The 288,358-nt window shown below is 49.7% G+C and overlaps 1 long non-coding RNA gene across 1 annotated transcript; it reads right to left on the reverse strand.

Annotated features, from left to right (window-relative positions):
• Positions 1–1,330: 1,330 nt before the first annotated feature.
• Positions 1,331–181,809, reverse strand: LOC140427041 (uncharacterized). The gene is made up of 3 exons (XR_011948369.1): positions 181,674–181,809; positions 4,974–5,433; positions 1,331–1,635 (listed from the first exon to the last, which is right to left on the reverse strand). It is a non-coding gene; the product is annotated as an uncharacterized lncRNA (long non-coding RNA).
• Between the last annotated feature and the right edge of the window lie 106,549 nt (positions 181,810–288,358).

The raw sequence follows: 288,358 nt of genomic DNA on the forward strand, positions 1-288,358 counted from the left end.
GACTCAAAACGTTAGCTCCCTTCTCTCTCCACAAGTCAGATTGTACAGCATTTTCTGGGTTTGCTACAGACATCCCGGCCTGCCACCGACAGACGATGAATAAAGCTTTAATTAGGCCCAATTAAATTGCTGGGCAGTCTCTGGGCCGCAGACCGAGAGTAACCTGACTAATCAGAGCAGTAGAGCAGAATATCTGGTGTTGGAGCGAACTGGTCCCAACTCAGACCAAGATCATGCTATGTGATTTAAATGGCTGCTCTGGGATCTTTAGCTGTGTAATGTAGAAATAGACATCTCTGCATGAGGTCTCGGATTCTTAAATCATGAATTTAAACCAGGCCACATCCACTTACTTTCACAAAGCACTTCTAGCGGCCAGAGAACACTGAACAGCCAAGATTTAACTCTACCCTCAGAAAACCTACCATTACAGGTTGCCTGATAAAAATAATGGACCGTAACTCTCGGCTAGCAGCGGGAAAGCACAGGCCACCCGTTTTAATAGAGAAAACTGTGCACTTACCTGCACTTGGATGATGTGTCCAACCTTCTTTTCCCTGTGACAGCTCGAGCCTCCAATGCCCCGGTCTGCGCAGGTTCCAGCGCGCCGCAGGAGGAGTGCAGCCCTGCCCCCATTTGACTGTGGGAGGAAACCGAAGCACCCAGAGGAAACAGCGGTGGCACGGCGGCACAATGGTTAGCACTTCTGACTCCAGCACCAGACACAGGGTTCAATTCCGGCCTTGGGTGATGTTTGAGCTTTGTACATTCTCCCCATATCTGGGTGGGTTTCCTCCAGGTGCTCTCGTTTCCTCCCACAGTCCAAAGATGTGCAGGTTAGGTGGATTGACCATGCTAAGTTTTGCCTTAGTCTTCAGGGATGTACAGGTTAGGTTCCGGGGATAGGTCGGGGTAGTAGACCTAGGTATGATACTCTTTGACGGGCCGAATGGCCTTCATCTGCACTGTAATGAATCGATGGTTCTATTTCATGGTTCTAAGAAACCTATGCAAAGACAGGGAGAATGTACAAACACCACACAGTCTCCCAAGGTCAAAATTGAACATGGGTCCCTGGTGTTGTGAGGCAACAGTGCTAACTAGCATGCCACCATGTTACCCGTGTTAAATATGTTTCTGCCTTATTTACTTCAATTATCTTATTCATTTATTATTATCTTAGAATTAAATGTGCTTTGGTGTTTCCATAAGACATTTGTGAAAGCTTGTAAAGTTTAATGTAAAACATTTATTGACAAAAATAATTTTATAAATTCAAAACTTTGAAACTAGTTAACATTTAACTTAATGTGCAACTTTATCAGCTGAACAATTACATGAATCTACCTTGACTTTTACAAATTTCTTGTAATAAAGTATATTTTCTCATTTAAACACAACGATCAATAAAATATATTTTTCCACAAAAACACAATGGTCCTGTCTATTTGTAAAGGGGAGGGAAGGAAGAGGGGCGGGACGGAAGAGGGGAGGGTTTTGACATGTCAATTGTTAATGTTACAAATGCAAAGTCTGAAAGCAACAGAAGCGCAGTATCCTGGCACATATCTCCTCTGGCATCATTTTGGGATGTCCTTTGTCAGTACACTCTTCGTAATTGATTCGCTGCAATACCTGTCAGAGAGGTAGCTCACATTAGCTTACAGAAGGTTTGTATATGTCAAATAAGGCATTAAACTTTGTTAAAGCATTTGAAGTAATCACTGAGGCTTGTAAGGAGATTGTTAAACAACACAGCTTAAAATACATCGCAAAATCCAAATGTACTTTAGCTCTGCATCAGCTGGGACGACAGGCGTGCTAACGGTTGTGTCCTTGAAGGAGTCAATAGCACCAGTATCGAGGTCATAATCATTCAAAACCAAATCCGCTGGGCTGGCCCATATGCTTAGGATGTCAGAGCCCTGACTACCAAAGCAAATCTTCACCCAGCTCAAGAAACGATCCGAACAAGGGGTGACAACGAACACTCTTCAAAGACACTTTTTAGGCTTACCTCAAGAAATGGAACATACATGTCAATGCCTGGGAGACCTCTGCTCAGAAGAAACCTACTTGGAGGAACCTCCAGATTGAAGGGTCACAATTCTTCGAGAATGCCCAGAGACAAGAGGAGGCCCCGAAAAAGGAGCCTGAGAAAGGAATATCCGTGACTTAGCATCCATCCAAGAACCAATCCCACCTTTTGGAAACTCCTGTCAAATGAGTGATTGACGATGTGGCTCTAGGATCGGGCTCATCAGCCCACAGAATCTGTAACCAGTAACACGGAGTATCTTCGGTGGACAATCGTATTCGGTTACGAAGATCACCGCATTCTATCCATTACAGTTAATTTAACAGAATTAACTTCATCAACACAAGGCGAGGTTAAAAATAACTTATCATTTCACCTTCTGTGACTCCAAACTCACTTTATATGATAAAGTATCCTTTTTAATGGAATTAACAGCCGCATGACAAACCAAAGTTTAATAAGAATAAAAATATATTTTCCTTTCATTTTATTTGCATTTTAAACATATTTATAAATGCTAAACACGAATAATATAAAACATTAACTTACCAAAGAAATGTCCCCGATGTCTCCTGCCTCTGCGAGACTGAAAATTTAAAGGGAGCAGGTACGTTTCAAAGGTAAATTCTGCAGGCAATTGGGGGGCAGACCGGGAAATGGGAGGATAACCTTGGGTGGAGAGGAGGGGTTTGGACCGGTCATAGGGGGGTGGTGGCAGGGCAGACCCGAGGTAGGGATGGGGCAGACCAGTCAGAAAGGGGACGGACTTGAGGGAGAGGGTCAGGATGGGGCAGACTGGAGTGGGGTATGGGGGTCTGTCATGAGGGGACGGGGTGCGGTTGGACTGCAGGGGAGTGAGTTCAGATTGGAGGGGGGCAGGTTGGACCAGGGGGAGGAGGCATGTTGATCATAGGGGAGCGGGGGGGGGGGGGCTGTTTGGAATGGGGAATGGGGTTTTGATTGGGTGGGGGGGGGGGTTGAATCGGTGGGAGTGGGGTGTGGTGGCTTCCCTGGGGGAGTCTTGTGTTTGTGAGGGTTTTTCTGTGCGAGGCTGGGTCCAGGTGGTTCAATAGTTACTCTGGAGTTAGAAGTGTTTTTTTTCCTCTACTTCTTTCAGAGTAACTATCAGGGTAAAACTATCAGAACCATCTGCAGTTTACGATTTGAATCGCTTTTGTCGGATGGTTCTCAACCCAGCACAATTGTCCTGAGGAATTTAGCACTTCTGGGCAATTGTCTGGTAAACCCTTACATGGGAACTTCCTAGAGAGATTCCCCAGTGCATCATTGGGGTACCCCCTAAATGCGACGCTGGAGAACCAGGAAGTTATGAGCAATTATGTTACATGTATTATATTTGGAGCCAGGGAAAGGGTATAGTAAAGATGTATTAGAATAACATATATGGGGCATTTATGGAGAAAAGCTCAAAGGTCAGGACTTCTTCACTGGTTCAGAGAAGAATAACGTGAAATCTACGGTATTAGGTTCGCAAAGCTATGAAGTGTAGTGAAAGAGGGTTTCCACATAATAGTGAGTGCATAAAAAGGCAGCATAGCCTGAGGATCATCATGGGCAGAATGAAGAAGAAATATGGAAGAACGTTGTTCAGATTGTGAAGAACATGGAATGTTTTGCATTTGAAACAGAATATTAAATGATTGAAGTAGAAATTTAATAGGTTTTTGAAAAGTAATGATTAGCAAGGATAAAGAGAAAGAGCAGGGCAATGAAAAGACAATACACAGCTTTAGTTGGAGAGCTGGCATTGGCACAGACTCACTCCTCTGGGCTGAAAATATGTGATTCTGTGATAAAGCAAATAGCTCCTTCTCCATTGACAGCAAACCTCTCGGGGCAAAGCAGGGAATTTTCCTTCACTGACACACATCAAGTCATGCATTAAATGTGTCCTCTTTTAATTGTTTTAAGATTTGTAATTGAACCACGGACTTTTTGAACCACTTTTCTTTGTGCTTTATTACTCCAGTACATATTAATGCTGACCCTTCATCCCTACATTTTAGAACAATTTTCTTCACACTAATAAACCAGACAGCTTTGATAAAACATGGGCGGGATTCTCCCCTACTCGGTGGGGCGGGGGATTCCGGCGTATTGGAGTGGCGGAAACCACTCTGGCGTCGGGCCGCCCCAAAGGTGCGAAAGTCTCCGCACCTTTAGGGGCCAAGCCCTCACCTTGAGGGGCTAGGCCCGAGCCGGAGTGGTTTCCGCTCCGCCGGCTGGCGGGAAAGGCATTTGGCGCCATGCCAGCCGGCGCCTAAAGGTCTTCGCCGGGCGACGAATGCGCGGGAGCGTCAGCGGCTGCTGACATCATCCCCGCGCATGCGCAGTGGAGAGGGTCTCTTCCGCCTCCGCCATAGTGAAGACCATGGCAAAGGCGGAAGAAAAAGAGTGCCCCCATGGCACAGGCCCGCCCACGGATCGGTGGGCCACGATCGCGGGCCAGCCCACTGTGGGGCACCCCCTGGGGCCAGATCGCCCCGCGCCCACCCCAGGACCCCAGAGCCTGCCCGCGCCGCCTTGTCCCGTCATTCAAAAGGTGGTTCAATCCACGCCGGTGGGAGAGGGTTGACAGCGGAGGGACTTCGGCCCATTGCGGGTCGGAGAATCGCCGGGTGTGGGCCCGCCGACCGGCGCGGTGCGATTCCCGCCCCCGCCGAATCTCTGGTGGCGGAGAATTCGGGACATGGCGGTGGCGGGATTCTCACCAGCCCCCGGCGATTCTCCGACCCGGTGGGGGGTCCAAGAATGCATTTGTTGCAAACAGAAAATAATATTTTCCTCCTGCTTACTGGTATTTTCTGACTAGGTTAGTTGATGTTTTTATTGAAAATTTACAACTATATTCAGTTTTGGTGATATCAATCCAGCATTCTCTAACTACTTGGTACAGTATTTAGTGCAAACTTACATTCAAACTATTTTCCTTGTTCTGACGTAAAGACAGTGGAGTGAGGGGTGGCTCATTAGTATTTCCTTTTGCAATCACCAAACAGCTTGTTGCAGTTTTTCATTTTTATTTAAATTTCTACTTGTGGCCAACCTGCTTCCAAGTTCCAATTACTCCCAGCAGTACAGCACTGGGCTTCCAAAGGGAGATTGAAGTTCTGAGTTCCAATACTTGGCTGTATTTCAGTCTTGCCAGCTCAAGGTGGTTTGCGACCAATTTTCAGTCAGGCTGCTGCATGAAGTACTTTACAACGATGAAACAGTTAATCTCAGGGTGGATGAAACTCTGACAGAGTTTGCAGTTCTCTGCCAAGATGTGTTGTGTGTTGAGAGAACTTGCGAATTGTATTAATAGTGGCCATAGCTAAGTCCAGGACTGAGACTGTCCCCTCTGTAGGCATCAGTGTAGCAAAGTTGTGAACCTAGAGTGGAAAGATATATTATTAGTCAGCCATGTTTTACTTTTCTCCTTTTTGTTTGTGGAGTCTGGCTCCATTTAACAGTACAACAAAAATTCAATAAGAACTAAGAACACTAGTTGGTATGTTCACAGTCAAGAGCTCAAGCATCAAAAAGTTCTAATATCACACAGAATGCATTCATTATCTATTTGACCACTGATTTAAAGCCTCTAGTTATAGCTTCTTGAGCGTTTGCTCGGGGGTAGACTTGGTTAAGAATTGATATTGGTTAATATTTGCAAGAAGGTCAATTTATCTACCCATTGAATATGAATAATTGAGTTAACAGTGGATTAGCACATTGTCCTTTCCTGTCTCACTATACCTCCGTTTTCACTGTTAGTTACAAGGACAGACTTCGATGTTGTGGCCATTTCGGAGACATGGATAGAGCAGGGACAGGAATGGATGTTGCAGGTTCCGGGGTTTAGGTGTTTTAGTAAGCTCAGAGAAGGAGGCAAAAGAGGGGGAGGTGTGGCGCTGCTAGTCAAGAGCAGTATTACGGTGGCGGAGAGGATGCTAGATGGGGACACTTCTTCCGAGGTAGTATGGGCTGAGGTTAGAAACAGGAAAGGAGAGGTCACCCTGTTGGGAGTTTTCTATAGGCCTCCAAATAGTTCTAGGGATGTAGAGGAAAGGATGGCGAAGATGATTCTGGATAAGAGCGAAAGTAACAGGGTAGTTATTATGGGAGACTTTAACTTTCCAAATATTGACTGGAAAAGATATAGTTCGAGTACATTAGATGGGTCGTTTTTTGTACAATGTGTGCAGGAGGGTTTCCTGACACAATATGTTGACAGGCCAACAAGAGGCGAGGCCACATTGGATTTGGTTTTGGGTAATGAACCAGGCCAGGTGTTGGATTTGGAGGTAGGAGAGCACTTTGGGGACAGTGACCACAATTCGGTGACGTTTACGTAAGTGATGGAAAGGGATAAGTATACACCGCAGGGCAAGAGTTATAGCTGGGGGAAGGGCAATTATGATGCCATTAGACATGACTTGGGGGGGGATAGGTTGGAGAAGTAGGCTGCAAGTGTTGGGCACACTGGATAAGTGGAGCTTGTTCAAGGAACAGCTACTGCGTGTTCTTGATAAAAAAGTACCGGTCAGGCAGGGAGGAAGGCGTCGAGCGAGGGAACCGTGGTTTACCAAAGAAGTGGAATCTTTTGTTAAGAGGAAGAAGGAGGCCTATGTGAAGATGAGGTGTGAAGTTTCAGTTGGGGCGATTGATAGTTACAAGGTAGCGAGGAAGGATCTAAAGAGAGAGCTAAGACGTGCAAGGAGGGGACATGAGAAGTATTTGGCAGGTAGGATCAAGGAAAACCCAAAAGCTTTCTATAGGTATGTCAGGAATAAAAGAATGACTAGGGTAAGAGTAGGGCCAGTCAAGGACAGGGATGGGAAGTTGTGTGTGGAGTCTGAAGAGATAGGCGAGATACTAAATGAATATTTTTTGTCAGTATTCACTCAGGAAAAAGAGAATGTTGTGGAGGAGAATGCTGAGACCCAGGCTATTAGAATAGATGGCATTGAGGTACGTAGGGAAGAGGTGTTGGCAATTCTGGACAGGCTGAAAATAGATAAGTCCCCGGGGCCTGATGGGATTTATCCTAGGATTCTCTGGGAAGCCAGGGAAGAGATTGCTGGGCCTTTGGCTTTGATTTTTATGACATCATTGGCTACAGGAATAGTGCCAGAGGAGTATACTTGGAGTATTGTGTTCAAGTCTGGTCGCCACACTACCAGAAGGATGTGGAGGCTTTAGAGAGGGTGCAGAAGAGATTTACCAGAATGTTGCCTGGTATGGAGGGCATTAGCTATGAGGAGCGGTTGAATAAACTCGGTTTGTTCTCACTGGAACGAAGGAGGTTGAGGGGAGACCTGATAGAGGTCTACAAAATTATGAGGGGCATAGACAGAGTGGATAGTCAGAGGCTTTTCCCCAGGGTAGAGGGGTCACTTGCTAGGGGGCATAGGTTTAAGGTGAGAGGGTCAAGGTTTTGAGTAGATGTACGAGGCAAGTTTTTTACGCAGAGGGTAGTGGGTCCCTGGAACTCGCTACCGGAGGAGGTGGTGGAAGCAGGGACGATAGTGACATTTAAGGGGCATCTTGACAAATACATGAATAGGATGGGAATAGAGGGATACGGACCCAGGAAGTGTAGAAGATTGTAGTTTAGTCGGGCAGCATGGTTGGCACAGGCTTGGAGGGCCGAAGGGCCTGTTCCTGTGCTGTACATTTCTTTGTTCTTTTGTTGTTTTGACTGGAGGATAGCAAATGTGGTCCCTTTGTTCAAAAAGGGGAATAGAGACAACGCCGGCAACTATAGACCGGTGAGCCTCACGTCTGCTGTGGGTAAAGTCTTGGAGGGGATTATAAGAGACAAGATTTATAATCATCTAGATAGGAATAATATGATCAGGGATAGTCAGCATGGCTTTGTGAAGGGTAGGTCATATCTCACAAACCTTATCGAGTTCTTTGAGAAGGTGACTGAACAGGTAGACGAGGGTAGAGCAGTTGATGTGGTGTATACGGATTTCAGTAAAGCGTTTGATAAGGTTCCCCACGGTAGGCTATTGCAGAAAATACGGAGGCTGGGGATTGAGGGTGATTTAGAGATGTGGATCAGAAATTGGCTAGCTGAAAGAAGACAGAGGGTGGTGGTTGATGGGAAATGTTCAGAATGGAGTTCAGTTACAAGTGGCGTACCACAAGGATCTGTTCTGGGGCCGTTGCTGTTTGTCATTTTTATCAATGACCTAGAGGAGGGCGCAGGAGGGTGGGTGAGTAAATTTGCAGACGACACTAAAGTCGGTGGTGTTGTCGACAGTGCGGAGGGATGTAGCAGGTTACAGAGGGACATAGATAAGCTGCAGAGCTGGGCTGAGAGGTGGCAAATGGAGTTTAATGTAGAGAAGTGTGAGGTGATTCACTTTGGAAGGAATAACAGGAATGCGGAATATTTGGCTAATGGTAAAGTTCTTGGAAGTGTGGATGAGCAGAGGGATCTAGGTGTCCATGTACATAGATCCCTGAAAGTTGCCACCCAGGTTGATAGGGCTGTGAAGAAGGCCTATGGAGTGTTGGCCTTTATTGGTAGAGGGATTGAGTTCCGGAGTCACGAGGTCATGTTGCAGCTGTACAAAACTCTGGTACGGCCGCATTTGGAGTATTGCGTACAGTTCTGGTCACCGCATTATAGGAAGGACGTGGAAGCTTTGGAGCGGGTGCAGAGGAGATTTACCAGGATGTTGCCTGGTATGGAGGGAAAATCTTATGAGGAAAGGCTGATGGACTTGAGGTTGTTTTCGTTAGAGAGAAGAAGGTTAAGAGGAGACTTAATAGAGGCATACAAAATGATCAGGGGGTTAGATAGGGTGGACAGTGAGAGCCTTCTCCCGCGAATGGAAATGGCTAGCACGAGGGGACATAGCTTTAAACTGAGGGGTAATAGATATAGGACAGAGGTCAGAGATAGGTTCTTTACGCAAAGAGTGGTGAGGCCGTGGAATGCCCTACCTGCAACAGTAGTGAACTCGCCAACATTGAGGGCATTTAAAAGTTTATTGGATAAGCATATGGTTGATAACGGCATAGTGTAGGTTAGATGGCTTTTGTTTTGGTGCAACATCGTGGGCCGAAGGGCCTGTACTGCGCTGTATCGTTCTATGTTCTATGTTCTATAAGACCATAAGACGTAGGAGCAGATGTAGGCCATTCGGCCCATTCTGTCTGCTCCACCAATGAGATCATGACTGATCTGATGTGATAATCCACAACTCCACATTCCCACCTTATCCCCATAACCCTTGATTCCCTTACTGATTGGAAATCTGTCTATCTCAGCCTTGAACATATTTAACAACCCAGCCTCTAGAGCCCTCTGCGGTAAAGAATTCCTCAGATTCACTATCTTCTGAGACAAGAAATTCCTCCTCAACTCTGGGCGGAATTCTCCGACCCCACGCAGGGTTGGAGAATTGCCAGGGGCTGGCGTGAAACCCGTCCCCGCCGTGTCCCGAAGTCTCCGCCACCAGAGATTCGGCGGGGGCGGGAATCGCACCACGCCAGTCGACGTGCCCACCCCCGGCGATTCTCCGGCACACGATGGGACGAATTCCCGCTGCTGGAATGCCTGTCCCGCCAGTGTGGATTAAGCCACCTTTTGAACGGCGGGACAAGGGGGCGCGGGCAGGCTCTGGGGTCCTGGGGGGGGGGCGCGGGGCGATCTGGCCCTGGGGGGTGCCCCCACGGTGGCCAGGCCCGTGATCAGGGCCCACCGATCCGCGGGCGGGCCTGTGCTGTGTTGGCATTCTTTTTCTTCCACCTTCGCCATGGTCTTCACTATGGCAGAGGCGGAAGAGACCCCCTCCCCTGCGCATGGCGTGGGGATGACGTCAGCAGCCACTGACGCTCCCGCGCATGCGCTGACCCGCGTCACCCGGCGAAGACATTTCGGCCCCGGCTGGCATGGCACCAAAGGTCTTTCCCGCCAGCCGGTGGAGTGCAAACCACTCCGGCGCGGGCCTAGCCCCTCAAGGTGAGGGCTTGCACCTTTGGGGCGGCCCGACGCCGGAGTGGTTCCCGCCACTCCATTACGCCGGAACCCCCCGCCCCTCCGGGTAGGGGAGAATCCCGCCCACTGTCTTAAATGGGCAACACCTTATTCTGAAGTTATACCCTCTTGTCCGAGACTCACCCACAAGTTGAAACAGCCTGTCAGCATCTACCCTGAGAATCCTATATGTCTCAAAAATGTTGTCTCTCATTCTTCTGAACCCAATGAGTACAGGCCCAACCTACTCAACCTTTCCCATAAGAACCTTTTCCATACCTGAGATCAACCCCGTGAACCTTCTCTGGGCTGCCTTGAGTGCCAGTATAACTTTCCTTGGCTAAGGGGAACAAAGCTGTTCACAGCATTCCATGTGCGGCCTAACTAGTGCCTTGTATAGTTTTAGCAAGACTTCCTATTTTTATAGTCCATTCCCTTTGAAGTAAAGGCCAAAATTTAATTTGCCTTCCCTATTATCTGATGAACTTAAATGATAGTTTTGTGATTTATGCGCAGGGATCCCCACATCTCTCCCGCGCTGCAGCTTTCTGCAGTCTGTCTCTATTTAAATATTACACTCTCTATGAGTCTATAATCTCGTTTATTCTTCCTGCCAAAATGCATAATTTCATGTTTTCCTACCTTATATTCCATCTGCCAAGTTTTTGCCCACTCACCTAATCTGTCTATAGCCTTCTGTAAACTCTTTTATGTCTTCTCACCAATTTTATTGTCTTCCACAAACTTGGCAATAGGGCACTGTACAATAGTAAATCATATCCGAGCCTGGGGCAGATGAAATGGAATACAATGCTATTTTTCATTGACATGTGCCCACGGAATGCCTTTGTTTTGGGTACAAATCAGAAGGAAAAGGGTCTGAGATTAACTGGGTAGTATTTTAACTTTCAGACTCACTCACAATGGGGGAGGCTGGCAGCATATTGAGAATCCAGACGTTTCAACAACGCATTTGTCAGTCACCTTTTAACTCGGCATTGTGTTTGCACCTGATTTCTGCGCGTCCCGACCAATTAGAGTGGGGAGGTGCGATGATGACCCGCAGCAGTCTCATTTGATTTTGATTTACGCAGTTCCTTTGAGGGTCAGAATTGAAGGATGATAAAAGTGGTTTGACAGATCCAGAATGGGCACCTGCTCCAATGAAGGCACCACATGGAAATGCAGCAGAATGCTTTCTGAGTGGGTCTCTGGAAATATTGATTTGGGTTCTAAGGTCCTGCAGGGATATTTTGTACCTCTTGAACAGATGAATAATAAAGATTATACTATTATTACTATATGAAAGGCAACCAACAGGCACAGTTGGAAGTGGCCGGGGATGTCAGCAGCAGGAATGTGGGTGCCTCATCTTGAGATACATTGCTGTTAAAGTGAGCTGATCGGCATAGGAAAGGTGAGGAGCATGACATATTCTCGTACAAACCCCTTCGCTCTACCTTTCCGAACCTTCTCTTACATATCACTCTTCAAATTAACAAGCCGTGCATTTATCTTTATTCAAGCACTTTTTAAACATCTCCATCTGACAAACCACTATCATACTCATCTCATTGATATGTCAAACCCATCTCTCATAGTGACCCTGTGCAAAGGTTTTCCTTGCACCCTCTCAAAATGATCCACAGCTCACACCCATAGGCCTCACCTTCGTCTCCTTGAAGGAAAAGATAGCCCGGGAAATCAATTTGGATCATGAAGGGGAATGTGAAGAAAAGGAACATCAAGGTTTAGCACTCTGCTCCAAGTGCTCATGGCCCCTTGCTTCCCCTTCCGTCAGCGCCCTAGATGATCCCTCCCACCCCGGTGACCAAATCTGCCCCTACACAGGTGCAAGTGCCTTTGACAGGGCTATCACAGGTTCCAAAACCCTGAGGACATCAATTAAAAGCATTTGAGCAGTTAGACCAGGGGAATGAATTGCCTAACCTTAGCTCTGCTGAAGCCAAAAGAGCAGCAAAAAAAGTAAGAAAAGTATTTATAGTTGAGCAAGGGTGTTACATTGTCACATTTCTGTTCAATGTTTACAAAGCATAAATATTTCAAAGCTCCATTGTCCTGTTCCCCCAATTTTGTCTGTGGCATGGCCAGTAGCTTTATGAATAATGATTAAGAACAAACAGAAGCAATATAGAACATAGAAAATACAGCACAGAACAGGCCCTTCAAATGGATGTCTTTTCCAAAGTTTTCCAGATTCTGGAAAGGTTCATCAGACTGGAAAGTGGCAAATATAACCCCTTTATTCAAGAGAAGGGGGCAAAAGACAGTAAAGTATAGGCCAGTTAGCCTGACATCTGTCGTGGGGAAGATGCTAGAATCGATCATTAATTGGTGAATGTTGGGCACATAGAAATAACTAAGAGCCAGCATGATTTTTTCTGAAAGGGAAATAACATTTAACCAATTTATTAGAGTTCTTTGAAGGAGTAACATGTACTGTCAATAAAGGGGAACCCGTAGATGTGCTGTACTTGGATTTCCAGAATTAGTTTGATAAGTTGCCACATCAAGTAGAAAGTACAAGCTTATGGTATAGGTAGGGGGTAACATACTTACATGAATAGAAGTTTGGCCAACTGGTATGAAAGAGAGTATGCATTAATGAGTCTTATTCTGTTTGTCAGGTTGTAATGAATGGAGTCCATAGGGTCCTGTGCTGGGACCTCAACATTTTACAATTTACATCAAGACTTAGATGAGGAGAACGAAGGCATGGGAGCTAAATTTGCAGATGACAAAAAAGATAGGTAGGAATGCATGTTGTGAAGAGGACATAAGCAGTTTGCAGATGGAAATAGGTTGAGCAACTGGGCAAAAATCTGGCAGATGGAGTATAAAGTGGGAAAACATGAAGTTGTTCACTTTGGCAACAAGTATGCTGTTGGTGAAAGAAAGGTGTTGGAAGCGGACAATGTGGGCAGCACAGTGGTTTGCACTGCTGCCTCACCGCACCAGGGACCCGGGTTCAATTCTGACCTCGGGTGACTGTCTGTGTGGAGTTTGCACTTTCTTCTCGTGTTTCCTTCGGGTGCTCCGGTTTCCTCCCACAGTGCAAAGATATGCAGATGGATTGGCCGTACTAAATTGCCCCTCAGTGTCCAAAGGTTAGGTGGGTTACTTGATGGGCTGAATGGCCTCCTTTTGCACTGTAGGGATTCTATGATTCTAACAGAGTGGTTAGATTTTAACTCTCTGACCTCACTTGATTATCACGAGTCAGCTGCTCGCCTGGGTTGGGCTGATTGCGGCAACTGTTTATTGAGGGGCGGGGAACAAACATCACGCCATCTGGAGGCCGCCTGCCATGTGGTAGCAAAGTGAGTTTGGGAAGGAAGTTATCTTATCTGGGTGGGAGCTCAGGGTGGTAGAGGCCAGGCTGTCTTGTAGCACATGGAGTATTCCTGTTCTTCCTGGCCACACTTCAGAAAGTTTTAAAATTGATTATAGGCCTAGTTGGCTTTCAATAGCCTTGCCTCAAGGGGTGGTCACAACTGGTGCCCAAATTCAGAATTAAGCCTTAGGGTTACATGTATTTCATGGGGCCGTGATTTGTATTTATTAATGCAGCTCCCACTGAAGTTTAGCAGGAAAATCTGATGGAAATAGTACCTCCTCGTTTTAACTGCTCCCTTATTCTTTTTCTAAAAAATTACCCCTTAATTAACAGGAGGAAGCGGTGGCGTAGTGGTCTTGTCACTGGACCAATAATCCAGTGAACGAATGAGCGAATAAAGGAAAAAAAAGACTTTTACAAATTAGGACTTCAAGTCACAAGCTGGGTAAATCGTACAGTATTAATTCTGCAATGATGGTTTGGAATGCACATGCCATTTTTTTGAGAATTCTAATTTCCTCATGACGATGGCAATATTTTCTGAAATAATCTGCTTCGTTGTAAATCTGAGGAAATACCCGTTAAAATGTGCGGGATGCTCCGTTCTGCCGCACCCGTTTTCTGGTGCGGCGCGCCCCAGCCGGCCAATGGGGTTTCCCATTGTGGGCACCCCCATACCGTCGGAAAATCCACGGCATAAGTGTGCTGCTGGTGAAACGGAGGATCCCGCTGACGGAGAATCCAGCCTAGATATTTTCAACTACACACTCTGGGAACCATTTTACTGTGTGGTGGCTGCCAGGTGGATATATGTGCATTGAAAATACAGCAACTGCTGACTGACTGCAAATGTAAAGCGGGTGTGGTAGGCAGCAGAAATAGGAAAGCTTCAAGTTTACAATCTGGAATTAAGGGGGACCAAATTGATAAGGCTCGAAATCGGGTTCTGGGAACCTGTTATGTGATAAATCCACACCTGTTCTAGGTGAATCAGGCAGCATGCAAACGTTATGCTGCCTGGTGGTGTGCAGCTCAGAACTGTTGAGAGGCTGTATTCTTCAGCAGGGGTCCCTTATCCATGCAAGGCTAGCACCACTTAAAGTTAGATTGCACGAATAAAGGCAAGGTGCACTCTGGCTGTAGCGAGGGCTGAAACCAGTAAAAGAGTAGGAGACCAGGAAGAAGCTATAGGAATTGTGCAACAGGCCAGAGAGTGTGTCCGAAGATTCTTGCTGAAGGTCTTGGTGCAGGAGGAGGTACCAGGAGGCCTTCCAAACACAGGTAGCCAATGCAGCCAATTCCAGCAGACTAACCCCAAGGACCTCGATGCAGTGGAGGAAGTGGTTTAATGACCTCACATGCTTAATCAACATCACTGAGACATGAGATATAACATGGCCATTAATCTGCAACTATGGGGCCTACTTGGCTCAAGTGCAAGTGGTGCCACCTGACACCTCCAATGCACCCCCCCCCTCCCCCCGTAAAATGTGAGATAGGTCGAGCCGGGTAGGTAGGCAGCAGGAAAGTTCGCATTTTACCATTCCACGGGTGGGATCAAGCCAATAAATCCAGACTGCCACACCATATATCAACACAGAAGGAAAAACATGCTTCTGTTTTGTTTTTAAACAGCCTTGGGCTTGTGAGAATAATGTTTCTCACTTAATTTAATTTATTTATAGCTTGCTGAAAGATGCAGCAGCAGGCCTCAACAGATCTGCAAAACCACATAGAGTCAATTCAGGACACTGCCCTTTAATGATGAAACGATTGCATCATCAATTTGTTGCACATTATTTCCTCTGACGATCTGCTCAACCACATGACTTTGAACAGACTTGCAGACTCAACACTTTATCATAAAGCATCCATATTCATTTGTTATAGGTGATATTTTTTTGGTGTTCGTTGTCGCTGGCCAGGACGAGAGCAAATGCAAACGTCTGGAGGAGCAACAGAGACATTCAGGACAGTTCCATCTAGCAACTAGCGGAGAGACACAACTTTGGGCAAAATGTGTATTGAATATTCCTGACATTTTAATTTGAGGTTCAAGAGTTTTTATTTTCTTCATGGGGATCATGTGTTCACAGACACTTCGAAAACCAAACCAAAAGTAATTTAATAGACAAAGGAAGCAGCAAACCTCAAGCCCCAGAACCTGAGACAGTGTAGGCTTCGGGTTGCAAAAGTAAAAAACAAATGCCAACAAAGCAAACAAAACACTGGGGTGATTTCTAGACAGATAAAAGTGAAAAGCAGTGGAAGTTATTTTAAACTTGTCTGACTTGGTTAAACCATACTTGGAGTGACAGTTCTGGGGCGAGATTCTCCGACCCCCCCCCCCCCGCCGGGTCAGAGAATCGCCGGGGCCTGGCGTGAATCCCGCCCCCGCCGGTTGCCGAATTCTCCGGCACCGGATATTCGGCGGGGGCGGGAATCGGGCCGTGCCGGTTGGCGGGCCCCCCCGCGTGATTCTCCGGCCCGGATGGGCCGAAGTCCCGCTGCTAAAATGCCTGTCCCGCCGGCGTAGATTAAACCACCTACCTTGCCGGCGGGACAAGGCGGCGCGGGCGGGCTCCGGGGTCCTGGGGGAGGCGCGCGGGGTGATCTGGCCCCGGGGGGTGCCCCCATGGTGGCCTGGCCTGCGATCGGGCGCACCGATCCGCGGGCGGGCCTGTGCCGTGGGGGCACTCTTTTCCTTCCGCCTTCGCCACGGTCTCCACCATGGCGGAGGCGGAAGAGACTCCCTCCACTGCGCATGTGTGGGAATGCCGTCAGCGGCTGCTGACGCTCCCGCGCATGCGCCGCCCGGAGATGTCACTTCTGCGCCAGCTGGCGGGGCACCAAAGGCCTTTTCCGCCAGCTGGCGGGGCGGAAATTCGTCTCGCGTCGGCCTAGCCTCTTAAGGTTGGGGCTCGGCCCCCAAAGATGCGGAGCATTCCGCACCTTTGGGGCGGCGTGATGCCCGACTGATTTGCGCCGTTTTGGGCGCCAGTCGGCGGACATCACGCCGTTTCCGGAGAATTTCGCCCCCTGATCACCGTAAAGATTTAGAGGCACTGTTTAATGTACAAAAAAAAGCTTAAAATGATACCTGAGGAATTATACACATCAGGAAAGATTTAACAAACTGGGACACATAACAAACTGGAGGCACAATGACATAGTGGTTAGCACTGTTGCCTTACAATGCCAGGGGCCCAGGTTTGATGCCAGCCTTGGGTGACTGTGTGGAGTTTGCACATTCTCCTTGTATCTGGGTTTCCTCTGGGTGCTCCAGTTTCCCCACAGTCCAAAGATGTGCAGGTTAGGTGGATTGGCCATGATTAATTGTCCCTTAAGTGTCCAAAGATGGGCAGGTTGGATGGGGTTATGGGGATCGGGCAGGAGAGTGGGCATGGGTAGGGTGCTCTTTCAGAAGGTCAGTGCAGACTAGATGGACCAAATAGCCTCCTTTCCACTCTAGGAATTCTATGGTTCCTTTAGCAAAAACAGTGGTGACCTGATTATGAAAGGGTTTGATGGGGTAGACCCATGGTTCCCAAAATGTGGTCTTGCAGATGATTGAAAGTAAACTCACTCATACATAATGCCATAATAGAGAAAAATTATCATAAACACAGACAACAATGTAGTGCTACAGTTTGAAAATCAATCACTAATTTGTGGTTTCTGTCCCTTATCCTATTTTGTATTTATGCAGTCACTATCTAGCAATCCCATGGGCTTTACTTTTGCTAATGTCAATTTTGTGGAATATTGTCAAATGCCATTGGACATGATTCAACGACCGTGTTGAGGCCAATGTGGATCCGGCCACGCGGGGTGAATAGAGGGAGAGGGCAAAATCAAGATCTGTGCCAGGCGTGACACATTTTGTAAGTCGCTAAGCCCGCTCCCAATGGCGAATTCTGGATCTCACCCAAAAATGTCAAGAATATCATTAACCCTCATTTGCATTCATTTCAATCTCAGTAATGAGATTGTAGTCGAATGCAACGGCCTCTGGGGAATTACCTGACTCACCAGCAGGAAGTCACGCGGGCATCGTTATGTACTCCTTTTCAAAAATATTAAGCTGCCGCACTGGCTGCCGAGGGGAAGTGAGGAAGTGAGCAGTCATTTCCATTTACTGGCGGGTGGCTCAAGGGTACCGGAGCTGCTGCCCCAGTGCTCATGGTGTTGGGGTTGTTCAGGGGACTGGAGCATTCCAGGTCGGGGCCTCCCCTGGGCTGAGGTGGGTGAGGAACTTTGCGTCTGTGAGGCTTTCAAGCCATCTTTAAATATTGTGGAGACCCATAACAGGGGCAACCACAGCTGTAGCCTGTCTGTCCCACCGAACTCTCCCAGGACAGAGCCCTGCTGCAGCTTCTATCCTGAAAGTCAATTTCACTCCCTTTGACTCTGAGCAGCCTCCAGCTTCACAGCTGAAGGCTATTTCAAATGAGGAATTAGCCTTATTAGTTGTGAGAGCACTTCATGCTCCTCAACTCTCAAGTGCCTCCTCGAAGGCACAGGTGCCATGTCTCAGAGGATGATTAGTGCACTGCTTGCCCAGCTACCTTTGATGCCTAAATAGCGTGCCTGAATCTAGGAGCATCAGCACCATAGAGGCATCTGCTAACAATCAAACAGAGACATGGCATCCCATGGAGGAGGACACCTGCTCCCGGTTGCCGTGGAGGTCACTGCAGCCCTAAACATCTATGCCACTGAGTTATTTCAGAGCTCAGGTAGGGACCTGTGTGGCATATCTGAATCTTCCACCCATAGGTGCATCTGGGAGGTGACGGATGCTCTGTAAGCCCAGGCATCTGACTATATCACCTTAGACCTGGACCAGACCCACCAAGATGCCCAGCCTGAGGATCCACCGCCATCGCTGGGATGCCCAAGGTCCAGGGAGCGATCGATGCTGCACATGTCGTTATGCGAGCATCGGGGTATCAGGGAGCCCTATATTAACAGGGAGTGGTTCCACTCCCTGAATGTCCAGATCGCATGCAACCAACACCTCCGTATCATGTACCTGTGTGCTTGCTATCCTGGAAGTGTGCATGACACCTACATTCTGGGGCACTTGGAGAACCCCACTGACTTCGTCAACCTCCCCAGGATGATGGGTTGGATCATGGGGGACAAGGGATGCCCACTGAGGACATGGCTGATGACGCCGGTGCAGAGGCCTGATACTGAGGCTGAGACCTGTTCTAATGAGGCCCATGTTGCCGCGCTCCCCGTGCTGTCATTGAGTGGTGCATCAGGCTGCTCAATATGAGGTTCCGCTGCCTTGACCGCTCTGGCGGTACCGTGCAGTATATTCCCCCCAGAGGATCTCCTGCTCTGGTCTGCTGTGCCCTGCACAATCTGGCACAGCAGTGGGGTGACATGCTGGACAAGGGAGTGGAGCAGAAGGGACTTGTGGCCTGGTCTGAGGAGGAGGAGGCGGACTAGGAGGGCAAGGAGGATGAACCTGAGAAGGAGCTGGTAAATGGAGGAGAGGCTGCAGTTAGAGTTCGACATGCCAGGAGGACCAGGGAGGTACTAATCGTCTCCAGATTGTCCCAGGATGAGGCTAATTAATCAATTAATCTTTATTAGTGTCTCAAGTAGACTTATATTAACACTGCAATGAAGTTACTGTGAAAATCTATGTACATTAGGTCAGCACTCCCCACCCGATTTCCCCCCATTCCTCCACCCCATCATACCACACCCTTCCTGACCACTCTGTTCCCTCCTCCAAGCGTCTGTGTAACATCACTCCAGGGTGATGGGCCTGTGTCTTCACTGTCAGCGGGTCAATGTACAAGACAGGAGAGTGGTGACCACTCACGGAAAGCTCTGGTGCGCCTCAGGTCTGCTAAAGTCTGGCTCCTGTCTTTCTGCTGACAGCGCGCTCACACTCATCCTCGAAACAGAATCTGCATTGGGGGCTTTTCATCTTGGACCTGTGTGCCTGGGGAGGGGGGCGGGCAACAAGGTGCGGGCAAGCCCGCTGTGAAGATTAACCTGACAGAGGCTTCACATGTATCAGGTGTGGCATGTTTTAATACTGAACATTTTAGTGACCTCACCAGTGCCCACTCAGTGCTCCTCATTGTTGTTGATCTCACATGGCCTGCTGATACGTCTAGGTGTGTCCCCAGGATGCACATCAGAGGTGGAGGCAGCCTAGTGCTTCCCGTGGCCTTCCAGTCTCTTGGTGGACGTCCTCTGGAGGTGCTGGAACTGGAGGGTCCTGGCCAACTTACTGATGTCACAGGATGGCATCACCATGCTATCGTGTTCTGTCCTTTGCCCTTGAGATGTGCTGGTGGCAGGAGGGGGGGGTTTCAGAAGTACTGGAGACCACAGTAGTCTCTTTGGTGGTAGCCTCGGGGTTGGCCTCCAGTATTTCCTCCTCCTGAGGATGCTCTTAGGGCACTGGCTGGCTCCATGGGCCGGAGGAGCAGCTAAAGTGAGCAGTAGCAGCGTCTGAGTCACCTGGCTCCCCATTGTTACGGTATTGACGCTGTCAGTACTGGTCCTGAGTGACTGGGCCATGCTCTGCAGAGCATCGGCAATGTCCTGCGTCTGGGACATGTCCGTCATTGACTGGGACATGATGTCGAGGCCCTCAGCCATGGTTGTCACAGACTTAACCATGCCGTGGACACCATCACTCAAGGTTGGACGTTGTGCACTAGGTTTTTCACTGCAGTCGCAACCCTAGTGGTGTTGACCTCGGTGACATGCACAGGCGAGGCGGGGGGAGGGGGGGGTAAGACTCTGGATAACCCGGCCTCATCAGATTGAGATCCTGCAAGACAATGGTCATGTGGTCAGTGAAAGAGAAGGGTTAATTTTGTGGGATGCCAACAGCTCACTTGAGACAAGTCATCTGGGTGAAGGGGCAGTGAATCCTCACCTGGCCACCTCGCTGTCAGTCAGTCCTCTCTCCTCAGGCAACCCTGCGGTCTCCAATGTCCATTCCTCATTGAGAGTGAGGATTCCTATCTCTGGGACCCCTCCCCCCTGCCTTGGCCCTTTCCATTTGTTATGGGCTATCGTCTCCGGCAGGGACAAAGCGAGGGCATTGTGAGCTGAATGCTTGATGGGTCAGGGGGGTCTATAGCAGGTGGCGTGTGTGGGCAATTCACCTGGACATGAAGTGGTTGTGCTGGTGGATGCCAGGGAGTTCTGAGGAACAAGTTTAAGTTCAGATGTGGAGAGGGTGCGAGGTGTCAGCCAGTTGAGTGAGGGAGGGGGGAAGGGAGATGCATTGGGAATTTGAGAGGTGGCAGGCAGAACTGATACCAGGAGAGAGGTGTAACTTAGCCTTGCAGCTCGTTGAAAGTTGTTTATGTTCTTCCGACATTGGATGGTTGTCCTCCTGGTCATGCTGCCCGAACTGACAGCCGCTGCCCCTGCCTCCCAGGGTCTGCGTTGCTGATCCTGCACAGAACACGACCAATCATCAGACAGAACACCAGAGGGGGGGGCTTCCAACTATAAAACACACGAGGCATCAGCACTCTGCCTCTTTCCACTGGTGACAACTGTAGTGACAGTCAGGCTGTACAAATCATTCAACACCTTCTACACGCGGATCAGAGCTAGCCTGGTCTAGATAGTTAATGTTAGTTTACTTAGAGTAGTAGAGTGTCAACCCACAGGCTTCGTTACTGAAGTTCAATAAATCTTATTGAACCAACGCCTATGTTTGGTGGATGCTTGATCATTTCACTGCATCGTGTTGAGGTCCGTGTTACCCCAGGGTGAATAACATGACATGATACCAGGCGTGGCTACTGTTTCTAAGTAATTTACTTTCGAAAATTCACTGACGACCAGCAAGTGCCTTCCAGCGGCATGGAAAAGATCCATGCACCTCCACAGCTCCGGATCTCCGGGAACCTTGGCGCCAACTGGCGGGTCTTCAAGCAGAGATTCAGTTTATACCTTGAGGCCTCGGGCTTCGAAAGTGCATCCGATGCCCAAAAGATCGCGCTGTTACTGTCGACTGTGGGGGACCAGGCCATCCAAATCTTCAATTTGCTCACTTTTGCCAACGGTGAGGACAAGACCAAGTTCCAGACCATGTTAGCCAAATTCAACAGTCACTGTGAGGTCGAGATGAACGAAAGCTTTGAGCGTTATGTCTTCCAGCAGCGCCTTCAGAGTAAGGATGAACCTTTCCAGTCTTTTCTTACTCAGCTTCACATTCTAGCGCAATCCTGCAACTACGGAGACACCGCTGACTCCCTCATCAGGGATCAGATCGTGTTTGCCGTCCACTCCGAAGCCCTGCGGGAGCAGCGCCTAAAAATAAAAAATATGACCCTGCCAGTGGCCATCGAGACGTGCAAAGTCCACGAACAGGCGAAAAGTCGCTATTCCCGCCTTAAGTCGGCATAGCAGGACCAACTCGCCTCCCATGAGGCTGAGAGTGTACAGGCCATCACCCTAATGTGGCGCCTGAGCACCGATGAAGATGTCCATTTTGTGAGCTTTTCCAGGGGTCCCACGCATGCGCATCATGATCGGGAGAACGAAGCGGCCGAAGATTACACTGCGCAGGTGCGAGCGGCGGCTGACCGCACTGCGCATGTGCGACAACGCACCGAGCGTCACGACGTCGACGTGAAGGCGTGCCCCAACTGTGGCACCGCCCATTTAAAGCGGCAATGCCCTGCAAGAGGCAGGCGATGTTTCAACTGCAAGAAGCTTGCCCATTATGCGGCTTTGTGCAGGTCTGCACCTCCGATGGGGGGCCATCGATCCCAGTTCCAACGCAGACGCGTTCGAAGTGTGCAGCAAGGGCTGCTGGATTTGGAACCTGATCCCGTCACGGGTCCAGAGGACGACTGCTCGGAGTCCCCGTATCGAGTGGGGATCATCACCATGCATGGCAAGACCTCGTCGCATTCAGCAACACACACACCCATCCCCAATGTGAATTATGCGGACGAGTGGCGTGCAACAGTACAAGTCAACGATTGTAGCATCCGGTTCAAGCTGGACACCGGTGCTTCAGCCAATCTAATATCCCAAGCAGATCCTGCTCGTATCCAAAGGCAGCCAATAATTCTTCCGCCGGCCTGCCAGTTGCTCGACTACAATGGAAATGCCATCACTGCGTTAGGGTCCTGTCACCTGCATGTATCCAACAAGGCCACCAAGGCCACTTTGCGGATTGAGATCGTCAAGCCCGGCAAGGTTTCTCTGCTGGGTTCCCGAGCATGCAAGCTACTCCATCTCGTCCAGCGTGTACATGCCATGTCCTCTGCCAACAGCACTCTTCAGGCCGACATTGAGGAGCTACTATGGCAATACCCAGATATATTCAGTGGGATGGGTACGCTGCCCTACCACTATAAAATTCTGCTCAGGCCTGATGCCACTCCTGTCATCCATGTGCCGTGCCGGGTGCTGGTGCCGCTAAAAGACCGTCTAAAGGCGCAGCTGCAGGAGCTCCAAGATCAGGGAGTAATATCCAAGGTGACGGAACCAACTGACTGGGTCAGCTCGATGGTCTGTGTCAAGAAGCCTTCTGGAGAACTGCGCATTTGTATCGATGCCAAGGATCTGAACCGCAACATTATGAGAGAACACTACCTGATCCCGAAGCAGGAGGAGCTGACGAATGAGATGGCACATGCCAAATTCTTTACAAAGCTGGATGCATCGCGTGGCTTCTGGCAGATACAACTGGACGAGTCCAGCAGCAAGCTCTGCACGTTTAATACACCCTTCAGAAGATATTGCTACAACCGCGTGCCGTTTGGTATTGCTTCGGCCTCCGAAACCTTTCATCGAATAATGGAGCAAATGCTAGAGGGCATTGACGGTGGGGGGTTTATGTTGATGATGTCATCATATGGTCCACGATCCCGGAGGAACATATTTCTCGTTTGCAACAAGTCTTCAGGCGCATACATGCCAACGGCCTGAAATTAAATAAAACCAAATGCTCCTTTGGCATGTCATCAATTAAGTTTACGGGTGATCAGATCTCCCAGGAGGGCGGGCAACCAGACTCGGACAAGTCAAGGCCATCAACACAATGAAGACCTCAGAGGACAAGAAGGCGGTCCTCCGCTTCCTGGGGATGGTAAATTATTTTGGGGAAGTTCATTCCCAACCTTGCGTCACACACCACGACCCTCAGGCACCTGGTGAAGAAGTCCACCACTTTCCAGTGGCTACCTGCACGTCAAGCTGAGTGGCTTGAGTTGAAAGCGAAGCTAACCACCGCTCCTGTTCTAGCTTTTTTTGACCCAGCGAGGGAGACTAAAACCTCCACAGATGCCAGCCAGGACGGCATTGGGGGCGGTGCTCCTCTAGAAGGACAACACCTCGTCCTGGGCTCCAGTGGCCTACGCGTGAAGGGCCATGACCTCCATTGAGCAATGATATGCTCAAAAAGAGAAAGAATGTCTGGGCCTTCTCACTGGCATCGTGAAATTCCACGATTATGTCTATGGTCTCCCGACCTTTACAGTAGAGACGGACCACAGACCCCTAGTGCACATTATACACAAGGACTTAAATGACATGACACCCAGGCTCCAGCGCATTCTCCTTCGACTCCGCAGGTATGATTTTGAACTGATTTATACACCAGGACAGGAGCTAATCATCGCGGATGCCCTGTCGCATGCCATCACCTCGCCATGTGAGCAGGTAGACTTCATACACGACATTGAGGCACAGGTGCAACTGTGTGCGAGCACCCTCCCGACATCCGACGAACTCATCATCATTCGAGAAGAGACCTCCAAGGACCCTCTTCTGCAGCGGGTCATACATCACTTCACGAATAGCTGGCAGAAAGGGCAATGCCCCAAATACTATAATGTAGAGGATGACCTAACTGTTGTCGAGGGGATCCTCCTGAAATTGGATCGCATCATCATTCCGCGCAACCTCCAGAGCTTGGTGCTCACGCAGATCCATGAGGGACACCTCGGTATCGAGAAGTGCAGGCGCAGGGCCCGGCAGGCTGTCTGTTGGCCCGGCATCAATGAGGATATCTCAAACATGGTCCTCAATTGCGCGACCTGCCAGCGCTTCCAGTCTGCTCAGCTCAAAGAATTGCTCCAGCAGCACGAGATCGTGACCTCTCCGTGGTCTAAGGTTGGCGTTGACCTTTTTCACGCCAACGGGCATGACTACGTCCTGATAATTGATTACTTCTCCAGTTACCCCGAGGTAGTGAAACTGTCTGACCTAACATCCAGGACTAAATCCCGCTCACGGGTATGAGCGACAAAGGTCCCTGTTTCTATAGTCAAGAATGGTCCAACTTCGCAAAGCATTACCACTTCCAGCACATCACCTCGAGCCCACATTACCCGCAATCTATGGGAAGGTCGAAAAAGGGATCCATATCGTGAAGCAGATGCTCTGTAAGGCTGCGGACTCAGCTTCGGACTTTAATCTTGCTCTTCTGGCGTACAGGGCAACCCCTCTGTCCAACGGTATGTCTCCGGCACAGCTCCTTATGAATCGTAACCTGCGGACGACGGTTCCGGCCATTCATGTACCTGACCTGGATCACCTTCCAGTGCTGCAAAAGATGCAGCAGATCAGAACCCGGCAAAAGCTAACATATGATGCTCATGCTACTGATCTGCCCGTGCTCTCTCCGAAGGACTCTGTTCGCATCAAGTTGCCTGGTGGAGGCTGGTCAGCTCCAGCTGTTGTTGTTTGACAGGCTGCTCCCAGGTCGTTTGTGGTTCGCATGGCTGATGGATCTATTGTCAGGTGCAACAGAAGGGCACTACGCAAACTTGCTTGCCCACCACCGGATCTCACGTTCCCAGATATCGTTCTGCCTTATCCGGACACCTCGCCCCACGAGGCCACCAATCTGGCTGCATGCCAACCTGTCAAGACACCATCATCCCCGTCTCCACCTCTCAGGAGGTCCACAAGAATCCGACGACAGCGTCAATGACTGGACTTATAAATAGTTCCTTTGTATATATACTGTTATGTTTCTGCACGCTAGACACCTTCCATGTACATATCCATTCACTCACCAATTGCTGTATATAGTTACTTTTGTAAATATGTTGTATATGCTCTAAGCAGCCGACAAATGTTTTTAAAAAGGGGGGATGTCATAATACGCACCCATGCACATCATGAGGTAAAAGCAGGCAGTGACAGACATCCAGGTGAGCCAATCAACATACAGAACAGAACACGACCAATCACGAGACAGAACACCAGAGGGGGGCTTCCAACTATAAAACACACGAGGCATCAGCACTCTGCCTCGTTCCACTGGTGACAATTGTAGTGACAGTCAGGGTGTACAAATCATTCAACACCTTATACACGTGGATCAGAGCTAGCCTGGTCTAGATAGTTAATGTTAGTTTACTTCGCGTGGTAGAGAGTCAACCTACAGGCTTCGTTACTGAAGTTCAATAAATCTTATTGAACCAACGCCTACGTTTGGTGTATGCTTGATCGTGCATCGTGTTGCAGTCCGTGTTACCCCAGGATGAATAACACGACAAGAAACACCCTGCCAAACGTACCCAAAAGCAGATTTAGAATTATTTCGCAGATCTCAGCTTTTTGAAGCTGTATTTGGGAATCTTGTACTAGTCAGTTTTTCTGTCAGTTTTGCAGCTTGGTACATTTGTTCCTTTATCACTTTCTTTCACTATCCCAGACACAGATGTTGGGCACATAATCTGGACATTCTCTGCACACAAAATCCCACACCAAATTTCCAAATTTAGTGCTACAGCAGAGCTCGAGCCCAGGCTCCCGAAAGTGGGCTAGGCCTCTTTCTGGGACTTCCAGCACAGATTTTCCTGTAAAGTGAAGTTTCTTCTGTGAGGTTGAATAGCCTGTCTCTGTGCCACGTGTAATATGTAGCAGAGTGTAAACTGTTATGTTTCTGTTACACTGTAGACTCTGAGGCAGAGATTTCTGACATGGACTGGGTATACCTGAGTCAGATCAGGAGTTTCTGCTAATACATTGCCTACCTCCCTATGCTCTGTTCAGAATCCTAGGATAGATTCATTTAACTATCCTGATTGGGCACACACCACTTGAGTGAAACTGTTGTGGCTGAGGAATTCTGCTGTGGCAAACTGGTGAAAACCTGATGGAATCATGGGCTCTGGCAGGTGCTCAGAAATATTTTAAATCCTCTCCTTTCATTTCTCTGCTGGTTTAGTTCAATTACTCTGACCAGCTGCATAATTGCTGCCTTTGAATTTTTGATCCAATGGACACAAAGCTGAATGTTGGTTAGGGTGTAAGTGAGCAAAATAAATCATATGACGCACTTTGCTCAATGACATGGTATTCTATATCCTTGAAAATATTGGGATTTCTGACGGAGTTGAAAAATGGCAAGAACCCTGGTCAATCTCGGGACTGTCCAAATCTTTGTGCACCGACAGCTGCCAGTGTGGTCCAAAATTACAGCCTGGCACAAGAACTTTTGGGTTCGTAACTTTAGCGCCGCACTTTTCAGATCGTGCAAAAACAAGATGGTGGATGAAATCAATGGAAAAAAACTGTTTTGAGCTGGTCCCTTAATTCCTCTTCACCTCTTGTTTATTTGACACCATTTTTAAATGGCGTCCCGATCTCTCACTACTAGAGGGCGTTCCGGCGATTCCACTGTTTAAAACGGGGCAATGTGCGGCCTCAGCCACGCGTTCCCCATTCAGACCCTTATTCAATGCGAGTGGTGATGAATGGCCATGTGTTTCTTGCCGGGACACACGCAGTTAAACGGGCTCGCTAGGGGACTAGCACAGAGTGATTTGGGAGTCCTCGTGCACAAGTCCCAAAAAGCTAGTATGCAAGTTCAACAGTAATTGGGAAGGCAAATGGAATGTTCGCCTTCATTTCAAAGGGAATACAGTATAAAAATAGGGAAATCTTGCTAAAACTAAACAAACACTAGTTAGACCGTACCTGGATTACTGTGAACAGTTATGGTCTCCTTAGCTAAATAAAGATATACTGGCATTGGGGACAGCCTAGAGAAGGTTCACTGGGTTAATCCCGGAAATAGAGGAATTTTCTCATGAGTATCGTTTGGATAGGTTTGGCCTGTACTCATTGGAGCTTAGAAGAATGAGATGAGACCTTGGGCGGGATTCTCCACTAATGGGGCTATGTCCCTACGCCCGCGAGATAATGGGCGCGAATCACTCCGGACTTGTTTCTAGAAAGTCCGGGGTGATTCCCCGTTTTTAAGGGGGCTAGCAGGGCCCCGGAGTGCTCCACGCAACTCCGGCTGCCGATACGGGGCCCTGTACTTCCGGCGACATGGCGGACCCACACAGCGGGCCGGCACCGAAGAAGTAGGCTCCCCCCCCCAGCTAGTTGGCGCCCACTGATCGGTGGCCCCTGATCACGGGTCTGGCTGTCGTGGAGCACCCATCCCCCCCACCCCCCCGTGACGGATCCCCCTGTGCCCCCCCACCAGGACGGCCACTGCAGCCGCGACTCCAAGCTCCCGCCGGGTGGAACCATACGTGAACCACGGCGGCGGGAACTCAGCCAGTGGTCTGCGGAGAATCGCCGCGGGGGCCCCTTTCAACGGCCCCCGACTGGCACCGCGTCGACCGCGCGCGCGAATGCCAGCGATTCTCCGACGCCCCATTCTCCGTCTCTACGCCAGGCGCGATTGCGGCATGCAGGATTCTCAGGGGCTTGACAGGGTAGATGCTGAGAGGCTGTTTCCCCTTGTGGGAGAGTCTTGGACCAGAGGGCATAATCCCAGAGTAAAGGGGTCATCCATTTAAGACAAAGGTGAGGAGGAATTTAATCTCTCAGAGACTAATGAATCTGTGGAATTCTTTACTGCAGAGGGCTATCGACGTTATGTCATTAGGTATGGTCAAGGCTGAGATAGACAATTTTTAATCAGTAAGGGAATCAAGGATAATGGGGATATGGCGGGAAAGCGGAATTGAGGATTATATCAGATCAGTCATGATTTCATTGAATGGCAGAGCAGTTTCAATGGGCTGAATGGTCTTATGGTCTTATCTGGGTGTTGTACACATTACTCTCGAAAGGTTCATAGCTAACGTTATGCTGCTATATTTAAAGCAAACACAGTACTAGGTAGTATTCATAGGACAATTCACTGCGAAGCAAACCATTTAATCCGTGTACAAACCTTAGTTATGCTTTATCTATAATACTGGGTCCAGTTTTTGTTCGCCAATATGGTGGAGGATATTGAGGCTTTGGAACGGATACGGGAGGAAAGTCACAAGATTAGTTCACAGATTAAAGGATCTTGGCTACCAAGATACACTTAAAGAGCTGTGCCTGCCCTTGGGTGGCTCGGTGGCGCAGTGGTTAGCACTGCTGCCTCACGGCGCTGAGGACCTGGGTTTGATCCCGGCCCCGGGTCACTGTCCGTGTGAAGTTTGCACATTCTCCCTGTGTCAGCATGGTTCTCACCCCCACAACCCAAAGATGTGCAGGGTAGGTGGATTGGCCACGCTAAATTGCCCCTTAATTGGAAAAAACTAATTTGGTACGCTAAATTTAAAAAAAAGAGCTGCGCCTGTAGTTTTGAAGAAGAAACAATTTGGGCAATTTGGTCTGATCGAGTGTGCATTATGCAAGAGGGAGGTAGGTATAATATAGATATATATTACAGCTAATGTAGTTTCCTGGACTAACTTTGATCATGGACAGTTATCAGAGGAATTTCACAGATTTTGGGCGGGATTCTCTCACCCTGGGGCCAGGCCGGAGAATCGCCCCGACTGGCGCGAATCGTGACACGCCGGCCCGACACCGGGACGCGATTCTCCAGAGAGCGGAGAATCGGTGCAATTGGCGCCGGGGCGGTCGGCGCGGCGCCGGTCGGGGGCCGCTCTACGGGGCACCCCTGATGATTCTCCACCCAGGATAGGCCAAGCGGCCGTACCAAAAAACCCGAGTCCCGCCGGCGACGTTCTAACCTGGTTTTACCCGGCGGGACCTCGGCGTGGAAGGATCCGGGGGCGGCCTGTGTGAGGGAAAGGGGGGGGGGTGGGGGTGCCGACACCGGGTGGGGCCTCCGCTGTGGCCTGGCTCGCGATCGGGGACCACCGATCAGCGTGCCGGCCTCTCGGGCAGGGGGCCTCTTCTGTTCTGCGCCGGCCCATGTAGCCCTACGCCATGTTGCATCGGGGCTGGCGTAGAGAAGGGAGACACTGTGCATGCGCGGAAATCGCGCAGGTCCCACTGCGCATGCACGGACCCGCGGCGCCCATCTGACGCCGGGATCGGCAGCTGGAGCAGCGTGGGTTGCTCCAGTGACGTGCTGGCCCCCTGTAGGGGCCAGAATTGCTGCTCCTGAGGCCATGTTGACGCCGTCAGGAAACGCGACGGCGTTTACAACGGCGTCAACACTTAGCCTCAGGATCAGAGAATCCCACCCAATGTTTCCCCTCTTGTCTTGGTATTTTGACTTTCAATGTCTTTTCTCAGTGTTTAGATGGCACTAGGCAGGTTGGGAGTTTCTGTTTAGTGGTAGTTAAGAGAATATGGAGAGGACTGAATGGACAGGTTGTCCGAGTCCTCTCTCACTCTTAAAGAGTTTGTATTTCCTGTTCAGTCATATATCAAAAAATTAGCACCATTTATTTAACAGGAACTTTAAAAAAAAATTATATGACCCACAGAATCATTGAGACAGCCAATGCCAAATCGGTCCAGAATTTTCTGCAGTCACTGTTAATAATTTGTAAATTGTCTCACAACTTTTGGTGAGGAAGAGAATGCCCATGTATTGTGAATTGTCACGAGTTATGCCAAAATCGTGCTGCTCCACTTTTAGCTTTGCACAAACAAAAGTCCACCCTTAACCTCCTGTGAGTTTGCTGGATTTTTGCAGACTCAGTGGGCCGGATGGCCTCCTTCTGTGCTATACTGTTCCATGATAATCTTGCCCATTCTGGTAGCGTGCCCCTTTAATGGGGCGAGTTCTCGGAGGGTCATGTGATCCACAGGGCCAATCGGGCCAGAGCTTGCAAATCCTGGGGCTGTGTGGGTTTTACTGTTCGGAGTCAGGAGCGGTGTACGGTAGCCTTTATCTCACTCTCTGTAAATAGTTCTTTGTCTTAATAAACTGGTTATTCATTAACCTACTTCATGGTTTCCAGTCTTTCAAAATACGGCACCAATGCAGTTTTCAGAAATTATTTTGAGACAAATGTGGAGCTTATGTTTATGTCTAATTATAGTCATGCAGGATCATTGCAAACCAATCAACCAGGGTAATTCCCCCAGCATTTGCTACAAAAAGTCCCCAGGTCATCCAGTCATAAAACTTTAAAAAAACATTTTTTAAATATGTTAATTAAGAATTTTTTAAACAAAATTTTCAACCATACAAACAACCCCACCGTTACAAAAAGAAAAGAAAACTCGCATAGCAAGACATAAACATGGCAAATCAATATGATACAAAACTTTGTACATTGGAGGCCTCCCTTACATATCAGTTCTCCGGATCATTCATGTATCTTCATGCTCAGATGCCCCCCAGAAAGAAAACCCTTTCCCCGTCCCTCCCTCTTCCCCCCCCCCTCCAAGAGAGATGTCACCCGCTCCTCTCCCCCCCCCCCCTTGGGTTGCTGCTGCTGTCGACCGAACGTCATCTAACGCTCCGCAAGATAGTCTAGGAACGGTTGCCACCGCCTGGAGAACCCCTGCACAGACTCTCTCAGGGCAAACGTTATCCTCGCCAACTTAATAAACCCTGCCATGTCATTGATCCAAGCTTCCACACTGGGGGGCTTCGCATCTTTCCACGCTAACAAGAGCCTTCGCCGGGCTTCCAGGGACACAAAGGCCGGAATGCCGGCCTCTTTCGCCTCCTGCACTCCCGGCTCGTCCACTACTCCAAATAATGCTAGCCCCCAACTTGGCTTGACCTGGACTTTCACCACCTTAGATATAGTTCTCGCAACCCCCCTCCGGAACCCATCCAGTGCCGGGCACGACCAAAACATATGGGCATGGTTCGCCAGGCTTCCTGAGCACCTCCCACATCTGTCCTCCACCCCAAAGAACCGACTCAGCCTCGCCCCCGTCATATGCGCTCTGTGAACAACCTTAAATTGTATCAGGCTAAGCCTGGCACACGAGGAAGAGGAATTAACCCTACTTAGGGCATCAGCCCACAGACCCTCCTCAATCTCCTCCCCCAGCTCCTCTTCCCATTTACCCTTCAGCTCCTCTACCAAAGCCTCCCCCTCTTCTTTCATCTCCTGGTATATCCAACTTATTAAACCCTGCCATGTCATTGATCCTACACCTTGCCCTCTCCGACCCATACGCCCAAAATCACCCTGTCTTGAATCCCCTGTGCCGGGAGTAGCGGGAATTCCCTCACCTGCCGCCTCACAAACGCCCTCACTTGCATGTACCTGAAAGCATTTCCTGGGGGTAGACCAAACTTCTCCTCCAGCGCCCCTAAGCTCGCAAACGTCCCATCGATGAACAGGGCCCCCATTCTTCTAATCCCTGCCCGATGCCAGCTCTGAAACCCCCCGTCCATCCTTCCTGGGACAAACCGATGGTTATTTCTGATCGGGGACCACACCATATTTACAACCCTGTATACAGTCAACATCTCCCCCACAACCACAGTCCCTCAGTTCGAGTCCAATTTTTCCGTTTGGATTAAGGTGGTAGGCATCACAGAGACATGGTTGCAGAGGGTTCAGGACTGGCATTTAAACATCCAGGGATTCACAACCTATCGAAAAGACAGAGAGGTGGGCAGAGGGGGCGGGGTTGCCTTGTTAATTAGGAATGAAATTAAATCAATAGCACTAAACGACATAGGGTCAGATGATGTGGAGACTGTGTGGGTAGAGTTGAGGAACCACAAAGGCAAAAAAACCATAATGGGAGTTATGTACAGGCCTCCTAACAGTGGTCAGGACCGGGGGCACAAAATGCACCACGAAATAGAAAGTGCATGTCAGAAAGGCAAGGTCACAGTGATCATGGGTGACTTCAATATGCAGGTGGACTGGGTAAATAATGCTGCCAGTGGACCCAAGGAAAAGGAATTCATTGAATGCTTACAGGAGGGCTTTTTGGAACAGCTTGTGATGGAGCCCACGAGGGAACAGGCCATTCTGGACTTAGTGTTATGTAATGAGCCAGACTTGATTAAAGATCTTAAAGTAAGGGAGCACTTAGGAGACAGTGATCATAATATGGTCGAATTCAATCTCCAATTTGAAAGAAAGAAGGTAGAATCAGATGTAAAGGTGTTACAGTTAATAAAGGTAACTACAGTGGCATGAGGGAGGAACTGACGAAAATCAACTGGGAGCAGAGCCTAGTGGGAAAGACAGTAGAACAGCAATGGCAGGAGTTTCTGGGAGTAATTGAGGACACAGTACAGAGGTTCATCCCAAAGAAAAGAAAGGTTATGAGAGGGGGGATTAGGCAGCCATGGCTGACAAAGGAAGTTAGGGAATGCATCAAAGCAAAAGAGAAAGCCTATAATGTGGCAAAGAGTAGTGGGAAGTCAGAAGATTGGGAAGACTACAAAAACAAACAGAGGATAACAAAGAGAGAAATAAGGAAAGAGAGGATCAAATTTGAAGGTAGGCTAGCCAGTAACATTAGGAATGATAGTAAAAGTTTCTTTAAATACATTAAAAACAAACGGGAGGCAAAAGTTGACATTGGGCCGCTCCAAAATGACGCTGGTAATTTTGTGATGAGAGACAAGGAAATAGCTGAGGAACTGAATAAGTACTTTGCGTCAGTCTTCACAGTAGAAGACATGAGTAATATCCCAACAATTCCGGAGAGTCAGGGGGCAGAGTTGAATATGGTAGCCATCACAAAGGAGAAAGTGCTAGAGAAACTAAGAGGTCTAAAAATTGATAAATCCCCGGGCCCAGATGGGCTACATCCTAGAGTTCTAAAGGAGATAGCTGAAGAAATAGTGGAGGCGTTAGTTATGATCTTTCAAAAGTCACTGGAGTCCGGGAAAGTCCCAGAGGATTGGAAAATCACTGTTGTAACCCCACTGTTCAAGAAGGGAACAAGGAAAAAGATGGAAAATTATAGGCCAATTAGCCTAACCTCGGTTGTTGGCAAGATTCTAGAATCCATTGTTAAGGATGAGATTTCTAAATTCTTGGAAGTGCAGGGTCCGATTAGGACAAGTCAGCATGGATTTAGTAAGGGGAGGTCGTGCCTGACAAACCTGTTAGAGTTCTTTGAAGAGATAACAAATAGGTTAGACCAAGGAGAGCCAATGGATGTTATCTATCTTGACTTCCAAAAGGCCTTTGATAAGGTGCCTCACGGGAGACTGCTGAGTAAAATAAGGGCCCATGGTATTCGAGGCAAAGTACTAACATGGATTGACGATTGGCTGTCAGGCAGAAGGCAGAGAGTTGGGATAAAAGGTTCTTTTTCAGAATGGCAACCGATGACGAGTGGTGTCCCGCAGGGTTCAGTGTTGGGGCCACAGCTGTTCTCTTTATATATTAACGATCTAGATGACGGGACTGGGAGCATTCTGGCTAAGTTTGCCGATGATACAAAGATAGGTGGAGGGGCAGGTAGTATGGAGGAAGTGGGGAGGCTGCAGAAAGATTTAGACAGTTTAGGAGAGTGGTCCAAGAAATGGCTGATGAAATTCAACGTGGGCAAGTGCGAGGTCTTGCACTTTGGAAAAAAGAATAGAGGCATGGACTATTTTCTAAATGGTGACAAAATTCATAATGCTGAAGTGCAAAGGGACTTGGGAGTCCTAGTCCAGGATTCTCTAAAGGCAAACTTGCAGGTTGAGTCCATAATTAAGAAAGCAAATGCAATGTTGTCATTCATCTCAAGAGGCTTGGAATATAAAAGCAGGGATGTACTTCTGAAGCTTTATAAAGCATTAGTTAGGCCCCATTTAGAATACTGTGAGCAATTTTGGGCCCCACACCTCAGGAAGGACATACTGGCACTGGAGCGGGTCCAGCGGAGACTCACACGGATGATCCCAGGAATGGTAGGCCTAACATACGATGAACGTCTGAGGATCCTGGGATTATATTCATTGGAGTTTAGGAGGTTGAGGGGAGATCTAATAGAAACTTACAAGATAATGAATGGCTTAGATAGGGTGGATGTAGGGAAGTTGTTTCCATTAACAGGGGAGACTAGGACCCGGGGGCACAGCCTTAGAATAAAAGGGAGTCACTTTAGAACAGAGATGAGGAGAAATTTCTTCAGCCAGAGAGTGGTGAGTCTGTGGAATTCATTGCCACAGAGGGCGGTGGAGGCCGGGACGTTGAGTGTCTTTAAGACAGAAGTTGATAAAGTCTTGATTTCTCGAGGAATTAAGGGCTATGGAGAGAGAGCGGGTAAATGGAGTTGAAATCAGCCATGATTGAATGGTGGAGTGGACTCGATGGGCCGAATGGCCTTACTTCCACTCCTATGTCTTATGGTCTTATGGTCTTAAGGTCCAAGCCTCCTCTGGCGTTTCAAAATAGTGGTGTCTGTCCTGATACGTGACCCACAGTCGCGCTGGCTGCAGCATTCCGAATCTCACCCTTTTTTTATGCAGCATCGCCTTGGCCCGGTTGAAGCCAGCTCTCCTCTTTGCCACCTCCGCGCTCCAGTCCTGGTAGACTCGGATCACCGCATTCTCCCATCTACTGCTCCGCTCCTTCTTGGCCCATCTCAGGACACTCTCTCGGTCCGCGAAACGATGGAACCTTGCCACTATCGCCCTCGGCGGCTCGCCGGCCTTGGGTCTCCTCGCCAGGACCCGGTGAGCCCCTTCCAGCTCCAGGAGGCTCGGAGAGGCCTCCGCACCCATCAGTGAATGGAGCATCGTGCTCACATACGCCCCGGCATCAGCCCCCTCCACTCCTTCGAGGAGACCCAGAATCCGGAGATTCTTCCTCCTCGACCTGTTCTCCAGGACCTCGAATCTCTCGGCCCACCTCTTGTGCAGCGCCTCGTGTGCCCCCATCTTCACCGCCAGGCCCAAGATCTCGTCCTCGTTCTCGTTAGTTTTGTCCTTCACCTCTCGGAGCTCTACCGCCTGGGCCTTCTGGGTCTCCTTCAGCCCCTCGATCGCCAACAGCATTGGCGCCAGCACCTCCTTTTTAAGCTCCTCCACGCAGCGCCTGAGAAACTCCTGCTGGTCCGGCCCCCATGCTGCTCGATCTCCGCCCTCCGCCATCTTGTTTTTTCTCCCTCGTTTCTGCCGCTGCTCCAAAGCCTCTTTTTCCGCCGCTCCACTTCTAGTCCCCTCCATACACGACGGAGGGGGGACCTTGCTTCACCTTCCCACACGGGATTTGGTCAAAAAACTTCCATTAGGGCTCCTCCGGAGAGCCCAAAAGTCCGTTCTAGCGGAAGCTGCCGAAATGTGCGGCTTCGCTCCGCATCGCCGCAACCGGAAGTCCAGTCATAAAACTTTAAGGGAGATCCTTGTGCGAGTGCATCTGCAGCTTAACCCATGTAGCAAACAAGTATGCTTGTGAGGAAAGCAACTTTTTCCAGACAATAAAGATGATGCATGATTGACAGCAACCACAGTGATAAATCAAAATGCTATTGTTACTCACTACTTTTCACTGATCCCTAGCAGGCCTCAAAACTGAGAAAAGGGGTGAAGATAAACCTGTTGAAATGTTCATACATGCTGCTTTGGAGTATCAAATATATGTTATGGCAAGACAAAGCTCACTATTCAAAATTGGAAAATGTCCCTCGAAGTACATTCACCTTCTCAGTTAGTTATCTTACTTTTTCTTAATGCTCTCGCACATGCCAAAGGACAAGAGAGTAAATGCATTATCAGTGACAAACATAAGAAAGCATGCAATGAGAAGATTATTTGCCCCAAGCAAATTTCTTCGACAGTATGTTTTACTGTGAAGTCTAGAGCTACCAATTTAACCTCCTGAGAGAAAGACCTGTGTATAAATGCGCCTGTCTCCAAACGAGCTGAGCTATTTCAGATTTTTGTATGTGGCGTTGTAAAATCATGTCATGCTAGATAAACTGGAAAGTTGAAAGCTCAGTGAACTACCTCATCATCCGTTACTAAGGCTATTCACAGTATTGATGCATACCTGTGTCAGCTGTGAACACACACTTTCACCTTATCTGTTCAGTGGCCCTGTGGAACAACTGAAATGTTCTGATTCCTTTGGAAGGAAATCTGTTATCGTTACCTGGTCTGGCATACATGTGACTCCAGATACACAGCAATGTGATGAACTCTTAAATACTCTCTAAAATGGCAAGCAAACCACTTAGTGCAAGGGGAATCAGGGATGGGCAATAAATGCTGGCCATGCCAGCAAAACGCACATCCCCTGACCAAATATTAAAAATTCATAATGAACATTGTATGTCCTGATAATTATGGCACTTCCTGTACAGAGATGCTTGACTCTGTGAGCTGGTCTTTTATCGCTGAAGCACCCAGAGGAGATTGCGGGAGGAGGACACCAGGACAGACAGTCAGCAGCACCTAGAGAAAACTGTGAGAGGAGGACACCAGGACAGTCAGTCAGCAGCACCTAGAGTAAAGTCTGCGAGGAGGACACCAGGACAGGCAGTCAGCAGCACCTAGAGGAGAGTGCGAGAGGAGGACACCAGGACAGGCAGTCAGCAGCACCTAGAGGAGGACACCACAACAGGTAGTCAGGAGCACCGAGAGAAAAGTGTGAGAGGAGGACACCAGGAGAGGCAGTCAGGAGGAGTGTGTGAGAGGAGGACACCAGGACAGGCAGTCAGGGGCACCTAGAGGAGAGTGTGAGAGGAGGACACCAGGACAGGCAGTCAGGAGGAGTGTGTGAGAGGAAGACACCAGGACAGGCAGTCAGCAGCACCTAGAGGAGAGTGTGAGAGGAGGACACCAGGACAGGCAGTCAGGGGCACCGAGAGAAAAGTGTGAGAGGAGGACACCAGGACAGGCAGTCAGGAGCAATCTGAGGAGTGTGTGAGAGGAGGACACCAGGACAGGCAGTCAGGAGCAATCTGAGGAGTGTGTGAGAGGAGAACACCAGGACAGGAAGTCAGGAGCAGTCTGAGGAGTGTTTGAGAGGAGGACACCAGGACAGGCAGTCAGGAGCAGTCTGAGGAGTGTTTGAGAGGAGAACCCAGGACAGGCAGTCAGGAGCACCGAGAGAAACGTGTGAGAGGAGGATACCAGGACAGGCAGTCAGGAGCACTCTGAGGAGTGTGTGAGAGGAGAACACCAGGACAGGCAGTCAGGAGTTGTCTGAGGAGTGTGTGAGAGGAGGATACCAGGAAAGGCAATCAGCAGCACCTAGAGGAGAGTGCGAGAGGAGGGCACCAGAACAGGTAATCAGGAGCACCGAGAGAAAAGTGTGAGAGGAGGACACTGGGACAGGCAGTCAGCAGCACCTAGAGGAGAGTGTGAGTAGAGGACACTGGGACAGGCAGTCAGCAGCACCTAGAGGAGAGTGCGAGAGGAGGACACTGGGACAGGCAGTCAGCAGCACTGAGCGGAGAGTGCGAGAGGAGGACACTGGGACAGGCAGTCAGCAGCACCTAGAGGAGAGTGTGAGAGGTGGACACTGGGACAGGCAGTCAGCAGCACTGAGAGGTGAGTGCGAGAGGAGGACACTGGGACAGGCAGTCAGCAGCACCTAGAGGAGAGTGTGAGAGGTGGACACTGGGACAGGCAGTCAGCAGCACCTAGAGGAGTGTGCGAGAGGAGGACACCAGGACAGGCAGTCAGCAGCACCTAGAGGAGAGTGTGAGAGGTGGACACTGGGACAGGCAGTCAGCAGCACCTAGAGGAGAGTGTGAGAGGTCGACACTGGGACAGGCAGTTAGCAGCACTGAGAGGAGAGTGTGAGAGGAGCACACTGGGACAGGCAGTCTGCAGCACCTAGAGGAGAGTGCGAGAGGAGGACACGGGGACAGGCAGTCAGCAGCACCTAGAGGAGAGTGTGAGAGGTCGACACTGGGACAGGCAGTTAGCAGCACTGAGAGGAGAGTGTGAGAGGAGCACACTGGGACAGGCAGTCTGCAGCACCTAGAGGAGAGTGCGAGAGGAGGACACTGGGACAGGCAGTTAGCAGCACCTAGAGGAGAGTGCGAGAGGAGGACACCGGGACAGGCAGTCAGCAGCACCTAGAGGAGAGTGTGAGAGGTCGACACTGGGACAGGCAGTCAGCAGCACCTAGAGGAGAGTGTGAGAGGTCGACACTGGGACAGGCAGTCTGCAGCATCTAGAGGAGAGTGCGAGAGGAGGACACTGGGACAGGCACGCAGCAGCACTGAGAGGAGAGTGCGAGAGGAGGACACTGGGACAGGCAGTCAGCAGCACCTAGAGGAGAGTGCGAGAGGAGGACACTGGGACAGGCAGTCAGCAGCACCTAGAGGAGAGTGCGACAGGAGGACACTGGGACCGGCAGGCAGCAGCACTGAGAGGAGAGTGCGAGAGGAGGACACTGGGACAGGCAGTCAGCAGCACCTAGAGGAGAGTGTGAGAGGAGGACACCAGGACAGGCAGTCAGCAGCACCTAGAGGAGAGTGCGAGAGGAGGACACTGGGACTGGCAGTTAGCAGTAATGAGAGGAGAGTGCGAGAGGAGGACACTGGGACAGGCAGTCAGCAGCACTGAGAGGAGAGTGCGAGAGAAGGACACTGGGACAGGCAGTCAGCAGCACTGAGAGGAGAGTGCGAGAGGAGGACACTGGGACAGGCAGTCAGCAGCACCTAGAGGAGAGTGTGAGTGGAGGACACTGGGACAGGCAGTCAGCAGCACCTAGAGGAGAGTGCGAGAGGAGGACACTGGGACAGGCAGTCAGCAGCACTGAGAGGAGAGTGCGAGAGGAGGACACTGGGACAGGCAGTCAGCAGCACCTAGAGGAGAGTGTGAGAGGTGGACACTGGGACAGGCAGTCAGCAGCACTGAGAGGAGAGTGCGAGAGGAGGACACTGGGACAGGCAGTCAGCAGCACCTAGAGGAGAGTGTGAGAGGTGGACACTGGGACAGGCAGTCAGCAGCACCTAGAGGAGTGTGCGAGAGGAGGACACCAGGACAGGCAGTCAGCAGCACCTAGAGGAGAGTGTGAGAGGTGGACACTGGGACAGGCAGTCAGCAGCACCGAGAGGAGAGTGTGAGAGGTCGACACTGGGACAGGCAGTTAGCAGCACCTAGAGGAGAGTGCGAGAGGAGGACACCGGGACAGGCAGTCAGCAGCACCTAGAGGAGAGTGTGAGAGGACACTGGGACAGGCAGTTAACAGCACCTAGAGGAGCGTGTGAGAGGAGGACACTGCGACAGGCAGTCAGCAGCACTGAGAGGAGAGTGTGAGAGGAGCACACTGGGACAGGCAGTCTGCAGCACCTAGAGGAGAGTGCGAGAGGAGGACACTGGGACAGGCAGTCAGCAGCACCTAGGGGAGAGTGTGAGAGGTCGACACTGGGACAGGCAGTTAGCAGCACTGAGAGGAGAGTGTGAGAGGAGCACACTGGGACAGGCAGTCTGCAGCACCTAGAGGAGAGTGCGAGAGGAGGACACCAGGACAGGCAGTCAGCAGCACCTAGAGGAGAGTGCGAGAGGAGGACAATGGGACAGGCAGTTAGCAGCACCTAGAGGAGAGTGCGAGAGGAGGACACCAGGACAGGCAGTCAGCAGCGCCTAGAGGAGTGTGCGAGAGGAGGACACTGGGACAGGCAGTCAGCAGCACCTAGAGGAGAGTGGAAGAGGAGGACACTGGGACAGGCAGTTAGCAGCACCTAGAGGAGAGTGCGAGAGGAGGACACTGGGACAAGCAGTCAGCAGCACCTAGAGGAGAGTGCAAGAGGAGGACACTGGGACAGGCAGTCAGCAGCACCTAGAGGAGAGTGCAAGAGGAGGACACTGGGACAGGCAGTCAGCAGCACCTAGAGGAGATTGCTTGAGGAGGACACTGGGACAGGCAGTCAGCAGCACCTAGAGGAGAGTGCAGAAGGAGGACACTGGGACAAGCAGTCAGGAGCACCTAGAGGAGAGTGCGAGAGGAGGACACCAAGACAGGCAGTCAGCAGCACCTAGAGGAGAGTGCGAGAGGAGGACACTGGGACAGGCAGTCATGAGCACCTAGAGGAGTGTGCGAGTGGAGGACACTGGGACAGGCAGTCAGGAACACCTAGAGGCGAGTGTGAGAGGTGGACACTGGGACATGCAGTCAGGAGCACCTAGAGGAGTGTGCGAGAGGAGGACACTGGGACAGGCAGTCAGCAGCACTTAGAGGAGAGTGTGAGAGGAGGACACTGGGACAGGCAGTCAGGAGCACCTAGAGGAGTGTGCGAGAGGACGACACTGGGGCAGGCAGGCAGCAGCACCGAGAGGAGAGTGCGAGAGGAGGACACTGGGACATTCAGTCAGGAGCACCTAGAGGAGTGTGCGAGAGGACGACACTGGGACAGGCAGGCAGCAGCACCGAGAGGAGAGTGCGAGAGGAGGACACTGGGACATTCAGTCAGGAGCACCTAGAAGAGAGTGTGAGAGGAGGACACTGGGACAGGCAGTCACGAGCACCGAGAGGAGCGTGCGAGAGGAGGACACCAGGACAGGCAGTCAGCAGCACCTAGAGGAGAGTGCGAGAGGAGGACACTGGGACAGGCAGTCAGCAGCGCCTAGAGGAGTGTGCGAGAGGAGGACACTGGGACAGGCAGTCAGCAGCACCTAGAGGAGAGTGCAAGAGGAGGACACCGGGACTGGCAGTTAGCAGCACCTAGAGGAGAGTGCGAGAGGAGGACACTGGGACAAGCAGTCAGCAGCACCTAGAGGAGAGTGCAAGAGGAGGACACTGGGACAGGCAGTCAGCAGCACCTAGAGGAGAGTGCAAGAGGAGGACACTGGGACAGGCAGTCAGCAGCACCTAGAGGAGATTGCTTGAGGAGGACACTGGGACAGACAGTTAGCAGCACCTAGAGGAGAGTGCGAGAGGAGGACACTGGGACAGGCAGTTAGCAGCACCTAGAGGAGAGTGCGAGAGGAGGACACTGGGACAGGCAGTCAGCAGCGCCTAGAGGAGAGTGTGAGAGGAGGACACTGGGACAGGCAGTTAGCAGCACCTAGAGGAGAGTGCGAGAGGAGGACACTGGGACAGGCAGTCAGCAGCACCTAGAGGAGAGTGTGAGAGGTCGACACTGGGACAGGCAGTCAGCAGCACCTAGAGGAGAGTGTGAGAGGTCGACACTGGGACAGGCAGTCTGCAGCATCTAGAGGAGACTGCAAGAGGAGGACACTGGGACAGGCAGGCAGCAGCACTGAGAGGAGAGTGCGAGAGGAGGACACTGGGACAGGCAGTCAGCAGCACCTAGAGGAGAGTGCGAGAGGAGGACACTGGGACAGGCAGTTAGCAGCACCTAGAGGAGAGTGCGAGAGGAGGACACTGGGACAGGCAGTCAGCAGCACCTAGAGGAGAGTGCGAGAGGGGGACACTGGGACAGGCAGTCTGCAGCACCTAGAGGAGAGTGTGAGAGGTCGACACTGGGACAGGCAGTCATGAGCACCTAGAGGAGTGTGCGAGAGGACGACACTGGGACAGGCAGTCAGCAGCACCGAGAGGTGAGTGCGAGAGGAGGACACTGGGACATTCACTCAGGAGCACCTAGAAGAGAGTGTGAGCGGAGGACACTGGGACAGGCAGTCACGAGCACCGAGAGGAGCGTGCGAGAGGAGGACACCAGGACAGGCAGTCAGCAGCACCTAGAGGAGAGTGCGAGAGGAGGACAATGGGACAGGCAGTTAGCAGCACCTAGAGGAGAGTGCGAGAGGAGGACACCAGGACAGGCAGTCAGCAGCGCCTAGAGGAGTGTGCGAGAGGAGGACACTGGGACAGGCAGTCAGCAGCACCTAGAGGAGAGTGGAAGAGGAGGACACTGGGACAGGCAGTTAGCAGCACCTAGAGGAGAGTGCGAGAGGAGGACACTGGGACAAGCAGTCAGCAGCACCTAGAGGAGAGTGCGAGAGGAGGACACTGGGACAGGCAGTCATGAGCACCTAGAGGAGTGTGCGAGTGGAGGACACTGGGACAGGCAGTCAGGAACACCTAGAGGCGAGTGTGAGAGGTGGACACTGGGACATGCAGTCAGGAGCACCTAGAGGAGAGTGCGAGAGGAGGACACTGGGACAGGCAGTTAGCAGCACCTAGAGGAGAGTGCGAGAGGAGGACACTGGGACAGGCAGTTAGCAGCACCTAGAGGAGAGTGCGAGTGGAGGACACTGGGACAGGCAGTCAGCAGCACCTAGAGGAGAGTGCAAAAGGAGGACACTGGGACAAGCAGTCAGCAGCACCTAGAGGAGAGTGCTTGAGGAGGACACTGGGACAGGCAGTCAGCAGCACCTAGAGGAGAGTGCGAGAGGAGGACAGTGGGACAGGCAGTCAGCAGCACCTAGAGGAGAGTGCGAGAGGAGGACACTGGGACAGGCAGTCAGCAGCACCGAGAGGAGAGTGCGAGAGGACGATACTGGGACAGGCAGTCAGGAGCACTTAGAGGAGAGTGCGAGAGGAGGACACTGGGACAGGTGGAGAGCAGCATCTAGAGGAGAGTGCGAGAGGAGGACACTGGGACAGACAGTCAGCAGCACCTAGAGGAGAGTGCGAGAGGAGGACACTGGGACAGGCAGTCAGCAGTAATGAGAGGAGAGTGCGAGAGGCCAGCGGGACAGGCAATCAGGAGCACCTAGAGCTGGAGTAGGTGTTACAAGGGACAGAGCTGATTGGTATGTAGGGTGTAAGTTGTTTTTCTCCAATTTCAAGCTACATTCAGGAAAATTATGAGTTCTAACATTTTAAAAAATAGCTTAAATAATTTTTTCTGCTTGGAATAAATTTTACGTAAGGGTTTAAAAAAAAATAATTTAGAGTGCCCAATTAATATTTTTCCAATTATGGGGCAATTTAGCGTGGTCAATCCACCTACTCTGCACATTTTAGGATTGTGGGGGCGAAGCTCATGCAAACACGGGGAGAATGTGCAAAGTTCACACGGACAGTGACCCAGAGCAGTGATCGAACCTGGGACCGCGGTGCCGTGTGACAGCAGTGCTAACCACTGCGCCACCGTGCTGCCCTATGTAAGAGTTTTTAACTAAAAGTAAGATTGGGGAACTCAGTCACGTGATATCCACGGCCTGGAGCATGTGAGAATTCCTGGATTCTATGTGCCGTCTGGATGATCACATTTGCAAGAAGTGCCACCGGCTTGACTAGCTTGAGAACCAGGTTTCAGGGCTTAAGTGGCGGCTGGAGGCACCGTGGTGCCTCTGCGAGGCTGAGAAGTTCATTAGTAGCAGGTTTTTAGACGTGGTCACACCACGACAAGTTCCGTGGGTGGCTCAGTTGCACAATGTGGGAGGAGCAAGAGTGGAAGAGCAACAGTGCTAGGAGATTCAATAGTGTGGGGTGCGGACAGGTGTTTCTATGGCCGCAGATGTGACTCCAGGATGACACGTTGCCTCTCTGGTGCCAGGGTCAAGGACGTCACCGAACGGCTGCAGGGTATTCTAAAGGTGGAGGATGAACAATCAGAGGTTGTGCTTCACGTTGGTACCGAATACATTGGTAGTAAGAGGGACGAGGTCCTGCACCAAGAATTTTGGGAGATAGGTAAAAGCAGGACCTCAAAACTTGTAATCTCTGGATTACACGTGCTAGGAATAAGAGGGTAAGCAGATGAATGTGTGGATGAATAGATGGGGTAGGAAGGAGGGCTTTAGTTTCCTGGATCACTGGGTCAGTTCTGTGGAATGTAGGACCTGTAGAAGTCAGACAGGTTGCACTTGAACTGAGTGGGACCAATATCCTGACAGGGAGGTTTGCTGGTGTTGTTGGCAGGGGGACAAACTAATTTGGCAGGGAGATGGGATACGGAGTGGAGGTACAATATGGGGTTATGTACAGCTAAATATCGAAGAATGACCGAGTCAGTTTGGAAGGTAGAGCAAAGAAAAACATGAAGGAACAAGGGAATATGGCAAGGCTGGATGGCCTTTATATTTTAATGCAAGGAGTCTTACGGCTAAGGCAGATGAACTGAGGGAGTTTCTTAACGCATGGAAGTATGATATTATTGCTATCACAGAGACATGGTTGAGGGCGGGGCAGGTCTGTCAGCTCAATATTCAAGGGTGTGGCATCTTCAGGCAAGGGAGGGGGTGGGGCGTTGTAAAAGAGGAGGTGGTGTTGCAGTGTTGATCAAGGAGTCAATTACTTCAGTGATGATGGATGATATATTTTTCGGCTTCTCGATTAAGGCTGTATGAGTGGAATGTAACAAAAAAGGGACAATCACTTTGCTGGGAATGTAGTAAGGGCCCCCAAACAATCAGGGAGAGATAGAAGAGCAGATATGTAGGCAGGTCTCAGAGAAGTGTGAAAAGAATCGGGTAATAATAGTAATAACAGGAGATTTCAATAAGAGGAGTGATAATAGGAGTGTGAAAGGCATAAAGGGGGGAACATTCTTAAAGTGCATCCAGGACAGGTTTTTGAGTCAGCATGTAAAAGTTCCAACAAGAGAAGGGGCGTTGCTTGACGTAGTTGTAGGGAATGAAGCCGGGCTGGTGGTAGATGTGTCAGTGGGGGAGCAGTTAGGAGATAGTGGGCAGCACGGTAGCATTGTGGATAGCACAATTGCTTCACAGCTCCAGGGTCCCAGGTTCGATTCCGGCTTTGGTCACTGTCTGCACGTCCTCCTCGTGTGTGCGTGGGTTTCCTCCGGGTGCTCCGGTTTCCACCCACAGTCCAAAGATGTGTAGGTTAGGTGGATTGGCCATGATAAATTGCCCTTAGTGTCCAAAATTGCTCTTAGTGTTGGGTGGGGTTACTGGGTTATGGGGATAGGGTGGAGGTGTTGACGTTGGGTAGGGTGCTCTTTCCAGTGCAGGCTCGATGAGCCGAATGGCCTCCTTCTGCACTGTAAATTCTATGATAATCTATGATATGATAGTGGCCATAACTCAGTAAGATTAAAGGCTGTTCCTGGAAACAGCAGAGGCTGAGAGTATAAAAACAAGCCTCAAACGTGCAATCTGCATGGAGCGCTAGCTGCAGTGAGTGAAATTCAGGAGTTGAGGCAAGTGTGGGAGTTCAGGAAAGTGGGGGAGGGAGGTATTGCTGTGCCTGGTTTCCATTACCACATCCACAGGTCGGTGGGGGCAGGAGCAGACCAAGACCGGAGAGTTGGAGACACTCCTGGCCTGATCCCTGGCGCGTGAAACCTGGCACCTGGGCACCGCCAGCCTAACACCCAGGCTGTGCCCCTGCCAGGCAGTGCCAATATGCCAGGCTGGCAGTACCAAGGTGCCTAGGTGGCAGCAGGAGTGCTAGGGGACCACCCTGCCCACAGCCTGACTGCCCAGGGACCTCCAATGGCCTGGGATGTTCCGGGCTGGGGAGGAACCTGCAGTGGGAGGGGGAGGATTGCATTGTCGTGGTCCATGTAGGTACTAACGACACAGGTAGAATGAGCAGTCTGCAACAATCCTATAACAACTGAGTTAAACATACATGTGTAATATCACAGGTAAGCGACTGCTGGGTTAATATTCCTCTGTTATACCTTTTCAATCCAGTTTTGAGATTGAAGGCTAGGTAGAAAAAAGGTTAGTGAGAAAATAAAAGATCATAAGGCCATAAGACATAGGAACAGAATTAGGCCACTCGGCCCATCGAGTCTGCTCCACCATTCAATCATGGCTGATATTTTTCTCATCCCATTCTCCTGCTTTTGCCCCATAACCCCTGATCCCTTTATTAATCAAGAACCTATCTATCTCTGTCTTAAAGATACTCAGTGATTTGGCCTCCACAGCCTTCTGCGTCAAAGAGTTCCAAAGTTTCGCCATCCTCTGGCTGAAGAAACTCCTCCTCATCTCAGTTTTAAAGCATCGTCCCTTTAGTCTGAGATTGTGTCCTCTGGTTCTAGATTATCCTACAAGTGGAAACATCCTCTCCAGGTCCACTCTATCCAGGCCTCGCAGTATCTTGCAAGTTTCAATAAGATCCCCACCTCATTCTTCTACACTCAACGAGTACAGACCCAGAGTCCTCAACCGTTCCTCATACGACAAGCTCTTCATTCCAGGGGTCATTCTTGTGAACTTCCTCTGGACCCTTTCCAAGTCCAGCACCTCCTTCCTTAGATACAGGGCCCAAAACTGACCGGTCATAAAATTCCAAACAAATTGAAAATCGAGTTAAATAAAATAGGAAAGCAGGGCCAGGTGCCAGGATGGTCGAGAGTGGGGACGGAAGGGAGGATGTGCAAATTGAACAAAGCACCGTGGTACAGGGAGGCATTCAAGTGGGGGGAGAAAAGGGAAATATAGTTGTGGTCAGGGATAGTATAGTCTGGGAAATAGATGGTGTTCTCTGTAGCCAGGACCGAGAAGCCCAATGGCCATGTTACCTGCCTAGTGCCAGGATTCAGAACATCTGCTCCGGGCTGGAGAGGAACTTGCAGTGGGAGAGGGAGGATTGAGCTGTCGTGGTCCATGTAGGTACCAACAACATAGGTAGAATGAGGAAAGACGTTCTCCCAACTTACCCGTTAGGGGGTCCTGGAGCCTCCCCTTTTGCCCCACCTCTTAATGGCAGGACACCCCTGGTTTGATCCCTGCCACGTGCAACCTGGCACCTGGGCACCACCAGCCTGACACCCAAGCTGTGCCCCTGACAACCTGGCAGTGCCACCTGAGCAACCTGGCATGGTGCCCTTGTGGCACTGCCACAGTGCCCAGGTGGCAGTGCCAACATGCCAGGCTGGCAGTGCCAAGGTGCCTAGGTGGCAGTGGGAGTGCCAGAGAACCACCCTGCCCACAGCCGGATCGCCCAGGGACCTCCAATGGCCTGTGAGGCCCCCACAGGTGCTGTGACGTCTGGTCTGCGTTTGTGTGGGCCAGTGCTAAATGGCGCCATTGCGATGTCTCCCAGCATCGGGCGTTCATTCCCAGGCCTCAGGAGAACTGGGCGGCAACAAACTTAAAAGAGCCTAAAGGCTTAATTAAATATGTACATCCGGATCTCTTCCAGTGAGGGCGAGGTCCAGATTGCAACATCGCCATATCTGGGTATGGAGGAAAGGTTAAGTAGACTGGGGATGTACTCATTGGAGTTTAGAAGAATGAGAGATGATCGTATTGAGATATGTTGGGTTCTCAGGGGGATGGACAGGTTAGGTGCTGAGAGGATGTTTCTTCTTGTGCGAGAGCCTAAGACCGGATTATGCCCGGAGGGCATAATCTCAGAGAAAGACAGAGATGCAAAAGAATTTGTTTCTCTCCGAGGGTGGTGAATCGTTGGAAAGCATTACTGCAGGGGGCTGTAGAGGCTGTGTTGTTAATTATGTTTAAGGTTATGACAGACAGATTTTTAATCAATAAGGGAATCAAGAGTAATGGGGATAAGGCGGGAAAGTGGGGCCAAGGATTATGTCAGATCAGCCTCAATCTATTTGAATGGCGGAGCAGAGTCAATGGGCTGAATGGCCTTCCTCTGCTCCTACGTCTTTCCGTTTAGTTAAGGAAATGGATAAAAATGGACCGGAAACAAAGGTTCTGAATTGGGGCAAGACCGATCTTAACAGGATAAGACAGGATCTAGCCAAAGTGGACGGGGAGCAGCTATTTCTAGGAAAGTCCACATTAGAGTAATGGGAGACATTCAAAAAGTAAAGAGAGAAAGAGTACAAAACCAACATGTTCCCTTGGCGATAAAGGGTGGGACAAAAAGTCCAGAGAATCCTGGATATCAAGGGAAATACAGGAATTGGATAAGGAAAGAAAGGCTTCCAAGGGCTGAAAACAGTGGATGCTCGAGAGGATATAGAAAGTGCAGGAGGGTACTTAAAAATAAATTAGGATGTTTGAGGGTGTGATGGTTAGGGGAGTATTGCTGGTAGGGCAGCACGGTGGCACAGTTGTTAGCTCGGCTGCCTCACGGTGCCGAGGTCCCAGGTCCAATCCCTGCTCTCGGTCACTGTCCGTGTGGAGTTTGCATATTCTCCCCGTGTTTGCGTGGGTTTCTCCCCACAACCCCAAAAGTGTCTTGTCTGTGGGAATCCAGTCATTGTTTCACATAATAAATAAGCCATTGTATTCCAGTGTATTCAGCACTAAGGATGTTCTTGGTCGAATCAACTAATCAGTTACAGCAAGGTCGCCGGGCCATGCTGTGTAACATGGAACGCATGAGAAACATATTCAGTAATTTTCCTGAGACTGCGCATGCAGATGTGAGCTAGTCTTGATAGGCACCAGTCAATCTTAAGTAATGTCCAACGTTGATTAACAATTCATTTGGACAAACCAGGAAGTGTCAGCTGAGAATTAGAAACCAATGAGAGTAAATAAGGGTTAAACCAGAGATAAGAGAATTCCCTTAAAAGTAGGACCTTGTGGTTCCTGAATTCCTGAATTCTTGAATCATCTATCGGTTTGTTTGTGTGAAAGTAATTTCTTTATGTTTTATGACTTTTGCCATGTGTTCGACCTTTTAATGTATGGTTTAATATTTTGTTTCTAAATTTTGATTCAGTTCTTTTTCAAGTGTTTTCAAGTGAGTAATTAGCAATAAAGTTGTATTTTTGACACTTCCAATCAACCAGACTATTGACTCTTATTAAAAACGAATCCCAACCCTCAGGAAATTTGGGGTGTTTTCAGGGTATAAGCTGAATTTAGGCAAAAGCAAATATTTAATGGTGTTTTCTCTAGGTGCAGGGGCGGGTGTGGGAGGGTTGCCATTCCGGGTAGCAACAACTCATTTTAGGTATTTGAGGGTGCAGGTGGTGCGGGACTGGGTTCGACTTTGTAAGCTTAATTTCATGGGCCAGGTGGGAAGGGTGAAGGAGGACTTGGTGTGATGGGAAAGTCCCTCCTTGTCGCTGGCAGACCGGGTGCAGGCAGTAAAGATGAACATTTTGCCACGGTTCTTGTTTCTGTTCCAGTGTCTGCCAGTCTACTTGCCAAAGTCATTCTTTAGTGGGCTGGACAGGCTGGTCACGTTCTTTGTGCGGGGATGGAAGGTGGCCAGGATAAGGAAAGAAGTGCTCCAAAGGGGGCAGTAGTTGGAGGGATGGGCCCTTCCTAACTTTTTATACTATTACTGGGCGGCGAATGCAGAGAAGGTGCGGGGCTGGAGTAGAGACGCAGGCTTTGTGGGTGTGGATGCAGGCGGGTTCTTCTCAAGGGTCGGGGTTGCTACCTTTCACCTAGGGAAGTACTCGGTTAGTCCTGTGGTGGGAGCCATGATGAAGATCCGGAGGCAATTCCGAAAGCACTTTAAGGTGAGGGCAGGCTCGAGGGTGATGCCGATAAGAGGGAATCCTGGGTTTCAGCCAGGGAGGTGCCGGGGATGGGAGGACAGAGGGGTGAAATAGATGAAGGATCTGATTTTGGAGGGGTGGTTCGCAAGCTTGGAGGAGTCGGGGATGAAGTTTGGCTCCAGCGGGAGGAGGGCTTCAGGTATCTGCAGGTGCGGAACTTCGCAAGAAAGGTCTTCACGAACTTTCCGGTGGCACTGTCCTCCTAGTTGCTGGAGGAGGTGCTGTCGGTGGAGGGTGGGGTCATTTTGGAAGGGGTCCATGGAAGGTCAAGTGGGAGGAAGAGTTGGGGATGATGTTTGGGGACTGATGTACCATCAATAACGACAGAAGATGAGTTGAGAGTGAAACTGTGGCTTTAATTAGCTTAAAGATACCCGCTGGCAGCCGGCCCCAGACTGAAGGCAGGGCCGGAGGTTAGCCACCTTTATATCTGAGCCCGAGGGGAGGAGCCACAGGCGGAGCCAGCAGGGGCAAGCCCGGGCATGTTACATATAGCAGGTATAATACAATACAGTGGTTTACCACATTCACCCCCTGTTAAAAAGGAGTCCGGCGGGGGTGAAGTGGACGGGTTGAATTATATATCGAGTCTGTCGGGGGCACTGACTTTCCGCTGTGACCGCCGCAGTCCCGGCTGTGGTGTGGATACTGGTGTCGGATGAAGTGTTGAGGCCTGCGTGTCGTCTTCTGTGTCACCAAGTAGATGAGTGCCTGGTGACGGACCCTGCGGCTCTGGCGTGCCATGCACTGGGACTAACGGAGTATGCCGTGGCCCTGGTGCACCATGAATAGCAATGGAGGGAGAAGTTGTTGGGTCGGGGGTAGTGATGATGGTCGTTGGGGAACCTGCGGGTGACAAATCCTGAAGGGAGACTGTGTCCTCCCACCTGTTATAGTGTGCCACGTAGGCATATTGGGGGTTAGCATGGAGGAGATGGACTCCTTCGACCAGGGGTCTGCATGCTTCTGGAGGACGGGCCCTGGGACCGTCAGCCAGGACGGGAGCGCGACCCCTGAGGTGGACTTTCTGGGGAAGACACACAGTCTCTCATGAGGGGTCACATTGGTGGCGGTACACAGGAGCGACCGGATGGAGTTGAGCGCATGGGAAGGACCTCTTGCCAGCAGGAGACAGGGAGACTTCTCGATCGTAGGGCAAGAAGGACAGCCTTCCAGACCATCGCGTTCTCCCTCTCAATCTGTCTCATTTCCCCGGAGGTTGTAGTTGGTAGTCCTGCTTGAAGCGATGCTCTTGGTAAGCAGGTACTGATGCAGCTCATCACTCATGAAGGAGGAACCCCGATCACTATGGATGGAGTTGGGGAAACCGAACAAGGTGAAGAGGCCGTGCAGGGCCTTGATGACTGTGGCAGAGGTCATGTGAGGGCATGGGATGGCGAAAGGGAAACGTGAGTACTCATCAATGATGTTGAGGAAGTACACGTTACGGTCAGTGGAGGGGAGGTGCCCTTTAAAATCATAGAACATAGAACATTACAGCGCAGTACAGGCCCTTCGGCCCTCGATGTTGCGCCGACCTGTGAAACCACTCTAAAGCCCATCTACACTATTCCCTTATCGTCCATATGTCTATCCAATGACCATTTGATTGCCCTTAGTGTTGGCGAGTCCACTACTGTTGCAGGCAGGGCATTCCACGCCCTTACTACTCTCTGAGTAAAGAACCTACCTCTGACATCTGTCTTATATCTATCTCCCCTCAATTTAAAGCTATGTCCCCTCGTGCTAGACATCACCATCCGAGGAAAAAGGCTCTCACTGTCCACCCTATCCAATCCTCTGATCATCTTGTATGCCTCAATTAAGTCACCTCTTAACCTTCTGCTCTCTAACGAAAACAGCCTCAAGTCCCTCAGCCTTTCCTCATAAAATCTTCCCTCCATACCAGGCAACATTCTGGTAAATCTCCTCTGCACCCTTTCCAATGCTTCCACATTCTTCCTATAATGCGGCGACTAGAATTGCATGCAATACTCCAAATGCGGCCGCACCAGAGTTTTGTACAGCTGCAACATGACCTCATTGCTCCGAAACTTATTCCCTCTACCAATAAAAGCTAACACACCGTACGCTTTCTTAACAACCCTCTCAACCTGGGTGGCAACTTTCAGGGATCTATGTACATGGACACCGAGATCTCTCTGCTCATCCACACTGCCAAGAATCTTACCATTAGCCCAGTACCCTGTCTTCCTGTTATTCCTTCCAAAATGAATCACCTCACACTTTTCTGCATTAAACTCCATTTGCCACCTCTCAGCCCAGCTCTGCAGCTTATCTATGTCCCTCTGTAACTTGTAACATCCTTCTGCACTGTCCACAACTTCAACGACTTTAGTGTCATCTGCACATTTACTCACCCATCCTTCTACGCCCTCCTCCAGGTCATTTATAAAAATGACAAACAGCAGTGGCCCCAAAACAGATCCTTGTGGTACACCACTAGTAACTGGACTCCAGTCTCAACATTTCCCATCAACCACCACCCTTTGTCTTCTTCCAGCTAGCCAATTTCTGACCAAACTGCTAAATGACCCTGAATCCCATGCCTCCGTATTTTCTGCAGTAGCCTCCCGTGGGGAACCTTATCAAACGCTTTACTGAAATCCATATACACTGTAGCCATGTAAAATGGCTGCGTTCCGATTAATCTGGCCAAAACCCAGTTTAAAACGGCTAACCCGAAAGACTGCTGGGAAAAGCAGCCAAGAAGACACAAGCAGGCAGCTGCAGACAGTTTTGCATATTCAGCTCTGGGAACGTAGCCCAGATCGATACACAGGGCTATCAACAGCCCATCAACCCAGGTATTCGCAGTTGCATTCAGGACTGTTTGCAGCCAATCTATTCAGACATCCACAGTTAAATCGGCTATCCCCGGGAACAATTGCAACATATTAGCAATTGAATACCGGGCCAGACCTGTCGGCGCCTGCAGTGGCCGAAACAAAGACAGGTGAGCGACCACCCCCCGATCGAGGTATCGCCTCACCATTGGACACATCGACTCCAGAGATTGGGGACAGAATCCAATCACTTGGGACTCAGGGTCAAGGGCCGCCCCGGGAGGTGGGAAGCCCCTGGGCCCTATAAAAGTGAGGGTCCAAGTTCAGATCTCTCTCTCTCTCATCTTCGCCTGCTCGAGACCTTGGCAAGACCAGCCACCGGCAACTGTAAGTTTGAATCCAACGATCGCTATCCGGTAGAGACACCTAGCCACCGACCTGTAGCATGCAATACTCCAAATGCGGCCGCACCAGAGTTTTGTACAGCTGCAACATGACCTCATTGCTCCGAAACTTATTCCCTCTACCAATAAAAGCTAACACACCGTACGCTTTCTTAACAACCCTCTCAACCTGGGTGGCAACTTTCAGGGATCTATGTACATGGACACCGAGATCTCTCTGCTCATCCACACTGCCAAGAATCTTACCATTAGCCCAGTACCCTGTCTTCCTGTTATTCCTTCCAAAATGAATCACCTCACACTTTTCTGCATTAAACTCCATTTGCCACCTCTCAGCCCAGCTCTGCAGCTTATCTATGTCCCTCTGTAACTTGTAACATCCTTCTGCACTGTCCACAACTTCACCGACTTTAGTGTCATCTGCACATTTACTCACCCATCCTTTTGAATCCCGCGGGCCAGATTTGATTGGACAAGCCATTCGTTTCCCTGACCTGGTGGGCTCTTCCTAAGTTAAGTATTGGCCAGTAGTGATAGGTTTATTATATAGAAAGTAGTATTAGGGTATTAATATTGCTTGTTGTATATAATAAATGACCGTTGTTTTAATACTTACTAAGCGGTGTGCTGTGTTATTAATCATGACCTGAACTTGAACCACGTGGCGGTATCATAAAGATATCTGGCGACTCATGAGCAAAGGTGACGTAAACAGAGCAAATAGACTAAGGTTAAAAAGTGCAACATAATTGGCAACATCCTGACGGGACCCAACTTAGAAGTGGAAAACCACTCCGGGAGAACCCCAACATTTTGAATTAGAATCCAATCGGAAACAAAAAAAAAAACCACAAGTGTTCAAGCGGTTCTGGTTAATAATTCACAATTCGGAAGTGTGTATATGCATGCATAACTAACAGGGTTGTAAGGCAAAACTGATAGATTTTTTGTTGCGTCAAAACTATCGTCAGTTGGTATTTCGGAAATTAGCGCAAGCCGTACCCGCATCTACCACACCACCTTGGCCCCCTGTTCCAAATTCGAACGTAACAAGCAGATAAGAGAGAGCCATGCAGGCAATGCAAGCGATGCAGCGCCTCATGAACCCCGAAGATTTTGCTGTCGCACCAGTCAGCAGCGTAGGAGCGGGACAGTGTCCCGTTTGGGAAGTGGAAATCCGCAAAATTCTGCAGGGCAAAGGATGGCCCATGTGGAAGGATTTCTGCAATAACGATGACTCAGGTCCTGGAAGTATAGGGCATACTTGGTGGGAGAACCTGAGTGAGATCCACAGAAAGAGTTTAGCAAAAGCGCGCAAGCCGATGGCAATTGTGTCCTGTCTGGCACAATTGCGAGGCACAGAGGAGGTCGTCAGGACGCTCCGCAAGGAAATAGAAGGCATACATCAGATAAGTAAAACCGATATATGCGAAATTGAGAAAGAGAACCTGGAGTTAAAAGGGAAATTAGCAGCAAAAGATGAAGAGGTGGCTGACGCCAAACGGGGTCACCAATCTTGTCTGGCGCACTTGAGTAGTTTCCAGTCACAATATGAAAAGGCTTATCAGAACCTGCAGCGTGTAGCCCTGGTAAAGAAAGAAACAGAAAACCAGTTAGAGACGCTCCAGAAACAATGCAGTGATCTCAAGGCAGCCTTGAGAGCGCTCCACGCCACAACCACGGAACAAAGGCAGAGTACTTTAGACCATGCAAAGTGCCGAAAGCAGATTGCAGACTTGAAAGCACTGCTTTCTGTCCAAAAGGGATTTCAAGAAACCTTTGGGGAAAGTTTAGACCAGGAAGATGGCCCTGATTGGGAAGAATTGCAAGAGACAGCGCAGAGATATGTTCAGGGAGCATGTGCGCAGGGAAAACCCCAAAGGAGGAAAGCACCCCCACCCCCCACACAACAGATAATACAAGCTCCCATGAACCCTGTAACAACACTGCACCGCCACAGCAGACGAGGCGGAGGTCTTATATTCCACCCCCCTCACAGTGACCCAATTACGGGACGCGTGTGCCAAAATCACACCGTTCCTCCCGCTTCAGACCCACACCATTTCTTTGCCACCGTCAAACACCAGGCGACATGTACGGCCTGGATGAGAAAGATCAGGTAAAGCTCACGGTCCTCAGCTTAGACCCATCGGTCGCAGCAGCCCTTCCCGACCCACAGAATGTAGGAGGAGGCACCCTTTCAGAAATGCATACCGCGATCCTGGATGCGATCGGGTACAACCGGGGCGACCCCGTAGACGGTCTGAATAAATGCAGACAGAAAAAGTCTGAACACCCCACAGCATTCGCAGGACGCTTGTGGATTCATTTTTAAGCCGTTTTCGGCAATGTAGATCGTGCCCATTTGTCCCCAGACAATATGGCCAAGTGGACCCGCACCCTTATCTCCCATGCCACGGAAGCAGGACAGAATGCCTGTAGCAATTATGACCCCTCGGAGGAGGCTCATAATGAGAAGTGGGTGGTCAAGAAATTGTCCCGCGTTTGGGAACAAGCGGCTCACGGCAAATCAGCCACTAGAACCCCTGAGGAAAACCAAGCCGCCGCAGACGTGCAGGCAGTAAGAACCACTCTCCACAACCCCACCTGGGTAAACGAGGGAAAGAACAGCCCCCCAGCCAAACCGCAAGAGTGCTACAATTGCGGACAATTGGGACATTTTGCTAGAGAATGCAATGGCCCTAAAAAACCACAGAGTGCCCATCCGACAGGCACTCTCGATAAGAAAAAGGCAGAGCCCGTGGCGACTGAGAACTGAGGTGTCCACATGATGATTTAAAGGAGACACTTGGTGAAAAGTGTTGTCCTTTCTGATGGAACCTGCAGAATGTTTTACGTTGTCTGTCTGTTTGTTAAATGTTTTATGTTGTCTGTCTGTTTATTAAATGTTGTTCGTCCTACAGGAGAATTTTCTCACCGCCCCACACCCATTCACCTGAACCTTTTAACTTTCCCTCTGACACCCACCGCGGCCACATGCCCATTCTGCCGAAACCTCTGAGGACTTGCCTCAGAGGCCCACCGAGACCAGACGCCCGATCGTAGCTACTCTTCTGATTCAATGGTAGAATCAGAACAGTAACCCCACCATGATGACTACATTTTTGTCCGTTCTTTGGTCGCTCAGGCAGTGGAGAAACGGTGTGAGACCCGCCCTGCCTGGGGACACCCCCGTTGGTCAAAAACGCTCGGGTAGGGAAGATACGGTATTGGTAGCCGTCCTACCCGGGGACTCCACCCAAATCTTATCCGTCGCGGCCCACACGCACCTCATTCGAACTTTTCTTTCAAAAACAGTTTTATTTTATTTAGGCAACCTTTGGGTTGCTGCCACATGCTATTTACATCCTAGAGCATTTGGATGATAAAGTTAGCACTGGTCCACCATTAGGAAGTGTGCCGTGTCCAAACATTTGTTTTGAAAAAAAAATGGGGGGAGAGTCACATGCTGTGACCAATTATAAGGGTTTAATTGGCCCCAAGAAGGACAGACACATTAACACACCAGATATTAAACCGAAGTATTTACACACACTACGCTTGTCTTACAGAACTCCAGAAGCTCCAAGTCCGGAGAAAACCAGCAAAAACAGGAAAAGAAAGGAAAGAAGACAGCCATGAAGACTCCTTTCATCGTGCTCAACACTCTTTTGATGAACTTTTGGTTGCGCGGGAACGCGGACCCCATCACTCCAAACCCCTTTACCGTTAACGCTTCACTGCCCAGTAGTACTGAGGGCCCAGTCACCAACCACGCTGCATTATCCTGGTGTGCCAAGTTCATAACTTGGTACTCCTTATCGTACATCATTGAGGCACTGTTGGCATTGGCTATACTCAGTTGTGCAGTACAGACCATGCGCCTCCGCAAGTGGAAAAGGAGAGCGTACCGCGCTCGAACCCCGGTCTATCGGATCCAATCCCCGATATTCGGCTATGACCAGACCCCAGACCCCCGCGATATATGAATAATAAAACATGCACTGGCGGTTTTTCCTGTAAATAAAAAGTGAATGTATGGAAATGTATGATCCTGAGCTTGACTGCCAAGCCAGGAAAGAATATATTAAATGTTGTAATTGTTAGTGTATGTTTAGAGAGATAAGATTGTAAAATACTTGAAGAATTGTTTAGGTAAAATTAGAGGTTCCCAGTTTATTTTTTTCCAGACACATGCCCCTGCCTGACATAGCGCCCTCAAGAATTGGTTAGGTAAATTTTGTTCGTCCTACAGGAGATAGCATAGCTAGGGTCAGAGTAGTGGCCATGTGGGAGGTGCCCCCAGTCAGGAAACGAAGAGGAGAACATTTATGTGATCCTTCACGCTTCGCGTTAGGATCACAAGGCGGGAATGTAGCCATGTAAAATGGCTGCGTTCCGATTAATCTGGCCAAAACCCAGTTTAAAACGGCTAACCCGAAAGACTGCTGGGAAAAGCAGCCAAGAAGACACAAGCAGGCAGCTGCAGACAGTTTTGCATATTCGGCTCTGGGAAGGTAGCACAGATCGATACACAGGGCTATCAACAGCCCATCAACCCAAGTATTCGCAGTTGCATTCAGGACTGTTTGCAGCCAATCTATTCAGACATCCACAGTTAAATCGGCTATCCCCGGGAACAATTGCAACATATTAGCAATTGAATACCGGGCCAGACCTGTCGGCGCCTGCAGTGGCCGAAACAAAGACAGGTGAGCGACCACCCCCCCGATCGAAGTATCGCCTCACCATTGGACACGTCGACCCCAGAGATTGGGGACAGAATCCAATCACTTGGGACTCAGGGTCAAGGGCCGCCCCGGGAGGCAGGGAAGCACCTGGGCCCTATAAAAGTGAGGGTCCAAGTTCAGATCTCTTTCTCTCTCATCTTCGCCTGCTCGAGACCTTCGCAAGACCAGCCACCGGCAACTGTAAGTTTGAATCCAACGATCGCTATCCGGTAGAGACACCTCGCCACCGACCTGTAGCAGCCTTTTGAATCCCGCGGGCCAGATTTGATTGGACAAGCCATTCGTTTCCCTGACCTGGTGGGCTCTTCCTAAGTTAAGTATTGGCCAGTAGTGATAGGTTTATTATATAGAAAGTAGTATTAGGGTATTAATATTGCTTGTTGTATATAATAAATGACCGTTGTTTTAATACTTACTAAGCGGTGTGCTGTGTTATTAATCATAACCTGAACTTGAACCACGTGGCGGTATGTAAAAGATATCTGGCGACTCATGAGCAAAGGTGACGTAAACAGAGCAAATAGACTAAGGTTAAAAAGAGCAACAACACCATATCAACTGCTTTACCCTCATCCACCTGTTTGGTCACCTTCTCAAAGAACTCAATAAGGTATGTGAGGCACGACCTACCCTTCACAAATCCGTGTTGACTATCTCTAATCAAATTATTCCTTTCCAGATGATTATACATCCTCTCTCTTCTAAACCTTTCCAAGATTTTGCCCACAACAGAAGTAAGGCTCACTGGTCTATAGTTACCGGGGTTGTCTCTGCTCCCCTTCTTGAACAAGGGGACAACATTTGTTATCCTCCAGTCTTCTGGCACTATTCCTGTAGACAAAGATGACTTAAAGATCAAAGCCAAAGGCACAGCAATCTCCTTCCTAGCTTCCCAGAGAATCCTAGGATAAATCCCATCCAGCCCAAGTGACTTATCTATTTTCACACTTTCCAGAATTGCTAACACCTCCTCCTTATGAACCTCAAGCCCTTCTAGTCTAGTAGCCTGAATCTCAGTATTCTCCTCGACAACATTGTCTTTTTCCTGTGAGTAAACTGACGAAAAATATTCATTTAGCCCCTCTCCTATCTCCTCGGACTCCAAGCACAGCTTCCCGCTACTGTCCTTGACTGATCCTACTCTTACCCTATTCAATTGTTTATTCCTGACATATCGATAGAAAGCGACATATCGATAGAAAGCTTTAGGGTTATCCTTGATCCTACCTGCCAAAGACTTCTCATATCCCCTCCTGGCTCTTCTTCGCTCTCTCTTAAGGTCCTTCCTAGCTAACTTGTAACTCTCGAGCGCCCTAACTGAACCTTCATGTCTCATCTTTACATAAGCCTCCTTCTTCCTCTTGACAAGTGTTTTGACTGCTTTAGTAAACCACGGTTCCCTTGCTCGACCACTTCGTCCCTGACAGACAGGTACAAACTTATCAAGGACACGCAGTAGCTGTTCCTTGAACAAGTTCCACATTTCCATTGTGTCCATCCCCTGCAGTTTTCCTCTCCATCCGATGCATCCTAAGTCTTGCCTCATCGCCTCCTAATTGCCATTCCCCCTGATATAACTCTTGCCCTGCGGTATATACCTATCCCTTTCCATCACTAAAGTAAACGCAATGGAATTGTGGTCACTAACACAAAAGTGCTCACCTACCTCCAAATCTAACACCTGTCCTGGTTCATTACCCAGTACCAAATCCAATATGGCCTCGCCTCTCATTGGCCTATCTACATACTGTGTCAGGAAACCCTCCTGCACACATTGGACGAAAACAGACCCATCTAAAGTACTCGAACTATAGCGTTTCCAGTCAATATTTGGAAAGTTAAAGTCCCCCATAACAACTACCCTGTTGCTTTCGCTCCTATCCAGAATCATCTTTGCAATCCTTTCCTCTACATCTCTGGAAGTTTTCGGAGGCCTATAGAAAACCCCTAACAGGGTGACCTCTCCTTTCCTATTTCTAACCTCAGCCCATACTACCTCAGTAGATGGGTTCTCATCAAACGTCCTTTCTGCCACCGTAATACTGTCCTTGCCTAACAATGCCATCCCTCCCCCTCTTTTACCACCTTCCCTGAGCTTACTGAAATATCTAAACCATTCCTGTCCCTGCTCGATCCATGTGTCCGAAATGGCCACAACATCGAAGTCCCAGGTACCAACCCATGCCGCAAGTTCACCCACCTTATTCCGGATGCTCCTGGCATTGAAGAAGACACACTTTAAACCACCTTCCTGCCTGCCGGTACACTCCTGCAACTTTGAAACCTTACTCATGACCTCACTACTCTCAACCTCCTGTATACTGGAGCTACAATTCAGGTTCCCAAGCCCCTGCTGAACTAGTTTAAACCCTCCCGAAGAGCATTAGCAAATTTCCCCCCCAGGATATTGGTACCCCTCTGGTCCAGGTGTAGACCATCCCGTTTGTAGAGGTCCCACCGACCCCAGAATGAGCCCCAATTATCCAGAAATCTGAAACCCTCCCTCCTGCACCATCCCTGTAGCCACGTGTTCAACTCCTCTCTCTCCCTATTCCTCGTCTCACTATCACGTGGCACGGGTAACAACCCAGAGATAATAACTCTGTTTGTCCTCGATCTAAGTTTCCACCCGAACTCCCTGAATTCCTGCCTTACATCCCTATCCCTTTTCCCACCTATGTCGTTGGTACCTATGTGGACCACGACTTGGGGCTGCTCCCCCTCCCCCTTAAGGATCCCGCAAACACGGTCCGAGACATCACGCACCCTGGCACCTGGGAGGCAACACACCAACCGCGAGTCTCTCTCGTTCCCACAGAATCTCCTATCTATCCCCCTAACTATGGAGTCTCCAATGACTAATGCTCTACTCCTCTCCCCCCTTCCCTTCTGAGCAACAGGGACAGACTCCGTGCCAGAGACCTGTACCCCATGGCTTACCCCTGGTAGGTTGTCCCCCCAACCAGTATCCACAGTATCTTGTTACTAAGGGGAACGACCAAAGGGGATCCCTGTGCTGACTGCTTCCTCCCAGCCCCTCTCACCGTCACCCATCTATCTTTATTCTTCGGAGTAACTACATCCCTGAAGCTTCTATCTATGACCAGCTCTGCCTCCCGAATGATCCGAAGTTCATCCAGCTCCAGTTCCCTAACGTGGTTTCTGAGGAGCTGGAGATGGGTGCACTTCCCACAGATGAAATCACCAGGGACACTGACGGCGTCCCTCACCTCAAACATTCTGCAGGAGGAACATTGCACTACCTTCCCTGCCATCCCCTCTAGATAAAAAAAAGAAAAAGAAAGAGCTTACCTGTTATTCACTCCCCTTCTCAGCAAGCACTCACTCAGCAACCTCTGCGCCCCGCACGATAACACCAGCCAATGAACTTATTGTTTTTCTGTGATGTCACTCCGGAATTGTTTTTTAATTTCAGCCTGCTGTCCAGAGGCGTCCCTCTCAGCTCCCGCTCTTTTTAAATCTCCGCGACTCTCAGCTCCCGCTCTTTTTAAATCTCCGCTCCGACTCGCAGCTCCTGCTCTTTTTAAATCTCCGCGACTCTCAGCTCCCGCCCTTTTTAAATCTCCGCGCCTCTCAGCTCCCGCCCTTTTTAAATCTCCGCGACACTCAGCTCCCGCACTTTTAAAATCTCCGCTCTGACTCTCAGCTCCCGCTCTTTTTAAATCTCTGCTCTGACTGTCAGCTCCCGCCCTTTTTAAATCTCCGCGACTCTCAGCTCCCGCTCTTTTCAAATCTCCGCTCCGACTCTCAGCTCCCGCCCTTTTTAAATCTCCGCTCCGGCTCTCAGCTCCCGCTCTTTTTAAATATCCGCTCCGACTCTCAGCTCCCGCCCTTTTTAAATCTCTACTCCGACTCTCAGCTCCCGCTCTTTTTAAATCTCCGCGACTCTCAGCTCCCGCTCATTTTAAATCTCCGCTCCAACTCGCATCTCCTGCTCTTTTTAAATCTCCGCGACTCTCAGCTCCCGCCCTTTTTAAATCTCCGCGCCTCTCAGCTCCCGCCCTTTTTAAATCTCCGCTACTCTCAGCTCCCGCTCTTTTTAAATCTCCGCTCTGACTCTCAGCTCCCGCTCTTTTTCAATCTCTGCTCTGACTGTCAGCTCCCGCCCTTTTTAAATCTCCGCGACTCTCAGCTCCCGCTCTTTTCAAATCTCCGCTCCGACTCACAGCTCCCGCCCTTTTTAAATCTCCGCTCCGGCTCTCAGCTCCCGCTCTTTTTAAATCTCCGCTCCGACTCTCAGCTCCCGCCCTTTTTAAATCTCTGCTCCGACTCTCAGCTCCCGCTCTTTTTAAATCTCCGCGACTCTCAGCTCCCGCTCTTTTTAAATCTCCGCGACTCTCAGCTCCCGCCCTTTTAAAATCTCCGCGACTCTCAGTTCCCGCTCTTTTCAAATCTCCGCTCCGACTCTCAGCTCTCGCTCTTTTTAAATCTCTGCTCCGACTCTCAGCTCCTGCTCTTTTTAAATCTCCGCTACACTCAGCTCCCGCCCTTTTTAAATCTCCGCGACTCTCAGCTCCCTCTCTTTTTAAATTTCTGCTCCAACTCTCAGCTCCTGCTCTTTTTAAATCTCCGCTCCGACGCGCAGCTCCCGCTCTTTTTAAATCTCTGCTCCGACTCTCAGCTCCCGCTCTTTTTAAATCTTTGCTCCGACTCGCAGCTTCTGCTCTTTTTAAATCTCTGCTCCGACTCTCGGCTCCCGCTCTTTTTAAATCTCTGCTCCGACTCTCAGCTCCCGCTCTTTTTAAATCTCCGCTCCGGCTTTCAGCTCCCGCTCTTTTTAAATCTCCGCGACTCTCAGCTCCGGCTCTTTTTAAATCTCTGCTCCAACTCGCAGCTCCTGCTCTTTTTAAATCTCTTCTCCGACTTTCAGCTCCCGCTCTTTTTAAATCTCCGCGACTCTCAGCTCCCGCTCTTTTTAAATCTTTGCTCCGACTCGCAGCTCCTGCTCTTTTTAAATCTCTGCTCCGACTCTCGGCTCCCGCTCTTTTTAAATCTCTGCTCCGACTCTCAGCTCCCGCTCTTTTTAAATCTCCGCTCCGACTCTCAGCTCCCGCCCTTTTTAAATCTCAGCGACTCTCAGCTCCCGCTCATTTTAAATCTCCGCGACTCTCAGCTCCCGCTCATTTTAAATCTCCGCTCCAACTCGCATCTCCTGCTCTTTTTAAATCTCCGCGACTCTCAGCTCCCGCCCTTTTTAAATCTCCGCGCCTCTCAGCTCCCGCCCTTTTTAAATCTCCGCTACTCTCAGCTCCCGCTCTTTTTAAATCTCCGCTCTGACTCTCAGCTCCCGCTCTTTTTCAATCTCTGCTCTGACTGTCAGCTCCCGCCCTTTTTAAATCTCCGCGACTCTCAGCTCCCGCTCTTTTCAAATCTCCGCTCCGACTCTCAGCTCCCGCCCTTTTTAAATCTCCGCTCCGGCTCTCAGCTCCCGCTCTTTTTAAATCTCCGCTCCGACTCTCAGCTCCCGCCCTTTTTAAATCTCTGCTCCGACTCTCAGCTCCCGCTCTTTTTAAATCTCCGCGACTCTCAGCTCCCGCTCTTTTTAAATCTCCGCGACTCTCAGCTCCCGCCCTTTTAAAATCTCCGCGACTCTCAGTTCCCGCTCTTTTCAAATCTCCGCTCCGACTCTCAGCTCTCGCTCTTTTTAAATCTCTGCTCCGACTCTCAGCTCCTGCTCTTTTTAAATCTCCGCTACACTCAGCTCCCGCCCTTTTTAAATCTCCGCGACTCTCAGCTCCCTCTCTTTTTAAATTTCTGCTCCAACTCTCAGCTCCTGCTCTTTTTAAATCTCCGCTCCGACGCGCAGCTCCCGCTCTTTTTAAATCTCTGCTCCGACTCTCAGCTCCCGCTCTTTTTAAATCTTTGCTCCGACTCGCAGCTTCTGCTCTTTTTAAATCTCTGCTCCGACTCTCGGCTCCCGCTCTTTTTAAATCTCTGCTCCGACTCTCAGCTCCCGCTCTTTTTAAATCTCCGCTCCGGCTTTCAGCTCCCGCTCTTTTTAAATCTCCGCGACTCTCAGCTCCGGCTCTTTTTAAATCTCTGCTCCAACTCGCAGCTCCTGCTCTTTTTAAATCTCTTCTCCGACTTTCAGCTCCCGCTCTTTTTAAATCTCCGCGACTCTCAGCTCCCGCTCTTTTTAAATCTTTGCTCCGACTCGCAGCTCCTGCTCTTTTTAAATCTCTGCTCCGACTCTCGGCTCCCGCTCTTTTTAAATCTCTGCTCCGACTCTCAGCTCCCGCTCTTTTTAAATCTCCGCTCCGACTCTCAGCTCCCGCCCTTTTTAAATCTCAGCGACTCTCAGCTCCAGCTCTTTTTAAATCTCCGCTCCGACTCTCAGCTCCCGCGCTTTTTAAATCTCCGCGACTCTCAGCTCCCGCTCTTTTTAAATCTCTGCTCCGACTCTCAGCTCCCGCTCTTTTTAAATCTTTGCTCCGACTCGCAGCTCCTGCTCTTTTTAAATCTCTGCTCTGACTCTCGGCTCCCGCTCTTTTTAAATCTCTGCTCCAACTCTCAGCTCCCGCTCTTTTTAAATCTCCGCTCCGGCTCTCAGCTCCCGCGCTTTTTAAATCTCCGCGACTCTCAGCTCCCGCTCTTTTTAAATCTCTGCTCCAACTCGCAGCTCCTGCTCTTTTTAAATCTCTTCTCCGACTTTCAGCTCCCGCTCTTTTTAAATCTCCGTGACTCTCAGCTCCTGCTCTTTTTAAATCTCCGTGACTCTCAGCTCCCGCTCTTTTTAAATCTTTGCTCCGACTCGCAGCTCCTGCTCTTTTTAAATCTCTGCTCCGACTCTCGGCTCCCGCTCTTTTTAAATCTCTGCTCCGACTCTCAGCTCCCGCTCTTTTTAAATCTCTACTCCGACTCTCAGCTCCCGCGCTTTTTAAATCTTCGCGACTCTCAGCTCCCGCTCTTTTTAAATCTCTGCTCCGACTCGCAGCTCCTGCTCTTTTTAAATCTCTTCTCCGACTTTAATCTCCCGCTCTTTTTAAATCTCCGTGACTCTCAGCTCCAGCTCTTTTTAAATCTCCGCTCCGACTCTCAGCTCCCGCGCTTTTTAAATCTCCGCGACTCTCAGTTCCCGCTCTTTTTAAATCTCTGCTCTGACTCTTAGCTCCTGCTCTTTTTAAATCTCTGCTCTGACTCTCAGCTCCTGCTCTTTTTAAATCTCTGCTCTGACTCTCAGTCCCCGCCCTTTTTAAATCTCTGCTCTGACTCTCAGCTCCTGCTCTTTTTAAACCTCTGCTCTGACTCTTAGCTCCTGCTCTTTTTAAATCTTTGCTCCGACTCGCAGCTCCTGCTCTTTTTAAATCTCTGCTCCGACTCTCAGCTCCTGCTCTTTTTAAATCTCTGCTCCGACTCTCAGCTCCCGCGCTTTTTAAATCTCCGCTCCGACTCTCAGCTCCTGCTCTTTTTAAATCTCCGCGACTCTCAGCTCCCGCTCTTTTTAAATCTCTGCTCCAACTCGCAGCTCCTGCTCTTTTTAAATCTCTTCTCCGACTTTCAGCTCCCGCTCTTTTTAAATCTCCGTGACTCTCAGCTCCTGCTCTTTTTAAATCTCCGTGACTCTCAGCTCCCGCTCTTTTTAAATCTTTGCTCCGACTCGCAGCTCCTGCTCTTTTTAAATCTCTGCTCCGACTCTCGGCTCCCGCTCTTTTTAAATCTCTGCTCCGACTCTCAGCTCCCGCTCTTTTTAAATCTCCGCTCTGACTCTCAGCTCCTGCTCTTTTTAAATCTCCGCTCTGACTCTCAGCTCCCACGCTTTTTAAATCTCCGCTCCGACTCGCAGCTCCCGCTCTTTTTAAATCTCCGCTCCGACTCTCTGCTCCCGCTCTTTTTAAATCTTTGCTCCGACTCGCAGCTCCTGCTCTTTTTAAATCTCCGCTCCGACTCTCAGTTCCCGCTCTTTTTAAATCTCCGTGACTCTCAGCTGCCGCTCTTTTTAAATCTCCGCTACTCTCAGCTCCCGCTCTTTTTAAATCTCCGCTCTGACTCTCAGCTCCCGCTCTTTTTCAATCTCTGCTCTGACTGTCAGCTCCCGCCCTTTTTAAATCTCCGCGACTCTCAGCTCCCGCTCTTTTCAAATCTCCGCTCCGACTCTCAGCTCCCGCCCTTTTTAAATCTCCGCTCCGGCTCTCAGCTCCCGCTCTTTTTAAATCTCCGCTCCGACTCTCAGCTCCCGCCCTTTTTAAATCTCTGCTCCGACTCTCAGCTCCCGCTCTTTTTAAATCTCCGCGACTCTCAGCTCCCGCTCTTTTTAAATCTCCGCGACTCTCAGCTCCCGCCCTTTTAAAATCTCCGCGACTCTCAGTTCCCGCTCTTTTCAAATCTCCGCTCCGACTCTCAGCTCTCGCTCTTTTTAAATCTCTGCTCCGACTCTCAGCTCCTGCTCTTTTTAAATCTCCGCTACACTCAGCTCCCGCCCTTTTTAAATCTCCGCGACTCTCAGCTCCCTCTCTTTTTAAATTTCTGCTCCAACTCTCAGCTCCTGCTCTTTTTAAATCTCCGCTCCGACGCGCAGCTCCCGCTCTTTTTAAATCTCTGCTCCGACTCTCAGCTCCCGCTCTTTTTAAATCGTTGCTCCGACTCGCAGCTTCTGCTCTTTTTAAATCTCTGCTCCGACTCTCGGCTCCCGCTCTTTTTAAATCTCTGCTCCGACTCTCAGCTCCCGCTCTTTTTAAATCTCCGCTCCGGCTTTCAGCTCCCGCTCTTTTTAAATCTCCGCGACTCTCAGCTCCGGCTCTTTTTAAATCTCTGCTCCAACTCGCAGCTCCTGCTCTTTTTAAATCTCTTCTCCGACTTTCAGCTCCCGCTCTTTTTAAATCTCCGCGACTCTCAGCTCCCGCTCTTTTTAAATCTTTGCTCCGACTCGCAGCTCCTGCTCTTTTTAAATCTCTGCTCCGACTCTCGGCTCCCGCTCTTTTTAAATCTCTGCTCCGACTCTCAGCTCCCGCTCTTTTTAAATCTCCGCTCCGACTCTCAGCTCCCGCCCTTTTTAAATCTCAGCGACTCTCAGCTCCAGCTCTTTTTAAATCTCCGCTCCGACTCTCAGCTCCCGCGCTTTTTAAATCTCCGCGACTCTCAGCTCCCGCTCTTTTTAAATCTCTGCTCCGACTCTCAGCTCCCGCTCTTTTTAAATCTTTGCTCCGACTCGCAGCTCCTGCTCTTTTTAAATCTCTGCTCTGACTCTCGGCTCCCGCTCTTTTTAAATCTCTGCTCCAACTCTCAGCTCCCGCTCTTTTTAAATCTCCGCTCCGGCTCTCAGCTCCCGCGCTTTTTAAATCTCCGCGACTCTCAGCTCCCGCTCTTTTTAAATCTCTGCTCCAACTCGCAGCTCCTGCTCTTTTTAAATCTCTTCTCCGACTTTCAGCTCCCGCTCTTTTTAAATCTCCGTGACTCTCAGCTCCTGCTCTTTTTAAATCTCCGTGACTCTCAGCTCCCGCTCTTTTTAAATCTTTGCTCCGACTCGCAGCTCCTGCTCTTTTTAAATCTCTGCTCCGACTCTCGGCTCCCGCTCTTTTTAAATCTCTGCTCCGACTCTCAGCTCCAGCTCTTTTTAAATCTCTACTCCGACTCTCAGCTCCCGCGCTTTTTAAATCTTCGCGACTCTCAGCTCCCGCTCTTTTTAAATCTCTGCTCCGACTCGCAGCTCCTGCTCTTTTTAAATCTCTTCTCCGACTTTAATCTCCCGCTCTTTTTAAATCTCCGTGACTCTCAGCTCCAGCTCTTTTTAAATCTCCGCTCCGACTCTCAGCTCCCGCGCTTTTTAAATCTCCGCGACTCTCAGTTCCCGCTCTTTTTAAATCTCTGCTCTGACTCTTAGCTCCTGCTCTTTTTAAATCTCTGCTCTGACTCTCAGCTCCTGCTCTTTTTAAATCTCTGCTCTGACTCTCAGTCCCCGCCCTTTTTAAATCTCTGCTCTGACTCTCAGCTCCTGCTCTTTTTAAACCTCTGCTCTGACTCTTAGCTCCTGCTCTTTTTAAATCTTTGCTCCGACTCGCAGCTCCTGCTCTTTTTAAATCTCTGCTCCGACTCTCAGCTCCTGCTCTTTTTAAATCTCTGCTCCGACTCTCAGCTCCCGCGCTTTTTAAATCTCCGCTCCGACTCTCAGCTCCTGCTCTTTTTAAATCTCCGCGACTCTCAGCTCCCGCTCTTTTTAAATCTCTGCTCCAACTCGCAGCTCCTGCTCTTTTTAAATCTCTTCTCCGACTTTCAGCTCCCGCTCTTTTTAAATCTCCGTGACTCTCAGCTCCTGCTCTTTTTAAATCTCCGTGACTCTCAGCTCCCGCTCTTTTTAAATCTTTGCTCCGACTCGCAGCTCCTGCTCTTTTTAAATCTCTGCTCCGACTCTCGGCTCCCGCTCTTTTTAAATCTCTGCTCCGACTCTCAGCTCCCGCTCTTTTTAAATCTCCGCTCTGACTCTCAGCTCCTGCTCTTTTTAAATCTCCGCTCTGACTCTCAGCTCCCACGCTTTTTAAATCTCCGCTCCGACTCGCAGCTCCCGCTCTTTTTAAATCTCCGCTCCGACTCTCTGCTCCCGCTCTTTTTAAATCTTTGCTCCGACTCGCAGCTCCTGCTCTTTTTAAATCTCCGCTCCGACTCTCAGTTCCCGCTCTTTTTAAATCTCCGTGACTCTCAGCTGCCGCTCTTTTTAAATCTCCGCGACTCTCAGCTCCCGCTCTTTTCAAATCTCCGCTCCGACTCTCAGCTCCCGCTCTTTTCAAATCTCCGCTCCGACTCTCAGCTCCGGCTCTTTTTAAATCTCCGCGACTGTCAGCTCCCGTGCTTTTTAAATCTCCGCGACTCTCAGCTCCCGCGCTTTTTAAATCTCCGCGACTCTCAGCTCCCGCCCTTTTTAAATCTCCGCGACTCTCAGCTCCCGCGCTTTTTAAAGCTCCGCTCTGACTCTCAGCTCCTGCTCTTTATAAATCTCCGCCTGAGGCGCTCAAAGAGGCGGGAGGCCTTTACCAGGTATACTTGTGGCTCACCCGGGAGTTGAGAATTCGCAGCTTGTGGGTCTCGGTGACGGCGATGGTGGAGGATTCGATGTTGGATTCGAAGCAGCGTAGCCAGTGTTCGAACGTGGTAGTGGCATCGGCTGCTTGTGGGTCCAGCTCCAGGTGATCAGGCTTGAGTGATTGGTCCATCTTAAAACTTTAAGCTAATTAAATTGATGTACCATCCATAACGACAGAAGATGAGTTGAGAGTGAAACTGTGGCTTTAATTAGCTTAAAGATACCTGCTGGCAGCCGGCCCCAGACTGAAGGCAGAGCCAGAGGTTGGCCACCTTTATACCTGAGCCTGAGGGGAGGAGCCACAGGCGGAGCCAGCAGGGGCAAGCCCGGGCATGTTACATACAGCAGGTATAATACAATACAGTGGTTTACCACAGGGACGGATTATGGTGCGAAGTGCTGCGAAGGATGAATGCCTCAATCTTGTGCGCGAGGCTGGGGTTGATTCAATTAAAAGTGGTGTACAGGGCACATTTAACGAAGGTAAGGATGAGCCGGCTGTTTGAGGGGGAGAAGGATAGCTGCCAGAAGTGTGGGAGGGCCCAACCAATCATGTTCATATGTTCTGGCTCCGCCTGAAGTTGGAGAAACTTTGGGGGTAATTGTTCAGCACCGTGTCTGAGTTGCTACACGTGGTTTTGAAGCTGGGTCCCCTGGAGGCCATTTTCAGGTTGTCAGACCTGCCGGAGCTGCAGATGAGTATAGGGGCAGATGTCTTAGCCTTCACACTTTTTGATCACCTGCAGGTGGGTCCTGTTGGGGTGGAAGTCAGCGTCTCCCCCCTGTGCCTCAGTGTGGTTGGGGATCTAATGGAGTTCCTGTATTTGGAGGTGAAATTTTCTCTGAGAGGGGCAGGTGAGGGGTTCTGCAAAAGATGGGGTTTGTTTATCTTACATTTTGGGGATCTGGCTGCCGTCAAGGTGTGCGGGTGGCAGTTTGGGGTGGGGGGGGGGGCAGCGGGGGGTGGTGTTGGGGTTGTGTTTATTTGTTGTAAAAATGAAAACATTTTGAAAATTTGAATAAAAATATTTTCCAAAAAAAATTAGGAGAGCAAAAGGGGGATGAGTAAAGGTTGTCAGGCAAAATCAAGGAAAATCCAAAGGTGTTTTATAAATATATGAAGGGCAAAAGAGTAACCAGGGAAAGAATAGGGCCCATTCGGGTCAAAAGTGGTAACCTGTGTGTGGAGCTGGAGGATGTATGTGAGATATTAAATTAATATTTTGCATCTGTGTTCACTATGGGGAAGGATGATGCAGGGTGAGGGGCTGTGCTATAATTGAATAGATTAGCATTGAGAATGAGGAGGTGTTAGCAGTTGTAGCAGGCTTACAAGTGGATAAATCTCCAGGCCCAATTGAGATATATTGCAGGCTGCTGTGTGAGGAAAGGGTGGAGATTGCAGGAGCTCTGATGTTAATTTTCAAATCCTCTCTGGCCATGGGTGAGATGCAAGAGGACTGCAGGACAGCAACGCTGTAACAGTATTCAAGAAGGTATGTAGGAAAACCAGGTCATTAAAGGCCAGTGAGTCGAACATCAGTGTTAGGGAAACTATAGGAAAAAATTCTGAGGGACAGAATTAATCTCTGCTTGGAGAAGCAAGGATTAATTTAGTATAGTCAGCATGGCTTTGACAAGGGGAGATGTCTAACAAATTTGATTGAATTTTTTGAGGAGGTGATTAGATGTGTAGATGAGGGCAATGCAGTTAATGTAGGCTACGTAGACTTCGAAGTAAGGCTTTTGACAAGATCCCACTTGGGAGACTGATCAAAAAAAAAAGATCCCGTGGGATCCAAGGCAATTTGGCAAATTGGACCCAAAATTGGTTTAGGTGCAGAAGGCAGAGGGTGTTGGTTGAAGGTTGTTTTTGTGACTGGAAGACTGTGTCCAGAGGTGCACTGCAGGGATCGGTGTTGGGTCTCATGGTATTTGGAGTGTACAGGGGGGTGCGGTTTAGTGAGCAAGTTTGCAGATGGCATATAAATTGGTGGTGTGGGAAATTGCAAGGAGGAAATTCTTCACAATTGTACCCTTTAGTTCACATTACCTCTCCTTGTTCTTCAGACCAAAGTGTACCTGTGTTTTGCATTAAATTTGATCTGCCACATACCTGCCTATTTCACCAGCTTGTCTATGTCCTCTTCAAGTTTATTACTCTCCTCTGCACTGTTCACAGTATTTGCAAGTTTGTGTCTGCTGCCAGTTTTGAAATTGTGCCCTGTACCCAAACAATCAATCAATCTGTGCAGCAGCTGCTCACATTGACTGGCATCCACGGTCTCTATGTGAGAGGGTGCAAGGCCTATCTTTTGGTTGTAGTGCAATGCGCACTTCTAAAGTATAACTTCTTTCCTTGCCTCTGAGTGAGAGTCAGTAAAGCAGTCTTGGCAGACGAGCAGCCCGACTAGCCACAGCATTTTAAAACATTTGTTCATGGGATGTGGGCGTTGCTGACTGGGCCTGTATTTATTGCTCATCCCTAATTGCCCTTGAGGGGCAGTTAATAGTCGACCACATTGCTGTGGGCCTGGAGTCACATGTAGGCCAGATCAGGTAAGGATGGAAGATTTCCTTCCCTAAAGGATATTAGTGAATCAGTTGGTTTTTTATGACAATTGTCAATGGTTTCATTGTCATCATTAGACTTTTAATTCCAGATTTATATTGAATTCAAATTCCACCATCTGCCCTGGTGGGATTCGAACCCGGGTCCCCAGAGCATTACCCTGGGTTTCTGGTTTACCAGTCCAGTGACAATACCACTATGCCACTGCCTCCCCCAAATCCTGACCTGGCATACTCTGCACACTTCAGCGGCGGGATTCTCCCCTACCCGGCGGGGCGGGGGTTCCCGGCGGGATGGAGTGGCGGGAACCACTCCAGCATCGGGCCGCCCCAAAGGTGCGAATTTCTCCGCACCTTTAGGGGCCTTGAGGAACTAGGCCCGCGCCGGAGTGGTTTCCCTCCACCGGCCGGCGGGAAAGGCCTTTGGTGCCACGCCAGCCGGGGCCGAACTCTGCCGGCCGGCGCGAGTCCGCGCATGCACGGGAGCGACAGTGGCTGCTGACGTCATCCCCGCGCATGCGCAGGGGAGGTGTCCCTTCCTCGTCGGCCATGGTGAAGGCTGTGGCCAAGGCGGAGGGAAAAGAGTGCCGCCATGGCACAGGCCTGCCCGCTGATCGGTGGGCCCCGATCACGGGCCAGGCCACCCATGGGGGCACCCCCCGGGGCTAGATCGCCCCGCGCCCCCCCAGGACCCCGGAGCCCACCCGCGGCACCAGGTCCCGCCGGTAAGAGAGGTGGTTTGATTTGCGCTGGCGGGACAGGCATTCCAGCAGCGGGACTTCGGCCCATCGCGGGCCGGAGAATCGCCGGGGGGGGCCCGCCGACCGGCGCGATTCCCGCCCCCGCCGAATAGCCGGTACCGGAGAATTCAGCAAACAGCAGGGCGGGATTCACGCCAGCCCCCGTCGATTCCCTGACCTGGCGTGGGGTTGGAGTATCCCGCCCCGGAATTCTCCATCGGCGGGATCCTCCGGTCCGCCGGCAATGAACCCAGACCCGCAGGTTCCTGACGGCGTGGGGTGGTCGTAATGGAAAACCCCATTGGTCGGCTGCGGAAATGAAGAAACCCGCTGCTGGCGGTGTCACGGTGGCCAGAAAACGTGGCTGGCGGACCGGAGAATCCCGTCCTGGATCTTGGAAGACTTCCATCATTTTCTCCATGTCACAGAGGCTCTCGCCGTGTTGATAATCCGGACCTTCATCACATCATTTTGAAGTCCATGGACCACATCCATCACATTACTCCCATCAACCCTCTGTTGCCTCATCAAAAAAAGCTCAATCAAGTTCGGGAAACTTGATTTGCCCTTAACAAATTCATGTTGGCATGCTTAATTAATTCACTTTTGTCCAATTGACTCAATGCTGTCTGGGATTATTGCTTCTCACAGAGAGTCCACTAATGAAGTTATACTGAAGTTTCTGCATTTAAATAGCAATGTGATTGGACATTTTATCTCTAGTTGTTGGCCATGTGTTCAGATAATGATAGTACAGTATATAATTCTTGAGGGCAAAGCTGAACTATCTGAATAACTGATAACATTTGAATACTGGTTTGTCAACATGTAGGAATATCCTGTACTTATGCCAGGGTGAAAAGTCCCTAACGTATGGTACGAAGGGATAACAGACAACAAACTAACAGATATCCGGAGTGTACCACAGTTACAGATGTTTCTGTCAAGCACTACATGAGAACGTCGTTCAGACTAGGCGAACCTTCACAATAAAAACTGTTCTCCCAAGACTGTGTGAGGAAAAAGAAAAACCCACACTCAACTGTTTCTTCTTGTTTTCCTGTTCCATAAATCATTCAAAAAAGGTTTGCCCAAAGTTCTCACACCCCACAAATTTAATGCAGAACCATAAGTTCCTTGTTTTGATAGATCAAGGCTTGAATTATTTTTAATTTGCAAAATCTGCTGCAACTCAATGCTATGTTATACATGATGTGTTTTTACAAGTTGTAGTAGTTGTGACGAAGGATCAGACAGTTAAATATGTACATAAATTGTAAGTAAAGGAATAGCTGACGATTTGTGAAGCCGCGTGCCTCGCCCTTCACCCGTCACGAATGATGTGTTGTCTCTGCTAATACAGAACGCTCGACATTTGAAGTAAGTGCACAACAGCTGCCTGTGACCACATTCCCTCTGCTCTCCTTTCCCTTCTGGTAAAGTGCTTTCCTGCCTAGCTCAGCCCGTCCCCACCACAATACAGCAGAGACTGGGGAAAGTCCACCACCTGGAAAAGTTACAGCTAGAAACACACATCACCCCTCCCGTTCCTTGGATCCATGAAATGGAGGTCCATATGGAGTAACCAGTCTATGGTTGTGATCTTCCGGCTGTTCAAGCTGGTGGGATTTTCCGGTCCTGCTGACGGCGCACCCCTCTGCCTGGAGTTTCCCGATGGCTTGGGGTGGATTGAATGGGAAATCACATTGACAATGGTGGAACCACAAGATCCCGCCGCTGGCCAAAAGCGGGCCTCCAAAAAACACGCCGCGGCGATGCCAGAGAATCTCGCCCAGTGGTTCTACGTGGAAATGTTATGATGGTGATACATGTACTATTAAAATCTGTACTTGCAAGAACCCTGTTATTATAACCTGCTCGAAGCCCAGGGGGATAGAGGAATTAGTCATTCCGTAAGCCTCACTGAGTACCAGCTCCCCCGCTGAGGGGCAGAGAGCCCTTGAACAGGGTAGTAGACTCTGATATAAAAGTCGGCCAGATGTGGAACCGGCAGCTCAGACAATGCTGGGATCTGGAGGGTATTGTATATATTATTGCTTAGAAATAGCATTTATTTCTCATTATCCACTCGCCTCGGGCCTGTCTGTGGTCTCTAAACCTGTAATGGAAGGAAATCCTATGTCCTTTCTTGTTGATTTTAGATGTTCATGAGGAACTCAATGTAATTTCTAGCCTTGAAAAGAACACAAAAACAAACAAAATGAGAGGAGTTGGCCAGATAGCCTGTCAGGCTCCAGCATTCAATAAGTTTGTCATTGTACTTTAACGTCATAGAATCATAGAATCGTAGAATTTACAGTGCAGTAGGAGGCCATTCGGCCCATCGAGTCTGCACCGGCTCTCTGAAAGAGCACCCTACCCAAGCCCACACCTCTACCCTATCCCCATAACCCAGTAACCCCACCCAACACTAAGGGCAATTTTAGACACTAAGGGCAATTTAGCATGGCCAATCCACCTAACCTGCACATCTTTGGACTGTGGGAGGAAACCGGAGCACCCGGAGGAAACCCACGCACACACGGGGAGAACATGCAGACTCCGCACAGACAGTGACCCAAGCCGGGAATTGAACCTGGGACCCTGGAGCTGTGAAGCAATTGTGCTAACCACCATGCTACTGTGCTGCCCACGTCAACATATCTTTTTTTTTTAAATGCTTTTATTGGCATTTCTCATATTTATAAACAATTGTATATATACATCACATTTTTCTTACCTGCGCTAATTTACTTTATTGTACACAGAGGTTTATTTTGTCCTTCGTTTAATTGATCCTATATACATTTCACCGCCCTCTGGATCGGTCTATAGTCTCCCCCCCCCCCCCCCCCCCCCCCGCCCCCGTAGCCCCTCCCTCCCTTCCTCCTTTGGCTTCAGCTGTGTTTTGCTTTCATTTTCAGGGAAGGGGGGGTAACATCTCTTGTGGTTTCCCCAACTTCCTTCCGTCTCCTTGCCTCCCAACCCCACCCCCCCCAGGCTGCGCAGTCCTTTGGTTCCTCATCCATCTTGGTTTTTTACTCTTAACTTACTCCTCATTGCTGGCCTCGAACAGGTTTTGGAACAGGCCAACAAACTGTCCCCAAGTATCCAGGAAGCCTTCCTGCCTTCCTCCGACCCTTGGATGGCGCACTTAATCTTCTCCAGCTGGAGAAATTCCAACAGGTCAGCGAGCCAGTCTGCAGCTGTGGGTGGTGCTGCTGATTGCCAGCCGAGCAGAATTCTCCGGCGTGCGATTAGGGAAGCAAAAGCAAGGGTGTTGGCCCCCTTCCCCATGTGTAGTTCTGGCTGTTCCGATACCCCGAAGATTGCCACTATCGGGCATGGCTTCACCCTCACCCTCACAACCTTGGACAATGCCTCGGAGAAGGCTGTGCAGAACCCAGCAAGTTTGGGGCAAGCCCAGAACATGTGGGTGAGGTTGGCCAGGCCCCTCTGGCACCGTTTATATTTATCTTTCACCTCCGGTAAGAACTTGCTCATTCGGGTTCTGGTCAGGTGCGCTCTGTGCACCACTTTGAGCTGCATTAGGCTTAGCCTTGCGCAGGAAGAGGTGGAGTTAGCCCTGCTCAGTGCTTCGCTCCAGAGACCCACCCTATCTCTATCCCCAGTTCGTCCTCCCATTTTTGTCTGGTCTCGACCAGTGGTGTTCAGGCTCTGTCCAGTAACTGTCCATATATTTACCCACATAGCCCCCCCCTTCTCGCTGCTTGTGCCTATCAGATCCTCTAGTAGTGTGGTTTCTGGGGCTCCGGGGTACCCTACTGTCTCTTTGTAGAGGAAGTGTTTTATTTGGAGGTATCTCATTTCCTATCCTTTTGCTAGTTTCCACTTTCTCATCAGTTCGTCCAATGTCACCAATCTGTGCCCTATGTAGAAGTTCCCGACAATCAGTGTGCCCCCGTCCCGCCTCCATCATTTGAAGCTGGTATCTAGCATGGCTGGGGGAATCTGTGATTGCCGCAGATGGCGGCCATGGGGGACATTTTAGTTATCCCGAAGTGTTGTCTCAGCTGGGTCCACGTTCTCAGTGTGGCCGCTACGACTGGGCTTGTGTATTTCAAATTCCATGGGCAAAATTCTCCCCCAACGGCGCGATGTCCGCCGACTGGCGCCAAAAACGGCGCCAATCAGACGGGCATCGCACGGCCCAAAGGTGCGGAATGCTCCGCATCTTTGGGGGCCAAGCCCCAACATTGAGGGGCTAGGCCGATGCCGGAGGAATTTCCGCCCTGCCAGCTGGCGGAAATGGTGTTTGTTGCCCCGCCAGCTAGCGCGGAAATGCGGTGCATGCGCGGGAGCGTCAGCGACCGCCGACAGTTTCCCGGCGCATGCGCAGTGGGGAGAGTCTCTTCCGCCTCCGCCATGGTGGAGGCCGTGGCGGAGGCGGAAGGGAAAGAGTGCCCCCACGGCACAGGCCCGCCCGTGGATCAGTGGGCCCCGATCGCGGGCCAGGCCACCGTAGGGGCACCCCCCAGGGTCAGATCACACCGCGCCCCCCCAGGACCCCGGAGCCCGCCCGGGCCGCCTGGTCCCGCTGGTAAATACCAGCTTTGATTTACACCGGCGGGACATGCAATTTCTGGGCGGGACTTCGGCCCATCCGGGCCGGAGAATTGAGCGGGGGGTCCCGCCGACCGGCGCGGCCCGATTCCCGCCCCCGCCCAATCTCCGGTACCGGAGACTTCGGCGGGGGCGGGATTCACGGCGGCCAACGGCCATTCTCCTACCCGGCGGGGGGTCGGAGAATGACGCCCCATGTTCCCATCTAACCCCAATAACCTTTGATTCTTGTTAAGCAAGGCAATTTATCCAGAGCCTTGGCGTGCAGCTCCAGCAATAATCTCCATTGGTGGCTTGGAGACTGCCTGCAACCGTAGCAGTGACCACTGCTCCCATTTGGTACGACTGGGACCACAGGTGGTCCGCAGCTCTCTGAGGCATGACATCAGGATATCTGTTCCTGAGGAGTGGAGATCACGTCTCCTGCTTACTTACAGCCAATTGATCATTAATTGCATCAGGGCAGCCATTCATCCCTTGGGCCTCACCAACTTTATAGCCAGGGCATGGGGAGTGAAGTTAATCACAGTGCCCAATAAAATCCAGCCATTGTCTCAGATTACGGGATCAACCATTTAGAACTGACATGAGCAGACGTATTTATTTCTCAGAGGATTGTAAGTCTTTGAAATTCTCTATTCCAACTGGCTGTGAATGAACTGACGATGAGTATATTATGGAGTGAGAGTAATAGACTTTTGTAATAGACTGAGGAAATCCAGCGATATAGGAACAGGAAAGTGTGATCATTGTCCCTTTAAGGGCAACACAACAAAGTAAGGGTCTCATGGCCTGGGTGACCAATCGGGACTCAGAATGTGGAATCACCCCAAGGTGAGAGAGGCTCCTAAGCAGAGATATTTTGGGACCTAGCTACAGTCAAGTGACTGCTGTGCAATTCTTATTAATAAATGCCTTTTGTGTTCACTAATGAAGCCTGTGTAGTGCATCGTTACAGGAAGGTAAGATATGTTGATGTTACACACAACGATAACGTCAACATATCTTACATTCCTGTAACCGCCTTATACATTTCAATAAGGTCACCACTCATATTTCTAACCTCCAGAGGTTATACATCTATTCTAGTCAAACCCCTGCCAGGACAGACCTCTCAACACAAAAATCAAAGATAACCCATTGTTGCAACCCCTCTAAAGACAAATATGTCTTCCCTTAGGTGGGGAGTTGAAACAGTCCACAGGACTCTCAGCATTGTCTCACTAAGAATATATATAATTGCATCAAGACTTCCATACTTTTATACACTTATCCCTTTGTTATAAAGGCTAATCCACCATTTACCTTCTTAACTGCTTTATATAAGTTAATACTAACTTTTCACACAAAGAGCTTGAGTGTAACTGGTGTGATACACATCCACAGCTGAACTCTACAACAAAACCCACAACATATAAACTAGGGGCCACAGTTAGCAATAGCAATTAGGAAATGTGCATTCAGGTCGGTATTCTCCTCGTCTCTAATTCAGAAGATTGTGGTTTGAAGTCTCACTTCAATACTGGGGTACAATAATCAATGCTGACACTGAGGGAATGCTGCACTGTTGGAGGTACCATATTTTGCATGGGACATTAAGCTGAGGCCCTGCTTTTCCACTCAGGAGAATTAAAAAAATCCCATAGCTCTATTCTGAAGAGGCACTGGGGAGTTATGCCTTTGTCCTGATCAACATATATCCTTCAATCGACATCATTAACAGATTATCTAGTCATTACATTGCTGTTTGTGGGTGCGTGTAATGTGCAAATTGGCTGTTGCATTTACATCACTTTGGGATGCCCAGCAATCATGAAAGGCGCTATATCAATGCAAGTCATTTTTGTCATTCAGGAGACTGCATAGACCTGAAACAATGGGCGGAATTCTCCGCTTCGCGATGCCGCAAACGCAAACTGCGATCGGGTGAAGAATTGGGCATCCGGCCAAACGCGAGGTCCACGCCCGCCGCCGATTCGGGAGCCATGCTCTTGTCCCTCGCTGGTGCTGATAACAAAGTTTGCGCCCCGCGTTGGCATACAAAACTAGCATTTGCATGCAGTTAAATCTGATTAGGGGGTTGGACACAGTATACTCCTCATTCCGCCATGCTCCGCTCCTCTCTCAAGGGGGTAGCAACCTATTGTCCTCTGAGACTGTGGCGACATTTACATTTTTTAAAAAAATACCCTATGCAGAGTAGCAACGCCTACACGATGACCTCCTCCTGAGAACTGCCATGATGGGTCCTGCTGCAGACTACTAAGGGAATTTAGTCTTCCATTAACTCTCTTGTTTCTCTTCCCACACCTCATGGCGCACAAGGCAGACTTTCATCTGCTTCCATAGCTAGTTTTTCCTGGAACAGATCGCTAGTTTTCTGCCGGAAGCTAATAGCTTGAGGGGCGTCACTCGACAGCAATCACGGCTGACCAGGAATCTCCTCCGCTCTTACCGTCTGCCATTGACATGTTGGAAGGGTTTTGCAGGTTCATACTCAACCTGTTGGCTGAGTTATGAATGCCCCTTTCTTGGCCATCAAGTCCTGTAATGGGACTTGAACCTGGAGTTGTGGCCTCAGGAGCAGGGACACCACCTATTGTGCCATAAGACCTCCAAATTAACTGTCCTGATGCTCAAAATCATTCACCAACTAAATTCAGGAACAAGGGGCGTCATTCTCCCACCCCCCAGGGGGTAGGAGAATGGCCGTTGGCCGCCGTGAATCCCGCCCCCGCCGGTTGCCGAAATCTCCGGTACCGGTATGGGAAACTGTCAGCGGCCGCTGACGCTCCCGCGCATGCGCCGCCCGGAGATGTCATTTCCGCGCCAGCTGGCGGGGCACCAAAGGCCGTTTCCGCCAGCTGGTGGGGCGGAAATTCCTCCGGTGTCCGCCTAGCCCCTCAATGTTGGGGCTCGGCCCCCAAAGATGTGGAGCATTCCGCACCTTTGGGGCGGCGCGATGCCCATCTGATTGGTGCCGTTTTGGGCGCCAGTCGGCGGACATCGCGCCGTTGGGGGAGAATTTCGCCCAGGATATCTGATACATTGCAGGTGAGTGGTCTTGTAAGAATCCTTCTGGATAGCTGTTTCCAGTTATGAATCAACACAATTAGTAGGCAGTTTACCATTGAATGGTACTTTCGTGTTGATAACTCAAAATGGTATTGATCATAGAATCATATAATCCCTACAGTGTAGAAGGATGCCATTCAGCCCATCGAGTCTGCACCGATCCTCCAAAATAGCACCCTACCTAGGCCCAATCCCAAGCTCCATAACCCCACCTAACATTTGGACACGAAGGGGCCATTGATTATGGCCAATCCAACTAACCTGCACATCTTTAGACTGTGGGAGGAAACCCACGCAGACACGGGAAGAAGGTGCAAACAGCACACAGCGACCCAAGGCAGAAAATGAACCTGGTTCCCCAGTGCTGTGAGGCAGCAGTGCTAACCGCTGATGCCTCCCTCATCCTCACGACGGAAGTATCTAAAGGAGGCACCTGACAGCTTAGAGTAGCTGGCCTGCCCATCGTCATGAATTACCTGAGAAATGTCGAATTCATCGAATTGGGAGTGTGTAATATTTCCCATACACCATTGCAGTTGTTGAGCGAGATTTAACCAGAAAAAAATCTATGGCCAATGTTGGCCACGTTTAGCGGGGTGTTTCTCGGTTGCTGCAGTGCTAAGAACCACCCCGCTACTCAATAGCACTTTGCGTTTTATTTGGACCACTCCCTGCCGAGGCAGTAGGAAAGACTCCTCACTGAGCCATTTTGTCTGGCTGCCTCAAACAACTTCCCCTCGCCCTCTTATAGCCTCTCCCCACCTCCGTTTTTGACACCCCCACGCCTCCAACCTCAGGAAAGCCCTCGGGAACACCCCGTCACCCCCACTCCGCTTGGTAAGACCCTCCCCGGACCCGATCCCTGATAGTGCCAACCTGGCACCCAGGCACCATGGTGCCCAAGTGGCACTATGAGGATACGAGGTTGGCAGTGCCAAGGTGGCTGGGTGCCAGAGGGAGTGTCAGGGTGTCACCATGCCTTGTCCCTGACCATCTAGGGGTCTCCAAAGGCCTGGGAGACCCCCCAAGATGTCATTACGACTGGTCCATGCAGTTGGAAACTAGTACTAAACGACACACAGATGCGGCCATTAGGTCCTGGGCACTGGGAGGATCCCATGAAAGCATATTTAAATGAGCCTAATAGCTCAAAGCCTGATAACTATGATGCAGAGGTTTTCAGCCTTGTGACTTAAAGTCAGCTTCCAGGATCGAAATTATACTGAAACCCGCCCTTGCTCGGGTGATGCCCCACTCTGTTATCTGAGACATGTGACCCTTTCGGCAGATTGCCACAGAAAGGGGACAAATACTACATTCCCTCTCTCTAAGTTCTTTATACATCAATAGTAATTAAGTTACTTAATGCCCAATAATTAGAACATGAAACACATGGGGCGAAATTCTCCCCCAAAGGCGCGATGTCCGCCGACTGGCGCCAAACACGGCGCCAATCAGACGGGCATCGCGCCGGCCCAAAGGTGCGGAATGCTCCGCATCTTTGGCGGCCTAGCCCCAACATTGAGGGGCTAGGCCGACGCCGGAGGGATTTCCGCCCCGCCAGCTGGCGGAAATGGCGTTTGTTGCCCCGCCAGCTGGCGCGGAAATGCGGCGCATGCGCGGGAGCGTCAGTGGCCGCTGACAGTTTCCCGGCGCATGCGCGGGAGCGTCAGCGGCCGCTGTCAGTTTCCCACGCATGCGCAGTGGGGAGAGTCTCTTCCGCCTCCGCCATGGTGGAGGCCGTAGCAGAGGTGGAAGGGAAAGAGTGCCCCCACGGCACAGGCCTGCCCGCGGATCGGTGGGCCCCGATCACGGGCCAGGCCACCGTGGGGGCACCCCCCGGGGCCAGATCGCCCCGCGCCCCCCCCCAGGACCCCGCCCACGCCGCCTGGTCCCGCCAGTAAATACCAGGTTTGATTTACGCCGGCGGGACAGGCAATTTCTGGGCGGGACTTCGGCCCATTCGGGCCGGAGAATCCAGCGGGGGGTCCCGCCAACCAGCGCGGCCCGATTCCCGCCCCCGCCCAATCTCCGGTACCGGAGACTTCGGCGGGGGCGGGGGCGGGATTCACGGCGGCCTACGGCCATTCTCCAACCCGGCGGGGGGTCGGAGAATGACGCCCAAGCACTTGGTATGTCGTAGCATTCAAGGCAATAGGCCAAGTGCTGGCAATGGGATTAGGTGGGCGGGTCAGGTGTTTTTAATGCGTTGGTGGAAATGCGATGGGCTGAAAGGACTCATCTGCACTGTATTATGCTGTGATTCAATCAGTCAACCATAAATTGAGGCCGGGATTCTCTGACACTCCACGCCGAAATGACGCTCGGCGCGGGGGCGGAGAATGGGGCCTCAGACCCGCGATCGGGTCTGACACTGGGACGCGATTCTCCGGCGACTGGAGAATCGGCGGCAGTCGGGCATGCGCGGTCAACGCGGCGCCAGTTGGGGGCTGTTGAATGAGGCCCCCGCGGCGATTCTCCGCGGTCGACCAGCTGAGTTCCACCGGTGTGGTTCACGTATAGTTCCACCCGGCGGGAGCTCGGCGTTGCAGCTGCGGTGGCCGTCCTAGTGGAGGGTGGGGTGATCAATCTCCGGGAGGGGCCTCCATGATGACCAGGCCTGCGATCGGGGGCCACCGATCGGCGTGCGCGCGTGATCGGGGGGGACCTACCTTCTTCCGCGCCGGCCTGCTGTGTGGCTCTGCCATGTTGCATGGCGTTGGCACGGAGGCAGCCGCCACGCGCATGCGTGGCCCACGGCCAGCAGTGCAGGGCCGTGTACGGCAGCTGGAACAGCGCAGAGCACTCCGGCACCATGCTGGCCCCCTGTGGGCCACGGAATCGCTGGGCCAAGAGGCCCCTTGACGCCGGCGTGAAACACTCCGGTGTTTACGCCGGCGCCAACACTTAGCCGCGTTTTTGGAGAATCCCAGCCCGAGTCTTTCATGTGGTTTCTGATTTCTAGTGGAGCTACGTAACTCCTCTGTTGGGAATGCCTCTACTGGGGTGCTTCGTGCAGAAACCACTGTACCCGACATCTCCTCAGGTACTGGTAACTCTGCTTCATCTGTTTCCATGGGGATGGCAGACTTGCCTGTCACAGGCTGGCTCGGTAGTTCACTGCTCAGATAGTCAACAACGTTTCCTGCTGGCAACATGGTTTTAGGTGGCAGTACTGGCTGCTCGGGCAACTTCCGCCCTTGTAAAAACGTCTACATGCTTCTGGACAATTCTTCCTTGTACATCCACTTCATTTTTTTTTAATGACTTTAGAGCGCCCAATTAATTTTTTCCAATTAAGGGGCGATTTAGTGTGGCCAATCCACCGACCCTGCATATCTTTGGGTTGTGGGGGCGAAATCCATGCAAACACGGGGGGGGGGATTGTGCAAACTCCACACGGACAGTGACCCAGAGCCCAGATCGAACCTAGGACCTCGGTGAGGGAGCAGTGCTAACGACTGCACCACCGTTCTGGCCTGTGCATCCACATCACAAGACAATGATCCTGTTCTTAACACCTGGGGCCCAACTGGAGTCGCTTCCAAAATGTCTGACACACAGCTTCCTCCACTGAAAGCGACCTTGTTGATTTGCCCGAACAAGGCAAATGGTACTGGACTCTGTCGGCTTAAAAAAAAGATCTACATAGATCTTCACCTGGATGGCCTTTATTTTACCTAGCTCATCACACAAAATATTCTCATACTTCTTCATTAACTCAGGCAGTTCCTCTTCTCGTACTTGGAAGATCACCATCCAGTTTAAATTGATTACCTTGAGACAATCAGGGCTACTTTTTCCACTTTCACATTGAACAATGAGTGAACATTTAAATCCGTGGTACTGGACTCTTCCATGTTATGCACTTACGATGTATTACTAACTCTGTTACTGGGTAGACTTGATTTACTTTTACATTGGTGCCTTCAGTGACCTTTCCTGTGGCAGAGTAAACATTCAGCCTCTTTATATCGGCAGGCTTCAGGGGGGTGGTTAACTCTGAGGTGGTAACACGCTACTTCTATCCTAGGTCTCCCTTGATCTTCTGTCTAAGTTACGCAGCTAATGGAGTGACTCCCAATGGAGTCTCCAGCAGTGTTCTTGGCTGAAACTCTTGGCGTACCAATGTTGTTATTGGTGCAATGGTTATTTGGTCCAAACCTAAACTCATTGCTTTATAAATATTTGCCTCCTGTTCTGTCACAAGTGATACAATGAAACAAATAAATAGTGATACAATAAAACATCTTTACCCTCTACCTTCAGCTCAAAAATCTTCTTATTTCTCCATTTAAATTGTATAACGAGCTTAAAATTTGGTATCTTTTTATATTTGGTTTCTTCCCACACCGCACAATTATTTGTGCATTTGCATTTGCAGCCTGGCTACCATGTAGGGCAGCAGGGTAGCACAATGGTTAGCACTGTTGCTTCACAGCTACAGGGTCCCAGGTTCTATTCCCGGGGTCACTGTCTGTGTGGAGTCTGCACGTTCTCCCGGTGACTGCGTGCGTTTCCTCCGGGTGCTCCGGTTTCCTCCCGAAAGACATGGGCCGGGATTCTCCGACCCTGCGCCGGGTGGGTGAATCCCCGGGGGGAGGTGCGAATCCCACCCCGCCGCCAGCTTCAATATTCTCCGTTTTTCGGGCACCGGCGGGATTCCGCCGTTGACTGTGGCCCCCCCCCCCGGCGATTCTCTGGGCTCCGATGGGCCGAGTGGCTGACGAGTTTGGCCCAGTCCCGCTGGCGTGGATTACTCACCTCCCACACGGCGGGACCTGGAAGGTAAGTGTGCGGGGGCCGTCCTGGAGGGGGGGAAGAGCCGACCCCAGGGGGGGCCCCCACGGTGGCCTGGCCTGTGATCGGGGCCTACCGATCGGCGGGTGGGCTGGTTCCGTGGAGGCCTACTTTACTCCGCGCGGGGCCCCTCTAGGGCTCTGCCATATTGCCCGGGGGCCGGCGTGGAGAAGGGAACCCCCGCGCACGCACAGAAATACGCCGGCCGTTCCGCAGATGCGCGAACACGCGCTGGCCCTTCGGTGCCGGCTGGAGCTGCGGGAACCACTCCGCCGTCAACCTAGCCCCCTAGAAAGGGGAGAATTCCTCACTTTCGGGGGCCATTGACATAGCCCCATTATTGGAGGATCCCGCCCATGCTGTTAGGTGAATTCGTCATTCTGAATTCTCCCTCTGTGTACCCAAACAGGTGTCGGAATGTGGCGACTAGGGGCTTTTCACAGTGACTTCATTGCAGTGTTAATGTAAGCCTACTTGTGACGATAAAGTTTATTAAAAAAATATTATGTGAGGCTGTTGTGAAAAGGAATACTGGGACAGTCCGGGAACTTGAATGTTTCAAGTTTGATATCATTATGTGCTTATGTTCCACGAGTAACACTCAGAACCCAGGCATTCAGTGTTTATGGGTACACAAGGTGGGGTGTGTCTACAGCAGTCAAGGCACTGTGGCCGTCAGCGTAGCCTTGCAAAGCTGTGACTCCGATATACACCAACTGATTCTTTTCACTACCGCCTGTGTGAAAACAAGTGTCTGATCAGCAGCTGCCTAGAGCTTGAGCGTCATTCGATCAAATTTTTTAAAAATTCCCTCAAAAGGGGCGTTACTGTCCTATTTTTATATTCGAGAAGGCTTGCTTCCAAGTCCACATTGTGACTTAAAGGCCATGGTATCACTTTCCTTTAATGTGTCATGAAACAAGATTAATATTAGATCCTTGCCCAGCCAAATAACTTAATTTCTATGGCCAAGAAGTTGATAATTCCCATTGAAAAAGGGAGAATCAATGAAATAGAAATTGTAGAATCCCTACAGTGCAGAAGTAGGCCATTTGGCCCATTGCGTCTCCACCGGTCCCTGCTCCAATAGAGCCCCCTACGTCGGCCCAATCTCCCGCCTATCTCACCTAACCTTTAGGCAATATTAGCATGGTCAACCTACACATCTTTAGACTGTGGGAGGAAACCGTAACACCCGCAGGAAACCCACGCAGACACGGGGAGAATGTGCAAACTACACACACTCACCCAAGGTCGGATTCAAACCCGGGCCCCTGGCGCTGTGAGGCTGATGTGCTAACCACTGTGCCACCGTGTCGCCCTACAACGTGATATATTTTCCTTTAGTTTTCATTCATTGTGTGCACGCTTTCTTCTTTTCGATCGACTAGCAGTCAGGGTGAGTAGCCTTTGGACTATGCTTTTAGCAGATAGGTAATAAATGACAATTGTAACACTTCTTTTTTCCTTATTAATACCAAATCAGCGATTTTCTCTCTCTGGATTCAAACAAACACCAAATGAAAAGTCAATATTTTATTCAGCATCCAACCTTTGCTGGTATTCAAAAGATGAAAATCGTAACTGAAAGGCTCAGCAGTCAAAATAGTAGCTAATATATTGGTTTCAAGCAGGATCTCTCTTTCCAACTCTGGTATAAAGACAGATAGCTCCAGCGTGGTTATAGAATCAGATTGTAGGGCGGCATGGTGGTGCAGTGGTTAACACAGCTGCCTCAAGGCGCTGAGGATCCGGGTTCGATCCCAGCCCTGGGTCACTGTCCGCGTGGAGATTGCACATTCTTCCCGTGTCTGTGTCGGCCTCACCCCCACAGCCCAAAGATTTGTAGGGTAAGTCGATTGGCCATGCTAAATTGCTCCTTAATTGGGAATAAATAAATTAAATCAGATTGTGGGTGTTTCACAGGGTACACCACTTACTTGGAGCGAGATACACTTTCAAAACACATGCTAATGTACCACAATATGCAAGGGCCCACTGTCATGATATGCACTCATGCACATAATGAGATACAGACAGGCAGTGACAGACACCCAGTACAGCCAATCAACACACAGGACAGAACACAATCAATCACCAGGCAGAACACTAGAAGGTGGTCTCCCACTAAAAAACACACGAGGCATCAACATGCTGCCTCTTTCCATTGGTGACAACTGGAGTGACAGTCAAGGTGTATATATCAGTTAGCACCTTCTACATGTGGCTCAGAGCCAGTCTGGTCTAGTTAGTTATAGTAAGCACGCTTAGATTAGTAGAGTGTCAAACCCACAGCGAACTGTGTGCACTGCTTAACAAGTTCAATAAAGCTTACTGAACCAACACCAAAGTTTGGAGTCTACTTTCAAGTACAACTGCACCCAGTTGCAGTCCGTGTTACCCCAGGGTGATTAACATGACACGGTACCAGTAGTCTACTATCTCTAAGTGGTTTAACTCGAGTGATTCCGTGCCTTCCAGCAGCATGGAGAAGATCCAGGCCCCTCCACAGCTACGGATCTTCGGCAATCTCGACGCCAACTGGCGGGTCTTCAAGCAAAGGTTCCTTCTCTACATTGAGGCCTCTGACCTCGAGGATGCGTCCGATGCCAGAAAAATCGCACTGCTCCTATCAACTGTGGGGCAACAAGCCATCCAGATTTTCAACTCGCTTAATTTTACTGACAGCCAGGACAAGACCAAATTCAAGACTGTTTTAGAGAAGTTCGACAGTCACTGTGAAGTCGAAACAAACGAGACCTTTGAGCGCTATATCTTCCAGCAACGCCTTCAGGGTAAGGATGAACTGTTCCAATCCTTTCTTTTTTGAAAAAATATATTTTATTCAAAATCTTTGGCCAACCATGACAGTACATTGTGTATCCTTTACACAGTAATATAACAATATAAATAACAATGGCCAGTTTTAAGCAAGAAATAAATAATATATAAACAACATCAAAATTAAAAAACAAAACTAAATGGCAACTGCCTTGTCCCAAATAAATACTCTCCAAAAATACAATTCAACAGTCCAATATACAATTACCTATAACAACAACCTATACATATTATACATGTACACTAACATCCCTGAGAGTCCTTCTGGTTCCTCCCCCCCCCTCCCCCCGCCCCCTCCCCCCTACCCCCCCCCCCGGGTTCCTCCCCCCCCCCCTCCCCTCCCCCCCCCCCCGGGTTGCTGCTGCTGTCTTCTTCTTTTCCATTCCCTCTATCTTTCTGTGAGGTATTCGACGAACGGTTGCCACCGCCTGGTGAACCCTTGAGCCGATCCCCTTAGGACGAACTTAATCCGTTCCAACTTTATAAACCCTGCCATGTCATTTATCCAGGTCTCCACACCCGGGGGCTTGGCTTCCTTCCACATCAACAGTATCCTGCGCCGGGCTACTAGGGACGCAAAGGCCAAAACATCAGCCTCTTTCGCCTCCTGCACTCCCGGCTCCTCTGCAACCCCGAATATAGCCAACCCCCAGCTTGGTTCGACCAGGACCCCCACCACCTTCGAAAGCACCTTTGTCACCCCCACCCAAAACCCCTGTAGTGCCGGACATGACCAGAACATGTGGGTGTGATTCGCTGGGCTTCTCGAGCATCTCGCACACCTATCCTCTACTCCAAAAAATTTACTGAGCCGTGCTCCAGTCATATGCGCCCTGTGTAACACCTTAAATTGTATCAGGCTTAGCCTGGCACACGAGGACGATGAGTTTACCCTACTTAGGGCATCAGCCCACAGCCCCTCCTCAATCTCCTCCCCCAGCTCCTCTTCCCATTTCCCTTTCAGCTCATCTACCATAATCTCCCCCTCGTCCCTCATTTCCCTATATATATCTGATACCTTACCGTCCCCCACCCATGTCTTTGAGATCACTCTGTCCTGCACCTCCTGCGTCGGGAGCTGCGGGAACCTGTTGCCTCGCAAAAGCCCTGAGTTGCATATACCGGAATGCATTCCCTTGGGGCAACCCATATTTTTCGGTCAGCGCTCCCAGACTTGCAAACGTCCCATCTACAAACAGATCTCTCAATTGTGTTACTCCTGCTCTTTGCCATGTTCCAAATCCCCCATCCATTCTCCCCGGAGCAAACCTATGGTTATTTCTTATCGGGGACCACCCCGAGGCTCCCGTCTTACCCCTATGCCGTCTCCACTGCCCCCAGATTTTCAGAGTAGCCACCACCACCGGGCTTGTGGTGTATTTCTTCGGTGAGAACGGCAACGGCGCCATCACCATAGCTTGTAGGCTAGTCCCCCTGCAGGACGCCCTCTCCAATCTCTTCCACGCCGCTCCCTCCTCTTCTCCCATCCACTTGCATACCATTGAGATATTGGCGGCCCAGTAGTACTCACTTAGGCTCGGTAGTGCCAGTCCCCCCCCTATCCCTACTACGCTGCAAAAATCCCCTCCTCACTATCGGGGTCTTCCCGGCCCACACAAAACTCATGATATTCTTCTCAATCCTTTTGAAAAAAGCCTTCGTGATCACCACCGGGAGGCACTGAAACACAAAAAGGAATCTCGGGAGGACCACCATTTTAACCGCCTGCACCCTCCCTGCCAGTGACAGGGATACCATGTCCCATCTTTTGAAGTCCTCCTCCATCTGTTCCACCAACCGCGTTAAATTTAACCTGTGCAATGTACCCCAATTCTTGGCTATCTGGATCCCCAAGTAGCGAAAGTCCCTTGTTACCTTCCTCAGCGGTAAGTCCTCTATTTCTCTGCTCTGCCCCCCTGGATGCACCACAAACAACTCACTTTTCCCCATGTTCAGTTTATATCCTGAAAATTCTCCAAACTCCCCAAGTATCTGCATTATCTCTGGCATCCCCTCCGCCGGGTCCGCCACATACAACAACAAATCGTCCGCATACAGAGATACCCGGTGTTCTTCCCCTCCCCTGAGTACTCCCCTCCACTTCCTGGAACCCCTCAATGCTATTGCCAGGGACTCAATCGCCAGTGCAAACAATAATGGGGACAGAGGACATCCCTGCCTCGTCCCTCTATGGAGCCGAAAATATGCAGACCCCCGTCCATTCGTGACCACGCTCGCCATCGGGGCCCTATACAGCAGCTGTACCCATCTAATATACTCATCTCCAAAGCCAAATCTCCTCAACACCTCCCACAAATAATCCCACTCCACTCTATCAAATGCTTTCTCGGCATCCATCGCCACCACTATCTCCGCTTCCCCCTCTGGTGGGGGCATCATCATTACCCCTAGCAGCCTCCGTATATTCGTATTCAGCTGTCTCCCCTTCACAAACCCAGTTTGGTCCTCATGGACCACCCCCGGGACACAATCCTCTATCCTCATTGCCATTACCTTGGCCAGAATCTTAGCGTCTACATTCAGGAGGGAAATAGGCCTATAGGACCCGCATTGCAGCGGGTCTTTTTCTTTCTTTAGGAGAAGCAATATCATTGCCTCTGACATAGTCGGGGGCAGCTGTCCCCTTTCCCTCGCCTCATTAAAGGTTCTCATCAGTAGCGGGGCGAGCAAGTCCACATATTTCCTGTAAAATTCAACTGGGAATCCATCCGGTCCCGGAGCCTTCCCCGCTTGCATGCTCCTAATTCCTTTCACTACTTCCTCCATTTCGATCTGTGCTCCCAGTCCCACCCTCTCCTGCTCCTCCACCTTAGGAAATTCCAGCTGGTCCAGAAAACACATCATTCTCTCCTTCCCATCGGGGGCTGAGCTTCATATAATCTTTCATAGAATGCCTTGAACACTCCATTCACTCTCTCCGCTCCCCGCTCCATCTCTCCCTCCTCATCCCTCACTCCCCCTATTTCCCTCGCTGCTCCCCTTTTCCTCAATTGGTGGGCCAGCAACCTGCTCGCCTTCTCCCCATATTCGTATTGTACACCCTGTGCCTTCCTCCACTGTGCCTCTGCAGTACCCGTAGTCAGCAAATCAAATTCTACGTGTAGCCTTTGCCTTTCCCTGTACAGTCCCTCCTCCGGTGCCTCCGCATATTGCCTGTCCACCCTCAGAAGTTCTTGCAGCAACCGCTCCCGTTCCCTACTCTCCTGCTTTCCTTTATGTGCCCTGATTGATATCAGCTCCCCTCTAACCACTGCCTTCAGCGCCTCCCAGACCACTCCCACCTGGACCTCCCCATTATCATTGAGTTCCAAGTACTTTTCAATACACCCCCTCACCCTTAGACACACCCCCTCATCCGACATTAGTCCCATGTCCATTCTCCAGGGTGGACGCCGTTCTTTTTCCTCCCCTATCTCCAAGTCCACCCAATGTGGAGCGTGATCCGAGATAGCTATAGCCATATACTCCGTCCCCCTCACCTTCGGGATCAACGCCCTTCCCAAAACAAAAAAGTCTATTCGCGAATAAACTTTGTGGACATAGGAGAAAAACGAAAACTCCTTACTCCTAGGTCTACTAAATCTCCATGGGTCTACTCCTCCCATCTGCTCCATAAAGTCTTTAAGCAGCTTGGCTGCTGCCGGCCTCCTTCCAGTCCTGGACCTCGATCTGTCCAGTCCTGGTTCCAGCACCGTGTTAAAATCTCCACCCATTACCAACTTCCCCACCTCTAGGTCCGGGATACGTCCTAACATGCGCCTCATAAAGTTGGCATCATCCCAGTTTGGGGCATATACGTTCACTAAGACCACCGCCTCCCCCTGTAATTTGCCACTCACCATCACGTATCTGCCCCCACTATCCGCCACTATGGTCTTTGCCTCAAACATTACCCGCTTCCCCACTAATATAGCCACCCCCCTGTTTTTCGCATCTAGCCCCGAATGAAACACCTGCCCCACCCATCCTTTGCGTAGTCTAACCTGGTCTATCAGTTTCAAATGCGTCTCCTGTAACATAACCACATCTGCCTTAAGTTTCTTTAGGTGTGCGAGTACCCGTGCCCTCTTTATCGGCCCGTTCAGCCCTCTCACATTCCACATGATCAGCCGGGTTGGGGGGCTCTTTACCCCACCCCCCTTGTCGATTAGCCATCCCCTTTTACCCAGCTCCTCACCCGGTTCCCACGCAGCTGTGTCCCCCCCAGGCGGTGCCCCCCTGCCCCGCCCACCCCACCCCATACCAGCTCCCCCTTCTCCCCAGCAGCAGCAACCCAGTAAATCCCCCCCTCCCACCCCCCCCGCTAGATCCCCCACTAGCGTAGTTACACCCCCCATGTTGCTCCCAGAAGTCAGCAAACTCTTGCCGACCTCGGCTTCCCCCCGTGACCTCGGCTCGCACCGTGCGACGCCCCCTCCTTCCTGCTTCCCTATTCCCGCCATAATTATCATAGTGCGGGAACAAAGCCCCGCGCTTCCCTTTTGGCCCCGCCCCCAATGGCCAACGCCCCCAACTCCTCCACCTCCCTTCCTCCCTCCCCCACAACCTGTGGAAGAGAGAAAAGTTACCGGGTCGCAGGATTAACAACATAAAAATCATTTCTCCCCCCTTTTCCCCTTCTCTTCGCCCCCCATATTCGCCCCACCACTTTGTCTCAAACGTTCTTTTTTAATAACCCACTCATTCCAATTTCTCTTCAACAATAAATGTCCACGCCTCATCCGCGGTTTCAAAGTAGTGGTGCTTCCCTTGATATGTGACCCACAGTCTTGCCGGCTGCAGCATTCCAAATTTGATCTTCTTTTTATGAAGCACCGCCTTGGCCCGATTAAAGCTCGCCCTCCTTCTCGCCACCTCCGCACTCCAGTCTTGATATACGCGGATCACCATGTTCTCCCATCTGCTGCTCCGAGTTTTCTTTGCCCATCTTAGGACCATCTCTCTGTCCTTAAAACGGAGGAATCTCACCATTATGGCTCGAGGAATTTCTCCAGCCCTCGGTCTTCGCGCCATAACTCGATAGGCTCCCTCCACATCCAGTGGACCCGTCGGGGCCTCCGATCCCATCAACGAGTGCAGCATCGTGCTCACATATGCCCCGACGTCCGCCCCTTCTGCACCTTCAGGAAGACCAAGAATCCTTAAATTCTTCCTCCTCGCATTATTCTCCAGCACCTCCAGCCTTTCCACACATCGTTTATGGTGTGCCTCGTGCATCTCCGTCTTCACCACCAGGCCCTGTATATCGTCCTCGTTCTCGGCAGCCTTTGCCTTCACGACCCGAAGCTCCCGCTCCTGGGTCTTTTGCTCATCTTTTAGCCCTTCAATCGCCTGTAATATCGGGGCCAACAGCTCCTTCTTCATCTCCTTTTTAAGCTCTTCCACGCAGCATTTCAAAAACTCGTGTTGTTCAGGGCCCCATATTAAACTGCCACCTTCCGACGCCATCTTGGTTTTGCTTGCCTTCCTTGCCGCTGCTCTAAAGGATCCACTGCAATCCGGCCACTTTCCTCTCCTTTTTCCATCCGTGTCCAGGGAGGATTCCCTTCTGGTTTACCGCACAGTGTTTTTAGCCGTTAAAATTGCCGTTGGGGCTCCTATTAAGAGCCCAAAAGTCCGTTCCACCGGGAGCTGCCGAAATGTGCGACTTAGCTGGTCATCGCCACACCCGGAAGCTCGTTCCAATCCTTTCTAACTCATCTCCGTATCTTAGCGCAGTCCAGCAATTATGGTGCAACCGCTGATTCCATGATCAGGGATCAGATCGTTTTGGGGTGCATTCCGATTCCTTGCGGGAGCAACTCCTCAAAATTAAGCACATGACCCTGCCAGTCGAAATCGAGACGTGTATAGTGCATGAGCATGCGAGAAATCGGTACTCCCGTTTCAAATAGGGACAATACGAAAAACTTGCCTCCCACAAGGCAGAGAGTGCACAGGCCACCGCCCGGATGCAGCGCAGTATCAATGAAAGCGGCCATTTCGCGTGCTTTTCCCGGGGCCCCATGCATGCGCAACACGAATGGGAGAACGAAGCGGCCGAAAACCAAACTGCACAGGTGCGAACGTCGGCTGACCGCACTGCACATGTGCGACGACGCACGGAGCGTAACGATGTCAATGTCATGACGTGCCCGAACTGCGGCACCGCCCACTTAAAGCGGCAATGCCCTGCAAAAGGCAGGCGATGTTTAAATTGCAGGAAGCCTGGACATTATGCAGCCCCGTGCAGGTCTGCACCAACAGTCAAGGGACAGCAATCCCAACTCCAACGGAAGCGCGTTCGATGTCTACAGCGAGGTTTACTGGTTTCTGATCCTGGTAGCACTACGGATCCAGAGGATGACTGCCTGGAGTCCCCCTATCGTGTGGGCATCATCACTGCATGTGAGTATGCCTCTTCAAATTCAGCAAGACGCCTATCTATCCTCAATGTGGATTCCGCGAACGAATGGCGTGCTGTCATACACGTAAATCAATGCAGCATACAGTTCAAGCTGGACACTAGTGCTTTTGCCAATCTCATCTCTCAAGCTGATTTTAACCGCATTAAAAAGCAACCCAAAATTCTTCCGCTAGCCTGCCAGCTCCTCGATTATAATGGCAATGCCATAACTGCACTAGGATCTTGTCATCTATTCGTCTCCAACAAGACCATCAATGTCACACTGCGATTCAAAATCGTCAAGCCTGACAAGGCATCCCTGCTCAGTGCCCATGCATGCACGCTACTCAACCGCGTACAGCGAGTCCATGCCATGTCTTCTTCCAATGTGAATCATCAGGCTGACATTGATGACATCCTTGCTCAATATCCGGATGTGTTTGATGGAATGAGCATTCTGCCATACTGCTACAAGATCCTACTCAGGCCTGTTGCCACACCTGTAATCCACGCACCACGCCGGGTGCCGGCTCCTCTGAAGGAATGTTTAAAGGCACAGCTACAGGAGCTGCAAGACCAGGGCATCATCTCCAAAGTGACGGAACCGACTGACTGGGTCAGCTCGATGGTCTGTGTGAAGAAACAATCAGGAGAGTTGCGGATATGAATAGATCCCAAAGATCTCGGGCGGGATTCTCCGACCCCCTGCCGGGTCGGAGAATCGGCGGGGGGGGCGGCGTGAATCCCGCGCCCGCCGGCTGCCCCATTCTCCGGCGCCGGGGATTTGACGGGGGCGGGAATTGCGCCACGCCGGTCGGCAGCCGCTGGCAGCGCCCCCCCCGGCAATTCTCCGGCCCGCGATGGGCCGAGTGGCCGCCTGTTTATCGGCCGGTCCCGCCAGCGTAAATTAGAGTAGGTATTTACCGGTGGGACCTGGCTGCGCGGGCGGCCTCCGGGGTCCTCGGGGGGGGGGGGGGGGGGGGGGGGGCGACGGGACGCGGAGGGGATCTGGCCCTGGGAGGTGCCCCCACGGTGGCCTGGCCCCCAATCGGGGCCCACCGATCCGTGGCGGCACTCTATTCTTCCACGTCGGCCGCTGTGGTCCTCTACCATGGCTGATGCGGGGAAGGACCCCCCTGCGCATGCGCTGGGATGATGCCAGCACACGCTGGCGCTCCTGCGCATGCGGCAACTCGCACTGGCCGGCGGAGGCCCTTCGGCGCCGATTGGTGTGGCGCCAAGCCCCTTCCCCGCCCGCCGGCATGGGGCAAACCACCCCAGCGTCGGCCTAGCCCCTGAAGGCGCCAGAGAATCCCGCCCAAGATCTTTGGGATCTATGCATATCCGCAACTCTCCTGAGGGCTTCTTCACACAGTTGCCCGCCTCGCCGATTCCCGCAGAATCCCGCCCCTTAACCAGAACATAATGGGGGAACACTACCCGATCCCGAAGCGGGAGGAACTGACCAGTGAGATGGCACACGCCAAATTCTTCACGAAGATAGATGCATCGCGTGGTTTCTGGCAGATACAACTGGACGAGGCCAGCAGGAAGTTCTGCACGTTCAACATACCATTTGGCAGGTACTGTTATAACGGTATGCCGTTCGGCATTGTCTCAGCCTCTGAAATCTTCCACAGGATCATGGAGCAGATGATGGAGGGCATTGAGGGTGTGCGTGTCTACGTAGATGATGTAATCATATGGCCCACGACCCCTGAGGAACACATATCTGGGGGTCGGAGAATGGCTGTTGGCCGCCGTGAATCCCGCCCCTGTCGGTTGCCGAAGTCTCCGGCACCGGATATTTGGCGGGGGCAGGAATCGGGCCGCGCCGGTTGGCGGGCTACCCCGCCCTTGGTCCACAGACCCTTGGTCCATATCATTCATAAGGACTTGAATGACATGACGCCCAGGCTTCAGCGCATTCTCCTTCGACTCCGAAGGTACGATTTTGAGTTAGTATACACACAAGGCAAGGAGCTGATAATTGCGGATGCCCTGTCCCGCTCCATCACCTCGCCCTGTGAACAGGTTGACTTCATCCGCCAGATTGAGGCACAGGTGCAGCTGTGTGCCAGCAACCTCCCGGCCTCAGATGAAAGAGTGATCAGCATTCGTGCCAAAGACCCTCTTCTGTAGCGTGTAATGTATCACCTTGCAAATGGCTGGCAAAAAGGGCAATGCCCTCAGTTCTTTAATGTGAAGGATGACGTGAGAGTCGTCGAGGGGATTCTCCTCAAGCTAGATCGTATTGTTATTCCTCACAGTTTGCAGAGCTTAGTGCTCAAACAAATCCACAAAAAGTGTAGGCACAGGGCTCTGTAGGCTGTCTATTGGCCTGGAATCAGCCAGGACATATCCAACATGGTCCTAAATTTTGCGACCTGCCAGCGTTTCCAGCCTGCTCATTTAAAAGAAACACTCCAGCAACACGAGATCGTGACCTCTCCGTGGTCCAAGGTGGGAATCGACCTTTTTCACACCAATGGGCGTGACTATGTGCTTATCATAGATTACTTCTCAAATTACCCGGAAGTTGTGAAGCTGTCAGACCTCACATCAAGGACAGTCATCAAGGCCTGCAAGGAGACATTTGCCAGGCATGGTATTCTACTCACTGCCATGAGTGACAATGGTCCCTGCTTCCACAGCCAAGAGTGATCCAATTTCACCAAGTCGTACCAATTCAACCACATCACCTCAAGCCCACACTACCCGCAGTCCAACGGGAAGGTTGAGAAAGGGGTCCATTTAATGAAGCAACTGCTCTGCAAGGCTGCGGATTCTGCTTCTGACTTCAACCTTGTGTTGTTGGTTGATTAATGCCACGTGTGGAACTCTGCTCTCATATTTTGTTGGTAACCATTTGTGAAGTTGCAAATGGACAGTAGGAGATGACCAGTGGGCTTGGTTGAGATGTTTCTGATCTTGAGACGTGTCACCCAGCAGATAACAAGTGTACAGCACTTAACGTTTAGTTTCAATGTCCATCTTTGACTTTTTGCTCTTAACTTGGATTCATTTAAAGACTTTGAAAGTTGAAGTTTAATAGGTTAATGCTTTCCTCATAATGTGGAAACAATGGAAGCAGCAGGATATAGATGGAGCGAAACAATCCCAAAACTAACAGTGTAATGTTTCTTTGACTGTACTGGAGCATCTTGAGTGCAACTTGAAGCAAGTAGAAAACAGGAACATTATTGCGCTTTGTGTGATGGCCATTTTGAAATGTTTGTAATGTTCTTTCAGATATTTTGCAAATAAAGTATATTTTTGCAGCAAAAAAAACACGAAGCTCTGCAGTCTTGTCACATGCAGTTGTGGATAGGGGTGACAAATAAACCACAAACCGGAGGAGAAGGCTGCACAAATATCGCCATCCTCAAATCATTAGCAACAATCTTCTGCCAGAGAAGCCAAGTGGTTGAGGTTTCATCTGGGGCACATTTAATTGCACAATGCCAGATTTGCACAGAAACAACAGTCATTAACCTAACTATATTTTTTTACAGCAGTATTCTATCCATTTCATTTCAAGAACAATGGAAACAGGAAACATGAGATAATTTTTGAACTTACCCTGCGATTGTTATAAGACCATAAGATATATGAGCAGAATTAGGCCATACGGCCCATCGGGTTTGCTCCGCCATTCGATCATGGCTGATGTGTTTCTCATCCCCATTCTCCTGTCTTCTGCGCGTAACCCCTGATCCCCTTATTAATCAAGAGCCTATCTATCTCTATCTTAAAGTGCATGCCAGAATATCCAAACCAACACTCCACGTCCTGTGAAGATAGCCAGTTACAATGACTTCAACATCAGCAACAAGGGGCGAAATTCTCCCCCAACGGCGCGATGTCCGCCGACTGGCGCCAAAAACGGCGCCAATCAGACGGGCATCGCACCGGCCCAAAGGTGCGGAATGCTCCACATCTTTGGGGGCCGAGCCCCAACATTGAGGGGCTAGGCCGGCGCCGGAGGGATTTCCGCCCCACCAGCTGGCGGAAATGGCGTTTGGTGCCCCGCCAGCTGGCGCGAAAATGCGACGCATGCGCGGGAGTGTCAGCGGCCGCTGGCAGTTTCCCGCGCATGCGCAGTGGGGAGAGTCTCTTCCGCCTCCGCCATGGTGGAGGCCGTTGCGGAGGCGGAAGGGAAAGAGTGCCCCCACGGCACAGGCCCGTCCGCGGATCGGTGGGCCCCGATCACGTGCCAGGCCATCGTGGGGGCAACCCCCCCGGGTCAGATCGCCCCGCGCCCCCCCCCCCCCCCCCCAGGACCCCGGAGCCCGCCCACGCCGCCTGGTCCCGCCGGTAAATACCAGCTTTGATTTACGCCAGCGGGACAGGCAATTTCTGGGCGGGACTTCGGCCCATCTGGGCCTGAGAATTGAGCGGGGGGTCCCGCCAGCCGGCGCGGCCCGATTCCCGCCCCCGCCCAATCTCCGGTACCGGAGACTTCGGCGGGGGCAGGGGCGGGTTTCACGGCGGCCAACGGCCATTCTCCGACCCGGCGGGGGGTCGGAGAATGACGCCCAAGGACACTCATTTCTCTTTCTTCCATTTTAACCCCTATTATTTTACCCCTTTCCCTTTCCTCTGTGTGTTTGTCTTCTGTGTATTTTGGTAGAGGGTGGGATGGTAAATGAAGGGAGAAATACGTTAGCTCCCAATATTCTATTATAATTATTGCAAGTCTTTTCCCTCTTGATTTTATAACTATAAAGGGTGGGATTCTCCGACCCCCCGCTGGGTCGGAGAATCGCCGGGGGGGGGGGTGGCGTGAATCCCGCCCCGCCGCTCCAACGGCGGCTGCTGAATTCTCCGACGCCGGTTTTTTGGCGTGGGTGGGGATCGCGTCGCGCCGGTCGGGGGCCGTTGGCAGTGGCTCCCCCCGGCGATTCTCCAGTCCCTGATGGGGCGAGCGGCCGCCCGTTTTCGGCCTTCTCGCCGGCGTGGATTAGACCAGGTCCGTACCGGCAGGACCTGGCTCTGAGGGTGGCCTGCGGAGTCCTTGGGGGGGGCTGCGGGGGGATCCGGCCCTGGGGGGGGGGCCCCCACTGTGGCCTGGCCCGCGATTGGGGCCCACCGATCTGCGGGCGGGCCTGTGCCGTGGGGGCACTCTTTCCCTCCGCGCCGGCTTGTGTAAAGCTCCGTCATGGCCGGCGTGGAGAAGAAACCCCCTGCACATGCGCAGGAATCACGCCAGCGGTTCTGGGAACACGCTGGCACTCCTGTGTATGCGCCAACTCAGGCCGGCCGACGGAGGCCGTTTGGTGCCGGTTAGCGCGGCGCCAACCACTCCAGCGCCGGCCTAGCCCCCGAAGGTGGGGAGGATTCCGCATCTTCCGGGCGGCCCGACGCCGGAGTGGTTCACGCCACTTTTTGGCTCCGGTACGGCCAGCCTGCCGGATACCGGAGAATCCCGGCCAAATTGTTTCAGTTACAAAACTGGGCCGGGAACTCCGAAGCCCCGCCGGGTCGGAGAATCCCTGGGGGGAGGTGCGAATCCCACCCTGACGCCGGCTGCCCTATTTTCCGGCGCCGTTTATCGGGCGGCGGTGGGATTCCCGCCACGCCGGTCGGGGATCGTTGATAGCGGCTCCCCCGGCGATTCTCCGGGCCCCGATGGGTCGAGCGGCCGTCCAGTTTTGGCCAGTCCCGCCGGTGTGAATTACTGACCTCACGCACGGCGGGACCTGCCGGGTGAGTGTGTGGGGGCGGTCCTCGGGGGGGGGGGGATCCAACCCCGGGGGTGTGGGAGCCCGCACGGTGGCCTGGCCCGCGATCAGGGCCTACCGATCTGCGGGCGGGCTTGTTCCGTGGGGGAACTGGTCTCATCCGCGTCGGGACCTTGTAGGGCTCTGCCATAATGCCTGGGGGCCAGCTGGTTTGCACATGCGCGGAAACACGCCGCGGGCCCACGCATGCGCACGATCACGCCGGCCGTGCCACGCATGCGTGAACTCGCGTCGGCCCTTCGGTGCCAGCTGGAGCGGTTGCTGTCGGAGTGGTTGACGCCGGTTTTCCCGCCGGCGTGGGGGCTTAGTCCCCAGAAGGGAGAATCCTGGCCCGTGTCTGAAGTGGGTAGTGGGGAAGGGGTCGGAATGAGAGCGGATGGAGCCACGTTTAAGGGCACTATTTTGGGAGCACTGTTGACCGCACCTCTGTTGTTCTTGCCGGCCAGGTACTCCACAAGCCCCCGGGGTGTTGAAAACAAGGGTTGGTGAGGACAGGGTGTCGGAGATTTATAAAAAATAAATGGGCTGGGAGGGCGCCCTGATAGGAGAATTTAAGCTGAAGTGGGAGGAAGAGCTAGGGGGGCAGCTGGAGCGTGGGTTATGGGAGGAGGCTCTGAGAAGGGTGAATGTATCATCTTCGTGCATTAGGCTTAGCCTCATTCAATTTAAAGTAGTCTACACCAGTGTTTTTCAAACTTTTTTTCCCGGGACCCATTTTTACCAACCAGCCAACCTTCGGGACCCAACCCGGCCGACCTTCGCGACCCACGGCAGCCGACCTGCGCGACCCTCCATTTTCTCTTACCTTGTTTGCTGCTGAAAAAAATGGAGGAAATGGTTTTCAGTCCCTTTGGCCCTCGTACACGCTCGTCCAATGGAATCTGTTAGATGAAGGTGAAGCCTTCCGGTGTCGGAAAGTGTGATGAACGGTTACTGTAACACTGTACCCTTGTCATCCTGTAAGGTGATGTCCCCTTTAAGACCGGGCTTGGAACCTTGGGGAACTCCGCCTCCGGCTCCGCCCATCTGGGAGCCGTATATAAGGGGCCGCCTTGTGGGCAGTGCAGCAGTTAGCACACGTCTCGGCACGAGTCTAGTTCTTACTTTATTAAAGCCTTCCTTACTGTTTACACTCTAAGCGTTGTTATTGAGGGTACCACAGAAAGTATGGAGTCTCCATCTGTCCAAAATTCTGCAATTTCTTCCTGTAAAATGTTATTAAATAAAATCCACCCGAACTTGTAAAAAAAATAAAAAATGAAATGAATAAAATAAATGAAAAAAATAAAAATAAAATGAATAAAATCAATGAATAAAATGAATAAAACCCCCCTGAACTTGTAAAACAAAAAGCTGCGACCATTGTTAAAAAAGCGGCCGCACTGCAAATGTGTACCCGATCATTTTTTTACATGTTCGTGGCCATTTTGAAGGCCGCTTGCAGCGGCGTTATTAACAGCTGTTGCGCGCAGATTTGCGTGATCGTCAGCGCCGCGATGGATGGCTCCGCAACCCTCCCGACACCCGCCCGCGGGTCACGCCCCTGAGTTTGGCAATGCCTGGTCTACACGGCACAGATGACGGTGGCCAGAATGAGCAGGTCTTTTGAGGGGGTAGAGGATAGGTGAGGGCGGTGTGTGGTGGGGACTCGCGAACCATGTCCACATGTTTTGGGCCTGTCCGAAGCTAGAGGGACTTTTGTCGGGGCTTTGCTGGCGTGATGTCTAAGGTGGTGAAGGTGGTCCCGAGTCCAAAATTGGCAATTTTTGGAGTGTCCGAAGACCTGGGCGGGATTCTCCGGGAATTGGCAGGGCGGGCAGAAACGGCGCAGTGGAATGGAGGGAACCACTCCAACGTCGGGCTGCCCCAAAGGTGCGGAGGAGGGGCTAGGCCGTTGCCGGAGCAGTTTGCCAGCCTGTGTGGAAGGGCTTAGGCGCTGCACCAGCCGGGGCCGAAGGGACTCCGCCGTCCGGCGCGGGTCCGTGCATGCGCGGGAGCATCAGCGTCTGCTGACGTCATCCCCGCGCATGCGCACATGGAGTCACTTCCGCACCGGGAATGGCGGATGACCACGGTCTCCGGTGCGGAAGGAATAGAGTACCACCACGGCACAGGCCCGCCCGTGGATCGGTGGGCCCAGACCGCGGACCAGGCCACCGTGGGGGCACATCCCAGGGCCAGATCCTCCCGCGACCCCCCAATAAACCCCGGAGGCCGCCTGCGCCGCCAGGTCCCGCCGGTAAGGGATCAACTCCAATTTACGCCGGCGGGACTGCCTACAGGCGGGCAGGACTTCGGCCCATTGCAGGCCAGAGAACTCGGGCGGCCCCGGGGCCCACTTGGAGAATGGCGGGGTCCGGCGCGACTCACGCCACACCGGTTTTTGGGGGGTGGGAGAATTCGGAGGCTGGCGGGGGCAGGATTCACGCCGACCCCCGGGAGATTCTCCGACCCGGCGGGGGGGGTCAGAGAATCCCACCCCTGAAGTCCAGTGGGTGAGAGGGGCTGACGTTTTGCCCTTTGCCTCTCTGGTAGCCCAGAGACAGATCCTGTTGGGATGGTGGGACTCGGAGACGACGAAATTGGGGTGTGGGTGAGCGGCCTCGCGGAATTCCTTAGGCTGGAAAAAATTCAGTTTGTTTTGAGAGGGTCTGTGGAGGGGTTTGTCCGGAGATGGAAACCGTTTATCGTTCTTCCAGGATAGTTAAGTCAGCAGGGCGGGGGGGGGGGGGGGGTACTTTGGTGTTCAAAAAAAAGAGGAGACAGAGAGGGTGGGGCATGGCAGGGGGGGCGGGGCTGGGTGCTGGTTATTTATTTGTTATGAATTTTCTTGTTTGCTCGCTTTTTGGTTTTGGTTGTTTTTGACGTATATATAAATGCCTCAATGAAAACATTAAAAAAAACAAATTTGGTGCCTGTAAGTCATTGGAGCAGTCAAGGGTCAAAGATCTCAGAAAGTATGGCCGGGATTCTCCGCTATCCGGCGGGGCGGGCCGTACCGACTCCAAAGGGAGGCGTGAACCACTCTGGCGTCGGGCCACTCGGAAGGTGTGGAGTCCTCCGCACCTTCAGGGGCTAGGCCGGCGCCGGCAGGGTCAGCGGGGTTGGCGCCGCGCCAACCGGCGCCGAAGGGCCTCCGCTGGCCGGTGCGAGTTGCCGCATACACGGGAGCGCCAGCATGTGCTGGCGAAATCCCAGGACATGCGCAGGGGGGGTTCTTCTCCGTGCCATCCATGGCAGACCGTTACAGAGGCCGGCGCGGAGGGAAAGAGTGCCCCCAAGGCACAGGCACGCCCGCAGATCGGTGGGCCCCGATCGCGGGCCAGTCCACCGTGGGGACCCCCCCTCTGCCCAAGGACTCCGCAGGCCGCCTGCAGAGCCAGGTCCCGCCGGTAAGGACTTTGTTTGATTTACGCCGGCGTGACTGGCCGTAAACGGGCAACCACTTGGCCCATCGTGGTGTGGAGAATCGTCGGGGGGGCCACTGCCAACGGCCCCTGACCCGCGTGATTCCCGCCCCCGCTGGAAAACTGGTGCTGGAGAATCCGGCAGCTGGCGGCGGAGCCGGATTCATGCCACACCCCTGGCGATTCTCCGGCCTGCCGGGGGGGTGGGGGGTGTCAGAAAATCCCGCCTATATATGACGTATTGGTTAATTCACTTATGCTGGGACTCAGGGGCCTGTGGGGCTGGAATTAACCGCGCACTCACCCAGGGTGTTATAACACAATAAAGCACGGTCACTTTCATACAATATTTGGTAATGTGTTACTGTATTAGTTCAATGGATTTGACCCAGATCTTCCTTTATCCTATTTACCAGTGGATAATGGGGAATAAATAATCTGCTAGACTGAATAGAAAGTTCAGGTTTGGTTGGTTGAAAATAAAAAATACATCTGATCGCCGAAATCGCGTTTGGCGATCGGCCGGAGAATCCATTTCTACGCTGGAATCGGGGGCAGCGCTGTTTTTCTGATGCTCTGCCCCTTCAAAAATGGCATACTGAAGGAGTACACCCCACGTCATCGTGACGGCCTCAGGACGTCACCTGAGGCCCTCCCCTGATGCTCCGCCCCCCCCGATGGGCCGAGTCCCCGACGGCATGGGGTGCGTGTCCTCTCACTTGTCAGGGACAAGTGGTGGCTGCGGACTGTGTCCAGCATCGCCACAGTCAGGGGGGAGCCATTCCCCTGGAAGTGGGGCAGCACGGTAGCATTGTGGATAGCACAATTGCTTCACATTTCCAGGGTCCCAGGTTCGATTCCGGCTTGGGTCACTGTCTGTGCGGAGCTGCACATTCTCCCCGTGTCTGCGTGGGTTTCCTCCGGGTGCTCCAGTTTCCTCCCACAGTCCAAAGATGTGCAGGTTAGGTGGTTGGCCATGCTAAATTGCCCTTAGTGTTCAAAATTGCCCTTCGTGTTGGGTGGGGTTAGTGGGTTATGGGGATCGGGTGGAGGTGTTGACCTTGGGTAGGGTGCTCTTTCCAAGAGCCGGTGCAGTCTCGATGGGCCGAATGGCCTCCGTCTGCACTGTAAATTCTATGTTTCTATGTAAAAGTGGGGGCTTTGGCAGGGGTTGGAGGGACTGGTGGGGGGTGGTCCGGGATGGCGTGGGAGTTACAGGCGGGCAGTTTTTGGCAGGCGTGTGACCTACGGTCACTTTGCAACCTTTCTTTGTCTTCCTCACAGCTTACATTTTCAGCTTGCTGTCTCACTGAGATAAAACTGTCAGGACTCACTGAGATTGACAGCTTGAACTATCCCCTGAAAACTGTCCATTCCTGGCATCTGCCCTTCATGAACATCAGTTCAGTTTTACAGCTGATAGAGCAAGGTATGCTCCTCAGGAACCTGGTGGCACAAGTGCAGATGTAGTGTAATAGTGCGAGCTATCACTGAGGAAACTTCATATATAACAAAACAGATAATTGGAAACAACAAAGGTTTAACTATATACAGGCACAGAGATATATCATACAGGTCTTTACTCCTTGACTCCCCGGTCCACATTGCCTGCAGGGCCCCGCGCTTTCCCCCCATAGGTCGGGGTTCACACATTCCTGGGCGATAGGCTCCAAGCGGGTCACTTGCCTTGCGAAAGATGCCTTAAAGGGGCCAGGTTACCACATGGACTATATTGCATTGCTTCACTCATTGACTCTGCTGCTGGGTTTGGATTCATCCTCTTCATAAAGTTATGCCAAAGTTATGTGCAGCTCAGAGTGTCAAGAATACCCCGTCCATTTGTCAAATTGTGTGCAGTTGGAGGATTTGAATTTCTGAAATTTGAAGGACCAGACACTGTGCTATGTTTACGTATCTGTGAAGCAACATACATGAAGTGCAGAAGGAAAGAGTGATGGAGTCTTGCTAGAAAAAATGACACAGAGGAATGGGACTGTTTTTGGCAATGACTACCATAAGACTGGAGAAAAGCTACCACGATGTGATCAAAAAGACTATCACATTCATCAAACCAACACCCAGTATTTTATGCATTTGGAATCAATGCAGGAAAATATTGTAGGATTTACTTGGTCAGGCAAGACAATCAAATCAGTCTCTCAGTATAGGACAGCCCTTTCATCTTAAGGACCAACATAGTGAACTGTACAGTCTACAATACAAGAATATCCTTCCTTAAATATGGAGGCCAAAATTGCACACAGGTCTTACAGGTTGTCACACTGAAGCCCTTACAATTGTGGCATGTGGTCTGATTGCTTTGTACTGAAGCCCAACATTCAATTTGCCTTCCTAATGGCAAGCCAGTCATCATTGCACTTTGCAAAATGTGCTTTCAGATAGAATTATCTCCATGCTTAGGCATGAAGTACTTTAAAGGCCTTATGTTGTGATGCTGGCAAAAAAATAGGGAAATACTGACGAAGTGCACAAGTACATTTGTGCCTGCAACCTGGAGAGTAGACACTTTTTCAGATACAAGTTCTGCCTCCTTTTGAATAGGCTCCACAGAGAGAAATTCCTTAACAAAGTCACCGGGTCAAGGGTTGCCATCCTCCCGGATGATCTGGAGTCTCCAGAAATTGAAGATCAACCTCCAGGATACAGCTTCGTGCAATCATGGAGAAAAATCATAGGGGTATAATATCATTCCTCTTTACCAGATATAAAACAATGAAAAAGGGGGGAAAAACTAGGTTGTTTGGCTGGCATGCAAGCATCATCCTATTGGGTAATGAGTCCTTCTTTTTTCAATTCCTTCTGGAGGAAGACAGTAGGTCACAAGGTGAGTACAGTGAAGTCGCCATAGTCCCAGATAACCAGAGGCTGCTTTCCACTTTGAGGGGGAGAGCTGACTGGAGGTGGTTTCACCTGAGGATCCCCACACCTCAGGCGAGGGGCAAGGTTGAGAAGGTGGGGTCTTCATGAATAACCACAAGGGTGGATGTGTCGTTGGCTGACTAATGATGTGATTGAAACCCCCAGGAATACATTTAATCACAGTTGGCAACTCTCATCGGGACACAATCTACAGTTTTAGTTGGTGGTCCAAATGGAGGAGGGATAACATTTTCCTTATCGGGCCAAGTCTGCTGGGAGAATGATTGCGGGCTAGAGGAGACACATGCAAGCAGTTAATTCTTTGAAACTTTTCTGTGTGAAGCAGGAGTGTTCTTCTGTTCCTCAGACGGAAGCCTTTGTCCTGGGTTGTCTTACCCCAGGCTTCTCCTTTTACCGCTCCTCTACATTTGACTGGCTGGTATTTAACTGACTGCCAGAGGCCTAATCTGCAGGTTACAGGCTGCAATCTCCTGCCTGCCATCCTCTGCTCCTGCCCAGGTAGGGCATCTGGCTGACTTTTCTCAGGATTCTAATGAAAGTTCTCAGTGAAATCCAGCCACTAAGATCAGTCACACCTCTACATCCCTGAACTCTATAGATGCGTTGCCCCCTTCAGGGCTCACAAAATCACGGCTGCCCTCTTAAAACAGGGGCCATTATTTCAGGAAATTTGCTGTCTTACAGTGACACGAGTAAAGTCATTTAGGTAGCGGTGAAAGTATAGTAACCATCAGGAGCATCACTGCTAATCTCAAGCAGTGCCATTAGTTATTTTTTACATTTCCATCACTTTTCAGGTGAATGTTTGGGGCTCGGTGTATAGTACACAACTCTTGGTTCAGCATTGAATTTTACAAAGTCAACAGTAGTAATGAGGTTTGTTTGATTGACTATAAATGCATGATGGTAAATATGTATCTTGGAGTGATCATCTTTTACATTTACTGTACCTATATCAACTGAAATATGAAATAATATTTACCAATAATAGAATATTAAAAGCCTATTATTGGGTTTTTATCGCACCTGCTTAAGTGTCCTGTGCCTGTTGATGTATGTACAGAACTTTGAAAGTTAAATGCAAGCCATGTCAATTCTGAGGTGTTAAAGGTTGCTAATACTTGCTTGCCTTTTACTGGAATGCCATGAGGGATTGTTATAATTTATCTACAAGTATTTATTAGTTTGGTGTGAACTTTGCCTTTATATATTTACTTATCTTATTTTGAATTTGATTAATTTTAGCCATTTACTTTATCACAATGTCAGTGGAAGTCCATACACTATCTTCTTTAATCAGTTCTATGCTCTTTGGCTAAATAATCGACTGGATTAAAAGCCATCTTTTAAAAATTTAATGCGCAGCCAAAGAACTTCATCACTGTTTTACAACAAAGAAGTTCTGGGAACAAAGTCTGTTTCCAAGCTGCATTTGACGAGGAGCTTATGCTACCTGATAAAAGTGAAGAACGATACAGCACAAAAGAAGGTCCTTTGGCTCACTGCCTGTGCAAAGCAAGCTCGTTGATAGATCTAGCCAACTAATCCAACTCTCCTGCCATGTAAATTTTGAACTAAAGGAAAAACCTGGTACCAAAATCGAATGAAAAACAGATTAACATGGAATTATTTTTGAAAAACCAGGGCAAACATAAAAGCATACTCAATCCAAAACATAACAATCCCCATAATTTGACATTTTCCCCCTTAACACACCCCCTCCACTCTGCGCCACCAACTGCCACCCCTGTAGGCAACAAACAGGTGCTCAAACAGGGGCATGAACAACCTCCACTCGCCGCACCCCCACTTCCGAGCCCCAAAGGGCGAACTTAATCTTTTACAGTTTAAGGAATTCAGCAACATCCCCCAACCTTGGAGGCTCCACTATCCTCCACTCCTGTAGGATTCGCCGCCAGGTGAACAACGTGGCAAAAACCTCGACATCAGCCCCCCTACCCTCCAACAGCTCCGGCTGTTCCAACACCCCAATGATCCCAACCAGAGGGCTCGGCGACATCTCCACCCCCACAATCTTTGTTTCAAATATCGAGCCCCAGAACCCCATCAATCGCGGACATGACCAAAATAAGTGGACATGATTTGCCGGCCCCTCCTCTACATCTCTCACACCTATCTTTTACCTCCAGCATGGTAGCACAGTGGTTAGCACTGTTGCTTCACAGCTCCAGAGTCCCAGGTTCGATTCCCGGCACTGTCTGTGCGGAGTTTGCACGTTCTCCATGTGTCTGCGTGGGTTTCCTCCGGGTGCTCTGGTTTTCTCCCCCAAGTCCCGAAAGACGTGCTGTTAGGTGAATTGGACATTCTGAATTCTCCCTCTGTGTACTCAAACAGGCGCCAGAATGTGGCAACTAGGGGCTTTTCACAGTAACTTCATTGCAGTGTTAATGTAAGCCTACTTATGACAATAAAGATGATCAAAAATAAATTAACTAACCCTCACATCTGCACCCATGTCATATGGGCCCTATGCACCAACTTGAATAGTACCAAGCTCACCCTAGCACAGGACGACGTTGCATTGACCCGGTGCATAATCTCACTCCACGCCCCTCTATGCCACCTCCGTTTCAACTCCATGCCCAGCTCCTCCTCCCACTTCCGCTTTACCTCCTTGTATTCCCTGTGCCCACCTGCCATCGTAAATATCTGCAATCTTCCCATCTCCCAATTCATCTGGTGATTAAAAACCTGTCCAACAGAGTGTGCTCCGGCAACCAAAGGAACGAGGGCACCTCCTTCCGCACAAAATCCCGCAACTGTACATATCTGAGCTGATCTCACGAACAGGAATGGCTGACTGCAGATCGGAGTGACATTTTGATCGGCAGCCCTGATCTTTCCTCCCCACTTTCAGGCTCCCGGCCCCGCTTTTTGACCAACCCTCACCCCCCCCCCCCCCCCAAACTTCTCCAGGCTCCTGGAACATTCCCCCGCCTCTACCATCCCCCCCAGTGGCAAGGCCGTTTGGCTCATTTAAATATGCAGGTCTGGATCACGCCCAACGAGTGACTTGGGTCGGGTGACTTGCGATTGGCCTGGCGCAGAGCCTGATTTGAGGCTCTCGCATGATTCATCCTTTGCGCCTGGATGGGGTTGCTGAATGATGCCCGTGGCGGAGGTAGCCTGGAGGATGAGTTGATAGAGTATTCAGAACAGTTTATTAAAATAATACGTTCTGGAACCAAGCAGGGAACAGGTTATTTTAGACATGGTACCAAGGCAAACGAATGACCTCATAATAAAGGATAATTCAGGTAAGAATGGTTATAACTTGATAGAATTTTACATTTAGTTTGACGGTGAGAAATTTGGACCTGAAACTAGGGTCTTAAAATTGACATAAAGGCAATTAAGGGTATGAAGCCAGGTTGGCGAACGTAGAATGGGAAAATAAGTTTAAAAAGGTAAGATAATGGGAAGGAGTGGCAGGTATTTAAGGAGATACTTCATAACTCTCAAGAGAGCTATATCCCATAGAGAACAAAGTGATGGATGCACTATCTGTGGCTGACTAGGAAGTTCAGATTGTTATCAAATTGAAAGTAGAGATATGAAATGGTGCAAAGAATAGTGGTAGGCCCGAATATTGGGAAATCTTTGGGGTGGAATTCTCCAATTTAGAGATTACATGCCATGGCAGGAATGTGGCGTGTTTCCGCTGTGGGGAAAGCACCCCAAATCATCCAGGCCCGACCTTTTAAAAAATAATTGAAGAGTACCCAATTATTTTTTTTTACAACTACCATGCAATTTAACATAGAAAATAGAACAGTACAGCACAGTACAGGCCTTTTGGCCCACAATGTTGTGCCGACCATTTATCCTAATCTAAGTTCAACCTAACCTACACCCTTCAGTTTACTGCTGTCCATGTGCCTGTCCAAGAGTCGCTTAAATGTCCCTAATGACTCTGACTCCACCACCTCTGCTGGCAGTGCTTTCCACACACCCACCACTCTCTGTGTAAAGAACCGACATCTGACATCTCCCCTATAAGTTCCTCCAATCACCTTAACATTATGTCCCCTCATGACAGCCATTTCCGCCCTGGGGAAAAGTCTCTGGCTATCCATCCTATCCATGCCTCTCATCACCTTGTACACCTCTATCAAGTCACCTCTCTGCCTTATTCGCTCCAGTGAGAAAAGCCCTAGCTCTCTCAACCTTTCTTCATAAGACATGCCCTCCAGTCTAAGCAGTATCCTGGTAAATTTCCTCTGCACCCTTTCCAAAGCATCCACATCCTTTCCATAATGAGGCGACCAGAACTGGACGCAATATTCCAAGTGTGGTCTAGCCAGGGTTTTATAAAGCTGCAGCAAAACCTCGCGGCTCTTAAACTCAATCCCCCTGTTAATGAAAGCCAACACACCATAATTTAGCGTGGCCAATCCACCTAACCTGCACATCTTTTGGGTTGTAGGGTTGAGACCCATGCAGATATGAGAGGAATGTGCAAACTCCAAGCCCCGACCTAATTAATTATGCACCTTGGTGGTTTATGCCATATTTAATGGCGGGGCAAGCCAGAGTCCACTGTGATGTCCAGGTGCCAAATTGTAACGGTGCCCATCATCACTGATCCACTGTTGAAGAAAGAAGGTGGACTGTCTGAGATTAAAGGTAGATCTCTTGGATCACTTGAGATCAGAAGATGAACCTTCTGAGAATGAAGATGGATCCCCAGGAGCATTCTGAGGCTGGAAGATGGACCCCCTACAGGATACTGGATCTGGAATGTCCACCTGCAGGTGCTCCCCGACCCACTACTGTAGTGTTCCAGGGTCCAGGTTTGCAGGCAGCCTCCATCCTGAACTCTGGTGGTGGCCCCAGGTATTGCTCAGGTGCAGCCACATTGTTCCAAATGTGTTTCACGGCAGTGTGCTTTCCTTCCGGCATCACGGAGAATTTGGCATGGGGCTTGAGACTTCATCTGTATCCCATTAAGGGGATGTAAATGAAGTTCATGCTGGCCTCCGATCGGTAATGGCACCAATGGAAGATCCTGTTGTGAATTCACGCTGGTGTGAAAACAATTTCTGGGCATCCCACCATATTCTCCCCCCCATGCCAGTCATTGAATCCGCTGGCAGGGTATCAGGAGAATTCCACCCTTAGAAACCAGCAAAGGATAACTAAAAAATTAATAAAGCAAGAGAACTTGGAGTAGGAGGGAAAATTAGTAAGAAATATAAAAAGACAGTAAAAGCTTCTACAATTGCATAAAAAAGGAAGAGAGTAGCTAAACTCCTTTGGTTATGGAAAGGTCCCAGCAAATTTGAAAATCAGAAATATAACACCATTAGTTATGAAACGAGGAAGACAGAAAATAGGAAACTTCAGGACAATTAGTGTAACATTTGCCATTGAGAAAATGTTAGGATCCATGATTAAGGAGGTAGTAACGGGACATTTAGAAATCATGGGCGGGATTCTCTGACCTCCCGCCGGGTCGGAGAATCGGCGGGAGCTGGTGGGAATCCCGCCCCCGCTGGTTGCCGAATTCTCCGGCACCGGATATTCGGCGGGGGCGGGAAACACGCCGCGCTGGTCAGCGGGCCGCCCCCGGCGATTCTCCGGCCCACGATGGGCCGAAGTCCCGCTGCTGTCATGCCTGTCCCGCCGGCGAGAATCAAACCACCTCTCTTACCGGCGGGACTAGGCAGTGCGGGTGGGCTCTGGGGTCCTGGGGGGGGGGGGGGCGCGGGGCGATCTGGCCCCGGGGGGTGCCCCCACGATGGCCTGGCCCACGATCGGGGCCCACCATTCCGCGGGCGGGCCTGTGCCGTGGGGGCACTCTTTTCTCTCCGCCTCAGCCACAGCCTCCGCGATGGCCGACGCGTAAGAGACACCCCCGCCTGCGCATGCGCGGGGATGACATCAGCGCATGCGTGGACATCCGTCGCCCGGCAAAGTCCTATCGGCCCCGGCTGGCGTGGAGCCAAAGGCCTTCCACGCCAGCTGGTGGAGCGGAAACCACTCCGGCGTGGGCCTAGCCCCTCAAGGTGAGGGCTTGGCCCCTAAAGGTGCGGAGAAATTGGGGCGGCCCGACGCCGGAGTGGTTCACGCCACTCCATCCCGCCGGGACCCCCGGCCCTGCCGGGTAGGGGAGAATCCCAGCCCATATTACAATCAGCCAGTCAACATGGTTTTGTGAACGGGAAATAGTTTTTGCAGATGTATTTGAGGATGTAGCAAACAGGGTGGATAAAGGAGACTAATCGATGATATTTATATGGATTTCCAAAGGTTACGAAGAGCTTATGATGCTGGGAGTAATATATTAGCAGGGATAGTGGATTGAATAACAAACTAAACAGAGGAAAATTAAATGGGGCATTTTCATCCTTAGCTGGATTTAAGGCCACAATCAGGTCAGTCATGATCTTATCGAATAGTAGTCGGGAAAATCGCAGACTCCTTCCCCTATATGTTGTAACCATAGAAATTTCAATGTGTGAGGAGTCCATTGGAATTTTGAGCCCAATGACTAGTATCAGAAAAGGCCTATGTTCATTTAGCAGCAATGAAAACTAGAGGCTGGGAGTGGAAGGATTCCTCAAGAAACAAGGGAGCAGGTGTCGAGGTGATGTGGCAGTGAAGCTCCTGGTTAAGGAGGTGAGAGAAGGAGGGATGTCCTCTCTTAACAAGTAGGGGAGGACAACAGACACAGCTGATGCACAGAATGTGGGACATGGATCCCCCTACTGTAAGAAATTTAATAACCTGAAGGTAAGATGAGCTCAGGTGGGATTCTCCGCCCCACCAGCAGTGGGATTCTCTGTCCCGCCAGCTGGCCAATGGGGTTTCCCATTGTGGGCAGCCCCACTCCATTGGGAAACCCCTGGGTGTGGGTGCACTGCCCGCGCAACGGAGAATCCCGACAGCGGAGAATCCAGCCCATCATCTCACAAACACAATTCTGAATAGCTTCTTCACCAGAACCAGCATCACAACCTCAATATACTTCATCCACCATCTAACTATATTTGGACAACTGCACACTATTTTGCATGCTTCATGGCACTGCTTGCACATCAGACACATCTCACAGCCCTTTGAACATGAACAAATAATCACATTTTCCAACCACTCCCTCAGGAGAAAATATTACTTCCACAGTTGACAGCAGGGCTGGACTAGGGGAGGGGAAACACGACTTCTTGATATCACTTCTGTTATGGAGACAATGCTGGATTTACCATGAGGAGCGTGTGAGACATCATGGTGAGAGTTAGAGCAGGGCCAACTTGTCAAGAGGCGTGTGGTCATGGCAATTTTCCTGCACAAACATAACCATTCCTGATTTCTAACTGCCCAAATGTGCCCCCACTCCCAAACTCCATGGGCGTGATTCTCCGAACCCCCACCGGACGGAGAATCCCCGGAGGGGCGGCGCGAATACCACCCCGACGCCGGCTGCCGTATTCTCCGGCGCAGTTTTTTTGGGGGGGCTGGACTCACGCCACGCCGGTCAGGGGCCGTTGGCAGCGGCCCCCCCGGCGATTCTCCAGGTCCCGATGGGCCGAGTGGCCGTCCGTTTTTGGCCAGTCCCGCTGGTGTGGGTTAGCATGGTCCCGCATGGTGGGACGTGGCAGGTAGGTCGGCGTGGGCGGTGCTCGGGGGGTGGTGGGGGGCACGGGGGGGGGGGGGGGGGGCGGGTGGGGGCTCCCACGGTGGCCTGGCCCGCGATCGGGGTCCACCGATCTGCGGGCGGGCCTGTTCCATGTGGGCCCTTCTTCCTTCCGTGCTGGCCCCTGTAGAGCTCCGCCATGACCGGCGCGGAGAAGATAACCCCCTGCGCATGCGCCAATATACGACGGCCGGTCTGCGCATGCGCGGAATCACGCTGGCGGTCCCGTGCATGCGCGAGATCACGACAGCCGTTCCACGCATGTGCGAACTCACACAGTCCCTTCGGTGCCATCTGGAGTGGCGCCAACTCCTCCGGCATCCACCTAGCCCCCGAGACAGGTGAGAATTCCTCCCCTTGGGGGCCCGTTGACGCCGGAGTTGTTGGCGCCGGTTTTCGCGCCGGCGTGGGGACTTAGTCCCCGGAAGGGAGAATCCCGGCTCATATGTTCTTATCCTCACCACACATGCTGTGAATTGACCCTTCAAGTTTTATTATTGCAGGGCTCCATGAGTGAAATACAATTCCCCCTAGCTCCCTGGAGGAAGGCCAGCAACAGCCCCTTTCCTCCACCGGAGGAGATGAGGCAGGAAGAATGCATTGTATTAAATGATTATTACTGTCAACTTGGAGGCTTGGTTAGAACATGGATCCTCATGTTGGAAAGCACAAGCACGGTGGCACAGTGGTTAGCACTGCTGCCTCACAGCTGCAGGGTCCCAGGTTCAATCCGGCCTCGGGCGACTGTCAGTGTGGAGTTTGCACTTTCGCCCCGTGTCTGCGTGGGTTTCCTCCGGGTGCTCCGGTTTCCTCCCACTGTCCAAAGATGTACAGGTTAGGTGGATTGGCCACGCTAAATTGACCTTAGTGCCCAAAAGGTTAGGTTTGGTTACTGGGATATGGGGATAGGGTGGCAGCCTGGTCTTAAGTAGGGTGCTCTTTCCAAGGGCCAGAGCCGACTCGATGGGCCAAATTGTCTCCTTCTGCACTATGTTCTTTTCTTCACCAAACGTGCTGTAAATTGGCCCTTCAAGTTTTATTATTGCAGGACTCTATGAGCGAAATACAACTCCCCCTTTCAATGATTCTATGATACAAGTGGGAGCAGCGACTCAAAGTGGAAGGGACAGCATAGGTGCCAATTTCTATGGTACTGGGTCAAATGCCACGAATGAGTCATATGAAGGATTTGCAGAATCACACTTCAGAAGAAGCCTGTTGTGTGATAAACCTGTTGCAATTCAAAGCTCGCCTGAAAAACAACATGTCATGTATAGGGGAATGGAGAAGTTGGTCGGCACCTTGGTCTGTGGTTGGACACACAGCCTGAGTCTCAGCCTTTTCAATGTGGGAGGCTGGTGACTTTCCAGCCAGTGGCTTGTGCAGCCTGACATTATGCAGCATCTGGGGGATGCGTTTGCAGCTTCAGTGCAGTCATTGTGACTCTCTTGGATAAGCAAGTTGCTACAATGGAAGCTCAGGCAGCTGACATGATGGCTCTAGGCTCCTTGTTTGAAAGATGGCCAGAGGTCTGTCTTCCATCAGATCAGTGGGTGAACTGAACCGAGGCCCCAAATGAGTGGTGTGGCAATCATGAAGTAGGCAACTACTGGCCTCCCCCACTCCACTGTCATTGGCTGTCGGTGAAACGTTACGAGCTCAACTGATTATCTTAAATTTGTGGCATTTTCCACTGACAGGATGTTGTTGTCAGTCCAGAAAGATGTTCTGCCAATGTTATGTCAGCTATGAATTTCAGTGCTGGGGTGATGGCAGATAGACTGTACATCCCAATGATAGACTGAATGAACCTGACTGAATGAACCAAACAACATGGGCAAAATTCTCCTACCCGCCCCGCCACATTTCTGCCCCGACCGGCCGGCGGGAGTCTCCGTAACACCGGCCGGTCAATGGGGTTTCCCATTGTGGGGCAGCCCCACGCCGTCGGGAAACCCCCGGGCGCCGGCAAACCGGAGACTCCCGCCGGCGGAGAATGACGCCCCATGTTCCTCTGGCTATAGTTAAAGTGCAGCCACCCTCAGACCTGCAAATTCACTTGCGAAACCAAAACAAAATATCTATTGTTAGATGTGATTCCGCAACTGAGCAGCACTTGCTGAACAATCTGGAGCGTGCTAATGACTACACTTACACCCAATTTAAGATAATCAAATTGAGCTTGCAATGTGGCCCACAGTAATATATAGGTGCATTTTCTTACTGGGTGAACTTTGAAATGATTTAAAGTTGAAGTGAAGGTCTTGTAAAGTAAAAGGTTCAGAGCGGGTTGAGATTTTTTATTGTTAAATATCTCGGTGGTTGATTCTTGGGTGAACTTTGAAATGGGAACAGGTTAAGCACTTTGGCTGCTTGATGACTTGCTGTTATTTTCAAAGTCTGGTTCACCGACTAGCTGATGACTAGTAGTTCTCGACAATCTGCTGGGTCTTGGGGTAATGCTCATACACATGCACACACACTGGATTCAGGATGAATTCAACGCTATCAATACTGCCAATTTCAAGACTTAGATGACCAAGTTGGTTGTTCTTTGAGAGATAGTAGTGCTGGGTTAGATTATTTGAATAAATCTCTGTTTGCAGCAGCATGAATGTCTTGCAAATGGGGTTCAAAGCTTAATATGTGGACTGGAGAAAAATGAGTCAGGAAGGACCCCACTTAGGTCTTTCCCATAAGCTGCTTGGCCTCAGTTCTGCTGATGAAATATGTGCGACATACAAAGGTTTGGCTTGTCATGTAATCTTCAGTCTGCAACTGCCAGGACGATTCAATAACGACATCCAAATATTCCAAAGGTTAGATAGGGTGGACAGTGAGAGCCTCCTCCCGCGGATGGAAATGGCAGGCACGAGGGGACATAGCTTTAAACTGAGGGGTAATAGATATAGGACAGAGGTCAGAGGTAGGTTCTTTACGCAAAGAGTGGTGAGGCCGTGGACTGCCCTACCTGCAACAGTAGTGAACTCGCCAACATTGAGGGCAGTTAAAAGTTTATTGGATAAGCATATGGATGATAATGGCATAGTGTAGGTTAGATGGCTTTTGTTTCGGTGCAACATCGTGGGCCGAAGGGCCTGTACTGCGCTGTATCGTTCTATGTTCTATGTTCTATGTTATTTGATTAGCTCATGTTTGGAAGCTGGCTTAGCCAGGGTCCCATTGTCCTAGCAATTAGTTTTAATGGACAGTCACCAACAGTTGAATATCTCAGAATACCATAAAAACCTTGCTAATGAGACAGGAGTTGTGCAAGCCCTTCACATTCCCCTGAAGTAATCATTTTTGGTAGGTTTTTCAGGCAAGCTGATTCCACATAGTCTGCGGGATTCTCCAATAATGGGGCTATGTCCCCATGCCGGCATGAGAACTGGCGCCAACCACTCCGGCGACAATGGCCTCTGAAAGTGAGGAATTCTCCACTTTCCCGGGGGATAGGTTGACGCCGGAGAGGTTCCCGCAGCTCCAGCCAGCGCCGAAGGGCCGGGGCGAGTTCGCGCATGCGCGGAACGGCTGGCATGATCTTGAGCATGCGCGGACCGGCCGGCGTATTTCCACCCATGCGCAGAACGGCCGACGTATTTCCGCGCATGCGCGGGGGTTCCCTTCTCTGCGCTGGCCCCCGGGCAATATGGCGGAGCCCTCCAGGGGCCCAGCACGGAAGAAACAAGCCCCCCACGGAACCAGCCCACCTGCAGATCGGTACGCCTCGATAGCTCCCCCCCAGGATGGTCCCCGCACACTTACCTGACAGGTCCCGCCGTGTGTGAGGTGAGTAACCGGCGGGACTGGCAAAACTTGAAGGCCACTCGGCCCATCGGGGCCCGGAGAATCGCCGGGGGTGCCGCTGTCAGCGTGGCGGGAATCCCGCCGGCCCCGTAGACGGCGCCGGAGAATAGGGAAGCTGCTGTTGGGGCGGTGGGGCAGGATTCGCGCCTCCCCTCGGGGATTCTCCGACCCGGCAGGGGGTTGGAAAATCCCGGCCCGTAAGTATAGTAATGAAAACTGGGGTTAGCCATCTTGGTTTGTGCATTCAGCTCTTTGTTTTTAAAACATCTGCTTTTAATAGTACAATTCAGGGTTCCAGTCAATGGATTAAAAATCATTATTTGAAATAAAGCACATCTTTCTAACAGTTATTGAAAAATAATTTACATCGCACCCTGCACAACCCCACAATCCTGCATTTCATAACAGATAAATTTCTGTTGAAGTGCATTTAAGTGCCAGATCATTTAAAAACTTTCACACAATAACAGTGAATTAACAACACTGAAACAAAAAGGTCTAGATAATTTGTTTTGGCTGTATGCATTGATGAATGGATGTTGACCTGCACAACGGGAAAGTTCTCTGCTCTTCATTGACAAAGTGTGATGGGATCTTTAAATAATAATAATAATCTTTATAATTGTCACAAGTAGGCTTACATTAACACTGCAATGAAGTAACTGTGAAAATCCCCTAGTCGCCACATTCCGGCAGTGTTCGCGTAAACAGAGGGAGAATTCAGAATGTCCAATTCAGCTAACAGCACATCTTTTCGAGACTTCTGGGAAGAAACTGGTGCATCCGGTGGAAACCCACGCAGACAGGGGGAGAATGTGCAGACTCCGCACAGACAGTGACCCAGGCCGGGAATCGAACCCGGGACCCTGGCACTGTTAAGCAACAGTGCTAACCACACTGCTGGCCAAATCCACCTCAGCAGACAAATAGTGTAATGTCTCATCCAAAAGTCAGCCTCTCCAGCACTGAACCACAGTCTGCGCCTCTCCCCCAGGAAAAAATGATAAACCTCCAATCTGCTGACTCAAGAGTCAACCAATGTTGTGCACATTTCCTTCCGGACTGGAGGATACACTTATTTCTTTCTGAAGGGACATTTTCTGGTGTCTAAATTCTGTTTTCAAAAACTCCTTGGACTTCACAATTTAAACATTTTCTTCATTTTTCTTCCCAGGTACTTATTCCTTTCAATTGTTTGGCCCTATTGTTTGTGTATGGAAGGGGCTTAATGTGAGTTTCAAATGTGAGCAAATCAAGCAGATTTTGTGTCCTTTAGCAATAAGGTAGTTGGCTCATTTCTGAATGATAAATAATGCGTGTGTCATGTCTTCTTGTGCCCAGAAATTCAAACTAATCATATTTTTTAGACTCAATGCTGGAGCTTCGTCTGGTCTTTTTCTAGCAGCTTTCGATATGGATGGCGGAACGTTGTAGCTCAGTACTGGACAGCAGTGTGACAATGAAAGTGCCAGCCCCGATGTTCATTCTCACAACAAGCAGTTCCTGGCTCTTTACACATAATATAACATTTCTCTTTCTTTAAAAACTATATGGCTTCTGTATCAATATGACGATTCTGATTATTAACTATTTTACATTATATCTAATGAAAAAATTGTAACAATTAACTTATATAACAAAGCCTGTTACAATTTGGTTCGGTACCACCAGTAACATTTTGCTTCATGTGGAAAAAGTTTGAAATTCCAGTTATCCACTCAGAGAATAAAGCCCCATGATTCCATAGTTTTAAACAAACAAACAAACTTTACTGTGCAAAGTCAGAGAAGTAAAGCAATCTACAGTATCTATCTTGTATTCGAGCATTTAAACTTAGCTCGAGGCAAGTATGAATTACTAGGCAAACTGGCCAAGCATATTACACATTAAAGCTCTGGGCATTATTTAGCGGACTCAGGTGGGCGCTGAGAAAGACCCCGCTATCCAACGGCACTTTGCTGGTCTTTTTGGTGTCAGTGAGGAACACCCCGTTGAGGTAATTCTTTAAGTCATTTCCTGAACTTCCCATATTTAAAGGCAAGCCCAATCTTTCGACCCCTCCTCCACCGTGCCCCCACCACAGCCTCAGGACCTTGTCACTTCACCCAACGTACCTCTTCCGGGGTCCTCGAGACCCCTCATTCCACTGCTTATGGGCAAAGCCCCCCTGAGCCTGGCCCCTGGAATGGGCAATCTAGCACCTGGGCACCTTGGCACTGCCAATCTGGCACCATGGCAATGCCCCTGCCAGCACCACCTGGGCACCCTAGCAGTGCAATCGTGGTGCTGTCATGGTGCCAGGCTGGCAATGCCAAGGTGGATAGGTGCAAGGGGGAGTGCCAGGGTGCCACATTGCCCAGCCACCTGGGGTCATCAATTCCCCAGCGAGTCCCGCTGAGGTGCCATCACGACTTATTCACGGCTTTATGAACCAGTGCCAAATGGCTCCCAGTTGAGGCCTTGCTGGCGAGGCCGGTGAATTCCGGGCCTCAGGTGAATTGGGCGAGCGCATATTTAAATGAGCCTAATGGATCATTTAATTATGTGTGGCTGGATCTCTCCCAGCAAAAGCGGGCCTTGTGAAATGTTTTGAGTGTCGGAAATCTCGATGCAGGCATCACGCGATTCAACGACCTCGTCCTGACACCAAGTCGGGCGTGACGAGGCTGCTGAATCGTGCCCTCTGTCTCCCTCATAATGATATCAACAAGATCTAGCCTCTGAATTCCCTCAAAGGCCAAACTGACACAGACTGACTCAATGATGTCTCACCTCCCAATGGTTCAATCTCGTCTCCTGAGATTCACAAAGCTGCATTCCCACCTCTAATTGCCAATCAAATTCCAACTCTTTTGCTCAGACCACTACCTTCACTTAGCGCTTTCCTCGTGTATCACCAACCCCCAGGCTCCCAGTTGCAGCGAGCTAGAAATGTCTCCCGGGGTTTCTTCTGAGCCGTAACTCTCACCGGCATGGATCCAATGATCTACCACCACCTTGCCGGCTCTCTTTGATGTCGCTGAGCCGATTTCCTGGAGCCTCCAACAGCTTTCAGGGCTTCTTTGCGAGCTGCAACCCACATGAAATCCAAACTACGACCAACCCCATGCCTAGCAAATGCCTAGTAAGTTAAACCCAGCGAATATTCTTAAGCTCCACCCATCTCCACGATGACAGGGTCTCTCAGGGTTTATTGAATGCATTAAAGCTAATTTAGCTCTCACTCCCAAACATCTCTCTGGAGTGCACTTCTTTGCAAGCAGTGTAGACGTCATCTTTCCAGTTCTCCAGCTAAGTAAGCCCACCTGCTGTTTTATGGCTCCATTTCTTCTATCCTGATACTATTAAACAAATATGGGTAACCTTTAGAGCTGCCATTTTCTTTTAGATATCCTGGCAATCTTTTAAGGTCAAAATTTTCATTTATTTGCCTTCACAATAAACTTCCCAGAACTAAAAATAGCTCAAATATTATCAACTAAATATTTGTCACAAATGGAACATCTTTAAGGTCTGTTATAACTTGTTGTCTATACTAAATATTGCGTAGGTGGTAGGGTGTGGTGCCTCTATGTTATAGATTTAGCATTTATCGCTCTCAGTGATGAGTTGGCATGCTGCACAGGGGATGCTGTGCATGTTGCTCCTGGTGTTGTAGGAGTTGTGCTTGATGTTGCCAATGTTGTATTACTTGTTAGTGATGCTGTTGATATTGGCTCATTGAAGTTGCTCATGTGTTGTTAATGATCTTTTCTGCTTTTCCAGATCAGATGTTGGTATCAGGAAAACAAAAAGGTAGCTTTATGGGATTTATATTTATTTGTATTGGTAAATATTAGAAATATGTTTTAAGTGAATTTAATTTAATGTCTATATTTAAGGAAGTTAGATTCATGATGGACCAAAGGGGTTGGTTCAGTTCCAATTACTTCTATTGTGCTTACAGAGGGTTACGGTGTGTAAAGTAAACACATTTATAGAAGCATAAAATAGTTGCTCAGCAATCGGGGGCACCTTTTGAGGTCAGAAGACTTTGAGAGTTTAGTTCTTAGCTGGACATATTGCAGTTGGAGGTGGGAAGCTGGAAGTGAACATCTTTCAGCTCTGCCGGAAGAAAAGGCAGGCAGGCCAAGGGAGTTACAAAAAGGCAGACTTTCTAAAGCACCAGATAAAGTCCAGACAACTAGGGAATTGAGACAGAAAGAATGTCTCAAAGAGGCCGAAGTCAAGGGAACAGAGACCAAGAAACTGAACAAGATACTGTTCAGGAGAATTCAAGGGAAAAGCAGATAAAGCGTTCTGAATTGAAAAGACAGCTGCAGTAACCAATGTTAACCTTAAAATCTGTGTACATTGTGTAGCTGAGAGGGAGGGTAGTAAAGGAGTATTGTACCATAATCAACTTTTGATGTTTAATAATTTTTTGTTGTTGTTAAGGCTAATTAGCCGTCCCGTGACTCTGTTTCTCCACATTTTCTAGGAAAAAGTAAAAGTTTCTTCCCATCCAATTACTGCACCAACTTGGATTTTAACAGTTGGTCAAATATGGGCTCTTTCCTGCTTTTTCAGGTTTCAGCCTGAACGATGAAGGGGATCAGGGGTTATGAGGAGAAGGCAGGAGAATGGGGATGAGAAACATATCTGCCATGATTGAATGGCGGAGCAGGCTCATTGGGCCAAATGGCCGAATTCTGTTCCTATACCTTGTGGTCTTATGTATGTCTTTGGAGTCTCTGCTTCACCAACTACTTTTACCGTGTCCCAGATATTTATGATTGGATTCTGTACATGTACAATTCATCATTCCAGCAACTCAGGCAGGGATTTAGCGTGCTTGTTGAAGTGTTGACCTCTCTACCTGTGTATCAGTAAGTTGTCTTACATCCTCCAAGCGATCAAGAGGAAGTATCTTGCTATTTGACAGTGGTTATACTTTATTTCATTCAACAGTTCTGCAAACGATTTCATGTCAGCCTTGAGAGGTATAGATCAGAGTAACAGTATTGGCAACGTCTTGAAGATATGTTTTATGCCAGATGATTATTATTAATCCATTGGCTGGAAAACTGAAGAATGGAGCTTTCAAAAGCAAACTTAAAAAAGACTGAAATGACTTGAAATCACAGCCCAAGATTACTAACTCCAAATTCCATTACCAGATGCTCCACATCCCAATTCATTGGAGTGGAGTCAGTCTCTCGCAAAACCCACCAAAGGCAATGACTTCATGGGAGTGTGATGGACTCACAACATATCTCAGTAGCAATATTGCAATCATCAGAGGTATTCAGCTGGAGATGGGTGAGTTAGGATACTTGCTTGGACAATGGGGTCCAGACTAAATTAGCTACCAGACGTGAACAAATCAAGATTGATGTGTTGGGTACTCTAGATCTGTGGAGGCTGCGTTTACCTTAGCAGTAACATAGACAGGCTACCAACACTTGTAATAGTACAACTCTACTTTATTTAACTAAGAGCTGTTAAACATACTTGCACTGTGGGTCGACACTATGTTAGATTGACTGAAGACCTATGCCTAACCTGACCAGCCTGTACTGCTAGCACATGGTGGATGTTTGTCCTACTGACTGCGGGCTCTGTCTGCCTCAGAGGCTGCATCCCGAATGAGCGGGAAAACTAGTGCCTTCTGTCTTTATAGTGACCGTGCCCTAACTGGTGATTGGCTGCTGTGTTGTGTGTTAATTGGTCTTGCAGTGTGTCAGTCAGTGTTTGTCTCTGCACCATCATATACTGATGTGTATATTAAGACAAAGATATATTTGGAATAGATAGACAAAGAAAGAAGGTCATATGACAAGCCAACCCCGTGTATGATTTAATCACGTTTTCTGTACAGAATAGTGGACAAGCAACTTGGGGATAAGACAGAATTGGGCTCCTTCCTGCATCCTTTTAACCCCCTCACTCTACCTGGCAATCCTGAGCCCTGTTTGCTGATTCTGTTCCTTCAGGGCTGTAGACAAAGGGCACGATCAAACCAAACGGGAATTATGTCCCATAGTGAGCGTGTTTAGCTGCGTGTTTCCTGACATTCGCCGAGCCGAGAAACACAACGCTATCAAATGCCACTCCGGTTAGTTACAGGGCCTCAGTGGGGAACGTGTGATTGAGACCGTACTTAGTCCCGTTTCCTGCACTGAGGATCCCCGATCGTCAAAACTCTTCAGTGCAGGGAGAAATTGGGATGCCATTTTTAAATGGCGTCCTGATCTCTCGACCCCTGGATGCAACCCCCCGACCCTCCAAAGCCCCAATTCACCTATAAAGAGGCCTTGGACTCCCCAGCATCTCACCTCACGTGCCCATGGCACCCATGGCCAACCTTGCACAAGAAATGTCAGCTTGGCACCTTGGGAGTGCCAGGTGGCACTTCCAGGGATAGGATTGGATGTGTTTATTGTCACTTGAAACGAGGTACAGTGAAAAGTATTGTTCTGCGTGCAGCTCAGACAGATCATTCCGTATATGAAGATATAATACATAATAGGGCAAACATAAAATATGATCAGTCCATAAGAGGGTCATAACGGGGAAGAAGCTGTTTTTGAATCTGTTAGTGCGTGTTCTCGGAGTTTTGTATCTCCTGCCTGATGGAACAAGTTGAAGAGCGAATAAACCGGGTGAGGGGTCTTTGATTATGCTGCCTGATTTCCCAATGCAGTGGGAAGTGTAGACAGAGTCAATGGATGGGAGGCTGGTTTGTGTGATGGGCTGGGCGGTGTTCATGTAGTGCCAAGCTGGCACAGCCAGGTTACGAGGCTGGCACCAACAGCACCAGAATGCCACCCTGACCAGAGGGCAAGCACCTGGGGGCCTCCAATCCCCTGGGAGACCCCCACAAGTGCCATTCTATCTGGTCCCCTGGCGGGCTTCACATCGCAATGTCTCGCAAGATTGTGTTAGATCTTGCAAGGCGTGGCGAGGTCGGTACATCCCGAGAGCAGGGTCTCCCGGCATTTACTGGCCATGTTGGACCGTGGCTCAGGTGGCTCTGCCAGGGTGCCAGACCAACATTTTTCTTGTGCTGCGGATCTGACACGGAGGTGCCTTGTGCAGGTGCAAGGATGTGCAAGATGGCCTGAGGACCCCCTTATTGGTGAAGTGGGGCTTGGGGGCGTCGCATTGAGGGGGGGGGGGCGAGATATCGAGACCCCTGGCTTTCCGATCTCATCAGGTGAGCGAAGCTCTTCAGTGCATGAAACGGGACAGCTTTCCCCGCTGAGGCCCTCAACCTACCTGAATGGCCTTTCAAAAGCATGGTGTTTCTCTGAGTGCCGGAAGCATCTGGCTAATCGCGTGCTCCACGGAACTCTATTCCCATTCGGGTAGATTGTGCCTGATACCTTTGGTCTTCCGAATATTAGTTGCAGGATGTATTTGCTTATCCAATACTGTATGTCAGACTTGCAGTCTTACAATTTAGAGTTACTGGAGGGGTCAACAGAGGCGATGTGAGTTAGAGCTAGGCTTCATCGGTGTACATGTGGAAACAAATGCTGAGGGTTGGTAGAATTCAATTATGGCATTCTGGGAAATAAGGAGAAGGATTTCTGAGACAACAATGTGTTCAAGAACTTTGGAGAGGAAAGGGAGGTTGAAGATCAGTGGGGGAGGGTTTAGTCTGCAAGGATGGAGGAAGATTGTTTTTTAAAGGAGAGAGATGACCGTTTCACTCTTGTGACAAATTCATGAGCTTCTTGAATTTGTTGCAGGCGAGGGTGATAGAATTTTCAGAATATGGGTTTCAGTACAGGAAGTAAGTCAGGGGTTAACTTTGTATTCCAGGATGATCCTGAAATTGTTGTGCAACCTTTACAGACAAAAGAAAGTAAGACCTGATGGTGCTTTATGTGGCCCAGAAAGATCTGCTAATCAATGGCTAAACCATTGTCTGCCATATCTACTCCAACCGGGGTTCCTTGGACTTAAGTGGATGGAGATGTGAGCAGCATTAGCGAGCAGGTGAGAGGGAGTAATGATTTTAAAGGAGACGAGGACATCAAATGTAGTGGTGAGGGTGTGGTGGTGCTCAAAAGTCGCTACAGAATGTTGTGGTGAATGGAGACCCAGAAGTGTCAAAAACTGGGGTTTCGAAGGTGCCGGATGAATTGGGAGAGAATCTTTTCCCCCAGGGGTGCACTTAAAGTATGAGGTTTCGGAGTGGGAGGGAATGTGAGTGGAAAGTGACACAAAGAAGTGATCAGAGATGACAGGACGGGAGTAGCGAGGCTGCGTAAGATTTAAAATGTCAAGAGGGTGACAGTGAATGATAAAACAGAATGATACGATTAAAACGTTCATCCACTAACATTGCCAGCAGTAATTCCCAGGTTACAGATGGTTTTGCTGTAATCACAGGATATCATCTGAGAAAAATTCATGAGCTTGCAAGTAAATTATGAGGGCAAGCCACTCAAAGCTGGAACTTCGACTCAACTAATCTTACAACAATCACGAGAAACCCTATGGTCAGCAATGCACACGTTTCTTAATTATTGACAAAGCAAATACCGAACCTACCCAATCACTTAAGATCTGCTTGGCTATACAACCACACCTCTAACCAATTGTGGGATTTACTGGCAGGAAAGATTAAGTCTGGGCATCCCAAAAATCTCTTTGTTCCACAAAAGTATATGGAAAATGTTTTCAACGTTTTACCTAGTCATTACAAAAGGCACTGTCTGAAAACTCTAAGATGCAATCAAACATGCCCTTACCTGCTGTATGCTGGCATTTAGCCACCTTGATGTCAGATTATAAAAACAGGCTGCCAGTGTCTTATCACAAAACAATCTGCTATAAGCATTAGAGGAGTGGATAAACTGGTTTCACAGTCCCACAGGAGAATGAATGGCAACTTGTTGCTGGCAGTTGTGCCTAGTTACCGAAAGGACAACATATCTTGCATTTAACAAGAATTTTGTCATAATTACTATGGTCTACACAATGAAGCTGCAAAGTTCGATATCAATTGAGAAAATGTCATAAATAATACCATGAATTATGCAATAGTTCCCGATCCCTCCACTGTATGAAATTCAAGTTACTATCTTAATATGATGACTATTATTTTAGATGGGGCTGGTTCGCTCAGTTGGCTGAGAGTGCGGCCCTGAGTAATGCCGACAGTGCAGGTTTAATCCCCGTACTGGCTGAGGCAGTTCTTGGCAACTAGATAGTTCACCTTGCCTCAGTGATAAAGCTCCCAAGCTACTTAGGCGTCTTGGATCCTCCTTGCCTCTAAATTCCTGGCTTCACAGGAAACTAACAACCTGATTTTTGTATCCCCCCCATGCCCCAGATCTCTGTGTGTAGGCCTGGCCTGTTTGATGTGCTGAACTGGCTGCCCCAGTTCATTCTACTATAAACAAATCGGCTGCTCTCGTATGAATCCTGAAAACAACCATCATGCCAGAGGTTTAGACCCAGACTTTCTCAGGGTTGTGGATGCTCCGCAGAGTTTCCAAAATGATGGGTAGGTCCTGGATGCGCATGTCCTGCTCCCATTTTCAACAAATCCAGTTTTTTGCCAGTGGTGGAAAAGGAGTGGCCGTGATTTGCACATGAGGGAAATCCAAACTCAACAGGGCCATTTGAACTCAGTGTTGAGTTCAGGCAGACCCCATTTTGGCTGTTACAGGGGACTTAACCCAGTATAAATATATGGAGAAGACGTTAAAGGCTGAAGGGTGAATAAGGTCTGTAAGGTCTGTGTGGAGTTTTTCTCTCTGTGTCTGTGTGGGTTTCCTCTAGGTGCTCCAGTTTCCTCCCACAGTCCAAAGATGTGCAGGTTAATAATAATAATAATAATAATCTTTATTGGTATCACAAGTCAGCTTACCTGAAGTTACTGTGAAAATCCCATAGTCGCCACACTCCGGCGCCTTTTCGGGTACACTGAGGTGGAATTCAGAATGTCCAATTCACCTAACAAGCACGTCTTTTGGGACTTGTGGGAGGAAACCGGAGGATCCGGTGGAAACCCACGCAGGCACAGGGAGACGTGCAGACTCCGCACAGACAGTGACCCAAGCCAGGAATTGAACCCAGGTCCCTGGTGCTGTGAAGCAACAGTGCTAACCACTATGCTACTGTGCCGCCCATAGGTTAGGTCGATTGGCCATGCTAAATTGCCCCTTAGTGTCGAAAAGGTTAGGTGGGATTACTAGGTTATGGGGATAGGGTGGAGGCATGGGCATAACTGGTGTGCCCTTTCCAGGGCTGGTGCAGACTCGATGTGCTGAATAGCCTCCTTCTGCACTGTAAATTCTTTGATTCTATGAACTGCCATGATGTTAAGTTATTTAAATAACCAGCCCTATAAAAATAAAGACATACCACCTTCAGGTGAGTACCAAAAGAAAAAATGCTTTTCAAACAATTTCAATAGCTGCCTGTTGACATTTCCCTGAGCACTGTTTATTAATACTTGGCTCATTTCCATAGGCTACAATTATCTTCAAAGTGAGTTGCGCAGTTTGATTAACAGCTTAAAATAGCTATTTAAAGGTAAGCTCATTTTGATGAGTGATATGAATAGAAGTTTGTTTTATGCACATGAGATTTAAAAAATTGAAATGGGCTTTTATGAATAGGATTTGTCTTTACGACCGACTCTATATAGTGAAATCCATAATATATTTCAAACTTTATTTAGGTCGCGATCTCACTGAATTGTAACAGTCCCATGTCAAACAGGTTTGGCCGGGTGGTTCGGCACTTGTAGCACTGACAAAGCACCGACAAAGACCACCCAATTGAATGGGACTCTGTTGCAATCCAGGGCCTCAGGAGGGAACGCCCTGCCGAGGCCGCACTTCAGAGCTCTGCTTGCAAGAACTCCTCAGTGGAGGAGGAGATGGCGCCCCAATATCTTGATCACCCCAACGTGACCCACAGATCCCCAAAGCCCTAACTCATCTCTAAGGAGGTGTTCGGCCTCCTCCCCGCACCCCACCTCACCCAGGCAGGGCGCCCCCAGGCCTGACCACTGGCAAGAGCACAATGCCAACCTAGCACCTTGGCACACTGGCAGTGCCACCCAGGAACCTTGGCAGGGTGCCAGGCTGGCAGCACCAAGGTGCCCAGGTGGCAGCAGCAGTGCCAGGGTGCCACCATGTCCAAGTGCAGTTCCGCCTGGTCTCTGTTTGTGGGGTCCAGTATTAAACGGTGCTCGCCTAAGGTCTCTGAGGTGAACGGGTTAGATCCCAATGTCTCGGGTAGATCAGGTGAGCTGTACATTAGCATGAGATTAGCTACTGTTTGCTTTCAGTTGGTAGAAACTACAGACACATTTTACTCTACATCACCCTGTAGCCTGGTGGATACTTGTCAAGACACCAACAAAGTGAAGACACCAGCAAAGCCTGATGGTTAAAAAGGCTAACTCTATATCAACATAAACTACTGTGATATGCAGCAAAGAACAGGATTGATCACCGGAGCTAATTGGACAGTGGCTGTTGCTATACCTTGAACACACACACAGTGATTGAACACAGACCCCTCTGTCATGCTTCCAAGAGAAATACGACCCCTGGAAGAGTCTCGATTCCCAAGCATTCATGACTAAAGAACACTGATTGATTGGTGCTTGTCCTGTGAGTATGTGACCAGAAGCATGAGCAAGGTCGGTATGAGGAGAGACAAAGGAACTTCTGGGATGATAACCTGTAGAACAACCATCGTAAGAAGCTGAGCCTTTGGGTTTGGGAACCAGAGAAGACATCAGAATCCACCAAGAGGGAAACCATTTAAATTATGAAAGACAATCTTTTCAGATATTGTGCCAGTGCAGTCTTAAATAAAATGGCATGCACCAGAGCTCACAGCTTAAAGTTGATAGTGAATTTCTGCTACAATAAGAAGCTGAAATTAGCCAGAAATCAAGCAAAATCTGTCTCAAATATTAGAGCCTGTGTTCAGGTTTTTTCACAAACATGTATTTTTCATCAAAAAGGGAATCAAGGTGCGGTAGTGTGTTCACTTTAGGGGGTGATCTTTCACAGGTCACGTGACCCACTCAGGGCCTATCATGTGGGAGTACATGAACCTCGACCAATGGGGGAAACGCGCGGGGCCCTGGGAGCAGTGGCACGGGCAGTGTAGACCCAGGAGTCAAGGTGTAAAGACCGTGTGAAATACCTCTGTGCCTGTGTACAGTTAAACCTCATTGTTGTTTCCAAAAAACTTCTTTGTTATACAATAAGACTCGCCAGTGATACATTGGCGACGAGAGTAAATTGAAAATGATCACAAGTTTAAAAATTTGTGGGAGAAGGGTAATATCGAAAATCTCCAAGAAACATAAACTAAAATGGAAGGGGGATGGGAACCGATGCAAGGAGTCGGAGGAGACATTGGTCTTGGAACTAAGTGACATGCTGCGTGACTGTGGTCTCAACACTATCAATGTATCAAGACAATTGTTCGCCAAAACGAAAATTGCCCTGGACAAAGCGACCCAATGCACCGAGAAAGGCACTTCTGAACTACAGTGTGCAGGAAGGTGAGGTAAATCAGCTTTGGAATTGAACAGCTGTTAGGCGAGCACCCCGAGCAATAGGAACAGTGGAGGCAGAACAGAGATCCCAGGAGGGGACTTCCGGTTGTGGCGATGACCAGCTAAGCCGCACGTTTCGGCACCTCCCGTTTCAACGGACTTTTGGGCTCTTATCGGGAGCCCCAACGGAAATTTTTTGCGGCCAAACCCAGTGTGAGGTGACAAAGGAAGGAGTCCCCCCGGGTGTGGATGGAAAGGAGCGACAGTAGTGGCCAGATTGCGGAGGATCCTTTGGAGCAGCGGCAGAGAAGAGAAGGGAGAAGCAAGATGGCGGCCGAGGGAGCCCAGATGGTATGGGGCCTGGAACAGCAGGAGTTCCTCCGAAGATGTGTGTAGGAGCTCAAGAAAGAGGTGCTGGCGCCGATGTTACTGGTAATCAAGGGACTAAAGGAAACACAAAAGGTCCAGGCGATGGAGCTCTGTGGAGTGAAGGCAAAGGCAGCCGAGAACGAAGACGAGATACAGGGCCTGGTGGTAAAAACAGAGACGCACGAGGCACTACACAAGAGGTGCATAGAAAGGCTGGAAGCCCTGGAGAACAGCTCGAGGAGGAAGAACCTACGGATTTTAGGTCTCCCCGAAGGAACAGAGGGAGCGGATGCTGGGGCGTATGTGAGTACGATGCTCCATACTCTAATGTGAGCTGAGGCCCCAACGGGCCCCCTGGAAGTGGAGGAAGCGTACCGGGTCCTCGTGAGAAGACCAAAGGCGGGGAAACACCAAGAGCAATAGTGGTGAAGTTCCATCGCTACAGGGACAGGGAGATGGGGGGAGTAATCAAGCTAGAGGGGGATCTAGGGGGGGCGGAGGGGGGGGGGGGGTGGGGATTAACTGGGTTGCTGCTGCTGAGAGTAAGGGGGAGCTGATACGAGATGAGGTGGTCGGGACGGGAGGGCGCCGTCTGGGGGACAGACGGGTGCGTGAGACCTGGGTGAGGAGATAGTTTAAAAAAGGGGAAGGCTAGTCGACAGGGGGGGGGGGGGGGGAAATGGCCCCCCAACCCGGCTGATCATGTGGAATGTGAGAGGTTTAAATGGGCCGATTAAGAGGGCAAGGGTATTTGCGCACTTAAAGAGACTGAAGGCGGACGTAGTTATGCTCCAGGAGATGCACCTGAAGTTGGCGGATCATGGGCGTCATTCTCCGCCGGCGGGAGTCTCCGTTTTGCCGGCCCCCGGGGGTTTCCCGACAGCGTGGGGCTGCCCCACAATGGGAAACCCCATTGACCGGCCGGTGTTACGGAGACTCCCGCCGGCCGGTCGGGGCAGAAATGTGGCGGGGCGGGTAGGAGAATTTCACCCCAGGTTAGACTAAGGAAAGGATGGGTGGGACAGGTATTCCACTCAGGGTTGGACGCGAAAAACAGAGGGGTGGAAATACTGGTGGGGAAACGTGTATCGTTCGAGGCTAAGACCATAGTGGTGGATAGTGGGGGCAGGTATGTGATGGTGAATGGCAGATTGCAGGGTGAGGCGGTTGTGCTGGTGAACTGGGATGACGCGGGATTCATGAAGTGAATGCTGGGACGTATCCCAGACCTGGAAGTGGTAAACTTGTTAATGGGGGGGACTTTAACACAGTGCTTGACCCAGGGCTGGACCGGTCCAGATCCAGGACCGGGAGAAGGCCGGCAGCGGCCAAGGTGCTTAAGGGATTCATGGAGCAAATGGGGGGAGTAGATCCGTGGAGATTCGCCAGACCGATGGGTAAAGAGTTTTCCTTTTTCTCCCACGTCCACAAGGTATATTCCCGGATAGACTTTTTTGTTTTGGGAAGGGCACTGATCCCGAAAGTGGCAGGAACGGAGTACTCGGCCATAGCCGTTTCAGATCACGTCCCGCATTGGGTGGAGCTGGAACTAGGAGAGGAAAGGGACCAGCGCCCACTCTGGCGATTAGACATGGGGCTACTGGCGGACGAGGGGGTATGCGGAAGGGTGAGAGGATGTATCGAAAGATACCTGGAGGTCAATGACGATGGGGAGGTCCAGGTGGGAGTAGTATGAGAAGCGCTGAAGGCGGTGGTTAGAGGAGAGCTGATTTCCATCAGGGCCCACAAGGGGAAACAAGAGGGTAAAGAAAGAGAGAGATTAGTAGGGGAAATTTTGAGGTTGGATAGGAAGTATGCGGAGGCCCCAGACGAAGAACCGGGAAAGACGAAGATTACAGACGGAGTTTGACCTGCTGACCACGGGAAAGGCAGAGACACAGTGGAGAAAGGCACAGGGGATACAATATGAATATGGGGAAAAGGCGAGCCGGCTGCTGGCCCAACAACTTCGGAAGAGGGGGGCGGCGAGAGAGATCGGAGGAGTTAGGGACGAAACGGGAAAGATGGAGCAGAGAGCAGGGAAAGTGAAGGAGGTGTTCAAGACATTCTATGAGAGGCTGTACAAGTCCCAACCCCCGGAGGGGAAAGAGGGAATGATACACTTTTTGGACCAGCTAGAGTTCCCGAGGGTGGAGGGGCAGGAGGTGGCAGGTCTGGGGGCGCAGATTGAGGTGGATGAGGTGATCAAAGGAATTGGGAACATGCAAGCAGGAAAGGACCCGGGACCAGATGGGTTCCCGGTGGAATTTTATAGGAAGTATATGGACCTGTTGGCCCCGCTTTTGGCGAGAACCTTTAATGAGGCTAAGGAAAGGGGGACATTACCTCCGACAATGTCGGAGGCTACGATATCGCTAATTCTGAAACGAGACAAAGACGCTGCAGTGCGGGTCATACAGGCCCATCTCCCTCCTAAATGTAGATGCCAAACTGTTGGCCAAAGTGATGGCGACAAGGATAGAGGATTGTGTTCCAGGGGTGGTACATGACGACCAGACAGGGTTTGTTAAGGGGAGACAATTGAATGCCAATGTACGAAGGTTGCTGGGGGTGATGATGATGCCCCCACCGGAGGGGGAGGCAGAGATAGTGGTGGCGATGGATGCAGAGAAGGCATTCGATAGGGTGGAGTGGGACTATTTGTGGGAGGTGCTGAAGAGATTTGGGTTCGGGGAGGGGTTCATTAGATGGGTTAGACTCTTGTACGCGGCCCCGGTGGCAAGCATACCTACAAACAGGCAAAGATCGGGATACTTTCGATTACATAGGGGTACAAGATAAGGGTGCCCCCTGTCCCCATTACTGTTCGCGTTGGCAATTGAACCATTGGCCATAGCGCTGAGGGACTCTAAGAAGTGGAGGGGGGTGCGTAGAGGGGGAGAGGAACATCGAGTGTCACTATATGCAGACGATTTACTGCTATATGTGGCGGACCCGGTAGAGGGGATGCCAGAGGTAATGCAGATACTCAGGGAGTTTGGAGAGTTCTCGGGACACAAATTAAATATGGGAAAGAGCGAACTTTTTGTGATGCACCCCGGGGAACAGGGCAGGGGGATAGATGCTCTGCCGCTGAGGAGAGTAGCAAGGAATTTTCGATACCTGGGGATACAGGTGGCCAGGAACTGGGGAACCCTACATAAACTTAACCTGACGCGATTGGTAGAGCAGACGGAGGAGGACTTTAAGAGGTGGGATATGGTTCCCCTGTCATTGGCGGGCAGAGTACAGGCGGTTAAATTGGTGGTCCTCCCGAGGTTTCTTTTCGTGCTTCAGTGCCTCCCCATCCTGATTACAAAGACCTTCTTCAAAAAAATAGACAGGAGCATTATGAGCTTTGTGTGGGCTGGAAAGACCCCAAGGGTAAAGAGGGGGTTCCTGCAGCGCAGTAGGGACAGAGGGGGATTGGCACTGCCGAGTCTGAGTGACTACTATTGGGCCGCCAATGTGTCGATGGTCTGTAAGTGGATGAGGGAAGAAGAAGGTGCGGCGTGGAAAAGGTTGGAGATGGCGTCCTGTAAGGGAACGAGCCTAAAGGCGCTGGCGACGGCGCCGCTACCATTCTCCCCGAAAAGGTACACCACAAACCCAGTGGTGGTGGCGACCTTGAAGATCTGGGGGCAGTGGAGACGACATAGGGGAGTGACGAGTGCCTCGGTGTGGTCCCCGATAAGTTTGTTTAATATATTATTTAAATAACGTTTAATGTATATTCCTTTATTAAGTTGTAAAAATGGAAAATCTTTGTTTGAGAAACTTCAATAAAATATATTTTTTTAAAAAAGAGATCCCAGGAGCAGGATCGTGGTCAGAGGTAAGGAAGAAAAGTGTCTGTCAGCCCAGGAATTCTGTTGAGTATTGCAGTTGCGGGGGAGACCATCCCCAAGAAATGTGCCATTGCAGAGGGTTTGTGTGTCTAAAGGGCAATAGGAAGGGCCACATGCAGGCATGCTGCTGCGCCAGAGAGGACGCACCCAGTTTTAATAAAAAACACAAAATGACTCCACCGCATGAAGTAGAGAAAAATCCCATGTGGTTTACACCAGAAAGTAAAGGCTGAGGCTTGGAAGAACAAGGGATCATAAAATTGGCTCATTTACATCAATGGGTGGCCCCTATTGTGCCTGTCTTAAAACCTGACCACTCTGTCAGGATGCAGTGACTACAAACCCACCATAAACCAAGCGGCCCAACTCGGCAAGTATCCGATCCCTCGGATAGAAGACCTGTCTGTAAAGTTGGCAAGGAGCCTCACAAATGCAAAGCTTGACCTAAGCCACACTTATTTCCAACTCAAGCTGAACAAGGACTCTAGGAAACTCATGACCATCAATATGGACAAAGGGCATTTCCATTTCCAGGTTACCTTTTGGGATATCATCTGCCCTTGCAATATTTCAGAGGACAATGGAGAACCTGTTGCAAGGAATCCCCTAAGTTGTGGTGTACTTAGACAACGTCTTAGTGGCAGAGGCTTCACACAAAGAGCATCTGGCCATCTTGGAAGAAGTCCTTAAAAAGTTCAAAGATGCTGGTATCAGATTTGAAAGAGAAAAGTGCACAGTTCAGGCCAGTGAGGTCGAGTATTTATGTTTTAAAGTGGACTCAAAATACCTGCACCCTTTGGAGGACAAATAAGTCCCTGCACCAAAGAATGTCAGAGAATTGAAATAGTTTCTGGGCATGGTAAATTACTCTGGCCGGCTTTCCCTAATTTGGCAGCGACATTAGCGCCACTCAACCTCCTTTTAAAGAAACACCAAAACTGTTATGGGAAGGATCCACAAAAAGAAGTCAAACAAGCCTAACGTTGTCCAGCTTGTTGGTCCATTTCAGCCAAGGCAAACCAATAATTCTAATTTGCAATGCATCACCGTATAGTGTAGGAGTTGTCCTGTCCCACAAGATGGAGGATGGCATGGACTGGCCCATTGTCTTTACCTCCCAAACACTCACTGACGGAGAATGAAAGTACGCACAAACCAAAAAGAGGGCCTAGCTGTGATATACAGTGATAAGAAATTCTATCAGTATGTGTAGGGACACTGGTTTACCATTGTTACTGACCACAAGCTACATTGAGGGCTACTCGCGGGGACAAACCAATCTCACCGACTGTTTCAGCCAGGGTCAGACGGCGGGCCTTGTTATTGGTGGCTTAGAGCTATTACTTCTAGCATCGACCCGGGACGCAGACCTCCAATGTCCTGAGTCACCACCCACTCCCCCAAACTTTGACACCACCCGCCGCTGCCTGAGCCACAAGAGATTGTTCTGGCGTTAAAATTTCTGGATATCCAGCCAGTCTCCTCGACCCACATCAGGAACTGAACCCAACGTGACAGTCCTCTCAAAGGTCCAATTCAGAGCACCTCATGCCCTCCCGCTGCGGAAAGATGAACTCAGATGTGAAGATGGAGTATTCTTTTGGAGCTCTCAGGTGATGATACCACCCTCAGCAAGACAGCCACTGCTGCAGGAGCTGCACAGTATGCATCCTGGCCAGACCAAGGTGAAAATGTTGGTCAGGAGCTACATATGATGGTCGGGTATTGACATAGATTCAGCAAACCTGGTTTGTCAGTATGACTTCCGTCAATCATCGTGAACCTAGCCGCCTGCAGCTCATCTGCATCCATAGTCCTGGTTGTCCATGGACAAGGCTACACATTGATTTTGCCAGCCCCTTCCTGGGAAGAATGTTTTTGCTACTGTTGGATGCCCACTCCAAGTTGCTGGATGTCCAGGAGAAGGATCCAAAACCTCATTGGCCACCATAAAAACCCTGGCCAGCATTTTTGCCATTCATGGCCTTCCAGGGGTATTGGTTTCCGATAGTGGCACAGCTTTCATAAGGGAGAGGGTCCAACAACTCTTGCGACTAATGGCATCTGCTGCACCCGAACGGCCCCTTATCACCCGACGTGTGCAAAAGCATGTAGACCATATAAGGAGCTGAAAGGCCTCACCCCCAACAACTGAACAGATGGTTCTGCTGGGCACTACCAGCACCCCTCAGGTGGAGCCTGAAGCAAGGGAACTGGAGAGTTCAGAACAGGCCCCACTCACTGCTCCTTCGGGAATCGGAGAGGGTTTTGCCACCAGTGTGCCTTTCGAGACCTCAAAGCAATCGCCTGCTGTTGGCAAAGACACTGCCTCACCGATGGAGCAACCAGTCACGGAACTGAGGTGTTCCACCAGGTCTAAGAAGACCCCTGACAGATTGACTTTGTGAAGGACTTTACTGTATTCAGCCCCCCCATGGTGTTTCATATCTCATTGTACACTGTTAACTATAAATAACCTGTATTATGTATGTGTGCGTCGAAGGTCTTTAGGGAGGAAAGATGTGGTAGCATGGCTCCATTAAGGGGTGATCTTTTGCAGGCCACATGACCCATTTGGGTCCGAGTGGGGAAAAAGCACGGGTCCCTGGGAGCAGGGGCCAGGCAGTGTGGACCCAGGAGTCAAGGAGTGAAGACCTGTACGGAATATCGCTGTCCCTGTATATAGTCAGACCTCATTGTTATTTTCAATAAACCTCTGCTATACAAGAAGCTTCCTCAGTGATATTTTGCATTATTACACAAGGATTATGAGGATAAGGTGGGAATGTGGCGTTGACGATTATATCAGTCATGATCTCATTGAATGGCAGGGCAGACTTGATGGGTTAAATGGTCTTCTATGTCCGAAGGAAGTTAAGAACTTTCCAAAAGTAAGACTTAAAAAAAATGACAGTGTATGATGAGAAAATAAGTGTTATTTTGCTGTGGTCTAATGGAACTGCACTTTTATCATCAACTGGAATTGTAGGAATATATTTTCACGTTGCTGCCCAGGCATTAAACTGAAATCCAAGGAAATGCAAATGGACAATGTTTCCACTGGATGGCCGATCCTCAATAATAATTTTATACTCAGGCAGGAAGCTGAACGTCAACCCACTAGTCTATTGTCTAGTATTTTTGAATCAATTTTAACATCCCTCAATGTGGCAGAGTTAAAATGGATCGGGGAACTTACCACTCCTTTCTGGCTACCTATTTGGCTCACTGCATGTTTAAGTTCGAATGCTTTTTAAAATTCTTTGTAGCACATAGGTGTCATTGGCTAAGCCATCACTTATTGCCCATTCCAGATTGCCCTCGAGAAGGTGGTGGTGAGCAGCCTTCTTGGACCGCTGCAGGCGACATAGTGTAGGTGCATTCAGTGTTGTTAGGAAGGGTTTATCAGTTTGATCCAGGGACGGTCGAGGAATGGCGATATAGTTAGAGGTTGTTTGGTTTTGTCGGGGAGCGGGGTATCACTTAGAGGGGATGGTGTTCCTTTGCATCTGCTGCCCGTGCCCTTCTGGGTCATAGCAAGTAGTGGTTTGGAAGGTACTGTCTAAGGAGCTTTGGTGAGTTGCTGCAGTGCATCTGGTAGATGGTGTACACTACTTCCACTGTGCACCAGTGGTGGGGGGAATGAATGCTGAGGTTGGTGGATGGGGTGCCAATCAAGTGGGCTGCTTTATCCTGGATGGTTTCAAGCTTGAGTATTGTTGGAACCACATTCATCCAGACAAATGGAGAGTATTCCATCACACCCCTGATCTGTGCCTTATAGATGGTGGACAGGCTTTGCGGAGTCAAGAGCTCAGTTACTTGCCTCAGATTTCTCAGCCTCTGACCAGTTGGGTTTCTGCATGGTAACTCCCATGGGGCAATGGTTAGATTCTCTCTTGTTGGAGAAATTCATTCCCTGACACTTGTGTGGTATGAATGTCAATGCCTGTGTTTTCTACAGCAGTGCACACTGCAGACAATGATTGTAGTGAGGAAGTAAATAGTTCAAAAGGGCAGGTTTATTATTCGTTCAAGGAAACTTCATCTGCTATTCTATGTATGCTTAAATCTCCAAGGCAAATATGGAGAAATATTAATGCTGATTAACGTTGGCTTCCACTGTTGTGTTTTAATGACAGATCATCATGGGCAGAATTCTCCGTAGCCCAACGGCAAAATTGGGATCGGCGACTGGGCGGAGAATGGCCTCCGACACCGGAATCGGGGCAGGCAACGGTTTGACGCCGGTTCACGATGCTCTGCCCCCTCTGTGGTGGTATGTATTAGGGGTAATACGGTACACCATGTGTCGAAAGGCTATTGGCGGAGGGATGCCAGGTCCTGATAGGATCTGCCACCTACTGGACTCCACCCAGAAATGCCGGTATAAGAACCCAGTTTTTCCCTCCATTTCCCTCAGCAGCTGCATTCTGTAACCACGCTGCTGGGGATAAAGTTCTGCTTAATAAAGCCTTCAATTGACATTACCTCAACCTGCCTTGCGTCATATTGACGGTGCTACACCCTCCAACTCGGCGTCATCGGGATGCGGGCTGAATGCAGTCGCAAAGCCGCTGGCGCGTCATCAGCCGGCCCACCTGTGATGCTCTGCCCCCATGGGCCGAATTACCAACGGCGCGGGCCAAGTGTGGACCCAGCAGTGGCGAACCTGGCGTGCCCGCTGCGCCACACTCGGCAGGGGTCTGTGCCGTTGGCTGAGGGGCTTCTGCTAGGACTGGGGAGAGGCAGGGGTTGGCTGTGGGACTGGGATGGGCAGGTATGCGGTCCAGCACGGCCGGCGCCATGTTTTCTAGCACAACCGGTGGGGGTGTAGGTGTGCATGCGCGCTGTTTGTCCGCCCTGCGCATGCTCGGCCCAGGACCCGGTGATTCTTCGCCCGTTCTCCGCGCAATATGCGGGTGTTTCACGTGGCACCGGTGCTAGCCTCTCACCAGCACTGGAATCGGTGAGGGGTTTGCGCCGATTTTCCCATTGTGAAACACCAGGGCTGGGATTCTCCCTTCTGGGGAGTCCCCACGCCGGCGGGAGAACCGGCGCCAACCACTCCGGTGTCAACAGCCCCCAAATGTGCGGAATTCTCCGCATTTTCAGAGGCTAGGTGGACGGTGGATGGGTTGGCGCTGCTCCAGCTGGCGCAGAATGGTCAGCGTGAGTTTGCGCATGCGCCGAAGGGCTGGCGTGATCTTGCGCATGCGCGGAACCGCCACCGTGGTTCTGCGCATGGCTGGCATATATTGGCGCATGTGGGGGGTTCTCTTCTCCCCGCCGGCCATGGCGGAGCCCTACAGGGGCCGGCGTGGAAGAAAGGAGTGCGCCCACGGACCAAGCTCGCCCGCAGATTGGTGGGCCTCGATCGCGGGCCAGGCCACCGTGGGGGCCCTCCCGGGGTCGGATCCCCCCCGCGCCCCGCTCAGTACCGCCCCCGCCGACTTACCTGCCAGGTCCCGCCGATACGTGAGTTGAGTGATTCACGCCGGCGGGACTGGCCAAAAATGGACAGCCGCTCGACCCATCGGGGCCCGGACAATCGCCGGGGGGGCCGCTGCCTGAAAAACGGCGCCGGGGAATACGGCAGCCGGCGGCGGGGCGGGATTTGTGCCGCCCCACGGGGATTCTGAGACCCAGCGGTGGGTCGGAGAATCCCACCCCATGGGTCTCCTGCTGTCGGCACTTAGCCACAGGGACGGAGAATCCACCCCAGAGCCAATCCAGATGTGAACAGTGCATTCGACAGGCCCTGAGCAATTATGGCCTGGCCAAGAGGTCCCATCCCCCTGCCATTTTCAATTGCTAGCGCTGGGCAAAAAACAGTGAGCCGGCAGTGGAAGACGTCCTCTTACTGCAGCCAAAGTAATCATAGCTGGGTAGAGACTGTTCACTTTATAATTGGACTTCGGCATAATAACAAAATGCAGATGGGGCTTGTAATAACCTGCACGGGACATAGGACGCTTGTTTTCCCCTTGATCCTAGAGGGGTACAAGCTTCTCTGCTGGGGCAGGATAGTTCTCCCGTACTTGTATAAAAGGTTGGCCAGTCTGGAACCAACAGACAAGAGAGAGTACTTGGTGAGGTTCTGCCAGTACTCATGTATACATTTGTTGTAAAATAAATGTTGTTTACCTTTGCTTACTTGGACTGGCCAAACTTTATTAAAGGGCTTATCCAGACTATTATACTAAAAAGCAATTCACCAAGCAAAGTTTTCAAAACGTTATCAGGACCTGTGCTGCTTGTTTACTTCAATATCCATAATTTACTGCAAGTGCAGTCATTTAGAAAAACACTAGAACAGGGCTCGGAGCAGGGCACTTGTCAGTCCTCCAGCTGATATTAATATAACCTAAATACTTCAGAGTTAAACACAGCAGAATTCTGGTAGCTTCAAGGAGATAACTTAATTCCAAGGCAGACTTTTAATGACTTATCCAAAAAAGATTTCTTCTTTTATTCTGACCCTGATCTTCCTTTCCCAGTACCTGCCATATTTGTGTCAGGATGTGGGCTTCAATGACAAACCAGTATTTATTGTTCAGCACTAGTTGGGCTTGAGAAAATAGTGGCGAGCCTGCTTCCTGTACTGCAGCGGTCCGTGTCCTGAAGGTGCTCCCACCACTCTGTGATATTATGAGTTATAGGATGTTGTACATAGTGATCAGCAATTGTTGGCGATATATGTCCAAGTCCGGATGTCACATGACTCGGTGGTCATGGGTTTGGGAGGTGCTGTCAAAGAACCCATTATTACTGCATGACTAATCTTGTCACCTCTGAACAACAGATACTTTTGGAGCTTTGGGGAATTTTACTCCAGCTCTTTATTTTCATAAACGCCAAACTATAATTCACCCATGGATTTAAAGTCAATGAATCTGCAATTGTGCCTTTCAAAATCTCAAACTCAGAGCCAAGTTGTCCCACATTTCAATGCATTCATTATGTAATCACTCCAGCCCAAGCCAAACACTATTGCCTCATTCTTTTGCCTAGCCCTGCTTATGTTCCAAACCACAGCATAGCAATCATTAAAGCGAGAAGTCACGATTATCTTTCAATATTGCCAAATATATAGTGATGATTCATTATATTAATATTAGGATTCCTTATAATGGTTGATAGGTGTCCTACATTCCAAAGTATGTATGGCTGTTAGAAGCCCAGGGATTGGATTTGACAAGGAACTGTGGTTCACCTGCCCCCTCCCCCCAATCCTCCACCCAGCAACCATACTGGCTTAAAGACTGGTGGGGAGACCACCCATGGGGAGGGGGGGGACCTCCAATTGTCACAGTGGACCCACAAAAGAAGGTCCATCTTGATCTTGCCTGACACCAGCCTACACAACTAAAGTGCCCCTCCCCCTACCATGGGCCACCTAATGCCACCAACGCCCCCTGTAAAATTCTATACAAGTCAGGTGGTAGGCAGCCCGAATATACACACTGGATCTTCCATGATCCCCAACTTCAAGCCAGCCAGCAGGTGAGCGTAAAATCCAGCTCATGAATAGTTGCAATACATCTGTTAGTTATTACAGTCCTTGACAGAAACAAATATAAATTTCAAACCATCAAACACTCTCATTGAGTATAAAATCCAAAACATGCAGAGTATAAAATCAGACAAGAATCTATATACAGTAGAACAACAGTCAGAAAATACTGCTCGTTAGTCAGATGGCTCACAAATGACTAATGGTATTTTGACTCAGGGGCATAAATTTTTGCACTGATGGAAAAGATTTTCAGTCCTTATGAAAATGCCGACAGTGGCCTAAATCTGTAAGTCCTGCCCCCAAACCCACCCTCCACCAATTTTGCAACAAGAGGCAGAAAAGGCAGCTGCCCATATAAGTCAACAGCTATCTCCACAGGTGTGATTTTGCTGAGGTAGGTGTCTGAAGTGTGCAGATTAGACCTAGTAGGAGCAGGTCTGGATCTTATTGATTTGTTTGGATGGCTCTTTTTCAAGAAGTAAAGGAACACTTCAATATGAACCCAAGACACCTCTGGGAGATGTCAGACACCCATTGGGATTGTTAAAATAGACATGATTGTGTGTAAAAATTATCAAGCTGTCAAACAACTGCTAACTTTCATTGAAACATTCAAAGAAGTCAAGAGATTCAATTCTGCTGGGCTGTAAATTTTAAAAGTGTGGAGTTTAAAGCAAAATATTAGTGCCAGCCATTTCATTCTGTTGACATAAGCTTGAGGGTTATCATTCTAGGATTTCTGCTGCATGGCTGATTTTATAATTGAACATCATCACAGTGGGGTGCCTGTTATGAGGCCAGTTTAATTGGCAGCTCCAAGAAGGTTATAAATATAAATATTTGTTTTAATAAGACATTAGTTGAAAAAATTTCAATGTATTGAATTTTTAAATCAGTGTATCTTTAAAATAGTGACATTATCAATAGACACATTATTTTATGTCATCTTGGCTTCTGAGGTTTTCCCCCGGTGGCTATGAGAAGACTAATATCCCGGGGGTTACCACTGACCAGAAACTGAGCTGGCCATTTAGATACTATGGCTACGAGGGCAGGACATGTGGCAAGTAATTTACCTCCTGCCTTCCCAAAGCCTGTCCACTATCTACAAGGTGCAAGTCAAGAGTGTGATGGGCTAATCTCCACTTGCCTGGATGGAGTTCAGTCCCAACACTCAAGAAGCCATCCAGGACAAAGCGGCCTGCTTGATTGCTACCCCCTTCCACAAATATTGAATCCCTCCACCTTGAATCCCTCCACCTACGAACAATGGCAGCCGTGTGTACCATCTACATGATGCATTCGAGGAACACACAAAGTTTCCTTCGGCAGCATCTTCCAAACCAATGACCACTATCATGTAGAAGGTCAAGGGCAGCTGATACCTGCGAACACCACCAACTGAGAAGTTCCCCTCCGAACCACTCACCATCCTGACTTGAAAATACATCACCGTTCCTTCACTATTGCTGGGTAGAAATCCTGGAATTTCCCCCGTGACAGCGCGGTGGGTATACCTACACCTCAGGGACTGCATCAGATCAAGAAAGCAACTCACCACCACCTTCTCAAGGGCAACCAGGGATGGGCAACAAATGCTGGCCTAGGCCTGCAACGCCCACATCCCATGAGTGAATGAAACAAAAACAAAACTTGGCATGAAGGTGTAAAGGCAAAGGGTGGTAGGTGGAGTTATGAGTTGGCATAGAAGCTATAAAAGGCTAAGTGAATGAATATGGTTTCTTGTTTTAATCATTTTTGGAAGTAACAGAGCACAGAGAGAGGCTTTCACCCAGCCCACCTGTGCATTTGGGAACCTGTGCGTTTGTTCTATGGGACAGCAGGCCTGATTTCTACTCAAGCCTATACCAGCCCCTAGACCGGGAATGAAAATATGAACTTCTGAGCTTTTCTTGCAGTTGCAAATGTCCTGACTCTGCACTCTTGACCAAGAGCAAAGATCCAAGCGAAGGGTTGCAGGAAGAGATCAATAATGGTTAATAACAATAACAGTTTAACAATACAACTGCTGTCAATTAATACAATGTAGGTACAGGTCAAATAGATGGCCCAGACAGTCATGTTATTTCAAAACCTCTTGGCATATGTATAATGGGAGCATCATTTTAAAGCACAAGAGAGTCATACCAATGGCTGAATGCTATCTTCACCGTTTACTTTAAACCCAATAAAGACTCCATTAAATTAACGGAGGAATTTCACATAAATATTTTTGGATTCCTCAACTAGTAGATTATGTCTAACTCTATGGTCCAGATGTCATTGATTAGTAAAAGAGACTATGATTAAATTGATTGAAAGCTGTGTGCAAATTATACTTGATTTGGGATAGAAGCTTGAGTTAGAGATTTTACACTGTTGTTCCCATTGTTTGGCCATTTGAGCAGTGGTACAGCCTATGTCCAATCTGTGCGGGCATTTGCATCCATGTACTAAACTTGTAGAGCCCAACAAACAAGACGACCACCTACGAAAGCCTTAGGATACTTAAATAGCACGGTGGTTAGCACTGTTGCTTCACACCACTAGGGTCTCGGGTTTGATTCCCGGCTTAGGTCACTGTCTGTGTGGAGTCTGCACTTTCACCCCGTGTCTGTGTGGGTTTCCTTCGGGTGCTCCGGTTTCCTCCCACAAGTCCCAAAATAAGTGCTGTTAGGTGAACTGGACATTCTCAATTCTCCCTCGGTGTTCCCGAACAGGCGCCGAAATGTGGCGACTAGGGGATTTTCACAGTAACTTCATTGCAGTGTTAATGTTAGACTGCTTGTGACAATAAATATTATTTTTTGGAACCTCCTTCTTTAGTTTTGGACTTGATCTCTGTCCCTTTGCACACTCTGCATGTTCCAGCAGGTTCTGTGAACTGGTCCTTTCTTCTGGCTCAGCTTCTTCCCACTGAACTGAAATTGCCTTTTCTGCCCATGGGTCCCTTGTCACTAGGCAACAGTATCATTTTTTTTCCCTACATTAAGAGTCGTAAAACCTGATTAAAATGCAGGAATCTTTTAAAGTGAAACTAAAACTCAAGTCCCTCCTTTCGTAATACAAATACAGAAATATAAATTAAACATGGACCTTCAAGCCAATCTTATTCCTAACACTGACAAGATACAAATATAACTAAAAACAATTTCTGAACAGTAGGCATAACATTGGGGGCCGCACGGTAGCACAATTGCTTCACAGCTCCAGGTTTGATTCCCGGCTTAGGTCACTGTCTGTGCGGAGTTTGCACTTTCTCCCCGTGTCTGCGTGGGTTTCCTCCGGGTGCTCCGGTTTCCTCCCACAATCCAAAGATATGCAGGTTAGGTGGATTGGCCATGCTAAATTGCCCTTAATGTCCAAAAGCGTTGTGTGGGGTTACTGGGTTACGGGGATAGGGTGGAGCTGTGGGTTTGGGTAGGCTTCTATTTCCAAGGGCTGGTGCAGACTCAATGGGTTGAAAGGCCACTTTCTGCACTGTAAATTCTATAAATTCTATATCTGCTGGGTCATTTAAATTGAGTGCACAGCATAAGCAGATACTATTTTCACCCCAGAAAGGGCCTCATCCCTCAGTGTAGTTCCATGACTTTAGGATGGAGATACAAATGTGCTTAACAGGCAGAAAAGATATATAGAACTGTAAGATGTCAAATTATTTAAGTCCCCTTTGAGTGTAAATAATCGATCCTGGCAGTTTCAATAGATGTTTGTTGCAATAACCCTAAGTGCTATCATTATAGCGTGATTACCTTGTGACTGCTTCTGCAACCTGTCATTATCATGTGGAAAATTGTAAGCTCAGTTTGATTGACAGTTAAATTCAGTCCTTAGTTTGTTCAGGGACTAGCGGTCTCTGATGTGAGGTTATGAATACAAATGTGTGTCTTATAAGAGATTAAGTCTTGAGGGAATTTAAATGTATTGAATGGCCTTTATTGAATGAGTGTTTATTTTAAATCTATTGAAGTCTGTAATCGAATCTTAGAACTTTGTTTCATCTCCGCATGGCTCCAGAGGTCTGCCTGTGGTGGATAATGGGTTAATTGGCAGGGAGAGTGTAAGGGAAAAGAATAGTGGTTGGCAGACATGGGTTGGCATGAGATGAATGAGGCCTCATGAGTTGACATGTGTTGGCACTAAGTTGCTGTGGGGACTATAAGGGGGCACAGGGATTGGAGGAAGTATCATGGGTTGGCATGGAGTGAAGAAGGGGCCATGAGGGTTGGTGCAGGGTCATGGGCTGGTATGATTTGGGGATGATGGGGCATGAGGGGTGAGGTCTAGCGGGAAAAAACATTTAACAAAACAAGTGTAAGAGAACTGAAACAGGCCTTTTAACCAGCCCGTCTCAGCAGCCCCTGTGGCCACCTCCTATCTGTGTCCAGGGGCTGTGGGCCTGATCTGCCATGCACCCCAGAAATTAAAGTCACCCCATTTAGGGCATTTTTTTTCTGAAGGCAGATGCACCAATCCTGGGAATGTCCCAACTCGAGATGGGAAGGGTAAAAACCCTTAATTCTAAAATTTGATCAATGCTGCTGTCAAAAGTAAACATTTTCTTTGTAAAGAAACAGCAATATCTAATTCTTCAGTTTTTAGTGCAGCATTTTGGTTCAAAAATGACCATGATGGACTGTACAAGATATGGGATTGGGCAGTAAGATCTGGAATTGAATAGACTAAAGGCAATTTGTTATGGATATTGGTTCCTGATTGGAAGCGTAGGTAATAGTATGCTCTCGAAGACAGGATTGAAGTGGGGATGTTTAGGGGTTGGTTTAGCACACTGGGCTAAATAGCTGGCTTTTAAAGCAGACCATGGCAGGCCAGCAGCGTGGGTTCAATTCCCGTACCAGCCTCCCCGAACAGGCGCCGGAATGTGGCGACTAGGGGCTTTTCACAGTAACTTCATTTGAAGCCTACTTGTGACAATAAGCAATTTTCATTTCATTAATAGGATGGTGTTGAGTTACACTGTAATTATTAGAATATTCTTTCGTGTTGATGGTTACTGGGCATGGGAAAAGGGGAAGCTAGTGAGCAAAAGAATTTGCCAACTGAAGTGACCTGGCTTGAACTTGCATGATCCTTGCTGATTGATGTTTCTCCACATTTTCTGAGAAGGAAGTTGCATGTGGCTTGGCATGGCTCCCAGCAAGCTTGTGCTTCTTTTTCAGGTTTCAAGTCAATTTTGTTCAGTTTGCCTTTTGCACAGTTAGATGTGATAGAATGTTCCTTCAACAACCGTTGCATGACGGAAAAATGTAAATTAGAAGACAGATTAAAAGCTTTCCATTTAACGTAGAAAGTCCTAATGAGTCACACACTACCAGGATTTTCTTTATTTGTTAGTGGGCTCTGGGCATGGCTAGGAAGACCAGCTTACATTGTTCATCACTAATTGCCCTTGAAGGAGAGGTCTTATCACATGGGGGGAGCAAAAAGCTGGACAGGGGTGTAGCGGGGGGGAAGGGGGGGGGGGGAAGGGTTGCTGCTGCACTGGCCGAAAGGGAATGGGATACAGAAGAGGTGGTCGGGACGGGGGTGAGGGAGGCGTGGACACGGGACTGGCCCAGAAAAGGAGATGGCTAGTCGGTTGGGGGGGGGGGGGGGACGTGGGTGGTGTCGGTAAGTGTATACGCCCCGAACTGGGATGATGCAGGATTCGTGAAGCGCATGTTGGGGCGCATTCCGGACCTGGAGATAGGAGGCCTGATAATGGGAGGGGGCTTCAATACAGTGTTGGATCCAGCACTGGACCGCTCCAAATCAAGGACTGGAAAGAGGCCGGTGGCAGCCAAGGTACTTAGGGGGTTTATGGATCAGATGGGGGGAGTGGACCCATGGCGGTTTGCAGGGCCGCAGGCCAGGGAATTTTCTTTCTTCTCCCATGTACACAAAGCTTACTCCCGGATAGATTTCTTTGTTCTGGGTAGGGCGCTCATCCCGAGGGTGGAGGGGACGGAGTATTCGGCTATAGCAGTTTCGGACCATGCCCCGCACTGGGTGGAACTGGAGCTGGGAGAGGAGAGGGACCAACGCCCGTTGTGGCGGCTGGATGTGGGACTGCTGGCGGACGAGGTGGTGTGTGGGAAGGTGAGGGGGTGTATCGAAAGGTACTTGGAGGCCAACGACAACGGGGAGGTGCGGGTGGGGTGGTATGGGAGGCGTTGAAGGCGGTGATCAGGGGAGAGCTAATTTCCATTAGGGCTCATAGGGAGAAGACAGAGGGTATGGAAAGGGAGAGGTTAGTGGGGGGGGATTTTGAGAGTGGACAGGAGATACACAGAGGCCCCGGAGGAAAGATTACTTGGCGAAAGACGACGGCTCCAGACGGAGTTTGACCTGTTGACCACAGGGAGGGCGGAGGCACAGTGGAGGAAAGAGCAGGGGGCGACCTACGAGTATGGGGAAAAGGCTAGTCGGATGCTGGCACACCAGCTCCGTAAGAGGATGGCAGCGAGGGAAATAGGGGGAGTCAAAGATGGAAGGGGAGCCACGGTTCGGAGTGCGACGAAAATAAACGAGGTATTCAAGGCCTTTTATGAAGAGCTGTACAGATCCCAGCCCCCAGCGGGGGAAGAGGGGATGAGACGATTCCTACATCAGCTAAGATTCCCGAGGGTGGAGGAGCAAGAGGTGGCTGGTTTGGGGGCACCAATTGGGTTGGAGGAGCTGAGCAAGGGTTTGGGGAGCATGCAGGCGGGGAAGGCCCGGGACCGGACGGATTCCCGGCGGAGTTCTACAGGAAGTACGCAGACCTGTTGGCCTCGCTACTGGTGAGGACCTTTAATGAGGCAAGAGAGGAGGGGACCCTGCCCCTGACAATGTCGGAAATGACAATTTCTTTGATCCTAAAGCGGGACAAGGACCCACTGCAATGTGGATCGTACAGGCCGATCTCGCTCCTCAATGTGGATGCAAAGTTGCTGGCAAAAGTGCTGGCCACGAGGATCGAGGACTGTGTCCCGGGGGTAATCCATGAGGATCAGACGGGATTTGTAAAGGGCAGGCAACTAAACACCAATGTGCGGCGGCTCTTAAATGTGATAATGATGCCATCGGAGGAGGGAGAGGCGGAGATAGTGGCAGCTCTGGACGCGGAGAAGGCCTTTGACCGAGTAGAGTGGGAGTACCTCTGGGAGGTGCTGCATAGGTTTGTGTTCGGGGGAGGGTTTATCAGTTGGGTTAAGCTCCTTTACAGAGCTCCTTTACAGAGCCCCGACGGCGAGTGTAGTGACGAACCGGCGGAGGTCGGAGTACTTTCGACTGTGCCGAGGGACGAGGCAGGGGTTGCTCCCTGTCCCCCCTGTTCGCATTGGCGATCGAACCATTGGCCATGTCACTGAGGGAGTCTAATAAATGGAGGGGGGTGGTCCGAGGGGGAGAAGAGCATCGGGTGTCGCTTTATGCGGATGACCTGTAGCTGTACGTGGCGGATCCAATGGAGGGGATGGTATCTGGGGATCCAGATAGCCAGGACTTGGGGGACCCTACATAAACTGAATCTGACGAGGTTGGTGGAGCAAATGGAGGAGGGTTTCAAAAGATGGGACATGTTACCGCTCTCGCTGGCGGGTAGAGTGCAGTCGGTCAAAATGGTGGTCCTTCCGAGGTTTCTGTTTGTGTTTCAGTGCCTTCCCATCGTGATCACTAAGGCCTTTTTTAAGAGAGTAGGCAGGAGTATTATGGGGTTTGTGTGGGCGAATAAGACCCCCAGAGTAAGGAGAGGGTTCCTGGAACGCAGTAGGGACCGAGGATGGTTGGCGCTGTCAAACCTGGGGAGCTACTACTGGGCAGCAAATGTGGCGAGGATCCGCAAGTGGGTTATGGAGGGAGAGGGGGCGGCATGGAAGAGGATGGAGATGGCGTCCTGTAAAGGAACGAGCCTGGGGGCGTTGGTGACGGCACCGCTGCCGCTCTCGCCGACAAAGTATACCACAAGCCCGGTGGTGGCGGCAACGCTAATGATCTGGGGCCAGTGGAGACGGCACCGGGGTGCAATGGGAGCATCGGTGTGGTCCCCGATCAGGGGTAACCACCGGTTTGTCCGGGGAAGATGGACGGGGGATTCCAGAGCTGGCTTCGGGCGGGGATTGGAAGAATGGGGGACCTGTTCATCGACAGGACGTTTGCGAGCCTAGGGGCACTGGAGGAGAAGTTCGAGTTACCCCCGCGAAATGCCTTTAGATATATGCAGGAGAGGGCTTTTGTGAGGCGACAGGTGAGGGAATTCCCGTTGCTCCCGGCACAAGAAGTTCAAGATAGGGTGATCTCGGGTGTATGGGTCGGGGAGGGCAAGGTGTCGGAAATATACCAGGAGTTGAAAGAAGAGGGGGAAGCGCTGGTAGAAGAGTTGAAGGGTAAATGGGAGGAGGAGCTGGGGGAGGAGATCGAGGAAGGTCTGTGGGCTGGTGCCCTAGGTAGGGTTAATTCCTCCTCCTCGTGTGCCAGGCTCAGCCTGATACAATTTAAGATGGTCCACAGAGCGCACTTGACGGAGGCGAGGTTGTGTAGGTTCTTTGGGGTGGAGGACAGATGTGGAAGGTGCTCAGGGAGCCCGGCGAACCATGTCCATATGTTTTGGTCATGCCCGGCACTGGAGGGGTTCTGGAGAGGAGTGGCGGGAGCAATATCTCAGGTGGTGAAAGTCCGGGTCAAGCCAAGCTGGGGGCTAGCAATATTTGGAGTAGTGGACGAACCGGGAGTGCAGGAGGCGAAAGAGGCCGGCTGTACAGATCCTGGGGGGGGGGGGGGGGGAGGGGGACTGCCTGGGAGGGTGGATTAGCAAGTGATAACATGACGGGTTGGGGAAACTGGCATGTACGAGTGAGGGCCAGTGTACAAAGGTGTGTAAATATATCATTTTGCCATGTATATATCTTGCTCTGCGCGATTTCGCATTTTTTTTTGTTACGGGGGGGGGGGGGGGGGGTTATTGTTTGTAACGGAGAAAAATTGTGTTAAAAAACTTTAATAAATATATTTTTTTTTAAAAGAAGAGGTGTTATCCATTCTCTTGAACCACTGCAGTCCGTGTGGTGTAGGTACATTCACAGTCCTGTCAGGATGTGAATTCCAGGATTTTGACCAAACTATGAGGAACAAAAAAATGAAACCAAACCAAGTCATACTTGGAGGGGAACTTAACGGCTGGTGGTTCCCATGTGTCTGCTGTATTTGAATGACAGGGGGTGGTGGTTAGAATTACTCATAGAATCCTTACATTACAGAAGGAGGCCATTCGGCCCATCGAGTCTACACCAACCCTCAGAAAGAGCCTCCTACCTACATCTACTCCCCTGTCCTATCCCTGTAACCCCATAACCCCATCTAACCTTTGGACACTGAGGGATATTTAGAATTGCCAATCCACCTAACCTGCACATCTTTGAACTGTGGGAAGAAACCAGAGCACCTGGAGGAAACCCAGACATGGGGAGAATGTGCAAACTCCACACAGTCACCATGGTTGGAATTGAACCTGGGTCCCTTGCACTGTGAGGCAGCAGTGCTGAACACTGTACCACCATGCTACCCGTTAGAGTCTCAATTTTCAGAGATCATCATTGCTTCGCACTTGTGCAGCGTGAATGTTACTTGCCAGGTATCAACCCAAGGCTGAATGTTGTCCAGGTCTTGTTGCACGTGGACAAATGAGTTGCAAATGAAACAGCACTGTGCATTCATCAGCGAATATCCCACTTTTGACCTCATGAGAGAGGAAAGGCCATTGATGAAGCAGCTGACGATGATCGAATCTATGATACTGCCCTCAGGGACTCCCTCAATTATATCCTCGGGATGAAATGATCAGCCTGGAACAACCATTGCTGTCTTCCTTTTTGCCCAGTATCACTCCAACTAGTGAAGAATATGTCCCCTTCTTCCCACTGACTTCAATTTTGAAAATGCTCCTTGACGTCACACATTGCTTAAGTCACTCTCACCTCTTGAATTCAGCTCTTTTGCCATGTTTGTGCCTAATCTATAATGTGGTGTGGAGCGGAGTGGACTTGACAGAATCCAAACTGAGTTTCAGTGAGCAGATTATTGTTGCAGTAAAGTCCTGAGGATGTGCTGCTTAATGCATTGTTGACGACACCTTCCATCACTTTGCTGATGGTTGAGTGCAGGACGTTGGGACAGTAATTGACCAGAACATTCAGCAATCCTGCACTCAAACCATGGAGATATACTCATAGCTTCCTCAGGGTGGCAATCTCCGGCAGATTGCCACTCTTGACGGACTTACCTTCGCTGGGATTGTGAAGTCCCTTGTCTCACCCAATCTTCCCCAGTCAGGCTGGGTGAGACCTGAGCAGCGAAGTGAGCTTCCGGCTGCATCAACATGGAGTAACTGGGATGCAGCTAGGTAGGAAACTCCCCGTTTTATGGCAGTAGCTGCCATAAAGGGGATGTTTAAAGGGACAATTAAAAGGTAACTGGCTCAGACAATGGGGGTGGGTGGGGCACGGTTTGGGTCAGACGAGAAGAGTGGGGGGGGGGGGGGTCATGCGCATGTCTGTGGGGTGTCCGATGCGAGGATGGGTCTGAAGTTAATTACTCTGGAGTTAGAAATATTTCTTTTTCCTGCAACTTTTTCAGAGCAACTATCAGGGTAAAATTGGCAGAACCATCGGAAGTTAGCAATTAAATTGCTTCTGTTGGATGGTTCCCACCCCAGCGCAATTGTCTAGAGGAAGTTTGCACTTCTGGGCAATTGTCGAGTAAACCCTGACATGGGAACTCCCTGGAGAGATTCCCTAGCGCAACATTGGGATACCTGTAAAACGCAACACTGGGGAACCAAAAAGTTATGGGATAGATGAAAGCAGTGAGGATTAGTGACAAAGCTACAACATTATAGCACTGCCTTTGTATAACTTTCTACTGGGTCTACAACAGACTGTCCCCCATATGACATTTTCATGAAAATAGAAGAGTCAGAGGAGGATTTAACGCCTTTTTGCCCTATCTTGCTAACAATGCACTTTTGAAACCAGACAATTTAAATATCCCCAAATTCAAATTTATGTTTTGGAAGCAATGAGCCCCTCTTCTCTTTTCATCAAGTTATTTTGTCCCTGGGCATTGATCAATTTGAGTTGAAGTAAGTGAGTAACGGGTTTTGACGCTCCAACTAATACCACCCATAGCCATTAAAGTGCAAGATAGCAGTCCAATGATATTCCTCTTTAGCAACCCTATCTTCCATGCAGTTGCTTAGCACAGAAGGGTGAACTGCACACATGTTAGAATCAATGGGCATCCATTTGCTCCTGTCAAAGGTAAACCTGTTTTTTTGTAAAGAAGCAGCAATATCTAATTCCTCAGTTTTTAGTGTCGCATTTTGGTTCAAAGATGACCATGATGGACTGTACAAGATGTGGGATTGGGCAGTAAGGTCTGGAATTGAATAGACTAAAGGCAATTCGTTATGGATATTGGTTCCTGATTGGAAGCGTAGGTAATAGTATGCTCCCTAATACAGGATTGAGCATGCTATATTTGAGGTTGGCCTAGCATGAGATAAGTTAGATCTTGTTGTATGACACTGACAATCAGGGACTATGACCTCACTATATTTTTATAATTATATAGATATATCTATAAAATCTATATATCATCCTGGCTAATCTATGAAATTATTATGTTTTAAAAACTGGATAAAGGCTTCAAAATGACAAACCAGGACTGGCTATGACTCACACTAAAGGAATTCATAGCTTTCAGAGAGAGCAGCAACCACTATCTCTAAAGAGATGCTAATATGACCACAGAGATCAAATCCCAAGGAGTTGTACAAAGACCATTTGCACTTCTAAATCTAGGCTCTGGCCAATGGAAACAATCCACCTGTGAGGAAAAGTCACCTTGAACCCTGATCATATTTTCATAGAGTTTACAGTGCAGAAGGGGCCATTCGGCCCATCACGTCTGCACCGTCCCTTGGAAAGAGCACCCCACCTAATCCCACCCCACCACCCCACTCAACCTTTTTAGGACACTAGGAGCAATTTAGCTGAGTTAATCCACCTAACCTGCACATCTTTGGACTGTGGGAGGAAACCGGAGCACCCGGAGGAAACCCACGCAGACACGGGGAGGACTCTGTGCAGACTCTGCACAGTGACCCAAGCCGTGAATTGAACCAGGGATCCTGGAGCTGTGAAGCAATTGTGCTAACCACTGTGCTATCATGCTGCTGCTAAATAATTTTAAATTATTAATGGATAAAACAAATGCCGGTACCAAGTCTGGGAAAGAATCCTGCGCTGGGTGAGGCAGGCAAAGAACTGTAACTGGGAAGGTCACCGGATCAGAATCTACCAGGACATTGGAGCTGATCTGGCCAAGCACTGGGCAGAATTCAACAGGGTGAAGGCTGCCCAGTACAAGAGCGGCGTAAAGTTTGGGATGCTGTACCCAGCCAAACACTGGATCACATTCCAAGCAGGGAGCACTTTTCCATGGCCCCTGTGGACACGGACAAGTTTGTCTTGAAAAACGGGCTCGAGAAATAGCAGCAGTGACAGCGATGATGAGAGCATCGGAAGAGACTTTACTTGTTTATTTAGTAACTGTTAACCAACTTGAAAAAGAGCTCTGTCCAGGTTTTTGAAAACCTGGCTCCCCATCTACACTGTTTCTACTAAAGCCTCGGGTTTGCTGTGGGGTTATTAAAAGAGGATTGATTCACTCCAAAACTGAGGCAGTAGGGAAAACGACACCACCACTTATAAATGGGGAAATCAAAATTCAAACAGCCTTCTGTGGACTGATGTGTAATAAGTCCACGGCGGCTGAAGTCCCTTCACCAGAATCGGTTTTATTAACAAAACCAACAGCAGTACGACCATGTGCATTCAGCTTGCTATCTACACTGGGAGTGCAGAGGATCTGACACTCCCTGTTATATACAAAGAAGAGGTTCCTTGATTGGGTCACTAATCAGGGAACTCGTATTCCAATTGGCAAATCTCAAAGGCCTGGTCGAAGTCATTACAGGATGGAGTCGAAGGGAGAAATCAGGACCATTTTAAATTAACCCTTCTCCTGTCTGTAACCTAGAAATTGGGAGCTCAAGGCCGGGATTCTCCGATCCCGTGGCGGGTCGGAGCATCGCCTGGGGGGCGCGAGAATCACGCCACGCCGCTCCGACGCCGGGACACCGATTCTCCAGCCATTGGAGAATCGGCGACATTCGCGCCCGCGGGGTCCCGCTGGCGTGGGTTACGTATGGTCCTACCTGGCGGGGCCTCGGAGTTCTCGCTGCGGAGGCCGTCCTGGTGGGGGGGGGGCAGGAGGATCCGACTCAGGGGGGCGCCTCCACGGTGGCCAGGCCCGCAATCGGGGCCTGCCGATCGGCAGGCGGGCTAATTCTGTGGGGGAGGGGCCTATGTTCCTCCGTGCCGGGCCCCTGTAGGGTCCGGCATATTGCCCGGGGGCCGACGCGGAGACGACAACCCACGCGCATGCGTAGATCCGCGCCGGCCGTGGCGCGCATGTGCGGACCCCCGCTGGCCGTGGCGCGCATGCGCGGACCCACACGGGCCGTGGCGCGCTGGACTCACGCCGGCCGTAACGTGCCAGCTTTCGAGCGCCGGAGCAGCGGACACCACTCCAGCGCCGTACTCGCCCCCTAGGAAGGGGTGAATGCCTGGGCCTGGAGGCCCGTTGACGCGGAGTCGCACGCGCCGCTTTTGACGCCGGCATCAACACTTGGCCAGGATTTCAGAGAATCCCAGCCCAAGTCCGTAAAACCCAATTTGAATTTGACTAGAATTAATGTTAAGAGACGAGTCAAATCTGATAAAAGAGCCAGTTGGAAGCCAAGAGGAAAATTCGGTGGCAGGATCAAATTTTGTTACACAAGTAACTTACCACAGCAAATTAGTGTTCCCCAACAAGCAAGCAACGTTTGATGTCCAGATGTTTGTTCAGCAAGGAATTTAAATGGTGAAATTTTGACGGCACTTCGCACAGAACAATCGAAAGCTGTAACTAGTGGGGTACCGTTTAAATTACCAAGCGGGGGTGGGGGGAACCACGTGATGATGCGGGAGTGAGAATACCAGCTTTCCTGCGGGCTCTGGCACTACTCTTTTGTAATCCTTCTTTTTATCCTGTTTACCGACAATGCGAGTCTTATCCAGGAGTTAATACTCTATTGTATGTCCCTAGAAGATTTTTCGATGAGTGTTGGAGAAAAAGTGCTGAGGAATCCCCAAAAAATCTGGCGATTAAAGGGAACAGTCATTTGCAGTGGGGGTGGAGCCCTCTTTTCAATATGGCGACCTGATCCTTGAGGGGGATCTCGACCTGGTACTTTCTAAAGGCGCTGCAAATGATGACTGCCGGAGAAAGAATGTCTGGGTCATTTGTCTGCCAGACGGAGTGGAGGGTAAAATAGCTGTTACGTTTTGAGAGCTGGCTACCACACTTCCTTAAGCTGGATGCGAAGGCTGAGTATTTCAAGTTGGAAAGGGCATACCGTATCTTATCTTTGAGGTCTAGGGACAAATGTCTGTAATAATTCACTGTGATAACTTCAAAGACCACCAGAAGGTTCTGGAAGTGGCAATGTGAGGTGGCACCAGGCGCCATGAGGGGGCAAGGATTTCCCTTTTGCCGTACTTCTTGGTGGTGACACAGCTGAAGAGTAGATGCTTTGATTAAGTTGGAAAACAGGTCAAGGCAGCTGGGTGAATTATATCCTGCTTTATCCTGAGACCCTGAGGGTCTCACCCACCCACCCCCGGTTTCGGGGCTCCCGAACCCCTCCATTCCAATAATATCCGTCTCGGGGCTACCAGTCAAAAGCCAAGACATTGGCCTCCCTCACCCCCTGGACTCACGGGTCTTCTGACACTCCGAAGTTCGCTACTTCTGGACTCGGGACCACCTTCACCTTCAGGACCTCGACATAACGTTGGCAAACCCCTACCAGAATCCCCCAAGATTCGGGCATGTCCAAAACATGTGGACATGATTCGTGGGCCTACCCGCACACCGCTCACAGTTATCCTCCGCCCCTTCAAAAAACCTGCTCATCCTGGCCATAGTCATATGTGCCCTGTGGACCATCTTAAATTGAGTAAGGCTAAGCCTAGCACACGATGAGGATGCATTCATCCTCCTCAGGGCCTCCTACTACAGTCCAGCCTCCAACTCCCTACCCAACCTTTCCTCCCACTTGCGCTTCACTGCCCCTAGCGGGACTCCCTCCCAATCCATCAGCTCCTTGTAAATTTCCGACACCTTCTCCTCCTCTACCCATGTTCTTGGCACTACCTTATCCTGTAGCCCCTGGGGCAGCAGGAGAGAAAAGGACGGTACCTGCCTCCGAACAAAGTCCTTCACCTGCATATACTGGAACCCATTCCCGATGGGCAGCTCAAAATACTTCTCCAACTCCTCCAAGCTCGGAAAGTCATCCTCAATGTACAGATCCCCAAACCGCTCAATCCCTACCCGATGCCACCCCCGAAACCCCTCATCCAGTCCCTCCGGATCAAATCTATGATTCCCGTAAATCAGTGCCCAAACGGAGGCCCCCTCCCGTCTCAGGTGCTGCTGCCCCTGTCCTCACACCCTAAGGGCCGCCACCACCACCGGGCTTATGGAATACCTGACTGGCGAGAACGGCAGAGGTGCCATCAACAATTCCCCCAAACTCTTATCCCTGCGAGGGGCAGCCTCTATCTGCTCCCTCACCGACTCCTCCCCCACTACCGACTTCCTAACCATAGCTATGTTCGCCGTCCTCAGTATGTGAGGAGGCGGGAAACCTAGACTTGTGGAAGACGAGGTCAATGTCACACTGGAATTGATTATTTCTTTGTGCCTATGGCAATCCTACATTTCGTATCCTCCTGTTCTATGGGTAGCATCGTGATCTCTGACTATGCTCCTGTCGTTCTCGAGTTTTTACTCAAAGCCCTCCCCACGTCTCTGCTTTAAAAGTTCACACTTTTTTACTCAAATCAATTCCCTTTCTGACGTGACCCCCTCTATTTTGTGGGAGGCCTGCAAGGTTTACACTGGGCGGGGGGGGGGGGGGGGGGGGGTGGTTACTTCTTACACAGTTAACAAAAGACAGAGACTGCTGGAAAGCCAGAGTCGGTTGGAGGCGAGATTGGCAGAAGTGGAGGAAGAGTTTAGGTGGAATCCTAGCCGTCAGTTGTTAGGGGGGGCTGACCCCAGCTCGGGTGGTTCTCGATTTCTTGCTGACCCAGCAGGCAGAGAGGAATCTAAAGTTTGCAATGCAAAAATTGAATGAATTTGGGACCAAGCCAAGTAAATACTTGACTTTGCTGACAAGGAGGAGAACTGATTCTAGAGTTATCCACTCTGTGTGCGATTCTAGGGGTAGTAGATTCATTAAAAACAAAATATATTCATACGGAATTTAGAGACTTTCATGTTGAACTGTATAAGTCGGGCCAGTCCGGAGAGTTGACATGGATGGAGCGCTTCTTGTCTTCCCATGAGCGCCCTGTGGTTTCAGAGGATCAACGTCTGGCCCTTCTTGTCCTTATCTCTAAGCGTGAGGTGGCTGTGACTATTACGGAGCTTCAGACGGGTAAAGTCACTGGGCCAGACGGTTTTGGGTGTACTTTTTAATAATTTAAGGACCTGTTAACAGTTGGCATGGACTGTCCTTCTTTTCAGACAAGTCTGCTGCCACCGACACTCCAGGAAGGTAGACAAGAACCCAAAGGAGTGTGACTCCTGTAGGTCAATCTTGCTTTTGAATGTGGATTTGAAATTGTTATCTGAAGTGTTAGCACATAGGTTAGAGGGAATTCTGCTGATGATCATCCGGGTAGTTCTTAAAGGGTCGGATTTCTAATAATAATAATAATCGCTTATTGTCACAAGTAGGCTTCAATAAAGTTACTGTTAAAAGCCCCTAGTCGCCACATTCCGGCGCCTGTTCGGGGAGGCCGGTACGGGAATTGAACCCATGCTGCTGCCTTGTTCTGTGTTACAAGCTAGCTGTTTAGCCCACTGTGCTGAACCACCCCCGGTCCCAGCCCCAGCCCCAGATTTCTAGCAATAATGTCAGAAGGTTACTGAATGTGATCCGGGAGCAGGTGTTGGATGGGTTAGTGATCTCCTTGGATGCAGAGAAAGCTTTTGACAGGGTGGAGTAGAATTACTTAATTTGTACATTGCGGAGATTTGGGTTGGGTGAGGAATATAATAAGTGGATTTAGATTTTGCACCAGTGCTCATGAGTGGTTATACATCTGAGAATTGTGGTCTTCAGAGAGGAACTAGGCAGGGTTGCCCCGTCCCCTTGTTGTTCGCACCGGGCATTGTGCCTTTAGCAGAGGTTCTCAGGAGCGGTCAAGTTCCGGAGAGGGCAAAAAGAAAAAGGAAAGCAAGAGAACGAGAGAGAGCAAAGGAATCAGGAATGGGAAATAGAATTCTAGCCTTGAAAATTGGAAGTGGAGTTAGCAGCTCAAAGGAATAGAGGGACCTGACATTGCAAGAGGCAAGGGAAAAATCTCTATCTAACTAGTCAAACTTCTTATCCTTCTAACCTGGAACCACTGGGAGGCCCTCAAGTATGACAGATTCATTCCTGATTTAGTATGTGAGATTCATTCCAAAATTTTCAGAGTGGTGTGGAGACTTTTTTTTTTGCCACATTTGAGAAAATAGCCGGACAGCTCAAATGACCCTCAGATATGCGGTCAATTATTAATGCACGGGCAGCTAGCTGTCAGGGAGAGCCCAACAGGTCTACTCAGTTCTGCCACCTGATGTGTCACTGAATTACAAACATGCCGCGGCTGCCATCCTAGGTGCCTATGAGTTCGTCCTGGAAGAATATCGCTAGCAATTCCAAAAAACGTTTTAAGAAGCTCACACAAACCTACATTGAATTTCAACGGTTGAAACAAATAGCATTTGACCGATGGATGAGATCGCTAAGAATCCCACAGACCTATAAAAGGTTGCGTGAGCTAGTGCTGTTGGAGGGATTTAAAAATTGCCTACCCTCCAACCTATGAATACAGGCTGTACTCAGCGTTATGATGCTTGAGTTATGGCAAACGGCGTTCATTATTATTTTTTAAAAAATCTTTTTATTCTCCTCATTTTCAACATTTTCATCAATAAACAACCACAGTAACGTTTCACAGCTTTTCACAGTAACTTCATTGCAGTGTTAATGTAAGCCTACTTGTGACAATAAAGATTATTTATTTATTTAAGAAAAAACAAACAAAAACAAGTTAGCAAAGTTGCTTCAGAGCTCAATGGGCCCAGGTTCGACTCCTGCCTTGGGTCCCTGTCTGCACGTTCTCCCCGTGTCTGCGTGGGTTTCCTCCGGGTGCTCCTCCGGGTCCTCCCACAGTTCAAAGATGTGCAGGTTAGGTGAATTGGCCATGATAAATCGCCCTTAGTGTCCAAAAAGGTTAGGTGGAGTTACTGGGTTTCAGGGATAGGATGCGGGCGAGGGCTTAAGTAGGGTGCTCTTTCCAAGGGCCGATGCAGACTCGATGGGCCGAATGGCCTCCTTCTACACTGTTGATTCTATGATTCATCATAACTCCGGGCCCTGCCCAATAGGCTTGGCCCACCCCGTTCCATTGTTACCATCGAACCCCCCCCCCCCCCCCCCACCAGAATCCCCCAACCATTTCCTCTTGAAAACACCTCACCCAGTATCAATCCCCTCCCCCGGCTTTTCACACCTCCTAGGCCCATCAAAATCTGTTCTAACAGGCTCCGATGGCCACAGCCCCTCCCTCCCCACCACACTCCTGTTCACTGGCCAGCTTGAGCTAGCCAGTATGGAGGCCCCTACCCAGGCCTCACTCACCTCCAATCCCCTCCCCCCTGCCGGGTCCCAGGAAAACAAAGAAATCCCCTTCAGCACACAACCCCAGTGTAAACAGACAAATCTCAAAGAGCCATCATTGCAAAAGAAAACCCCAACTCCTACCTTGTCCAAATAGGCAACTTCAACTCATTTAGCACATATCACGACATGAGCTAAAAAAATAGATGTACATACACTCCTCCACCCCCTCTACCCTCAGTCCAAGACCAATCTTCAGTCCCATTGCTCACTTCTGCCCCAGTCCTTCTGCCTTCACAAACGCCTCCGCCGATTCCACCGTTTCAAAATAAAAGTCTTTGGAGTTATAGGTCACCCTCAATTAAGCTGGGTACACTATGCCGAACCGTATACCACTGTTATACAGTGCCGTCTTCACTCGGCCGAAGGCCGCCCACCTCCTCGCCAATTCCACAGTAAAGTCCTGGTATATATGTAAACCAGCTCCAGCCCACTGCACCTCCCGCTTCTGCTTTGCCCAACTCATAACCTTCTCCTTCACGCGGTACCTTCGGAAACAAATAATCACTGCTCTTGGCGGCTCATTCGACTTTGGTTTAGGCCTCCACGCCCTATGAGCCCGATCCAGTTCATACCGGGAGGGACCTTCCCCCTCCCCTAACTGCTCCGCCAACATCCTGGCAAAATACTCCGTCGGCCTCGAGCCCTCCACCCCTTCGGGCAGGCCCACTATCTTCAGATGTTGCTGCCTACCTCTGTTTTCCTGGTCCTCCACTTTGGCTCGCAGGCTTTTATTGGCCTCCACCACCCTCTGCAGCTCCTCACCCATTGAGGTGAACTGATGTCTGTATTGCGATAAGGCTTCCTCCACTCCCTTCATTTTCTCACCCAGCACCTTCAGTGCTGCCATTATCTCCTTCCTCATCGCCTCCATCTGCTTTACGAACTGTTTTTCAAGTTCCACAACCATCACCTCGGTCATCTTTTCTGCTGTGATTAGTGCGGCCCCGCCCAGCGACCCAGCCTCCGCCATCTTTCCAGTTGCCGAGCCGACCCTTCCATTTGACGGCGAAACTTCACTCGCTCCCTTCTTCACGGCGACTTTCCTTTGGGTTTTGGACATCCTTCTTCCTTATGTCTTCCTTCACTTACGTCACAAAAAATTGTCCCTGGGACCGGGCATTAAATTTTTAAAAATCAAGTCTCGAGCAGGTACCATCCAAGTTGCGACCTCTTCCTACATGGCGCCACTTCAAGTCGACAAATGGCATTTCGTCTTTACAATGTTGCTTTTAACTTTTTAAAAATTAATTTATGGGATGTGGGCATCGCTGGCTCGGCCAGCATTAATTGCCCATCCCTTACGACGCCACACTAGTGTGCCCATGTGCATGGATATCCTGTGTCATTCATCTGTACAGGCCAAAACATCTTTATTAGGTGGGAAACAAGTGTTTTATTCTGTTTATTCTTTTTGGTACAACTGTCAGAATATGAATGCATTTATATGCTTATGCTGTATTTAATATGTGTTCAGACTTGCAGACATTCGAAGTTAAACAGGCAACTACCTACATCACCTGGACTGCAGTGGTTCAGGAGACAGCTCACCACCACCTTCTCGAGGGCAATTAGAGATGGGCAACAAATGCTGGCCTAGCCATTGAAGCCCACATCCCGTAAAAATGAATTTTAAAAACCTGACAGTGATGGATAGCTTCATTATATCCCCCCCAGCCCCTCCTTTAAACCACTTGGGTAAGGTGTGCAGTCATCAACAGTCATCTCAGCAATTTGACAGGACAAGAGTTGAGAGTTTTTAGCACTATTAGACACCCCATAAGTGATTTTTGGCTTTGGTTCAGGAATCAAGCCCCCATTTATACCATTGGTACTATTGGAAAATTGATTGCAACTTATGACATTTTGACTTATAAGGACATAAGAACTAGGAGCAGGAGTAGGCCATCTGGCCCTTCAAGTCTGCTCCACGATTCAATGAGATCATGGCTGATCTTTTGTGGACTCAGCTCCTCGTTCCCACCCAAACACCATAACCCTTTATTCCTTTATTCTTCAAAAAACTATCTATCTTTATCTTGAAAACATTTAATGAAGAAGCCTCAACTGCTTCACTGGGCAAGGAATTCCAGAGATTCACAACACTTTGGGTGAAGAAGTTTCTCCTAAACTCAGTCCTAAATCTACTTCCCCTTATTTTGAGGCTATGCCCCCGAGTTCTGCTTTCACCCGCCAGTGGAAACAACCTCTCCGCATTTATCCTGTCTATTCCCTTCATAATTTTATATGTTTCTATAAGATCCCTGTGGTGAACCACTGTATTAGGGGATGTAAGGTAGGACCTGCACTACAGGTTCGCCGGTAGCTCCTGCCGGCTGGCTCCGCCCACGGAGAACTGTATAAATATGCATGACCTCCAGTGCCCTGCCATTTCACCAGCTGCAGCAGGAGGCCATGCATCTGACTGTAATAAAGCCACAGTTGTACCCAACTTTAGTCTTTGTGCAATTGATCGTGCATCAGTTTATTACAGTCAGATTTTCCACAGAATGGATATCAGAATTAAGGCCGATCGCTTGCAGCTGGATCCGCACTCGCCCAACGCCAGAAAAGACTTTACTCAATGGCTAGCATGTTTTGAGGCCTACATCAAGGCTGCGGACCCCGAGCCAACGAAGGCTCAGAAGATAAACGTCCTGTACTCCAGACTGAGCTCCAGCGTGTTCCCGTTGATCCAAGACGCCACGAATTACACAAAAGAAATGAAACTCCTTAAGGAACACTACCCGCAGAAGGCTAACACGCTCTTCGCCAGGCATGTACTCGCCACCCGCTCGCAACTACCTGGTGAGTCCATTGAAGACTTCTGGCGGGCCCTAATTCCACTCGTCCGGGACTGTGACTGTCAGGCCGTTACGGCCGCCGAACACGCAAATCGAACACGCGAACACGATGCCTTCGTGACGGGGATTGCGTCGGACCACATCCGAGAACGATTACTGGAAGGGGCCATGCTCGAACTGGCGGAGACGAAAACCTTGGCGCTCTCCATGACAGGCGCATCCCGTAACGTACAATCGTACCCCTCGCGCTGCCCACCCTTCTACTCCTTCCTACCCCTCCTGGACCCCGCCAATGACCTCCTCAGCTGGGGCCCTCCCTTCCCAATACGCCTGCACCGCACGCCGATCCGCGCACCCCGGGGGTCCCCGCTGCTACTTCTGTGGTCAGCAGAAGCATCCCCGCCAACACTGCCCGGCCCGCACTGCCGTTTGTAAAGCCTGCAGTAAAAAGGGCCACTTTGCGGCTGTGTGCCAGGCCCGCGCAGTCGCTGTGATCCCACCCGCTATCGCCCCCTCCCCCAGACCAGACGCACAATGGGAGCCACTATCTTCTCCCCCCGGGTCCATGTGTGACCACTGGGCGCCGCCATCTTGTCCCCCTTCGGCCACGTGCGCCCCATGGACGCCACCATCTTGTCCCGACCCCGCAATGTGTGCACAATGGGTGCCGCCATCTTGTCCCCCACAGGGTCTCCGCACATCCCGACATCGGAACCGCACACGCTCGCCACCCGAAGCATCCAATGGCTACCCGCAGCTCGCTTCAATGGCGCTGGACCAATCTCGCCCGCACAACCTGGCCGCCGCGTCGACGACAGTTAAAATCAACGGCCACGTGACCTCGTGCCTGCTGGACTCTGGGAGCACAGAAAGCTTCATTCACCCAGATACGGTAAGGCGCTGCTCCCTCGTGGTCCACCTGGCCAATCAAAGGATCTCCCTGGCCTCCGGATCCCACTCCGTCCCGATCCGAGGCTTTTGTACAGTCACCCACGTGGTCCAGGGTGTAGCATTTAGTAACTTCCGCCTCTAAGTCCTTCCTAATCTCTGCGCTGCACTCCTGTTGGGCCTGGACTTCCAGTGCAACCTCCAGAGCCTCACCCTCAAATTAGGCGGGCCCTTACCCCCCCTTACCGTTTGCGGCCTCGCGCCCCTCAAGGTCGATCCCCCCTCCCTTTTTGCCAATCTAACTGTGGATTGCAAGCCCGTCGCCACCAGGAGCAGACGGTACAGCACCCAGGACAAGACCTTCATCAGGTCCGAAGTCCAGCGGCTGCTTCTGGAGGGTATTATCGAGGCCAGCAACAGCCCCTGGAGAGCCCAAGTGGAAGTGGTTAAAACTGGGGAGAAACACAGGATGGTCGTGGACTACAGCCAGACCATCAATCGGTACACGCAGCTCGACGCGTACCCCCTCCCACGCATATCTGATATGGTCACTCAGATTGCGCAGTACCGGGTCTTCTCAACAATTGACCTGAATCCGCCTACCACCAGCTCCCGATCCGGAGGTCGGACCATCCATACACTGCCTTCGAGACGGACGGTCGCCTCTACCACTTCCTTAGGGTCCCTTTCAGCGTCACAAATGGGGTCTCGGCTTTCCAAAGGGAGATGGACCGAATGGTCAACCAGTACGGTTTGCGGGCCACCTTTCCGTACTTAGATAATGTCACCATCTGCGGCCATGACCAGCAGGACCACGATGCAAACCTCGATAAATTCCTCCGCACTGCCACTCTTCTCAACCTGACCTACAACAGGGAGAAGTGTGTGTTCAGCAGGACCCGGTTAGCCATTCTCGGCTTTGCAGTCCAAAACGGACTTCTCGTGCCCGACCCCGAGCGCATGCGCTCCCTCATGGAACTTCCCCTCCCCCACTGCCCCAAGGCCCTCAAAAGCTCCCTGAGGTTCTTTTCCTATTACGCTCAGTGGGTCCCAAACTATGCGGACAAGGCCCGCCCACTCACTCAGTCCATCCAAGTCCCTCTTACGGCCGAGGCACAACATGCTTTCGCCCGCATCAGAGCAGACATCGCCAAGGCCAGGATGCGTGCAGTGGACAAGTCACTGCCTTTCCAAGTAGAAAGCGACTCTTCAGATGTCGCCCTTGCCGCCACTCTAAACCAGGCAGGCATACCCGTGGCATTCTTTTCCTGCACCCTTCATGCCTCGGAAATTCGACACTCATCCGTCGAGAAGGAGGCCCAAGCTATCATTGAAGCTGTGCGGCATTGGAGGCATTACCTGGCTGGTAAGAGATTCACTCTCTTTACGGACTAACAGTAGGTAGCCTTCATGTTCGATAACACACAGCGGGGCAAGATCAAAAATGATAAAATCTTGCGGTAGAGAACCGAGCTCTCCACCTATAATTACGAGATCTTGTATCGCCCGGTAAACTCAACGAGCCCCCAGACGCCCTCTCCCGAGGTACACGTGCCAGCGCACAAGTGGACCAACTCCAGGCCCTACAGGACAGCCTTTGTCACCCGGGGGTCACTCGATTGTACTATCTGGTCAAAGATCGCAATCTGCCCTACTCCGTCGAGGAAGTAAGGACAGTCACCAGGGACTGCCAGGTCTGTGCGGAGCGCAAGCCACACTTCTACCGGCCAGACCGTGTGCGCCTGGTGAAGGCTTCCCGCCCCTTTGAACACCTCAGCGTGGATTTGAAAGGGCCCCTCCCCTCCACCGACCGTAACACGTACATTCTCAGTGTGGTCGATGAGTACTCCAGATTCCCCTTCGCCATCCCATGCCCCGACATGACGTCGGCCACCGTCATCAAGGCCCTCAGCACCATCTTCACTCTGTTCGGTTTCGCCGCCTACATCCACAGTGACAGTGGATCCTCATTCATGAGTGATGAGCTGCATCATTTCCTGCTCAGCAGGGGTATAGCCTCCAGCAGGACGACCAGCTACAACCCCTGGGGAAACGGGCAAGTAGAACAGGAGAATGGGACGGTTTGGAGGGCCGTCCAGCTGGCCCTATGGTCCAGGAACCTCCCAGCCTCTCGCTGGCAGGAGGTCCTCCATGGCGCTCTACACTCCATCCAGTCACTACTGTCGAATAACACACCCCGTGAACGTCTTTTTATCTTCCCCAGGAAGTCCACATCCGGGGTGTCGCTCCCGGCTTGGCTCGCTGCTCCAGGACCGGTCCTTCTCCGTAGGCACGTCCGGCTCCACAAGGCGGACCCCTTGGTGGACAGGGTTCACCTGCTCCACGCCAACCCTCAATATGCCTACATTGAGTTCCCCGACGGCGGCCAAGATACTGTCTCACTCAGGGATCTGGCACCATCAGGCTCCACCCCAACACACTCCCCCACCCATGCACCCCCCTCCCTCCCACCGCGCCGTCAATATTGACCCCACCAGACCACCCCCCCCTCCCCTTTTCCGCATAAGAGGATGAGGAGGACTTCTGCATGCTCCCAGAGTTCCCCGATGACTGGCCAGCATCAGCACCGCCACCACCGCCATCGGTGCCACCTCCACCACCGCCAGCACCGACTTCGCCGCCACCATTACGCCGCTCCCAACGAAGCACCAAAGCACCGGACCGGCTGAACCTTTGACGGACTCCGGACCGTCAACATGGACTTTTCTTTCCCTACCACTGTACATAATTGCACTAATTGTATATAGTTTCACGTCACCCCCGCCGGAATCATTTTTAACAGGGGGTGAATGTGGTGAACCACTGTAATAGGAGATGTAAGGTATGACCTGCACTACAGGTTTGCCGGTAGCTCCTGCCGGCTGGCTCCGCCCACGGAGAACTGTATAAATATGCATGACCTCCAGTGCCCTGCCATTTCACCAGCTGCAGCAGGAGGCCACACATCTGACTGTAATAAAGCCACAGTTGTACCCAACTTTAGTCTTTGTGCAATTGATTGTGCATCAATCCCCCCTGCATCCTTCTAAATTCAAACGAGTACAGTCACAGTCTACTCAATCTCGCCTCGTAATCCAACCCTCTCAACTCTGGGATTAACCTAGTGAATCTCCTTTTCACACCCTCCAGCGCCAGTACGGGGGTGTATTATAACACAATTAGTTCCTGAAAACCACTTAAGTCTGAGAAGTGCCTGTGTACTCGGAGCAGCAGAGAGCCTTCGCACGTTCACAGCCAGGGCTCCATCCGTCACAGCAGACAGCTATGATCTCACCCACGGGTCTGGAAACTCAGGCAGATCCTGTTCAAACCCATACCCATGAGCATTGGAAAGATAAGCAGGGCGATCTGGAGAGGAAAGACCCCCCCTCCCTCCCAGAAAATAACCAAAAGGTTTGTGAGAAGCCCCCCAGCAGCCCGAAAGGAGACTTCCCAGAGGCTGGTGTGTTCTCATTGCAACAAAATAGGCCATTCCAGACGTGATTGCACAAGATTACACAGCAAGCCAGTTGGCCTAATGAGGCTTCATATGAGTAGTTCCCCGAAGAAAGCCATAATGTGTAGTGCAGCAGAGCAGGGGAAGACACTCACTACCGGGGCTAGTCTTCCTGAGGGCGCAGATCTATGTGTAGATGGAATGGACAAAATTCCCGGGAGTTTTGACCTGCCAGGAACAGTGTCCCTGTACCTGTCCCAAAATGAGACAAATCTATTATAGTGCTCCTGGACACACTTCTCGTCCCCCCCTCCCAATCACCTCCAAATGCTCCCAACATTTTACGGCACTGATAAATGGAGTGGGAGGGGGAATACCTATCTGTCTCCCTCCATCAGATCCAACTACAGTCTGACCTGGCCCGGTGACAGTACAAATCATCCCTGAGCTGCCAGTGACTGGAATTTATTTCATAATTGGGAAGAATTTGGCTGCTAACAAGGTGGTCACCACCCCTGCAGATTTAGAGCAGCCAAATGAAGAGAGGGAACCTTATCAGCGACAGGAAGTTATCTCAGGAATTTTCCTTGATTGTGTAGTGATAGGATCCCAGGCTAGGCAGGAAACCTCAGTGAGCAGGGAGCCAGAGCCCCCGCAAGATGAGACTGAAGTCAGGCTAGCAGAAACACTTGTTCAAAAGCTAACAGGGATGGAGGAGTGCTCAGCTGAAGCTCCCTGATGAATGCTCAACAGGTGGATCCTGAGGTGTGGAGCATTGCACTGCCTGCTCAGAAACAGAAGCCAGCCAGCTCCTAGAGGAGTTGTGATACGGAAGTAAAGCCCTCCTCCCCCCCCCCCCCATGTCTGCAGATGAAGAGCAGGCAGTGCTCCACCACCTTGGTTCTGCCCTCAGAATACCATCAGCAAATTCTGAAAATAGCCTGTGCCATCCCAATGGCTGGACGCACATACCCATAAAACTTTAGCCCGTGTCAGTAAGCATTTTGACTGGCCTCGCCTAGGGTCTGATGTCGTGGAATTCTACAAAATCTGCCATGCTTGTCAGATTGCAGGAAAACCCCAGGCCACTATTAAACCAGCAACCCCTTCCCCACCCCAAAAGCCCACCCCAGCACTCTGTGAACCCTTTGATCGAAAGCCGATTGGTTGTATGGGTCTCCTACCCACAATCAAGACTGGTTACCAACACTTTCTAACGATAATAAATCTTGCCACCAGGTTCTCTGAAACCATTCCCCTCCACAGCCAGTTCAAAGGGATGATCAGTTCTTTACCCAGGACGACCTGCCGTAAATTCAGATTAGGGGAATTAGCATCCTGAGGGCGCGAGCATGCCAAAACCTGAAAATTAAGATTCGGGCCTACTGCACTGGATATTGTGATGACTGGGATAAGAGTTTGGCCTTCCGGTTGATCGCCACCAAGGACTCCCCGAACTAGTCCACTGGCTTCAGCCCCTTCAGATTAATTTATGGGCATGAGGTGCAGAGCCCCTTGAAGCTGCTAAAGGAGAAACTCCTGCAACCCAGGAGGGGCACCTCCATGTTGGAGTAGGTCTCCTTGCCATTATTCAAGAACAATCTCTTTGTTTTTCTTTCCAAATGACAATGGTTCAATAGGAAAAATAGCTACACAATATTAAAGATAAACTGAGATTAAATTTAGCATTTGGGATTTTTAATTTACCCAGCCATTTTATTTAAAATTGAACTTTAAGAGGTTCTCATCAAAGAGCTATAGATTTCCAAGGCACAAGCTAACATCAGCCACCTTCCAAACGCCGTTCCAATATGGGCCTTGTTACTGGCTAGTGGGGTGGTTGTTGTACATTGACTGTGATTCATTACTGGATGGAAGTGAAATTTGGAGGGATTGTCATCCTGGATCACTCTGACTCATGTCTTAATAATAATAATAATAATATTTATTGTCATAAATAGGTTTACATTAACACTGCAATGAAGTTACTGTGAAAAGCCCCTAGTCGCCATATTCCGGCCTCTGTTCGGCTCCACAGAGGGAGAATTCAGAATGTCGAAATTACCTAACAGCACGTCTTTCGGGATTTGTGGGAGGAAATCGGAGCACCCGGAGAAAACCCATACAGACACAGGGAGAACATGCAGATTCCGCACAGACTGTGATCCAAGCCAGGAATCGAACCTGGGACCCTGGAGCTGTGAAGCAACAGTGCTAATCACTGTGCTACCATGCCACCTGCCTTCAGCAACATTAGCAGAGGAACTGGGCTGGATTTTTCAAAAAGTCGGTTTGTCCCTCCACTGGGACTAAAGGTCCTAACGTCTGCATAGGCGGATGGCATGACTCTGGGTAGCATCTTACCAGTAGCAAACTATTAGAAGCCCATAACCAGGATTGATGTCCAGTTGAGAACAAGGGGCTTGTGCCTCAGAGATGATGGCCCACTCGGAGGGCTGGCACCTTGACAGCACCTGTGGAGGTTTACCTGGCCGTCTCTCCACAGGGCAATGGCCCATTCTGCACTGAGAAAATGCTGGTGGGGGAAGGAGGGCATGTTTATTGGCCAATTAGTTCATTTCATTGGCTTCCCAACTCTGGTTGACAAGTGATCATGTACTGACTTTCCCTCCATTGAGAATATCCAACTGCGACTGGAAGACATCGGGTTCTCTTCCTTATGCCAGGTTTTGGAGTTGGGAGAGGAGTTACTTGCCAGAGAATTCCTAGCTTCTGACCTGCTCTCGTAGCCACTGAGTCAAGATTCTCGTCAATGGTAAACTGCACAATGGTGGGACTTTCTATGGTGGTAATGCTGTTGAATGTCAAATAGGGATGGTTAGATTCTCTCTGGTTGGCGATGGCTGAACATTTAGTGGGTGGGGACCACGGTGCCCTTTAAAATCAAGCCTAGCATTTTAAGACCAACATTAACAGAGGGTGACACGGTAGCACAGTGGTTAGGACTGTTGCTTCACAGCACCTGGGTCCCAGGTTCGATTCCTGATTGGGTCACTCTCTGTGCGGAGTCTGCATGTTCTCCCTGTGTCTGTGCGGGTTTCCTCCGGGTGCTCTGGTTTCCTCCCACAAGTCCCAAAAGACGTGCTGTTAGGTAATTTGGATATTCTGAATTCTCCCTCTGTGTACCCGAACAGGCGCCGGAATGTGGCGACTCGGGGATCTTCACAGTAACTTCATTGCAGTGTTAATGTAAGCCTACTTGTGGCAATAAAGATTATTATTACAGAGCAATGAGCAAACACAAGAATACCTTCTTAACCTGCATTTTGATTGTATTCTTATTCTACAATTAATAATAAAATTAAAAGGTGATGTGAAATGGATTGGATTCTTTGGTCAGAATTGTGTTGAACTAAAAATGCTCTCCTGTCAGCAATCTACAGAAAGTGATCAACAAAACAGAATTGTATACTTACATAAAAGTCATGTTTGGTCAGGCTTGCTTATCTGGAATATTCAGTTTCTTGGAAAACTGCTCTGTCGTTAGTGGAGCATTTATTTGCATTGGTAAGCTTGTTCTGACAGCACAAACATGTTTCAGCAGAAACTGACGAGATTCCACCCCCTCCCCCACACCATACCAACAAGAATAAGCTGCAAGATCTAGCCAAGATTAACAGTATACGTAGGAGTTTAACAATGGCATTAAAATATACTTTTAATATTTTGACCAGATTTTGCTGGAAGGTATTAAAATATTACATATAAATCCTGTCAAAATAAATAATTTCAGCTACAGAAAACTACTTTTTAAGCATTGTTTTAAATAGCAGCTGTATGGTAAACCAAACAACATGTGGGCAGACATCCATCTTTTATTTATGGAGATCAGAGACAGATCATGTCAACAATTACATTGTGGGGAAAGCTAAGTTTGCAGTTGCTGAATACCTTCTGCTAATATAGGTTAATAAGTAAATATCCATTCAGTTTATTAAGATGAAACAAGGGCTTTACAGAAAATAAGAGTTGGGTGGTGCACTAACCTCCAAGTTTAGATTGTAAAAATGGTGATATTTAAGTGATTTTCAAAGCCAATGCCTACTCTTGAATGGGATTATGACAGCTGCATGGCTGTCTGGACAGTGGTACAGTGTTGCCTCACAGTGCCAGGGACCCAGATTCGATTTGAATCTTGAGTGACTGTCTGTGTGGGTCTGCACGTTCTCCCCGTGTCTGCGTGCATTTCCTCCGGGTGCTCCACTTTCCTCCCACAGTCCAAAGATGTTCAGGTTAGTTGGGGTTACAGGGAGAGCCTAGGTAGGGTGGTCTTTCGGCGGGTCTGCACCAGACCCAATGGGCTAAATGACCTCCTTCTGCACTGTAGGGATTCTATGGACTGAGAGTTCCTGGTGAGGAGTAACGGGCACAAAGTGGGGAAATTTCAGCTTCCCGTTTTGTGTCCAATGGGGGAGATTAATCTTTGTGTGTCAGCAGTTTTGGTTATCTTGGAATTATATGCAGAAGTAAATTGAGATCCATACGCACACATTTGTGCAAGTCATACACAAGGGAAGCATGTAGAAGATAGAAACGTCAAGTAAAACAGCACAGTGATGCTAAATCCATGCAAATCACTGTTAGGCCAAAATATATTTCATCCAGTTTTGACCTTTCTGATTTAGGAACGATGTCAAGGCCAGGGAGTGCGTAATGAAAATAGAAAGTGCTGGGAAAACTCAGCAGGTCTGGTAGCATCTGTGGAAAGGGAAACAGAATCAACATTGAGTGCGTATGAATCTTCTTCAGAACTGTTCCAAAGAAGAATCATGTTGGACTCGAATCAGTGATTGTTACTCTCTGCTGAGATTTTATTGAAACAAAATGTTAAGCATGTTGCTCAAAGAGCTGTTCAAAATGAAGATGGATTTTGAGGAGGTATATTAAATTGACTGGCATTATTTTTTAATCACTTTTTCTTCTCTTGAGTATTGAGTATCTTATTGGATACATGGTAGCACAGTGGTTAGCACTGTTGCTTCACAGCGCCAGGATCCCAGGTTCGATTCCGGTTTGGGTCACTGTCTGTGCGGAGTTTGCACATTCTCCCTGTGTCTGCGTGTGTTTCCTCCGGGTGATCCGGTTTCCTCCCACAAGTCCCAAAAGACGTCATTGTTAAGTAATTTGGACATTCTGAATTCTCCCTCAGTGTACCCGAACAGGCGGCGGAATGTGGAGACTAGGGGCTTTTCACAGAAACTTCATTGCAATGTTAATGTAAGACTACTTGTGACAATAATAAAGATTATTATTATTTAACAATTCAGCAAATTATATTAATAGTCATTAGCTATCGAGGCTTTAGCTCTGAAATTCCCTGCACTGGCCTCTCCACTGCTCTTTGTTCCTTTAAGATGCTGCTTAACACATTTGATCAAGTATTTGGTCACCTGTCCTAGTACCTACTTTGGTAGTTGAATATATATTTTTTGGCTAATACACTCCTGTAAAGCGCCTTGAGATTCTTAGCCGTATTAAAGGAGGTATATGATATTGTTGTTAAGGGGATGGGAAGCCACTTAGGACTGAGATTCATCGTACTTTAAGTGCTGGACCATTATAATCGCGCTTCGATTCCCCTGAAAGGTATTTGCAATCCAGTGCACAGCTTTCATCCAGAAACCCATCACCAAACATTTGTTACTCAATCTGACAAAACCTCTTTTGCAGAGCTTACAGAATTTCCAGAATTAACAGCAGATAACCTTTGTTCCATAAGCGCAAGGTCCGCACTGAAATACAAGTCATCCATATAGGAAGACCCTGATTCATCACACATCACAACCAATTCTGGGAATTACAAAAAAAAAATCAAATCTATTGTGGAAACAGTCGATGCAGAGAGTTCTGATTAATTTTATTCATTCTTGGGGAGGATGTGGGCATCACTGACAAGGCCAGTTTTTGCCCAACCCCAAATGCCCCAGAGGAGGTTATAATGAGCCACCTTCTTTAACCAGTGCAGTCCAGGTGATGAAGATGTTTCCACAGTGCTGTAGAATTTTGATTCAGTGACAATGAAGAAATGGTGCTACATTTGCAAATCAGGATGGCGTTTGGTTTGGAGGGAAACTGTAGTTAATGATGTTCACTTGTTCTTGCTGCCCTTGTCACAGTAATGGTCACAGGTTTGGAAGATGCTTTTGACAGAGTCTTGGTGAGTTACTGCAGTTCATCTTGTATGTGGTACACACTGCAGCCACAATCTGCTGTTGGTGGAGGGAGTGAATGTTTAATGTGGTAGGTGGGTTGCCAATTAAGTGGGATGCTTTGTCCTGGATGGTATTGTCATGTGAGAGTACCTTTAAGAAATGGGTGTTTAAGAAATGTACATTTAAGAAATGGGTGTTTATCAGTGATGTCAGAGTGCGGGTGGAGCTGGGCTGTCTGGCAGCTTTTTACTTTTGTTTTAGGCTGTTTGCTGCGGGGTGTGTTTTAGTTTCGTTTTCAGAGCTGGATAGCTGCAGTCACAGCCAGAAGGTGTCTGAATCTCTCTAATCTAAAGACTGTAAATCGATCCTGGTGATTTAAAACTAATAACAGTAGTGACTTCAACCTGATGTGCTTCTGATAAAGGTTTTGTTTTTGAGTCGCATGGATGTTAAAAAGGAAAGCTTAAAGATTTACTTAGTGGTGTAGTCTTTGCGGGTTGTATTTGAATTAATGCTTGCTAAGATGTTCACTGTATGTTTTAAAAAGGTCAACTTGAGTTCATAGAATAAATATTGTTTTGTTTTAAAAAATAATTTTCCATTTCTGCTGTATCACACCTGTAGAGTGGGTCATGTGCTCCCCATACCACAATCTATTAAAAGTTGTGGGTCAGGTGAACTCTATGATACACTTTAGGGTTCTCTAAACCCTGGCCCATAACAGTATCAAGCTCCTTGTGTATTGTTAGAGTTTCAACCGCTTGGACAAGTGGAGAGTTTTGCATCACACTCCTGATTATGCCTTGTAGATGGTGGACAGCTTTGGGAAATCTGGAGGTGAATTATTCATGAGAGAATACCCAGCCTGTCACTTGCTCTTTTAGCCACAACAGCTATGTGTTTTTAAGTCTGTTGTGTGAATTAGGTGAGTGATGTTATCACCTGAATTTAATACTCCAGATATAAATGTAACCGTCTGCTCAAATGAAAACCAAATGGGCAAACAGCAACATCTTTGAAAACTTATTTCATAGGATGTGGGCTTCACTGGAAAGGCCAGGATTGCTGCCCTTCCTTAACTGCCCTTGAAACACAATGGCTTGCCAGGCATTTGGTGGCACAGTAGCACAGTAGTCAGCACTGTTACTTCACAGCGCCAGGGACCCGGATTCGATTCCCGGCTTGGGTCACCGTCCGTGTGGAGTCTGCAAGTTCTCCCCGTGTCTGCGTGAGTTTCCTCCGGGCACTCCGGTTTCTTCCCACAAGTCCTGATAGACGTGCTTGTTAGGTTTTGAATTCTCCCTCAGTGTACCCGAACAGGCGCCGTCTTGTGACGACGAGGGGATTTTCACAGTAACTTCATTGCAGTGTAATGTAAGCCTACCTGTGACACTAATAATAATTATTAATATCTCCATTTAAGGGCAGCTAAGAGTCAACCATGTTGCAGCCTGTGTAGAGTCACATGCAGGCCAGATGAGATAAGGTTGGCCGCTTTCCTTCCCTAAAGGGCATCAGTGAACAAGATGGGTGAACAATCACTGATAGTTTCATGGTCACCATTACTGAGATTTGCTTTATATTCCAGATTTAATTACTTGAATTCAAACTGCTCCTGCTGCCCTGGTGGGATTTGAATCCATGTCCCCGAACATTAGCGTGGGTCACGAGATTACTGGTCCAGTGCTAATACCACTATGTCACCATCTCGCATAATGTGACTCACATGCTGACATCCAACAACGATGCTGCAGGTTTTGATATTAACCTGCTGATGGGGTTGACACACAATGGAAACCAGCTGGGTCCTTTTTAAAATATGCACAATGGGCTCCAATTAATTCATCTGTTATTTAACAAAGTCATCCACCAGGAAGAGGTATTAAAAGAAGTGGCCCAATCGGATAAGGCTCTATAAACATTTTTACTTTCCATTTGGGGCCAGGAAAAGCAGCAGTGCTTCTCCAGGCCCAACAAGGAAAGGGTGAAGCCTCCATAGCTCTGGACCAGCCGAGGACTGTTTATTTGGTCCTAGTAAGAAGTTTTACAACACCAGGTTAAAGTCCAACAGGTTTGTTTCGATGTCACTAGCTTTCGGAGCGCTGCCCCTTCCTCAGGTGAATGAAGAGGTATGTTCCAGAAACATATATATAGACAGATTCAAAGATGCCAGACAATGCTTGGAATGTGAGCATTAGCAGGTGATTAAATCTTTACAGATTTCTGTTTACAAGTTTCTGGAACATACCTCTTCATTCACCTGAGGAAGGAGCAGCGCTCCGAAAGCTGTGCTCACTCACGCCGGCATCTCCACATCATTTGATCCTAGGCAGCAGTGCTCCTCTCCACCAGGGCAGCTGCCACTTCCTGCTGGTTTCAGGCAGGAAATAGCTTGGGTCATGAAGGGATAAAGCATTCAACAGCACAGTAATCAAAGGACTAGTACTGTGAATGTTTAAGGAGAAACCCTGCAGTAATGTTTCAGCATTGTGGTGAGGCAACACTTTCATCTAATGTTGACCTTATCCCAAATCTTGCCTACAGGGAAGTTTGAACAGTATCCATCTTTAGCAAGGTTAACAGGAGTGACCACAGCACAGAGCAAGCACGCACTTTATCGTCCTAACTAAAAAAAAGTTCAGAAAAACCAGGACCAGAACTTTTAAACTGTGGCAACACATGGATCCAACAACGCCAATCCATTTTTCTCAGTTAAACTGCCGTTTGTCTCTCAAATTTCAGCTTTATTTCAAGCCTGGGTCTATTGAGGCACATTTGTGAGGATTCTGAAGATGCCCCAAGTTGTCATTTGATTCTGTTTTGGATAGACATCATATGGATGGTATGCTTTCGATATGCTGCAATACTGATAATGGAGCATGGTCACTGTATTGAAGGAAGTACCTGAAGCAGCCAGGTTTAACTGCTCTGAAAACATTTGCCATCCCAGTGGCTGTTGTCATTAATTCACACTCGAGGAGATCCCATACTTAGTAAGCTGTTGCTTATTATTACTAATAGGTATTAAAAGAATTGCAGTGTTTGAGTGGATGCGTGGTTGTGATATCATGCCCTCCTTAATAAACCTGGACAAATACCTGCAAGATATGTCAAGAAAGCATTGTAAATATTTTTTGCAAATGCTTAAAAATCAGTGCGGTGATGTTCTATGAAGTAGTGAAAGGGTAGAGGAGGCAGATCCAATAGAAATTTCAAAAGGGAATTTGGAAAATAGGAACAAAATAGGTCATTCAGCTCCTTTTTTTGCCATTGAATTAGATTATGACTGAAAAAGACACATGCTTGAAACAGAAAGATTTGCAGTTATTGGGGACGGGGGGAAGCTCTCACAAAGAGTCAACAGTCTCAAAGAACCGAATGGCCTCCTTCTATGCTGTAAATTCTATAAGTGGATTCAAGGTTGTAGCCTACCAGAGTTTTCTATTTAATAAGCTCACAATATTAAAACGTTCCAACTTTGGAAACTTTGGAAAAGTGTTGAGCAGGGTCATTACAGAAAAATAAAAATTTGGATCAACTATCCCTGCAGCTCTTGTGCATTTCCTAGCAGTTTTATTAAAAACTAGACTTTATACTGAGACCCCAGAGTGGACATTAACTCAACTGAATTGTTGGGGCTCTTATTTTACCTTCTAATATGAGTCGATAGTCCGGTTGATTGGAGGTATCAAAATATGATTATATTGCTAATTATTCACTTGAATAGGGGCAGTACAGTGGCGCAGTGGTTAGCATTGCTGCCTCACGGCGCTGATGTTCCAGGTTCGATCCCGGCTTTGGGTCACTGTCCATGTGGAGTTTGCACATTCTCCCCGTGTTTGCGTGGGTTTCACCCCCACAGCGCAAAAATGTGCAGGCTAGTGGATTGGCCACCCTAAATTGCCCCTTAATTAGAAAAAATGCATTGGGTACACTAATTTTAAAAAAAATTTAATATTCACTTGAATACACTCGGTTAAGAACTGAATCAAAACTTTAAAAATTAAATATCAAACGATACACAAAAGGGCCGAACTTATGGCAAAAAAGCATAAAACACAAAAGCATAAAGAAATCGCTTTAAACACAAACAAACAGACAGATGATTCAAGAATTCAGGAATGCAGGAATTCAGGAACAAGACCACGAGGTCCAACTTTTAAGGGAATTCTTATTTCTGGTTTAATCCCTCATTTACTCTCATTAGTTTCTAATTCCCAGCTGAGACTTCCTGGTTTGTTCAAATGGATGTCTGTTACTTGGAGGATGATGTATTAATCAAACATTGGACATTACTTAAGATTGACTGGTGCCTATCAAAACCAGCTCAGTGTCTACATGCGCATTCTTAGGACAATTACTGGATATGTTTCTCACACCACAGAGACCTTTCTGCAACTGATTAGTTGATACATTCTTATTGATTGGAATTCATCATGTGAAACATTGACTGAAACAATGTCTGGATTCCCACAGTCTAATTCACACTATGTGAAACAATGACAGGATTCTCACAGTCAAGGCACATTTAATCATTTTACCTCTCAGTGTTATGGGCCAGGGTTTAGAGAACCCCAAAGTGTATCATGGAGCTCCCCTGACCCACAACTTTTAATAGATTGTGGTATGGGAAGCACATGGCCCACTCTACAGGGGTGGTACAGCAGAAATGGAAAACAACGAAAAGCTAAACAATGTTTATTCTACGAACTCAAGTTAACCTTTTTAAAACATACAGTGAACATCTTAGCAACCATTAATTCAAATACAACCCCCAAAGAATACAACACTAAGTAATCCTTTAAGCTTTTCTTTGAACATCCATAAGATTTAAAACACCTTTTACCAGAAGCACATCAGGTTAAAGTCACTGTTATTAGTTATTAGTTTTAAATCACCAGGATCGATTTACAGTCTTTAGATTACAGAGAGAGATTCATACACCTTCTGGCTGTGGCTGCAGCTATCCAGCTCTGAAAACTAAACTAAACACACCCTGCAGCAAACAGCCTAAAACGAAAGTAATAAGCTGACAGATAGCTCAGCTCCACCCACTCTCTGACATCACTGCAGCAATAAACACCCATTTCTTAAAGGTACTCTCACTACAGATATTTATATACACACCCATTTATAAACACCCATTTCTTAAAGGTACTCTCACATGACATCAGCTACATGCATTCAATTAGCACATAAAACTATGAATAAATCAATAAATCAATAATCTATCACCTTTGAGTGGATATTATCACAGCTGAGTTGTGTGTGGTACAGGAAAATCGACAGGAGATGAAGAAAATGGAATACACGTTACGATCCCATTCAGATCTCCAAATTTGGTTGCAATATGGTTCAGAGTCAATTACCTTTTGTCTAAAGTGGACAACATTTAAATTCCCTGCCAATTACTAAGAGAATGAGATTCTATGGATTTAATCAAAATAATTTTACATATATATGCGTATATTACAAAGCAAATGATGAACATTATCATACAACACAAGGTAAACATCAATTAACGAGTAAACTGGCAGAACACACTACATTATATCCCAACACAATCAAGACAGATTTCACAAATGTCTCACCACCCACCCAGACACCACTGAGTCAGACATTATTTAAAACTATATTGCAGTCCTGAGGGATTTCAGCTTCTCTTGTGAAGATCTGACCTCTGATTTTCCTCAAACCATTTCAACTCAGATTGCCTCAATAACTGTTCACCTCCCAGTCGCTCAATCTCTTCTCCTGAGACCGAGTTCCTTTTGATTCACAAGGCTGAACTCCACCACCTGATCACCAGCACAATTCCAGCTCTCCAGCTGCTACGAGTAGAGTCCCACTATGCACGTGCAGCCCTTCTGCCCCCACAGGCAAATTCATTAACAGACCACCGCTGATCACAGGCTTTCCTTTGCCACCTCAGAGCTCTCTGGCAGACAGTTCCCTTTCAACTCCACCTTCAGACACCTCAGCTCCTGACCGGCTACCCTGAGCCCCAACCACATGCAGCTGGTGACTGTACACTGCCGCTTCTTCAGCAACACAGCTAACAGCAATATCTTAGCTGCATGGAGGGTCTTTGCCTGCTCTCGAATAACTGTTCACTAAATGCTGTCCAGCAAAACCTTGGACTGATCTGCCTAACGCATTATAATATCGCCTGTTCCTGGGCATAATTGAATGCAGGAACCATTGGAATGTTGTAATCTCCAGTTAACCAACTCTCCATGGATGTTTCTTTATAAGAACACAGAGACATACATTTAAAATAATGGAAGAAGGCACACAATAGACCACACTCCACCCAACATTATCACGAGTACACAGCTCTTCCTTAAGGTTTTTACTGCCTGGGTGATACTCCATAACTCCTCTCACCTTCAAGTACAATGCCGCAAGAAGACATTGGCAATCATGGACTTCCATCGGATTGGTCACGATCATTGGTCCACGATTATGCTTGGAAAAGTACTGCAGTGGTTTGCCTTTGCCTTCATCAGTATGACAGGCCAGAAATCTGTCTTACCACCTGTCATCAGGCATATTGGAAGCATTTACAAGTTGATAATTAATATGTCTCAATGAGTAAACATCAGGCCAATCCATAACGGATCCAACAATATGCTCTGAAGACTCTGCTCATTTTTTGACAACTGTGACAACATCCACCACAGCAGCTGAGACAGTCCACAATATACTACAACAGTCAATGGCACTCTAAATAAAACAACCCATAATGTTCAAAATATGTCAATTTCCCCCATCTCCCTATATTAATGAATCCCTTAAAAAATCTAGGATCCAGGTCAGGATTTGTCAAAAACAGATGAGTTCTTCCTTGGGCTATATCCTATTTGTGTACCATATATTGTTGAATTCCATCCATTCATGTTTCAGATATATTACAGACAAACAAACAAACTAGCAGGGGATGGCATAACCGCCACTCACCTCCAGTGGCAGAGATAACTAGGAAATTACTGAACAACATTTAAATATTGGTGGGGTTGGTCTCTCAATATGTTGCAACGGGAAGCATTAAGCTTTAGATTTGAGCTTACAATCACCAGGGTGGGTGTGTTTCTCAATCTCAGCCATGTTCCTTTGAAGAAACAAGACAGGGAAATCAGAAGATGCAATCACTAGCCTGCAGCAATCACATTCTGGAGGGGTGCAAGGTGTAGAGGGGGAATGGATGCTTCACTTTATTGACAGGAATTCAAATTTCACACACTTCTGGCCATTCTAATGTGGCAGGTAAAACCTACAGGATCTTCCTTAATCAAAAGTACCAACTCAACATGGTGTAGAAACATGAAATGAAAAATGAAAATGAAAATCGCTTATTGTCACAAGTCGGCTTCAAATGAAGAAAAGCCCCTAGTCGCCACATTCCGGCGCCTGTTCGGGGAGGCTGGAACGGGAACTGAACCGTGCTGCTGGGCTGCCTTGGTCTGCTTCAAAAGCCCGCTATTTAGCCCAGTGTGCTAAACCAGCCCCTTCTAGCACAGAAAGTGAAACCGAAAGGAAATAATACATGTATGAAAAGAATACAAATCTGTTTAAATTGTACAAATTCCCCCACTATTTGACATTTTTAAAAGTTACTCCTATTGTTTCCACCTCACTACCTACACGAATTAATTCCCTTTTTATGTTCATCACTAGCAGTGTACACATATTGTAACTCAAGGCAAATCAATAATGGACCCTGACCCATCGAAAGTAAACATTTTCCTTTACGCTCTCGACAGATCGACAGATCAAAATGAGCATCTGTTACTGTCCCAACCTGCACATCAAACACAAAACCTAGAAATACATCAAGGTAAGCAGGAAATCTGTACATTGCTTTCACAGCACAAAACGCTGGGAGAACCATTTCGTTCAACTATCTGTAAAACGTTAAGAGCTCAAATCTCACCTCACAGAGCGAAGTGTCCCTAGGTCCGCACACCTCTGTAATCCCAAACGCACTATTTCATAAAATCCCGAAGCGTTTTCACGGGGATCTGGCGTTCAATTTGCCACTGCCAAACGGGAAAGCTACCCTGTCCTTTCCAACAGATTTAACGTGTAAGTTTTACTTTCACTTCCACACTCCAGCCTGTTCACAACTTTCACTTTTGTCCGACCGCGTAAAACAGCCGGGTTTTGCACATTACCCCACTGTACACAACCATACTTGGGTGCGTTTGTATCAGTAAATACCACTTCATTTATGGAGCAATTAAAATCTCGTTATAAAGATTAAAATGTGACATGGGTAACAGGGCATCTAAACTGGTTAGTCCCGCAAAAATAGCAAGGGGGGACTCACTGCACGAGCAACATGCATCCTATGATTGCGCTGCTTGAGCCATGCCAACTCTTTTTGTATTCTTTCACTGGGTGTGTGGACCTCCTGGTTAGGCCAGTATTTATTGCCTATCCCGAAATCCCCATCCCTCTGTGCTGCCTGCTCATTCCCAATGATTTATGTGGGTAGCCAGCACTAAACATGCTGATGGGCAGCTGCACATACCACCAGGGAATCAAAGAACCAGAACTTGCTGGGACCATTTCGATCTGGCCTGCTTCTCTTAAACAGGGGTGAACTGTGGCAGTGGGAGTTTGCAGTCCTGCAGAAAATAAATCTGGGAAACAAGTGAAAGATTGCACCGCAAGGGCTCCGAGGTTTTCAAACATGGCGCTGGAAGTCTTGGCGGAGGAGGAGGTGAACAGGAGGAATGAAGTCCTGTGTTCGCTAGGGGCCAAGGAGTCCTTCATACACACATTTATAAGGCACTGAGAGCAGGTAGCTGTGGATGTCCGTGCCAGGTAGAGCCCCGAGGGCATGGATGAGATAGCAACAAAGTCTTTGCTGAAGGTTGCTGGCAAATCTTGGTTCAATTACCTCACTTGAGTGGTCACAAGTGGTTCAGGCCTTCCTGGGGTTTAAGATTAAGCAGAAAAGGTAAGTTCATGAGAGATGCCAGGTGGATAATTCCACTGAGTGCCAGGCTGGATATAAACGGTGAATTGAAGAAGCAAAGAGTTAGCAGTAGGCAACGAGCATGAAAGGGAATCCAAATGTCCTCTGTAGGCAGATAGTCAAAGAGTGTTACAAGGAGGAGTGGGGCTGATTATGGACCAAAATGGGGTTTCACGCCTGGAGACTACTGCCTGAAAACATTGGTGTTCTAAAACAATGGTTCCGCTGTTCGTACCAATTATGGGGTACTTTACAACCCCTTTCAGAGCTTTCTTCCAAAGTCATGGTGGTCTGCTGCGTGATACACAACCTAGTATTCATGAGGATGTAGCCCCTGCCATCAAGCAAGGACGTTGGGATGGAGAAGAGGAGGAAGGGAAGAAGCATCGGGATCCAATCACCAATCATGTGTGGCTAATTAGACTCTACTTCCCCAAAAGTATCCCAACATCACAATGCCACCATTTTGCATCCCTCTGTTACAAACCATCACAGCTTCCTCTTGACCAGAATCCTGAAATAAAAGACAATACAAAAGATTTCCAGAATGCCTTTACCCAACAGAACTTCCAAAAATATACATACAACTGAACTATACAGCCATGTGCATTCCCTTTGTTCTGTGGATGCCATTGTCTGGCCCAGCACTCCAACACAATGCTGTATCTGTGACAGCAACCTGGCTGGTGGTTGCTTTTGATTTTCAATCAGGAGGATTGCAAGATGTCCTCTAACAGTTTGGGCCCCAGGATGTCCGGCTTCATACATCACCACCTCAACACGGTTGGCAGGAGTCAGTACTGCCTGGCTGACAGGCTTCAGCAGGGGCACTGGTGGAGCAGTAGTGGTGGTGTAGCCACCTGGGTTGGCCACTTCCCGACTTAAAATGGAGAACCGCAAAGACTAAACGGAAATTCAGCCAACACAGGCAAAAACGAGCAAGTGCAGAAATCCTGTGTATTGGAACTTGCAAAAAACCAGACAGCACTGAAACCAGCAGCCATCTGCATATTAATGAGCGATTCTCAGGCACAATTGATACACTTCAGGTGAACAAGGCCAAGCCAGACTCCTCGGCGCCAGCAGGAGCCAAGACAAAGGAAGGCCAACGGACACTCAGGGACCGCCCAGCGACCAGGGAACAACTCCAGTATTGGAGAAATCGATCCAAGTGATCGAAATGCAGTCCAATCACTTGGAACCAGGTACGGGGTCCGGCCCGAATGGCAGGAAGCCCCTGGGGACTATAAAGTAGAGCCCCCAAGTTCAAATCGGTCTTCTTGGCAGGGTCACTCAGCAGCGAACCAACCCTTGACAGTGAACTGCCTAAGCTGCCACATCAACCAAGTAAGTCTCCAGTCAACGCACGCTACGAGATAGGCGCTCCTAGCTACCAGTCCATACCAGCTTTTGAATCCTGCAGGCTCAGAATCGAACGAAAGGCCATTTGTTCCCCTGACCTGGTGGGCCAGTTCGAAGCTAAGCATAGACCTTTTAGTGATAGAGATAGCCTAGTAAATAGAGTTTTATGCATGAGTAGTAATTGATTGTGTATAATAAATGTGTTTTGATTTGAATCTTACTAATTGGTGTGTTGAGTTATTGATCAGTACTTGAACTTGAACCTCGTGGCGGTATCATAGAGATACCTGGCTACTCTAGAGCAAAGGTTATAGAAACAGAGCAAATTAAGTAACGACGCAACGAGCAACATTTAAGAGCCAACCAAAATTTAGCAACATATTACTGGCGACTCCACCGGGACCCGACTTAGAAGTGGCTTAACCACTCCGGGAGAACCCAAAATTTGAATTAGAATCCAATTGGGAACAGAAAAACCACAAGTGTTCAAGCAGTTCTGATCAATCCTCATAATTCGGAAGTGTGTTAATGCATGCGTAACTAACAGGGATATAAGGTAAAACTGATAGATTTTTATTGCGAAAAAACTGTCGGGAGTTTGTAATCCGGAAAATAGCGAAAGCCGTACCCATAATTACAGCACCGCCTTAGTATCCCTCATTCCAAATTTCAAGAGAGTATTTAGAGAAGAAAGATGGCAATGAAGACAATGCAATGCCTCATGAACCCTGAAGAACTTGTGGTCACAACGACCAGCAGCAGAGTAGGACAGTGTCCCGTTTGGGAAGAAGAGATCAGAAAATATCTCAAAGGGAAAGGATGGCCCCTTTGGAGTGAATTCTGTGACAATGAGGAAACAGGACCCGGGAGTATAGGACATACTTGGTGGGAGAACCTGTCAGAAATTCATAAGAAAAGCTTGGGAAAGGCTCGCAAGCCGATGGCAATCGTGTCCTGTTTGGCACAATTGCGAGGCACAGAGGAGGTTGTTTGGACACTCCGTAAAGAGATAGAAGAAATACATCGAATGAGCAAGGTCGATGTAAGTGAGGTTGAGAGAGAGAATATAGAATTAAGAAGAACGTTAGCATCAAACGACGGAGAGGTGGATGATGCCAAGTGGGCACACCAGTCTTGTCTGGTGCACCTAAGCAGCTTCCAGACACAGTACGAAAAGGCCTATCAGGACACGCAACGTGCAGTCCTGGTAAGAGAGGAAACAGAGAAACAGATAGAGGCATTGCAAAGGCAGTGTAGTGACCTGAAAGCAGCATTATGAGCACTCCATGCTACCACCACGGAGCAGAGACAAAGCTCATTAGATTACGCAAAGTGCCGGAAGCAGATTGCAGAACTGCAGTCTTTGCTTTCAGTTCAGAATGAATTCCAGAGCACCTTTGGATCCCAGTTAGATACAGAAGACGGCCCGGATTGGGAAGAATTAAATGAGACCGCGCATAGATATGTTCAGGGAACATGTGCGCAAGGAAAGCCCCAGAGGAGAAAAGAGCCCCAACCCCCCACAGAGCAGATAGTTCAGGCACCAAGAACCCAGTAACCACCCACCGCACAGTCACATCGGAAGGAGACACAAAATTCCTGTAAACGACCCCCGAAACCGTGACCCAATTACGGGACGCGTGCGAGAAAACCACACCGTTCCTCCCCACCTCAGACCCCCACCATATCTTTGCCAGAGTAAAGCAGCAGGAGACCATGTACGGCCTGGATGAGCGAGAGCACGTGAAGCTCACAGTTTTGAGTGTGGACCCTTCAGTCGTAGCAGCCCTTCCCGACTCACAGAATGTAGGAGGAGGCACCCTTGCAGAAATGCACACAGCGATCCTAGACGCGATCAGCTACAACAGAGGTGACCCCGTAGAAGGCCTGAATAAGTGCAGACAGAAAAAGATAGAACACCCCACAGCATTTGCTGGACGCCTGTGGATCCATTTCACAGCAGTTTTCGGCAATTTAGACAGTACCCATTTGTCCCAAGACGGTATGGCCAAATGGACCCGCACCCTTATCTCCCATGCCACAGAGGCAGGGCAAAAAGCCTGTACCAACTATGACCCCTCAGAGGAAGCCCACAATGAGAAATGGGTTTTAAAATGATTGTCCCGAACCTGGGAGCAATCTGTCCAAAACAAACCCGTAATTAAGAAACCCGAAGAACAGCAGGCAGAGGCAGATATCCACACAGTTAAGAAGCACCAGAACCCTGCATGGGTAAACGAAGGAAGGAACAACCCCCCACAGAAATCACAGGAGTGTTACAACTGTGGACAATTAGGTCACTTTGCATGAGAGTGCAATGCCCCATGAAAGCCACAGAGAGCCCAGCAAGCAGGCACTCTGAATAGAAACAGGACAAAGCCAGTCCATGGTGTAAGCCCCGGTTCAGACCAAGCAGACCTGAACGGAACTGACTGACAGTGTTCGGGCTCCCCCAGTTGGATCTGCGACACCCTTTGGGATAGGTCCGGCCGACCAGTAGTTGCAGCAAGGATACGGGGACAGCCCATCAAATTTCTCTGGGACACAGGAGGGTCCCGCACCACAATGAATTCCTCCACCATATTCCAAATAGACACGTGGCCCACTACAGCCACAATCACCCTCAGCGGCTTCACAGGCCACTCACAGCAAGGACACATAACAGCCCCTGTACCCATTCAAATTGGCAATATTACGACAAAACAACTCATAGTTTTAATCGATCTACCCCACACAGCAGAACACATTTTGGGCATTGATTTTATGAACTCTCACCACCTTTCATTTGATCCAGTAAACCAATGTGTCTGGGAAATGGCAAAATCCGCAAGAGCCCCCGCAACGCTCACAGTAGGTGAGTATGCAAACAAGATTAGCGCAGTCGGCGAATTTTGGTTTGGCCCGACCACGATTAGCAGACAAGCGGGTTAGGGCAGTTCTGCAGAAGCATAGGACAGCATTCGCGACCCACAAACACGACTGTGGCCGGATGACTGGTTCCGTTCAAATCACAGGACTTGACCCGATGCCCCAAAAGCAATACGGATTTCCCCACGAGGCAGAGGGAGAAATCACAAAGGTTATCGATAGCTTATTAGAGCAGGGCGTACTTAGATCAGTAGCCTCTACTAATAATGCCCCGATTTGGCCAGTAAGAAAGCCCGATGGATCATGGCGACTGACCATCGATTACCGGCAACTCAACAAAGTCACTCCCGCAGCAGCCCCCACGGTAGCCACAAGTCCCGAGACCATGCTCAAGCAGGGACTCAATTCCCAATTCTTTACGGTTTTGGAGATCAGTAACAGATTCTGGTCCATTCCATTGGCAAAAGCGTGCCAATACAAATTTGCCTTCACTTTTAAAGGTCAGCAGTACACGTGGACATGCCTTCCACAAGGATTCCACAACTCCCCCTCCATTTTCCACTGACAGCTGGCAAATGGTTTGTCAATATTTTCTCGCCCCGAATGTCTGGTCCAGTATGTGGATGACCTATTACTGCAAACAGACACCAAGGCAGAGCACATCGAGCTTCTGTCCGAACTCCTGGAACTCCTACAGCAGATTGGTTGTAAAGTAAACCCCAAAAAGGCCCATATTTTGGAAAACAAAATGATGTATTTGGGAACTATTATCGTCATGGTAAACGCGAGATCGAGCATAAAAGACCATAAGACCATAAGACATAGGAGTGGAAGTAAGGCCATTCGGCCCATCGAGTCCACTTCACCATTCAGTCATGGCTGATTTCAACTCCATTTACCCGCTCTATCTCCATAGCCCTTAATTCCTCGAGAAATCAAGAATTTATCAACTTCTGTCTTAAAGACACTCAACGTCCCAGCCTCCACCGCCCTCTGTGGCAATGAATTCCACAGACCCACCACTCTCTGGCTGAAGACATTTCTCCTCATCTCTGTTCTAAAGTGACTCCCTTTTATTCTAAGGCTGTGCCCCCGGGTCCTAGTCTCCCCTGCTAATGGAAACAACTTCCCTACGTCCACCCTATCTAAGCCATTCATTATCTTGTAAGTTTCTATCAGATCTCCCCTCAACCTCCTAAACTCCAATGAATATAATCCCAGGATCCTCAGACGTTCATCGTATGTTAGGCCTACCATTCCTTGGATCATCCGTGTGAATCTCCGCTGGACCCGCTCCAGTGCCAGAATGTCCTTCCTGAGATGTGGGGCCCAAAATTGCTCACAGTATTCTAAATGGGCCCTAACTAATGCTTTATAAAGCTTCAGAAGTACATCCCTGCTTTTATATTCCAAGCCTCTTGAGATAAATGACAACATTGCATTTGCTTTCTTAATTACAGACTCAACCTGCAAGTTTACCTTTAGAGAATCCTGGACTAGGACTCCCAAGTCCCTTTGCACTTCAGCATTATGAATTTTGTCACCGTTTAGAAAATAGTCCATGCCTCTATTCTTTTTTCCAAAGTGCAAGACCTCGCACTTGCCCACATTGAATTTCATCAGCCATTTCTTGGGCCACTCTCCTAAACTGACTAAATCTTTCTGCAGCCTCCCCACCTCCTCCATACTACCTGCCCCTCCACCTATCTTTGTACCATCGGCAAACTTAGCCAGAATGTCCCCAGTCCCGTCATCTAGATCGTTAATATATAAAGAGAACAGCTGTGGCCCCAACACTGAACCCTGCGGGACACCACTCGTCACCGGTTGCCATTCCGAAAAAGAACCTTTTATCCCAACTCTCTGCCTTCTGCCTGACAGCCAATCGTCAATCCATGTTAGTACCTTGCCTCGAATACCATGAGCCCTTATTTTACTCAGCAGTCTCCCGTGAGGCACCTTATCAAAGGCCTTTTGGAAGTCAAGATAGATAACATCCATTGGCTCTCCTTGGTCTAACCTATTTGTTATCTCCTCAAAGAACTCTAACAGGTTTGTCAGGCACGACCTCCCCTTACTAAATCCAAGCTGACTTGTCCTAATCCGACCCTGCACTTCCAAGAATTCAGAAATCTCATCCTTAACAATGGATTCTAGAATCTTGCCAACAACCGAGGTTAGGCTAATTGGCCTATAATTTTCCAACTTTTTCCTTGTTCCCTTCTTGAACAGGGGGGTTACAACAGCAATTTTCCAATCCTCTGGGACTTTCCCTGACTCCAGTGACTTTTGAAAGATCATAACTAACGCCTCCACTATTTCTTCAGCTATCTCCTTTAGAACTCTAGGATGTAGCCCATCTGGGCTCGGAGATTTATCAATTTTTAGACCTCTTAGTTTCTCTAGCACTTTCTCCTTTGTGATGGCTACCATATTCAACTCTGCCCCCTGACTCTCCTGAATTGTTGGGATATTACTCATGTCTTCTACTGTGAAGACTGATGCAAAGTACTTATTTAGTTCCTCAGCTATTTCCTTGTCTCCCATCACTAGATTACCAGTGTCATTTTGGAGCGGCCCAATGTCTACTTTTGCCTCCTGTTTGTTTTTAATGTATTTAAAGAAACTTTTACTGTCATTCCTAATGTTACTGGCTAGCCTACCTTCATAATTGATCCTCTCTTTCCTTATTTCTCTCTTTGTTATCCTCAGTTTGTTTTTGTAGCCTTCCCAATCTTCTGACTTCCCACTACTCTTTGCCACATTATAGGCTTTCTCTTTTGCTTTGATGCATTCCCTAACTTCCTTTGTCAGCCATGGCTGCCTAATCCCCCCTCTGATAACCTTTCTTTTCTTTGGGATGAACCTCTGTACTGTGTCCTCAATTACTCCCAGAAACTCCTGCCATTGCTGTTCTACTGTCTTTCCCACTAGGCTCTGCTCCCAGTTGATTTTCGTCAGTTCCTTCCTCATGCCCCTGTAGTTACCTTTATTTAACTGTAACACCTTTAAATCTGATTCTACCTTCTTTTTTTTCAAATTGGAGATTGAATTCTACCATATTATGATCACTGCCTCCTAAGTGTTCCCTTACTTTAAGATCTTTAATCAAGTCTGGCTCATTACATAAGACTAAGTCCAGAATGGCCTGTCCCCTCGTGGGCTCCATCACAAGCTGTTCCAAAAAGCCCTCCTGTAAACATTCAATTAATTCCCTTTCCTTGGGTCCACTGGCAGCATTATTTTTGTAAGGGCCCCGAAGAATCCAGCACGAGTTTTAAGGATACAAAATAATAACGTTTATTCACTATAACAATATATACATAGCAGTAGCAGTAACTTCCCTTGCTACCTTCTCCTTCCTCCTGGTTCCTGGACTGGCCAGCTTATTTATAGTAGGAGTTTCTCCGCCCCCCTCATTGGGGAAGTTCATACTCCCATAGGATTGTGGGATAATCATTAGTCCCCAGCCAATCGTCAGTAGGCAGGTTATAACATCCCTCCCCCCCAAAGTCCAAGGAATCCACCGTAGGCCCTGGCGAAGGGAGGCGTCGAACTCGTTTGGCTGCAGGCCGGACGCCATTTGCACGTGGCGCTGGATCAGGCGGCGTATAACGAGACGGAGACCGGCGCTTCCGTGATGAACGGCGCGGTTGTACATCCACGGCCTGTGGACCCGAGGATTCCCCCTCTGATTCATCCTGTGTCTCCATCTCGGAGTCAGAGTCTGCTGCCTCCGTCATGTCAGCGTCTCTGTCCCCATTCGGTCCCGTCATGACCTGCGCAGGCTTTGAGTGAGGCACCAGTGGAAGATTTGGAGGACTACCTTCCCTTGTTTCTGGTCTTTGCCGCTGTTGAACTGAGCTCCGGGGGCAGGGAATCTTTTGCGGGGATGATCTTCTGGACCGGACGTGGTCTACATGTTTTCGCTGGAGACGACCCTGGGCTTGCACTTGGTACGATATAGGGCCCGTTTGGCGAAAGATTACCCCAGGAACCCATTGGGCACCACCAGCAAAATTCCGCACGAATACTGGGTCACCGGGCGCAAACTGCCGAATCGGACGATGCTGAGACAATCCCGGTCCCTGCCGTTCTTGTGTGCGGCGTACTTTTGCGCCAATGTCCGGGAAGACCATACTAAGGCGGGTGCGAAGTCTCCGGCCCATTAGGAGTTCTGCGGGAGCTACCCCAGTCACTGTATGGGGGGTGGTCCTGTACTTAAACAAAAACCGAGCCAGTCTCGTGTCCATTGATCCGGAAGACTGCTTCTTTAGGCCTCTTTTGAATGTTTGCACTGCACGCTCTGCCAACCCATTTGAAGCCGGGTGGTAAGGGGCAGTGCGGATATGGCGGATGCCGTTCATCTTTGTAAACCTAGCAAACTCCTCACTCGTGAATGGAGTGCCATTATCCGTGACCAGCACCTCGGGGAGGCCATGCGTGCTAAATGATAAACGCATTTTTTCAATTGTTGCACAGGACGTTGTCCCCTGCATCTTATGCACCTCCAGCCATTTGGACTGGGCGTCAATTAGTAGAAGGAACATGGATCCCTGAAAAGGGCCTGCGAAATCTGCATGTAAGCGTGCCCAAGGCCGCCCTGGCCATTCCCAGTGATGTAGGGGCGCGGCCGGCGGAAGCTTCTGATGCTCCTGGCAAATGGAGCAGTTTTGGGCCACCTTCTCAATGTCGGTGTCGAGGCCTGGCCACCAGACATAACTCCGGGCCAACATTTTCATCTTGGTCACGCCCGGATGCCCATTGTGCAAGTCTGATAATATCAGCTCCTGGCCTTTTTCCGGGACAACCACACGCGTCCCCCACAAGAGGATGCCGTCTTCCACGCTGAACTCTGACAGCTTGGAGGAAAATGCCCATAACTCGCCTGGGAGCTGTCTATGCTGCCCACCATACAGGACTATGTGCCGAACCTTTGACAGGACTGGCTCCGTCTGGGTCCACTCACGGATCTGTGATGCCGTGACAGGCAAGGTGTCCATAAAATTTAGGGTTGCTACCACCTCACCGGTCGTGGGGGTCGACATGGGGCCGGTCGATAAAGGCAATCGGCTCAGTGCGTCGGCATTTGCTATCTGCGTACCTGGTTTGTGCTCCAGAGAATACTCATGCAGCAAGCAACAAAGCCCAGCGCTGGATCCGTGCAGAAGCAATGGGCAGTATCGGCTTATCCTCTCTGAAGAGTCCCAGCAGGGGCTTATGATCAGTCACGATAGTGAAATGGCGGCCGTACACATACTGGTGGAAGCGTTTCACCGCGAAAACCACTGCCAGGCCCTCCTTCTCGATCTGCGCGTACTTCTTCTCCGCTGCAGTCAATGTGCGGGAGGCGAAAGCTATCGGTCGCTCGGCCCCATTCTCCATCTTGTGGGACAGGACAGCCCCAATACCATACGGGGATGCATCACATGTGACGAGCAAAAGCTTTCCCGGATCATAGTGGGTTAGTAACCCAGACGACGACAATTGTTGCTTTACCCGCCGGAAAGCGGTTTCTTGCGGCTGACCCCAAACCCAGGTGTGATTTTTCTTTAGCAGCAGGTGTAAGGGGGCCAGCGTAGTTGCCAGATTGGGGAGGAACTTCCCGTAATAGTTTACGAGACCGAGAAAAGAACGAAGATGCGAAGTGTCAGTCGGGGTGGGGGCATGTTGAATTGCACGCACCTTCTCTGCGACGGGGTGCAGACCCTCGCGGTCCACCCGATAACCTAGGTAGACTACTTCTTTTGCCTGAAATACGCACTTTGTGTGACGTAAACGGACTCCAGCCTCCAAAAGGCGTTTAAGGACAGCCTCCAGATTTTTCAAATGCTCTTGCTCCGACGTCCCTGTAATCAACACGTCATCTAGGTAGACAGCCACACGTGGTAAACCTCTCAAAATGCCCTCCATAACACGTTGAAAAATTGCGCAGGCAGAGGATACTCCAAAGGGCAACCGTGTATATTCATACAGGCCCCGGTGTGTGTTAATTGTTACATATGGTCGGGAGGCAGGGTCCAGCTCCAACTGCAGGTAGGCGTGACTCATATCTAATTTTGTGAATGAGAGTCTGCCTGCAAGTTTCGCGTAGAGATCCTCTATGCGAGGCATTGGGTATCGGTCGAGTCGGGAAACTGTATTCACTGTAAGTTTATAGTCGCCACACAAGCGAACTGTGGCATCTGGCTTCATTACTGGCACAATTGGTGCTGCCCAGTCAGCAAAACGGACAGGCCTGATAATACCCAAACTCTCCAAACGAGTGAGCTCCCCTTCTACCTTCTCGAGCAAAGCGTAAGGCACTGGGCGCGCCCGGAAATTGCGCGGTGTGGCTCCTGGTTCAACTTGGATACGGGCTACGGCCCCTTTTATTTTCCCCAGACCAGGCTGGAATACCTCTGGGTATCGTCCTAGCACCTCAGTCAACCCTCCAGAAACTGTTTGGAGGATGTGCTGCCATTGCAACCGCAAATGGCGCAACCAGTCCCGACCCAACAGGCTGGGCCCATGGCCACACACTACGATAAGTGGGAAACGCCCCTCCTGGCGTCCATAGACAACAGGGGTCATTGTAGTTCCTGCAATGTCCAGTGGTTCCCCCGTGTAGGTGGCCAACCTGGCCTGTGAGTCAGTTAGTGTAAGGGTCTGTATACCCTGCTTGATGCGGTCGAATGTCCTCTGGGCGATCACGGAGACCGCTGCGCCAGTATCCAACTCCATCTCCAGCGGGTGGCCATTGACCCGTACTGTCACCTTAATGGGGGCCACACGGGGAGCTGCCACACAATGCAGCTGCAGGCAGTCGTCCTCCGTCTCCACGTCCTCAGGAGTGGTCGCCGCAGGTTCATCCACATGGAAGGTACGGCCTCTGGGCTGGTCCCAGTTACGGCCCCTGGGCTGGTCCCAGTTTCGGTCGGAACGACGGCGCCTCTGGCGTCCCCAGGACCGCCGTCCGCGACGGGGTCGGCGCCTACAAGTCTGACACGGACATGGCTCCTCATCCATTGGCTCTGGAGAAGGCTCCCTTCGGGGAGGAATGTCCGATGGCCACTGGCGTCGGTCTGGTCGTTGCCTCGCCCAAGGTACCGCAGGAGTGCGGGGGGACGTTTTTGGGCGGAAGGGGTTTCGCCCCAAGGCATGCACTTCCATTCCCTGTAGCTCCTGTACTCCTCGCTCTGCGCTCTCTCGGGACAAGACTATTTGTATTGCCTGTTGAAAAGTCAATGTTGGCTCCGCTAACAACTTTCTCTGGGTGGCCGCATTGTTAATACCGCAAACCAAACGGTCGCGTAACATTTCTGACAAGGTCTCACCATAGTCACAGTATTCCGCAATCCCGCGTAGCCTGGATAAAAAATCAGCAAGGGATTCTCCAGGGGTCCTCTCAGCGGTATTAAACCGGTAACGCTGGACTATCGTGGACGGGGTTGGGTTAAAGTGTTGCCCCACTATATTCACAAGTTCGTCAAACGTTTTGGTGTCCGGCGCAGCTGGGTACGTAAGGCTCCTAATCACCCCAAACGTATGCGGTCCGCAGGCGGTGAGCAATATGACCACCTGGCGCTCGTTTTCAGTGATATTGTTTGCCCGGAAATAGTAACGCATCCGTTGTGTGTACTGGTTCCAGCTTTCCAGCGCAGCATCAAAAACATCCAAACGTCCGTACAGAGGCATGGTATAATAGAAAACAACTTCCAACCTGTATCCAACAAAAATCCAGGGAGGTGGCTTCAGCAGTGTAGACAGCTATTCACTTTTACCTTCGTCGCCAGTTTTGTAAGGGCCCCAAAGAATCCAGCACGAGTTTTAAGGATACAAAATAATAACGTTTATTCACTATAACAATATATACATAGCAGTAGCAGTAACTTCCCTTGCTACCTTCTCCTTCCTCCTGGTTCCTGGACTGGCCAGCTTATTTATAGTAGGAGTTTCTCCGCCCCCCTCATTGGGGAAGTTCATACTCCCATAGGATTGTGGGATAATCATTAGTCCCCAGCCAATCGTCAGTAGGCAGGTTATAACAATTATTTACCCAGTCCACCTGCATATTGAAGTCCCCCATGATCACTGTGACCTTGCCTTTCTGACATGCACTTTCTATTTCGTGGTGCATTTTGTGCCCCTGGTCCTGACCACTGTTAGGAGGCCTGTACATAACTCCCATTATGTTTTTTTTGCCTTTGTGGTTCCTCAACTCTACCCACACAGACTCCACATCATCTGACCCTATGTCGTTTAGTGCTATTGATTGAATTTCATTCCTAATTAACAAGGCAACCCCGCCCCCTCTGCCCACCTCTCTGTCTTTTCGATAGGTTGTGAATCCCTGGATGTTTAAATGCCAGTCCTGAACCCCCTGCAACCACGGCTCTGTGATGCCTACCACATCATACCTGCCAGTCACAATCTGGGCCACAAGCTCATCTACCTTGTTCCGTACACTGCGCTCATTTAAATATAGCACCTTTAATTCTCTGTTGACCATCCCTTTTTGTTTTCTTAGTGTGGTGGACCTTGGTTTACTGAGCCTTTCCATACACTGTGTCATATCTTGTGGGATGGGGACTATCGTAACCTCTCCTGAGTTTTGTCTTTTTGTGCTTTTTTTGTATTCCTAAGCAGCTATGCTCCCCGCTGATTACTTCAACTCTTGGTTCCCTGACTTTCCCTTCCCCCCCAATCTTTAGTTTAAAGTCCTATTGACCACCCTATTTATTCTTTTCGACATCCTCCGTGTTGATCACCACCATTATGATGTGTATTCGGTTGCGCGCGAACGCGAACCCCCTGACCCCAACCCCCCCCGGCCGTTAATGATTCACTTCCCCATAGCACCCAGAGCCCAGTAACAGGCAACACCACACCATCATGGTGTGATAAGCTCATAACATGGTACTCCCTTTCCGACGTAGTCGAATCCCTATTAGTGTTGGCGATACTCTGCAGCATCGTGCAGACTATCCGCATGAGGAAATGGCGAAAGAGAGCCGACCGTGCTAGCACCCCGGTATACAGAATGAGATCCCCTATTTTCAGTTTTCACCAGGCCCCCGAACCGCTTGATCTACAATAAAGACCATTTGTGTTGCATCTTTTATAAATAAAGAAATGGAAATATTGTACACCCCTGTGCTTGACTGCCAAGCCAGGGGAAAAATGTGAATGCTGGTATTATTTTGTATTGTTTAGGAAGTTAATATGACTGAATGTTTTAGTGAGTGTAGTTTATTGAGGACAGTTAGAGGTACCGTTTTTTCTGTGTTGTAATGCATGTCCCTGTCTGACATAGCGCCACTTAGAAATTGTTAGTTAACATTTTTACTGCATAGTTGTGGTCAGTGTTGAGGCCATGGAAGAGTGCTCACTGGGCCAGGGAATGAAGACAACGCAGTTATGTGATCCTTCACGCTTCGCATTAAGGATCACAAGGAGGGTGTGTAGCCACCTGGGTTGGCCACTTCCCGACTTAAAATGGAGAACTGCAAAGACTAAACGGAAATTCAGCCAACACAGGCAAAAACGAGCAAGTGCAGAAATCCTGTGTATTGGAACTTGCAAAAAAACAGACAGCACTGAAACCAGCAGCCATCTGCATAGTAATGAGCGATTCCCAGGCACAATTGATACACTTCAGGTGAACAAGGCCAAGCCAGACTCCTCGGCGCCAGCAGGAGCCAAGACAAAGGAAGGCCAACGGACACTCAGGGACCGCCCAGCGATCAGGGAACAACTCCAGTATTGGAGAAATCGATCCAAGTGATCGAAACGCAGTCCAATCACTTGGAACCAGGTACGGGTCCGGCCCGAATGGCAGGAAGCCCCTGGGGACTATAAAGTAGAGCTCCCAAGTTCAAATCGGTCTTCTTGGCAGGGTCACTCAGCAGCGAACCAACCCTTGACAGTGAACTGCCTAAGCTGCCACATCAACCAAGTAAGTCTCCAGTCAACGCACGCTATGAGATAGGCGCTCCTAGCTACCAGTCCATACCAGCTTTTGAATCCTGCAGGCTCAGAATCGAACAAAAGGCCATTTGTTCCCCTGACCTGGTGGGCCAGTTCCAAGCTAAGTATAGGCCTTTTAGTGATAGAGATAGCCTAGTAAGTAGAGTTTTATGCATGAGTAGTGATTGACTGTGTATAATAAATGTGTTTTGATTTGAATCTTACTAATTGGTGTGTAGAGTTATTGATCAGTACTTGAACTTGAACCTCGTGGTGGTATCATAAAGATACCTGGCGACTCTAGAGCAAAGGTTATAGAAACAGCAAATTAAGTAAAGACACAATGAGCAACATTTAAGAGCCAACCAAAAGTTAGCAACAGTGGGAACATGAATTCTGTCATCCTGACCTACTGGCAGTAGGTTAGTATCATGAAGTCACTGTCCCGGGGTGGTGGTACCTGAACAATCCTTGAAATCTGCTAAAATACAGAAAGCTGGATTGAAACCTTCCCTGCGTTTTTGATCACTGGCATCCACAGCCATAATGGCAGGAGACTGAGCCTGCACGATCAGCTGGTTTTGCATTGGAACTAGCATGAATCTTCTGACCCCAGGCTGAGCTTCCACTGCAGCACTCAGATGCTGTGTGCCTTCTGCCTGTGGTGCAAGGGAAACTGAGACATTGGCCACCAGGCATTCCATTGAAACATAACCAGGAGCAGGAGAAGACCACATAGCCTGTCGAGCCTGCATTGTCATTCAATATTGCCATGGCTGACCTTGGCCTTCAATTCCACTTTACTGTACAATCTATATATCCCTCGATTCCCTGAAAGATCAATGGCAGGATTCCCAGGGCAGGATTCGTGGACTTCCACGACAGCAAAACTGGCTTCGCACCTGGACCGATTCAGCGACTGTTAAGGGGCTAGCACCGTGGTGCACCACGTGGAACACAATTTATTCTAATGAGAGCTGGTGCCGGATTCGCCAGGTTCGCGATTGGCACTCAGGAAGCTGACAAGCTGCAGCCGCATATACACACTTCACTCCCCACACACACCATCCCAGCCAACAAGATGTCAGCGAGAGACATGACCACATGATTTACGGACGCTGAGAGACTCTCCTGGACGCCGTGGAGGAGCGGCAGGCAACACTGTACCCCCGCCCTCGAAGGAGGCTTCCAACCACCACCGTTCACCATGCCCGGGCACAGGTGGCAATGGCGGTCAGCACCGTGAGCACCTGATCTGCCTGCAGTGCTGGAGGAAACTGCACAACTGCCTCAGAGAGGCCAGGGGGAGTAGGCGGCACTGTGGCACCAACCCCCGTCCCACACTCCCGTAATCCCACCCCCCCACCAGGAGGATGGCCGAATCCCCCATTCAGCACCACATGACAGCACCCATACCGTCCGCCTTGTCTAGGTGTCCTGGCCACTGAAGCCACCTGCCACACCATCGGGTTGCATGTGTCGGACTGTCTAACATTGTACGATTTCTGTCTTTCTGCCCCCCCAGCCAACCCCTCCCCCCGCCCCACCAGCCCCACCCCCCACCCCCTACCCAGGGGGTGGCCACCCAGAACCATAGGGAGTGGGAGAAAACTAGAGGGGGACCGCCGGACCTGTGGCCCCTCACCGTGGCAGATCAGCGGGCCCTGGACGTGGTTGGCGGGCCTGAGGAAAGGGAGGTCACCGGGGTGGAGTCCGGCCACGGGCGAGGAAGTGAGAGCACGCTGAGTTGCGGTCCCCCCATGCCACGTGTGTCAACCCTCCCACCACCACCACCCTCACCTTCACACTACCCTCACCATCACCCTCACCCCCCCACCACCCTCACCACCACACCACCCTCACCACCACCCTCACCCCCACACTACCCTCACCCCACACCACCCCCACACCACCATCCCAGACACACTCACTTTGGTTGGGCACTTTAGTGAAAAGGCTCCTGGGACACTCTCCGGTGCACCGCACACAGCTGCTCCAGTCGAGGGCAGGCTGACCCCAGGGGCTAGCTGCTGTCCCGCTGGATTTTGGGCTTCTGGAACGGACAGTCCCCTCCATTGTGGAGATGCCGTCACAGAGCCAGGGACTACATAAGGGGTTGTCGACGAGCATCCAGCACTTTCATGTGCAGGTGGAGGAATCTAACCGCATGCAGGAGTAGTAGATGCCATCCAGGCCAAAAGCGCACCGGTGGTATCTGCAGTGGGGACCTTGGGGGCGAGTATTTTGGCTATGGATAAGTATGTCCAAGGCCTGGGGGACTCTGTGCAGGCAGTAGCCAAGGCCTAGGACAAGGCTGTCATATCTCAGGCTGCCCTTTTACAGGCACCCCTGAGCCAGAGCCACCTGGACATTGCAGCGGCGCTCCTGAGCGTGGCCTAGTCACAGAGGGTCATGGCTGAGAGTGTCGGCAGCATTGCCCAGGCGCCGGCCGACGTGGCACAGGCACAGAGGGAGGTGGCCCAGTCTCAGAGAGAGATGGCGCAGTCACTGGCTGATGTGGCACAGATCCAGAAAGTGGTGGCACAATCACAGCATGATGTGGCACAGTCCCAGGCGGCAATGGTCCACTCCCTGTGCTCCATGGCCGCGAGCATGCAGACCCTGGCTGAGATGAGAGTGAGTTCTTGGACTGGCAGCGGCAGGTGGCAGGGGGGGCCTCAGGGGATAGTTCTGCTCACACCCCCATCCCATGGAGCAATGTACAGTGTAGTTATAGTGGCTAGGGCATGACTCTATATATATTTGTTCACATTAAACACCTGCTCACACTGTTGCAACCTGCCTCGGTGCTCTGTCAGAAGGGTGTGAGGGCTGGGCTGGGCTGGGCTGGCCAGACAGGGGCACGGGGCGGGGGGAATGGGCAGACATTGTGGGTGAGCTGGGCTCCCCAAAGTCCCCCCCCCCTCACCATTCCCATCTCCGCCACCCCAGGGATCCGATGGGACCGTGTGAGGGATTGGCCAACGGGCATGCAGGGACCACCCAGGTGGACGGTGGAAAGTGCTACCCGTGGGCAGGAGTCAGGCATTGATGAACAATGCGGAGCACCAGAGCTCATCGCAGAGCGGGTTGTCATCATCCTCCATCCCATGGACCAGACCCGCTGTTACTGCCAACCCAGGGTCCACAACCCCATAGTGCGGCAGGCGGTTGCAAGTGGGGGGATGGCTGGGGGAGGGGGGGTGTGGGCGTGGGATGCGGTGCCCGTGCCCCTGGCCATCTTCAGGATGCTGAAGCGTCGCTCGATCATGCCCATGGTCGCTGCATTGGCATCGTTGTAGCTGGTCTCTGTGTCGGTCAGTGGCCTTTGGATAGATGACATCAGCCACAACCGCAGTGGATAACCCCTGTCACCCAGGAGCCAAAACCCCAGCCGGGGTGCCGTCTTGAAGAGAACCGGAATTGTCGAGTGTGCCAGGATGAAGGCGTCGTGCAAACTGCTCTGGTATCACGTGCAGACGTGCATGATGTGCATCTGATGGTCCCATATTAGCTACACATTCAGCGAGTGGAAGCCCTTTTGATTTGCGTAGAGTGGCCTGTCATCTGCAGGTGCTCATAGGGCGACATGCATCCTGTCTATCAACCCTTGGATGTCGGTGATGGCGGCAAACCTCACTGCCCGAGTATCCTGGTGGGCTCTGTCCACATTGAAATGGATGTATTGAGCCAGCTGGGCATATAGGGCCTCCGTGATGGTGCGGATGCACCTGTGCACCGATCTCTGTGAGATCTCTGATAGTTCCCCACTTGGCGCCAGGCAGGACCCCGTGGCATAGAGGTTCAGGGCGACCATCATCTTGATGGCCACTGGGAGCAGGTATCCTCCCCCATACCCCCGCGATGGCAGGTGCACCATCATCTGGCAGATATGTCACACTGTCCCACAGCTCAGCCGGAGTCCCCCCCGCTCAGCCGGAGTCTTCGATGGCATGTTCGTCCCGACAGGTCCTCGATGCCAGGTGCTGCCAGTACACGCAAGGCCTCATGCGGCGTCTCCTTTGCACCTCCTCCTCAGCCTGTTGGGAGGATGGCTCTCTATCCTCAGCAGCTCCCTTCTGTTCTGCTGCTGCCCGCTCGGCTGCGGCAGCTTCCTCCTCCTTGAGCAGCTCCAGCTCTCGTATGGAGAATTGATAAATTGATTTATGGGATGTGGGCATCTCTGGTTAGGCCAGCATTTATTGCCTCTCTCGTTGCCCTTCAGGAGGTGGTGGTGAGTTGCCTTCTTGACTCACTGCAGTCCCGGAGGTGTAGTTAAGGACTGTTAGGGAGGGAATTCCAGAACTTTGACCAAACAACAGTGAAGGAACGGCACTATATTTCCAAGTCGGAATAGTGAGTGACTTGAGGGGGAACCTCCAGGTGGTGGGATTGCCAGGTATCTGCTGCTCTTGTCCTTTTAAATGTTAGTGGTCATGGGTTTGGAAGGTGCTGCCTGAGGAACCTTGGTGAGTTCCTGCGGTGGATCGCGTAGATGGTACACATGGCTGCCACAGTTCACCGGTGATGGAGGGATTGAATGTTTGTGGAAGGGGTAGCAATCAAGTGGGCTGCTTTATCCTGGATGATGTTGAGGGTTTTTTTTCTTTTATAAATTTAGAGTACTCAATTCTTTTTTCCCAATTAAGAGACAATTTAGAGACCAATCCACCTACCCTGCACACCTTTTTGGGTTGTGGGGTTGAGATCCATGCAGACACGGGGAGAATATGCAAACTCCACATGGACAGTGACCCGGGGCTGGGATTGAACCGGGGCCCTCGGTGCCATGAGGCAGCAGTGCTAACCACTGTGCCACCGTGCCACCCATATGGTGTTGAGTTTCTTGAGTGTTGTTGGAGCTGCACTCATCCAGGCAAGTTGAGAGTATTCCATTACACGCTTGACTTGTGCCTTGTAGATGGTGGACAGGCTTTGAGGGGTCAGGAGGTGAGTTAATCGCCGTAGTATTCCTAGCCTTTGACCTGCTCTGGTAGCCACAGTATTAATGTGGTTAGTCCAGTTCAGTTTCTGATCAATGGTAACCCCCGGGATGTTGATTGTGGGGGATTCAGCAATGGTAAAGCAATTGAATGTCAAGGGGTGTTGGTTAGATCCTCTCTTGTAGGAGATGGTCATTGCCTGGCACGTATGTGGTGCAAATGTAACTTGCCACTTGTCAGCCCATGCCTGGATATTGTCCAGGCCTTGCTACATTTGGATAGGCACAATTGTAGTACAGAACATAAGTATTTCTAAAGAAAGACATGTCATTGAAGATTTTTATCTTGCACTCATCAGACAGATGCAAGAATGCTATATTGCAAAGGGGACAACAATTTATACTGCATTAGAAGGGTGCTGGTTGTTTGCTAAGTCAAGGCTGTTAGGTTGAGGCGTTGCCATGGAATTTGGACCAGGTAACATTGTCTCCAAATTCAAAGAAGGTGCAATGCCTGGACATGTTCCTTTTGGCTGCAAAATATAGGTCCCTGCAAAGGAATAATCATAGCTTCCAGAAAGCATAAATGAGTCACATTGTGAGACCTACGAATAATCTTAAATTGGTTATTTGCATAATTCTTAACACATTTGGGATTGTTCAGCAAGTGTTGTCCAGTTGTGGAATCACATCTAATGTTAGGCTGGGTCTAATTGAGGATTAGAGCCCCCAACAACTATTACATTGCCTTTGACATAAATTTCAATAATTTGTTGATTAATGTTATGCTGATTGGCATAATTACTGCTCGGGAGCCTATGAGCTTTTCCCACACGTGCTTTCTGACTCTAGCAATTCCTAATATTCCATACTGGTTTTACTTCCTGATCCTTACTCACTAATGTATTTTTTTAAGTGCTATTTATTGAGCTTTTAGTATAAAAACAAATATAATTATGAACAAATAGTCGGAGTTAAACAGGAAAATATATAAGAAGTAAACTAGAACTATTTACACCAAGGTCGGTTTTGACTATTTACATAAATACATTGCAGTTTCCCTTCCTTTCCTTTTATTCCTTCCTGCCAGTGTTTGCCATGGTAATTGTGGTCCCCTGCATTACGCTCCCCACCCGTTTTCCCTTTGCTTTTCCTCCGTTTGTTCGGGTTGTTGTTCCCCAGCCGAGCAGGATTCTCCAGTGGGCGATTAGGGTGACAAAGGCAAGGGTGTCGGCCCTCCTCCCCATGAAGAGATCTGGCTGTTCTGATACCCCGAGGACTGCCACCTTCGGGCATGGCTCCACCCTCATCCCCACCACTTTGGACATTGCCTCAGAGAAGGCTGTCCTGTAACCAGTGAATGAATCTGAGGCAAGACCAGAACATGTGGGCGTGGTTGGCCAGGCCTCCTTGACACCGTTCACATCTGTCCTCCACCTCCTGGAAGAACCTGCTCGTTCGGGTTCTGGTTAAGTGTGATCTGTGTACCACTTTTAGCTGCATTAGGCTAAGTCTTGCGCGTGTGGAGCTGGAGTTGATCCTGTGCAGTGCTTCGCTCCAGAGTCCCCACCCTATTTCAAACCCCAAGTCCACCTCCCACTTTGCTCTTGTTTTGTCCAGTTGGGTGTTGCCCCACCTTAGCAGTCATCAGTACATGTCACCACAGTTCCCTTTTCCTAAGATGTCCATGTCCAGCTGGTCCTCTAGCAGTGGCTGTCGTGGTGATCGTGGGTACGTCCTTGTTTCTTTTTGTAGGAAGTACTTGAGTTGTAGGTATCTAAGTTCATTGCCCCCTGTCAGCTGAAATCTTTCTGTCAGCTCTTCAAGCGTTGTTAACCCATTGTTGGCGTATAACTCCCTAACTGTCTTCACCCTTTGAAGGAGGCATCCATGGTCGCCGGCGAGAACCTGTGGTTGTTGCAGATGGGGGCTTTATCGGGCATTTTGGTTGGCCCGAATGCTGTCGCAGTTGGTTCCATGACTGGAGTGTTGCTACCATCACTGGGCTTGTTGGATATTTATTAGGTGGGATGTGAGTGCCTAGGGCCCGGAGGGAGGTGGCACAGTGGTTAGCACTGCTATGTCACAGCGCCAGGGACCAGGGTTCAATTCCGGTCTTGGGTCACTGCCTGTGGGTGTTTATACATTCTCCCTGTGTCTGCGTGGGTTTCCTCTGGTTGCCCCGGTTTCCTCCCAAAGTCCAAAGGTGTGTGGTAGGTGGATTGGCCATGATAAATTTCCCCTTAGTATCCAGTGATGTACAGGTTAGGTTGTGGGGTTATGGGGCTAGGGGGGTAGGGAGGGGTGGTTGGGTGAGTGGATATGGGTAGAGAGCACATTTGAAGGGTCAGTGCAGACTCGATGGGCCGAATGGCCTCCTTCTGCACTGCAGGGATTCTATGAAACACACATTTAATGAAACAAACACTTAACCGAACAGCGTTTTTAACATCACTTTCAATGAACACGCTTTCAGAGTGCAGGGTCAGTGTTGGAGACGCTTTCAGAGTGCAGGGTCAGTGTCGGGACGCTTTCAGAGTGCAGGGTCAGTGTCGGAGACGCTTTCAGAGTGCAGGGTCAGTGTCGGAGACGCTTTCAGAATGCAGGGTCAGTGTCGGAGACGCTTTCAGAGTGCAGGGTCAGTGTCGGAGACGCTTTCAGAGTGCAGGGTCAGTGTTGGAGACGCTTTCAGAGTGCAGGGTCAGTGTTGGAGACGCTTTCAGAGGGCAGGGTCAGTGTCGGAGACGCTTTCAGAGTGCAGGGTCAGTGTCGGAGACGCTTTCAGAGTGCAGGGTCAGTGTCGGGATGCTTTCAGAGTGCAGGGTCAGTGTCGGGACGCTTTCAGAGTGCAGGGTCAGTGTTGGAGACGCTTTCAGAGTGCAGGGTCAGTGTCGGAGACGCTTTCAGAGTGCAGGGTCAGTGTCGGAGACGCTTTCAGAGTGCAGGGTCAGTGTCGGGACGCTTTCAGAATGCAGGGTCAGTGTCAGAGACGCTTTCAGAGTTCAGGGTCAGTGTCGGGACGCTTTCAGAATGCAGGGTCAGTGTCGGGACGCTTTCAGAGTGCAGGGTCAGTGTCGGGACGCTTTCAGAGTGCAGGGTCAATGTCAGAGACGCTTTCAGAGTTCAGGGTCAGTGTCGGGACGCTTTCAGAGTGCAGGGTCAGTGTCGGAGACGCTTTCAGAGTGCAGGGTCAGTGTCGGAGACGCTTTCAGAGTGCAGGGTCAGTGTCGGGACGCTTTCAGAGTGCAGGGTCAGTGTCGGAGACGCTTTCAGAATGCAGGGTCAGTGTCGGGACGCTTTCAGAGTGCAGGGTCAGTGTCGGAGACGCTTTCAGAGTGCAGGGTCAGTGTCGGAGACGCTTTCAGAGTGCAGGGTCAGTGTCGGAGACGCTTTCAGAGTGCAGGGTCAATGTCGGAGACGCTTTCAGAGTGCAGGGTCAGTGTCGGGACGCTTTCAGAGTGCAGGGTCAGTGTCGGTACGCTTTCAGAGTGCAGGGTCAGTGTCGGAGACGCTTTCAGAGTGCAGGGTCAGTGTCGGAGACGCTTTCAGAGTGCAGGGTCAGTGTCGGAGACGCTTTCAGAGTGCAGGGTCAGTGTCGGAGACGCTTTCAGAGTGCAGGGTCAGTGTCGGGACGCTTTCAGAGTGCAGGGTCAGTGTCGGAGACGCTTTCAGAGTGCAGGGTCAGTGTCGGGACGCTTTTAGAGTGCAGGGTCAGTGTCGGAGACGCTTTCAGAATGCAGGGTCAGTGTCGGAGACGCTTTCAGAGTGCAGGGTCAGTGTCGGGACGCTTTCAGAGTGCAGGGTCAGTGTCGGAGACGCTTTCAGAATGCAGGGTCAGTGTCGGAGACGCTTTCAGAGTGCAGGGTCAGTGTCGGGACGCTTTCAGAGTGCAGGGTCAGTGTCGGAGACGCTTTCAGAATGCAGGGTCAGTGTCGGGACGCTTTCAGAGTGCAGGGTCAGTGTCGGAGACGCTTTCAGAGTGCAGGGTCAGTGTCGGAGACGATTTCAGAATGCAGGGTCAGTGTCGGAGACGCTTTCAGAGTGCAGGGTCAGTGTCGGGACGCTTTCAGAGTGCAGGGTCAGTGACGGAGACGCTTTCAGAATGCAGGGTCAGTGTCGGAGACGCTTTCAGAGTGCAGGGTCAGTGTCGGAGATGCTTTCAGAGTGCAGGGTCAGTGTCGGAGACGCTTTCAGAGTGCAGGGTCAGTGTCGGAGACGATTTCAGAATGCAGGGTCAGTGTCGGAGACGCTTTCAGAGTGCAGGGTCAGTGTCGGGACGCTTTCAGAGTGCAGGGTCAGTGACGGAGACGCTTTCAGAATGCAGGGTCAGTGTCGGAGACGCTTTCAGAGTGCAGGGTCAGTGTCGGAGACGCTTTCAGAGTGCAGGGTCAGTGTCGGAGATGCTTTCAGAGTGCAGGGTCAGTGTCGGAGACGCTTTCAGAGTGCAGGGTCAGTGTCGGAGACGCTTTCAGAGTGCAGGGTCAGTGTCGGAGATGCTTTCAGAGTGCAGGGTCAGTGTCGGGACGCTTTCAGAGTGCAGGGTCAGTGTCGGGACGCTTTCAGAGTGCAGGGTCAGTGTCGGGACGCTTTCAGAGTGCAGGGTCAGTGTCGGAGACGCTTTCAGAGTGCAGGGTCAGTGTCGGGACGCTTTCAGAGTGCAGGGTCAGTGCCGGAGACGCTTTCAGAGTGCAGGGTCAGTGTCGGAGACGCTTTCAGAGTGCAGGGACAGTGTCGGACACGCTTTCAGAGTGCAGGGTCAGTGTCGGAGACGCTTTCAGAGTGCAGGGTCAGTGTCGGGACGCTTTCAGAGTGCAGGGTCAGTGTCGGAGACGCTTTCAGAGTGCAGGGTCAGGGTCGGGACGCTTTCAGAGTACAGGGTCAGTGTCGGGACGCTTTCAGAGTGCAGGGTCAGTGTCGGAGACGCTTTCAGAGTGCAGGGTCAGGGTCGGGACGCTTTCAGAGTGCAGGGTCAGTGTCGGAGACGCTTTCAGAGTGCAGGGTCAGTGTCGGGACGCTTTCAGAGTGCAGGGTCAGTGTCGGAGACGCTTTCAGAGTGCAGGGTCAGGGTCGGGACGCTTTCAGAGTGCAGGGTCAGTGTCGGAGACGCTTTCAGAGTGCAGGGTCAGTGTCGGAGACGCTTTCAGAATGCAGGGTCAGTGTCGGAGACGCTTTCAGAGTGCAGGGTCAGTGTCGGAGATGCTTTCAGAGTGCAGGGTCAGTGTCGGAGACGCTTTCAGAATGCAGGGTCAGTGTCGGAGACGTTTTCAGAGTGCAGGGTCAGTGTCGGGACGCTTTCAGAGTGCAGGGTCAGTGTCGGAGACGCTTTCAGAGTGCAGGGTCAGTGTCGGGACGCTTTCAGAGTGCAGGGTCAGTGTCGGAGACGCTTTCAGAGTGCAGGGTCAGTGTCGGGACGCTTTCAGAGTGCAGGGTCAGTGTCGGAGACGCTTTCAGAGTGCAGCGTCAGTGTCGGGACGCTTTCAGAGTGCAGGGTCAGTGTCGGAGACGCTTTCAGAGTGCAGGGTCAGTGTCGGAGACGCTTTCAGAATGCAGGGTCAGTGTCGGAGACGCTTTCAGAGTACAGGGTCAGTGTCGGGACGCTTTCAGAGTGCAGGGTCAGTGTCGGGACGCTTTCAGAGTGCAGGGTCAGTGTCGGAGACGCTTTCAGAGTGCAGGGTCAGTGTCGGGACGCTTTCAGAGTGCAGGGTCAGTGTTGGAGACGCTTTCAGAGTGCAGGGTCAGTGTCGGGACGCTTTCAGAGTGCAGGGTCAGTGCCGGAGACGCTTTCAGAGTGCAGGGTCAGTGTCGGAGACGCTTTCAGAGTGCAGGGACAGTGTCGGACACGCTTTCAGAGTGCAGGGTCAGTGTCGGAGACGCTTTCAGAGTGCAGGGTCAGTGACGGGACGCTTTCAGAGTGCAGGGTCAGTGTCGGAGACGCTTTCAGAGTGCAGGGTCAGGGTCGGGACGCTTTCAGAGTACAGGGTCAGTGTCGGGACGCTTTCAGAGTGCAGGGTCAGTGTCGGAGACGCTTTCAGAGTGCAGGGTCAGGGTCGGGACGCTTTCAGAGTGCAGGGTCAGTGTCGGAGACGCTTTCAGAGTGCAGGGTCAGTGTCGGGACGCTTTCAGAGTGCAGGGTCAGTGTCGGAGACGCTTTCAGAGTGCAGGGTCAGGGTCGGGACGCTTTCAGAGTGCAGGGTCAGTGTCGGAGACGCTTTCAGAGTGCAGGGTCAGTGTCGGAGACGCTTTCAGAATGCAGGGTCAGTGTCGGAGACGCTTTCAGAGTGCAGGGTCAGTGTCGGAGACGCTTTCAGAGTGCAGGGTCAGTGTCGGGACGCTTTCAGAGTGCAGGGTCAGTGTCGGAGACGTTTTCAGAGTGCAGGGTCAGTGTCGGGACGCTTTCAGAGTGCAGGGTCAGTGTCGGAGACGCTTTCAGAGTGCAGGGTCAGTGTCGGAGACGCTTTCAGAGTGCAGGGTCAGTGTCGGAGACGCTTTCAGAGTGCAGGGTCAGTGACGGAGACGCTTTCAGAGTGCAGGGTCAGTGTCGGAGATGCTTTCAGAGTGCAGGGTCAGTGTCGGAGACGCTTTCAGAGTGCAGGGTCAGTGTCGGAGACGCTTTCAGAATGCAGGGTCAGTGTCGGAGACGCTTTCAGAGTGCAGGGTCAGTGTCGGAGACGCTTTCAGAGTGCAGGGTCAGTGTCGGGACGCTTTCAGAGTGCAGGGTCAGTGTCGGAGACGCTTTCAGAGTGCAGGGTCAGTGTCGGAGACGCTTTCAGAGTGCAGGGTCAGTGTCGGAGACGCTTTCAGAGTGCAGGGTCAGTGTCGGGACGCTTTCAGAGTGCAGGGTCAGTGTCGGAGACGCTTTCAGAGTGCAGGGTCAGTGTCGGAGACGCTTTCAGAGTGCAGGGTCAGTGTCGGGACGCTTTCAGAGTGCAGGGTCAGTGTCGGAGACGCTTTCAGAGTGCAGGGTCAGTGTCGGGACGCTTTCAGAGTGCAGGGTCAGTGTCGGAGACGCTTTCAGAGTGCAGCGTCAGTGTCGGGACGCTTTCAGAGTGCAGGGTCAGTGTCGGAGACGCTTTCAGAGTGCAGGGTCAGTGTCGGAGACGCTTTCAGAATGCAGGGTCAGTGTCGGAGACGCTTTCAGAGTGCAGGGTCAGTGTCGGGACGCTTTCAGAGTGCAGGGTCAGTGTCGGGACGCTTTCAGAGTGCAGGGTCAGTGTCGGAGACGCTTTCAGAGTGCAGGGTCAGTGTCGGGACGCTTTCAGAGTGCAGGGTCAGTGCCGGAGACGCTTTCAGAGTGCAGGGTCAGTGTCGGAGACGCTTTCAGAGTGCAGGGTCAGTGTCGGAGATGCTTTCAGAGTGCAGGGTCAGTGTCGGAGACGCTTTCAGAATGCAGGGTCAGTGTCGGAGACGCTTTCAGAGTGCAGGGTCAGTGTCGGAGACGCTTTCAGAGTGCAGGGTCAGTGTTGGAGACGCTTTCAGAGTGCAGGGTCAGTGTCGGAGACGCTTTCAGTGTGCAGGGTCAGTGTCGGAGACGTTTTCAGAGTGCAGGGTCAGTGTCGGAGACGCTTTCAGAGTGCAGGGTCAGTGTCGGGATGCTTTCAGAGTGCAGGGTCAGTGTCGGAGACGCTTTCAGAGTGCAGGGTCAGTGTCGGAGACGCTTTCAGAGTGCAGGGTCAGTGTCGGAGACGCTTTCAGAGTGCAGGGTCAGTGTCGGAGACGCTTTCAGAGTGCAGGGTCAGTGCCGGAGACGCTTTCAGAGTGCAGGGTCAGTGTCGGAGAGGCTTTCAGAGTGCAGGGTCAGTGTCGGAGACGCTCTCAGAGTGCAGGGTCAGTGTCGGAGACGCTTTCAGAATGCAGGGTCAGTGTCGGAGACGCTTTCAGAGTACAGGGTCAGTGTCGGGACGCTTTCAGAGTGCAGGGTCAGTGTCGGGACGCTTTCAGAGTGCAGGGTCAGTGTCGGAGACGCTTTCAGAGTGCAGGGTCAGTGTCGGGACGCTTTCAGAGTGCAGGGTCCGTGTCGGAGATGCTTTCAGAGTGCAGGGCCAGTGTCGGAGACGCTTTCAGAGTGCAGGGTCAGTGACGGAGACGCTTTCAGAGTGCAGGGTCAGTGTCGGAGAGGCTTTCAGAGTGCAGGGTCAGTGTCGGAGACGCTTTCAGAGTGCAAGGTCAGTGTCGGAGACGCTTTCAGAATGCAGGGTCAGTGTCGGAGACGCTTTCAGAGTGCTGGGTCAGTGTCGGAGACGCTTTCAGAGTGCAGGGTCAGTGTCGGAGACGCTTTCAGAGTGCAGGGTCAGTGTCGGAGACGCTTTCAGAGTGCAGGGTCAGTGTCGGGACGCTTTCAGAGTGCAGGGTCAGTGTCGGAGACGCTTTCAGAGTGCAGGGTCAGTGTCGGAGACGCTTTCAGAGTGCAGGGCCAGTGTCGGAGACGCTTTCAGAGTGCAGGGTCAGTGTCGGGACGCTTTCAGAGTGCAGGGTCAGTGTCGGGACGCTTTCAGAGTGCAGGGTCAGTGCCGGAGACGCTTTCAGAATCCAGGGTCAGTGTCGGAGACACTTTCAGAGTGCAGGGTCAGTGTCGGAGATGCTTTCAGAGTGCAGGGTCAGTGTCGGAGACGCTTTCTGAGTGCAGGGTCAGTGTCGGAGACGCTTTCAGAGTGCAGGGTCAGTGTCGGAGACGCTTTCAGAGTGCAGGGTCCGTGTCGGAGATGCTTTCAGAGTGCAGGGTCAGTGTCGGAGACGCTTTCAGAGAGCAGGGTCAGTGTCGGAGACGCTTTCAGAATGCAGGGTCAGTGTCGGAGACGCTTTCAGAGTGCAGGGTCAGTGTCGGAGACGCTTTCAGAGTGCAGGGTCAGTGTCGGGACGCTTTCAGAGTGCAGGGTCAGTGTCGGAGACGCTTTCAGAGTGCAGGGTCAGTGTCGGAGACGCTTTCAGAGTGCAGGGTCAGTGTCGGGACGCTTTCAGAGTGCAGGGTCAGTGTCGGAGACGCTTTCAGAGTGCAGGGTCAGTGTCGGAGACGCTTTCAGAGTGCAGGGTCAGTGTCGGGACGCTTTCAGAGTGCAGGGTCAGTGTCGGAGACGCTTTCAGAGTGCAGGGTCAGTGTCGGGACGCTTTCAGAGTGCAGGGTCAGTGTCGGAGACGCTTTCAGAGTGCAGCGTCAGTGTCGGGACGCTTTCAGAGTGCAGGGTCAGTGTCGGAGACGCTTTCAGAGTGCAGGGTCAGTGTCGGAGACGCTTTCAGAATGCAGGGTCAGTGTCGGAGACGCTTTCAGAGTACAGGGTCAGTGTCGGGACGCTTTCAGAGTGCAGGGTCAGTGTCGGGACGCTTTCAGAGTGCAGGGTCAGTGTCGGAGACGCTTTCAGAGTGCAGGGTCAGTGTCGGGACGCTTTCAGAGTGCAGGGTCAGTGCCGGAGACGCTTTCAGAGTGCAGGGTCAGTGTCGGAGACGCTTTCAGAGTGCAGGGTCAGTGTCGGAGATGCTTTCAGAGTGCAGGGTCAGTGTCGGAGACGCTTTCAGAATGCAGGGTCAGTGTCGGAGACGCTTTCAGAGTGCAGGGTCAGTGTCGGAGACGCTTTCAGAGTGCAGGGTCAGTGTTGGAGACGCTTTCAGAGTGCAGGGTCAGTGTCGGAGACGCTTTCAGTGTGCAGGGTCAGTGTCGGAGACGTTTTCAGAGTGCAGGGTCAGTGTCGGAGACGCTTTCAGAGTGCAGGGTCAGTGTCGGGATGCTTTCAGAGTGCAGGGTCAGTGTCGGAGACGCTTTCAGAGTGCAGGGTCAGTGTCGGAGACGCTTTCAGAGTGCAGGGTCAGTGTCGGAGACGCTTTCAGAGTGCAGGGTCAGTGTCGGAGACGCTTTCAGAGTGCAGGGTCAGTGCCGGAGACGCTTTCAGAGTGCAGGGTCAGTGTCGGAGAGGCTTTCAGAGTGCAGGGTCAGTGTCGGAGACGCTTTCAGAGTGCAGGGTCAGTGTCGGAGACGCTTTCAGAATGCAGGGTCAGTGTCGGAGACGCTTTCAGAGTACAGGGTCAGTGTCGGGACGCTTTCAGAGTGCAGGGTCAGTGTCGGGACGCTTTCAGAGTGCAGGGTCAGTGTCGGAGACGCTTTCAGAGTGCAGGGTCAGTGTCGGGACGCTTTCAGAGTGCAGGGTCCGTGTCGGAGATGCTTTCAGAGTGCAGGGCCAGTGTCGGAGACGCTTTCAGAGTGCAGGGTCAGTGACGGAGACGCTTTCAGAGTGCAGGGTCAGTGTCGGAGAGGCTTTCAGAGTGCAGGGTCAGTGTCGGAGACGCTTTCAGAGTGCAGGGTCAGTGTCGGAGACGCTTTCAGAATGCAGGGTCAGTGTCGGAGACGCTTTCAGAGTGCTGGGTCAGTGTCGGAGACGCTTTCAGAGTGCAGGGTCAGTGTCGGAGACGCTTTCAGAGTGCAGGGTCAGTGTCGGAGACGCTTTCAGAGTGCAGGGTCAGTGTCGGGACGCTTTCAGAGTGCAGGGTCAGTGTCGGAGACGCTTTCAGAGTGCAGGGTCAGTGTCGGAGACGCTTTCAGAGTGCAGGGCCAGTGTCGGAGACGCTTTCAGAGTGCAGGGTCAGTGTCGGGACGCTTTCAGAGTGCAGGGTCAGTGTCGGGACGCTTTCAGAGTGCAGGGTCAGTGCCGGAGACGCTTTCAGAATCCAGGGTCAGTGTCGGAGACACTTTCAGAGTGCAGGGTCAGTGTCGGAGACGCTTTCAGAGTGCAGGGTCAGTGTCGGAGACGCTTTCAGAGTGCAGGGTCAGTGTCGGAGACGCTTTCAGAGTGCAGGGTCAGTGTCGGAGACGCTTTCAGAGTGCAGGGTCCGTGTCGGAGATGCTTTCAGAGTGCAGGGTCAGTGTCGGAGACGCTTTCAGAGAGCAGGGTCAGTGTCGGAGACGCTTTCAGAGTGCAGGGTCAGTGTCGGAGACGCTTTCAGAGTGCAGGGTCAGTGTCGGAGAGGCTTTCAGAGTGCAGGGTCAGTGTCGGAGACGCTTTCAGAGTGCAGGGTCAGTGTCGGAGACGCTTTCAGAATGCAGGGTCAGTGTCGGAGACGCTTTCAGAGTACAGGGTCAGTGTCGGGACGCTTTCAGAGTGCAGGGTCAGTGTCGGAGACGCTTTCAGAGTGCAGGGTCAGTGTCGGGACGCTTTCAGAGTGCAGGGTCCGTGTCGGAGATGCTTTCAGAGTGCAGGGCCAGTGTCGGAGACGCTTTCAGAGTGCAGGGTCAGTGACGGAGACGCTTTCAGAGTGCAGGGTCAGTGTCGGAGAGGCTTTCAGAGTGCAGGGTCAGTGTCGGAGACGCTTTCAGAGTGCAGGGTCAGTGTCGGAGACGCTTTCAGAGTGCAGGGTCAGTGTCGGAGACGCTTTCAGAATGCAGGGTCAGTGTCGGAGACGCTTTCAGAGTGCTGGGTCAGTGTCGGAGACGCTTTCAGAGTGCAGGGTCAGTGTCGGAGACGCTTTCAGAGTGCAGGGTCAGTGTCGGAGACGCTTTCAGAGTGCAGGGTCAGTGTCGGGACGCTTTCAGAGTGCAGGGTCAGTGTCGGAGACGCTTTCAGAGTGCAGGGTCAGTGTCGGAGACGCTTTCAGAGTGCAGGGCCAGTGTCGGAGACGCTTTCAGAGTGCAGGGTCAGTGTCGGGACGCTTTCAGAGTGCAGGGTCAGTGTCGGGACGCTTTCAGAGTGCAGGGTCAGTGCCGGAGACGCTTTCAGAATCCAGGGTCAGTGTCGGAGACACTTTCAGAGTGCAGGGTCAGTGTCGGAGATGCTTTCAGAGTGCAGGGTCAGTGTCGGAGACGCTTTCAGAGTGCAGGGTCAGTGTCGGAGACGCTTTCAGAGTGCAGGGTCAGTGTCGGAGACGCTTTCAGAGTGCAGGGTCCGTGTCGGAGATGCTTTCAGAGTGCAGGGTCAGTGTCGGAGACGCTTTCAGAGAGCAGGGTCAGTGTCGGAGACGCTTTCAGAGTGCAGGGTCAGTGTCGGAGACGCTTTCAGAGTGCAGGGTCAGTGTCGGAGAGGCTTTTAGAGTGCAGGGTCAGTGTCGGAGACGCTTTCAGAGAGCAGGGTCAGTGTCGGAGACGCTTTCAGAGTGCAGGGTCAGTGTCGGAGACGCTTTCAGAGTGCAGGGTCAGTGTCGGGGACGCTTTCAGAGTGCAGGGTCAGTGTCGGAGACGCTTTCAGAGTGCAGGGTCAGTGTCGGAGACCCTTTCAGAGTGCAGGGTCAGTGTCGGAGACGCTTTCAGAGTGCAGGGTCAGTGTCGGAGACGCTTTCAGAGTGCAGGGTCAGTGTCGGAGACGCTTTCAGAGTGCAGGGTCAGTGTCGGAGACGCTTTCAGAGTGCAGGGTCAGTGTCGGAGACGCTTTCAGAGTGCAGGGTCAGTGTCGGAGACGCTTTCAGAGTGCAGGGTCAGTGTCGGAGACGCTTTCAGAGTGCAGGGTCAGTGTCGGAGACGCTTTCAGAGTGCAGGGTCAGTGTCGGAGACGCTTTCAGAATGCAGGGTCAGTGTCGGAGAAAGATCAGACAATTTTAAAACGATCAAGAATTATTTAGACTTTGAAATAATGTAATTCTGCAAACCAGTTTGTAGGTGGCAACACAAGTGGATAAGGTCGTCAATGAAGGGGGGTTCAGCGATGATACCTCTTAAAACTGAATAGTTAGCATCCTTAATAAAGTAACTTATGTAAAACTACTCTAGTAGCATGCTAACTATTCAGTTTTAAGAGGTATCATCGCTGAACCCCCCCTTCAGTCAATGCTTGCCTTCATTGGATGGCCATGATGTGGAGATCCCGGCGTTGGACTGGGGTGAGCACAGTAAGAAGTCTTACAACACCAGGTTAAAGTCCAACAGGTTTGTTTTGAATCACTAGCTTTCGGAGCAGTGCTCCTTCCTCAGGTGAATTAAGAGGTAAGTTCCGGAAACATATATATAGACAAAGTCAAAGATGTAAGACGATCCTTTGAATGCGAGTCTTTGCAGGAAATTAAGTCTTTGCAGGTCCAAACGGAGCAACTGGAGAGAGAGATAATCACAGGGTAAAGAGGTGTGAATTGTCTCAAGCCAGGACAGTTGGTAGGATTTCGCAAGCCCAGGCTGTGCTCACCCCAGTTCAACGCCGGCATCTCCACATCATGGCCTTGGATTCATGTTGCATTATATTCACCCCCCACCATCTGGCCTGAGCACCTGAGGAAGGAGCAGTGCTCCGAAAGCTAGTGATTCAAAACAAACCTGTTGGACTTTAACCTGGTCTTGTAAGACTTAATTGGATGGGGCATCGAGGATAAAAACTGGCAAGTCATGCTACAGTTGTATAGAACCTTGGTAAAGCTGTCCAAGGACCTTCCCAAGTGGTTGCTTGCAGTGCCATTTTCTTCCGAGTCACCACATGCGGCCTGTTGTGGTCAGTCTAACGCCCTCCATCATTCTTTACCTATTTCTCCCTTACGGTGCTCTCCCTCCCTTTCCCCCCCCCCCCCCCACTTTCTTCCCCCCCCCCATCTAGTAGCTAAACCTCTTGCCCCTGTTTCTTCTTCCAATTTCCCCCCCGTATCCGTTATCTGCACCCCCCCTCTCTGCCAGACGCCCTGCCCCTTGCTGGGGATCCGCCGCGGCCTCTTTCTTCCTCCTGAATTCCGGTGCTAGCTACCTCGCTAGTGTGTTGGCCCTCCCTCCTGGGAGTTGTAGCACTATCTCCCATTGCCCAATCTCTGGGCTCCCTGTCTGCCATTTCTCATACCTTACCCTGTGTTTACCTGTGCTTACGTCATCCCTCCCCCTCTTGCTGGTCTCGTCTCCAAAACGAGGCAGTGTTGTCCGTGAAAAGCGGTCGCTGTGACAATGGTCTACTGTTGGCTGTACAGACTGTAAAAGGGAGAGAACTGTTTTTGTTAATCGTTGCATTATCAAAGTCTCATTCTGCGGGCTCTTCATCGCTGCCCCTGCTGCCGGTTCTCCAGGCCATTCTCTGTGACAAACATGTCAGAGTCCGCAAGGACCGTGAAAAAGTGCTCCCTGCCTTGATATTTGACCCAGAGCTTGGCTGGATACAGCATTCCGAACTTTACACCGTTGCTGTACAGCGCGGCCTTTGCTTTGTTAAATTATGCCCGGGGCGTAGCCAGGTCAGCCGCAATGTCCTGGCAGATCTGGATCTTGTGAACTTCCCAGCTGCAGTTTGTGGACTGTCCCGCCCAGCGTGAGCCCTCAAGCAGCCAACGCTATGTCCGCCTTTGACCACTGGCTAGCCTGCTTCGAAAGCTACCTCCGTACAGCCGCTGAGAAGCCCGCGGACTCGCAGAAGCTCCAAATCCTCTATTCACGGGTGAGCCCTGACATTTTTCCCCTCATCCGGGATGCGCCCACCTACTCCGAAGCGATAGAGCTCCTGAAGGGACATTACGTTCGACCAGTCAATCAAGTATACGCCAGGCACCTTTGGGCCATGAGACAGCAGCTCCCCGGGAAGTCTCTGGACGATTTCTGGCGTGCCCTGCAGATCCTAGGTCGGAACTGTGACTGCCACGCAGTTTCGGCAGTCCAGCACACAGATCTTTTAATTAGAGATGCTTACGTCATGGGCATGAGATCTGCCTACGTCCACCAACGGCTACTGGAAGGGGTACGCGCGATCTTGCGGGAACTAGGCAGCTCGCTAACTCCTTAGAAGTGGCCTCTCGTAACGTTCAGTCCTACGCCCCCGACCGCACGGCACCCTCGTGGGCCTCACCAGCTGCCGATTCCAGCTCACTGCAAGCCTGTGTCGCGCGGTAGCCAGCCAACTCTGGGGGGCCCAAGTGTTATTTTTGTGGGCAAAACAAACACCCCAGGCAGCGCTGCCCGGCGCGGAGCGCGACCTGCAACTGGTGTGGGAAGAAAGGACACTTTGCTTCTGTTTGCCAGGCCCGGTCGGTTGCCGCTGTTTCCAGGCCCTGTGTTCCATCACCCCCACGTGCGGCCCGTGGGCGCCGCCATCTTCCTCATCGCAAACCACGTATGACCCGTGGGCACCGCTATCTTTGATGCCGCCCGCCATGTGCGTCCCGTGGGCGCCGGCATCTTTGGCGCCATTTTGGACGTGTCATAGGACCCCTGCTCGTCTGGCCGTTCATCGCCTGCCGCTACCTCCACCACCACTGACCAGCCCGGGACCTCCCAGCATCTGCCGCAGCTCGCCTCAATCATCCTGGATCAGTCCCGGGCCCGCAACCTCGCGACCGCGACGACGACGGTGAAGATCGATGGGCACGAGACAACCTGCCTTTTTGACTCCGGGAGCACAGAGAGCTTCATCCACCGCACTATGGTAAGGCGCTGCTCCCTCCCAGTACACCCCGTCACCCAGAAAATCTCCCTGTCCTCCGGATCCCATTCTGCGGAAATCCGGGGGTACTGCATTGCGACCCTCGCCGTCAAAGGCATAGAGTTCAACAACTTCCGGCTCTACGTCCTCCCCCATCTCTGTGTTGCCCTGTTACTCGGCCTGGATTTTCAGTACCATCTCCAAAGCCTAACTTTAAAATTCAGCGGACCCCTATCTCCCCTCGCCATTTGCGGCCTCACGACCCTTAAGGTCGATCCACCTTCCCTGTTTGCAAACCTCACCCCGGATTGCAAACCCGTCGCCACCAGGAACAGACAGTCCAGTGCCCAGGACAGGACCTTCATCAGGTCGGAGGTCCAAAGGCTTCTGCGGGAAGGGGTCATTGAGGCCAGCAACAGCCCCTGGAGAGCTCCAGTGGTGGTAGTAAAGACTGGGGAGAAGCACAGGATGGTTGTTGACTACAGCCAGACAATCAATCGGTACACGCAGCTCGACATGTGCTCCCTCCCACGCATATCTGACATTGTCAATCAGATTGCGCAGTATCGAGTCTTTTCCACAGTGGACTTGAAGTCCGCCTACCACCAGCTCCCCATCCGCCCGGAGGACCGCCAATACACTGCGTTCGAAGCAGATGGCCGCCTCTATCACTTCCTTAGGGTTCCCTTCGGCGTCACTAATGGAGTCTCGGTCTTCCAGCGAGAGATGGACCAAATGGTTGACCAGTACGGACTGCGGGCCACCTTCCCGTACCTAGATAACATCACCATCTGCGGCCACGATCAGCAGGACCATGACGCTAACCTCCAAAAATTCCTCCAGACCTCCAAACTCCTTAATCTCACATACAATAAGGAAAATGCGTGTTCCACACCAACCGCTTAGCCATCCTTGGCTATGTCATGGAAAATGGAGTCCTAGGGCCTGACCCCGACCACATGCGCCCCCTCCTGGAACTCCCTCTCCCCCACTGCCCCAAGGCCCTGAAACGAAGCCTGGGGTTTTTCTCCTATCACGCTCAGTGGGTCCCTAATTATGCAGACAAGGCCCGCCCACTCATTCAGTCCACAGTTTTCTCCCTGGCGGCTGAGGTCCGTCAGGCTTTCAACCACATCAAGGCAGACATCGCCAAGGCTACGATGCATGCAGTCGTCGAGTCCCTCCCCTTCCAGGTGGAGAGCAATGCACCGGACGTAGTTCTGGCCGCCACCCTCAACCAGGCGGGCAGGCCCGTGGCCTTCTTTTCCCGCACACTCCATGCCTCCGAAATCCGGCACTCCACTGTCGAAAAGGAGGCCCAAGCCATTGTTGAAGCTGTGCGACATTGGAGGCATTACCTGGCCGGCAGGAGATTCACTCTCCTCACTGACCAATGGTCGGTTGCCTTCATGTTTAATAATACACAGCGGGACAAGATCAAAAGTGACAAGATCTTGAGGTGGAGGATCGAGCTCTCCACCTATAATTACGAGATTTTGTATCGCCCGGGGAAGCTTAACGCGCACCCTGATGCCCTATCCCGCAATACATGTGCCAGCGCACAAGTGGACCGAGTCCGGGCTCTCCACTATGACCTCTGCCACCTGGGGGTCACCCGGTTCTTCCATTTCATCAAGGCCCGCAACCTGCCCTACTCCATTGAGGAGGTCAGGACCGTCACCAGAGACTGCCAAGTCTGCGCAGAGTGCAAGCTGCACTTCTACCGGCCAGATCGAGCGCACCTGGTGAAGGCCTCCCGCCCTTTTGAACGCCTCAGCGTGGACTTCAAAGGGCCCCTCCCCTCCACCGACCGCAACGCGTACTTTCTGAACGTGATTGATGAGTACTCCCGGTTCCCTTCTGCCCGATCCCATGCTCCGATATGACTTCTGCCACGATAATCAAAGCCCTGCACAGCATCTTCACTCTGTTCGGTTCCCCCACCTACATCCATAGCGATCGGGAATCCTCTTTTATGCGCGATGAGCTGCGTCAGTCCCTGCTCAGCAAGGGCATCGCCTCGAGCAGGACTACCAGCTACAACTCCCGGGGAAATGGGCAGGTGAAGAGGTAGAATGGGACGGTCTGGAAGGCCGTCCTGCAGGCCCTGCAGTCTAAAGATCTCCCGGTCTCCCGCTGGCAGGAGGTCCTCCCCGACGCACTCCACTCCATCCGATCGCTCTTCCGCACTGTGACTAATGAGACCCCTCACGAACGTGTGTTTGCCTTCCCCAGGAAGTCCACCCCCGGGGTCTCGCTCCCAACATGGCTGACAGTTCCTAGACCCGTCCTCCTTCGGAAGCATATGCGGACCCATAAATCAGGCCCCTTGGTCGAAAAAGTCCACCTCTTACATGCTAACCCGCAATACACCTAGGTGGCACACCCCGACGGGCGCCAGGACACAGTCTCCCTCCGGGACCTGGCACCCGCTGGATCCCCACCCACGACCCCCGACCTGACACCACCCCCCCCACCCCGGTTGCCTCTTTCACCCCTGCACCACTCCCTCCAGCGAACCTCAGCGCAGCCCCCACCCCAGCAGGATCCGTCCTCCCACTGGTTCCACTCAGGGGTGACGAAGACGAGGACAACACGCTCCAGGAGTCGCAGGTGACCAGGTCGGCGCCCACATCACCACCAGGACTGAGACGATAGCAGAGGAGGGTCAAGACCCCCGACAGACATAACCTGTAATATTTTCCACCACCCACGCCGGACTCTTTTTTTAACAGGGGGTGAATGTGGTAGTCACCACTAGTAGTATATTACATGTATTACAGCACTGCCCGTATATTATAGGTAGAAGGGTAAATCCCTGCCTGCTGGGTCCACCCAGTAGGCGGCGTATAAAAGTGTGTGCTCTCCTGTGCAGCAGCCATTCTGGTTCCAGCTACCTGAGGCACAACATCTTGCTCAATAAAGCCTCGATTGTTCCACTATTCTCATCTTTGTGGTAATTGATAGTGCATCATTGGGGAAGCTGTCCCTTCCCACCAGATTACCCAGCACTTGGGCCACATAGTCTGTGGGGTTCCTATCTTCGATCCGCTCCGGTAGGCCCACGATACCGTAGATTCTTCCTCCTCAACCAGTTCTCCTAATGCTCAACCTTTCCTCTCAGGTTGCATTGTGTCACTACAAGCCTTGCCACTACCTTTTCCAAGGCGACAATCCGGTCGTTCTGGTCCCTTGCGGCCCTTTCCAGATCTTTAATTGTTACCTCCTGGGCCTCCAGTCACTTTTCAGCTTTGTCCAGGGCACACCTGCATGTTCGCCAGAGATTCGGTCACCGCACCCTTCACCTCAGCTTGTACGCCTGCTTTTGTCTCATCTCGGTGTTCCCTCAACTCTCTTGAGTGGAACGTCCTCCATCCATCCCCTGGTGAGGGGGGGGCTTCTCGCGCGGCGGGTCGGTTCCTCTTGCTATGGCGAAGTCTGAGTCCAGCTGCCTCTGCACTGGTCGGCTCGGCCGATTGCTGTTTGTCCAGGCTCTTCCCACTCTTGTCTCCATTCGCCCTCTGGACTGGCTGTTATTTGGCATCTTTCCTTCTGTCTTTGTTTTGTTGGTGGTGTGGTGATCATTTGCTTTGTTTGCAGGCATTTTCAGGCAAAAATTGCCTATTTTCCAGGTTCGGGGGAGGAGAATCACCTGATGTGCAACTTCTCAAGGCATCCCTGTCACCAGAATCCCCTCACTGATGTCTTTATGTCATTATGTTTTTATAGCCCCCTTTCTTTTTCATTCTGCCCATCCTGTGCACCCTGGAATATTTATTTCCCAACCTTGGTCACCTTTCAACTATTTCGCCCTAAAGGCAGTCAGATCTGAACCACTTATCTCCATTTGTGCCATTAGTTTATGTATCTTGTTGTGGATGCTCCACACATTCAGATAGTGACTTCAGTTTTTTTTTTGCTGCTATTCCCTACGTGGACCTTACTCTCTGATGGGCTGTTACCATTAAACTGACTGCCCTTGTCCGTCTCACTCGGCTTGTCTTTACCCACATCAATAAACTTTTCTATTGCTGAACTTTTAATGTTGGATTTTTAAATCTCTCATCAGCATGCCTCATCAAAGTCTTCATCTGGATCGTCTGTACCAGGATCTCTCTGCAGCCTCATCCCCTGGAGAGTTGGCACACACACAAGCCACCCTTTCCCCCTGGCCTGGCTGCGGCCCACATTAGCCGGGTAATTTCTGTTTCTGTACTACTCTCTAAACTACACACTGCCTATATCCCAGCTAGTAGCTGCCAGCGGCAGATCAAGTGATGCTGCTTCTTTATCAGCTGTGTACCCTTGCTTGTACCTTTCACCAGGAAGTCATGGCTGGCTTTTGACCTGCCAAAAAGCCTGCTGTCACTTACAAGCAACATGGAAGTTTCCAGCTCCAACTAGCTCTCTGTTGCCTTCCTTGACTCCATCCACTGTCTCTGTGCCACCAGACTACTTGTCTGCTCCTCAGACTTGGGGAAATCAGAATCTATTCCAGTAAATATTGGAGAAAGCAAAGTCACGGGGCCATAATTTACAGTAAATAAATGGCACCTGCTGTTTGTTAGACTTGCTTTTGCCTGTTTAATTACCGTCTGAATTGACACAACACCTTGTCGTAAATGGGAGGCTGAAAGGTTGCAGCAAGCTCAACAGGGATCTGGGACCTATGTGAAAGAAAATGTTTTGCATCTCCTTAACCAACTAGACTGAACTGCACAGGGCAGAGTCTGAACCAAGAAATATAATGTGAAATAACAAATCCAATATCAAATCATGTACAAAAATCAAAATAAACAGAGAAATGGCTTTGCCTGAGAAGGCCAACCCTGCACAGACTGGTGTCAACTCCTTTGTGAGTCTCATTAAGAAAGGTTGTTCTATACATATTTGGTTAGACCCAAAACATCAGAACACGGATCTAGTGATACTTTCATAAAATTCCCACACTTGAAGAGCTGTACCCCAATTTGCAACTGCCAAATTATTTTCTAATCTCAATGTCAAAAAATGGCTGCAACATCTGGAGAAGACATCCCAGGAGATAATGACTTTCCGCATTCCTTTTGGAAGATTCTGTTTCCAAAGATTACCATTCGGGGTTTCCGTAAGCCACGGACATTTTCCAATATCATCTGGACAGGATCATGTGTGGGATTCCAGGATGCGTCTGGTTATTCTTCACGCTGTAGCTCTCTCTATGCACAATAGAAACACAGTTGGAACTTAACCAACCCCCACACATACAAACCCCTTTGTCCAGCATGAATCTAACTATAGGTTTTACTCTTCCAGAAACTTTAAATTAAACCCACTTAAAATTACACCTTATTTTTAATATTTGCCAATGCAAATCTAATTCCCTTAAAACTACTTTTGTTTTCCTAATGGGTGGCTGTACTTGTTGCTCAGGGTCAATGCAGTACTCATGCTCTGCATGGACTCCTCCGTGACACACACTATGGCACACAATTCCTCTTGGATCTCTGCCAAATCTCCCCACACATCCCACTGGACATCCACCATCTGCTGCCTGATGGACATCTCCAGAAGTTTGCCATCTGCCTTGGACCTAGCACGGTCCTGATCTCCAGCTGTGCTCTCACTGTTAGTGCCCTGAGATTTCTCTGCCTCTGCCAGCTCCTCACACAAGTGCATTACCTGTGGAGCTGATGACCTAATGCCCACCGACATGTGAGAATCTGCGCTTGTGCCTGGTTCCCAAAGACGGTGTGACGCTAGTGCAGGTGCAAAGTCTTCCTCAGAGTTTAATGAAGGTTCCTTGAGATTGTCGTCGACTCCTAGAGACAACACATCTGCAAGAGGAAGAGAAGATACCAGTACTTTCAGACATCATAGTCAGGAGTTCATGTCCAAATGCAGCAAGGCCTGGAAATATCCAGGCTTGAGCTGGCAAGTGGTAAGTTACATTCGTGCCACACAAGTGCCAGGCAATGACCATCTCCTACAAGACAGGATTTAACCTTCACCGCTTGACATTCAAAGGTATTACTGTCACTGAATCGGCCACTATCAACATCCTGGGGTTACCATTAATCAGAAACTGAACTGGACTAGCCGTATAAATACTGTGGCTACAAGAACATGTCTGAGGCTAGGAATCCTGCAGCGAGTAACTCACCTCCTGACTTCCTAAAGCCTATCCACCATCTACAAGACACAAGTGAGGAGCGTATTGGAATACTTTCCGCTTGCCTGGATGAGTGCAGGCAGCTACAACAAAACTCAAGAAGCTAGATACCATCCAGGGCAAAGCAGCCTGCTGAATTGCTACCACAAACATTCAATTCCTCCACTACCGGTGAACAGTGGCTGCTGTGTGGACCATCTATAAGTTGCACTGCAGGAACTCACCAAGTTTCCTTAGGTATCACTTTCTAAACCCATGACCACTACCATCGAGAAGTACAAGGGTAGCAGATACATGGGAACACCGCCACTTGGATTTTCCCCCTAAGTCACTCACCATCCTGACTTGGAAATATATCACTATTCCTTCACTGCCATTGGGTAAAAATGCTGAAACCCCCTCCCTCTCAGCACTGTGAGTGCCCACACCCCATGAATGAATTTTTAAAAATGCGTGCTGGGCAGGCTGAGGTGACAATGGAGACCTGCAGCATGGCGCCACATGCATTGGAGGATCAATGGGCACTCTTGCTGAGATACCTCCATTTCAGCTGAGAGGACCCCACGATATTTGCAGTACCCTGCGCACAAGAATCTGTAAAATGCACTTTCAATTTCATCTGACAACACACACCCCCGCCCAGCCCGCCCCCTACTAACACCCACCACCCCCAACCGGAGGAGCGTGCTGGCCTGTGGACTCCAGCTCTCATGTTTGGTGAGGTTATACAGGTTAAGGACGTGACCACCCTTTCCTCATCGCTCTACAGCATTATGGCTTCTCTTCTCCTGACAGGGTAAACTAGAATTTATTATTAGTGCTCCATCTCCCTGAATTTCCATTCCAGTTTACAATTCTTACCTCTCCCTCCTCCCACCCCAGCAGTTAGTGGGTTGTCTCACAGTGGCACACAGCACCCTGCAATGCACAGAGGCCAAGCATGCTGACATCCCAGCCTTGGCAGAGCATGCTTCAGTGCCAATTGACATACATGCTCTTACACCTCTAAGTGCCCTGAGGAACGGGCATCCGACTACACTTCATTGCACAGGTCCATGCCAGCTCTGCACTTATGCTTGCTGACTGCAGAAGGTCATTGAATCCTTTGCCCCTTGACATGAGGATTTTCTGCCTGGCATTGACCTCCTCAACCAGGACTCCCAGATATCTATCAGAGAAATGGGGGAGGGGGTGTTAGAGTACCCATCTGACTTGCCCTCTCCCCTTCCATGACCATCAGAAGCTGACGCCATGACAAGACACCAGGGACAGTTATTGCAAAACTTCAAAATGCCTTTCTCAGATTCTCCATAACTCTGGCAGCCTTCGGGAAGCTGTCTCTGCAGTTTTGAAACCCCACCGCTGAGTCCCTGTTGGACCCGGAGACTGACACGTTCCCATCCCTGCACACATTGGAAAGCCAACAGGCCATAGAGTTTGACGCTGGGCGGGCCTTAATTGGCCAGTCAACGTAACATTGTGTGAGCAATGCCATCTCAGACGGGAGCAGGTTTGAGATCCACTTCTGGCTACATTGACCTTGGGTGTACCCTGAAGGTAAAAGTCAGGCCCTGGTGATATTCCTGAGCTGTGTTGCGCAGGACAGTAGCACAAATTCTGGCAGCAACACTGCTTCCTTGTGGTTAGGGAGAATAATTCACTGGAAAGCAGTTATCTTTTTATTTATTTACGGGACATGAGCGTTGCTGGCTGGGCTGCTGAAACAAATTCCTATAACCTTTACGAAGCAGGTTAGTACCAGAAGAATGAGAGGGTGCCGGCCAGCCACTCACCCATTGAAGAAATGAGGCAGGGTTTTGCTTCACTGCATCAGAAAATACTGCCAATCCGCATTGATCTCATTTTTCAACATTTAAATTATGAACTGTGACTAGCTCATCAAATCATATTCAACTTTTTGAATCCAATCATAATGAATACTGTATCATTAAGGGTAATGAGTTACTTATTCTATTTTACACTGGTGTTTAAGACCTTCTATGAGGCACCAATTAGGCTGCACGCAACCATGGTTTTTATGAATGCCGCTGGCTGCCTCAGGACTTACCAATATCCTATTTGTGCTGCCGTTCAATTTGGGCTACTAAAACCGTCAAAGCCAACCCCAATTCATTGACTTCTATATTTAACTGGAGCCCATTAGACCTTGAGAAAGGCAGGGTGCTGAGTCGCATCTGTGAATTGCTCAATTGGAGGGACAGTTCAAAAGACTTTTAGATTTAACAGAATTGTCCACAGTTTTCCTGCACTTCCTGAAACTCCCCAGTGAAAACAAGTTGACAAGATAATGACACTTGAAGACGCTGAATCAATCTCACAAAAACTCTGCAATATTCAGTGCTCACAGCTCCTTTCTTATTTACTAGTGGGTGGCATGGTAGCACAGTGGTTAGCACTGTTGCTTCACAGCTCCAGAGTCCCAGGTTCGATTCCTGGCTTGGGTCACTGTCTGTGTGGAGTCCGCATGTTCTCCCAGTGTCTGCGTGGGTTTCCTCCCGGTGCTCCGGTTTCCTCCCACAAGTCCCGAAAGGCGTGCTGTTAGGTGAATTGGCCATTTGGAATTCTCCGTCTGTGTACCCAAACAGGCGCAAGAGTGTGGTGACTAGGGGCTTTTCACAGTAACTTCATTGCAGGGTTAATGTAAGCCTACTTGTGATGATGAAGATTATTTTTTAAAAAGGCTATTCACAATCCTTTTTATAAGAGTTTACTTTCTACACTTTGGAGGTTTTCTGATGTGTCGTAAGCACCGTGTGAGGGCGGACTGACAAGGAAACACACAGTGCTGCAAAACAGGGCCCTGGTCACTGGGAGGACCCCATACTGAGAGGGGGCTGTATTTACACCTAAAGGTGTAGGTCCGCCTCTGTTGCAAAGCCTTCAGTGAGATGAGGAAAAAGCACTGGACATCATCCGTTGAGGGGAGCGGTGGGGTGACTCTTGATGTCTAGGCCAGGGCTGAGGAGGGTGGGCGGGCAACCAACCAAAACAAACCAGGCCAGATAGCCAGCAGCCAGGCAGTCAGCCAGGAGCACACGCGTCCGCCGAGGTTCGAGGCCTGGCCACCCGAGCGAGCGCTGAGAGGTGAGCAAAGAAGCAGTTGGGAGATGCGAGGAAGGCCAAAGAAGTTCCAGATTTGAGTCTCGGGAAATCGAGGAGCAGTGGTCAGTTGGAGCGGGGCAGCTTGACCTGAGCCAAAGGGCCACCGAGGCAGGGCTGAAAGTGAGCAGGCTTGGCTGGGCAACAACCAGACTGCACAGACCGCCCCCTCTCTTGTTGGAGTTTCTACATGCTAGTTCAAAAAGCTCTCTTGGATGAACATAAAGAATCGCACCCCCTCCCCCCATCCCCCCCCCCCCCCCACAAGATAATGTGATCCACCTCCTCTTTTACGACACCCACTCCGCTCTCAACCACGCAATAATAACATACTCACAGGTGTTTATCATTGCCTTCAATTCATCTGCCTTACTCATAAGATTCCTTGTATTAAATTAAATGTCATCCAGCCTTGCCATACTACTTCCTTGTGCCTTAACATGCCTATCTTCACTCTGCCTTCCAGGCTGACTTGGTTTTCTTCTACACTTGGCTGTGCATAACCCTCTACTAGACTTCCACTCATGTCTCACCCCCTGCCAAGTTAGTTCAGATACTGAATACCCCTCCCAATGCTCCATTTCATGTCAGACTCGCCGCTGTCAACGGGGTTTCCCACTCTGTGCATGCCCAGCCGCAGGGAAACCTGCAGTGCGGGGTTGCGTTGTTGGGACTGGAAGATCCCATCGGCGAGAACAGCCAGAAGATTCCAGCCCGGGTCTGTAAGATATTTTACAATGAATGCTATTGCCCTTTGTGACTGGAGGAGTTAACAACAATGCCAGTCATCATTAACTGCAACAGACTTTGTTACGCTCAAGAAAGTAGTCAAGGATCAGGCATAGTTAGTTCTGTTCAAAAGCTTTATTGGCAATTTTATACGGCCCGGAGAGGAGCCTGCCTATTCTTCACTCAAGGAGTTGGTCAGTCTCGTCTCGGCTTACAAGTGTGAAAGCAGAGTGATGCACTATCAATTACGATGAGATGAGAGTAGAATGTAATCGAGGCTTTATTACACAGAGATGTGTGGCCTCATACAGCAGTTTACAAAATGGCTGCTGTTCGGAGAGCACACACATTTATACTCCGCCTCCTGGGCGGAGCCAGCAGGCAGGGATCTACCCCCGTACTTGTAGTACAGGAGCCTTACCGTAATACCCATATATACAATTTAATACAACAGTGATGACTACCACACAGAGGTTCTATATGTGTTACCCCTCCCACTCTCCTGTATCCCAGTCTTTCGTTAATGAGGGCTGGGTTCTTTCACCCCATCCGCTGCGAGAACGCCACGTGCGAGTGGCGGCCAATGGAGAAATCCATTGACCTCACCAAGATTCACCAGTTTCCGGGCGGACACAGTCGGAGAATCCCGCCCCAACTCTTTGTTCACGACCCTCAGAGGTTTGGCTGATGACGTTATAATCCCAAATGTTCGAGGAGGCTGCTGTGACCTATAGAAATGAAAAAAGGTCACGTACGCCAGGCACATCTGTTAGTCTGTTGGTCCTTTGAAGCTGCTGATTCGGCATTTATAGCTGCTAACCCCTTCAACGGCTGAGGCCAGCTACCTAGGTTCAGGATACATCAGTGTGTCGTTCCCTTATCAGCTATCTCACTGTGAGACCCCAGTCCTTCTCACTGTAGGTGTTGGAACTTGGAATGAATCACTTTACATATCAAAGAAAGGATAGTGTGGAAAAGGCTTATAACTTACAGAATATTACACAGTACTAACACAGAAAGGTTACAAATTACGTTGCACTTAAAATTATGCAGAGTAGGTATAATATAAGTGCTTAGCAATAGGCACTGTTTAAAACATATACATACTGTTGAATAGCTATGATCTAAAGAACTGTACTATTTCAAATTAATCACATACTGATACAAAGTTTAGTTCTAATACAAATTCTTAATACTTTTGAGGTAAACTAATGGAAGGAACATCTGTGGTTATGCTTTCCTCCCTTACACTCACAATCTCCTGTTGATTATTTCTTCTGCTGATAACAAATGTGAGCAGTCCAGTCACCTTGAAGGATTGAGACTCCTACGGTGGCTGGTCGTGCTTCGTTAGCCTGGTTTCAGGCCTTAAATCAATGATTATCACAACCGGTATTTTAGTTTAGAGGAGGCCTAATTTAGCTAAGCCATTTGGGGAACATGTTTCATGCAAACCCTGCGATTTCTAATATTCCAGGCAGAGTCTCATTGATTTTGAGTTATATTTACTGCCCAACAGATCAAATGTTATCAAAGCAGAAGCTCATAAAGTTTCTGTCAGAGGGCCCTAACTTACGTCTGAAGGCGACTGGGGCAAATGTTAACAAAACGGGAGTTAATGTCAGATGGCCATAAGTTGTGACTGGAGGGCGGCATGGTGACGCACTGGCTAACTCTGTTGCCACATGGACCCGGTCTGATCCTGGCCCCGGGTCACTGTCCGTGTGGGGTTTGCACATTTGCCCCATGTCTGCATGGGTCTCACCCCCACAACCCAAAATGTGCAGGGTAGGCAGATTGGCCACATTAAATTGCCTCTTAATTGGAAAAACTTAAAAACTTAAAAAAGACTCGGAGTGAGCATGGCAAATAAGGGGCAAATCAAGTGTTGCCCAAGATGGAGTTCTGCCGAATTGACAGAATCTCAGTCTGTTCTGACCAGTGCAAAGGCCATTTCTGTAGCATTTGTTGTGCAAAGAGCTGTTTCATTGTAAAAGGTTTCTGCTTTTCCTGTAAATGGGCTGGTCCTATGACTCAGATTTCAAGAATCTGTGTTCTTTCATAAATAGTGAGATCCAATTAAAGATAATAATGCCCAACAATTTGTTTTGCGGGGAGTGACTATACTGTGTCACTTTAATGTGATGTATTATTCTGCAGCCTCTTCCCAGAAATCAGGTGAATGTGGTTTCCAGTTGACAGAAAGCATGCAGACAAGCTGGTCCTGTGGTCCTGCTGCACCCTTTTCACCAGGTCGCTTTAACCTGGCAGGGTCCTCCTATTTTATAGATTAACATTCGCACATCATTTGTTACTATCTGCCAGTCAGTAATAAATGACTAAAACTTTGGAGATAAATAAATATGCTCATTACCATTCAACAACCTTAAATTCTACACTGTGCACATTATTCAAATAAATAGACGATAGGTCAAAAGAAATAGTCAAGGAACTTCCTACACTTCACTATTGATGTGCATTCATCAGTGACATAATGAGTAAGCATTTGGAAAAATGGCCTGTGAGTAACATAATAGTACAAAAGAATCCCCTACTCTCCTATCAATCATTCCCATCCCCTGCTTCCAAAGACAGTGTTAATGACAATGACCTAGACGTCATTGACTAATGACACCATTTTAGCCACATGCACTAATTTTTGTAGAAAGTACTTTCGGCACAATACAGGAAATTACACTTCCCATGTATACTTATTGACCACAAATCAACTGTCATTCATTACAATCTTACATTCTTGCCAAAATTTGCAATTCTGGAGTTGCCTTTGTCATGATATGCAGACATGCAGATAATTATATACAGACAGGCAGCTAATGAACACAGAGAACAGGATATGACCAATGAGCACGCAGGACACTCAGGGGTGGTATCTCACTATAAAAGGCACAAGACGCTCACACTCCGCCTCTTTCCACTGGTGAACATCTGCAGAGTGAGTCAGGGTGTATTTACAGTATCACACCTCCAGCACGTGGCTAAGAGCTAGTCTGATTCAATCAGACAGAGTAACCACACTTAGATTAGCAGAGAGTCCAACTCATAGAGAACTGTGCTAACTGTGCTACTGGTTCAATAAATCAAATTGAATCAACTTCAAGGTCTGGAGTATCTTTTGGTTAAAGCTGCATCCAGTTGCAGCCTGTGTTATCCCAGAGTACATAGAACATAGAACAGTACAGCGCAGTACAGGCCCTTCGGCCCACGATGTTGCACAAAACAAAAGCCATCTAACCTACACTATGCCATTATCACCCATATGTTTATCCAATAAACTTTTAAATGCCCTCAATGTTGGCGAGTTCACTACTGTTGCAGGTAGGGCATTCCACGGCCTCACTACTCTTTGCGTAAAGAACCTACCTCTGACCTCTGTCCTATATCTATTACCCCTCAGTTTAAAGCTATATCCCCTCATGCCAGCCATTTCCATCCGCGGGAGAAGGCTCTCACTGTCCACCCTATCTAACCCCCTGATCATTTTGTATGCCTCTATTAAGTCTCCTCTTAACCTTCTTCTCTCTAACGAAAACAACCTCAAGTCCATCAGCCTTTCCTCATAAGATCTTCCCTCCATACCAGGCAACATCCTGGTAAATCTCCTCTGCACCCGCTCCAAAGCTTCCACGTCCTTCCTATAATGCGGTGACCAGAACTGTACGCAATACTCCAAATGCGGCCGTACCAGAGTTTTGTACAGCTGCAACATGACCTCCTGACTCCGGAACTCAATCCCTCTACCAGTACATAACACAACAGCCTTATCGAGCACAGACAATCTTCATGCAACGTGTAGGTCCAGCTGTTGCACTTCAGCTTCATCAGAATGTTGAGCCAAGTATGTTGACTGACGCAAGTAGGCATGCCTGAACAGCCACTGCTCTACATACAGAATTTGGCTGGACGCTGGTCGCCATTTACCATTACACGTGCCGACGGAGCTGTTCATTATTGGCTTGGCTTGCTTTGTGCTGGCCTGAAGTGGTTATTCTGATTTGTTGAGCTGACCCCAATGATAGCTCCATTCTCCATACAATGCTACTGGTGTTTGCATGGTGCTGAAGTCCCGGGTCTTCACTCATGTTACACACCATTTTAGCAGAAAACTAAAAGCAAGAACTGAAAGAAAAGCGCACATAATGATCATGAGCACTCAGAAATACGTATTACCATTTCACCAACAAATTCACAAAAAGTACACATGCACACACTGTTTAAATATGACTACAGTATTGTGGTCACGTGCGCATCGATAGTGTCTATGAATCATTTTTTATTTACAAAGCAAAAATGTCGTTGACCACATTTACATTCCTAACAGTCACAGTGGCTAATATATTGAACTACACCATCTGGGCTCAGCAAGTTAAAAACAGTGAAGAAGAATCACACAAATTCAAAACGCTGTTTCTCTAACCACAGATGCTGCCAGACTTGCTGAGTTTATCCACCATTTTCTACTTTTTTTCCAGCATCCACAGTATTTAGCTTCTATTAAAAAACGTGAATGTGTGGTAGTGTGGCCCCTTTAACGGATGATCTTTCATGGGCCACGTGATCCGTTCGGGGACTATTGTGTGGAAGCGTGCGAACCCGACCAATGGGGAAAAAGTGCAGGGCCCTGGGAGCAGGGGCCCGGATAGTGTGGACCTGCGAGTCAAGGAGGGAAGACCTGTGTGATATACCTCTGTGCCTGTAGATAGTTAAACCTCGTTGTTGTTTCCAATAAACCTCTTTGTTATGTACGATGTCTCCGTGTGATGTCTCGCGCTATTACATTGGCGATGAGAGTAATTCAGGCAATGATCGCAAGTCTCAAAATTCGTGGGGGAAGGGGTTGCATCAGAAATTTCCAAGAAACAGAAAGGATGAGGTTGGCAGAACAAACAGTGAGTGAGAAACAATGGCCGAGGTTCTCTGAGCCTCTGCGCCGCAATCTCCCTTGGCGTGGGGACGGAGAATGGGCGTCAGACCCGCGATCAGGTCCGTCACCGCCAATCGCGCGCGGTCGACGCGGCGCCGGTCAGGGGCCATTGGAAGAGGCCCCCGCGGCGATTCTCCTCCGACAACTGGCCGAGTTCCTGCTGGCGTGGTTCACTCATGGTTCCAGTCGGCGGGAGCTCAGAGTGGCTGCTGTGGAATAAGTCCGCGTCCGCCCTGGTGAGGGGCGGCGGGGATCCGTCACCGGGGTGGTGGGGTGGTGGGGGCCTCCAGGACGGCCGAATTTGCGATCGGAGGTCACCGATTGGCAGGGGTGCGCGATCTCGGGGGGCCTATATTGTCGGGGCTAGCCCGTAGTGTGGGACCGCCATGTTGCGCAGGGCAGCCGGCACAGGCGGCCGGTGTGCGCCTGCGTGGACCCGCAGCCGGAAGTGCAGGGCCCTGTATCGGCAGCCGAAGTTGCGAGGAGCCCTGCTAGCCCCCTGCAAAATGGAGAATCACTCTGGACTTTCTCCAGGAAAGTCCAGAGTGATTTGTGCCTATTTTCCCGCCGACGTGGGACATAGCCCCATTATCAGAGAGTTCCACCCAATACCTCTGATAGGGAAACACGATCCGTTCAACCATGGGCACAAACACTGGAGCCGATACACCGAGAGGCTCTGCTACTTTATTACCGTCAATGAGATTGTGGGGGAACATAAGCAAAAGATAATTTTGTTAACGGTTTGTGGGACCCAGACCGACAACCTTATTAGGAATTTAACATTCCCAGACACAAAATAATTTGCCCAGCTAATGACACTTGTGAAAGAGCATTTCAACCTCAGGCCTTCCATTAGACTGCAGTGCTATAAATTTAATTTGGCCATCAGGGACCCAGGAGGGACAATTTTGGCTTTTCTTGCCAGACTTCACCAAATAGCTGAACACTGCGAATTCGGGGTGGCACTAAGTGACATGCTACCTGATCGTTTGGTATGTGGCATCAACACCAACAATGTACACAGGAAATTGTTAGCCTAAATAAAAATTACCGTGGATAAAATGATAGAGACAGCCTAAGCTACTGAATGAGCGGTGAAGGGTGCCTCTGAGTGACAGTGCATGCAGGAAGGTGAGGTAAATCAGCTTTGCTGTGGAACAGCTGTTAGGCGAGAACCCTGAGTGACAGGAACAGAGGAGGCTGAACAGAGATCCCAGGAGCAGGATCGTGGACAGAAGCAATGAAGAGAAGCGGCCCGTCAACCCAGGAATTTTGATGTGTGTTACAGATGCGGTATAGACCAACCCCAACAGATGTGCCATTGCAGAGAGTTTGTGTGCTTCAAGTGCAGTAAGAAGAGCCACATTCAGGCATGTTGCTGCACCAGAAGTAGTGCACCTAGTTTAAAACAAAAACGCAAAATGATTCCAGTGCATAAAGTAGAGAAAAATTGTAAAGACGGATCAGCATTTACAGGTTAAATGTGGTTAAAGTAAGCAAGAAGGCTCCCATAGAGATAGTCCTTATGGTCAAGGGCGACCATTGAGCATGGGGGTCGACACAAGGGCATCGGCCACAGTGATGGGTGAACAAACCTACAAGAACCTTCGATGAGCCCAACCCTGAATCTAAGCAGCAAGACTGCTAAGTTGGCAATGTATACAGGGGAAACCTTAATGATTTTAAGTACCATGATGAAACCGATGTCGTACCAACAACATTTGGCTCAATTACCCATGATCATTGTGGAAGGACAGGGGTCAAGCCTCATGGGAGAGATTGGCTACATCAGATGACGCTAAATTGGCTAGAAATTTTCAGGATATCAGATAACATTTTCCAAGGAGCCCTGTGCAAGTATGAAGATGCGTTTCAAAATGAGCTTGGTCAAATACGAGGGGTAAAGGCAAAAATTTATGTGAACCCCGACTCTGAATTCATTAGAGTTAGGCCCATCCCATATGCCCAACACCAGAACGTCAAGGCTGAGTTGGCATGCTTGGAAGAATCAATGATCATAAACCTGGTACAATTCTCTGAATGGGTGGCCCCTATCGTCCCAGTCTTAAAACCTAAACACTCTGTCAGAATCTGCGCTGATTACAAACTCAACATGAACCAAATGGCCCAACTCGACAAATATCCGATCCCTCAGAGAGAAGACCTCTATTGGTGGGGTGCCTCATGTGTACAAAACTTGACTTAAGTCATGCTTATTTACAACTTGAACTGGATGAGGACTCCAGGAAATTTGCGACCATCAATACGCACAAGAAACTTTTCCAATATGTGCCTTTTGGGATATCATCTACTTGTGCAATATTTCAGAGGATGATGGAGAACTTGTTACGAGGAATCCCCAAAGTCATGGTGTACTTATATGACATCTTAGTAGAGACTTTACACAAAAAAGTGTCTGGCCATCTCGGAAGAAGTCCTTAAAAAGTTCAGAGACGTTGACATCAGATTAAAAAGAGAACAGTGCACATTTCGGGCCAGTGAGGTCATGTATTTATGTTTTAAGGTGGACTCAAAAGGCTTGCACCCTTTAGAAGATAGGGTGAAAACCATTAAAGAAGTCCCTGTGCTGAAGAACTTTGCAGAATTTAAATAGTTTCTGGGCATGGGAAATTACTGTGGCCGGTCCCTAATTTGTCAACAACATTAGCGCCGCTAAATCATCTTTTAAAAAAGCACCAACTTTGATTTTGAAAAGACCAACAAAATGAAGCTTTCCATCAAGTCAAACAGGCCCTAAAGTTGTGCATCTTGCTGGTCCATTTCAACCCAGGTGATAATTTGCACCTGCAATGCTTCATCTTCTGGGATGGGGCAGTTCCTGTGCCACATGATGGAGGGTGGCACTGACAGATCCAGTGCTTTCGCCTCCTGAACACTCACCGTCGCAGAATGAAAGAATGCACAAATTGAAGAGGGTATAGCTGTGAGTGATGTACGGTGTTAAAAAATTCCACCAGGGGACTGCCGGTGGCAGCCATGGAGGAGTAGGTCACACATTTGATAGCTCCCGCCTGTAACGGATATTTGGACCTTTTTCCCCCATTTCTTTTTGGATTTTATGGGCTAAATCGGTGAAGAGCGAGACAGTAAGGAGAAATCCCCCTCCGGTGTATGGAGAATTGGGCCAGAAGTGTAAGAAGACAAAGTCCTATAAGGGAGACCCAAGCAGAGCTGGTAATGCGGAACAGCATAGCAGGGCAGCAGGGCCGCGGGGAGGCGGCACAGTAGTCGACGGAGCAGCTGGTGAAGTTTTTCGAGGATTGCTTCGCCAAGCTGAAGAAGGTCACGCTGGACCTGATAAGGCTTAGATTGATCAAGTGGTTCAGAATCAGGAAACCCACGGGAGAGCGATCCAGGAAGCTGAACAAAAGTTGTCCGAGCACGAGGAGTATATAACTGTGCTGGAAATCAAGGTGGGGATGATGAACGACTGCCAGAAAAGAATGCAGGAGAAGCTGGAGGACCTGGAGAATAGGTCCAGGAGGCAGGATTTCCGAATTGTTGGCCTCCCTGAAGGCAGTGAGGGATCGGATGTGAGGGCCTATATGACGGACATGTTGGAGATGTTGATGGGGGCTGGGGCGTTCCCTCGGCCCCTGGAATTGGACAGAGCGCACAGAGCCCTCGTGAGGAAGCCCAGAGCGAACGAGCCGCCGAGGGCCATTGCAGTACGTTTTCACCGTTTCATGGACAAGGAACTCATTTTGCGGTGGGCCAAGAAAGAACGGAGCAGCAAGTGGGAGAACTGTGAATTGTACATCTATCAGGATCTGGGAGCGGATTTGGCCAAGAGACGAGCTGGGTTCAATCGGGCTAAAATGACCCTTTTAAAGAAGGGGATGAAGTTCGGGATGCTGTACCCAGGCCATCTGTGGGTCACACATGAGGAACGGGACTTCTACTTTGAAACACCAGAAGAAGGATGGACCTTTATTAAAGAAATGAAGCTGGAGGCGAATTAAAAGTCACTGAAGCTTTGCAGAAGTACTGTGGCGGCGATTTGTAGTGCTGGATTGTATAAATTTACGTAGCTCTATGTGAAATAATGGGCTGTGTGGATAGTTAAAGGTTGCTTTGTCTTGCAGGAACCTTGTTAAGAGGGGGGATGGGCTTTGAATTTGGTTCTGCTTTTTGGGTGACTATTTTTCTAAAGTGACTGTTTCTTCACTGTTTTTTCTGATGTTTGTTTACTGGGGAATGTGATGCTTTAAAAATGTTTATTCATGTGGGGGGAGAGAGGAGAGAACAATAGGGAGACTGACTGCTTGGTGCCAGGGGCGGGAGCTACCGAGTCAGCATGGGTCAGCTGACACTCGGAAGCGCAGTGGGTGGTGAGCAGGTGTTAAGCTGGAGCTTGGCTTGGGGGATTGGGTTTCTAGTGTTGTTGCTAGTTGGGGAAGGGGGGGGAGCTGCTTTGCTGACAGGAGAGGAACTGTTACTAGGGGACAAATGGGAGGTCGGGAACGGCGACAGCCCCCAAGTGGGGACTCGAGGAAGCAGAGGGCGCGAGCTCAAGGCTGGCCTATAAAAGATGATGGCTAGTTGGCAGTGGGGGGGAGGGGGTTGGAAGCTCCCCGTCCAGGCTGATCACATGGAACATGAGAGGACTGAATGGGCCGGTCAAGAGGGCTCGCCTGTTCGCGGATTTGAGGGAGCTGAAGGCGGACGTGGCAATGCTACAAGAGACACACCTAAAGTTGCAGACCAGATGAGATTGAGGAAGGGGTGGGTCAGCCAAGTGTTCCACTCAGGACTGGACTCAAAGACCAGGGGGGTAGCGATCTTGATCAGCAAACGAGTGGCATTCGAGGCAGGGAGAATTGTGTCAGACAAGGGGGGTAGGTACATAATGGTGAGTGGGAAGCTGGACGTGGTGCGGGTGGTACTCGTGAACGTATAGGCTCCGAATTGGGACAACGTGGAATATATGAGGTGGGTGTTAGGTAAGACCCCAGACTTAGAGTCACATAACCTGATCATGGGAGGGCACTTCAATTGATCCGTAATTGGACCGGTCAAAATCCAGGACAGGGAGGAGGCCGGCTGCGGGAAAGGAATTGAAGGGTTTTATGGAACAGATTGGGGGAGTAGACCCATGGAGGTTTGCACGGCCGAGGACGAAGGAGATTTCCTTTTTTTCACATGTCCACAAGGTATACTCTCGCATCTACTTTTTTGTTTTGAGCAGGGCGCTAATACTGAAGGTGGTGGATACTGAGTACTCAGCAATTGCAGTGTCGGATCATGCCCCACATTGGGTGGATCTACAGGTTATTGCGGAGAGAGGGCAACACCTGCTGTGGAGACTGGATGTGGGGTTGCTAGCGAACGAAGCGATCTGTGGGCGGGTTAACAAGTCCATCCAGAACTACCTGGAAACAAATGATACGGAGGAGGTCTCTGCAGCGACAATCTGGGAAGCTTTGAAGGCAGTAGTCAGAGGGGAATTAATCTCGATACGGGCCCACAGAGATCTGGCGGAACGGGCTGAGAGGGACAGGTTAGTTGAGGAGATACTCTAGGTGGACAGGAGATATTCGGAGGCCTCGGACACGGGGCTACTGAGGGAGCGGCGGTGGTTACAGGTGGAGTTTTAGCTGTTGACAACAGGGAAAGCAGTGGAACAGTTGAGGAAGGCAAGGGGGGCGATCTATGACTACGGGGAAAAGGCAAGCAGAATGTTGGCGCACCAGCTTAGGGAAAGTGAGGCGGCCAGGGAGATAGGTAAAGTAAAGAGTAGAGATGTTAATACTGTCCTGGACCCAGCGGGGGTGAACGAGGTGTTGAAGGACTTTCATAGAAAATTATATGAGTGGGAACCCCTGGCTGGGGCTGGAGGCGATGAGGCAGTTTTTGGATCAGTTGAGGTTCCAGAGGGTGGAGGAGGTCCTGGTGTAAGGGCTGGGAGACCCAATTGAGATTGAGGAAGTAATCAAGGGGCTGGAGGGCATGCAGCCGGGCAAGGCCCCGGGGCCTGACGGCTACCCGGTGGAATTCTATAAGATGTTTTCAGAGATATTGAGCCCACTACTGGTGAGGACATTTAACAAAGCAAGAGAGAAAGGAGTCCTCCCCCCAACAATGTCGCAGGCCTCGATTTCACTGATTCTCTACTGAATGTGGATGCCAAACTGCTGGCTAAGATATTGGCCACAAGGATAGAGGACTGTGTCCCGGGGGTGAAAGGGGAAGACCAGACGCGATTTGTAAAGGGCAGGCAACTCAAGGCCAATATGCGAAGGCTTCTAAATGTTATTATGATGCCCTCAGAAGGAGAGGAAGCGGAGGTGGTGGTAGCGATGGATGCGGGTGGAGTGGAATTACCTGTGGGAGGTGCTGGGAAGGTTTGGGTTTGGTGAGGGCTTTATTGACTATGTGTGGTTGCTCTATCAGGCACCAGTAGCGAGTGTGCGTACAAACCGATTGAGGTCGGGCTATTTTAAACTACACCAAGGGACAAGGCAAGGGTACCCTCTCGCCCCGTTACTGTTTGCTCTGGCCATAGAGTAATTGAACATGGCGTTAAGAGCCTCTAGGAACAGGAAAGGGCTGGTTTGGGGGGGGGGGGGGGGGGGGGGGGGGCGGGGGGGGGGGGTTGGAGCACCGGGTCTCGCTCTATGCAGATTACCTGCTCTTGTACATTTCGCTCCCGTTGGAAGGGATGAGGGAAGTAATGCGAATCTTGGGGGAATTTGGCAACTTTTCGGGGTATAAATTGCACATGGGGAAAAGCGAGATGTTTGCGATCCAGGCAAGAGGACAGGAGATGAGACTGGGAGAGCTGCCGCTTAGAATGGTAGGGAAGAGTTTTTGATATCTGGGAATCCAGATGGCCCGGGAATGGGAGGTACTGCACAAGTTAAACCTGTCCTCGGCTGGTAGAACAAATGGAAGGGGACTTTAAGAGATGGGACTAGCTCCCGCTATCACTGGCGGGGAGGGTACAGACCGTGAAAATGACAGTCCTCCCCAGATTCTGTTTGTCTTTCAGTGCCTCCCCATCTTCAACCCAAAGGCCTTTTTCAAGCAGGTGAATAAGGTTATTTCGGGCTTTGTGTGGGCGAGTAAAGCCCCACGAGTGAAGAAAGTGTTGCTGGAGCGCAGTCGGTAGGAGGGTGTGTTGGCGCTGTCGAACTTCTGCAATTACTACTCGGCGGCTAATATAGCCATGATTAGGAAGTGAGTAGTGGGGGAGGGGTCAGCATGGGTGTGGGTGGAGGCAGCGTCATGTAAAGACACCAGTTTGGGAGCACTGGTCATGGCACCTCTGCCATTCTCGCCGGCCCAATACTCCACAAGTCCGGTGGTCGTGGCGGCTCTGAGGAACTGGGGGCAATGGAGGAGATATAAAAGAGTGGAGGGAGCATCGATTTGGACCCCGATTTATAATAACCACAGGTTTGTACCGGGTAGGCTAGATGGCGGGTTCCGGAGTTGGCAGAGCGCAGGAATTAGAAGGATGGGGGATCTATTTATAATCGGGAGCTTTCCCAGATTGAAAGCTTTGGAGGATAAATTTAAACTGCCAGCAGGGAATGGTTTTAGGTATTTGCAGGTGCGAGACTTCCTGAGAAAACAGGTGCTGGCCATTCCGCTGCTGCCGCCACAGGGGATACAGGATAGAGTAGTTTCCAGTACCTGGGTGGGAGAGGGGAAGGCATCGGATATTTACGAGGAGCTTTCGGAGGTGGAGGAAACCCCGGTGGGGGAGCTTAAGGCAAGTGGGAGGACGAGCTAGGAGGAGAGATAGAGGCGGGCCTATGGACGGATGCCTTAAGCAGGGTTAATACCTCCTCATCATGCGCCAGGCTTAGCCTGATAACATTTAAGGTTATCCACTGGGCACACATGACAGTGGCTAGGATGAGTAAGTTCTTCGGAGTAGAGGACAGGTGTGCGCGGGAAGCCCAGCAAATCATGTCCACATATTTTGGGCATGCCCGAAGCTTAGAGGGTTTTGGCAGGGTTTTGCTAAGGCAATGTCCACGATACTAAAAACACGGGTGGCGCCGAGTCCGGAGGTAGCGATCTTTGGAGTGTCGGAAGATCCAGGAGTACAGGGGGCGAAAGAGGCTGACGTCTTGGCCTTTGCCTCCCTGGTAGCCTGGAGACGGAACTTATTAATGTGGAGGGACTCGAAGATCCCGAGTGTAGAGACCTGGGTTAGAGACATGGCTGGGTTTCTCAGTCTTGAGAAAATAAAGTTTGTCTCAAGAGGGTCAATGTTAGGGTTCACCTGGAGGAGGCAGCCGTCCGTCGACTTTCTCGGGGAAAATTAAAATGTCAGCAGGTGCAGAATTCCAATGGGGGGGGGGGGGCAGATTGTTGTTGGATGGTTGAAGTGGGTGAAGAATGGGCTGGGGGGGAAATGTTTATTTTACCATGTTGATGTCATTGTTTATGTTACTGTTATAAAAATTTTCAAATACCTCAATAAAATATTATTTAAAAAAAACAAAAATTCCATCAGTACATGTGTGGCCGCCATCTCACCATTATAACTGCCCACAAGCCATTATTAGGGCTACTCTGTGAGGATAAACCAATTCCACCTATTTATTTAGCCAAGGTGCAAAGGTGGGCCTTGCTATTGGTGGCTAATAACTATGATTCTCAACATCATCCGGGGATGCAGATCTCCAATGGCAATACACTGAGTCAGCTCCCCAAATGTCTGACACCGCCACCTGTGCCGCAAGGATTGTCCTGGCGTTAAATTTTCGGGATACCCTGTCCGTCTCCTCAACCCACATCAGGAACCGGACTCAATGTGACAAGATCCTCTCAAAGGTCACACTAATGGTTCTCAGTGGATGGCAAGTCAGATCCGCTCAGGCCCAACAACTGAGGAAAGATGAACTCAGTTGTGAAGACAGAGTATTGTTTCGGAGTTCCCGGGTGATGATACCACCCCTAGCAAGACAGCCACTGCTGCAGGAGCTACACAGTGCACACCCTAGCCACGCTAAGATGAAAATGCCGGCCAGGAGCTACATGTGGTGGTCGGGTGTTGACAAGATATCGAGACTCGGGTTCATCAATGTGACTTCTGTCAGTCGCGGCAAACTTTGCTGCATGAGGCTCATCTGCATCCATGGGAGTAGCCTGATAGATTGACGTTGTAAAGGACTGTACTGCATTGCCCCCCATGGTTTCTGCCCTCTGTTAATAACCTGTATTGTATATATGTGTTGAGGGACACAAGGGGGAGGGTTGTGAGAGAGTGGCCCCTTTAAGGGGCGATCTTTAATGCACCACGTGATTCGCTCAGTGCATATCACATGGAAGCACCCAAACCCCAACCAATGGGGGAAAAAGCATGGGGCCTTTTGAGCAGAGACCCAGGCAGTGTGGATCCTGGAGGGGTAAAGACCTGCATGCTGTACCTCTGTGCGTGTATATAGTTAAACCACATTTCTAATAAACCTCTTTGTTCTACAAGAAATCAGGGCAGCACGGTGGCGCAGTGGGTTAGCCCTGTTGCCTCACGGCGCTGACGTCCCATGTTCCATCCCGGCTCTGGGTCACTGTCCGTGTGGAGTTTGCACATTCTCCCTGTGTTTGTGTGGGTTTTGCCCCCACAACCCAAAGATGTGCCGGCTAGGTGGATTGGTCACACTAAATTGCCCCTTAATTGGAAAAAATGAATTGGGTACTCTAAATTAAAGAAAAAAAAAGTTATATAAGAAATCTCCTCAGTGATATCTCACAATATTACAGAATGAAGGTTCCTTGATTTCCGTGCCTACTAAATTAGCTGCTCACAGTTAGGAAATTGATATGGATACCAGTTTGAGATTGGATGCAGAAAACGGAGAGAGATTCAGCAAAAGTTCCCTTCTTTAAGTGGGTAAAAAGGGACTGACTGTTGCAAGTCGGTTTATGATGGGAAATTCACAATGAATTTTCCCCTTGTGGATGGCAAAAAGCTTGCCACTCATGTAGCATTTGACATAAGAAGCATTCCACCATTGTTAAATGGCAAAAAAAAAAATCACATAAATCACAGTAACAAACTGAATAAATTATGACAAGTTAACAGGTTCACTGCTGTTCACCATTGAGAAGTACAGATTCTCGGTCCAACTGGAATACCCATTCCAGTGACAGGCAATACTACGTCAAGGAGTAAAATATAAGAATGAATCTAATTTCCTGTCAGATTTACAGGCCCCAAGTATTTATGAGGTGGGAGGAACGGAGTGGTGAAGGCCAAAAGCAGCCCAAGAATTTGTCAAGTTGAGGAATGTGAAGCTCGTGCAAAATCAACCGATTCTTTTCCACTTAATTTGCCCATGAGTTTCTCTTTCCTCCATATTTGATTATGTTAATGTTGTTGTGAGTACTTCCTCTCCAGTACCTGTAGCACCATCGATTACACACGAGGCGAGACGTAAAGAACTTCAATCGAGGCTTTATTAAGCAGACTTGTTCAGACTCGTTCCCCAGCAGCTCAGTCACAGAATGCAGCTGCGGGGATTAAACCCAGGTTCTTATACCCCGCCTATCTGGGTGGAGCCCTGTAGGTGGAGGATCCAATCGGAATCCAGCATCTGTCCTCCAATAGCTCCTCGGCATTCATGGTGTACCGTATTACCCTTAATACATACCACCACAGTACCTTAGCTAAGTGGCTGCTTGTTGTGTGTGTTTGTTGACCGTAAATATTGAACTGGAAGGGAGATTGTGATCTCGAGGTAATGGAAAAGAAACAGATTCCTGTTTTGGGCAGGTTTAGTGAGGTGTTTCCCGGCGCTGACAGGGCCGAGAATGACCCCGCTAATAAATGGGACTCAGTGAGGAAAGCCCCACTGAGGCCACACTTAGGCTGATTTCCTGCACTAATGAGCTCAGTTTGCCAGTGTAGGAAGTGATTTTAAAATGGCGCTCTGATTTCTGCACCCCCCACCCCCCCCCCCTCACCCCCACCGCGGTCTCTGGAACTCACCCCCAATGCCCCAACTTACCCAATTAGGGGGTCCTTGAGACCCCTACACTCCACCTCACAAGAGCAGGTAACTGCACACCGGACGCCGACATGGGCAGGATGCCACCTTGGCATTGCCAGCCTGGAACTCCGGCAGTACCCCTGCCAGCCTGGCAGTGTCACCTGGACATTCTGGCATTGCCCAGGTGCCATCGGGAGTGCCAGGGCACCACTCTGCCGAGAGCCTGACCACCCGGGGGTTCCCGATGGCCTGGGAGACCATCCCAAGTGCCACATGATAGTGGAAACCAGTGCCAAATGGCACCCAGTTAGGGGGCGAGATTCTCCGACCCCCCGCCGGGTCGGAGAATCGCCGGGGGCGGGCGTGAGTCCCGCCCCCGCCGGCTGCCGAATTCTCCGGCACCGGATATTTGGCGGGGGCGGGAATCGCGCTGCGCCGGTTGGCGGGGCCCCCCCACGATTCTCCGGCCCGGATTGGCCGAAGTCCCGCTGCTAGAATGCCTGTCCCGCCGGCGTTTATTAAACCACCTACCTTACCGGCGGGACAAGGCGGCGTGGGCGGGCTCCGGGGTCCTGGGGTGGGCGCGGGGCGATCTGGCCCCGGGGGGGTGCCCCCACGGTGGCTTGGCCCGCGATCGGGGCCCACCGATCCGCGGGCGGGCCTGTGCCGTGGGGGCACTCTTTTCCTTCCGCCTTCGCCACGGTCTCCACCATGGCGGAGGCGGAAGAGACACCCTCCACAGCGCATGCGCGGGGATTCTGTGAGCGGCTGCTAACGCTCCCGCGCATGCGCTGCCCGGAGATGTCATTTCCGCGCCAGCTTGCGGGGCACCAAAGGCCTTTTCCGCCAGCTGGCGGGGCGGAAATTAGTCCGGCGCGGATCTAGCCCCTTAAGATTGGGGCTCGGCCCCCCAGGATGCGGAGGATTCCGCACCTTTGGGACGGCGCGATGTCCGACTGATTTGCGCCGTTTTGGGCGCTGGTCGGCGGACATCGCGCCGATACCGGAGAATTTCGCCCAGGGTCTCTGAGGCAAGGCCATTAGGCCACATGCCTTAGGTAACTCCAGTGCAGACCTTTCAAGAGAAGAGGAGTACAGGAGTAGTTATTTCTTGTTGCAGTTATACAGGGCCTTGGTGAGGCCTCACTTTGAGTATTTTGTGCAGTTTTAGTCTCCTATGTTGAGGAAGGACATTCTTGCTATTGAAGGTATACAGCTAAGGTTCACCAGACTAATTCCCAGGATGGCAGGACTGACCTTTGAAGAAAGATTGGATCGACTGGGCTTGTACTCACTGGAGTTTAGAAGAATGAGAGAGGATCTGATAGAAACATACAAAATCCTGATGGGACTGGACAGGCTAGATGCTGGAAGAATGTTCCCTATGTTGGGCTGTCCAGAATTAGGGATCACAGCCTAAGAATAAGGGGTAAGCCATTCAGGACTGAGATGAGGAAGAACTTTTTCTCTCAGGGAGTTGGGAACTTGTGCAATTCTCTACCATAGAAAGCAGCTGGGACCAGGTCGTTGGATATATTCAAGAGGGAGCTGGATGTGGCTCTTGCGGCTAAAGGGATTAAGGAGTATGGAGAAAAGGCGGGAATGGGATACTGAATTTGCATCATCAGCTATGATCATAGAACATAGAACATAGAACATAGAAAAATACAGCGCAGTACAGGCCCTTCGGCCCACGATGTTGCACCGAAACAAAAGCCATCTAACCTACACTATGCCATTATCATCCATATGTTTATCCAATAAACTTTTAAATGCCCTCAATGTTGGCGAGTTCACTACTGTAGCAGGTAGGGCATTCCACGGCCTCACTACTCTTTGCGTAAAGAACCTACCTCTGACCTCTGTCCTATATCTATTACCCCTCAGTTTAAAGTTATGTCCCCTCGTGCCAGCCATTTCCATCCACGGGAGAAGGCTCTCACTGTCCACCCTATCCAACCCCCTGATCATTTTGTATGCCTCTATTAAGTCTCCTCTTAACCTTCTTCTCTCCAACGAAAACAACCTCAAGTCCAACAGCCTTTCCTCATAAGATGTTCCCTCCATACCAGGCAACATCCTGGTAAATCTCCTCTGCACCCGCTCCAAAGCCTCCACGTCCTTCCTATAATGCGGTGACCAGAACTGTACGCAATATTCCAAATGCGGCCGAACCAGAGTTCTGTACAGCTGCAACATGACCTCCTGACTCCGGAACTCAATCCCTCTACCAATAAAGGCCAACACTCCATAGGCCTTCTTCACAACCCTATCAACCTGGGTGGCAACTTTCAGGGATCTATGTACATGGACACCTAGATCCCTCTGCTCATCCACACTTTCAAGAACTTTACCATTAGCCAAATATTCCGCATTCCTGTTATTCCTTCCAAAGTGAATCACCTCACACTTCTCTACATTAAACTCCATTTGCCACCTCTCAGCCCAGCTCTGCAGCTTATCTATATCCCTCTGTAACCTGCTACATCCTTCCACACTATCGACAACACCACCGACTTCAGTATCGTCTGCAAATTTACTCACCCACCCTTCTGCGCCTTCCTCTAGGTCATTGATAAAAATGACAAACAGCAACGGCCCCAGAACAGATCCTTGTGGTACTCCACTTGTGACTGTACTCCATTCTGAACATTTCCCATCAACCCATCATATTGAATGGTGGTGCAGGCTCGAAAGGCCAAATGGCCTACTCCTGCACCTATTTTCTATGTTTACTCACTTAAATGAACCAATCTGGATCCCGGCCATTGAGGTTGGGATCCAGACTGCGATGCCTCGGGAGATCTCGTAGATCTCACGAGGCGCAATGAGCATCATACATCTTGTAAGAGGCCTCTCGTGAGATTTACTGGCCTCGTCATATCCCGAGTCTGGCATGATGAGGCCGTTAGATCGCGTCCTAAAGCAGAGCTAAGTCTTAAATGCACACTCATGCACTCCCATTTGGGATGACTGGACAGTGATCAGGAGTTCCCTAATGTAAAGATTGTTCTTCATTGCTGACTTTGGTTGAGATTAGTTAGTTCAGTGTTAACTGAGAATTAAACCAAGGATTTGTCTATTTGGCTCAGCTACTTACTGGATTAAGTTGCATAGAATCCAGAGACCCTTCAAGTAAAAAGTGTTGGAAAATAGAAGCATAGAAACAGAGAGAATCGGAGCAGGAGTAGGCCATTCGGCACATTGAGCCTGCTCCATCATTCAATATGATTGTGGCTGATCCTTAATCTCAATATCATACTCTTGCGCTCCCTCCATAGCCCTTGATGCCTTTAAGTATTTCCTTCTTAAGCCTTCATAGAACCATGGAATCCCTACTGTGCAGAGTACAGAAGGAGGCCACTTGGCCCATCGAGTCTGCACTGACCCTCTGATTTCATAGAATTTACAGTGCAGAAGGAAGCCATTCGGCCCATCGAGTCTGCACCGGCTCTTGGAAAGAGCACCCTACCCAAGCTCACACTTCCACCCTATCTCCATAACCCAGTAACCCTACCCAACACTAAGGGCAATTTTGGACACTAAGGGCAATTTAGCATGGTCAATCCACCTAACCTGCACATCTTTGGACTGTGGGAGGAAACCGGAGCACCTGGAGGAAACCCATGCACACACGGGGAGAACGTGCAGACTCCGCATAGATAGTGATCCAAGCCAGGAATCGAACCTGGGACCCTGGAGCTGTGAAGCAATTGTGCTAACCACTATGCTACCGTGCTGCCCCTCTGTGGTAGGGAATTCCACAGGTTTACTACTGCCAGAGTAAAGAGATTTCTTCTGATCTAAGTACTAAATGACCTACCCTGTGTCCAGAGATGGTGACCCTTTGTTCTCGACGTCCCAGCCGGAGGAAATATCATCCCTAAGTCCTGTCTGTCAAACCTGTATGGAATTTTATACGTTTCAAGAGATTCCCTCTCATTCTTGTAAACTCCAGTAAATGCAGCCCTAGTCATCCCAATCTCACCTCATATGGCAATCCTGTCATCCCAGGAATCATGGGATTTTAAAAAATGCCTACATGGCTATTGGGTGAGAACAGATTGCTTTAGGTTCAGTATTCCTCATGATCAAATAGACAGCAAGGGCAGGATCTTTACTGACTTGACCTGCAGGGTTGAATTGGTTAATGTTTATGGAGATCTTGCAATTCAGGATTTTGACACATAATGCACAGCTTTAACTCTGCAGAGTGCCATTAATGTAAATGGTCAGTTCCCTGCCTGGAGGTTAGCCTGACAGACAAGTTGGGTTTCTAGTGCAGTGGTGAGCTAATTAGTGATAGCTGTAGCCGCAGGGGCTGGTGGTGAAGGTGGTCAATCTGATGAGGGAAAGAGGGTAGTTCGACCAGAGATGGAGGAGGGAGGAGCTGGGGTGAATGAGAGGAGGAGGAGGTGGTCAGGTGGGTGGGTTGCCAATGATGGGCATTGGGATACACATGTAAAGCAAGGGCAAGTGAAGTAAGGTGCAAGTTGATGACATACAATAGTGACTGTGAGAGCCATGCACTCCCAATTCTCCCAATCAAGTATAAATGTTGGAAGAAGACAAAGAAAACCTTATGGTTTCTTGATTAAGACACCAGTGTGCAAAACAAGACTCACCACCTCTACGTGTAGTGTTTATTTAGCTTGCGGCAAGAAAAAGATTTACGCAGTTCTGAAGTAAAACAAAAGATACATCTGTGGGGGTGGCACTTGTTAAGTTTAGTTACAGCAGCCTTTATGCTACAACTTGCCACGCACAACCTGAGCAGGAAAATAACAAACATCAATGACACATTGTAGAAATTCCACAGGCATTATGGAGTTCGGCTATGCATTGGCACAAAGTGATAATATATCGTTACTCTTTGGCTCGTAACCCAGAATGATCTGATGGTGTGATTATAAAGAAACCACCAATATCTAACTTAAAGCAAAACTGATTTTTTGAACAACGATTAAATTATATTGAGTTTGCACACTCCACAGAATTATAACTGTTAATAGAGTAATCTATGTTTAAATAACAACTAATTAACTACACGTGCTACTTCTATCTAGTCTTAACTATGCTGCACTTACTAACTGATTGATTACCCAAGATTCCCTGAGTTCTTATATTTATAGTGGGAATTGGTGATGCCCTCTAGTGTTTGTATTACACTGAGACGTAATAATTAACCTTTTACTTGTATGCATATATACATATCATTACACAGGCAAGCAGTTTTATACATAGATTTCAAGACAAGCATGTACAGGCACCAATGCTTAAGGCTATCTTAGTGCTGGGCATTAGTAACTAGCATCAGGTAGTACAACTGAATATGAATAACGTTGCATTGTGTGATATGAGTATGTCCATTATTCAGGTTTCCGACCTTTTCCAAAGGGATGATCGCCATGATTTATGCTTCACACATATCCCCGTGGCTGGTTTAAGAGCAGTATGTAGGCCAGCTCAATCTTTAGGAAAAAGACTTGGGACGATCATTTTTAGTAGAGGGAAAGAATACATTTTTAAAAATACTATAGGGATATCAACCAGAGGGTCTGATAAAGAGATGAATACACCTCAAATATAGAAACTGTCTTTTGAATTTAAATCCTTGTTCTATGCACATGTATACTGCAGATTATGTATCTCAAGTTTAAAGAACTTACTGGCATTTATACCATTCTTTTCTTGATTACAGGATGTTCAAAAGCATGTTGCAGCCAACGCTGTACTTGTGAAGGTCAGGCTGGAACTTTTTGGCTGGTGAGAACCCTGAGGATTGGCCAAACAACTGGGGGCAACCCCGCGTCAGCTGTTTTTGGGATACCTGGCTGCTTTCCGTCAGCTGCTTAGGAATGAATTCGTTCCAGGAGCAGGGGACCGTGCAAGGTAAATGCCATGGGGGGTGGGAAGATGGTTCACCATTTTATGGCTCTCCCCACCTCCCAGTCTGTGCTGAGGCGGCTGGTAAAATCCAACCCCTAGTCACTGTTGTAATGTTGGAAAATGTAGCAACCAATCCCACAAATGACAATGAGATAATGACCAGATGATATTGTTTGAGAGATAAATATTGATTAGTATGCCAATGGAAACTTTGCTACGGTTCTTTCAAATAGTGCCATGTGGTCTCCTATCCGCACCTATGTGCATAAATGAGACCTCCATTGAATGTCTCATCTGAAAGAACATCTCTGACAATACAACGCGACCTCAGTCCTGCACTGCTGAACAAACCTACAAAACCTCCAGCAAAGTGCTTGTGTACTGAGTAAATATAGTTTGAATATAGTAACTCTCTCCCTTCTGCAACTGTAGTCTGTTGCTCTTTTTAGCCTTAGTTTATTAGCTCTGATTATGTCACCTTTGCTCACGAGTCGCCAGGTATCTTTCTGATACTGCCACGTGGTTCAAGCTCGAGTTATGATTAATAAGTCAGCACACCGCTTAGTAAGATTGAAATCAACGGTCATTTATTATATACAACAGGTAATGCTTATACAATAATCCTACTATCTATATAGAAACCTACCACTACTGGCCAATACTTAACTTTAGGAAGGGCCCACCAGGTCAGGGAAACGAATGGCTTATCGAATCGGATCTGGCCCGCGGGATTCAAAAAGGCTGATACGGGTCGATGGCTAGGAGTCTTTATCGGGTAGCGATCGCTGGAGTCAAACTTACTGTTTCTGGTGGATGTTCTTGGGAAGGTCTCGAGCAGGAGAAGAAGGGAGAGAGAGAGCGATCTGAACTTGGCCCCTCACTTTATAGGGTCCCAGGGCTTCCCGCCTCTCGGGGCGGCCCTTGACCCTGAGTCCCAAGTGATTGGACTTGTTCCCAATCACTGGGTTCGATATATCCAATAACGGGACGATTCCTCGATCGTGGGGTGGTCGTCCACCTGTCTTTGTTTCGGCCACTGCAGGCGCCGACAGGTCTGGCCCGGCATTCAATTGCTAATGTGTTGCAATTGTTCCCGGGAATAGCCGATTAAACTGCAGATGTCTGGGTTGATGTGCTGCTAATAGTCTTGAGTATCGATCTGGGCCGACTTCCCCAGAGCCGAATACGCTATTCTGTCTGCAGCTGTCCGTTTGTGTCCTGTTGGCTGCTTTTCCCATCAGCCTTTTCGGTGAGCCATTTTAAATCGGGTTTTGGCCAAATTAATAGGGAATCAGCCATTTTAGGTGGCTACAAGTCTCTCCACATTTAACAATTATTGCCCTTGCAGTTTATATCACTTAAATTTCCTCCCTGTAATACAATACAGACTGTCAATTCTGCATTTAACCCACAGAACATTGCTTGTGTGTCCATTTCCTGACTCGGCTGCAATTTACAATTAGTCCAGAAAAAGAAGGAGGAAGGAAAAGAAAACATGAAAGAGATAGAAAGAAAGAAAGAGAGTGAAATAAGGGGAGAAAGAAAGTAAGGGAGAGAGGCAGGAAGAGAGAAAGAAAGAAGATCTAGGTCATTTACATAAATGACAAGCAACAGAGGTCCACAAAGTGAGCCCTGCAAAAACTGATACAAATGTTCTATCTAAGCTAAATTAGGGAAAAATGTATGGAATCATTGAATCCCTACAGTGCAGAAGGAGGCCATTCAGCCCATCAAGCCTGCACCGACTCTCCAAAAGAGCACCCTACCCAGGCCCACTTCCCAACCCCCATCCCCAAAACCCTATAACCCCACCTAACCTTTGGACACAAACAGGTAATTTCAACATGGCCAATCCTCCTAACTTGCACCCCTTTGGACTGTGGGAAGAAACTGGAGCACATTGAGGAAACCTACGCAGAAAGGGGGAGAAAATGCAAACCCCACACAGTCACCTAAGGTGGGAATCGAACCCAGGTCTCTGGCACTGTGAGGCAGCAGTGCTAACCACTGTGCCACTGTGTCGCCCGAATTGCAACTAAATTTGAAAAGAAAACATAGTAACAATTTCCATACATTCTCCGTTGGCTGACACCGAAATCGCGAAACACGATCGGCTGGAGAATAAGTTTGAACGCTAAAATCACGACGGGTGCCGATTTGGCACCAAATCGCGATTCTCCATCACCTTGACAGCGGCGTCAAAGCGGTCCGGAACATACAGTAAACACCATTTGCATATCATTAGCGGGCCTGACCCGGTATTCTCCGGGGTCTCCACAATGCTCCGCCTCCGATGGGCCGAGTTCCCAAAGGCGCGGTTCACTTGTGCTTTTAAAAATCATGAAAGCGGCATCATGGCTGATGAGGGGGAGAGAGGGGATACGGAAAGTGTCCAACATCGCTATAGTTTGCTTTCAGTTGTGCTGCTGGCTGGGGGGCTTCTGGCAGGACCGGGGGAAGTAGTGGGAGGTGGTCAGGAGGTGGGTTGTGGGGTCAAGGTGGACAGACACGAAACATCATTGTCACAGCCGGCAAGGCAGCCATGCAGCTGCGCACGCTGCTCACAGCCCACTGTAAACTTAGGGCCACGGGTCCTATAGGTGTCCCCCCCAGGCCACCCCCCTATGTCCCAGCCGACCCATCAGCTGTATGGGCACGCTCCAGCACAACCAGTGCCATCTTTTTGGCTGGGATGAGTGTGTGTGGGGATTGCAATGTACATATCCGGCTGCAGCTTGTCAGCTTCCCGAGTGCCAATCATGGACCCGCCAATCCCGCATCGTTTTACATTGGAATCGATTGTGTCCCACGTGGCGCCGGTACTATCCCCTCCACAGTTGCTGAATCGATCCAGGTTCAGCACCAGTTTTGCTGTCGTGAAAGTTCACAAATTCTGCGTCGGCATCAACACAGTCTTAGAAACGGAGAATCCCGCCCCAGAACTTTAGAATTTTAGTAGGATATGTGAATCTGTCTCTTCAAAGTTTATCCCTTAATGTCCCATTATCTGACTGGCTGATTACTTCCTCTCAGACTTGATGAAAGATATTTTTCTGAGGGCACTGTCTTGAAGTAACCAGTATCTCCTTGCATTCGACATCTGTTGGGGTGGACACTGAAACCCATGTTCAACCAAGAAATTCAATCTCTGAGTTATTTGACTGCAGTACATTTATTTGCGTGGGTATGTGTGTGTTGAGGGTAAAGGTAGGTATATGCAGTAGTATAGGGAGATAAAAGCAAGACTGTAACTTTCTACATTCTTGTCTGTTATCTTTAAATCATTTTATCACACAATTTCCACAGACACAGGGAGAAAGAGAACAAGAAAATATGATCACATACGAAGTAATGTACAACAATACTTGGGGACATGAGCCAAAATGGGGGGAGTTGTCTCACAGACTAGCCAAGCAAGAGCCAGGCATAGTCATATTCACATCTCAATTGCCCAGACTCTTCCCTCACCATCCCTGTATATGTCCTCTCCAATTGATAGGATAGTCTCACCAGAGTTGACAGCAGAGTGGGGGAAAGTTGGGAAGCAGTTGCCCTGGGAGTCTTCAATATTGACCCCAAACATGAGCAAACATGAGCAAACAAACCTCCTAGTGAAACCACATACTGCCCTCCCTCAGCTGATGAATTAGTGCTCCTCTATGTTGAAGACTAATTGGAAAAAGCGCTGAGGGCAGCAAGGACACATAACGTACTCTAGTGTAGGGTGAGGAACTTCAGAGTCCATCACCAGCACTGCTGACTGATGTAGCCAGGTCCTGAGGTTCCTGGGGTTCCGTCAGAGGGGGCTTGTTACAGGTCGTGAGAGAACCAACAAACGGGAAGTACCTGCTTGAACTCATCCTCATCAAACTATCTATCGCAGATGCATCTAGAAATAACAGTATTGGTAGGAATAACCATCACACAATCCTTGTGGAATTGAGATCCTGCCTTCCCACTGAGGATAACTAAGCTATATTGCTGTATAGCTGCAACACTAGCATCTATCCAAATGTGCAAATGTGCAGATGTTATAACTGGACAGATATAACTGTCCAGTTATATCTTGTCCATAGAAAACAGAACAAATAGAATCAGGTTAAATAGTGCCCCAATCAGTCTCCTCACAAAAGCCTTTGATTATGTTAACTGTGAAGGCTTATGGAGTATCCTTCTCAAAATTGACTTTCCTCAGTTATTTGTCACCTAATTCTGCTGAATCCAAGGTGACACACAGAACACAGACCCACCTCAGTGAAGACTGGGGTCAACCAAAGCTGAGTCACCGCACCAAACCTCGTCTGCATCTTCCTCACTGAAAAACTGCATCTCACCTCCAGCATATTATCCACAGCTGTGGGGATAATTTACAGAACAAATGGGAATTTTTTTCACCGATGCTGCCTTCAATCCAAAACCAAAATCATTCCAACTTCAGTCATTGAGCTCCGGTGTGTGAGATCATGCACAAACTGAGCTCCAGATCATTATCAACCTCTTTTCAAAAGTTGTAAGGACATGGACCTTTTATTAATAACTCAGAAAACGAAGACTGTCTTTCAACCATCTCCTGCATCACAACACCTCATCCCATCGATGGAGAGATCCAGGAAAGTATGGAACATTTCCCACATCTTGGGAGCCTCAGAAGGTTGATCTGGACAAAATTCATCTTCACTTCAGTGAAATAAAAAATGAAAATCGCTTATTGTCAAAAGTAGGCTTCAAATGAAGTTACTGTGAAAATCCCCTAGTCGCCACATTCTGGCGCCTGTTCGGGGAGGCTGGTACGGGAATTGAACCCGCGCTGCTGGCCTGCCTTGGTCTGCTTTAAAAGCCAGCTATTTAGCCCTGTGCTAAACCAGCCCCTTGTGTGACAGTTCAGTCTTCAGCTGATTGAATTTTCTTTTGACAATCTACAGCAGGCACTTCAAGCATTTGAGAAGTACCATCAGCATTGCATTTGCAAGATCCTCCCAGTCCAGTGGCAAGAACGATGGTCCATGAGTACCATCCTCTCCCAATCCAACACGCCTAGCTTGAGATGCTGACCATTTAAAACCAGCTTCAGTGACCAGGGCACGTTATTTGCATCGTTGACACGATTCTCCAAGCAAATGTTCTACAACAGAAAACTCTCAGGAGGGCAGCAGAAACATTTTTGGGATGTCCTCAAATCATCTGTGATGAGGTCAAACATCCCTACTCTCTCGTGGGAGTGCCAGCTTGTGACCAACCAAAATGGACAAGTTTTATTTGGGAATGCACCAAACTCAAAATGAGGCTTTATTAGGAACATGCTGAGTAGAGGCATTGGAGAATGTACACAAAGCTCAAAACAGCTCATCCACCCGACCCTCCAAGCAGCACTTGCCTCACATGGGGCAAAGACTGCAGATTATGTTTGTCGATACCAACCACCTCAGAACCTATTGAACCAGTGTGGCACCAAGTCATCCTCGATCCCGAGAGACTGCCGAAGAAAAATAGTTCAACTATTGATCATCAGCAAAATGATGGACGATGTCACTGATGGTGCTTTGAAGTGGCATAATAATATGCTCATCAATACTGAGTTTGGGTTCCAACAGGGACATGAGGCTCCAGACCACTTTATATCCTTTGTCAAAACATGGTCAAAAGAATTGAATACCACAGGTGAAGTGAGAGTGAATATCCGTGACATCGGGGTAGCATTTGCCAAGTGTGACGTGCAGCCTTCGTAAAATTGAAGTCAATATAAATCAGGAGGCGTGATCTCCACTGGCTGGAGTCATACCTAGCACAAAGCAAGATCCTTGTGGTTGCTGCACATCAAATAGCTCAGGCCCAGGACACTTCTGCAGGAGTTCCCAATATTGTTTCCTATGCCCAACTATTTTCAGCTATTTCATCAATGGGAGCGATTTTCCCACAATGAGAGAATCACAGGAGAGCCCCAAATTGGGCTTCGTGCTGGGCGCAAAACCTCGTGTGAGTCACCTGTCTCACAGCAGCAGCCATGATCTGGGTCAGGCCCTTTCTGGGCATGATCTAGATAATGCTATTTTAATAAGGCATTAGTTCCGTATTCACCTCGCGCCCGAGAGTCGACGGCCGCGCCTGCAAGGTGTCAGCCGGGCGTTGTTTCGCACTAGTTTCAACAATTGTGGACCAGGCGTGATGGCATCTTGGGGGGGTCTCGGTGGCCATTAAAGCCCCTCGGGTGGTCGGGGACAGGACAGGGTAGTACCCTGGTAGTCCCCAGGCATCTGGGTGTTGGTGCTGCCAGGGTGCCAGGCTAGCAGTGCCAAGATTCTCAGATTGGCATGCCAACGTCTGGGTCCTGGGGGGCCATGCCCGTGGAAGGAGGGGTGTGGGGTTTGAGGGGGCCGTGGAAAGGTTGGGGGAGTGAAGGGGTGTTCCTGAAAGCAGGGGGTCCTGAAATGGGGGATACGGGGTGGGGGGGGGGAGGTGGGTAGAGATCGGGGCACCCGTTCTGTGAGGGTCCGGTCCTGCTGGTGAGCTCAGCTCCCCAGTTCAGGAAAACGTCCTCAGTGTGGCCTCCCCAAAAAACAGCTGAATGCCGTCTGTGAATGGCGGTGTCAATCTCAGCACTGCAGTCGCTGAGCAACACGCCACCAGATACGCCCAGACTTGGAAATTGTTCTGGTGAATCACGTCCAATAACTTTCCCTCTTGTACTAGGTCGGAAGCGGGAATGTTCACTGATGATTGACAATGTTCAGTATCATTCATGTCACCACAGATACTGAAGCTTTCTGTGCCCATTTATAGCTGGACTTGGACAAAATTCAGGCATGGGCTGATGAAAGGAAAGTGACATTCATGCCACAGAAGCATCAGGCATTGACTATCTAACAAGAGAGGATCTAACTGTCTCCCCTTAATGTTCAATGGCCTTATCATTGCTGAATCTCCCATCATCAACATCCAGGGTGTTATTTAAATTAGAAACTTAACTGACGGAGCCATATAAATACTATGGCTACAAACCGAGGTCAAAGACTCGGAATTCTGCAGCAAGTGATTCACAATCTGACTGTTCAAAGACCGTTGACTTTCCACAAGTCAGGAACGTGGTGGTACATTCTCCACTTGCCTGGCAGGTGGCACGGTGGCAAAGTGGTTAGCACTGTTGCCTCACAGCACCTGGGTTCAATTACATCTCGGGTCACTGACTGTGTGGAGTTTGCACTTTCTCCCTGCATCTGCGTGGGTTTCCTCCGAGTGCTTCCGTTTCCTCCTATAGTCCAAAGATGTGCAGGTTAGGTGGATTGGCCATGCTAGATAGGCTCTTAGTTGCTAAAGATGTGCAAGTTAGGTGGCATTATGGGTTTTGTAGGGGTAGGGTGGAGTGTGAACCTAAGTGGGGTACTCTTTCGGAAGCTCAGTTGTAGAGATCTACCATGCAGATTTAGTGGCACTTGCAAACACTAAAACTCAGTAGAAATTTGAATTAAAACTTCTCCGGTGCAAATCATGCCTCTATTTGATTACAATTGAGAGTCACTTAAATCTTATTCTCTAATAAGTCCGGCTAGCAAAAAGGACTTAAAGAGAAGCAACTTGTACACAATTTAACGTTCAAAATAATACAGAAATGGTTTCTTGCTTACGGCAAAACAGCTTGCATTTACTTCAAGAGTTAGAGTGGAAAAGTGAAAGTATGAAAAATAGAGACAGCAAATAGTTTAGATCAAAGTATAGATGATTCCGGATAAAGATAGCCGTATGGACCCACACGGTTATACAAAATCATATCAGTCTTTAGCCATCTATCTACACCCCTATGTAATCCTAATTGGTTTGGATTAGAATCAAATGGGTTTGATTTGACAGTTAGCTGTCAATCTTCAATGTGCAACATTAGTTTTAAATGTTTCATGTTTGAATACTTGTGCATGTTATGGAATGCGATTCTGTGCTGTTATCACGATCAGCTTAAACTGGTCTTCTGCTGACTTAGCTTTTATCTGTATTGTGAACAATGGTGCCTTCATATTACTATGGCATTGCTATGGTGTTGCTATGTCCTTGATCTGATAAATGGTACAGCACAAGTATAGTGTCAAACTGTCTTGCAAATGTATTTGTTAGCTCAGTAAAATTGCTGTTTTAATCTATAATGGAATTATGCTGTTTCATGCTGTTTTGTGTCTCTGTATGTTTTGAGATGGCCTGAGGTTATGCGTGAATGTAAAATGGGTATTTAAAGACTGGAGCTTAATATTTACGCTAAATAGCTATTTAGCTATCAGGTGTATTAGAAAATAGTTGGTTTCTACATCAGTGCAGACTCGATGGGCGAAGTGGCCTCCTTCTACACTGTAGGAATTATATGGTTCTGTGGATCAATGTAACTCTAACAATAGACAAAGCTGCCTGATTTATTGGCACCCCATCTGCTGTTTTAATAATTGATTAACCACCACCACCAACGCACGGTAGCTGTTATGTCTGTCACCTACAAGATGCTCTGAGCAGCTCGTCAAGTATCATTCAACAGCATCTTCCAAACCCATGACTGCTGTCACCCTGGAAAGACAAGGGCAGCAGACGCATGGGAACACCACTATTTGCAAGCTCCCTCCAAGCCATCCTGACTTGGAACTATTTTGCCATTCTTTCACTGTTGTTGGGTCAAAATCCTGGAACACCCTTCCTGACTGCCCTGTGGGCGTATCAGCGCCACATGGACTGCAACAGTTCAAGGAGCCATCACCTTCTCAAGGTTAACTAGTGATAAGTAACAAATGCTGCTTTTGCCAGAAATGCTCACATCCTACGAGCAGAACAAATAAAATATAACCCCCCTGTTTTGATTTATCTATCATGCAGATGAGGTGCACCTTGAGGCTTTATGGGTGGCATGGTGGCACAGTGGTTAGCACTGCTGCCTCACAGCACCAGGGACCAGCGTTCAATTCCGGCCATGGATCACTGTCTGTGTGGAGTTTGTACATTCTCCCTGTGTGTGCATGGGTTTCCTTTGGGTGCTTCGGTTTCCTCCCACAGTCCAATGATGTGCAGGTTAGGTTACAGGGTTATGGGGATAGGATGGGGTGGACATGGGTAGAGTGCAAAGTCAAAGGTTCGGTGCAGGCTCGATGGGCCGAATGGCCTCCTTCTACACTGTGGGACTTTTATGATTTATTTAAAAAGTTGAAGAACCTGAAAATGGTTTAAATGTCAGAAGTTCAGTGAAGAGGATTTGACGTTTTAAAACTATTTCTCAACACATCAAAGATTGCATACCTTAAATGTTATTTACGAGTAGTAGTCTATTGTGTAATTATCATAGCAACAAATGTGTACAGATAACACGCAATGTTATTCATGTCATTAAAGAAAGAGCACATTTAACTATAGATAAATAGTGGAAGATTCCCATAAATTATAAATAAAATGGTATTTGCAATCAGATACTTGCTTTCTCATTCAGCTAAACTATTGCTTTTGATTTGTAAAGAAGTGGATTATTTTGAACACATACCACCAGTTGCCAGCATTTCGGATATAAAATGTAAACAGGACTAGCCACATAAATACTGTGCATGTCAGGGGCTGGGAATTTTGTGGCTTGTAACTCACCCCTGACTCCCTAAAGCCTGACCATTATCTACCAGGCACAAGTCAGGAGTGTAATGGAATACTCTCCACCTGCCTGGGTGAGTGCAGCTCCAACACTCAAGAAGTTCAACACCATCCAGGACAAAGTAGCCCTCTGCATTGTGACCTCATTGACCACCTTAATTCACTTCCTCCACTACTAATACACCATGGCTGCAGTGCGTATCATCTATAAGATGCACTGCAACAATTCACCAAGGCTTTATTTGACAGTAGCTTCCAAACTTATCTTGACCATTTAGTTTGTGATACCAAAATTCCAGGAAATAAATGGAATTCCGCCGGTTACATTAGACGGAGCGATTGAATGAACTGGGGTTGCATTTCCTAGAATTTAGAAGACTAAGGAGTGATTGCTCAAAATTTTGAAGATGTTAAGGGGAAGCACTAGGTTGGATAGATCCTATTTCTATTAGTTGTGGCATCTAGGGCTATCAAGAAATTGGAACCAGACCTTTCAGGAATGAAATTAGGGGCTGAATTTTAAGCTCCTCCACTGGCAGGGAGGACACATAAAATTTCCTAGATGGCCTTCCTACTGTGGCCCCACCCACCTCAACCTCTCAGCAATTTTATGGTAGAATAAGCAAGGCCTAGGCTGGCCAGCCCACCTTTTCCCCAATTCAGGACATTGAATGGGCACTTATTGACCACTTAATGGCCCTTTCCCATCTGGCCTCAATTTTGAAACAGACAGGAGGAGTTCAGCAAGGTCACCCTGCTCAGGCTTGGCAGTCAGGGGGGAGAGGAAGCATCCCCCCCCCCCCCATCCCCAATTCAACAGCTTCCTTTTCACCATGACCACCCTCCCCAACTCAACAATGTCTCCCCCCCCCCGCCCTGCGCCCCCGCAACTCTGTCTCCCCTCCAGCCTCTTCATCAAGACCCCCACCACAAATCCCCTCCCCAAACCCTTTGGCCTCCATGCCATGATACACCCCACACTTACCTGTCCTGGAGTCCAGGACTTGGAATTTAGGGACTGCTTGTGTGTTCCCCGCTGACTCTTTGGGCCTTACAATACTGCCCCAGAAAACACTTTCAAATGCAAAAGGTGGTAGAAGCCTGGAACTCTCTTCTGCTAACATTGGTGATTGCCAGATCAATTGTTCGTTTTAACTCTATGATTGATGGATTTTTGTCAATCAAAGGTACTCAGGAATGTGGGGCAAAGACTGCTATATGGAGTTAGGTCCCAGATCAGCATGACCTAATTGAATGGTGAGATAGGATCAAGGGGCTAAATGGCCTACTCCAATTCCTAGTTTCCATGTTTCTACAACAGAACAGAATTCCAAATGGCCCTCGGGCTCTCAGTACAACTTAGCTTCTTTATCAACAATGGAAATAACCAATGATACAGGTGTAGGGCAGTGGAGTAGCCAGGGCAGAATTCTGTGATTCTGTGTTTTGAGTACATGAAAGTAGTAATCTTTTCTGGTGAAACTGCCCAGAGTAAAATGTGAGCAAATCATAACCTCAGCTCTCAAATGAAAGATCAGTTTTTCACAGTCACATCAGCATCAGATTCACTGAGCTAGGCACATTCACAAAAACCCAAATAAACATAGTGCATTGCACCAAACACATGTCACGTTCGAAATGCTTTCCTGGATTGATGGGTGCTGAACTGAAGGAGCAATCTGAAACAGTTTGGTGATCTCTTTGATTACTCAAATGAGAATAAGATTATTATCCTATTCATCCTTCAAGGTGAAGGTGACTATGTTCATCTCCTGGGTGTTTGGCGGGGTTACAATGGGTATGTAAGTAACTGCTAAGGCCGATCTGTGCCTGGAGGATATTGCTTCAAATAGGACAGGATACTGCAAATGATTGGGCTTTAGATGAGTTGATGGATTGAGATTTCCTCTCTCTGCATTTTCTCTCTGTCTCTGATATTTGCTTGCTTTCAAAGGAGTCTGCACACATTTTACTTTGTTGCACCAAGTGCAGCGATCCTGGGCGAGCATCTCTCAGAACTCAAACGCAAATCAAAACTCCTATATGCCGCCTTCAGAATGTCCTTGTAGTGCTTCCTGTAACCGCCATGACAGTGCACCCCAAACTCAGACTCTCCAGAGATGATTAGCTTTGCAAAGTGAGTGCCGGGAATTCTGGCTACATGATCAGCCCAACCTAGTTGTGATGGTTTGAATATGGTGTCAATGTTTGGCATGTCACCTTGGGTGAGCACCTCAGTGCATGTCATTCTCTCCTGCCAGGTTATTTTCAGAAGTTTCTGATAGCAGCTCAAGTGAAAGTGGATGAGCTTCTTGATATGCCGCCTTGCTCTGATGCTGCGACTTTGCCTGTACATGTCCCCTGCGCAGTTTCAATGTATTCACTGCCTTCCCAAAGAACCTTTTTCATTTTAGGTGGACACATGCCAGGGGTTCCCATGAGTCAGTGTGGCTATTTGAGCTCCTCACGGGTGCTTTTGGGACATCCTGAAGCATTTCCATTGTCTTTCTTGGAAGCTGTATCTGTGATTGAGTTCTGAGTAGAGCAGTTGCTCCAAGACTTTGCTGTCAGGCATATGAGCAGAGCTGGTTTTGAGTGATTAGCACCTCTAAGCTGGGCATGTTGGCTTGGGCGGAAGAGATGTTGTGCAGCCTTTTTTGTCAAAGATATTGTGAACTCACAGCTGGTGCTGCTTCTCCAGTGCTTTGAGGTGCCTGCTGTAGTTTGTCTAATTCTCCAAAGTATATAGGAATTCAGGGATAACTGCCACCTGGTAAACTATGACCGTGCATTCTTGTGGACAACAACTAATAGCTGATATTAGAAAATATCGGTATTATTAACTAATAATGTTCGTTCATATTGGGCGTGGATGGCCTCGAAAACACATTTGGAAAGAGCCATCATTAAATCTGTTATTGTTTGGGTAGAATTTTATAGAAATGCACCATTTACATTGTGAAGATGCCCTGAACCAAATTAAGTCACTTATGTGTGTTGTTGTGCCACAGAGTAGGGAAAGTGAGAAGTCCTTTTCCGCATCTGAGGAATTTCTTTACTCTTCCTCAAAAATATCAACAACCCCTGTTCGCTGAAAATTGTATTTCACACTTGGTGGATTTTGAGGTTTTCCATGCAGGATACACAATGAACCTAAGGCCCTGCCTTCTCAATTTTGCCCCTCGCCTGAGGTGTGGTGATCCTCATGTTGAATCACCACCAGTCAGCTCTGCCCCTCAAAGGGGAAAGCAGCCTATGGCCATCTGGGACTACGGTGACTTTACCTTACCTTTCACAATGAATTGGAGACTCCAGATCAAATTTTCCATTTAAATGTAATATAGATTCTGCATAGATCTAAAATCTGGGGTGTTTGAATTGCAGTGTAAATTCCATGGGGTAACATTCCATCTGAGCTTTCCAAATCCCTTCCATAGCTTTGGTGGAAGATGATGGAAACCACACACAAATGGTGTAAACAGCTGCTCACACCATTTCTCCAACGCTTCTGATCAACTGCCAAATTGTATTTGGGAAATTGGGAGGAACCCTGCCTCCACTTTTGACACCCCTAATTTTTCTCCTAAATTGTTTCAGGAGCCAAGTGCTTAAGACATAGTGGCCAGGAATCTCTGACGCCCCACCGGTCCTCGGTGGGAGGTGGATCCGATCACGGGTGGGGGCCCCCACGGTGGCCTGGCCCGCGATTGGCGCCTACCGATCTGCGGGCAGGCTGGTTCCGTAGGGGGACTTCATTCCTCCGCGCCGGGCTCCTGTAGGGCTCTGCCATATTGCCCGGGGACTGGCGTGGAGAAGAGAACCCCTGCGCATGCATGGAAATACGCCAGCCAGTCCGCGCATGCGCGAACTCGCGCCGGCTGGAGCGGCGCCAACCCCTCTGCTGTCCACCTAGCCCCCGAATTGCGGAGAATTCAGCACTTTCGGGGGCTGTTGATGCTGGAGAGGTTGGCGCCGGTTTTCCCGCCGGCGTGGGGACTTAGTCCCCAGAAGGGAGAATCCCACCGAGTAACTTTTTCAAAACAGTGCAGTATATACTGCCACATTTTTGGCATCTTTCCATCCTGGTTTCTCCTTCAATCTGCTGTGTTGACCCTGTACCACCCGCAGATAAATAAAAATTGTTTGCGTATTACTGAACATGCACGGTCATGTCAGCATGTATGCACCTCCACACAAAGATAATCTTCAATTGTGGCTGTGCGATAAACGTGGAGCATTACACAGTCTGCTCAAGCAACTGCCCTACCCACAGAGTATTGAGTATAAATGTGGCTCTCAGTATAAACAAAATAGTTCTTATTTCCTCTTTGCTTTGCTCTGCCACAAGTCAGGAGACTGACTTAGTCCTCAAAGAGGTGTATTTTTCAGATCAGATATGTCCTGGTCAATACTTGAATGGAAAGGGCACTTGCAATGGCTATGCACAAGATTTTGATTTGATGGGCATTTTACTGAATTGTATTGCAGCTCCATTTCATCCTCTTCAGAGCTGAGTAGTTAGGGATGCAGGATTTATGAACAATTTGTTCTTTTTGAGCACAAGAACCAGAATTCAACAGATTTTATTTCTATTTGTTGCCAGTAATATTTTTTCTGCTGCACGTAGAAGGTAAGTGAATATTTGGAAATATGACCAGAACTTTCTGCCACTCGCCACGGCGGTTCAGTGAACCACTGGCCGCTGGCCGGATCTTCCAGATCCGCCAAAGTTGGTGGTTTTTTGAGTGGCTTGCCTGCTCCACCGGCAGGGAACGATGTGAGAGGTCAACTTTGACAGGACCAGATGATCCCACCGGTGGTTGGGGCTAAAACGTCCCACCCATATCCTGTTATGAAGTATATGAAAAGGAATGAAACTGGACGGATTGCCCAACATCGCGCTAGGCACCAAAAATGACAATGACAAACCCAGCCCGGTCAACCCTGCAAACGTCTCCTTCCTATCGCCTGGGGGCTTGCGCCAAAATTGGGAGAGCTGCATCACTGACTAGACAAAGTCATACTGGCGGAATCATACCTTACAGATAATGCTCCCGACACCAGCATTCCTGGATATGTCCTGTCCTATTGGCAGGACAGACCCAGCAGAGGTGGCAACACAGTGATATACAGCCTGGAGGGAATTGCCAGGGATTCCTCAACATCGATCGACTCAGTACTTGTCCATGAACACCACTTGGAACAAGCACTGAGAGTGGCAAGGGTGCAGAATGTACTCTGGGGATGGGGGTGGGGTGGGGTGGGGGGGTGGGGGGGGGGGTGGTGGTGGTGGTGGGGGGGAACTTCAATATTCATCACAAACAGTGGCTTTGTAGCACCACCACACATGAAGCTTGTCAAGTCCTAAAGGACTCACCTTCTAGATCGGGTCTGCAGCAGGTGGTGAGGGAACCAATAAGAGGGAAAAAGATACTTGACCTTGTGCTCACCAACCTACCTGCTGCAGACGTATCTGTCCATGACAGCATCAATATGAGTGACAGCGCACCGTCCATGTGGAGACAAAGTCCCGTCTTAACAGTGTGTAAGCCCTCCATCATGTTGTGTGGCACTACCACCATGCTAAATGGGATAGACTTCGAACAAATCAGAAAGCTCAAGACTGGATATCTATGTGGCGCTGTGGGCCATGAGCAACAGCAGAATTGTACTCAAACACAATCTGCAACTTCATGGCCCGACATATCCCCTACTTTATCATTACCTACCAAGCCAGGGGGCCAATCCTGGTTCAATTAAGAGTGCAGGAGGGCATACCTAGAGAAGCACCAGGCATACATAAAAATAATGTGCCAAATTGATGAAGCCATAACACAGGACTACTTATGTGCCAAATAGCATAAGCATCAAGTGATAGACTGATCTAAGTAACTCCATAACCAATGGGTCAGATAAAAGCTCTGCAGTCTATTACATCATGCTATGAAGAGTGGTGGACAAGTAAACAACTCACTGGAAGAGGAGGCCCCACAAATATCCCCATCCTCAGTGATGGGGAAGTACAGCACATCTGTGCAAAAGATAAGGCTGAAGAACTTGCAACACTCCTCAGCCAGAAGTGCCGAGTGAATGATGCATCTCAGCCTGCTAGTGAAATCCCCAGTATCATAGAAACCAGTCTTCAGCTAATTTGATTCAATCCTTGTGATAGCAATAAATGACTGAAGGCACTGAATATTCCAAAGGCTTTGGGCCCTGACAATATTTCAGCAATAGTACTGAAGAATTTTGCTCCAGAACTTGCTGCGCCCCTAGCCAAGCTGTTTAAATACAGTTTAAATATTCGCATCTACGCGGAAATGTGTAAAATTGCCCAGGTATGTCCTGTACACAGAGAGCAGGATAGTTCCAACCTGACCAATTGCGTGGCATGAATGTTACTTGCCCATCAGTCTACTCTCGATCATCAGTGAAGTGATGGAAGGGGTCATCAACAGTGCTATCAAGCAGCAGTTGCTTAGTAATAACCTGATCACTGACGCTCAGACTGGGCTCTGCAAGGATCACTCAGCTCCTGACCTCATTGTAGCCTTGGTTTAAACATAGACAAAAGATCTGAACTCCAGAGGTGAGGTGAGAGTGACTGCCCTTGACATCATGGCCACATTTGATTGAATGTGGCATCAAGGAGCCCTAGCAAAACTGGAGTCAATGGGAATCAGAGGAAAGCTCTCCACTGGTTGGAGTCATACCTGGCACAAAGGACTGTGGTTGTGTTTGTTGGAGGTCAGTCATTTCAGTCCAGGGACATCACTGCAGGAGCTCCTCAGGGTAGTGTCCTTGGCCCAGCCATCTTCAGCTGCTTTATCAATGATCTACCTTCCATCATAAGTAGTTCAGAAGTAGGATGTTCGCTTATGATTTCACAGTGTTCAGCACCATTTGCGACTCCTCACATACTGAAGCAGTCCAGGTCCAATTGTAACAAGACCGTCACAATATCCAGACTTGGGTTGACAGAGGGCAAGTAACATTCATGCCACACAAGTGCCAGGCAATGACCATCTTCAATCAGAGATGCCATATGGCATTCAAATGCATGACCATAACTGAATCCTCACTATCAACATCCTGGGGGTTACCGTTGACCAGAAACTGAACTGGACTAGCCATATAAATACTGTGGCTACAATAGCAGGTCACCTCCTGACATCCCAAAGCCTATCCCCAATCTAAAAGATGTAAGTCAGTAATGTGATGGTATACTCTCTAGTTGTCTGGATAGGTGCAACTCCAACAACACTCAAGAAGCTTAACATCATGCAGGACAAAGCAGCCCACTTGATTGTCCTCCCTTTTACAAACATTAACTGCCTCCACTACTGGCGCATAATAGCAGCAGTTTCTACCATCTACAAGATGCACTGCTGAAATTCACCAAGGCTATTAGTGAGCACATTCCAAACCCACGATCACTACCAACTAGAAAGACAAGGGCAGCAGATACCTGAGAACACCACCACCTGGTGGATCCCTCCAAACCACTCACCATCCTGACGGAAATATATTGCCGTCCCTTTAGTGTCGCTGGATTAAAATCCTGGAATTCCCTCCCTAACACACTGTGGGTGTAGTCACACATCAGGGATTGCAGCAGTTCACGAAGGTAGCTCCCCTCCCATATTCTCAAGGGCAATTAGGGATGGGCAATGAATGCTGGCTTAGCCAGCGAAGCCCACATCATTTGAATATATTTTTAAAAATTCAGCCATTGCAGGCTCCTGCAACTTGTTTGATACCTGATGGTGGTCAGAGAGGCATTTCCCAGAATTTATTTCTAAATTGGCCTTTCCATTTTAGCCTTTCCAATCAAATAGCATGAATGGATCATGTAGTGAAACTTGGGCAGATCCTGTAAAGGGCAAGAGACCCTTTCTGTCAGATTAACACATAGGTGATGACGATAAAAATCTATCTCCTTAAAGCAGTCCCAGTGACACAGCGCCTCAAAGAAGTTCCACACACTTGTCTGAAATCCTGTAGACGCCACACCTTCAAACCCCGCAAAATGAAGACAGCCCCATCTCTTGATGCCACACCTCCTGCTTGACTGCAGACATCACCAACCATAACCTGGCAAGTGATCCAAGTGGTGAAGTGCCAGGTTTCAAAATGTGACCGAGGCCATACAAATTGGATCGTCGCCCACGTATTGAACTGCGGCCCTGAGAAATCCATTCCTGCTGGCATCACACTCATTCACATTGCGTCAGCTGAAGCCATTGAACCTTGGCATCAAACCGGAACTGACATCCAGACATATGAATATAGAAACACCTCATTGTATGTGCATATTTGCCCTGGCAGTCAACATGTGGCATTGCAGACATGGTTATGTTGCAGATTATAAATAACCATGCAACCTGTTGCTTGTCACGGTCTTCTAAGTGAGATAATAGGCATGAATTAAATGTAAGACTTAACTTTTCTTAAATATTGAGTTGCTATCCAAACGACTAGGCATATAAAAGCACAACCTGGTAAAAATATTGAGCCTTACAAATTACGATAGGCTTCATGTTCAATTCCTAATCCTATGGTCAACTAACAGATTTCAATCAAGACAATAATAACGACAATAATAATTAATTTCAATAATGCTGAGCAAGGGCGCAAGGAGAACCAGCTGAGAAATTCTTCCTGATCACTATTGAGTGCTTGGTGGAACATGCGTCGTCCTCAGCTTCGGTCAGAATAGGATAAGCTTTGACTGCGATGGTTCCTACAGTTGAATAGTCTGCCAACACATACTTTATGTTTGAAGAATACATTAAGTGAGCAAATGCTGCAATTGGAATGTTATGCCAATGTGAGTCAGCACCCCCCCCCACCACCACCCCAGGCCAACTATGGGGAAGCACTGGGCTTCCAACTGTTACATAACAATGTTCTGAGTCTTTGCTCATTTATACATTTTTCTTAATAATACTTCTGTGTAAATGATGGATTGGGAAATTCATAATTAAAAACAAATTTCACACCATCAAACCACAATTTTAATGATTGGATTGAGCATGTGAATATTGAGAAATAACTTCCCATGAAAGTATGAGAGCAATGTATTATATCTGGAGGAAAGCCCCTGAAAACTGTGCAGGGCCCAGCCTATTCCTGTAAATCACGTGTCTTTCAGAAGGCTTGCCTTTTGGACACAAGCCCAGTTTATTTTTTTCCAGTAGCAGCCTTCATGCTGTATGCACTGCCTCAGCGTGGCTCCAGCCAGGCATGACACAACTTCTGGCACTCATATACTGAATATTTGCAGTGACCAGGTTATACTAGAGGGCTTTATTTTGTTCAGCAAACCACTGGCTGTATCCTTAACATTAATCCAAATGGGGTTAACACTGGAATTGGGTTTGGAAGTTGAATTGGTTGAAGCTGCTGTTTTAACAAGTCAAGCTGCAGCAGGATCTAGAAATTCTATCATCTGAGGAGTGGAGCGGGGGTGTAATTCTGATTCACAAGGGTGCAATGTGGGGGCAGAGCCCAGTTCTACCAGCTTTCTACCCTCGTACATTTTCTCATGAGTTATGCTTAGACAGTTGATGGGCAGGCACTTTCTATGCCTACTCCAGTTACACTGAAACTCTTGGTGCAGTCTGAGCTAGATCCTGGGTTACACCAATAGTTCTACCCAGTGAGAAGCTCAGTGGAGCTGAAACCTGAGCAGTTCTGGGCCGACTGAAACCTATAGGCAGAAAACAAAAAGGCAATCATTCCAACTGGGATGGATTATATTTCCATTGCTATACCTCTGGGGGGATTTTCTGCTCCCATTTTGCTTGGGCAGGGTTGGCGATGGGAGGAGAAAATCCGACGGGAGACGTGAAATGCGTTTTGTGCCGACGTAAAGGAGCATCGCGATTGTCCCTGCCTCCCCGCCAGTTACGTAACGAGAATCGAGAATCCCAATATTCAACGTCATAAACCTCGGTACAATACATCTAATTATCAGACCTCTGCACCAAGTTATCCCCGTAGCCCACCCCCCAGCCCGTTATATTATCCATTTACATCAGCGTGAGAGCACGCTGATGTGAATTACGACAGGTCTCCCAAGGTGTTCACCTGGCAGGAGGAGCCCACCAGAGGAGTGCAGGTGATTTCATGTCGCTGTGGGAGAGGGTCATGACCGGGCACTGCCCCTGGCATTGGTCCTGGCATTGTCCCTGGGACTTCACCCGGCATTGTCCCCGGCACTTCACCCGGCATTGTCCCCAGCACTGCCCCTGGCACTGCCTGGGCAGTGCCAAGGTGCAGTGCCAGGGTGTGTGCCGTTTGGCTGGGGAAGGAAGGGGGGCGTTCCATGAGGGGGTGTGCTGCATTGGGCAGGGCTGTTGTAGGGGGGGGGAGGTATGTTGCATGCTTGGGTTTTTCGGGGTGGTGGTATGTTCGGGCAACATGTGCTGGGGGCCGATGTTCGGGCTATGGGTGTGCTATGTTTCATTTCTCGTACTGGGCGGCCTTCAAAAATGGCAACCCGATCTTTAAGTTTCGGGTGGTTTGTTCATAGGACCGACCCCTTCAATTTGTTCAACTATCAGCCGAATGATGCGACGGAGAAAAAGCCGCGATTGGGGCCGACAGCTTCCACGCCATCTTTTCCGCCCACTGTAGCACTCTGCTGAAAATTTTTTAAATCCCGCCCCTGGTATTTGAGGGATATTTAAAAATATAGTGGGCTATTTTCTGGAGCCCCCTTTAAAACTCCAGTGCCCCATTTCAGACTCGCCAGGTGCTACTCTGACCTCCTCAGTGGCTGAACACATTTATTATGTTAACACCTCTGACCCAATAGTCTAATGGCCCCATCGTCGGGATTTTGGATTGAATCAATGCAGGGAAAATGGCTGATAAAGTTCATTCACACTGTACATCCATCCATCCCCCCAAAAGAATCTGTGGAATCTCTACTTTTAACCTCCCCATTAATTATTTCTCCCTTATTTTGTATTTTTGTGTTGTCTAGTTACTGTCATGCCTATCAATGGAAATACCTTGTCACACTTTATTTTATCACAAACATCCATAATCTTGATGACCTCTCTTGCACTTTAGCATTCTTAACTTCAGTGAAAAAACTCTCACATCTCAAATCTGTTCACAGCTGCAATTCCTCATTCCTGGTTAAATCCCAAGAAATACACATCACAATTGTTTCATTGATATGTTTTCTGTGACAAAGATGCTCGAAAGATCAACTGACTATTTAAAATGCAACTTAATATGGCCTACTGTACAAATTCACCATTACCTCCTTGGCTTTGTATTTTGTGCTTCTGGACATAAAACCTTCAGTTTAGTGTTTGTATTCCTGCCTATTGTTGAAGGTTTTGAGTTCCACGTCAGACAACCTAGTCACATGGAGATTATCGTGGGTTTAATGTCTGGCTGGAGTTTCTGGCTGAGTGGCAATATTTGTGCTCTGAGTCAGAAAGGGTGGCTTGAACTGACTGCAGGAGGTTCTGGTGAGCAGATCCTCACAACTTCTCAATGCTGCATTGACACCCAACAGGATTACTTGCATCAGAAGGGTGCTGGTAGGCTCATCCCCCTGTAAAGGCTGACTAGGGTACCTGAGCCTCATGTTACAATCCCAGTTGTTGTTATAACTGGATGGGAATATTCCAGAATGGATTCACCGAAATCGGGAAAGGCCGGTCGGCAGAGAATTGGTCATGAAGTGTAAATCATGGCGGGTGCCAAGCGCACAACAGATGGCCATGCTTCGTGACAGTGGCATCAATGTGTTCTACTCTGCACGTACAATAAATGGCATTTCCATATCATTAGCGGGCCCGACCCAGTATTCTCTGGGACCTCCACGATGCTCCGCCTTCATCGGAGGGAATCAGCAACGGCGAATTTCACTTGTGGTTTCAAAAAACAGGTAACAGGCATCGTGGCAGATGAGGGAGAGAGAAGAGGTAGGACAAGCAGAGGCGCGACCGTGGGCTGCCTTTCTTGTTGCTGGCAGGGTTGGCTGGGGTGCCACGGGGATGGGCCGTGGGTGCCAGGGAGAATGGCTGGGGGGTGGGTTGGGGTTGGGATGCTGGAGCGCTGAGCGCTGGCTGAACTGTGGTCACTTGATCAGCGCCCCCCCCAACACCCCCCCCCCCCCCCCCCCCCCCCCCCCCACCCTCGGTGCCCCCTGTCGGGCCAACCCAGATCAGCCCATCCCTCACATTCCCTGACAGAGCACCGAAGCAGGTTGTAACATTATGGACAGGTGTTTAATGTGAACAAGTGAACATATATATACAGCTTTGTGCCCTAGCCTCTATCGCTATCCTATGTTCTGTACCCATGTCAAATTAACTGGTGTCTATCTTTCTGGTCTTATCCCCAGGCGGTGCATCATGAGTGGAGGCAGCTTGCTGCGATTCCTGCCCTATGACCTGGGTCCCTTTGGGAGCCGTCTTCTGGGGCGTCTGGCCCAGATGGGCCCGGCTGCTCCTCGGGAGTCCCGGGTGGCATGGTGCTGCCCTGTTCTGCCCACTACCCATCAGATGCCCACAGGAGGGGGGAGTCCGAGGCGCTGTGCTCTTCTGGCACCTCCCCTATGGGAGCCAACGGCACAGGCCCTATAACCTCTCCCTCCCTTAAGGTGCCCGATGGCCTTCAGGCTACTCCATGCGATGGGGGCGCATGCGAAGCTATCCGCTGAGGCTCCCCCGTTACCTGGCGCTGCCAGTCCTGGAGGACCACGCCCTCCCCGACATGGGTCGCGATGCTCGTGGCCATGGAGCACAGGGAGTGGACCACCTCCCTCTGGGACAGCGCTACATCCCACTGCAACTGTGCCACCACCTTCTGGGTCTGTGCCACATCAGCCAGTGACTGCGCCACCTCCCTCTGGTTCTGTGCCACACTGGCCAGTTCTCGGGCAATGCCGCAAATGTTCTCAGCCATGGCCCACTGTGACTGGGCCACACTCTGGAGTGCCGCTGCAATGTCCAGGTGGCCCTTGCACATGGCTGCGTGCGAGAGGGCAGCCCTGTCCTGGGCCTCGGCCGCACATAGTGCACAGGCCTTGGACTTGCTCATCCATGGCTGAAACCTTCCCTCCTCTCCCCAAGGCCTGCACCACGGACATGACCCATGCGGTGTTGGACTGGGTGGCACGCATGGTCGCCACCAACTTCTGCTGCTGCAGGCGGTTGGACTCGTGCAACTGCACCTGCAGGCGCTGGATGGTTGCCGATATTCCCTCATGTAGTCCCTGGCTCTGAGACGGCAGCTCTGCTATGGAGATTCCAGGACCACCCTTTCCAGAAGCCCAATTAACGGTCGGTGGATTGATCTGGGAACGCCGCCAATTTTGCTGTCGTGGAACACCACCGGTTCAGTCCCGGCATCAACCCTTAGTTCCTCACACAAAGAATTCCGCCGCCTAACGTTTACCTTTATTAAATAAAACGTGGAGGAACAGAGTCGCAGGACCACTAATTATTTTTAACAAAACAAAACATTTATTGAACATGAAAAAATTAGGATATGATACTGTGGTAGTCTCCACTGATGTATATATTAGGTGATTTGTGGTAAAGCCCTGTACTACAAGTACGGGGTAGTTTCTTTCCTGCTGGCTCCGCCCAGTAGGCGGAGTATAAATATGTGTGCTCCCATACAGCAGCCATTTCGCCAGCTGCTGTCGGAGGCCACACATCTTAGTGTAATAAAGTCTGAGTTGCATTCAACTCTCGTCTTTGTGTAATTGATCGTGCATCAATTTATTGCACTAAAGTTTTCAGAGGATGGATCTCCGCATCAAGCCGGATTGCCTGCAGCTGGATCCGCAATCAGGCAACGCCAAAAAGGTCTTTGAACATTGGCTAGCTTGTTTCGAAGCTTACATCAGGTCTGCACCAGACCCAATTCCGGAAGCTCAAAAGATTCAGATCCTCTACACGCGGCTGAGCTCCAACGTCTTTCCGCTTATCCAGGATGCGCCAAACTAAGACAAAGTCATGGCGCTACTGAAGGAAAACTACGCTCAGCGGACTAACACGCTTTACACCAGACACATCCTCTCCTCGCGCAGTCAACTCCCTGGTGAGTCAGTAGAAGACTTCTGGCGTGCTCTAATTCCCCTAGTCAGAGACTGTGACTGTCAGGCCTTCATGGCCACGGAACATTCAAACGTGCTTATGAGGGACGCTTTTGTTATGGGGTTAGGGTCAGACTACATCCGGCAACGCCTTTTAGAAGGGGCCACGCCCGACCTGCCGGCAACCAAAAAGATTGCGCTCTCGAAGATGGTCGCCTTGCTCAAAATCCAGGCCTACAACCCCGGCCACACGGCCCACCCCTCCTACGCATCATGGACTCCGCAGGCGGCTGCCCCATTGGGGACCCCACTCAGCCAACCCCACGCCTGTGCCGCGCAGCAGCCAACCAACCCCGGGGTTACTTCTGTGGGCAGCCAAAACTCCCCCGACAACGCTGCCCGGCTCGGAGCGCCCTTTGCAAGGCCTGTGGCAAGAAGGGGCACTTCGCGGCGGTGTACCAGGCCCGTTCAGTCGCCGCTATTGTTCCGACCACCCTCCCCGCCCCCCCCCCATACGGCCAGTGGGCACTGCCATCTTCCCCTCCTCGGACCACGCATGGCCAGTGGGCGCCGCCACCTTCCCCTCCTCGGACCACGTGCGGCCCGTGGGTGCTGCCATCTTGTTCAACCCCCACCACGTGCTGCCCACGGGCGCCGCCATCTTGTTCTCCCCAGGAACATCAAGCGCCGCCATCTTATCTCCCACATGGCACATGCGGCCCGTGGGCACCGCCATCTTACCAGGACCCATGCCCCCCGGGCACCCCATCGTCTGCCACCATCGACGATCAGCCGCGTCTCGCCTCGGTCACGGTTGACCAGTCTCGCCCACACAACCGCCTCTACAAATGTGAAAATCGATGGGCACGAGATCTCCTGCCTGCTGGACTCCGGGAGCACCGAGACCTTCATTCATCCTGATACCGCTGCTCCCTCGCATTACACCCCGCCAATCAGAGAATCCCCCTGGCCTCCGGGTCCCACTCCGTGGCGATCCGGGGGGTACTGCGTCGCCACTCTCACTGTCCAGGACGTGGAGTTTACCGGCTTCCGCCTTTACGTCTTCCCCAACCTCTGCGCTGCCTTACTACTTGGCTTGGACTTCCAGTGCAACCTCCAGAGCCTAACACTGAAATTCAGCGGGCCCCTACCACCCCTTACTGTGTGCGGCCTCGTGACCCTGAAGGTCGACCCACCTTCCCTATTTGCAAACTTAACCCCAGATTGCGGAGAAATTTGGCAAGGTTGGCATCATGGTCCTGTTGATCGTGGCTGCAGATGGTGACATTGTCCAGGTACAGGAAAGTGGCCCGCAGCCCATACCGGTCAACCATTCGGTCCATCTCGCGTTGGAAAACCGAGACCCCATTGGTGGCGCCGAATGGACCCTGAGAAAGTGGTAAAGTCGGCCATCTGCCTCGAAGGCAGTGTATGGCCACCAGGAGCAGACGTACAGCACCTAGGACAGGACCTTCATCAGGTCCGAAGTCCAGTGACTGCTTCAGGAAGGCATCATCGAGGCCAGCAGCAGCCCGTGGAGAGCCCGAGTGGCAGTGGTGAAAACTGGGGAGAAACACAGAATGGTCGTGGACTATAACCAGATCATCAATAGGTACACGCAGCTCAATGCGTACTCCCTCCCACACATATCTGATATGGTCAATCAGATTGCACAGTACCGGGTCTTCTCAACTGTGGACCTGAAATCCGCCTACCACCAGCTCCCCATCCGTAAGGCGGACCGCCAGTACACTGCCTTCGAGGCAGATGGCCGACTTTACCACTTTCTCAGGGTCCATTCGGCGTCACCAATGGGGTCTCGGTTTTCCAACGGGAAATGGAACGAATGGTCGACCGGTACGGGCTGCAGGCCACTTTCCCGTACCTGGACAATGTCACCATCTGCAGCCACGATCAACAGAACCATGATGCCAACCTTGCCAAATTTCTCCGCACCGCCACTCTCCTCAACCTCACTTACAACAAGGAGAAGTGTGTGTTCAGCACGAACCGCTTAGCCATCCTCGGCTATGTGGTCCAGAACGGAGTTCTGGGGCCCGATCCCGACTGCATGCGCCGTTTCATGGAAATCCCCCTCCACCACTGCCCCAAGGCCCTCAAACGTTGCCTGGGGTTCTTTTCTTACTAGACCCAGTGGGTCCCAAATTATGCGGACAAGGCCCACCCACTCATCCAGCCCACTCTTTTTCCCCTAACGTCCGAGGCTCACCAGGCCTTCAACCGTATTAAGGCCGACATTGCCAAGGCCACGATGCACACAGTCGACGAGACGCTCCCCTTCCAAGTCGAGAGCGATGCATCAGACGTCACTCTGGTTGCCATCCTCAACCAGGCAGGCAGGCCCGTGGCATTCTTTTCACGAACCCATCATGCCTCTGAAATTTGGCACTCCTCCATCGAAAAAGAGGCCCAAGCCATCGTTGAAGATGTGCTGCATTGGAGACATTACCTGGCCAGCAGGAGATTAACTCTCCTCACTGACCAACAGTCCATAGCTTTCATGTTTAACAACACACAGCGGGGCAAGATCAAAAACAATAAAATCTTGAGGTGGAGGATCGAGCTCTCCACCTACAACTATGAGATTTTGTATCACCCCGGTAAGCTCAACGAGCCCCCCGATGCCCTATTCCGAGGTACATGTGCCAGCGCACAGGGGGACCGACTCCGGACTCTGCATGACAACATTTGTCACCTGGGAGTCACACGTTTGTACCATTTCATCCAGGCCCGCAATCTGCCCTACTCCATCGAGGAAGTCAGGGCAATCATCAGAGACTGCCAGGTCTGTGCGGAGTGCAAACCGCACTTCTACCAGCCAGACCGTGCATGCCTGGTGAAGGCCTCCTGCCTCTTTGAACGCCTCAGCGTGGACTTCAAAGGGCCCCTCCCCTCCACCGACCGTAACATGTACTTCCTCAGTGTGGTCGATGAGTACTCCAGTTTCTCCTTTGCCATCCCATACCCTGATATGACGTCTGCCATCGTCATCAAAGCCCTCAACACCATCTTCGCTCTGTTCGGCTTCCTCGCCTACGTCCACAGCGACAGGGGATCCTCATTCATGAGCGATGAGCTGCGTCAGTTCCTGCTCAACAAGGGTATCGCCTCGAGCAGGACGACCAGCTATAACCCCCAGGGAAACGGGCAGGTGGAGAGGGAGAATGGAACGACAGATCGGTAGTTGTATTTAAATCGAGGAGTAGATTCAGAAGTGACAATGACAAAGTCTGGGGCTGGATTCTTTGCCCCGCCGCGCCACATTTCTGTTTCACCTTGCCGGCGGGATGCTCCGCTACACCATCTGGCCAATGGGCAGCACCACGTCGTCAGGAAACCCCCGGGCTGCCGGCAAAACGGAGCATCCCGCCGGCGGGCAATCCAGCCCATGGTGTGAAGGGATAAGTTCACCATGGGTTTTGGCATGTTCTGGAAATAATTTTCGGATCACTAGTTCTTTTGACAGAAGTCTGGAAGGGCTGGATGCTGTCACTGTAATCAGGCACAGTGAATTGTAAAGAAAAATAAAACAAATCTGTTTTTGAAAATGTCAAGGGAAAATTAACATCACAAATCACTCCACATAGAAATAGCGAACAAAATATGAAAGTTGAGAGAACTATGGATAAGTTCCTTTCAACGGCAAATACTAAATGTCGTGTTATGTACTCTGGGGTAACACAGGCTGCAACTGGATGCAGCTTTAACCAAAAGATACTCCAGACCTTGAAGTTAGTTCAATCTGATTTATTGAACCAGTAGCACAGTTAGCACAGTTCTCTATGAGTTCGACTCTGCTAACCTAAGTGTGGTTATTCTGTCTGACTGGACCAGACTAGCTCTTAGCCATGTGCTGGAGGTGTGATACTGTACATACACCTTGACTCACTCTGTAGATGTTCATCAGTGGAAAGAGGTGGAGTGTGAGTGCCTCGTACCTTTTATAGTGAGATACCACCCCTGAGTGTCCTGCCTGCTCATTGGTCATGTCCTGTTCTCTGTGTTCATTAGCTGCCTGTCTGTGCCTGTCTGTATATCATTATCTGCATGTCTGCATATCATACAAAGAACAAAGAACAAAGAAATGTACAGCACAGGAACAGGCCCTTCGGCCCTCCAAGCCCGTGCCGACCATGCTGCCCGACTAAACTACAATCTTCTACACTTCCTGGGTCCGTATCCTTCTATTCCCATCCTATTCATATATTTGTCAAGATGCCCCTTAAATGTCCCTATCGTCCCTGCTTCCACTACCTCCTCCGGTACCGAGTTCCAGGCACCCACTACCCTCTGCGTAAAAAACTTGCCTCGTACATCTACTCTAAACCTTGCCCCTCTCACCTTAAACCTATGCCCCCTAGTAATTGACCCCTCTACCCTGGGGAAAAGCCTCTGACTATCCACTCTGTCTATGCCCCTCATAATTTTGTATACCTCTATCAGGTCTCCCCTCAACCTCCTTTGTTCCAGTGAGAACAAACCGAGTTTATTCAATCGCTCCTCATAGCTAATGCCCTCCATACCAGGCAACATTCTGGTAAATCTCTTCTGCACCCTCTCTAAAGCCTCCACATCCTTCTGGTAGTGTGGCGACCAGAATTGAACACTATACTCCAAGTGTGGCCTAACTAAGGTTCTATACAGCTGCAACATGACTTGCCAATTCTTATACTCAATGCCCCGGCCAATGAAGGCAAGCATGCCGTATGCCTTCTTGACTACCTTCTCCACCTGTGTTGCCCCTTTCAATGACCTGTGTACCTGTACTCCTAGATCTCTTTGACTTTCAATACTCTTGCGGGTTCTACCATTCACTGTATGTTCCCTACCTGCATTAGACCTTCCAAAATGCATTACCTCACATTTGTCCGGATTAAACTCCATCTGCCATCTCTCCGCCCAAGTCTCCAGACAATCTAAATCCTGCTGTATCCTCTGACAGTCCTCATCGCTATCCGCAATTCCACCAACCTTTGTGTCGTCTGCAAACTTACTAATCAGACCAGTTACATTTTCCTCCAAATCATTTATATATACTACAAAGAGCAAAGGTCCCAGCACTGATCCCTGTGGAACACCACTGGTCACAGCCCTCCAATGAGAAAAGCATCCTTCCATTGCTACTCTCTGCCTTCTATGGCCTAGCCAGTTCTGTATCCACCTTGCCAGCTCACCCCTGATCCCGTGTGACTTCACCTTTTGTATTAGTCTACCATGAGGGACCTTGTCAAAGGCCTTACTGAAGTCCATATAGACAACATCTACTGCCCTACCTGCATCAATCATCTTAGTGACCTCCTCGAAAAACTCTATCAAGTTAGTGAGACACGACCTCCCCTTCACAAAACCGTGCTGCCTCTCACTAATACGTCCATTTGCTTCCAAATGGGAGTAGATCCTGTCTCGAAGAATTCTCTCCAGTAATTTCCCTACCACTGACGTAAGGCTCACCGGCCTGTAGTTCCCGGGATTATCCTTGCTACCCTTCTTAAACAGAGGAACAACATTGGCTATTCCCCAGTCCTCCGGGACATCCCCTGAAGACAGCGAGGATCCAAAGATTTCTGTCAAGGCCTCAGCAATTTCCTCTCCAGCCTCCTTCAGTATTCTGGGGTAGATCCCATCAGGCCCTGGGGACTTATCTACCTTAATATTTTTTAAGACACCCAACACCTCGTCTTTTTGGATCACAATGTGACCCAGGCTATCTACACCCCCTTCTCCAGACTCAACATATCATGACACTAAAGATAAATGTCTGATCACTTCCTTTTGAAACTCTGGGGCATGAAACACGCTGGGCTGGATTCTCCAACCCCCCGCCGGGTCGGAGAATCGCCCGGGGCTGTCGTGAATCCTGCCCCCGCCGGCCGACGAATTCTCCGGCACCAGATATTCGGCGGGAGCGGGAATCGTGCCGCGCCGGTCGGCGCTCCCCCAAACCCCCGGCGATTCTCCGGCACGCGATGGGCCAAAGTCCCGCTGCTGGAATGTCTGTCCTGCCGGCGAGAATCAAACCACCTCTCTTACCGGCGGGACTAGGCGGCGCGGGCGGGCTCCGGGGTCCTGGGAGGGGCGCGGGGCGATCTGGCCTTGGGGGGTGCCCCCACAGTGGCCTGGCCCGCGATCGGGGTCCACCGATCTGCGGGCGGGCCTGTGCCGTGGGGGCATTCTTTTACCTCCGCCTCGGCCACGGTTTTCACCATGGCCGACGCGTAAGAGACACCCCCCCTGCCCATGCGCGGGGATAACGTCAGCAGCCCCTGACGCTCATGCGCATGCGCGGACTTCCGCCGGCTGGCGAAGTCCTTTAGGCCCCGGCTGGCGTGGCGCCAAAGGTCTTTCCCGCCGGCCGGCGGCACGCCAACCACTCCAGCGCAGGCCTAGACCCTCAAGGTGAGGGTCTGGACCTTTGTGGTGGCCCGACGCCGGAGTGGTTCCCACCACTCCATCCTACCGGGACCCCCCACCCTGCCAAGTAGGGGAGAATCCCGGCCCCTGTTCTGGAATACTAGATTAATTAACCATTCCTCATGAGTAATTGGAAATTCTAGCTGACCTTTCTGAAAGCTACATTAAATTGAATGTGGCACAGCACCCTCTGCAGGAGTTTAATTGAATTTCACAAGTCAAGTGTCAACAGGTGCTGGAAACACACAGCTGAGCAGTCAGCCAGCATCTGTTGAGAGAACCAGTAAGTTAAATATTTTCAAGTGGAGGCATTCTGTCGGATGCAAGTTCCGAGCTTGAAATGTTAATTTTCTGTTTTCATGACCAATGCTAACTGACCTGCTGAGTGTGTCCGGTAGTAGTGTCTGCATCTATAAACCTCACCAGATATAGAACATGTCTGAATTATTTAGAATGAAGGATTCTGAGGAGGGGTCAGGAAGTTGTGAGGGGTAAACTAAAGGCTATCCCTAGGACTATATAAATGGTTCACTACTGGCAGATTTCACTGTGTCATCAACAGTGGAAGCCAGAAAAAGGATGCCGAACGTTATTGAGGTTAAAAAAACTTCCAAGTTTGTTAATGCACATAATAATTTAATACACAATATGTTATATAGGTTAATGATTTTAAATTCATAATGTAGGAAGCACGGTGACACAGTGGTTAGCACTGCTGCCTCACAGCATCAGAAACATGGCTTCAATTCCAGCCTTGGATGACTGTCTGTGGGGTTTGCATTTCTCCCCATGTCTGGGTGGGTTTCCTCCCAGTCCTCCGGTTTCCTCCCACAATCCAAAGAAGTGCAGGTTAGGTGGATTCGCCATGCTAAATTGTCCATTAATATCCAGGGATGTGCAGATTAGGTGAGGTTATGGGATAGTGTGTTGTAGTGGGCCTCGGTAGGGAGCCCTTTCAGAGGGTCGGTGTAGGCTCAATGGGCCGAATGGCCTCGTTTTGCACTGTAGGAATTCTGTGGTTCTATTCTATGCCCATGAAAGAGTTCATTGTGCTACCCACACTTGTGGGTAAAGCACGTTAATCAAAGCAAATCCTATTAAAAGTAATTGAACTAAAAAGGTACAAAGTTTGCTCAGGCTACCTGAAGAGTTAATACATATTTATACTAACTGATCAGGGAAAGCCAACGTAAAATTATGAAAGGTGATTCATATCTGACTAATTTAGTACAATCTATTGAAGAGGTCACTGATAGAGTATAAGGGAGTGTCTGTGTATGTTACCAATATGAACTTCCAGAGAGCAGTTTTAGTACTAATGATTATTAATAAAATTGAAAGCACGTGGAATTGGGGGCTTTGGAAAGTTGCTTATGACTTAGAATCCCTACAGTGCAGAAGGAGGCCATTCAGCCCATCTAGTCTGCACTGACCCGCTGAAAGAGCATTCTACCTAGGCCCACTCCCTCATCATAACCCCAATTGACCTGAAAATCCCTAGGCAAGGGGCAATTTTAGCATGGCCAATCCACCTAACCTGCACATCTTTAGACTGTGGGAGGAAACCCACGCAGATATGGGGAGAATGTGCAAATTCCACACAGCCAGTCCAAGGATGGAATTGAACCCATGTCCCTGGCGCTGTGAGGCAGCAGTACTAACCACTGTGCTGCCTTGCTGCCCCAACACTTGGGGGATGCTTAGGGGATAGGGGATAATAAAGGTAAAGGGGCACACTCTGATTGGCAGAATGTAAAACGTGGTGATTAATTTGAGGGACTTCCAGATGCCTCAACCTATCATCATATTTATCAATAACTTGGATAAAGGGCTACAGAGCGATATATCCACGTTTGTTGGTAACACTGGGTGGGTGTCACAATAAGTTGAGCAGATGGGAGTAACAATGTTACAAAAGGACAGAGGCAGATTAGGTGAATGGGCAAATCTGTGGAAGATGGAATTCAACGTGGAAAAATGTAAGGCCATCCACTTCAGATCCAAGAAAGACAAATCAGAGTTCAGTAAACACCTGCCTTTCGCAACCCCTTGTATCGCGAATCTGTTTACCTGGGCGAATGTGGTTGTCCACGTAATCGTGATTCGCAGCCCCCAAACTTCACCCATCCACAATTTGAACGTGATTCCCACGTCGTTCTCATGGAAAAAATGCATACTGTGCATGGGCCAACTCTGCTCGTGTGCCAGGTCAACGTTCACAATTTTGCACATTGTGAAAATTCACGGGAACGGAACTCGTGCGAACGGCGGTAGTTTACTGTATATTCTTAATGGTGACAAACTAGGAACTGAGGAAGAACCAAGAGTTTGTGTGTCCAAGCACACAGATCACGAAAAGCGAGGAGACATGTGCAGCGTATTCTAAAAGGTAAATGAAATGCCGACTCTTATCTTGAGAGAGTTGGAATAAAAAGAGGAGGAGGTCATGCTTTATTAGTACAGAACTTTGATCAGACTTCAACAAGAGAACTGTGCAAAGTTCTTGGCACCACACCATAGAAAAATATAAAGCAGGTACAGGGCAGATTCATCAGAATAATACCAGAGCTTAAGGGGTTATATTCGGAGGACAGGTTGTATAAACTTGGTTTGAATTCCCAGGTTGAAGGCGACCGAAACAAAATTCTTAAAATGACAACATGATTTGAGGGAGTAGATCTAATTGGCTGGATAGGCTGCCAAAGAGAGGCCACTTTCCTGAAGTTGGCTGCCTCCCGCTGGGGTGAAAGGCCATCCCAGTGTTGGTGAAATACCAATGGCCTCACTTAAGACCCCTCACTGGTCACTTAATCATGCAAACTTTCTGCCCGCATCTATGGAATGGGCAGCTGAACTGCACCCTTGTCCACCTCCTGCTCATTGCTGGAAAACTTTTCTGATGGCTGGCAATGTCAAGAGCCATCCTGACTTGGATCCTCACTATTTTCCTGCACTGCCTACATTGAATGAGCAGAGGTTAATTGCGCATCACCATCTTTCTGCCTATTTTAGGAGCTATCCGACTTAGTTCCAGACAATCCTTTTCCTGTGGTTGGGGAATTGAGAACGAGGTGGCACAACTGTTGAGCAGGCAGTAGAAAGGCAAGCATGAACCTTCTCTGCACTACCTCTATTGCACCTATATCCTTTCTAAAATATGGAGACCATAGGCAAGCATGCCAACAGAGTAGGAGAAACAAGTACATGACCAAAAAATTAGCAGACAACACCATTGCCACCTAATGGATATATAACTACATTGTTACAGGTAACGATTGAAAAAGGAACGGGAGAAACATAGGCTTGAATTTTTATGATGGCAGGGGATCGGCCCTCCATTCCGAAAGGTCAGCAGGGTGACAAACGTTGACTGCCTTAAGGCAGGACTTCCGCCCTCACTCAGGAGGAAGACCCACCTTGGAGAGCTGCTGACAAATCTATTTACAGTGTACATCAATTACTTGGATGAAGGAACCAAATGTAATATTTCCAAGTTTGCTGGTGACACAAAACTTGGTGGAAATGTGACTCATGAGGAGAATGTTAAGAGACTTGGGAATGATTTAGCAAGTTGACTGAGTGGACAACTACATGGCAGATACATTGCAACGTGGATTAATGTGAACTAGGATGGAGAAACAGAATAACAGTATTATTTAAATGGTGGTAGATTGGGAAATGTTGACGTACAAAGGGACCTGGGTATCTTTGTACTGCAGTCATTGAAAGCAAGCATGCAGGTGCAGCAAGCAACTAGGGAGACATATGGTATGCTGACCTTCATTGCGAGAGGACTTGGGCAGAGGAGCAGAGATGTCTTACTGCAGCTTGACAGGGCCTGCCTCGGTGAGACCACACCTGGGGTATTGTGTGCAACTTTTGGTCTCCATATCTCAGAAAGGATATATTTGCCATAGAGGGAGTGCAGAGAAGGTTCATCAGACGAATTCCCGGGGTGACAGGTTTGTCATGTGGGGAGAGTAACAAGGAAGTCAGATAAAGGAGAACCAGTGGATGAGATCCAATTAGACGGCCTTTGACAAAGTGCCGTATAGGTTGCTGTTAAATAAGTTAAGAGCCCATGGTGTTAAGGGTAAGATACTGGCATGGACAGAGGATTGACTGACTGACAGAAGGCAAACAGTGAGGACAAAGGGGTCTTTTTCAAGATGGCAGCCTGGGACTAGTGGTGTGCCTCAGGTGTCAGTGTTGGGACCACAACTTTTCACAATGCACATTGATGATCTGGAAGAAGGAAGTGAAGTCACTGTTGCTAAGTTTACAGATGATACAAAGATCTGGAGAGAGACAGGTCGTATTAACGAAGTGGGGGGGGGGAGGGGGGGGCGGTGCTACAGAAGGACATGGACAGGCTAGGAGAGTGGGCAAAGAAGTGGCAGGTGGAATACAATGTGGAAAAGTTTGAGTTTATGCACTTTGGTAGGAAGAATGGAGGCATAGACTATTTTCTAAATGGGAAAAAGCTTAGGAAATCAGAAGCACAAAGGGACTGAGGAATCCAAGCGCAATGTTCTCTTAAGGTTAATGTGCAGGTTCAGTGGCAGTTAGGAAGGCAAATGCAATGTTAGCATTCATGTTGAGAGGGCTAGAATACAAGAACAGGGATATACTTCTGAGGGTGTGTAAGCTCTGGTTAGTCCCCATTTGGAGCATTGTGAGCAGTTTTGGGTCCCGTATCTAAGGAAGTATGTTTTGGCCTTGGAAAGGGTCCAGAGGTTCACCAGAATGATCCCTGGATTGAAGAGCTTGTCGTAAGAGGAGCGGTTGAGGACTCTGGGTCTGTTCTCGTTGGAGTTTAAAAAGAACATAAGAACTAGGAGCAGGAGTAGGCCATCTGGCCCCTCGAGCCTGCTCCGCCATTCAATGAGATCATGGCTGATCTTTTGTGGACTCAGCTCCACTTTCCGGCCCGAACACCATAACCCTTAATCCCTTTATTCTTCAAAAAACTATCTATCTTTATCTTAAAATAGGATAGGTTTAGAAGGATGAGGGGGAATCTCATTGAAACTTACAGGATACTGTGAGGCCTGGATAGAGTGGACGTGGAGAGGATCTTTCCACTAGTAGGAAAAGCTAGGACCCGAAGCCACTGCCTCCGACTGAAGGGACGATCCTTTAAAACTGAGATGAGGGGGGAATTTCTTCAGTCAGAGGGTGGTGAATCTGTGGAACTCATTGCCGCAGAAGGCTGTGGAGGGAAGTCACTGAGTAAGATAGAGGTAGATAGGTTCTTGATTAATAAAGGGATCAGGGATTATTGGGAAAAGGTAGGAGAATGGGTATCAGGAACATATCAGCCAAGATTGAATGGCAGAGCAGACACGATGAGCCAAGTGGCCTAATCCTGCTCCTATGACTTATGGGACATAGATACATAGAACATACAGTGCAGAATGAGGCCATTTGGCCCATCGAGTCTGCACCGACCCACTTAAGCTCTCACTTCCACCCTATCCCCATAACCCAATAACCCCTCCTAACCTTTTTTGGACACTAAGGGCAAATTATCATGGCCAATCCACCTAACCTGCACACCTTTGGACTGTGGGAGGAAACCGGAGCACCCAGAGGAAACCCACGCACACACGGGGAGAACATGCAGACTCTGCACAGACAGTGACCCAGCGGTGAATCGAACCCGGGACCCTGGCGCTGTGAAGCCACAGTGCTATCCACGTGTGCTACCGTGCTGCCCAAAGTCCATGGTCTTATGGAGATTGTGTCTCTGTATTAAATAGAATTTAGAAGAATGAGACGTGGCTTGGACAGACTGGATGCAGGAATGTTGTTTCTTCTGGCTGGGCCTCTAGATCAAGGGGTCAGTCTCAGAAAGTGAGGGCAGTCAGAAGTTTTTTTTTGATGGCGCCAACCCTCACCCCCTAGCCCCCCAACTTCCCGTCCGAGATCAAACTTTATTTTTTTATCGCCTTCCCCCTAGAACTGCCATCCAGCTGCCAGCCTAAAAATTGAGGATGGGTGAGAAAATTGGGTAAAGGATGAGCTTCCAGTCTGAGGCCCTGCTGACCCCAACGTAAAACCACAACCAGGTCTGGGCAGGCGTGGACCCACAGGGAAATCCCGTCCATGAAATTTCATGTTCCCTATGTCTGTATGGATTTTAAGAAACCCTTAGGCAAAGTACCACATCAAAGCTTTGACAAAGAGTCATCCAGACTCGAAACGTTAGCTCCCTTCTCTCTCCACAGATGCTGTTGAGAGTTTGGCTCAAGATAGAATAGAGCTTGATGGGTAAATGGAATGTCAAATAGAGCTTTGTGTAAACTGGAATGTCAAGGCTTTGTAATCGCTTCTGCTTTGGCACTAGACAGTTTGCAGTGACAAGATACAGCCTTGGGAATGGTTCCTAATTCTAAAGATAATTATAACTAAGCTGAGAGCAACAGAATGCTATAATTTAGGTCGCCTCTAAGGGGGCCGTCCTCAGAAAAGAAACAGTGTCATATATTGTATATAAGCTACTGTCGGATGTGTTAACTTTGGCTTGCTACTGTACCTCTCCGAAATACGGTGGTGCAGCCCCGGCCGTGAATAAACGTATGTTGAAGTGACTTGGTGTTCGATTGATCATTTCATCCGGACTGAAGGGAAACAAATTCTCATTTGGTGGCAGCGGTGGGATCTCACGGAGCCTCACCAGGAGCAGTCGGTGTAACTGACAGATCGTGTCCAGAGGCGAAGGAGGGATTGGGCCCCCAAATGCGAGTACCCTTGTTACCACTTTGGTTTCCCCCTCCGCTGTACCGAGCGCGACCTAGTCCTACCGTCTGTTTCTGAAGAGACTCTTACGAGATCCAGGTCAGTCCGGTGAACCCGTTGGAGTCAGGGTTAGAGGCCCGAGACAGGGTTAGAGGCCCGTAAGGGGTTAGAGTCCTCTTCGAATTTGGGTTAAAGGCCCGTGTGTGCGGGTTAGAGGCCCTTGGTTGAAGAAAGGTGCTTGGCTGATGATGATCCTTCTGGTTGCTTGATACCTTCGCGATAAAAGGTTGCCCTTAAAACAAGTGATTGTCTCAACCAGTGTCTTGACTTGTTCGACAATCCGGGTTGACTATTGGCTACAGCGGAGCCCGATAACTCCGTCCAAAATACAGTACTTCCCATCAGGTGGCTATGACGCCTGAAACTCCACAATAAACAGGGTTTCACCGTTGCGTACCCTGTCGGAACACTCGAACAATTGCCTAAGCCTCCTGATTGGGTAACGGGGCAGGATAACCCCGTTTAAATTCTTGATTGAATAAGCGATTTAGGATCGCCATCAAAATTAAGTAGGTAACCACAAGGATCATCCGAGGATAGGAGCCAATGGGTAATACTCTGGATAGCACCTCTGATAGTGGAAGCGCGCTTCACACTCTTTGCGAACAGTATCCGGAACGTTCTAAGCAGCTGCGGCAGTTGTTGGGGGAATTGCATAAAAATGTGGGAAAGGGAAAATGGCCCCTGGGAGGATCAAAAGATTTGCCCACGGTTATGGAGGCACAGCAGATTATTTGGTGACATAACCGTAGCTCCACGGCTACGAAATTGATCGAGTTATGGCGGGAGCACTGCCAAAAATTAAAAGATACATCTTTATTGGCTAATTGGCAGGCTAACGCTTTAAAGTTGGGTATTGAATTAACAGAAGGGGGAATTGTTAAGACTGCGGAGGTTTTGAAGAAGGAATGTGCCCACCATAAAAGGCCTAAGTCTGTAAAAAACCCCATTTCTAAATCGGGACCGTGCGGACAAATGGCCGGCCTTGCCTTGACCGAGGGAGACGATGAGGATGACCCTGAAAATTGGCAATATAGGGGACAACCAACCGTTCCCCCACCACTACCACCGCCTCCACCTTACATTCAATCCCTTTATCCACAGCTTCCACCGCCACTACCACCACCTCCGCCGTCGCAAAGAGGTCCGGCGACTCGCACTCATTCCAAAACCCGTGCTAATCAATTCCCACAGATGAATCAAGAGTTAGTCCCGGGAAAAGAGGGGGCACCAGAGGTGGATTTCCCTGATTACCCAGACGATTATCAGCCGCGGTGCCAGTTCCCCATCCGGCAAGTTCCCAATATAGCATACAACCCTGCCAACCCCCCGGGGCCCAACAACCAGGCACAAATCGGCATATAGAACAACACAGCGCAGTACAGGCCCTTCGGCCCACCATGTTGCACCGACATGGGAAGTCAAAAAACAAAAGACATCTAACCTACACAATGCCATTATCATCCATATGCTTATCCAATAAACTTTTAAATGCCCTCAATGTTGGCGAGTTCACTACTGTTGCAGGTAGGGCATTCCACGGCCTCACCACTCTTTGCGTAAAGAACCTACCTCTGACCTCTGTCCTATATCTATTACCCCTCAGTTTAAGGCTATGTCCCCTCGTGCTAGCCATTTCCATCCGCGGGAGAAGGCTCTCACTGTCCACCCTATCTAACCCCCTGATCATTTTGTATGCCTCTATTAAGTCTCCTCTTAACCTTCTTCTCTCTAACGAAAACAACCTCAAGTCCATCAGCCTTTCCTCATAAGATTTTCCCTCCATACCTGGCAACATCCTGGTAAATCTCCTCTGCACCCGCTCCAAAGCTTCCACGTCCTTCCTATAATGCGGTGACCAGAACTGTACGCAATACTCCAAATGCGGCCGTACCAGAGTTTTGTACAGCTGCAACATGACCTCCTGACTCCGGAACTCAATCCCTCTACCAATAAAGGCCAACACTCCATAGGCCTTCTTCACAACCCTATCAACCTGGGTGGCAACTTTCAGGGATCTATGTACATGGACACCTAGATCCCTCTGCTCATCCACACTTCCAAGAACTTTACCATTAGCCAAATATTCCGCATTCCTGTTATTCCTTCCAAAGTGAATCACCTCACACTTCTCGACATTAAACTCCATTTGCCACCTCTCAGCCCAGCTCTGCAGCTTATCTATGTCCCTCTGTAACCTGCTACATCCTTCCGCACTGTCGACAACACCACCGACTTTAGTGTCGTCTGCAAATTTACTCACCCACCCTTCTGCGCCTTCCTCTAGGTCATTGATAAAAATGACAAACAGCAACGGCCCCAGAACAGATCCTTGTGGTACGCCACTTGTAACTGAACTCCATTCTGAACATTTCCCATCAACCACCACCCTCTGTCTTCTTTCAGCTAGCCAATTTCTGATCGACATCTCTAAATCTTCCTCAATCCCCAGCCTCCGTATTTTCTGCAATAGCCTACCGTAGGGAACCTTATCAAACGCTTTATTGAAATCCATATACA

This window comes from Scyliorhinus torazame, chromosome 7, assembly GCF_047496885.1.
Source record: "Scyliorhinus torazame isolate Kashiwa2021f chromosome 7, sScyTor2.1, whole genome shotgun sequence".
In the NCBI taxonomy this organism is placed as follows: domain Eukaryota; kingdom Metazoa; phylum Chordata; class Chondrichthyes; order Carcharhiniformes; family Scyliorhinidae; genus Scyliorhinus; species Scyliorhinus torazame.